This window comes from Anabas testudineus, chromosome 2 (genome assembly GCF_900324465.2).
Source record: "Anabas testudineus chromosome 2, fAnaTes1.2, whole genome shotgun sequence".
NCBI classification, from domain to species: domain Eukaryota; kingdom Metazoa; phylum Chordata; class Actinopteri; order Anabantiformes; family Anabantidae; genus Anabas; species Anabas testudineus.
Window position 1 is genome coordinate 3,381,843 of NC_046611.1, and position 255,803 is coordinate 3,637,645.

At 39.7% G+C, this 255,803-nt stretch overlaps 15 protein-coding genes across 32 annotated transcripts in view; 4 read left to right on the forward strand and 11 right to left on the reverse strand.

The window, feature by feature from the left end:
- LOC113164195 (collagen alpha-1(XVIII) chain-like) overlaps positions 1–5,000 on the reverse strand; it is a 39,247-nt gene extending 34,247 nt beyond the window's left edge. The window contains exon 1 of the mRNA XM_026363367.1: positions 4,767–5,000. Within this exon, the coding sequence (XP_026219152.1) occupies positions 4,767–4,845 (79 nt within the window). The 5' untranslated portion in view covers positions 4,846–5,000. The remainder of the gene's footprint in view (positions 1–4,766) is intronic.
- Positions 5,001–15,232: 10,232 nt separating this feature from the next.
- LOC113163342 (abl interactor 2) lies at positions 15,233–33,982 on the reverse strand. Of its 10 annotated transcripts, none has more exons than XM_026361880.1 (10): positions 33,836–33,982; positions 29,632–29,799; positions 29,232–29,408; positions 27,751–27,854; positions 24,083–24,229; positions 21,760–21,881; positions 19,948–20,112; positions 18,935–19,018; positions 18,047–18,232; positions 15,233–17,759 (listed from the first exon to the last, which is right to left on the reverse strand). In XM_026361880.1, exons 1-10 carry the CDS (start codon positions 33,950–33,952, stop codon positions 17,584–17,586), a joined length of 1,446 nt encoding a protein of 481 aa, XP_026217665.1. In that variant the 5' UTR covers positions 33,953–33,982; the 3' UTR covers positions 15,233–17,583. The 10 variants fall into 10 exon arrangements, with proteins under 10 accessions (XP_026217665.1, XP_026217664.1, XP_026217663.1 ...); XM_026361879.1 differs by having other exon boundaries at positions 18,935–19,021; XM_026361878.1 differs by having other exon boundaries at positions 21,760–21,884.
- A 595-nt stretch (positions 33,983–34,577) lies between these two features.
- On the reverse strand, positions 34,578–40,333 carry LOC113162935 (cytochrome P450 20A1). The gene is made up of 13 exons (XM_026361200.1): positions 40,146–40,333; positions 39,728–39,777; positions 39,299–39,465; positions 39,053–39,198; positions 38,784–38,951; positions 38,563–38,641; positions 37,958–38,070; positions 37,787–37,841; positions 37,576–37,696; positions 37,242–37,353; positions 36,760–36,824; positions 35,281–35,370; positions 34,578–35,131 (listed from the first exon to the last, which is right to left on the reverse strand). The coding sequence occupies exons 1-13, from the start codon at positions 40,215–40,217 to the stop codon at positions 34,981–34,983; spliced, it is 1,389 nt and encodes a 462-aa protein (XP_026216985.1). The 5' UTR covers positions 40,218–40,333; the 3' UTR covers positions 34,578–34,980.
- A 556-nt stretch (positions 40,334–40,889) lies between these two features.
- On the reverse strand, positions 40,890–46,370 carry LOC113164778 (transmembrane protein 237A-like). The gene is made up of 14 exons (XM_026364252.1): positions 46,171–46,370; positions 45,921–45,956; positions 43,861–43,892; positions 43,741–43,754; positions 43,576–43,647; positions 42,891–43,019; positions 42,640–42,733; positions 42,381–42,535; positions 42,162–42,294; positions 41,880–42,071; positions 41,703–41,776; positions 41,449–41,539; positions 41,255–41,376; positions 40,890–41,126 (listed from the first exon to the last, which is right to left on the reverse strand). The coding sequence occupies exons 1-14, from the start codon at positions 46,189–46,191 to the stop codon at positions 41,062–41,064; spliced, it is 1,230 nt and encodes a 409-aa protein (XP_026220037.1). The 5' UTR covers positions 46,192–46,370; the 3' UTR covers positions 40,890–41,061.
- Positions 46,371–46,596: 226 nt separating this feature from the next.
- LOC113163113 (MAGUK p55 subfamily member 4) lies at positions 46,597–55,057 on the reverse strand. The gene is made up of 21 exons (XM_026361453.1): positions 54,787–55,057; positions 54,578–54,699; positions 54,305–54,382; positions 54,141–54,224; positions 53,887–54,018; positions 51,124–51,205; positions 50,853–50,938; positions 50,596–50,670; positions 50,308–50,504; positions 50,117–50,175; positions 49,959–49,976; positions 49,827–49,868; positions 49,696–49,716; positions 49,533–49,547; positions 48,848–48,889; positions 48,481–48,654; positions 48,205–48,285; positions 47,912–48,005; positions 47,659–47,767; positions 47,408–47,542; positions 46,597–47,097 (listed from the first exon to the last, which is right to left on the reverse strand). The coding sequence occupies exons 1-21, from the start codon at positions 54,950–54,952 to the stop codon at positions 46,906–46,908; spliced, it is 2,004 nt and encodes a 667-aa protein (XP_026217238.1). The 5' UTR covers positions 54,953–55,057; the 3' UTR covers positions 46,597–46,905.
- Positions 55,058–56,578: 1,521 nt separating this feature from the next.
- On the reverse strand, positions 56,579–75,319 carry als2b (alsin Rho guanine nucleotide exchange factor ALS2 b). Of its 2 annotated transcripts, none has more exons than XM_026362545.1 (34): positions 75,163–75,319; positions 74,671–74,751; positions 74,089–74,234; positions 72,959–73,920; positions 72,435–72,768; positions 70,192–70,366; positions 69,946–70,042; positions 69,035–69,112; positions 68,724–68,945; positions 68,474–68,645; positions 68,185–68,374; positions 68,038–68,103; positions 67,738–67,900; positions 67,204–67,335; positions 66,976–67,104; positions 64,655–64,725; positions 64,182–64,248; positions 63,896–64,092; positions 63,754–63,819; positions 63,558–63,656; positions 62,887–63,051; positions 62,636–62,747; positions 62,218–62,295; positions 61,831–61,964; positions 61,575–61,739; positions 61,299–61,416; positions 61,038–61,195; positions 60,798–60,917; positions 60,531–60,707; positions 60,391–60,442; positions 59,836–59,897; positions 59,537–59,686; positions 59,187–59,283; positions 56,579–58,810 (listed from the first exon to the last, which is right to left on the reverse strand). In XM_026362545.1, exons 2-34 carry the CDS (start codon positions 74,688–74,690, stop codon positions 58,772–58,774), a joined length of 5,013 nt encoding a protein of 1,670 aa, XP_026218330.1. In that variant the 5' UTR covers positions 74,691–74,751; positions 75,163–75,319; the 3' UTR covers positions 56,579–58,771. The 2 variants fall into 2 exon arrangements, with proteins under 2 accessions (XP_026218330.1, XP_026218329.1); XM_026362544.1 differs by having other exon boundaries at positions 72,390–72,768.
- A 706-nt stretch (positions 75,320–76,025) lies between these two features.
- Positions 76,026–81,404, forward strand: LOC113164081 (neuronal acetylcholine receptor subunit alpha-2-like). Its single transcript, XM_026363201.1, has 8 exons — positions 76,026–76,083; positions 77,935–78,086; positions 78,205–78,249; positions 78,370–78,479; positions 79,295–79,514; positions 80,141–80,646; positions 80,762–81,185; positions 81,279–81,404. The coding sequence occupies exons 1-8, from the start codon at positions 76,026–76,028 to the stop codon at positions 81,402–81,404; spliced, it is 1,641 nt and encodes a 546-aa protein (XP_026218986.1).
- A 3,343-nt stretch (positions 81,405–84,747) lies between these two features.
- Positions 84,748–87,045, reverse strand: zgc:113142 (uncharacterized protein LOC503524 homolog). Its single transcript, XM_026363034.1, has 4 exons — positions 86,691–87,045; positions 86,191–86,343; positions 85,966–86,099; positions 84,748–85,250 (listed from the first exon to the last, which is right to left on the reverse strand). Exons 1-4 carry the CDS (start codon positions 87,043–87,045, stop codon positions 84,855–84,857), a joined length of 1,038 nt encoding a protein of 345 aa, XP_026218819.1. The 3' UTR covers positions 84,748–84,854.
- A 453-nt stretch (positions 87,046–87,498) lies between these two features.
- LOC113163241 (inositol polyphosphate-4-phosphatase type I A-like) lies at positions 87,499–129,454 on the reverse strand. Of its 4 annotated transcripts, none has more exons than XM_026361687.2 (25): positions 129,328–129,454; positions 113,804–114,031; positions 112,971–113,015; positions 112,173–112,291; positions 111,525–111,641; positions 111,229–111,308; positions 110,749–110,860; positions 110,221–110,311; positions 108,942–109,089; positions 108,461–108,591; positions 108,226–108,330; positions 107,988–108,096; positions 106,702–106,888; positions 106,384–106,599; positions 105,693–105,834; positions 104,901–105,065; positions 103,897–103,929; positions 102,226–102,398; positions 99,887–100,010; positions 99,184–99,251; positions 98,422–98,621; positions 98,228–98,325; positions 97,928–98,040; positions 97,598–97,752; positions 87,499–88,406 (listed from the first exon to the last, which is right to left on the reverse strand). In XM_026361687.2, exons 2-25 carry the CDS (start codon positions 113,907–113,909, stop codon positions 88,274–88,276), a joined length of 2,970 nt encoding a protein of 989 aa, XP_026217472.1. In that variant the 5' UTR covers positions 113,910–114,031; positions 129,328–129,454; the 3' UTR covers positions 87,499–88,273. The 4 variants fall into 4 exon arrangements, with proteins under 4 accessions (XP_026217472.1, XP_026217471.1, XP_026217473.1 ...); XM_026361686.2 differs by having other exon boundaries at positions 103,897–103,959; XM_026361689.1 differs by lacking the exon at positions 87,499–88,406 and adding an exon at positions 94,372–95,358 and having other exon boundaries at positions 103,897–103,959.
- A 6,401-nt stretch (positions 129,455–135,855) lies between these two features.
- LOC113163284 (inactive dipeptidyl peptidase 10-like) lies at positions 135,856–186,166 on the forward strand. 2 transcript variants are annotated; one of them, XM_026361762.1, is made up of 27 exons: positions 135,856–136,151; positions 155,752–155,866; positions 156,293–156,388; positions 165,518–165,612; positions 167,833–167,907; positions 170,129–170,181; positions 170,290–170,371; positions 171,412–171,532; positions 171,659–171,813; positions 172,374–172,471; positions 172,548–172,671; positions 173,359–173,397; positions 173,578–173,685; positions 173,804–173,895; positions 174,395–174,442; positions 174,551–174,669; positions 175,387–175,434; positions 178,071–178,169; positions 178,313–178,382; positions 179,063–179,191; positions 179,322–179,387; positions 179,789–179,843; positions 180,383–180,482; positions 180,981–181,039; positions 183,223–183,295; positions 183,508–183,581; positions 184,070–186,166. In XM_026361762.1, exons 1-27 carry the CDS (start codon positions 136,092–136,094, stop codon positions 184,196–184,198), a joined length of 2,382 nt encoding a protein of 793 aa, XP_026217547.1. In that variant the 5' UTR covers positions 135,856–136,091; the 3' UTR covers positions 184,199–186,166. The 2 variants fall into 2 exon arrangements, with proteins under 2 accessions (XP_026217547.1, XP_026217549.1); XM_026361764.1 differs by lacking the exon at positions 135,856–136,151 and adding an exon at positions 150,959–151,044.
- A 2,617-nt stretch (positions 186,167–188,783) lies between these two features.
- On the reverse strand, positions 188,784–194,819 carry LOC113163285 (tubulin alpha chain-like). Its single transcript, XM_026361765.1, has 4 exons — positions 194,684–194,819; positions 190,677–190,899; positions 190,146–190,294; positions 188,784–189,979 (listed from the first exon to the last, which is right to left on the reverse strand). The coding sequence occupies exons 1-4, from the start codon at positions 194,684–194,686 to the stop codon at positions 189,005–189,007; spliced, it is 1,350 nt and encodes a 449-aa protein (XP_026217550.1). The 5' UTR covers positions 194,687–194,819; the 3' UTR covers positions 188,784–189,004.
- A 7,990-nt stretch (positions 194,820–202,809) lies between these two features.
- Positions 202,810–212,112, reverse strand: LOC113163754 (nuclear receptor subfamily 4 group A member 2-like). Of its 2 annotated transcripts, none has more exons than XM_026362668.1 (7): positions 212,032–212,112; positions 206,605–207,461; positions 205,502–205,631; positions 205,255–205,412; positions 204,937–205,136; positions 204,573–204,751; positions 202,810–203,066 (listed from the first exon to the last, which is right to left on the reverse strand). In XM_026362668.1, the coding sequence occupies exons 1-7, from the start codon at positions 212,087–212,089 to the stop codon at positions 202,810–202,812; spliced, it is 1,839 nt and encodes a 612-aa protein (XP_026218453.1). In that variant the 5' UTR covers positions 212,090–212,112. The 2 variants fall into 2 exon arrangements, with proteins under 2 accessions (XP_026218453.1, XP_026218454.1); XM_026362669.1 differs by lacking the exon at positions 212,032–212,112 and adding an exon at positions 207,721–207,889.
- gpd2 (glycerol-3-phosphate dehydrogenase 2 (mitochondrial)) lies at positions 209,499–228,536 on the forward strand. Of its 2 annotated transcripts, XM_026362665.1 has the most exons (18): positions 209,499–209,655; positions 212,148–212,254; positions 213,330–213,338; positions 214,393–214,564; positions 214,897–215,021; positions 215,120–215,217; positions 215,325–215,488; positions 217,562–217,726; positions 217,868–218,012; positions 218,734–218,927; positions 219,761–219,895; positions 219,985–220,160; positions 221,655–221,786; positions 221,872–222,030; positions 223,216–223,328; positions 223,669–223,747; positions 223,843–223,941; positions 226,158–228,536. In XM_026362665.1, the coding sequence occupies exons 2-18, from the start codon at positions 212,153–212,155 to the stop codon at positions 226,281–226,283; spliced, it is 2,193 nt and encodes a 730-aa protein (XP_026218450.1). In that variant the 5' UTR covers positions 209,499–209,655; positions 212,148–212,152; the 3' UTR covers positions 226,284–228,536. The 2 variants fall into 2 exon arrangements, with proteins under 2 accessions (XP_026218450.1, XP_026218451.1); XM_026362666.1 differs by lacking the exon at positions 213,330–213,338.
- A 6,927-nt stretch (positions 228,537–235,463) lies between these two features.
- osbpl11 (oxysterol binding protein-like 11) lies at positions 235,464–246,158 on the reverse strand. Of its 2 annotated transcripts, none has more exons than XM_026363125.1 (14): positions 246,025–246,158; positions 245,756–245,876; positions 245,337–245,405; positions 245,047–245,222; positions 244,638–244,717; positions 242,776–242,964; positions 241,581–241,779; positions 240,583–240,728; positions 240,284–240,424; positions 238,644–239,103; positions 238,326–238,512; positions 238,048–238,230; positions 237,795–237,948; positions 235,464–237,413 (listed from the first exon to the last, which is right to left on the reverse strand). In XM_026363125.1, the coding sequence occupies exons 1-14, from the start codon at positions 246,029–246,031 to the stop codon at positions 237,357–237,359; spliced, it is 2,169 nt and encodes a 722-aa protein (XP_026218910.1). In that variant the 5' UTR covers positions 246,032–246,158; the 3' UTR covers positions 235,464–237,356. The 2 variants fall into 2 exon arrangements, with proteins under 2 accessions (XP_026218910.1, XP_026218911.1); XM_026363126.1 differs by having other exon boundaries at positions 245,957–246,158.
- A 900-nt stretch (positions 246,159–247,058) lies between these two features.
- LOC113164737 (glycerol-3-phosphate dehydrogenase [NAD(+)], cytoplasmic-like) lies at positions 247,059–252,088 on the forward strand. The gene is made up of 8 exons (XM_026364179.1): positions 247,059–247,494; positions 247,984–248,161; positions 249,003–249,143; positions 249,308–249,446; positions 249,586–249,698; positions 249,782–250,015; positions 250,252–250,358; positions 251,586–252,088. The coding sequence occupies exons 1-8, from the start codon at positions 247,454–247,456 to the stop codon at positions 251,680–251,682; spliced, it is 1,050 nt and encodes a 349-aa protein (XP_026219964.1). The 5' UTR covers positions 247,059–247,453; the 3' UTR covers positions 251,683–252,088.
- The last annotated feature ends 3,715 nt before the right edge of the window (positions 252,089–255,803 follow it).

A 255,803-nucleotide genomic window follows, 5' to 3' on the forward strand; every position in this document is an offset into this window, starting at 1 on the left:
GTTTCTTTGTTCACCATCAGATTTGATTTGCACAAACCTGTGTTATTAACAAAGTGAAGTCAGCTGCAAACATTACTGCAGAGTAATCCTATCAAGTTGTACTGTTCAGTTAAACAACCTACTGATACATAATTCACAGTATCCACAACGTTTTCACCTGTGACACATGAATCAACTTATTCCCACTTTCTCAGGAAGTGGTTCACAAAAGCAGCAGTTTGTTAGGATTAAATATAAGCCAGCGCAACAAATCTGAGCCCAAAGTCTACATTAAATCTAAGAACATAAACGTCTTTATAGTCATTATAGTCAATAAGAACAATGTTGTAGTTCCACTGTGTGTTTTAGTGGTTTTAGCTGATGTGATGCACAGCAGGCCTTCGAAAACTGTAGATTAAACATTTTAGCTGGAAAATGAGGTTAAAGTTTTGAATAACAGCTGATCAGATCTTAAAGAGTGGAGCAGGTGGGAGAAACAAACCACGATCAGCGTTATCGCCCCTCCAGCACCTCAAAGCCTGCAGCTCTGCAGCTGGAATAACACAATATTCCCCAGGAACACAGAAAGATGTCAGATAAGAAGCAAAACATCCTCTCACCCTTCAGAGAGACACTACACCTCCACCTCCACCTCCATGCTTCCGCTGTCACCTTCCAACGACTGGCAGCAGGTATCAACCCCCCACAGCTGCCTTCATGGGGCTTTTAGGGTTTTGTGTACAGCATCGTTATTTACATACTGTTGCAAAAGGCTTTGAGGTTTCATTTGTTACTGTCTGCAGGTCTAATCAGTCTGAAGGAGTCTGAGATGCTCACAGGATAAAAGCTGTAATTACAGATAAAACTGGGAGGTGGAGAAACATGCTCGAGGTAATAAGTAAAAAAGGGCTGCGACTTTGTTTTAAGAAGCTTGTGGGAGGCTGCTCTTTATTCACCCTGAAGACATAACACTGTGCACCTCCCACCCCACCTTCACCCACCCATCGTACTCCAGACTGAAGCTTTAATCTGAAGAAGTGAAGAAGAACAACAGCTCATACGATTTGTTTTTTCACTAGATGAACTTTATGCATCTGTTTTAAACAAAGAAACAATCATAGGTGTCTTTAAACAGATCTTCAATTAAAAAATAAGTAATGAAAAATGAAAAACAAAAAGAAAAGTCAAGATATGAACAGTAGAGGTGAAATAGTTATGATAAAGTGTGTTTACATCAGTAATTAATAAAGTGAAGGTAAGATAAAAGCCAGTCTATCAATAAGACAGAATGAGTGAAGATAATCAATTAATTTATCACAAAAAGTCCAAATAAGTCAGGACAAGTTCTAATATTATTAATTATTACAGCTTATATATGATTATTATTAGTTATAATAAGAAGAAGTTAAGATCATAAAATACAGGTAAGTTGTAATAAAAAATGTTAAGTCAACTAAAGGATAGGAAAGTCTAAATAAGACAAAATAAAACAAATAAAAATAGGTCAAGTTAAGATGCAGTGACTCTGTTTACGAGAACTTCAGTAACCTGACGACAAACGTCTAGTAGCTGGACTCAGGACAGGTCTTTTAAAAAAGCCTTTTACAAGAGCACATGTGCAGGACAAAAGTCTGCAGACAGGGAAACGAGTGGCTGGATGAGAGACTAGATCAGATCTGGTGATTTAAGACGAGTCAGGATAAAATAAGTTACAATAAACAAGTCAAGACAAGAAGATAAGAAACAAGGAACAAGGAAAGATAAAATTAGATCAAGTGGGTTATGAGGAATTAAGTAACATGTATAAATCTGAAAGAACATCTTTAATTAAACACACAACAGGAGTTAAACTGTGCTATTGTGACGTCGGATATGTTTCACGCTTGGTCGCACCTAAAGCTGCAGATCCGGACATGTTTTCTTACCAAACAGTGAGTCTTCATCACAGCTTAACTTCAACATGCATCGTAATTAGTGGTTTAACTGAGAAGAAACCACAGAGTGATGTTGCCATAAATGACAACACAGCACGCTGACATGAAGTAATTATCGATTCTGTTATTATATAAATAAACTTCTAGTTTTCTTTTCACCAGATAAGAATCAAACACTGACTTCACTTTGATTCAGCCTTTGATTTGTTTTTCTTTTGCTGCTGTGCAAAAAAATATGGCTGCTACTACTGATTATGTTTATTTTTAATTAATCTGCAAATGTTAAATCTATTGAACAATGAACTGAACTGCACACCAACAACGACCTGCACAAGTAACACCACAACTACAACGTAGTAATCTAATATTACTAAATTATCCAGTGTGAGAATCATTCCCTGCTGGTAGCAAATTACGCTTATATCCATAGGTGCGTTTTCCACATTGAGGTTGACTGTGATCTTCACCGAGCTCGTATTTAATGGGCTCAAGGCATCAAAACATCAGCCAACAAATTCCCCACAAAAAGCAGAAATCACCCTCATGTTCAGACAGGCTGAACCAGCTGTGCATCCAGGAGAGAAACTATAAAATCATGAGAAATGAGCCGTCTCCCTCTGATCTAATACTCCCACTGGATGTTCTGTACCATGTCCTCTTTACATTAGTCGTGTGCACAGCTACAATTTTTGTGCAACACAGGACAAGAGTTTTATGAGCTGTATATGTCGTCTGCTTTGATAAAATATATGATTGTGTATTATAAAAACTGTCTGGCCACCCACTCTGCCGTCTGTGTTAAATGCTTACATGCTGTGTAAATACATGTACTGTAAATCCTGTTAATGTAGTAGTAGAAGGATTCTGACATCCTCCAACACCGTTAGACGGTGATTTATCAATTTATGAAGTTCAGGAATTTTCCAGTTTCCTTATTTGGACTCTTTTACTTGGTTTAGTTCCCAGTTAACCTTTCAAACTTGCAGCAATTTCAGTTCTGTTCTCCACATTCTGTGTTTACATTCATCCCTAAATTATATCATTTTGTGAGCTGCTTACACAGATACAAGCATTTAATATAAAACATAAAACATCTGGGGAGCAACTACAGCATTTCAAAACATTATCTGGGATGCTCTTTTTGTTGTGTTTCGTAGAATTCAACATGTTTTGCAGTGTTTTGTTGCCCTGTCGCAATTTTTTTAAGCTGCATTTTGAGGTCACAAATCAAAACATTACTCATTCTACTTATTCTCATTACATTAAAATCTTATTTCTTATTCTCACTGTCCAGCCAACCACAGAAACACAGTGAACAACTGTCATGGTGAGGTTTGTTGGAGAGATGCAAAACAACCACTAAGAGGCTCAAAACAATCACTAAGAGACACAAAACAACCACAAAGAGACACAAAACCACCACTAACAGATGCAAAACTACCAATATGAGATGCAAAACAACCACTAGGAGAAACAAAACAACCACAAAGAAACAAAACAACCACAAAGAAACAAAACAACCACAAAGAGACACAAAACAACCACAAAGAGACACAAAACAACCACTAAGAGACAAAACAACCACTAAGAGATGCAAAACCACCAATATGAGATGCAAAACAAAGAGATGCAAAACAACCACTAAGAGACAAAAAACAACCACTAAGAGACACAAAACAACCACTAAGAGACACAAAACAACCACTAAGAGACAAAACAACCACTAAGAGATGCAAAACAACCACAAAGAGACACAAAACAACCACAAAGAGACACAAAACAACCACAAAGAGACAAAACAACCACTAAGAGATGCAAAACAACCACAAAGAGACACAAAACAACCACAAAGAGACACAAAACAACCACAAAGAGATGCAAAACAACCAAAAGGAGACAAAACAACCACTAAGAGACACACACCAACCACAAAGAGACAAAACAACCACAAAGAGACACAAAACAACCACAAAGAGACAAAACAACCACAAAGAGATGCAAAACAACCACTAAGAGACAAAACAACCACTAAGAGACACAAAACAACCACAAAGAGACAAAACAACCACAAAGAGACAAAACAACCACTAAGAGACACAAAACAACCACTAAGAGACACAAAACAACCACAAAGAGACAAAACAACCACTAAGAGACACAAAACAACCACAAAGAGACACAAAACAACCACAAAGAGACACAAAACAACCACAAAGAGACAAAACAACCACTAAGAGATGCAAAACAACCAAAAGGAGACACAAAACAACTACTAAGAGACACAAAACAACCACGGACACAAAGAACTACCAAGAGACACAAGAAGAGTACAAGATAAGGGGGGCGGAGGTGTTTTACATGTCTGGACCACATTGTCTCCATCACTGTTCAAAATGGAACCTCAGTCGCTAAACCACAACAGGAAAAGAGCAGCAAGTACAACAAATGGTCCTCAAATGATTGTTTCATACTCTGACAGTCAAAGAACAGGTGGTCTGATGAATACAGACTTTTATCCAAAGCCAGCAGATGGTGAAAGTACAGTAGGACAGCCTGACAGCAGCAGAGATGCTAGAACTCCCAATAGACAAGTCCAGACATCCAACGGAGCTTCCAGATCCTGGTTCAGCTCATTATTCACAGATCTCCATCAGAAGTGGGAGAAAATGGGAGAATCTTACTTTTAAAGAGATTAAAGAGCTGCAGAGACAATTAAACGTCCTGTTGATTGAAAAGAGACCGAACTCTGTGGTTCACAGTATTTTACAGCTTCTTCACTGTTTTACTGCATCTTCTACTTCAGGATCTGGACTTTTGCTTCGGACCAAACGGAACATGCACTAATCGTTTTACCTCTGGGCTGAGATCCAGTCTGTGTGACCACCAACAGGATGAAGATGCAGGTCTTCGTCCACCTGCTGCACAGAGGCATCCTCGACGCTGGATTGACCCTTTAAATAATAATATTAATAATAATAACACATAAAATCCGTCCAGATGCTCAGAGCAGCAGTTTCATCTCCAGCAAACAGTTTCTGCAGCTTCTGGACGAAAGTCACTCGGTGTGAGGTCCGATGGACCGTCCGCTCCTCCACCTGTGGAGGGTGTGCGCACCTCAGCAGCGTCCAAACGTGATGGGTGGAGGGATCCCTCTACTTCCTCCAGAGTTTTTCAAACTAAAAGCTCATCATGTCTCTACAGGCACTGACTTGACTTCAGTCTTTGTCATGGAGTCATGAAGACTTGAGGCTGATGCATTTATGAGGTCTGAACCTTTTAAAACCTCCCCACAGGCTCCAAAACGCTGTTAAACCAACTGTATGCACACAGCTGATAAACAGCTCATTTAGTGCTGAAATAGCATTTTAATATATTTCAAACAGCCTCAGGAAACAGGAAAGTGGAAGTTAATGGGAATTAAATCAGGAATGATCCCAACTGACCCACTGTCATCCAGACATGTCCACACAGGACAGAGATATTAAAATACAGCTGTTGAAGAAACTAGTTCAATAAAAAAAGACAATATAAGTACAAATAAGAGTCAGAGCAGTTTAAGTGGCTGCATAAGATAATTTAAATGTTTCTGAAACTCCTGTTACTGTGGGAGAAAAGTGGCTCAGCTGGTAAAAAACTAATATAAACATCTACAAATCTAAATAAATTCAATAAATTAAAAATAAGTTGGAGTATTTTAAGAATTCAGTTTGAGTTTAGCGCAGTGAGAACCTGCAAAACATAAATGACCAAATAAAAAAAGCAAATAGAAGTAAATAAAACATACAAACAGAACTTTAACCTGTAGTTTCATGTTTTAAGTGTCAGCTGTATGTTTATATATTTGGACTGTGACAGTTTTCATCGTTTTTTCTGATTCATAAACTAACTAATCATAAATTACATTTTAATATTCAGTTCACTTCAGTTCAATGTGACATTTTTTGGACTTTATTTTAAAATGTGACGTCCTGAACACGGCGAGTTGAGGCCAAAACCAACGGCTGAACAAGTACATTATAAACTCATAACAAATAATTATACATGAAACCTGACAAGTTAGTGTAGCCGTTGGGTACATTTAGTGCAGTAGAACTTAGGAATTAATATTTCCCACTGAGGTGAAGTGAAGACTGGGACGTCTTCCACGTCTCTGTTCAGACATGCCGGGCCTCAGTGTGGCACCTGCCTTTGGTCTGGACCAACAACTGCATTCCTTCCAAAGAGAAAGGCTTCTCGTGATGACAGATGCTCCACAACTACCCATCAACTCCTCCAACACACACACACACACACACACACACACACACACACACACACACACACTCGCTTTAACAGAAAGCTCCATGATTCATGAAGATTTCACCAACAAAGCAGCTTTTTCTCTCAGCTCTCAGCTGATTGACAGCGAGTGTGTTTGTCAGAACACGTCCTCCAAGTCCTGAACTTTAAGAAAAATCCCTTTGACACATCCCAGCCTGTGGTGGTCTGGATCCTCAGTTCAGTGTCGATCCTGTCTGCACATGTAAACCTACTGTAAGTCTGTCATTTCTCTGAAACACCCCCTCCTCCCTCGTCACAACTACTTCAAATTTAAATTCCATCCATCTTCCCCCCCGCTCTCAGCCGTCACAGCTCAGGAAGAGTCATCTTGAAGGTAGCACTTATGCTGTGACCTGTAAACGAGAGCATCACCTCTGTCTGAACACACAATGCCAGAGTTTCCCACCTGCACAGAGAAGACTACTGCGCTCGGAGGGTTCGTTCACCTGCAGCTGTCCCACCTCGAGGACCGGAGGCCCAGAGGCCCAGGTGCATTCATATACGAGAAATATAATTTACTGCATGTTGTTCTCAAGGTGAAGGTGATCAACAATAAAAACACATTAAATAAATGCAGAGATTAAACTAATTTCTCTCTCTCACACAGGAAACACTTGTAAAAACAGTAACGATCGACTGTCCTTGGCTTTTAGGAAGCTTGTGAGAATGTAGGAAAACAACTTCAGTCATGGGTTAGATACATTCAGATGAAGCATTCCCCTTGTTTTGTGCATCATTCTTAGATTAAGATGTTATTATGACACTAACTCTGACACATTTTACCGCTGTAAACTCCCCTAACCTCGTGAATTGAAACACAATTAATGACACAAGAGTTTTCAGGTGACGTCTTTTACTTTTTCAACACTTGAGGGAAACCCAGTAATTAAATTACTGCAAAGGAGACACAGAATCTTCCTCTTTTGAATTTCAAGTAATTTATCCAGTTATATCAACAGCAACACATGAACTGTAGAATAGATCAGAATCAGAATAACAACACAATCATGTTACAATCTATAACATGACATGACATAACATAACATGTAACATAACAATAATGTACATTACATACATTAAAGATGCTTTTTAAGTTTATCAGAGGGAAAACATACAGAATAGCAGCAAATGTGAAACGTGCAGGTGAAAAAATACTTTATCCGACTGTAAAGAGATGAACCATGAGACTGAAAACCACCCTGTTCTTTCAATGTACAGTAAATATGTTACTAAACATGTTTCACCCTCGTGCTACAGTACCTGTATTATTATTATTATTATAGAAACAATAACAATAGGAATTAAACCCCATTTTTAAAAATTGAAATGAATGAGATATGTGCAGTTAAACCACTGTTGTGTAGAAAGATGACGATATAACAGCTCTGTACAAATAAAACATTCAGTAATAAATCACCAATGACCTTTAACCCTTTGTAATAAATTAATGCCATCATTAAGTATTCGAGGTATTCCTCACCAGACATCCTTATTTTATTTTATTTTTCTACTTTTTTAAAAAAACACCTTTTTGTATTTGTATTTTTGACCCTTCTAATGCACAACATGAGTGTTCCTATAATATATCTTTAAAATACTTTTATTTTATCATTTACTATTCCAAGTATGCAGTAAATATCTTGTTTCTGTTTGACACCAATCACAGCTTTTATTTTTCCTTTCTTACTTCATGAACAAGCTTAACTTTTGGGAAATCCACATACATTTACTTTATTAAAATTAAGTATTTTGTATGTTTGTTTTGTTTGTTTCAGACATTTCACAGCTCATTTTTATACATCTAATACACAGAAGTATTGTTTTTGTTTAAAGTATCTACAACATTTTATTATGTTACCTTGAGAGTGAGTATATTACTTAAAAAATAATTATAATTACTATTAGCTAACTAGCTTATCTGTTTGTTAAGTAGATTCTATGTTGCTTAGCAAAGTAGTTACCTGAACTACAAAGTCAACATAAAACTGTATGTGTATGTTTATTGACGTGCATCTCAACTGTGGTCTTAAAAAAAGATATGTAAAGAATACTTGGAATATTCAATCTCAAAATAAGTTGAATTAAAAAGATAAAAAAGAAAAACTCAGCCAGTGTGAAATAACATGAAAAACTGGATGTGGGTCATTTTTGATCCATGTTGTGTTTTTTTTCTTTGAACTAGTAACTTATGTGTATTCATCACTGTTTATTTGAGTAGTCCGCCATCTAGTGGACAAACACTGACGTGGACAACAACTCTGACACACAACACCTTCGTAAGCAAAGTTTTATTTTTTAAAAAGTGTTTAAAAAGCTAAATAAATATAAGCCATATAAAATTTTGTAGCAGCTTGTTCCATGTTTCTCAGCAAATCCCAAAACATCTTCCTATTTTCAGAACATTCAAACCACAGCGACACCGGAGAAATGTCAGAAATCACCTCACACCTGTTGTAGCTTTGGTTCTCTTTAGGTTCTCTCTTCTCATGTTCAAGTATTACAAATAAAGCAGGTATTAGTGATATAGAAGCGAGTGTGGAAGTGACATGTTCTTAAAAAATGTGCTGCAGCTCAGATAACATGTCAGGAGGTTCAGTCTATGGAGCTTGAAAAGCAACAGGACGACTTAACCGAGAACGACTGAGTCCTGAACCAGAAACAGTGTCTCTAGAAATTCATAAAACCACAATGAGAGCTGACTTTAAAAAGGCAGCAGGTACAGTTCAAGTCATGAAAAGCAGAGAGAGAACAAGAAAATGAACGGTAACAGAGGTCTGAAGTCTTTTGCTGTGCACCACAGGGTCCAGCAGGCGCCACCTCTGGGCAGAGTGCACACCGTGAGAACCGTTAGTACCTGTCGTGGACCAAGCTGCTGTAGAGCCAGGGTCAACATGGCTCCATGGAGCAGCCCACAGCCAGACAGCGATGAAACGTTCGAGTCCATGTGGTGAAGTCCTGTAGTTTGTCTTCATCTGATGGAGGGTCCTGGCTCAAGGTTTCTCAACGTCCCTGTAAAAGGACACAAGACTTTTTATCACCAGAACACTCGGTCGTTATCGCCGTCACAAATAATTTCAGATCTCTATTTGTATTTGGTATAATAACAGATTTCTCACCTTCTTCATCTTCTGCTCCTTCTTCACCTTTTTCACCTCCTCCTTTGACTTTTTCTCCTCCTTCTTCTCCTTCTTCACCTCCTTCTTCACCTTTTTCACCTTTTTTACCTTCTTCTTCTTTAGCTTCTTCTCCTTCTTCACCTCCTTCTTCACCTTTTTCACCTTTTTTACCTTCTTCTTCTTTAGCTTCTTCTCCTTCTTCACCTCCTTCTTCACCTTTTTTACCTTCTTCTTCTTTAGCTTCTTCTCTTTCTCCTTCTTCTCCTTCTTCACCTCCTTCTTCACCTTTTTTACCTTCTTCTTCTTTAGCTTCTTCTCTTTCTTCTTCTTCTCCTTCTTCACCTTTTTTACCTTCTTCTTCTTTAGCTTCTTCTCTTTCTTCTTCTTCTCCTTCTTCACCTTTTTTACCTTCTTCTTCTTTAGCTTCTTCTCTTTCTCCTTCTTCTCCTTCTTCACCTCCTTCTTCACCTTTTTCACCTTTTTTACCTTCTTCTTCTTTAGCTTCTTCTCTTTCTTCTTCTTCTCCTTCTTCACCTTTTTTACCTTCTTCTTCTCTTTCTCCTTCTTCTCCTTCTTCCCTGTTGTTATCTGTGGACGAGGTAGTTCTCGGGATGTCTGTGGCTGTTTCTTGGTCGTCCAAACACGTCCTCTCTGAAATGATAAACACCAAAACATGGTGATAAATACAAAACTCCATTAGAAAAAGTTGACATTTTCCCGCTCATATGGTTCCTTCATCAGTTACACAAGGTGAACTTGTGTCTTGGACGTTTCTGGGGTCACTGAAGTTGTTAATAACATATCTGTTAAACAACAAGTACGAAAGAGTGGAGTTACTGCAGAGGATTTTATGCTCAGTGGACATTTCACCACTGATTTTTTAACTGAGAAACCTTTTTTTGCTGTTTGCTGTAATAATACGCTGCTCAAAGAAAATAAAGAGAACACATAATCATTCCAATGTAAGTCCAAGTCCATCGCACTTCTGGATGTCAACTTGTCCAGTTAGGAAGCAACATTGGTTGTGAATCAATCACCTGCAAATGGAACAGGTGGAAATTGGAGGAAATTAGCAAGACTATAAAGTACTGGTCCTGCAGGTGGAGGCCACAGACCGATTGCCTGTTCTCATCCTCGCTGGCTGATTATTGCTCACTTTTGCACTTTGCAGTGTCCTCACCACTACAGGTAGCATGAGGCGATGTCTGAAAACCACAGGAAGTGTTCAGGTAGTGCAGCTCATCCAGGATGGCACATCAAGGCACACTGAGACAGGAAGGCTTCTCCCAGCACAGTGTCAAGAGCATGGAGGAGACACCAGGAGACAGGCCTGTACTCCAGGAGACGTGGAGGAGGCCGTACGAGGACAACAAACCAGCAGCAGGACCGCTATCTGCTCCTTGGTGCAAGGAGGAACAGGAAGAGTACTGCCCTCCAGCAGGACACCTGTCATGCCCGACGTCCATAAGTGGGGGCTGTGCTCAGCCGTGCTCTTCACGGATGAGAGCAGCTTCACACTGAGCAAATGTGAAAGAGTCTGGAGACTCTGCAGAGAACATTCTGCTGTCTACAACATCCTCCAGCATGACCAGTTTGATGGTGGGTAAGTAATGGTCTGGGGAGGCATTTCCTTGGAGGGCCGCACAGACCGCTATGTGTTACCAGAGGTGGTACCGGGATGAGATCCTCAGACCCCCAGACAAGACCCTGGGTTTCTTCTGATGCATGACAGTGCTAGGCCTCATGTGGCTGGAGTGTCAGCACTTCCTGCATTATGAAGGCATTGAGGCTATGAACCGACCTGCCCGTTTCCCAGACCAGAATCCAATCAAGCACCTCTGGGACATCATGTCGTAAAGATTTAATCCATTGAGATCTAGGATGTGTTGTTTAAGTGTTTCCTTTGCTTTTTTGAGCAGTGTATTTAAACTCACTTTTACTCTGAATTCTACTATTTATCACAGTTTTCACATTTTGGATGTGACACATTTTACTCACCAGCTTCAAGGCTGCATTCTGAAGTTGGGTTCTGGTTGGATCCTTCAGGCATATCTGCATTAACAAAGAACATCTCAGTACATCCAGTAACAACAGAATCAAACGACAGTCTGGACTTGAACCCACTCAAAATATTTATATGTGATCACATAAACGTGAAAATATAATAATGCATGTGAGCTGTAGTCCAAAGAATGATGAATCTGTCCGTGTTTTTATTGTTTTGTTCATAAAATGTAAGAAAATAGTGAAAACTAAAATCTTTCCAGTGGTTTGTCAAATCCAAGTTGTTTCTCTTAGTTTTGCTCTGTTTGGTACAAGAACATCTCACTCACCGGTTTCACTCGTGTTTTCCATGTGAATTATTACTTGAGCCTCTGAAATGAAATCACAGTTAAAAAATAAATTAATTGTCACATCTAAAGTTCCTGTTCACAGCTTCGAAAATGAATTTAATAACTTCTGCTTTTATAATCTGATTAAGGTGATTTGTGCACAGAAGCTGCAGAAATGTGTCTGTTGAGTTTGTGCATGATTCACTGTGAGTTATGTTTTAATAAGTTTCAATTCCAGCTTGGACGTTGACGATTTGGTGAAACTGAAACTTTACTAAACTTAAAGTACAAAAACTAAAATGCATCAATGCTTTTGTAGCATTTTACTGTTAATCACAAAACAGTACAAGTACCTCAACAGTGTGGTAAAGTACATAGTAAATGCACTTATTTTGTAGTTTTGTGTCTTTTTCACTGACCGGTTATATTGTTGGGAACAGAATTCTGGACGTGGTTCGATGTTTCAGGCGCCTCTGGACCGTTTGACCCCTCTGTCAAATAATACAGTGAAACAATAGTCATGAGCATCATGCATCTGTTACACAGAGAGAGGTTTAGTTCACTGCTTTCAAACTGTTCACACAGACTAAATAAAGAAGTAGTTAGATAGCTAATAAAAACGCTGTGACCAGATCGCAGTAGACGCTGATTTGAAGGCGAGAGAAGTTCTACATCACAAATAGCAACATTAACAAACAGACTCTAGATAAATAAGTCGCACTGAGCTCAGTGGTGCAAAATTACACAAGAGGAAATGATCTCACGCTACAACTCACAGCCTCTTCTGTACTTCTACTGTCCTGATAGATAAAATAAAATATTTTACTCACCAGCTTCATGGCTGGAATTTGGGGACTGATGAAAGGATACTGCATAAACAGTGGTCGCCTTTGGTAATAACCCCTCTGTCAAATCACACACAAAAACACAAACAGTAAAACAGTATTCAGCTAAGACAGGGAAGTGAGCAGCATTTGAACCTGAAGTCATTAATCCACATTTTACTCACCTTTTTCCGGGCTGGTTCCTTGATGCTGTGCTGGTTTCCACTCTCCTGTGAAAAGTTAAACCAACCATGAACCATGCACATTGTGATCAGTACAGTTTTCATACAAAGTTCCTTATTTTCTCACTGAATAGTATAATAACCAGGTTTTCTCTTTTATTTCCAGATTTCTCAGCAGCTAAAAATGAATTAGCTGCCTGAGCAGGTAATTTTGTGCCAGATTTTATCGACATAGAGGGTATGTGGAAGTCGTCCCTTTATGCAGGTTCATGAAAAGTCTGCAGAGCCATGAAAAGGTGTCAAGCATTAACCTCTTAAGACCCGAGCTCTAGTTTGATATGCATTTTTTATTTCTCTTCGCTATTTGGGCTTATTGGAACCTGATAAGTGTAAAACTAAGCATCATCTTTTCAAAATCAGTTTTAGGAAGACATCATATGCCTACAACAACAAATTATAACACATTCAAAACATTTTGCATTAAAAACTTTTCTTTACACACCAATATGTGAAAGGCTGTGTAACATCAGTTTGCATGCACAAGAACCCAAAATGTGTTGTACACGCATGCGTACGCCAGGCCCTAAGAGGTTAAAGGATGTTACAGTTAATTAAATACTGAAATTCTGTGGCTTCTTACCCGATTTAAGTTTCTTTATGTACATGAAAGCGAGGACACCAACACCCCCAATCAATCCGAGGAGTGCTACTCCTACAAAAACGATTGTTACAATCCGATTCCTGTCAAAGATGTGGAAAGGGCTGTCAAGTGATTTGCTGCTGTCGCTGCTGACAGGATTCTTCAGTTCACACCTGATGCTCATCTTGGACTCTGGCTCCTCCTGAAAACAGAGATGAAACCAGTCTAGAACATTTCATTTTTCAGGAGGTTTGGGGAGATTTCCAACATTCGTACCTTTGTTATTGTGATGTTCTCGGTTTCTGTGTCCAGTAGTTTATCACCTAACTTCCAGGAATAGGTGACGGGTTCAGCCCCTGTGATGTTGGCTTCACAGGTGTAAACACAGGAAGTCATCCCACTGTTACACGATGTGGAGACGGTAGGTTTGGAAACACGAGCTGCAGGAAAAGAGGACACACACAAAAAAAAACATGAGGCACCTCATCTGAATTCAGCCGGAGAACAAACAGCTTCCACTTACAGATGACCAGCAGCTGAATCTTTGTCTCTTGTTCTTTGTAGTTGATCTCTGCTGTGTAGACGCCGCTGTCGCCTCGAGTCAGTCCTGTGATCGTTAGGGCTCCAGTTGAACTGTTCACCTGACTGCGACCTGAAAACATCCAGTGATCGATAGAAGGCAGGTTTAAGAAGAGTCAAAGCTGATTGAACCGCTTCACTAAAAGATAAGGAACTGTGTTCCTGGTGTTTTCTTAATAATGTTGGTTAAAAAACAACATATTACAAACATTTTAATGAAATAAATGTTATGTATTGTCTACACAAACAAAAGAATAGTTAATCCCTACAAAACTGAATCCATAGTAAAAACCATTAATCACATATTTGGCTGGACTGAACCTATTTATCTATGTTAAAACATCCCTTCACTTACTGTAATCTATTACTACACATGGAATAATCCTATTAAATGTTGTGTTTTAAGGAGTAAACTTGTGATTAAGGGACTGTCGTTACAGTCAGGTGTCATTAGATGCTGTATAAAACCTTTAAACTGTCTGTAGGCTTCAGTGGAGCCACCAGAAAACTCCACGGCCATGTCTGCTCCATGTTTCCATGTGACGCTGGTGATGGAGCCAGACACAGAGTCCAGGAAGAGTTCACCTGTTTCCCCTTCTGCCCGGTAGATAGTTTTATCTGCCAAAATCAGACATTAAAATGGCGTCTTTAAGTAAAATCTGAGATAGAAAGATGAATTAAAACGTAAAAACCGAGACTAATACACCACAGGCCACACCTGTAACGAGGTTAGAAGTTACAGCTTTAGTTAAACTCACCTGAGTTTTTGGTAAATACCACCACATTGAAACACAGGAACATGAAGGCAGCGAGCACAGATCTGAACGTGATCAACATTATTCTCAATGAATAAAAACTAAGTTCTTAATATCTTAACATCTAGACGGACACGTTTCAACGAGACAGAAACCTTAAAAACGGCTGTAAACAGTGTTTTTATGATACACGACGACTAAGGCCTGAGAAAAAAACAAAGTGAAAGAGAAACAAGGAAGTAAATCCTATTGGCTGATGCTTCATGCATCACTGTGACATATTTGTACTCTTACTCTATTAAATACTACTTTAGTTTTTAAAAAAAAGAACTTTACTTTCTCTGGGACACTTCTACAGACTTTATATATATATATATATATACAGAATTTATTTAATCAGCTTTTTAGGATTAACTGTGACATAGACATGAAAAAAGATCTGATCATTTTATGACAGGTAAAATAATTCTATTGATATTGTTACATATAATAATAATAATAATAATAATAATAATAAATAATAATAATAATAAAACCAGACACATAAAAACAAGATCCAGGACAAAACTGCACCATAAATCTCAATAATTTTATTGTCTTTGCTCTCATGATTTTACAAATATGATACTTCTGCAATTCAACTTTGACTGTGCAACACAATGGCATCATGGACTGTTGAACTCGACATCCTCAGGGACGTCTGTGACTCCGGGGACCTGTGAATCCTGCAGACTGGGGGCCACATGTGGGATTTTCTATGGTTTTTAGTGTCAGGAAACAAACTTTGGAAACTAATCCCGACCGTTTCAGTTATGATTCCGGTCTCCCGCCTGTTCTGCAGGATTCACCAGCAGCTTACACACACACACACACGCATACACACACACACACACACACACACACACACACACATTATTCGTCACCACTGACACAATGGCGGCTACTGTGGGGGGGGTGGAGGAGTCCTGGTCTCGCTCCACCCCCCCCACAGGTCAGTCACTCCTCGGACGTGGGTTTGGAGTTGTACAGTCTCTTTGGATGAGGCTGGTGGTACCTGTTCAGGGCTGCAGGGCTGCTTGTCTTTTTAGGATGGGTGATCTCTTGGGACACCAGATAGACAGATAAGAACAATGGCATGCAAGACTCACATACAGACCCACTTGTTATTATTCTTTTTTTTTTTTTTTTTAATATAAAATAAAGATTCTGACATAAGTACAAGCACTGAGCCCTCGCAAACACCCAACAGCCAAGCATATTGGAAACTATGCGGAGGACGAAGGACGCCTAAATCGATGGCGTTCGTATCGGGGGCTCACGACGGTTAAAACCATTTCAACACAACAGCTGGCTTCTTTTCATATTCAATAAGTCCTGTTTTGAGGACGTAATACATCTCACATTTATAATAGTTCTTCTTCTACACCTTTTTACTACAAATGTATGTGCTTTTGATTGAAAACTACTTGGGAAAACTGGAAAAAAAAAAGAAAAATATATAGATTTGTAGTTGAAAAACAATCCAACCCACTCTGGCCAATTTATTGCAAATGCAGTGATTAACCTCTGAACAGCAACACACACTTCAATATGGCACAAGCATCTTAGAAATGACCTAAATGCATTGTCATCGTGGGTGAATATCAAAAACCAAACCACACCATATCTAAAAATATTAAGACATTAATCATCAGTACAGCAGAAAAGAAAAGAAGTTTATCCTCGTTGAAACATGCAGTTTGCCGCTCTGCAAGCAAAACTTGATTCTGGACCCCTCGGTAAAACGCCAAAACACAAACTTACCAAAAACGAAAAACGAAACAAAAATCGTCTCAAATGCATATAAACACTGCAAATGATTAGCAGCGCCAGTCGAGCTGTTACACTTCTATAACTCATCACAGGAGCTGCAGAGTAAGACTTCAAAATCCAGCTCCTACCCCGTGTTATCCGAGGGCTGGATGACGATTCCTTCACCTGAATAATGCACACTGGCCAGAAAAGTGAAGCATGTAGTGACCAAACTCGGCCCTTCTTTATAAAGGCGTTTCAGATAATCAAATTAACGGTAAAATAACCCCAAAAAAAAAAAAGTCTTAGTTTAAAGCACTCTTTGCTTTCAGACGTCTTCTCTGACTCACTATTTTCTAGCTTTGTGTGTGTCACCTTAAGACATTTCATGTGCTTATATTAGTGAATGTCAGCTTTGGCACACTCCCTGCTGAGGTACCTAACTTAAAGTTTTGTCAAGTACGGAAACCACTACTTGTTTCCTCCGAGGATACTGTTGTTGCATTATACTTTATATATATATTTATATATATATATATATATGTAGAGAGAGGAGTATTTTTCTCTAAAATGTCTCTGGAGTGTTAAAGAGAAAATCTACATATGAAGGCATTCTCCAGCCCTTCGTCAGAGACTGTGACGTGGACATCCCCACTAAATCGCTCTCATCAGCCCCATCTACGTGCTCACCATATATCCCACTACAAAATCCAAATAAATAGTGTTTAAAATAAGGGCAAATTGGTAAAAGAAAAACAAAACGAATGAAGCAAATCAATGTAGTGGCCTCATAATGTAACACAAATCTCCCAAAATTCAATAAATCCGTAACCGTCCAGTCCTCCTCAGTCAAATAAAGAACCAGAGAAAGAAATATTACAGGATATATCTAGAGTAGTGGTTGTTTTACAATGGCGACTATGTCGAGAGAACGACTGGGCATCAGTTTGTCATGTTGCAACTTCTGTAAGAACTGTGTCCTCTTCACCACCCCCCGTCTCGCTTCCTCTTTGCGCCCGGAGGTGATCATGCTCTGTCTGATCAAAGTTTTTGACCTATAACCCTCGGCTCCCCTCCCTCCCCGTTCCCTGCCCCGTCACACACTCCTCAGCTCAGATGTGGGGGGTTGTTCAGTCGGCGTAGTGCATGATGGACTCGACGTAGTTGCCGGGGAAGAGGCCCGTTGTCCCGTTCATCACGCCCTCGAACCAGCCGTCGTCGTTCTTCTTGATCACGTAGATGATGGCGCCCTCCTGGAACGAAAGCTCGTCGTCTTTGTCGCGGGTGTAGTCGTAGATGGCCACCACTGCGGGATAATGGGAAGAGGAGAGCATTGGAAAAAAACAAGAGGCCAGTTTGAATTTCATGGAAATGTTTACAAATAACAACAAAAGGGTCAAACTGCAGGTCACAGTCGGCACAGACGAGTGCAAACATCGAGACTTTCAACCATCCACTGACTGTCAGACTCATGGGAATCACTTTAACCTTTAACCTTTACTGCGCCTGCTGTAACGTTTTATTTGTCAGTGCATGCACAGGTGCATCCAGGATAAATCATCCGAAAACATGATAAGGGTCGTAAAGTCAGACCTTTCTCCAGGTAGTTGCGTGGGGCCCATGGCGGATCCTCCTCGGCGTAGGGGTCACTGTACTCCACCACTGCAGACTCTTCTTCATCCTCATCGTCCTCGTAGTCCTCCGGCGGTGGAGGAGGGGGTGTGGGCTCCTCAAACACTGGCTCGTCAGCCGGGGGAGGTGGGGGCGGCACGTCTGAGACTGTGAGCAGTTTCAGACAGATGGGAAGAAGAAGAGAATGAGTGAAACAAGCAGGAACGATACATGTGACTGACATGTCCATGCATTAGAGAGAGAGAGACAAACTGTTCATGCTGGATGCATTTAAAAAACATGCAGAGAGTGAAAATGTGTATTTTATTCACTAAGAAAAGCAAACGAACAAAAAAAAAAACACTGATTGAACTTTATGTTTTATATAAATTTTTTATATAAAAACAAACACTAAACTGAAGCATCATCATGCTCAAGAATAACGACACACACATGCTTCATTCTTCATTTCATACCTTATGCGTTTTCAAGTGGTCAACCACCAACATTTGCTGCCTAAGGGACCTGTCATTACCTCCCACTCCACTCCAATTGTTTCACAAAAGGACCACACAGCTGAATCAACACCTCTGAAACACTTAAAAACAGAACCTGATGACCTGCATGAAAGCAGGATTTATTGCAGGACTACTGTAGTTTTAGCTTGGTGTATGATAGTGTAGCTTCTTTAGAGGACAAAGGGCCTGAATGTGGTGTCATCAGATCCCCGACTGAGCTGATGTTGGTGGTTTATCACTCGTTTACTCCAATGAGAAACCAAAAGAAGATGAATCACTGACACTGACTGTTGGGGAGATGTGAAACCAGCGGTGGTCATGCAGAGGGAGCGAGGAGCTTAAAGCCACTTACTAGTCTCCTGAACTCGGGCCACAAAGCCCATCAGAGGCAGCTGAGGGGTGATCTGCATGGAGGGGGGAGGGGGCGCGAGTGGGCCTGCTATCACCAAACGGTACCAATACACAGAGACGAAAGAGGATGGGTCCAGAGGGAGGGGTAGGACAGATATAAGAACAGCAAAGACATGAGAAAATGAAGTTAGAATAAACAACAAAAGCACAGAAGAGAGCGAAAGAACAGATCAGAAGTGGGTAGACAACAATGTTAGCAAAGCACCTGAGAAATATGTTATTAATGTTAATATTATCAGTCTGAGGCTAATTTACAATGACTTTAAAACCAGAATCTATTAATTCAAGGACAGGGTTTCATACGTATGTCTATGGAAAAGGGCGCTAGTATGTGTTAAAGGGTGCAGAATGGTTGAGATGAACATTTAGTCCAACAACTTACTACACACTGTTTAACAGAATATAAAAACGCTTGACGTGAGGTCGACACACTATTTTGTTTTCATCACCGCCACTGATTGGACAATGTAAAAAAGGAAAACAACGCTCAGAGTTGACTTTTTATCAACTGGAGGCCTTAGCAGCAAAACAAACTGTTATTTAAAGCATTTAGTTTTACTTATAGTTAGTAGTTGCAGACTTAGATGACTCTGCAAGAGAACATCCCACAACATGTTAATGATTTGATTTTGTATAAAAGCATCTGCAAAATGACACAGTGTAATAGTAATGAAATAAAAACAACCTGTGCAAATACAAATATCAGTTTTAGGACACATCTGTACAGAAATAAACCTAAAGCTTGTCAAAAGACAAACAGAGGACAAAAGACTGCAGAGAGCAGTGAAGAAAAGAGGTGAAGTCGGATAAATGTAGGTGAAAAATGAGACCGTGAGGGACTGTGGTGACCTGCTCATTTTAGTCTTTGTTTATAACTTCTAAATATTTTATCATTTGTTTTTATTTATCTTTTACAAATGTAAACTGAGGACTGTTCTCTTTCCTCACACATACCCTGGTTCTGGGCGAAGTGCGGTCCACCGTTGAGCTGACTCTGGTTGTGGGGCATGTTGGGCTGACCGGTGACAGAAGAGGGTCGGCGGTACGGCAGGGAGCCTCCCACCTGTGGATTCTGAGGCTGCTGCACCGGGCGGTTCATGCTGTAGAACTGAGGAGCACCTGAGACGACACCAGGGGGCAGCAGAGACTCATTTATCAAAGACAGGTTTTATTTATCCTCCCTCTGGTGTCCTGGACTTTATTATTATTATTATTATTATTATTATTATTATTATTATTATTATAAATAATAATTTATTTATTCATCAACATTCATCCTTAACAGCAGCACAAGACCTTAAGTGATAAAGACAACATCCAGCAACTTGAAAACAAAAACAACTGAACTGAATTCACTTTACAAGCATTTCTCCACACAGCTCATGCATCATAGATCAGAACAGCAGCAGAATCATCAACAACACAGACACGAGAAGCTGATGAGATGCTGTGAAGAATGAAGAGCGGAGTGATTCTGCACCTGACTACAGTGTTTACCTATTTACTGCAGTCATATTTATGTGTTGTGCATGATTTAACATGATGTGCACATGACAATGGTTTGTGCCTGAAAGCTCAAACTCTCAATTAAATCAGGAATGAATTACAATTTAAATATATGATGAACTGAAGGGAGCCTTATTTTTATTTCAGTGTCAATATCCAGAGCTACAAATGGTTTTATTCAGCCAGGTGACCTTGTTAATCTGACATATTGCAGTGTGAAGATAATTATGTTAAGCAAATATAACTCTCCATTTCATGATTTCCTTCTACCACTGAGTTTATGAGGTTTAACAAACTTGCTAAGTTCACCTCCTTCGTAATAAATCTTCTGCAAACCTCATTTATTAATAATATTTGTAGTCTCATCTTCCTTACATTTGCAGAAGGACTGCATTTGCTCATTTGTCTGATTAACTAAATATGATTTATTAACTTTACACAAATGTTTCATTTATTGATCAGTAAACCTTTAGTTTAAATCTAAATAATTAAAACTATTTGTTATTGCTCCTGTTTACTTTATTTGGTCAACAACATACGACTTCTACATTCAGCTTCACCTGACACTGATTTAGAAGTTGGACATATGACCTCAGTCGTCTCCCTTAGATGCATCTGCTGTTTCTGAAGAGCTTTTTAATTCTTTGAGGGAGTATGCTCCCTCAGTGTGCTGCAGGCTGTACAGACAACACCACTGAATATCCAGGGTGACGACGACATGCCAGAAGGAGAACACTCAAGCAGGAGGATGGACGCCAGGGGAGGCAGGATGGAGGGTGTGCATTTCCCACCAGGTCACACTCACCTTGTGCAGGGTTGTTGTAAGTGGCGGGGCCTGTGCCAGTGGGGGCTGCAGAGGCAGGTAGCTGGGGAGGGGGTGGGGGTACAGGCGGGATCTCTACAGAGGGGTTAGGGGCCTGTGGGGGGCCGTCTAGGGCAGAGGTGGGAGCCCCAGGGGTTGTGGCAGAAGCATTTGGGGAAGGTTTAGTAGGATTGGATGGGACAGGGGCTGATCCTGAGGTGGTGAGTGCAGGTTAGTCAAAGAGGTAAAAAGAAAGCGAGGAAGGAGAGAAAGGGTAAACGAGAGGTCAAGACAAGATAAGAGTGAGAAGGGAGGAAAAGAACCAGCAGAACCAAGGTTCCTAGACACAATTCAAAACCTTGACTGTAGAAATCCTGGACACCGAACAAACATTAGCCAAGTTAGTTAATTTCAGGCACTATGAGATCCTGCGGTCACCAACAGGAAGCTGGGATTACCTGGGAAGGCGGTGGGTGGGGCTGGGGTCGGCACAGCGATGGGGACACCCACACTGCCGCTGCCGCTGTTCTCTCGGCTGCTGCTACGGCTGCTGCTGGGGTGGCTGCCTCCGCTGCTCCCACTGCTGATGGTAGGGCGGCGAAACACGTCAGACCACAAACTTACACACACGTTCACTGTCATTCATTCTGAGTCCGGTCAAAGCTTAACAATACTTCAGAGAGAAATATTCAAGACTAAAGTAGCCAGATACTTTGAGAAACTACAGAGCCACAGGAACAAACCTTTGATGAAACCTTCACAGCTGACTAAAATAAATATCTGCTGATTGTTTTGTGGTTATTTATTTATTTCAGCAAATTTGAACAAAATTTAGTTCAGTTTTCATCTTGTTCAGCTGATTTGTGCTCTCTCATATTGTTACCTTTTTAGACTTGTTAAGAACAAACTAAACATAACTTAAGTTTTGTTTTACTGTTAGTAAGTATTGAACATGTACTTTGTGCATTAACAGAATTTAGCAGAAACATTCAGGGTTAACTGATTTGTGAAATTGTTAGATTTGTCCTAAACTACAGGATAGGCAACATCTTCATAACAATATAATAATGATACAATTAAAGTTACTTTCTAACTTAAAGCTCCCTTATACTTAAAATCCAAATTACAATTATCTTCATGCAGGTTCAGAACATTAAAAAATTAACACAAATGTAACTGTAACTAAATCAATTGCATTTTAAACTTGAATTTGGTTTGAATCCTTAATGTGGAATCTCTAAACATGAACTTATTTACTTCTAACAGGTAACAAAACAATGATTAACACTAACAGGCATGAAAAAGAAGTACCAGAGTGTACTGTCTGACTCAGCGCTGAAGCTCCCAGCCCGTCTATTGGACATGTTTCAAAACACAGGGAGGAGTAGACGCAGCAGCACATGCTACTAGGGTAAACAATGGGGTGTATGTGTGTCAGTCTGTAAATATCACTACACTAATTAAAGCTAAACTTTAACCAAAGCTAGATTATATTCAAGTGAGTTTCTAACACTATTTAAGTTTGTAATGTGCTAATTTATACAGCGGACATTTACACTATAAGCGCCTACATTCATGATCTAATGGATTTTAATATTTCAGGTGGTTTAATAAATTTGCAGTATCTCCACTTTAAGTTACGTTTTCACTAGTTGGCATTGTACAACACCATTTTAAAAAAGGTACAGCCATTGTTCACTTGCATTGTTTAAACACTACAACAGGTCCTGAAGATCCCTGAAGTTGTACCTGGGCTCTGCACCATGTGCTTTAAATGCACATAAGTTCAATTTTATACCACAACAATAAAATGCAATTCACATTTGTTATTCTTACATGTTTTCCAGTTGCACATACAAAGCCGGGTGCAGCGTAGAACCACACAGATAAGTACATTGTGTTCAGCAAGCTGAGGTCCTAACCTGCTCCTGGTCTTCCATTAGCTGAAGTTATTAATGTGGCACCCTCAAGATTGATGTGTTAGTGTGAGCTGTTATGCTTTTGAAATGGTCACAGTGATAAAAAATAAAGCAGCCGGAAGCCTCGTTGAAGACGTGACGCAGTGGCGACACAAGACAAAGACAAAGATATGACGCGCTGTCAAAGCTGGAAGCAACAAGACACATGGGGCAGACTGTTTGTATGGCAGGAGAGCGCATGGCTGTGAGATGAAGAAAATGAGCTGTGGATGGAGTGGTGTAGATAAAGAGAGGAGAGTCAGGGGAAAGATAACTCGGCTATTTCCGGACCAGAAAAACATTTGACCAACAGATGGGGTGCACAGACGAAACTTCATGCTTTACGTCTCTCGCGGCAGACAGAGGAATCTGAGTATCTCTGTGTTTGGGATGAAAGGGTCTCATCTATAAAGGCAAAGTGACACTGGGTTGACAGGACTGCGGGGGCGCCGCTGCCTATTTAATAACTATTACCATAGAAACCTGCGTCTAGCTCTGGTAAATGGAGCTCTGAATTTCTACTTCGTCCTCATTTAATTGTCCTCGTGTGAGCAGCTAGCAAACTGTCACTCTGGGCTGTCCCTGTGAACTGTGGTCAAAACTGGTGGAATAAAAGAAGCACAAGGGAGCAGAGATAACAATTTCCATGAGGAGTCATTTCAGAGAAGAAGGAAGGCAAAGATGTTCAGGAGCCGGCTCGGACTGATTAAGTTTTTAGGAGAGGAGAAGAAGAAAAGGGGAGGAGATAGAGGAGAAAGGGGGCGTGTTCGACAAGTGTAAAGAGGCATGCTGGGAAAAGGGAGGGATAGGGGGAGGGGGGTACCTGTACGTGCGGTTCCTCTGATTAACGGATGCAGTGCGTGCAGGGCTCTGCTGGGGGTGCGCCATGTTGCGCGTCGGGCTCGAGACGTAGTCGTTAGGGACAACGGGCGGACGCACCGGCTCAAGCGTCCGATAGGGGGAGTGGCGCCTGCGAGAGGGTCAGGAGGACAGGAGTCGAGGTGGGAAGGGGGTGGGGCATCCACAGAGAAGTGTAGGGGAAGGGGGGGAGGAGGAGAGCAAGAAACAAACAAGTGCAAACTTAAAAAATGGGGTATGACAGGTGGTGAACATTGGGATTGGCTGGGGTCCACAGGTGTGTCGGGCAGAGAGGAGGGTGAAGTCAGGACCAATTGCTGCTGCAGGTTAAAAACCACACCTGACTAGTATAAGAAATATGACCTAAATAAATCTGAAAGACAGAAATGCTAAAATGTGAGACTCTCCACTGCTTTAAAAAGAGGGTGCAGTATTTACTATGCTTCCAAAAAAACAAAATGTATTCAAACGTTCCTTTTGGAATTTACCGGTTTTCTACATTAATTTGTCATAAAATTTTCATCCAAGTCAAGAGTATTAACAAATATATTGTACCTAAAGTAATAACACAAATAATTGATAAAGTATGTGAACCCTCAAAGCAGGCCCAAATCATGATGTTTCCTCCACCATACTTTATGATTGGGATGATGTTTTCATGACGATATACAGTGACCTTTTTTACAACAGGTGTAGTGCTGTGTGTTCTTTCCAAATAGTTCAATATAGTTTCATTAGTCCACAAAACATTTTGCCAACACTGCTGTGGAGTGTCAAAACTTTGTGGAGTTTAGAAAACTTCAGGCATTCAGCCATCATCTTTTAAGTAAGCAGCAGCTTCCTTCGTGGTGTCCTGCCATAGACACCCTGTTTGTACAGCTTTTACCTACTGTAGACTCATGAACACAAATGTTAGCCAGTTCCAATGATGCTTTCAAATCTTTGTCTGTCTCTCAGGGTTGTTTCTTCACCACATTATGAGTGTACATTGTGCTCTTGAAGTCATTTTGACTGGCCGTCCACAGTCCCAAACTGCTGAATTTCTAGTCTTTGAAACCACTTTGTAACCCTTTCCAGATTTATGTAAATCAATAATTCTTGATCGTAGATCCTCTGAAAGCTCCTTTTGGCCAGGATTGGCTCACATAACCGTATTCATCCTGTGCGGAGTAAACTTAAAAAGTTTGAGTGGTTTTTGTCAGTCGAAGTAGCTCTAGTCCACACTACATACTAATTTTCTACTAACATCTTAACTTATGCTAACACCTGACTCCAATTAGCTTTTTTGAGTTCATTATTCAAAGGTTTCACATATTGTTTTCACTAGCACCATGAGGTTTTTATGGTTGTTATCAATATTTTTTTGTTATTACTTTATGCACATTATATTCTTGACCTAAAATGTTATCCAATCTTTATCTATGACAAATCAATGCAGTAAACCAAGAAATTCTACTTTTTCTTGCCACTGTATATTGTTAGCTGGACAAAATATGTAGCTAACTGGGGGTTCAGGAAACAGTGACAGTTAGGGGTCAGTCATAGGTCGTTTTCTCAGTAGACACTACTTTTCCCCCATTGTTGCACATCTGTAGAGATTTATTTTTAAAGGAGACAAAATGTGTTTTTGTTGCATCTTCACTCACCATAAATGATGCCAGTTATATTTAAATTATTCTGAGATTGTACAATATGATTCTTATTTCCTGTTTAAAAAAAGAAAAAGAAAAAGTCCTGTCCAAGTGTCCCTGCACATGCCTGCCTACATATTCTCACCTAGAAACAGGCACATTATGCAAATGAAAACACGTAAAGTGGTTTTTAACCTGACAGCAGCACGGTGCTGATGACGTCCTCAGTTTTTGAAATGGGGGAAAGAAAATCATTACTCTGAGATTTATTGTTCTGGACTTGAGAAGATGCTGACACAGTGTTGTGACCCATCTCTGAGCGCTGTTGCTATGGTAAAACGTTGCAATGAGGAATATGGGGCAGCCAGGAGTGGGCGGGCTGGGTCACAAACACACAACTGAAAGTAAATTTGAAAAACAAACAAAGAGGAAGTTGAATAACAGAGGAGAAACGACACATTAAAATCACACATAAGATGTCCGCCTGTAGCCACAGGCTGCGGCAAAAGGTGCATCATGGAGAGTTGGAGCTGTGGCTGATCGGCATGCGTCTTGAAGGGACAGAGATACAAACCCACAAACGCCTCTGAGGGTCGAAATGAAGTGGGGGGCACACTCACAAATTCCTAAGGTTACAGTGAGGGGGTGTACATACAGACTCACACAGACACAAAACAACCACTGGTGACAAGAACACAACATTTATGAGAGGGTCGCCTCCCCTCTGCAGGATAAGAGATGTCTTCAACAGTCATTGAAACATAAAAAAAAAAACGCTTTGGCATCACAAGCTCTAAAAAACAACAACAACATCTACAGTACATCCCATAACGGCAGAAGGAAGTTAAATACCATTCAAATACATGTTCTGCCCTGATCAAGTCAAAGTACTAAGTACATGCTCTGAATTGTACTTAAAGTACAGTAAGAAATGAAAACATGTACTTTTAGCAGTAGTGAATTCGATGTTGTTTATAATAACGTACTTCTCATAAGTGCTCATCAATGAAGCAGAACAAAGTGACTTCTTAACACCATGTGACTGATGGCTGCTTGTAATTTCCCTCCCTGTTCAGAGCTGACATCAAGACCAGTTCAATTTCTGACTGTGACCTTTTGATAAAGTTCCTCCTGTGCCCTGGCATTAGACAAATGCCAATAAAAGGTTAGAGACCGGCAGATCCGAGAGCTCGCCACCTGTACAACCGTCTGCTAAACCCTTGGCTCAGTCACAACAGAAGGGGATTTCCAGTTCAAATTAAACAGCTATAAAAAAAAAAAAAAAAGTCATCACTGCTTGCTGAAATTTGACAGTTCCATATTTAAAACACCTTTTACTTTTAGGAAACGTCAACGTTGTTAGTTACACATGGCTGCGTAGTTAGCAATCTCCATACATGTAGGATGTTTTCAGGCCCGTATTCTCAGGGTTATATTATTTCCTCCCATTTTCCCAGGCTTTCAAGCACTAGAGAAACAAGCCTATATAGATAACAAGTCCATGAATCCAACTGCCTGGCACCAATACTTTCAACTTGTCCAGGCTTGGTGGGAGTAATGTGTTGTAGATCAGCTTCGTGTGAGCTGAATAAGTCCTAACAGTACAGAAAAAAAGTTTTAACTTGAGTTTTAAGAGGCATGTACAGTATCTTTGGAAGCAAAATCCACAGAAGAGCCAAATTTCAGCATGTAGTTTGGTGTGAAAGTTTCTCTTGGCTTCTTAAAAACCAGTCAATCCCAGGCCAGTCTCACCGGCACAGATAAAAAGCCAAAGCAAAGATTAACACTGTGACGTGAACTAGCACTGAAATGCATTTAAACCACCTCAAGGGTGATAATTAAACACAGAGGTAAAGGGGTGATGATGAAACAGGGAGCAACCAGACCCATCTGAGGGGCTTGTGGACACTTTCCCAAAACCACAAACCGATTCTGACGAACAAAACCCTGCACCCTTCTGTCCATCTGAACACACATCAAGGCGCCAGTATGGTTTACATACCCAAGGGTCCCTTTCCCTGTCAGAGGCGGGCTTGGGGGCTTCTGTGTTGGGGGGTTAGTGCGAGGGAGGCCACCTCCACCTGTCTTCATATTCTGAGCGCTGGCCTGTGAGAGAAGGACAAGCGTGATGCTACCAGCACCTTTAAAACTTACTGACTGATATTATTACTAATCTGTTTAATCTTTACAAAAGAAAAACAAATGTAAAAATTACAAAAAACAAAATAAACATGCTGCTTGGTGTTTTAAGTTAGATATAATGTATGAATGTTTCTTTAGGGTTCCCTTTGTAGAAATTAAATTCTTAATAGGAAACTATTCATTTAACTGCAAAGAAAATTTAACAGCAAAAAGAAAGAAAACTGAAAAAGCTCTCGCAGCAATTAAAGACACAACAATTACACAAAACCACCCCCTCGTTTGAGGCTCTTACTTTGAAAGTCTTACCTTAAACCTTTGCAACCACTACGGTAAACAGTTAATAGAGAACGAGGCAAGCAGAAAGAGAGAAAGAAGAAATCAGAGGATTAGTGGGTGAAGAGGGAAAGGAGAAGCAACAATTATTAATGCATGTGGTGCAAAAAGCCAAGCTGGAGAGAGTCAGACAACAACGGCTCGGTGTTAAGATCTGAGGAATTTGTCCTTTGAAACCTGGAAACAATCTCCTCTTTGTTCAGAGAGTCAGTGTGAAGCTTGTTTTCCAAAGTTAGCCATATGATTATTATTGGACAGGACCTTTTTTAGTAGTAGCAGGTGACAGTTTTACAACAGCAAAGAATATATTTAGCAGAATTTATGCGCTGGCTGATATTAGTTTCCCACCCTTGTGAAAAGCCAGACTCATTGATTTTTTCTAACATTACTTGTCAGTGAAACCCAGCAGTGATTGTCTGACCTCTAAAAGTCCTTTCCATTAGATTTTCTGCACTGAATCACACATATTAATCCCTACAATCCTAATATTTTTATATTTCTAAACTTTGCAACATTGCAAAGTGTGAATATTCTTCTGATCGTGGATTAGAGGCTTTAAGAAACAAAACACACAGCAAACCACATAAAAAGTAAAGTAAACAAGATACTGACTGGAGAGGAATTTGTTTTCACCATTTCCTGCCACATATCTTGTCTCTGATTATTTATTTCAACCACTTTAAAAGCCTGAAGAGGTAAAATTTTATAATAGTTCAGATAAAACAACTGTAAAAAAATAAACAGAATAATTTATTGAATAGCTTGTTTCCTACCACATATCTTTGCAGACCATTTGCTGAAATAGTGTTCAGGTCTGAAGTGGTAAAACTAAAGATAAAAGATTTAAAAATACAGAAAACCAACCACATTCCCTACCCTTGTAATCATCCTGAAACTCCTAGCTATCATCACTTCAAGCAAACACAGCTTAATTAAGGTCATCAGGAGAGGCAGCACACAATTAAGTCTCATTGGAGGAATAAAGGGGAAAAAGAACAACGCCGCCACCTTGACTCCGTGGCCCATGTCGTCTAGCAGGCTGTAGTCGATGGGCTTGCGGATGTAGCGCACAGGCCTCTCTGGATTGGCTGGGGCGATGATCTTGTGTGTGCGGGATGTGTTCTTGTTGGTGGTGAGGATACCGATCTCACGTCGGGCCACCTTCTCTTTGTGTATGTCCACCGTCTGCAGCAAAGCAGCACAGGACAAGAAAATCTTCAGTGTGGGGTTTTTATTTTACACTTCGTCCATCAAGTTGTCAGTCGGCCTTGTTTTAATTTTAAAAGACAGTTGTTGAGTCCAGGACATGGTGTAAATGGCTGAAAACATGTTATACTTGACAGTAACCGTTTTGTGTTGTTGATTTTATCCATTTTATTGTGAAAATGTGGGGAAATTATTGTTTTACCTGTGAGATGTGGTTGATGGAGGACTCCATGCGGCGGAGCTGCGAGGCCTGGATGTCCAGCATCTGCAAGACATTGTTGGCCAGTGTGTTGATCAGGTAGGCTACGCTGGCCAGAGACTGGGTGGTGTAGTTCTTGGTCTCCTCCAGCGCCCTCTGCTTGTCTGGGGACTACATTAAAAAAAGAAAATACACAGACTGACGACGGAGCAACATTTGACTTTTAAAAAAACAACCCAGTGTTTTGCATCTTGTAGTGCGAGTGTGAGGCAGCTGCTCCAGAGTGACTCTGGAAATACAGAATCAGTCACCAGTAACTGGACTTTCCCGATGCAGGTGTATTTATACTACTAATACTAATCATTGAAGCACACAGACTACACTCACGTGATCTCCACTTGATTAACTACGTTTTTTTAAACCAATTGGCTGCATCAGTGATGATTTAGTTGAGTTACTTTAAACAGGTGAATACTTATCAATCACCTATTTTCTGTTTGTTTAGATTCTCTGTAGAGGTCTGTTTCACTTCACTGTCAAAATGGCAAAATTTATCAATGTTAATCAATTCAAGGGTTTTTTTTTGTTTTGTTTTTTTTCAACCAGCACGTCAGTATCAGAATAATCAGTTAAATTAGTAATTGTTGTAGCTTTAATATGTCCTTAAATATTTTTCAGAACAATACTAAAGAACAACTCAGGGGCAGAGAGCGTAATTTATACCAAAGTTTAAACAATAACAGCACCCTAGATGAAAACTGTGGCAGCAGAACGGAGGGAAACTGCTGCTTTAAATGTTTAAATGCAAAGATCTGATGTTTCAGTGAAGTGAAAGAGAAAAAAGAAATTAAAGGCAGATGTTGCAGTGTGTGCAGCAGGTAATACATCTGCAGCCAGTGTAAAAGGAGTCTTCTGAGGCAGCAGGTTGGGCCGTGGGCACAGCGTGGGCACATAAACAGGAACATCAAAGGGCAGATGGATTCGCTAATGTTACTGCTGGGAAACCGTTTTTCACTGACAGTGCATGTAGGGCCAACATAACACCACATGTTTAGGGTAATTATGCAAATAAAAGCATAGATTACAATCTCAACAACATACTGTTCATTTAGTGTCCTTAGACAAATTAATTCATAAAAAATAAATAAATTATTCATAATACAGAAATTAGATTTTATAATTCAGTGTATTCAATTCTGATTTTACAAATGTATTGATGTTTCAAATAACTACAGCTGAATCTTTTAGTATTATTGATAATTGTTAAGTTAATCAGCAACTAATTTGACAAACTATAATATTTTTAATAAACTAAATATGTTATGGTTCACGCTTTTCATTTTGGAGGTTGTTTCTTTTACTTATCTTACATTTAAATAATTAATTCTTGGTTTTAATCTTGTGTTCAGGCAGAACAGGAAGGTTTATTTAACTATTTTAGATCTATTAGTGTGTGTTAGTTCAAGCCCTAAACCAAAACCATTCATTGTCTATTTTCAAACAAGCAGGCATTTCATTCTGTGTGCATCACAGCTGATCGATTACCGGTTGGACACACACTGAGGTCACGGCAGTTGTAGGGTCTAATATTGACTAATTGATTTTATTTGATCTCTTATATTTAAAACTGCAGCTGAGCTGTGAAGCAATCAGGATAACAAAAAAAGACAAAAAACAATCTGTGCTTCCTTCCTGTCTTTATATTTCTATTGTGCTCCCAAAAGATATGACCTATTGATTGTTTGTGCAGCGATACCCACTGTTTTTACCATAAACATGTGCTCTTATTCAGAATAAATCTCTCTTCTTTTCTACCTAAACTGATATAAAACAATATTAATCTAAACAACAGAGGCAGTGCTACACAGCTACAAGCAGGGGTTTCCCTCCTAGTTGAAACACTAGCATCCTCAGCGGTAGTATGACCCTTTTTATCTGAAACCGTGTGCGCTTGTGATGCATGATGAATGTCTGAGGAATCACAAAGTGCAATCCAATCCAACTATTCATGTGACAGTCTGCAAACAAACAGCATCATTCAAAAGGGGTGTGGAGGGTGCAGTGCTGCTGGAGCATGAGGACAAACAGGTTGTGCGGTAACACCAGGAGTGTAGCTGTCACCTGGAGGGGTGAGGAGACATGTTTGATCTATTGATACACCAGGGACACAGAGGATGGACACAGGAACCAATGACCTACTACCCTCAGAAGAATTTCACATGCTATAGGAATACAGCTGCATATGTAGAGAGTTTAATCTGCCACCACCCAGCAGGTGGTAAATAGCATTTCTTACACTGATTATTTCTCTCGTTAGTAGCTAAGGACACAATAATCAGACTTTTCCCCTCTACTATTAATAAAAGCTGAACTAATAGCATGAGCTAAAAAAAATCTCACATGAGGGCTCCCTTCTACTACATTTAAGATTTAAACTTGACTGAAATCATTTTTATGTGTTAATATGATGCCAGTGAGTGCTAATTAATGGGGACTGAATTAAGATTGATCACATCTGACTGAAATCCCATCTTCTAAAAGTGGCTCAGACAGAAATCTGGTTATTTAGTGCACCTCAATCTGCAGCTGTTGAAGCATGGGTGACATAACGTCATGGTCAATTTCCCTAAGTGGTGTTTAGTAGTAGAAAATGTCTCTGAAATCTTAAAAACCATCAATGATTTCAGGGAGAAATTCATCATAGTATACAAACACACACACTGATTTCTACTCCAACTGTTGCTTACAGGGAACGAGGATGCAACTACGGTCAAATATGTGAATAAGACAACCTTTCTTCAACTGTACACAAGCTTTCTTACATTACAACCATGATCATTCATCCTATGTCCACATTCAACCAACATCTGAATGAAACAAGTCAATCCGACTCCTCAGGTGGAGTATGAAATCAACTGAGGACAACACCCGCACCATGTAAACTACAAGTGAAAAAATGAAAGAGCTAAATCATCCTGGTCACAGAATGTTTAATAATAGCACACTTAATTAAGCTCCCTTAAGAAAACTGACTAAAAAGCTCAATAAATGACTAATACTAAAACAAACCTGGCTTAGAAAGAGGGACAACAGTACACAGATGTGAATTAGTGCTGAGATGGAGAAGTGAAATACGCCACTAAACATCCCCCCTGTCAAATATTTCTGTCTAATTAATATTTAAGTGGTAAAACCCATCTGACTGCAGCTGGCAAAACCTTGAAGGGTGAGAAAAAAAACAGGGCAGACTGCCAGACAGCAAGATGCCAACATCCATAGGCCACCACCTCCTCCCACTTCACAGGGCAACCTGTCAGACCTGATCAGCCCTGTTCAACAAGGATGTCATATTTCAGCATCACACCTTGCCAAAACAGCTTCTTGTAAAACTGATATTTATCATGCATTAAAGCTCACACAACCTAAACTGCTGAAAAAGTGACATCACACCTGCAGGCATGAATGGGACTGAATGATGACTGTATGCTATGCAAATCAACAGCCATTTTTCAGGATGCTGACCTAGAAATGCAACATTATAGTGTTTTTTTATACCTGATGCTCAGGATATGAATGGGCACAAGCAACCCCTGCTAAACACGAGCATGTCAGGAGTTAAAAGACATGATTAAGACGTGTTTTGCGGCTCTCACGTCAAAAAACAAGTCGCAGTGCTTCAGTCCAACACCATAAATCAGCCGCTGTTGATAATACTATCACGGCGGTTTATCGTCTGTCAACTAAAGCTTATCAGAGATTAATCCGGCTTGATAACCCGATCTACATCTCCGAACAGTGGATGATCAGATGGCTGCTGTAGCGGCAGCGACTGATCCCGTATCAGGCAGAGAAATGGGTTTTCACGGTGCCTGTTTGGTTGTTTAGACCGTGGGTGATGCCGAGCAGCTGACTAGCAGGCTACCTAGCTAGCGCGCTAGCCCACGGTGGATGTACAAGTCACAAACACCGTTATGTCGATGTGAATTCAAACCCAACAGCACCGTTTACACGCCTTTAAATAAATATAGCACTGAAATGACATAAATTAGATAAAATATCCTGAGACGGGTTGTTTTGCGTTAGCCGAGGCTAGCTAACACGGCTGCACCACATTAGCATCAGCTAGCCTAGCATCAGGTCGCCCCACCGAAGTGTCACCAACTCGAACAACTACGCCGCCTTTTCATCCACACCTGTAGCAGCCTACCTGGACATAGTTGCTCTCGCAGTACTCTGCGACTCTTTCCAAATTGGTGAAACTATCTAGCAGCGCGCTTCGTCCTGCTGGAATCTCCTCTTCCAGAAGCATTTGTAGCTCCGCCATTTTCACATCTTTAGCGGAGCGGCGTGTGTGGACTCGCTGGCGCCCCCGCGGCCATGCGCGGTACTGCAGGGGGCTCTCCCAGCAGCAGGGGTTCCCAAAAACAAATGTTTTAAACAGAGACGCATAAAAACTGAATCTCTGCAAGAGAGAATGCATTAGTGGTTCTGTGGTTTGGACAATAATACTGTAACAGGTTTATTCTACTCAGATTTGTATTAGTTTTCAGTCCACTTATTGCATTTTCAGTTACTGCAGTGAATAAAACACTTATTAAATTACTAATACAGTAAAAATGATTTATCTTCCTAGATCATGTCTTTTGGTTATTATTCCCTCTCCTCAAGCTCAGTTACACATCAGCAGCCAAAGCTGGAGAACATGTGGGTCACAGCTACATCCACTGTGGTCCTTAGACTCATCTTTAAGTTTAGCTTTATATTAGTTTATATTAAACTTTTTCTTTAAAGTCAGACTTAACGATGCTTCTGCTGAGTCTTTTATTACTAAATATGGCTTTTGCTCACAGAGCCTCCAGTGACACTAATAATTAATGCAGACTAGTCAATAAATCAATCAACAGAAAACGACTGTGCTGAAAGAAATGAAACGGGCTGCCAGAAAAGTCTTCATATGTATTTATTAATATACAAGATGTCTTTTAGAAAAGAATGAAATACCTGCATGTGATGTGCCTCATTTTAAACCATAAACAAGCCCAATGTTCTAGGCATTTTAGAAAAACCTTTGTTGCTTTTATTTCAACTTTGTAGAATAGTAAACTATAGATTTTCCTTTGTTCAACAGCACAAGTCTTTAAAGAAGTGCCCATTTGATTTGTGGACAGACATAAGTAATTGTGTGCTCAAGGCTTCAGCTGAAAAAGCACCAGAAAGACAACCATGGCAGTACGCTGGATCCAATTAAAGGCTTCATTCCTACTGTAATGTCTGAAAATACAGGAGGGAACATGGCGGACCATCAGCATTCAAGAAATACTTTGCAGCTGTTTAAAAAAAAAAAAAGCAGTTCTAGTGTCTTCTGCTGACGGTGATCCAGGTTTCATCCTTAGGTGTGGACACCAGCTCAGATCTGACCTCCATGACCTGCCCCTCCAACTTGTGAAGCTTCAGCTGCCGCACTAATGTGCTGAGCAGGACGGTAGCCACAGTGTAGGCAAACCTGAAACAGCAATCATTTAATCAATTTCTATTAAATATTTTTAAAGCTCCAGAACCGTGAAATGACTTTATAAGCACAGTTCCAATAGTCTCATCACTGGCTCTGTCTTCATTTACAGTAGAGTAAGTGTGTTTGTGTTTTAGTCTGACCTGAGCTCTGGGCACGTTTGACTTCCTGAGAATCCGAGCAGACAGAAGCTCTTCTTTGCCGATTCCTCCTCAAATCGATCTGGGTCAAACCTGAAGGATGTTAGAGTGACCACTGTGTCAAAAAGGCAAAGCACACGCTGTGGTATATACAACAGGTACCTTTTTAACATTTCCTGGTAGAGCCACTTTAACCTGAGCTTGTCTTTTCCACTCCACTTGTGTTTCAGTGACTCATATACTACAATTCCTAGAACGCTCTCTAGAAATGTCAGCGTGCATGTGACTATGCTACAATGCTGAAAATAAACAGGTACAATGTTGACTATGCTAACAATTAGTATTTAGTATTTTACTATAGTAGGAAAAGTCATTGTTTTGAAGTTATTTGGTCATAAACAATTTAATATTTGACCTAATCGTGATGCTTAATAAATAATCAGAACACCTGTGGTATTCTGGGCTGTTTCTGCTCCTGACTGTAGAACCTGTCCTTCTGCATGATGGATTTATTATGGTTTATTATTTTAAAAGTTACACACCATAAAATTTCGTTGGACCGACTTTAGCTTTGATTACACATTCGCTGTGATATAATTTAGATGAATTCTGCAGTGTTACAACATTTATTCCCGTCTATTGTATTAATGATGAGAGAGTCAATCAGCTGCTCAACATGTTTTCCAGCAAATTTCAAAGATTCTCAGTGGGGTTAAGGTCTGGACTCTGTGGTGGACAATCCATGTGTAAAATGATAAGTCCTCCTCCCTCTTTCACTATTTGAGCTGATGAATCCTGACTCTGTCATCTTGGAATATGTCCATGACATCAGGGAAGAAAAGATCCATTGATGGAATAACCTGGTCATTCAGTATATTCAGGTTCTCATTCTTTGGACACTTAACGTTGCTGAACCTAGACCGGACCAACTGCAGCAACCCCAGGTCATAGCACTGCCCCCACAGGCTTGTACAGTAGGCACTCATCTGATGGGTGCATCACTTCACCTCCTCTCTTCTTACCCTGATTCTCCATCACTCTGGAACAGGGTAAATCTGGACTCATCAGACCACATGACCTTCTTCCATTGGACAGTTCTCAACCCAGTTTTAGTAGTTTCTTTAATCTCCTTAGATGTTTTCTTTGCTTGATTCATATCAATAATTTGACTCTTCTGAAACAGATTAACATCTTTTCCACGACCACAGGATGTGTCTTCAGACATGGTTGTTTAAGAAATGAGAAGCTACTCACTGCATCAGTTAGAGTTAAATAACTTGTTGTCAGCTGAAACATAATCATCCATGCAGTAATTATCCAATGGGAGGATCTTAACTATTTGCTTAGTAAAATCCAGGTAGTGACTTTCTTTTGGGATGGGTAGTGTATTCTCTAGTTTAAGACACCTCTGAAATGTTCAGCTTTCATTAAGCTATTTTCAAATGGATGTCAAAAGCAAGTGTCAGATGTATGGTAGCGAACCTGTATGGGATGCTCCAGGTGTCTGAATCTTGCAGAACCACTCCCAAAGCGTAGATCACCAAAGTCTGAAATGTAACAACAACAATACATTAGACTTTTTTAACTTAGTTAATTATTGTTATATTTATATTATATTATATTTTCCAGCTTCTAAATAATCAGCTTAATAATTAAAAAACCAAACCATTTTGTTTTGACACTATTTCTATAAAACACTGAAGAAATTTACTTCATGTTTCTACTTAGAGAATGTGACGACTACGTTGGTTAAAACAACTCGTTCTAAAAATTCTTATAACTAAATACAGAACTGTCATTTGCAGGTTAATTAAATTTATTTTTTCTCTTAACAAACTTCTCTTCAATGAACCTCATAAATTCTATCCTGACTGATTGTCTGGCTGTAAGAATTTGGTGAGAAACTGCAGAGAGATGAAGAGGAAAAAAACAAAAACAAACACAGACAGCAGGAAACCAGATACCTCTTTGGGGATGACATGCTGATCGACTTTGCCCTCCAATTCCTGAAGCCGAGCCGCGACGGGGGTCAGCTTGGCAGTCCTCACCGTCTCATTGAGAACCTGCTGGCAGTATCTGGCCGAGGAAAGAAATGTGATAAGATGAAGGATATTGAACACAGTAACCACAAGTGTGGAGGACGATTCAAACTAATTCAACGTTCAACATGCACAAATAAAAAGCTTCATCTGTGAAGGCTAAATCAAAATCAGTGGTGAATAACTTTAAATCCCAGGTTTTCCAGGTTTTTCAGGATGTCATGGGAACTGTGATGCCAGCCAGGTTCACAGGTCTTACTTTAGTTGAGGAATCTTGTCCAGAGAAACAGGTTCAGAACCTAAAACATCCTCCATCTCCTGGTATAGCTTGTCCTGGACTTCCTCTGAGGTGGACAGGAAGTGAAGTGCCCAGATACACACTGCCAAGAAACAACATTTAGGATATTGTTTTGTTTTTTTTTGTTTATTGAGAGACTTGACCTGCGGCTGTTTCCATAACTGTCACTTACAGTTTGCTGTGATGACACATCCAGCCAAAGTAAAAACCATACAGTCCTCCACGATCTGAAACAAACAATAGAATTGATTTCAGTGCTTTTGCAGATATTTGTGGGAACAGTAAAGACTTTCTGTCATCTTCTGGGTTTTAAACTAGAAGAGTAGACTTCATCTTTATTCACCTGTCGCTCTGTGAGGCTCGACTGAAGCAGAGTGTCTATAAACACAGTCTGTGTCCTCTGGGGTTTCCTCTCCTTCGCCACTGACAGCAGCACGGACTCCATCTCTGACAGAGCTGAACCAGGAAGAGACATAAAAACATAAAAAGACACAGACATTTGACTTCAGTTCTTGTTTGACATGTTAAAAATCCAGACATATTAAAATACATAACTTCAAGCACCCATCATGTTTTATGTTTCCACCTAAATTAGAGCCAGTAACAATTGTCTTTGGCAGATAAATCAATCCCAAACTGTTCACAGATTAAGGCAATAACACAGGATACAGGAGTTGTCCAATCTTGGTCTGACTGTTTCTATCTCGCTGTCACACACAAATTAAATCTGAGCCTCTGCAAACTTTTCATGCTGTTTCTCTAAAGCTGAACAGTAGTTCAGTCTAACACTGCTCCTACATGTCAACACACAGTGGGTGAGTTGGACTGAATGGAATAAAAATTGAAGAATCATCACACTCACAGTGCATTTTCACACTTCCTTCAATAACTCACCAGTTCACATGAGGTTACTCTGCTGAGAAAACTAATGATGCGGACCCCACTCACCTTTCTCATAATGTGCTTTTCTGCTGGAGCTCTTCTCCAAGGAGCCATCTAAGTAGCCTTTACCGATTTCTGACCAGATCTATTTAGAAAATAAACAGATGCCTCGTTCAAAGGATATTTCTAAACCTTGACCTTTTTTTCCACTAGAAAAACACTCACTCCACAGTCACTATGCGTCTTTACTAGCAGGTGGGTGATGTTTAAGATGTCTCATGTCTCACCGCGTCATGGTTCTTCCGGAATGAAATGACTGCAACGTCGTCTCTGAAGCGCTCACCCAGAGCCAGCTGGGTGACAGTCTTCATGGCCAAGCCAAGTAGGTGGGCACCTAGAGGGGTGTGCTGAGTCTCTGGAAAAGACTTCCACTTTCCCACCAGCTCCTCAACCACCTACATAACAAAACATAATTAAAAATGGTTTGTTGGTTAATGCTTCATGCCTGAATACTGTTCAGCATGCCGTGTTCAAGTTCTTCATCAGTGCTACAAACCTTGAGCATGACAGAGAAGTTGTTCTTCAGCATGTTATTGATGGCACTCTCATACACCTTCTTCCTTATCACGCTCTCATTAGTCCCACCGCCCATCCCTGACTGGTATCCTAGCAACGACTTCAGGATGGTCTCAAAGGAGTCGGCTAAAAGAAGCCAACAGAAGGAGTACTCGTTGAATCGTAGGTGTTACTATTATCAGCAGTAATAACTGTAGGTTTAATTGCTTTACCCTGGTGCACTTACTGGTGTGATTGGGGTTGATGTGTTGTCGTAGTTGGTTCACAGATCCCAGGCTGACCACTGGTCGACCGCCAAACCAGAACGACGCCACAGACCCAAACTCCTGATGCAGACCGACGAGGAACTCATGCAGACTGCCTCTGTCCACAATATCCTGCAGGTTCCCGTCCCTGAGAGAGCAGAAAGCCATGATGTGAGATGGCACCGTGATGTGAGATGAACAAGCACTTTATAAATCTGTAAAAACTGCCTTCAGTAATATACAATAAACACATGCAGGTGGAGAAGTGCCACTTCATCTGCACATTATTGTCTATTCTTTAAATGTTAATATGGCAGAAAATAAATTAACTGTTATATACATGAATATTACAAAACCCTTGAATGAACTGAAGTTAAATCCAGCTGTAAAACATAAATATAATAACTTACTTTTCATCTGTGGGATTGAGACCTGGGATGCCAGAGGCTCTTCTGGATGACTGAAAACATTCATGCCAAAAAAATAAATAATGAATTATTTATGATATACACATCTAGTGCACTGTTTACACAACTGTTTTATGCATTCATTTGACACATGTCAAATTATTGCTGTCGTTGTTGAGGAATTTTATTTACATTTTTAACTTTAACAGAAAATCTCAGCTCGTTGCGAGTTTTTAAAGTTGTGGTAAATTAATCCAGATTGTCGTGTAAATGAAAGATAAATAATTTGATTTCTTAAATCATGGTGTTCACAAGAAAAGAAGCATCAAATTAACACTTATCTGGGAAGACAGTGTCTCAGGAAGCCTGCTAAGTAGTTAGCTAGCTAATTAAAGCTAACCTCAAACTTACAGTGACTCACCGGGTACAAATAAAGAACAGCTACGACCAAAATGATGACAAACGTCACAGCGAAAATGGCAAAGTCCAGCATGATTGTCCGCTAATAAAAACACTATTTATTCTAAGTTTTACTCATGAAAATCTGGAGATTTCCATGCAAACTGACAACAGCCACCGTTACCACGTCAACATGAACTGCAGGGTCAGTGCGGCCTCTCGGTGCTCGACTCCACAGACTGGATGACAAACTAATCGCAACAGATGTCATCGATTCTGCTGCAACACTTCGTCCACATGTGACATTACACGTTGCACTTCAGCACTTTCACCTCGACCTAAATGACAACTTCTTTATTATTATGTCATTAAGTGCTTCCACTATTTACTACACAATTCAGCTGCAGATCATTTGTTCAAGTGAATGTATGTACATCAGTGTATAAATACTCTAGTACTAGTAAGATTTCACATGTTATAAGCTTAAAAAATACTTTGTGATAAGTGACCATTCGTAAAAGGATTTATAAGATCAGATCAATGGCTCCATTTATGGTTATAACATGTAAGAAAAATGTTTGGGTTGTTCTCCAGTGTCACCCTGATTCTCCTCCTTTGCTCATCTGTGGCTGTTATTTCATCTGGAAGTCTACGGTCTTTAGTCAACCTGTTATCTTCTAGAAGGACGTCCGCTGCACATCTGGACCAAAAACCATTTATAAACTGTTTTTTAAAGTCAGAATTAAATAAATACACGTCACTTGAATTGTTGGATATAACCGTGTATTTAAAAAGAGACAAGCACATTCATGATTCAAAAATACAAAAATAATCTACGACACAACACGTTCACAGTTCACTGGTAAAACAGCGCAAAAATATGTGCAAAGTGACAACAAAGCAGTAGTGTCAGAGCTGATATATATAGTCTGTTTTTGTCAGGCATTAATCTCTAATTTGTCGTCTGACTTGGGAGGCTCAATCTCCATGGCCATGAGATAACCTGAGAAAGAAGGACAAGATAATTATTACCTTTTATACCTTTTATGTGTTTAATGGAGAGTTTCTCTCTAAAACAAACCCTAAAATTTTGCATTAAAGCAGTTTTCAACACAGATAATTTTCTCTCACCCTCTGTATAGTCTCTGTCAGGTCGGGTGGCTATGAAGATCCAGGCCAGGCCGACCAGCAGCGCCACCACTAAGTTAACTGTCAGCCATGGATGGAGAATCTGGTGCTCCAACCCTGGAGGCCTACAGAAGAAAGAAGTGAGCTTCGGACTTCGTAATATTACAGAAACATGACATGGATTTCTGTTTTCTCACCATAATGATGTTGAGTTGAAGGATGAGTAGAGGTTGATTCGATCACTAGTCATCTGCTGGCTCAAACAGAGGACCAATGCTGAGAAATACACTAAAGTGTTGGATCAAACCAGAAGGGAGAAAGATAAAGAGAGGGTGGAAGTCAAACTCAAACAGACACCATCTGCTTGACAGGAAAACATGTATCAACTCCACAACAACTAGTTTTTGAGGTGTGTGTTAAACGTGGTTGTAAATCCAAAGTGTGCACTCACAGAACGAGGCGAGAGCCACAGGGTCGAGTGTGATGAACTCCTGTAGAGCCATGGAGCTTTTGGCGAGATTCACTCTGAGGACACGAGTTTTTACAAAAAGAACTTTTAGAAAATGATGCTGACGTGTTCCCAGAAATGTTTAAAAGCCTCTACTGTGATGTTCCTGTCTGTCTCTACCTGTCAAAGGCTGCTACGGTGCTGATGGCCAGCAGCATGTAGAGCAGAGACTGTGAGGGATAAGCCAGGCTGTGGTACTGCTCCAACAGGTTGGACAGAGAGGTGAGGTGCTGCCCTGCTAACATGTACACCACCACCACGTTCCACACAGCGTAGCCTGCTAGGAAGCCGTGACAGTACAGACCGAACCCTCTACACCAGATACAGAAGAAAGGCATTTAGACACAGGAAGCACACACTCAAGTGCATTTTATTTCGTACAAAGAGACAATTTTCCTTCACCTGAATCCTTCATGCACCCTGATAGAAACGTCTCTGGTGGTACAGAGCGGCTGCATGTGCTGAATATCTGTCACGTTATCCATCTGGTCGCTGGTTTTCCTCCAGTCTGAGCGCTCTGCTGCCTGAAAACGCTCTGCACATAAACACAAACAGGTTCGAACTATTACTTCATGCCATTTAAATTCCTCTACGACATCACCTTCTTCTTTGGCTACTCACTGTTCCTCTCTACAAAGACCTTCCCAACAGGCTGGCTTTGACCCTGCGGGGCAGCGAACAGGGAATGCTGGGGAATAGGAGGCGGTGTGTCCGTGATAATATCATCTTCTTCTACATCCAACTCATCAGGATACTGTTCAAAGACTTTTGATTTCCTAAATCACAGAACTACAGTAATTAGGTTCTGTTATCTGTATGTAATCTGTAATCTAATGAATTCAGAAAAAACAAAAACGACATTTCTCACACGGTTTCTTACTTTTTCTTTCTGGGTTTTCTGACCACTTCCTCTGCATCTGTGGTCTGATCTGCTGCGTCTCCATTCGCCACATTGGCTTGGTCATCTTCAAAATCTGAAACCCCAACACAACCATGAATTTACACATCTTTAACTGCTATGATGAATTATTGGGCTGGTAAATCTTATTCTAACAACACATAGACCAGACAACATTTAGATTTGATGAAACAATCAGTTTTCACAAGAAAACCTATGTCGCCCAATTTCACCTATAGTGGCAGTTTTCTTTTTCTTCTTCCTCCTCTGTGGGGGTGCATCAACTGTGGCTTCAAGGTTAAGTTGCTCCCCGACCTCAGAAGCCCTCCGGCTGTCCAGGCCTCCCATCTCCATGCCCGGATCTGAACAGGAAATAGCAGAAGCAGTGAGGAAACTTTCTCCAAGCAGTAAAACCAATCACAGCCTCGCAGCAGTTCACATTCTGCACTAGGAATTACATATGTTCTGCATTAACAGGTGAAAAAATGTGATCAAACATCTCTTTTTGCAAAGGATGGTTTACGTCAGTAGATACTTCTTGTAAACATTAAACTCCAGATGTTTGACAACATTTAGGTTCTGCTGACAAGATTATACATAAGGCAGTCCTGTCTCATGCTATGGCCATGTTTAATGAGATAGAGATGTAGCAGATTAGCAGATTTTCTATTTATCCAATTAAGAGAATGATCTTATCTGAACAACTGTTCTGAGCAGTTTTGATTCATTTTTTTCCAACAACATTTTCTCACAGATATTTTTCTATTTTAAAAAAAGCAGACTCAAAGGGCAGGTTCTTAATGGAGGGGTGAACTAGTTCTTTGAATTCAGGTAAATAAAAGAAAAAAAACATCAGGGTAGAACTAAGGTTTAGCAGGAGAAGGTTGTGACTGCAGAGACATTTGACTGTTTATGTACCGTCCATGTCATCGACTCCATTCGTCTCCTTTCTCACGCGTTTCTTCTTGTGTTTTACTGCTGGTACCTCTCCTGCACAAGTTGAATTAAGAGCTTCAGTATAAACATGAGAAGCACATATCAACCCCACATATTTCAGTTTTTACTTCTTAAATCTTGACTCACCACCTGTGTCTTGACTTCATGTGTCGTACAGAGAAAAAGAGAAGAAATAAATTAGAGCTTGTATAATCTAGATACAGAAAATATAATATCACAACAGCTGCTCAGAATTACCACACTTACCTTGGCATGGTGGGAAGTGACCGCTGGGCTCGCTTAGGAGACAAAAAATACAAATCAGTTTCGTGTTCATTTTGAAATAATCTCAACTGAATGGATCTGAATTTTCACAGCTAAACTTTTTTTCATTCGTGACTTGTTAACACCCAATCAGATTTTTTAATCTGAGTTTTGCAATTCAAATGTTAAACTTTTACAGACTTTTTAAAATACCACATCAAACCCAATTTAAAATCTGCATCACCATCATTCTGCTCACTGTATGAAATGTATACCAGATTCTATATGGATTTACTAACATTATCATTCATTAATTATTTAAGATTATACATAAAAACAAATTAAGGTCTGCATATGAAATTATATAATGTTAATTTTTTGCACTTTTTTGCTAAAATTAAGTATAAAACTCTTGTAAATAACATCCAGAATTTCTATATATTTTATGGCTTTTTAGGAAACTTCATTTAAACCTTTTAAAATAATTTTTAATGCTTTAAATGACCCACATAGTTTTCTAGGCAGTGGCCAAAACTTTTTCAAAAAGCCACAAGAATAAATTTAGTTTTGTGTAAAATCTTGCGATCTGCCTCAGTGTGCATCTACTACAGTTTGGTCTTTTGGATTGTAAACATGCTTGGTCCTATTAAAAACACAATAAGAAATAATCTCATCACTCTTTCATCTCCCCAAATGTAAAAAGTAAATTTTGTTTTATTTAAAATTTAACAAATGTATGTAATGTATACACCTCCTCTTACAAAACAGCTGCTCACAGCCAAAAAACAAATAAATCACGTAAGTCAACCAAGATAAAAACCTTACCGTTGTCTTTTTGGCCATTTCACTCAAGAATGAAGTAAGAGTGGAGTGAAGCTATACATCCTCTCTGCTAAATCCTCGGCTAAATCTGTGTTCACGACAGAATCCTCTGCCAGGACTGAGGATTACTCAGGGCAGGGGTCAAACCTTTTTTCAGACTCTTGGAGCAGTGACTCTGTTTGTATTTGTGTGGAGGACGCGTGTCTTTGAAATCTGGTTTAATCCTAGTGATGACGTCTGTGTTTAAATTTTCTCTACGCACACACACCCACACCGCTTTTAGATTTATTTCTATTAATTTTCAGGTGTTTCAGTGATAATCAATGAATAACAGTATAGTAGTAAAATTGTAATATAATACATGTGGTAGTAATAGTAAAATGCTATTTGAGAGAAACTTTAGTCAAGATGTTGGGATTAACTGTAAATCCACTGTCATGTACCAATTACGGCTTTTTAAAAATGTATTTAACCTTTATTTAAGCAGATAAAACCCACTGATATCGAGATCTTTTACAAGGGCGACCTGGCCAATAGGTCAGCAGCACACGTTGTAATACATAAATAAATAAAATTTTAAATACACATTACAAACCGTAAATAGAAATGAACGTTGTTTTAGGTATTTCATACAACTAAACATAATAATGTGCAGTAGTTGAACAAGGGGAAAATATAACCAGACAACCACTGTCCAACTCTCGTTGTCTGGTGATTAGGAAAGAACAGAAAGAAAAGCTTCAAGTGAAATGAGTTCTGAAATCTTCAACTCTGTTTGTAGAGTACAACAAGAAGAGGGGGCAGCAAAAGTGAATGCAGCACAACTGCCTTACTTATTATTATTATTATTATTATTATTATTATTATTATGCTATTGCTAAGTTGTGGAAAAAGTACTCAGATCTTAAGTATTAGTACAGAATCTACTCTATACTTTAAGTGAAGGTCCTGCAATAAAAACTTTAACCACAAGTAAAAGTATTCATTATGCAGAAACAATCATTTTATATTAAATACAACTGTGCTGAAATACAACATTTATATGATCATTACGCCTCAATATAATTCAATGGGAGGCGTTAAAATAACATTTAAATAGAGTTGGATAATAATAATAACAATAAACTGATTTTAAAATAGTACAAATAAACAACATGACATCAGAATAAATACTATAACATTTATTTTATATTATATATTGACTGTAAAGAAAAGTAAACATCAGGATTCGACTGACTGACCTGTGGAAGAGGTGGGAGCTCCCTGGGTCGTATTTTCTATAATTAAAACAGGAGTTAATGTTAAGTAACTATGTCTTTTAACCGTAGCAAAAAGTATTAAACCAAACACTAAACCACATTAAAACATAACTAGACTGTAGAAATATTAAAGCTGTCGTCAAACTAACATTTATTTGTACTAAAGATTAAAGATTTTCTTTTTAATGATCCGTTATTTATGAAGATAAATGTTAGCTAACAGTAACGTTACCTTTGAGCCTCCTGCGTCCATACTTTCAAATTTCTCCTTAAACGGCGCTTTTTAATGTTCATTCATGTATATTAGAATTTAGATTGTACCTATATTTTGATAAATTAAACAGTATAAAAGCAAATAAACTACAACTTTCAGTGTTTATTTCGTTACGTTCTCCAACAGAAGCCGCTACCCGGATGTTTTTACACGAAGCACATCAGACTTCCGGCGCCTTCAAACTAAAAGCAGCTAACATTTCAAAATAAAAGCAACAATGGAAAGAAAATTGCTATCAGAGGAGTTTATTAAAGTCCAAACGAATACAAACAAAAAAATGCCAAAACAGTGCTTTGCTTGCGCAAATTGATAAACATGACTGTCATTACCTAATTTGAATTAAATAAGGACACAGTGTGTTATTTTTCCAAGAGCTTGCTCACACACTGTTAAAATCGTTAATCTTCTGTAAATCTTAGTAATTTTTTGACATGCGATGACAATTTTTAAGCTAAGAAATGACAAAACATTTATTAAGACCCCCCAAAACAAGTTTGCTTTCTAAAATGTAAACATCAATTGGAAAAATATCACATTTTTAATCCCAGGTTTGTCCTAAATCGTGCAGTAACAGACACAAAATAAACTGATTTCAATATTAACCTTTTTGATTTTCCAGACTTTGCTGCCATAATGAAAGAGGTCACAGCGCTTTTGTCCCCTCATCTCCTCCACTTACTTCCCCATCCTCTCCTACGACTCAGCAGTGGGTCGTATCCAGCTGACAGGGACCCACTGCGGCTCGTCCTGGGCTCTTCTCACTGCCGTCAGCAGCTGGATGCAGGAGTCCTGCAGCTCATCATTGACAATCACATGATCGAAGAACTGCCAGTACTGAGACTCAATCTTCCGAGCTGCTTCTTCCATCTCCTGGAAGTCTTCCTCCTGTTGGAGAAACAAAGTGTGTTACAAACGCTTAGATAAGTTGCAGGTCTTATCCAGTAAATAAGGTTTTGGAGAAAAGCTTTTAAAATATCTGTGCTAATTAAGATAATTAATCAGAACTGTCTTTGCTTAAAACATCTTATTGTTTTCATTTGTGATCTTTTTTATGCTTTATTAGTTGAACATATACAACTCAACAAAACTACAGCATTTTGGGATTTTTTTGTTCCCCTTTACGACATTTAAAAGAAAATTAATTGGGTAAACTGGATCAAATTACTAAAATCCAGCTCTAAGAGCGATTACTGACTTTAAAGGGTCGGTTGACGTAGTAGTTGGTGGTGATGTACGAGTCTTGTCTGGTCTCCCTGAGGCGCTCCAGAGGTGGAGGCTTCACATAGATGATGTAGGCCTTCAGTTCGTGGGTCCTCACTGCCTGAATGGCCTAAATGGAAATGTAGGATATTATCAACAACGTTTAACTGGAGATTAAATAGTGTCGTGAAAACTTTATCTCAGTCATTATCGTGCACTTTTAGTCTCTCTTCATGTTGCACGTACGTTTGGTTCAATGTCAATGATGCAGATCCGTCCACTGTTTAAAACGTCCTTCACAGATTCGATGCTGGTCCCGTACAGAGTTCCTTTGTGTTCCCCGTATTCCAGAAACCTGTAGCACATCATAAAGCGTTAGGCAAACATGCAGTTAGTGATAATTTCTGAATCTTTAATCACATTGACTTTCTCCTCATGTTTTGCAGCATTTACACTTTTACTCATGACTCCACGACAGAGTTACTATGAAAACACGCACCTGTTGTTATAAACCATGTTGTCGAAGATTTCTCTGCTGGTGAAGTAATATTCTCGTCCGGACTCTTCGTATGCTTTGGGTGCTCTTGTGGTGTCTGGTAAGAAAAATTAGAAAATCTTTATTCACATTTTATAAATATAAATCAAGCTTTGTAAAACTAATATTACACAAACTTACAAAAACTCTCAGATGGACTTTAAGTTCTTTTTTTTTAAGTTCTTTTTGTCATAAAGGTAAAGTTGTGGCCATTTAGTTAATTGCTAATTTGTGGCATTAACACAGTTTGCACATACGTGGTATCGCTCCCCGGAAGATGTTGGGGTTCATTTCGATCAAACGCCTCCGAAGTTGATTCACACCAACACCAGAGGGACCTGAGAATATCAGAGGATTTGGAAATCATTTATCAGAGAGACTATTTGCTTTAAAAACACTGTTTGGTGAATGAAACTGTATTTTAAAATAGTTTATGTCAAAAAGGAAATAAAACTTAATGTGTCAAAATAAAAACCAGACTGGACACAATAACCCACAGTGAGACTGAAGTAAACCTGTGAGACGTTTGTTACCTGTGAGGGCGAGGAGGCGGTGGGCGTCCTGCGGGAGGCGCTGGTACCGCACCACCTCCTCAAAGGGGCAGTTGAGGGCGCTGTAGCAGCTGCTGGGGCAGCGGGTGTGGCAGGACGGCTGGGTGGTGCTGTGGGACCGGCGCCTGCACAGACGCATGCTGCGCCTGAAGCCAGCTGAAGGGAAATGTTCCATGAATAAATAAATAAAATATAATAAAAGAACCAAATAGTATTTTATGTGTGATGTTTAATATTCAGGTGTCAGGACAGGAAATAGTAAAACTGTGTGTGTGTCTATGTACGACCAAAATAAAAAAGTATGTGACATATAAATACAATTACAAGATATAATTTATAATATAATTACCTATGTAGATTCCTTCCATGTTACTGCTGAAATCATCCTCCCCTGGTTTGATGTAAAAGGAAGAAGATTGAACACATGACAAGCAACAGAGCAGAGGAGAAATTAACAGAAATGACAGTAATAACAGCATTAATCAGAGAAAAAGAATCTAATTCACAGTAACTTAATACACAAACATCCACAGGAAGTGTCCGTTTTCTTCATGAGAAGGAAAAGTTGGAATCTGAACATATCAGTAAAATAGTTTATGACAATTATAAGAATAAGAGTTCGAACTGTAGCTGGATCATCAAGTAAACTAACTTGGGTCAGACAGGCAGTTCTGCGATAGTATTAATATTAATAGATTAATAGTAAAAGGTTTATAACCTATTAAAAGAAACAGATGAAACCACAACGTCCCTGGTTCCAGTTCTGACCTTGACTGCATGTCGTACCCCTGCTGTTCTCCTGTGTTTCCTGTCTACCTCCGTACTATCAAGTCAAGGTAAAAACACCGGCGTTTACATGCAAAATACTATTTACTTACTTATTTATTTACTTCTTAACCATTTTATTTGTTCATTTTTTTCTTAATCTGTCATGTTTTGTCCTCCATACATTTAAAACCACTGTTCATTCTAGTTCATTCTGAGTTTCTGAGTTGTTTAGTTTGCAGAACAGAAAATGTTCCTGGTTTTCTCACCTTCTCTGAGCTCCTCTGACATTTCCCCATCAGACAGCAAAAAGATTTAATAAAAAAATAATAACAGAGGTTTCACATGAAGGACAAAAGATAAAATAACGTTCTAACAGTTGTAAAATGAAATGAAAATAAAAACAGGTGAAATCAATAAAGACTTACCTACCAGATTCAAATGCCTCCTCATCTGTGAGAAAGAAAAAACAAACAGGGGAATTTAATCACAAGCAGCAAAGACATGAAGTAAAATTCTTTATTAAAGATTAAGAAAGCAGAAAATAACAAGTGGAGCTTCACCTGCTTCAACACATTTCTCATCGATGGCCATCAAATCCTCCTCTGTGGGTGGAAAATGGGAACAAAAAGCTTTAACTGCAACAGAGCGTGTGAAAACTACCTGTGGGGCTGTAACATCAAATCACTCCTTACCTTCTTCTACGGTGCTCACTTCAGTAGGCGTGGGACAAAACACAGTGAAAACACAACTGTGAAACCAAATAATACAAAAAACAGGCTGAACTTTGACAGAATATATAAATATACTCTATATTTGAGAAGAGTTAAACACAACGTGGGTGAACACCTACAGGTCTGCATGCAGATGTGCGGCTGATAAGGCTGAGACCACCAGAACTCCCTCTGCTTCCTGTGACAACATGCAGATGAACAGGTTTCAGTCCGTTATAAAGTTTATAAAGTTTATAAAGTTCCCCAGTGGCTGGTAACAGTAAAAACACGACACAGTGCACACAAACGTAACCAAAACGAACCCCCTGACCGTTTCAGCAGGTTGGTGGAGGGGATGAGGCCGGCGCACGCCATGCTGCTCGGCAGCTTCTTGGCCTGCCACCACAGAGAGTCCGTCTGGTCCACGATCTCCAGGATGTCTCCTTTCCTGAAGCTCATGCCAGCGTCGGCGCAGGGGATGGCCGGGTCCTGCTGAGGGCTGTAGTCGGCCATGGCTCGTACGTACAGCTGACACATGGACAGATTACAGTCTTCATCACATCGTGTAGGTGGTTTTATGAGCAAAGCACAAGATGAGAAAGTGAAGGGGAACATTTACCATCGTCTGGTTGTGGATCGGTCTTTCTGTGATGGGAACCACTTTGAACATGATGGTGCCTTGTGACCGTGCTTGCTGAAATAAATAAAACCACAGATTAGCACATGTACAAGTCTCCCACACTCATCTGGACTAACAAAGGATTTGTTCTGCTGTTTTTATCTCCTGTGGCTAAAACATTTGAACATTTCCTGAGACTTTTCTTTGTAAAGGTTATTTAAAGAAATCAAAAGGAAACTCAACAAACACGATCGTACCACGACTTGGATAACCTGCTCAGGCTCCATCCCGTCCACAGGGAAACCATTAACCTCTAAGATCCTGTCTCCAGCATGAAGTAGACCTAGACACACACAGGGACAATTAAAAACAGTAATTTGGTTGTAAACGTCACATTTCTCTATTATTGAAGTTTCTTTGTTAAATTAGCCTGAAATTAACTTTTGTGCTTGGTTTATTTTTGTTGTAAACACATTAAATGACCAGATTCAAATCCAATAAACTCCAGATTAGAAAAGCACACAGTACCACTCCGATCAGCGAGGCCTCCACAGATCACTCGAGCCACAAAAATCTCTCCTGTGATCTCGTTTCTCTTTATAGTCGCTCCCTAGAAGAGAAAGATGAAAACAGGCTAAATGAAGATGCTGTGACCCGAGGAGGGTAATTGAGTCACTGACGGTGGAGCATAGTGGAAAGTCAAACGAAGACTGATGAAGGGGCTGAAATGAAGGATCCAGGTGTCGTCTGTTAGTGAGGAAGTGAAACACAGAGAGAGAGAACGATCAATGGAGGAAAACTGAGAATAAAACTGAATAAAAGCCAACTACCACTGTGTGTCTGCAACTCAACAAGTCCACTCATTGGACCCTCGGTTTGGTTTTCATGCGGCCTTCTTCCTCCTCTTCTTCCTCTGGTGTGTGTTACCTCCTTTCGCAGCCTTGGACGTGTCCTTTGGATCCAACAGCCCGTTCGTCAGAGGAAACTTGGACGCTTGGACATCGGTGTGTTTCTTGTTTGGTGAAGGAGCGTCGCCTGTTTTCACAGTCGCCCGTGGCGATCCACGGCATGACACAGACAGGGAGGTGGAGGGAGGGTCCATGGAGCTGCTGAGGGAGCTGGAGGAGGAGGTGAAGGAAGGAAACGACGGGAAGGAACATCTGGATTGGTGAGTCAGAGACGGACGCTGGCCCCCAGTCTTGTGGCTCTTCACAGGTGTGCCGTCCGCTGCAGGTGTTGGAGGGTGGATCTCAGTCCTGGTGGTGGCGAGCAGTGACTGCAGCCGCTCCACCACCTCAGTGAGGAGGACCAACGCCTGCGAGTTGTCCTGCACCGTCTCTGTCATGCGCTCAGTCGCTGCTGCCATCTTCTCCCCGAGCAGCTTGATGTCCTTGGTGCTGCTCTCCATGGAGCAGGCGGCCAGATGCACAGTCGTCCTCAGCTCGTCCAGACTCTCCTGCTTGGCGAGCTCCACCGGGGGGATCTCCACCACCCGGCGAGGACGCATGGGGCTCGGGGGAGCTGTGCGCACGCGAGGGCTTTGGCTTCGGAGCTGGGGGGGGGAGACCTGGCTGAAAGTAGCTGGCTGCATTGGAGTAGTAGGGCACAGTGAGGCATGAGGGGGACACGGGCCAACGCTGGGCGTCGGAGGATTCTCCTGCGTCATCGTCGTTTCTACTGTCTGGTTCTTCAGTGATATCATCTCCAACGATAAAACACACACAGTTAATCCAGCAGTAACCACACGTAGCTGTGATAAATGATGGATGACGAGAGCGAAATGACAAGTGATGGAAAACCAACCAGATGATCCAGATGTTTTCTTACCGATCAGCACAGAGCTGCAGACTGAAGGTGCAGAGCGGTTCACACTTTGCTCCCAGAGCAGGTTGGTGTAACAAACTCTACACTGGCTCATCGACTTGCTACAGCACCCGTCACAGTTACTCATGGGCTGATATCGAGGTGGGGGGCACAGCCGAGCTGCCGGCTGGTGACACAGAGGCTCGGTTGGAGGGTAGTTGCCTCTCCGGACGCTACACCACGATGAATCCTTGACATCCAGGCGTCCAGCAGCAGGTCTATGAACCCTGCCTTGCTGGGTCAGTTGCCTCAGGGTGTCCCAGTGACTGCGGATCCCCCCTCTGGAGCTTTTCGCACAGGGAGGGGACAAAGGGCGCCCGACTCTGTGGTGGTCGCAAAGCTGTGAGACAACAGAGTCACTCAAAACAAGAGGGAATGTTCAGAACCTCCATTGGAAAAACACACATTTTAAAATGAGGAATAAATCATTATTTCTGGTGGATTCTGCTGTTTGTAAATCAGCTGTAGCATCAACAGACAATTACAGAAATGAGAGATTATCAAAATCAAACATCTGGTCTCTGCTGGATTCAGTCAGCTGTTTGATTTATATTTGGATAAAGAAAAGCCACATACTGAAATATTCATGAGTGTTATCTTACACACGAGTGGAACAACAGCTCTACTTTAGTACTAACAGGCACAGTGTGTAGTTCACTGAAAACAAAATATACTGTCCCAGCTGTGATTTTTACTAAATCTCCAGCAGATTGTTTTCTAACTGCTCATTACTGACATCATGACTTTAAACAACTGCAGCTAATTATTGAGGTTTAGAAGCAGAGCCTCTTAAACTTTGCTTAAAACACAACAAAATGATATTATAAATATAAATATTAAATCAACACAGGTGGGTGATGGAGATGAACCAGACTCTGGTACAAACTCCAGCAGCTGTGGGAGCAACAGGAGGACGCTGTTCAACTGAGCTGTGACCAGGATCCTCGCTTTTACTTTGTGGTCATTCATTCATTGGTCGTGTTTAGAATATGATTTAAAGGCATTTGGTCTCTTTTTGTGCAGAACTGTAGCTATTGTAGGATCTGTTGCCTTTGTATTTTAGTTTCTTTCCAGAGACAGTGGCCTTGAATCAGGACTTTCTGTTGGTATTTTTTAGTGTGAAGCCATTTTTGTGCTCAGAGAGGTTTTTCTGATGGGTATCCCTAATCCCAACAAACCATTATTGTGAAGAGGGATTAAAAAATAAAATGCATACATAACAAAGGGGTGATAACGTCTGAATGTGACCTCGTTTTCAGGTCAGAAAGTGTCTGAATGGGCCAGTCAGTCAACTGAGGCCGAAGGAACCTCGGAGCTGTTTCACAACATAAATAAAAGAACTGAAAAGCAGATCTCACTCACATTTGTAAAATGTTTTAAAAATTATAAATGGGGGAGAAACAAGAAAGCATTAGCCGCGCAGCTCACCAGAGGCTGTTTGTTTTTGACCATGCAGACGATCCGAGTGGCCTCCTCATCGTCCGGCAAGTCCTCGGGCATCGGTGGCAGCACTGGATCATAGTCCTTCTGGGCCACGGTATCATGAGCTGACAGAAGAGCCTAGAAAACATGGAGATCAGATCTTTATGACTGCAAAAGGCTGTGCTGGTCACCTCATACACGGTTTCACTGTGTTCCAGCAAAAACTCAGCTACAAGCTTTAAAGTTTTAATACTTCATACCTGCAGGTGCGGCTGCTGCAGGAGACAGTAGAGCTCTCCGGCCTCTTCAGAGCAGCCCGGCAACGACCTGATGTCCAACAGCAGCTACACAGAGAAGAAGCCACTTTGTTAAAAAAAAAGAAAAATGACCGGGAGAAACAAATAGTGACTAAAACAGATCAGACCTGAAATGAAAGTCCTGAAGCGTAGTCCAGAGCTGGTGCTGGAGAGTCTCTCAGGTAACGCTGAAGACACTCGTAAACCTGGAAACAAGTTTAGTCCAGTTAAAAAAGGAATTACTAAAGCAGCTTCTATATTATTATAATATGTTATTTGTGATGAATTTATCTTTTCCAAGTGTCTGCACTGCAATAATAGTGATGATAGTACTATTATTATGAGTTACAGGAGGAGTGTGTCCGGTTATAAACAGCAGAAAGATACATGTGTCTTCAGACCTTGAGCAGCGACTGCAGCCAGGGTGCGTTCAGCAGACTGTGGAGAATCTCTGCACCGTCGACGTCCGGGTTCACCGACTGTTTCACCTCCTCGATCACATCTGTCAGGATCTGTTGCAGGTCTGCAACACGCAGACCCACAGAGTCGGACCATTAGACTGAGCTGTAAAGTGGAACAATGATCAAATAAATTGTAATGACAAGCTGACCGTCTTCTCCTAGCTCACAGTGGGGGTTTAACACCTGAGCCTCCACCGCCTGCCTCATGGTCACCGGACCCCCGACCTCTGACCCCACCACCTGCTGGATCCTTACAAAGACAAACCTGGAGAAGAACAACAGGTTGGCTTCAGACAGCGAGTTCAGATTTCCCATAATGTTGACTTTTCTGTTTATTATAACATCTGAGATCTGACAAATAAAAATAATGTAACAGTGAGTTATAGTTAAAATAAATCGCTGAGATTATTGAGGTTATTTTGAGCTTTTGGAGACACATCATGATCCCTGCACAGAGAATACAGACCGGGACTCAACAATTTACTGTGTTAAATAAAAACTGTTCACAGAACAAAACTAAAAGTTGCAAAGCTGCAAATTCTACCTGACATGCACCGAACCTGACACTCTGAGACTCTTTACCCAGTTAGTAATCCACCCTGTCGTGAGTGTGCCGTGGGATCAGCTCGAGAGGTGAAGTCACCACTCCATCAGCTACGAGTGTGAACGGGGTCAGGGGTCAATGGCACACTTCACGGCTACATGTACGGACGACGGTGATGTAAACACACAGACACTATAATCTCAGGTGAACCATCACATGACAGAAAGCACGCCTGGACAATGTGTTGTTAAAGTTTCACAAGAACAAGAAGAGGAGACGATGATTTATTTTTCCTACATTAGATCAGTTTTAGCAGATTTTACTGTAACTAAACTATCACTGTGTGTAAAGAATCAAACAAGACGAGCTCCTCGAGAGGTAAACGTCCATCTGGCAGATTTCTGTAATTAAAGACAAGGAGGAGGATGATCCCTCTGGTCTTCCTCGAGCCCCTTCTCCCTTTCTAAAAAAAAGCAATTAGATGCTGGGTTACCTCAGCGTCTGGATCTTCAGCAATGACCCAAGTCGTTATCATCCACTTCCTGCAGGTTCTGGCACCAATATGTGTGCAGAAAAAGAGATATATGATGGGAAAATATTCCCCGGAGATTGGCACTAGCTTTTTATCAAGCTACACAGGGAACAAGAGAGAGAGAGAGAGAGAGGGCTGTAATCTCTCCCGATCCCACTTAATCCAGAGCAAGTGAGCTGCCTGCTTCTGGCCACCGGAAGCCAGGTCCTCCCTCACCGGCTGGCTGGCTGCTGCGAGGCTGCCAAATCTTCTTAACTCTTTCAGCTTTTAGCGGCACGCAGGAGGATCTGTAGGGAAAAGAGGCAACGAACTGATGAAAAGGGAGAAAACGTTACGTTGAGAGACATGAGAAGGGCTTAGAGAACATTCTGCAGCATGTTGAGATTGGAACAAATGCTTTATGATTTCAGTTTGATAGTACTGACACTCAAAGTGCATCAAAGTGCAGTTAAAAGAGTCTGCAGGAGCTGCGGTGGTTGGAAAATGAGTAATTAGAAGCTCTGCCTCAACAGCTGGAGTTAACGGAGCACGGACACGATTCTCTAACCAGAAATCAGTCAGGAACGGGCCTAATCTCCGGATTGGTAATCTAACTCCCAAGGGAATTCAACAAAATCTCCCCTCCCTCCATCTGAAAGTCCTAAGATGCCTCATTGTACCAAAAACACTGAGATTATCTTTTTTCCAAAACAAACAAACAAAAAAAAACTCTCTGAGCACAGTGTTGGTTTGTTGGTTCATTCTCCTCCAATGTGAAACCACAGAAACACTGACAACACTCAGCTTCAACAGTTCTTAAATAAAAGATGTAACTTCACTGTCACAACTTCCCAGACCACATAAAATGTCAGAGCTGACTAGTTGGTCACGTCCATCAAATGAGTTTATTGCCCTTTGTTATTATTTAAAGGTACAATACATTTAACATCATGTAAAAGACACATGTCCGCCAGCATGTCAACTAGTAAACACCAAACTCCATTGACAAAACAGCTATTTTTAGACACAATGCAACCATATGAGCAGTCTGAGGCATTTTCATAGTAAACAGGTCATTTTTAAACTCAACATGAGCTCATGAACATTATCTTCAGTTTACATAAACCCCATTACGACTCAGTTTGGATTTAAAATAGCACTTCACTTCAAGGAGTCAGCTGTCAAACAATAAACGTCCAGGTTTGCAGGTCAGTTTAGGTACATTCTGGAAATACTGGTTTGTCCTTTGTTTTAAGCAGCAGCAGCAGTAGAATGTGTGACGTGAGTGATTCGCATGTGAATCACACATCATGTCAAAAATAACTAATACTGCTTCAGTTCTTTCAGTGTCGGACACATTTATTCTTAAGAGAAGCCGAATTCACAGGGTCTACACATTTCAGAACAAGTATGGAGACATAGATAGAACTGTTAAGACTCACTGGACGTCAGTTCGTTCACTGTTTCAGTGGTAATAAACTCAAAATACCTGAAGCTGGACAGTGACTTAATGTGATCATTGTAAAATAAAAACCTATCAAACTCATATCAGTTCAGGTTTAATAGGAAAAGTTAACAACAGCAGTTTAAAACATTTCATCTGAACCGTTTGTTTCTTAGATTCTCTAAAAATCCTGCAGCTTCACTAAATCCACAGCGACTGTTCTGCTGTTAAACCGTCTGAGAAAACAAAAGCCACGACAGTTAAAAAATAAAAATAAATAAAGGCTCGGCCGTACTCTGAATGTTCTCTTAAGCTTCAAATCACAAATATGTCCGACAGTTAGTGCTGTAAATGGTTTAAAAAAAGAACAGTTAGCATGAACAGATGGTGTCTGTAGTTCACATCTCTCTGTTGGTTCACACAGAATAAAAAGAGGTTTATCCTGGTGCTGCTGTCCTCACTACAGACCACTGTTAGAAGACAAAGGACACATGCTTTTCTCTCAACAGTGATAATGTGAGCTGAGGCAGCAGGACACACGTTTCAGAACCGTTTTTCTGTTCACGACTCCAGTTTCTTCACTTTTCCACATGTTGCATCCTGTTAACATTGAAAACTGGGCTCAGAAACTCTCACACGTGTGACTTTCAGACTGTCTTCACTTCACCGTAGGTCGTTTATGATTTCTGTGGAGTTCCTGTTGAAAACAAGGTCAAACATCTGTGTCACAGTAACAGACCCACAGCGATAAGTCAAATGATCCTCATAGAAAACCGTCAAATGCTGCTCTGGATTGTACTGCAACAGAAGAATTATTGCACAGTTTGCTGCTGAGCATTAATTTGTTACATACAATAATAAACCTGGCCCTACCGGCCAGGTTTATTATTGTATGTAACACAATAGTTTCCATAGAAAGGCTCAGAGACGCTGCAGTGGGGTGGGAAAAGTTAACCAGCTGCTCATTTACAAAATCAAGAGCAGCCAATTCCTCCTGAAAAAGAAAAAATGACCCCAGCGTGGAACAGGGTCACTGTTAGGCTGAGGTGAAGTTTAAGCTTTTCAAACCGTTTATTTTTTGTTTTACAAGGTGAACACTAACTGGTTGGTTTTGTAAATGAACTTTTCTTTTATAACTTCTCCCCCGTGATAAACAGCAGCTGCTTCCCTGAGCTTTTCCTGGGACCATTCATGTAGCTCGCTGTAAACACACTGTGCTATCAGGCGATAAAGAATAAAATGTTTTGTAGAGTTCATTAAGACATGCACACAGAAGGGAAGGTTTGATCCAAGCTTCCTGTTTCTGTGCTGGATCGTCCACCAGTGCTGAGAAGTCGTTTCAGGTTAAGTCACAGAAACTTGGTTTTCCCAACATCTTCCACATCAGGACTTCCAGAAGTCAGTCAGACCAGTCTCGTAGTTTTACTCTGGACGGTATGAGTTGGCTCATCACTGGCAGTAAAGTATTCACATCACGATCTGAGCAGAAGGGGCTGTCAGAGGTCATGATAAGAGCCTCTGCAGAGGCAGAACCCGTTCACACCATCCTCTGCTTCCAGTTGGCGGCTGCACACATCCCTCATCCCAAAGCCTCACTGCTCCCAGCTCTGAGACTGGCTGTGTGCGTGGGGCGTCTTATGTGATCTTCTCGTGTTGAATCTGGTAATAACAGGCCTGCAGGTGGTAAAGACAGAACATTTTAAAGTTGGTGCAGTCACATGATTTAGATTTAGACATCGTTAGAGTTATTATACATTCTGTTCATAGTTCTAACTCGTCAAGATAAAAACACTTTGAGCCGATTCAAGATGTTTCGTAGAAAGTCTCACAGCTTGTCTCCGTATTTTTCTCCACATTTTTGTGCAAATTACAAACTTGAACTGCGTTGATCACCTTCATCAACACATACAGTTCATATGCAAATTAATTGAAGTGAAATCAATTTAATTGTGCAGATGTTTTTGTTTCTTCACATTATTCATTCGGTGTATGAACAAAGGTAAAGTTTCCCTCTGGCACCTTTTAAATAACGTGTGGCTGTGTGCGTTACCTTCAGAGTGGTGAACATGATCCCGTGCTCTCCGTGCTGAACACATGGATCCATCAGGTCTTCGATCAGGCTGACCTCAGAGCCCAGGTTCCTGATGCTGAGATTGAGATAAAATGATTTTATTCATTTCCAGATGTCTTTTCTATGACGTATGTGACTGGTCGACATTTTTATTATTTCTTAGACTAAACATTAAATGATTAAACGATAATAAAAAAATCACTGATTTTAGACCCAACAACAAACAAACTAATGGGTTATTTGTCCTCAGAAATCACCAACATGTATCTGTGTATTGACTTTTGATCATTTCCATATTCTGTGTTACGTTGTTTTGGTTTGAGGCTCACCGAGCTCGCAGCACCACGTAGAGGAAGACAGGAAAGAGGTCGTCCATCGACCACAAGAAATCCTGCTTCAGCAGCGACTGAACTTCCTTAGTGATCTCCTCAAAGGTGAGCTGGATCACCTGCAACTTGTCTGACGGGGTGAACGTCGTACTGCAGACACACAAGAAAACTTTTAGCATTTCTTGATGTAGTTTTACTTCTTACTGTTCTGTGTGCAGCATGTACAGCAGCGTCTTCACTGTATTCAACTGAGCTTTACTGAAAAGGGACACTAGGTTTTTAACTAGACTGAGCTGCACCTGATCTGCTGCAGCGTTTCCACAGCAGAGGCGAAGCAGGCGTCCTTGGTGCTGGAGAGAACCTGGACAACACAAAACAAACACAGAATTTATCTTTCTCATAGCAAAAACACTGCAACTATATGATGAACAACAGAAGTACAGGATTTATTCATCACTTCAACTTCTGAACTCAACATTTGGTGCATCGTGAGGTACTTTATAGCTACAAGCATAATAACTGCACTTAATGCTGTTAATGCTTCACCCTACACCCCGATTACTTTTCTGTAACTTATCATTTATTATTTCCACATTTTGTCACTTCACTGTTCCAAGTGTGTATCCCTAATTTAACTTTTAATGACCTCACATACGTCTAGATGTGCTGTTCTAACCTCAGTTCAGGAATGTTTATTTTAGTTTTTGTCATTCATCATATACATGTACAGTAACATGATACATTTAATATTTAAAATATTTTAAGTAGACTGACACAACACATATGTTTTTTTTCTCTGTCTGAGATCAATGAATCGTATCTGAGAATAAAACTACACAGGAAAACACCCATACCTGCTGCTTCTCCCCCGGCAACGATACAGGAATCGAAACAGGCCAAAATTTCCTAAGTGGAAAAAACATACAAAGTCAAAGACGTGCTCAAAAGAAGACAAACGAGGGGCGGCTCTGCTCAGGTACACTGTGTTACATACTGCTGTACTCCCAGGAAGGCGAGCAGAGCGAGGTCGGGCTGCTTGTTCAGGCGGAGGACGCACTCCCAGTAGACGTCGTCTTCTTTCTCCTTGTCCAGAGCGTAGAGGGTGAAGAGCGGCGGGTAGAGACGAGGCAGCAGGACGGGAAGCAGCAAACCTGAGCTGCTCACCACGCGGCTGAGGACAAAAGCAACACAGAGGGGTCCGTGTGGTTTCATCGACCAGTGATAACCAACAAAGAATCATAGGAATGTATGTGGGCTGTACCCAGGTTTCGGTGACTCTGGTGCCCCCCCATCAGTTGAGTCTTGGTCCTTGTCGTCCTGGAGGCTGGTGGACGGCTCTGGAATTAGACCGCCCTCTTCTGGCAGGTCTGGGAACAGAAACCTACAAATACAATAAAACACACAAACAAATACACTCATCAACACCTGAAAGATAAGTTTTCTTTGGGACAGTTGTTGATTCCTGTGTGTGTGTGTGTGTGTGTGTGTGTGTGTGCACCACCTGACGATCTGAAAAATGCGGTTGAGATAAGACTTTATCTCGTTGACAGCCTGATGCAGGAGCCGACGGTTGGCTCCAACGCCCACGTAGGTCATCCTGTAGACCGCCACCAGGGTCTCCAGCAGCCGGCCCAGAGGGTGGAGAGGGGTGTCACACGCCTGGAGGAACATGACGGGAATTATTTACTAACTACTGCTTATATTTAGTTTTTATTGAAAATCTGGATAAAGTAAAGTTACATGTAATTAGATGTGTGCTCACCGTGATGAGGTAGAGGCGAATGGTGTGATATCGCTCCATGGTGATCGGCCCAATGTGCTGCGGGATCACCTCAAGACTCTCCAGGGTTTTGTTGTGACTTCGAGACAACAGCTCAGGACTGGGACAAAAACAAAAAACACACAACGGAAAATTTCTCTTATTTATTTAAATCTTAGTAGAGACCAGATAAAAACATATTTTGTAAATTGTAGTTTAATTATTTTTACTTGTTGACAAAAGACAAATCACACAGTAAACGTGTCAGACTGTGGGTACCTGTCCTGTATGTGTCGCCGGCTGGTGGTGAGGGCTACAGCGATGTTCTCCCACGCCTTCCAGTTCTCTCCTCGGCCCGGCTCCTCACAGCCTAGCTGACTCCAACACTCCTCAAACACGGCCTGCCACTTATCCTCTGCGCACACACACAGACGCCCCAGCTTCCTGCCATATCACACACACACACACGAGATGTACATTAAATAAAGTGTAACATGACTGATTAACAAAGCTTGAATTTCAGACTCGAGCTTACACAGCGCGGGTTTTGTCTTTGTCAGTGTCGAAGAGATGTGGTTTGAAGTAGGAGCCGGTCACTTTGAGGCCGGAGCCCCATTCGCCGCTAAAGGAGCCCTCGAGGTAGTCACCGTTCGCCATGGTCAGCACACCCTGAGAGAGATACGGTGGTGCATTAAAAACTGTTTTTAAAGCTGATACTTCAATATGTTTGAGTATTTTTCTATGGTAATAATAATTTAATTTAGCCGCTGTAGGCCTACGCCTGTGTTATAAATATTATAACTTTAGACCGATTTGTGTAATTACAACTTTTGTGCAGCTTTAGATTTAAGATGTGATATTTATTTAAAGGGGAATAATTCCTCCACTAGGAATCGTGTGTGTTTCGGTGTTTATTCGTCACCTTCCCATTGAGCGTCCAGTCGTCAGAGAATTCTCCTTCATATGTTGTGTCGTCCTCTGACAGGAGGATCCCAGTACCCTAAAAGAAAGAACATATCTGTACCTATGGTATATATTCAGTCTCTTCTTTTATCCTCGTTAGTCTCCAGCATGTTTGGGAAGATTCTTTACCTGATATAGACCAATGCTTAAGTATTTAGTCAAATCTGTGAGATACATTTTTAAATCTTGGGAAATAAAAAGATCCTGTGTAACGTCAGTCACAACTGTGTGAGAGTTTTGTTAAATTCACAGTCAAAGAGACCTTTGTATGATCTTCACAAATGAAACCATCTCCCTTTAATTAAGTCTCTCTCCTGTATCTCCCTGTATCATCTTTCACTATTATTAAGTAAATACTGTAAGTGCTCACTGCTCACCATCATCTTGTTGTCTTTGAAGGCTCCTTCATAGTACAGGCCAAACTGGGTGACGACGACCCCGTTGCCTTGCCGCAGGTGGTCCTGCCACATGCCCATGTATTTCTCCCCTCTGTATAGAAATAACAGAAAAACAACTTTCACTTAAACAGCAAAGTTTAAAGTATTAAAGTTAAATTATTAAAGAACAACTTTCTGCAACATGAAGCTGACGTGTACAATTTCACAGCTCACTGTGGTGGTAAACATACTTTGTGATATCATCAAAGACCCCATAGCCGGTTTTCTTGTCCAGCAGCCACTGGCCAATGAAAACACTGGGAGACGAGGTGTTGAGTTTGCCACTGCGCAGCATACCGTGGCCGTGTCGCATGCCATCCTGGAACGATCCATCGTAAACTTCACCGCTGGCATATCTGCACACAGATGGAGAATGGTTCTTCTCTTTAATCCTCTTTCAGTCAGTTAGTTACGATGAAGAATTTTCACATATTTGCTGTAAACAACTTCTGTGAGGAAGGTGGACCTAAAATAAGTGTAGATAAAACTAACTCTTGCATGACTGTTGTATAACTAAGTCCCTGGATTACCTGTAGAGTACAGTCGTAGATTTCATTATCAATTAATCTACCAATAAATTGAATTTATGGATTAATCGCTTAATATAAAATGTCAGAAATGAGTCAAAACCGCACAAAAATACCAGCAGTCAGTTTGAAAAACAAAGTTCTACAATCGAAAATAAAAAAAAAACCATTTACTTCCACAAAAGACTAAAAAATACATTTTCACATTAATGTAATCAGAGTGAATCAGGTTTAGTGATGAGATAAGATTCTGCCGTGGCCAATCAAACACATAGAAATGTACATTTCTTAATTATTATGGTTTTAAATAACTAACTGATTTACTGTACACTAACCTGTACGTCCCCAGGCCGTGCATCTTTCCATCTTTCCACTGTCCTTGATAGTAATCGTTCTTGTTAAGCGTCTTATTGGGAGCAGTAAATTCACCAAAGCTAAACAAACAAATAAATACACAACAATGATGAAGAAGCTAAAAAGTTTAAAAAGTTTAAATGTTCAAAACACACGATGACAGGTTACAGCACTAACCCGTCCTCCAGTCCGTTCTTGAACTCCCCAGTGTATATTCTCCCATCCGTCCATTTTAGCACTCCCCTGAAAACCATAATCTATTTCAGTATCAATATTTAAAAAGATGTATCAAGAATCAGACACAGCGTTCGTGTCCAACCTGCCATGGGGCTTCCCAGCCAGCCAGCGGCCTTCGTATGTCGCCTCCTTCAGACGTCCTTCCTTATAAAAAGTGTAGGAGGCCGTCCTGGAGACCGGAGGCTCCAACTTCTGTCCCGAGCTGAGAGATGCTGTGTCCTGACCCGCCCCGCTCAGAGCCTGGTCCACTGCCTGGTTGATGGAGCGAAGCCACTTGGCCTGGGAACAAAGACACAGATACTTTTAAGGTCCAACAGTGAGTTCCACCAATTGAAAATGGAGTTTTAAGGTGTAACATGAAAGTCTACCTTCTCTGTGGGAGAGGACGCCAGCAGGGTGAAGGTCTCTTCTGGCGTGATCACCTTTAATGCATACCTACAACCAATTACATAAACTCATTTAACACTGGGAACAACTAAACGATACAGTAATATATGCAGTACCAGTGTGTAAAATACAGGTAGCAGTGGACAATAAAATAAAAGCTTTAGTTATCATGGTTATTATTATATTTACATGTATGAACCCTTAAGGTGCCTGTTTACAACTAAATCATAGTCATGTATTAGTTCCAAGTAGAATATGAGTATTATTTATACAAAATAATTGCAGGCTATTTAATAATCATACATTTTAAACATTTGACGGCATCACTCAGGAGCTGAATCTAGGTTTTGTGTTGATAATAACATTTTGGGACAAGAACAAACAAAGCCAGTGGATAAAATGAAAGAAACTGTGAATCAGTGTGTTTTATTCTTCAGAATATTTAAAGACTCACATGCCAGTGTTCTCCTCCGGGATCGGTTCCACCCACAGCGTGGCCAAGCGGAAGACGTGATGTGTGGAGAACTGCAGGAAAAGAAGAGGAGGGAGTAATGTAGGGAAAAGTTGAAGGTTTAGAAAGTGAAAAACCCAGAGATCATTATTATACACACAACATACTCCACATACACAAAGTATGAATGGACCTTAAACTATAGTAAATCAAACAGCATCTGTTTCTCTTAATAGTGAAGACACAGTCATAAAGGTTCTAATGGAGGTTAATCACAGATTTCTGATTTTTAGCAGGTTTTTAATCCTCAACCTAACTGAACCGTAACCTGGAGTCTCCTATAAGCTGAACGTGGTCAGTTCTGGTTTGTTTTCCATCTTCTCTTGTGTCGATTGCTGTTCAAACCCATGAATGTGTTTTTTTAAACACCCTGCTTCTTATCTTCTCTGCGGGTGAGCTCGTCCCATCTGCAACAACCAATTGGAGTATGTGCTGGAAGCTGATCTGCCTACAGAAGGAGCTGAAATTTAGCACCAAGAACATATGAATGAATGAATATATGAACCAAAGGGGAAAGGTTCAGAGTTCAGAGTTCAGAGTTACAGCTCACTAAGTTCCTGCAGTGGAAAAGCCTTAGTAATATTTGAAACATCACTGCTCTGACTCCAGGTTACAGTTCCTGCAGATGCTGTTTTTTTAATTAAAGATGCAATTTTCATATTATATTCCTGTTATGACATTATTTAATTTTAATTTTAGTTAAATTTAAGAGGGAAGACTTTTATTCTTACATCAGACCTGCTCTTAAATGTTGGTCCCACATTTGCATATTGTAAGAAAGGGGGTGAAATCATGTTGATATATCTTCTCCTACACTTTTATTACTTTAGAGTATTTCTAGTCAGAGAGCATTTCATGCTACAATAAAAAAGATTCATTTTCTCATTTAAACGCATTTTGTAGAAACCTAGAAGAACAATGCATCTTGTTTATTAACTTAACGTAAAGGACGCCAGAGTCAGTCATGCAAGACGACACACTTGTAACTCGTTTGTCACATGTAGTAGTAATAAACGAAGCATGCTCTTTTCTGGCAACACTCTGCTTTTCATTCAGATCCACATCACAAGACGCTGAGGACAACCATCAGCTGACAACCACTGAGTTTCTACTTTAACCCAGATTTTAGCAGCTGCTGCAGGAAGTACAGTGGACAGACTTGAATCTTACACACAGAGGGTCTCATTTTTAAAGAGACCAAACTGTTGGACATATCTGCTGTCCAAACGTTGACAAAACAAGAGTGAGTCAAGGCAAGAGTCACACAGACATATAGTAGGGGAACTGAAATATGCAGGACAACTATGGATAGGAATAGAAAAAGAGAGGAAACAGGAGACAGATAGAGACACAGGTGAGGAAATGGCTTTGGAGAAGTGAACCAGAAACCTGTGGTCAGACCTCTGTTTACCTGGAAACCAACAATTAGAATTAAAACATTTGTCAGTCGATTTCAAACTGCTTGTTGAAATGTGGCAAACAGAGGAATGAGTGGTCGTACAACCCGCAGAGCCTCGGGTTTACTCAGTTCATCCTCCAGTGCACTTTCCTAAAGGTAGAGGGGCAGGCAGAGAGTGAAGGGCTGAGTACCACTGGGAATATCCAAGTAGCTGTGTGTTAAGAGTAAAAGTACGTCCACAAAGGACAAAAGGTTGTTGAGGCAAACTGCCAATAATCATTATAATTCAAACAAAACTCCACATTTCTCATGGCTGCACCACTACACCAGATGGAGAACTTTCAATCTAAATTCAACTCGTATTTCGTTTCTGGAAACTACGGAGATTCTACAAGAGCAAAAAAAATAAAGTTATGAGTGTTTTAGAAAAGTTGGCTTCACTTTAAATGCACATGGTTACTTGTTTACATGACCACTGTAACCAAATGTGCATTTAAACTCACCGACTGAAGCCGCATGCCACCAAACTTCATTCATCAAGTCGAAGTCAAGCTGTGACTTCACTTTACTGACAGGAGTGTGTTTGTCATGTGTTTAAATCTGATTCAGTGACACTGAGCACTAAGCCCTTCACACTCGCACACAATGAGGAAGAGGAGCGGTGGGACAGGGGGAGAGTCGGGTCGCTGTGCTGACATTTGCTGCTGACTGCATACTTACAAGATTTTTACAAGGCGCCACGCCCTGACAGCACGGAGGCAAGCACACACAAACGCTTGAAACACACCAGGTTACAGTGTCTGAAATATGGACGGCTTAAAAAAAGTGAAAGAGCTGAAGAGGTGGAAGTGTGTGTGGAGCTGACCTGTGCGTGGACCAGAGCGTCGTTGAACAGGATGAACCAGTTGACGGAGAACCTGCCGGCGTTCTGCAGGGTCAGAGCTTTGTTGCTGCTCTCGCAGATCAGCCGACGGTGCGGCTTCCTCAGGGAGTCCTGACGACACACAAGAGCAGATGTGACTCCTTGAGCGCTCCACCTTAAAGACATTTCCACTAACACACACACACAGACACATACATGCACTCTGTTTACCGTCATTTTGCCAGGGAAGCTCTTCCAGAAGTGAAAGGTGTACTCGGCTTCTTTCCTTTTTCTCTTCAGCTGAAGATCCAAAGCTTCAAACTTGGAGCGGCTGTCCTGCAGCTTCTGGTAATCACTGGAGCTCTGACAGCACAAAAAAACACAGTGAAACGCTTTAGATTCTGTCAATGATGTAGCCACATACTCAGAGAGGTTTTAGATTTTAAAGACTTTAAAGTTTCCAGTTGTAACAACTTCAGGAAACAAACTAAAAGTCCCTGAGAGGCCGAGGTTGGGCTTTGTTTGTCCGACATGCTAAATGCTAAACTAAAACCAGTTCACTTATCCGTATCTAATTAGGGGAAAACAAAAGCAGGTGCATCTATGAACTATTATTACTTTCATATGTGACCTAATCACTGTAATAATAATAATAATAATAATAATAATAATAATAATAATAATAATAATAATAATAAGAATAATAATAAGAATAAGAATTATAATAATACATTGAATATTTTAGTAACTGTCTGTTTCTCCTACCACTTCAAAGCAGGTGCCCAGTTTGAGCAGCAGTCGGTCGTACTCGTGAAGGTGGCGAGCTGGGAGGTAGAAGAGCGCCACCAGGAGGTCGGCCATGGAGGGGTTCTCCTCGCTGCACTCCGACAGCCTCTGGAGCAGCTCAGGACCCTTCCCGAAGAAATCCCTTTGGGAAAAAACAAAAAAGGTCACTTGCTAATAAAAAACTGAATTTTACATGTAGTAAGATAGTGTAGTTTGTTTTGGTCGTTACAGCACCTGCTGTGTGTGTGTGTGTGTGTGTGTGTGTGTGTGTGTACTCACAGCGAGGGCTTGGTGAGGGCCTGGAAACCCCCCATCACCTGGAAGTTACCCAAAGAGCTGCAGTACCTTCACAGGAATAAACACATCAGGTTTCTTCCTTTTTAATAATCATATTCATGAACCACGTTTAAAGTGGTGGAGACATACTCCTGATAGGAGTCCAGGAAGATCCCAGTGTGCTCCAGGACGACCAGACCTTTGACATCACGGCCACGTCGCAGGTTGGCGGTGAGGCTGGCAGCGTGCTGCCCTGTCAGGTGACACAGGTGGCTGAATCGGCTCGCCAACGCCTGCAGGAGCCCGAGGGCCACCTGGCCGAGGGCCGAGCTCAGAGACTCTAACAGAACGAAGCACACAAACATAAATATATCAAAGCTATCCTGATTTACACATTACACAACTTTTCCTCATAATCCTCTGTGTTTTTTCCTCTTACCCAGCTCCAGCAGGGGCCGTATTATCTGTATCTTAATATCACACAGCTTGCAGTAGAACTTCCGTTCGGCTGCAGCCAGCTCATGGAGGCTGGCGATGAACCCCATCACATTCTTGTCTGAAAGCGCCACGCACCGTCGCCCGCCGGCAAACACACTGCTCACATAACCCAGCTGGAGCACACGTTAACAAACGTAAGAATAAAACATGCACATATTTAAAGAACATGTAATGTCTGAGAGTGTCCTTACATTCATGCAGAACGGTAGTAGTACAGGCTGTGGGGTGTAACCCACTCCCCGCTCCTCCTCTTCTCCTTCCTCCTGCCGAACCAGCTCCTCGGCCTCCTCCTCCCCAGCTTTCACCTGCTGCCCGCTGTAATAAATGATGGGCTGGATGCAGTCGCCGTCTGCGAGCAGCAGGGTGTGTCTTTCTCCAGCGCTCATGTCCCACACCCGGATGCCCTCTGACAGCTGGAGGAGGAGACCAAGTCAAACAAACATGCCCCTCAAGGATTTATGTGTGTGTATGGACACGGGAGGGGAAGTGGAGGCGTTCTTACCTTGGCAAGACGAGGGACGGTGCTGGGTGAGTCCATGTGTCCAAGCTGACCGGAGCTGTTACTGCCCCATGAAAACACCTAGGGGATAGAAACACACAGCTGCAGACACGATGTTCCATATCCTTATTCTAAAGTGTCTCATGTTAGTCATGTAAGTCAGTACGTAACAAAATATGCTACAGTGGGAGTCAGTACTGGATAAAGCTCCTGTGCCTGTTGGAGGTGGATGCCAGTGAAATCATAAAACTCTCTCAGTAAATTTATTAGCCACGGTGATGCTCTCATGACCAGAACATTTTAATTTGGTGTATTTAGTTTCACATCTGATGTTTAAAATGTTCTTTTACACTACAGCATTATGATTCTAGAGTTAATCTCTGGGGAAATATGATCTGAAAATAAATCTAATTCTTGAATCTGTTCATACGGACTGTTCTTGCATGGGAATTCAAATTTATACTGTTACATTTCATGAATTTGTAATTTCACTATACTACAGGGGTAATTTAGTGATGAATTCTATTTTTCAGCTGTTTGGTTTTGAGTTATAACCTGAAACGGAAGCAAAATATATGTTTATTATTAAAGAGGAATTATTTCAAAGTTTTACATTTAACGTTTAAGGGATAAATGAGACAAAAAAGAAAATTTGGATAAAACTTGGTGTGGAGAGAATCTGAGCCACACTTTCCACAACCAACCATCTTATCTACATCAATTTTTACAGACTAAGTGAAATATTCCAGATATTTTTGGCCCAGGAATAGTGATTGATTTAAGTTTAAATAAATTCATAAGTTAGGAAAAAACATTCACTTTAATAATAAGAGCGAAATTAAATTTCTGCAGGACTCAAATCTCAAACATTAACAGGTAAATACCGAGAGCTGTTACTGAAGCTGCTGACTCACCTGAGACTGAGCGGTCAGAGCGAGGGAATGATGAGCACCGGCTGCCACTCGCACCACCTCCTTGTTATTCAGACTCTTGATGCACAGAGGCTGTAACCTGCAAACACATATATTTGAGTTCAGCCGGCTTCAATGATTGTGTCTGGTAAATAAATACAGATTTTAAAGTCATGTAAAACCATAATAAAAATATATTTTATTATTATTTATATGTTATTTCTTTGTTGTTGACATACAACTTCCTACCTGGCCAGGTTGTCTCCGTGGCCCAGCTGCCCGTGCTCGCCGTGGCCCCAGCTCCACACCTCCGTCTGCAGGGTGGGCAGCACCTCGTGGGCCTCAGGGACCGCTCCTCCTAGTGGGGTAAGGGCGTATCCACGCATTCTGGGACGGCCAGCTTTCCTCAGGAGCCGCGGAGAAACTGTAGGTGCAGAAAATAGTCATTTAGTACAGAATATGACAGTGTTTTGCTTTTTTTTACTGCAGTGTGAAGATATTTAACCAGACTTAAATCACCATATGAACAAATAAAAAGCCAATCCCCAGTACAAGAAAAGGGAGTTAAATATGAAAATATGTAAAATAATGTTTTTTTTAAATAAATAATTCCTTATGTGTAGGTTATTAAAAAAAAAAGTAAAACTCAAAGTGATGGAGAGTACCTTGACATGAATGTATTTCAGGCCCAAAGTTCAGCACAACAAATCAATAAAAGCAAGCCTGCACATTCAGCTCAGACCACAGCCTGGTCATGTCAAACACTCATGCGCTCATACAGCAGACAAACAATGACAAGAGGCCTGCAGGCAGCACACAGAGCAAACACTGATGACAGAGAGGAAACAGCAGACAATATACTACAAGGTATGTTGTTTTGCAAAGAGCAGAACTCTGCACAAAATAAGCATCAATTTACAAAACTTAGTATCAATGACACCTGCCGGTCAGGTCCCTGCTAAAGGTCATACATTAACATGACTAATGGGAAAATGTGAAGCAGAACTGAGGTGGAATTAACCTGAATTATCACTTCTGTTGTGGTAAATTTCATGTTGACTTTGGGTGTGTCATTTTCAGGCTTGTGCACAGAAAAAAGGAGCGGCTTGTTCTTCCACTGCTGGAAACTAATGGACTGATGGACACAACAGCTAATTTAGTGTCTTGAGGAGGCATCACACACACACACACACACACACACACATCTCTGTGGCCTCCAGCAGGGAGCCATCTGTTGTCCCACAGGACAAAGAGACGTAGAGCAAAGTCTAGATGACACTGTGCAAAAAATAATATCAGCTGGCAATAACTTAAAAACGATAATCCCTCTGTGTATTTAGGGACATAAAACAAACCAACCACTGTTCACACAGACCTAAGCCTCATTGTCCAAACCAGTTTTTCACTATTTGTCTCAGAATTTCCTCATCAAACCCGATCGTTCAGCCTTAAAATCTGACATTCATACAACACTCATCAGGTCAGATCATGATGAAATCCAGAGCAAATGTCTCAGGCTGTGCATGAGGAGGAAAAGATATAATGATCGACAGGGGAGAGTTCATCCATCTATCCATCTTCTCCAAATGCTAATTTCACTATGACCTAAAATCATTTTATTTTCTTCATCACTGAAAAACACAGTTAGCTAGAGAAAATGTGACACCTTCAAACACAACTCTTTCTCTGTCAGATCTCACTGCTTCACGAGGCTAAATATCAATCTGCATTCCTCAGTGTTTTAATTCCACAAAAGCGACCATTCAGACGATGCTGCTCAAACCGGACAAACAAATCAACGCGGAAAAGCCTGAGCCCTGATTTGTAGTTTAATTCATTAATTAATGGGGCTGTGTGCCAGAGTTGGATTGATGTTAAGATAGTGAAAACGTAGACGACTCCCTTCGAAGGCTTCTCCAGGCTGTCTTGACACAAGTAGCAGTCTCCTTACTGTGTGGAGGTTTATGAGTGAACTTGTGTTGTTCAGTGCAGCTTGCTATTAAAACAGCAATATTCATAATGAAGGCTTACACTCTACACTATACAAAGTCAGAAAATCTTATGCCATGGCTCGACTGGAGTGAAAACTCCCACTGAAAGGTTTGTTGTTGCTTTGTCACTTATTTATTTGTAATTGTAAAGTTATAGCCTCAGAATTGCTGTGAAAGACAATCAATACCTCACAGATTTCACTTTGTAGATGGACTACTCTTCTATAATCAGCTGTTTTTCTAAAGCCTTTTTAGTTTTTCTTTGTCAGGGACTGAAGCATCAATAGGTCTGTAAATTGTTGCTAAAGAAGAACTCATGAAAAACAGTGCAAATATTCAGAGACTCCGTTTACACAAGGCACAACAACAAGCTTCTGCAGTGAGTAAAGCTTGAAGTAAACACACACGTACAGATAAGGACGGACATCGACCTGCACGTGCGCAAGGCGTACTTACGCAGCAAGGTATAGGAGGAGGATAAGAGGTGAACAGCGTATCTACCCTGTGAGAGGAGTCCTGGGAGCGAGAGGCGGCGCCGCAGACCTTCTGCCTCCTCCTCGCGGATGTCGCCCGTGCTGGAGCTCTTCTTCCCCTGCATGGTGTCCTCCTGGCGGACACGCTCAGTGGTGTTATCACCCAATCCAGGGACGGTTTCAGTGAGCCCTGCTGGTCCCGCTGACCTCAACACTCCTGAGGGCAAGTAGAAGTTCATCATCTTTTTGAGGGATAGGGCCTCGTAGGTGGAGGCAACACGCTCGCCCACTGCTGAAGCGCAGGAGGCCACCAGGTTGTTGAGTGTGGAGCTGGGGGTGGAGGTGAGTCCTCCTGCCGAGGGCTGGAAGACAAAATGACAGAGACAGCGTAGATTGTGTACTATTAAAATAATATCAGCAGTATTTAGGCCTAATGAGTTCAAGAACCAACCGAGAAGATGCCTGAATTTTAGCCATTTTAAATTTAACCACAGGAAAGTAGATTTTTCTACATGCAGTGTGGTGTCACATCTGTCATCCAGTTAAACTCACCAGCAGTGCGTGGACACCTCCCCCAGTCGTCTTTGCTTCTTCATGCGTGTTGTCAGACAGTTTCTTCAGATAGTCTTTGACAGCTTGCTCGTCTGGATAAAGTGAACTTTTAACCCCGACAACACCTTCTTTAGAGTGAGCTGAGGTGCCAGACGCCGGCAGCACTCCATTAGCTAAAGCTGATTCCCCCTTGTTCAAGTCCTGGGAGGGGGTAGGGTCTGCACTTTTAGGGGGTGCAGGGGGCTCAGAGGTTACGGTGGAAGTATATGAGGGAAGGACTGGCTCGGATGGGGATGTTTTGAGTACTGGGGTGGGGGTAGGTGCTTCCAGCCTTCCCTCATCCTCAGTTAGCTCTACACCCACTGGGCAGCAGTGGCTGTCAGAGATGATGACGTGGTCCTCTTTGTCCGTCATGGTGTACAGCAGCTGGTTACACTGTCTGCATTTGTCCACTGGGGCCCTGTGGACGTCCTGAGGCCCCAGGCAGCGCACCAGAGCCAGACTGTGAGAAGCCCCACAGGCCACCTGCAGCACGTACCTGCCTGCTAAATGTTCAACCCTTTGTGGTTTCCATACAGGAAAGACAGCGGTGTTGACGCCTAGTTGGCAACCGCTGCCCCACGTCCACACCTCCCGTTGGACAGTCAGCACCAGGGTATGTTTCTCCCCACAGGCCAGCTCCAGCACCGGCACCGTCTGCGGGGGACTGCTGTCAGAGTCTACCACAGCCACAGGAGTCGGGTTTGGGACGGTGCTGAGGCCAGAAAGCCCACACTGTCCCATACCATTATCCCCCCACATGTGGACGCCACCGTCCTCTGTCACTGCCCCGCTGTGGAAGCTCCCAGCTGCCACAGCGACCACCCGCTGCCCACTGAGTGCACTCTCGGGGGTTGGTGCTGCAGGCTCTGGTGCTTGACTCTGCTTCCATGGGAGCTCCCCGAAACTGTACACCTGTCCTCCTGAAATGGAAGAAACAAATAATCCAAGAGGAGCACAACAGTTCTATCATCACAAGGTTTGTTTTCTATGATACGTAGGACGAGATATTTGTTCACCGCATACAGCAAGATTGTATTATTGGCGTTTGATTTGTCAAAACGTTAATCTAGATAAAGAAACAGTCTTACCTTCCACCAGCAGAACTCCATGCCGTGAGCCCAGGGCGACCTGAAGGACTGGTCGGGGCAGGAGTAGCCTCTCTGGGGTTAAACTGCAGGAGTAACCCTTCCAGGTGTGGAGCAGGCCTCGCTCTCCACCACCATCATCCCCAGAGCTACAGTATCGTTCAGTTGGAGACATAAAGAGAAGGGATGGAGCGGTTAATCACACCAAATTGGACAGTGAAGAAATTACAGGAAACTAGCAAATCAACAATGATCTCAGTCTAACTTCATTATGATGAAGTGAACATCTCGTTTTGAGTTGTTAAACTTTGAGTTAACAGAGAAAAACAGAGAGACAGAAAGGTGTGGGTGGCTGACAAAGCAGAAGCAGCTCCTCTGCGTTTGGCTTGAGCTGTGTTTTGTGTCCCAGCAGCGAACGGAGCAGCGTTACATCTGAACAACAGATTTTTTGTGGGTGAAAGCAGAAGTAAGCACAGCTCTATCCCTAGGCACCGTCACATGGTGATCACATCCAGCCAGCCAAGCAGTGTGAAAGAAACAGCTGAGCAGAATAATCCTCTTTAGAAAAACTTTGGAGGGACCTGCCTCTTCCTCTGGGTTTCCATCAGTGGGGGTTATTTCTCCATCAGCACTCCGGGATGAGCGATGGGGATGCTGCTGTGACGCCTACAGTACAAATCAAAACACATTTCATTAGCTGACACTGGGCTAGCTCTTGTCTCACTGCCAATCCAAAACAGAAAGCATGTTTGTATGAGGGACATCAGCTCTAAGGAAAACACCTCCGAAGAGCTGCAGACACAAACCAGTCAGGTGAAATCAAATCAGTTATGGTTTCACTTTCGTATTTTAACACATGCATTCAGAAATCAGACCCCTACTCAGACTCAACCACCTGACATTTCATATTAACATATAAAGGATCCCGTCCAGTGTTGACAACATCTGCTAAATCTCTCCCTGCTAGCTAACTAGCGCAGCTAACAGGAGCTAATCATTCAAGCTAACTAGCCAAACCGCTAACGTAAACCGCCAACTTTTCTTTATTGTCGTGGATAAAATGCTCTTTTTTCTTACCGGTTGTTTTCTGTCGCCTCTTCTTAGGCCTCTCCCTCACACAGACGGGCAGCACAGACCTGCTTTAATGTGCTAAATGTCGCTGGTTGCTGGTTGTTGTTCATTTTCTAATGTTGACACAGTGAGCCGCCGCTAACGCCAAAGATCGTCGGACAGACAGGAGGACTCACTCAGCTGCGAAGGCGAGAGACCACAACGGGGGCGTGTCTTAAAGCGACACTACACCTATTTTAACAAATAAATATTAAAAAATAAAATAAATAAATGATACTTCAAGTATCAAAAACTCACTCAGGATAGATTTAAAAGGTAAATGTTAAAAGTTAGGGGTTTCCAAACCTGGTCCTCAAAGACCACTGCCCTGCTCTGCTCACTGCTCATTACCTGCATCAGGTGTTTCCTGTGTACATGTGCACTAAATCAATAGGACGTATGAATTAAATAAACAGTTGTATGCAAAACTCTGTACTGTAACATGATTGTTTTTATTTTTAGTAATGCTGTTAATACAAATATGGCAACGTATTATTGTAACATGGTAACAGTCGTGTAGATTAAAACACAGTAACGTTACTATAATGAGCTCTAATCTGACAAACGGACTCATTTAACAGAAAACTGTGCAGATGTTCTGCTCAGAAACCGGACTTACTGCACTGCAAACCTGTAATTCAGTCTCACTGAGCCCAGTTTGTCAGATCCTGTGAAATGCTGCGATGTGGTTGCAGCAGATGACAGGAGATGAGGTGTAATGGGAGGTTGTGACTGGAGCTGATGATCGGGTGGAGAACAGAAGCGGAACAGTTCGGACACCACCTGAGTTTCACCTCAATAAAACGAGATTCCGTCTTCTGTTGTTTCTAATGGAGCAGAAACGAGGTTTGGTGCCGCTTCTCTGCAGCTGGATCTTCATCAACTCCGGTGAGTGAAGCAGTGAAATGTCCAGAGCTGCGACTGGACAGGTGGATGTTTATTTATTCCACAAAAAATATTAACAGAACAACTTAACACACAGGTTGGAGAGTTGGTTCAACTTTAATAATAATATTTATAGTGCATTTTTAAATCTCTCCTGTTGCTGTATTAGGACCTCTACATGTGTTTGAGCTGCATGTCTGTGGGTTTTTTAACCATCAGTGAGTTTATTAGAATTATAACTTTCTGACAATGAATTGTATTTTTTACCATTTGAAACAGCTCCTATCATATTATTATAGAATTGCACTAATTTACTGAGGCTCTTTACATATTAATACACTAATTATTGGTTTTTATGACTTTAATGTAAAATATATATATTTAAAAATGTTTCAAAATCACGTTGCATGTGAACATTATATCTGTCACCTTTAAGATTTCTCATTTTAATCTGATGAGACAATACTTCAACAGGACAGACAATAAAAACACTTTTACTATTTATTGGGTTCAACTGAGAAATAAAATAGAAAATATGAAGATTCTCATTTTGTAAACACCTGATTGTTGATTATTTTTAATCTTCTGATCTTTTTAATCTCAGAACACAGCTACTTAACAAATTTACAGTACTCACAGTACCATGTTGATTACTTTGTACTACCTGATGGTATTTTATCTCCTATGATTCCTTCAAGTACTGGACCTAAGTACATGTTTGAGGTATATCTACATGTTCTGCTACATCACACTTAGACTTCACTACACGTCTGAGGCAAATATTGTACTACTACTACTACTATTAATATTAATATTACTCCATGTTTTATTTTTTACTTTGATCCTCACAGTACCCAGTACATAAAGTAATTCAAGTGGTACTGCTACTTTTACTTAAGTAAAGCTCTGACTACTGGAGGAATGCTTTATAAATTGGAATGACATGAACCCAGTAGACATCTTTTTATACTTGTGTTGCATTAATTTAGTGGAGGACGCTCCTCCGTTTATCTTCAGCAGAGGAAACACGTCAGGTTTGATTATTGCACCTGTGAAACACTGAGAGTGACGCAGTGATTCTGCTGATCCGACCAAAAATCAACGGCATCAAACAAACACACTTAATGAAACTGTCACGTCTGACACTTTTAGCACATTTTAATTATCCTGAAGACACAGAGAGACGCATCAGTACCTTTTTACACCTGAAGGGTTTAATCAGCAGTAATTAGTTTTAAATAAGATGCAGCATCGTGTTATAACAGAGACACGTCCTCTGTTCTCCTGCACTGACAGAGCTCCACCTGAAACATCATGTTGTTGGTTATAAATAGAAAAGAATAATCAGGAAAAACTGAAGTGACACACACATTTGAACAGTTTGTGCTCCTGGCTCCTCCACTGGCTAATCCTAAATTGTTTGCTGGTGATGCCAGCGATTCATCGGCACCGTCCAAAACTCTGGTGTTTGCAGAGGGAGACGACGTTTGGGAGAGGTGTGAACAGGAAGGAGCGATTTTTAAAAGATATTTCCCAACACGCAGCCTCAGCCAGCGTCTTTTATTCTGTGAGACGAATCAAATCACACCTGGCACTAAAGGTGTGAACTGCAAGAGTTAAAGGTAGTAAACCAGAAAACATGTGTTAGTGTTGATGTCAAAATGAATTTGCTGTGTAACATAACATTATCCCCTGTGAGAGTCTCCACCCTGGGGCAGACTCACAACGTAAAACAGAGCGTCTACCTCATCTGACCTGGAAACACTTCAGGAGGAGGATGTGAACCAACGTGCAGCAGATACCGTGTCCCCGTGACGTCCAGTCGTTTTCAATAGGTTCTCCTCTCTGTGTCAGTGCTGGCCGAACACTGGGCTCGTGTCCACACCGAGGACGAGCTCTTCAGGAGCTTGTTTGGAGGCTACAGCAAGTGGACGCGTCCTGCACGCAACGTCACCGACGTGGTCATCGTCAAGTTTGGCCTCTCCATCGCGCAGCTGATAGACGTGGTACAAACACACAGATACACACATTTTATCACATCTCCAGGACTAAAACACACATGTACAGTTGCACACGGGATGCCCACGTGCTCACACACTGATTTTGTCCAATTTTGTCTCTTAGGACGAGAAAAATCAGATGATGACGACGAACGTGTGGCTGAAACAGGTGGTTTGTTAGTTTCAGTGTGTTTGTCGTTGGAAACTGGAACAAAATAGAGTGGAAGAGGATTCTTCTCATCACTGTGTGTGTGTGTGTGTGTGTGTGTGTGTGTGTGTGTGTTGGCAGGAGTGGACAGATTATAAGCTGCGCTGGAGTCCCTCCGACTTCGACAACGTCACGTCCATCAGAGTTCCCTCTGAGCTCATCTGGGTGCCGGACATCGTGCTGTACAACAAGTATACACACACACACACACACACACACACACACACACACGTCTCTTTTTTATTATTTTTCAACCATTTGTGTCCATGCTGTGTCTCCTGTGTTTCTTAACTGTGAGATGTAACTTTCAAACAAGATTCTCACTCAAATCAAAATAAAAAAAAAAGATTTCCAGCAACTAACTTATTCCAACTTTTTAAGAAATCCACAAAAGACTGTGAAAGCTGAGAAAATGCTGCTGGACCATATGCAGCCAGTCAAGGACGCACAGAGACCACTTTGAATTTCTGTAGGTGGAGCTGGAAATTATCTGCCGAGATCAATTACGTGCTTGATCTATAACAACGTCCTCGTCTGCTGAAGTGCGTATGAGGAAGGAAGGTCACTTCGTGGGAGTGGGACCAAACAGCTTGATGATAGTATTCCTGCATATTCCTGCACAGCACTTGGTGCAAACATGCAAATGATCCTGTTGAATAAATGACCCTGATCGTGTTGCAGTTGCACGGTGCTGTTGCATCACACAGCTTTAGTCTGGTTTCCTCTCCTCAAGGCTCGAGGAAGTATTAATTCTGAAATGTGGTCTGGAAGGAGATGAAACGTTCTCCTCCTTAAGCATTAGTCTAAATGAGCTTGCATCATAAATACAGTGTCGTTAATATTCAGAAATCAATTATTAAACACTGCGTCTGTGAACGGGCATAGCTGCAGGTTTATTGATTCACTTTTTGAGTTTGAAACATGATGAGATGGAAACTTCAGCAGAACACGTTTCACAAGCTGAAGAAGTTTCTCTCTTTCTCCCTCGTCATCGTGTTTTTTCCAGTGCAGATGGAGAGTTCGCCATCACCCACATGACCAAAGCCCAGCTGTTTCACACTGGCCGTGTCCGCTGGGTGCCTCCGGCCATCTACAAGTCTTCCTGCTCCATCGACGTCACCTTCTTCCCCTTCGACCAGCAGAGCTGCAAGATGAAGTTCGGCTCCTGGACGTACGACCGTGCCAAGATCGACCTGGAGCCCTTTGAGAACACTGTGGACCTGAAGGTGGGCGGGTTGCTCTTCCTTCACCTCCTCTTATCTACGGTTCACGTCTCTTCTCGTCAGCTAAACACTCTCTTTGCTCTTCAATTAACAGAATCTCTCAGTGTTCGTTGCAGCTTTTATTTCTGGAGAAAAACTAAATTCATGTTTAGTTTTTCAACATCAGCAAAAGAGAGGACGCTCCTTATCCTGGAGTTATTTCTCAGAGATGTTGCTGAGGTTTTCACAAAGTTTACACCTTTAAGGCTTCTTGAAGGTGTAAACTTGAGTCTGCACTGAAAGTACAGATGTTTTTAGTCACAAAAGAGGAGAGGCCCCCCACACACAGGATTGAATGTGGCATAAAAGGACCTTAAGTCATTTGTATCTGACTTAAAATATTCTTTATTTGTGTTTATTGTGATTTTCTTCTGCAGCAGCAGCTCAAAAAGTCCATTGATCTAATAAACACCTCGATTTGCACAGAGATTGAAACCTGAAATGTTTGGTGACTGTTCCTCAACCATGAGGTTGATATGTTTGTTCCAGGTAGAGCTGGGATTGTTGGAAATGTCTGTGGTTCTGCAGGTAGTCAGATATAAGCTGTGAACTTTAAGGTGTGGACCTAATTCAAATCTAAATCTAACTAGGATTACTGGGAGAGCGGAGAGTGGGCGATTGTCAACGCAGTGGGAACCTACAACACCAAGAAGTACGACTGCTGCCACGAGATCTACCCCGACATCACCTACTATTTCGTCATCCGCCGCCTCCCGTTGTTCTACACCATCAATATGATCATCCCCTGCCTCCTCATCTCCTTCCTCACTGTGCTTGTCTTCTATCTGCCATCTGATTGTGGGGAGAAAGTCACTCTGTGCATCTCCGTCCTGCTGTCGCTCACCGTCTTCCTGCTGCTCATCACAGAGATCATCCCGTCCACGTCGCTGGTCATCCCCCTGATTGGTGAGTACCTCCTCTTCACCATGATCTTCGTCACGCTGTCCATCGTCATCACTGTGTTCGTGCTGAACGTGCACCATCGATCCTCAGCGACCCACGCTATGCCCCGGTGGGTTCGGAGGCTGTTCCTGTCTGTGGTGCCACGCTGGCTGTGCATGACGCGCCCACATCACGGCTTCAGGCCTGTGGTCAGGTGACAAGACGAGGATGCTCTTTATGTTTTCTAGTAAAAAGCACTAAAAGCTGCAGCTCACATCAGTTCAGTGTTGATTCAGAATATTCTGCTCCACCTCTCTTTGTTTTCCCAGGCGCCGTCACCTGACTCCTGACTTCTCCACCTGGATCACCCAGGAGTCTGACATTGATCTCCATGGACACCAGGATGATAGTGGTTGCCACAGCAACCGCCACATCGACTCCTTGGACACCGAAGATGAAATCCACTACTGTGACCTTCACCGTTACTCAAACACAGATAACGTGGCGACGTTTGGGGTGAAGACGGCTGGAAGGCCGAGGATTTCCTCTGTCTCGCCAGCTTCCCTTCAGTCCCTCGGTTACTTCCTCCAACACAGACGCTCCACCCTCGGCTCGGACTGGGACCCCCCTCCTGTGGACCGGGATTCGATCCAGAGTCCATCAGCCCACTCCCTGTCTCCTGCAGTGATGTCAGCCCTGGAGGGGGTCATGTACATTGCAGAACATCTGAGAACAGATGATGCAGATTTTTCTGTGAGCGTTTTTATCAACTCTAAATGTTTTGTCTTTGCTCAGCAGTCGTCTCTAATAATGTTTAGACGTTTACAGCCTCTTCTGTCTCTTCAGGTGAAGGAGGACTGGAAGTACGTAGCCATGGTTGTAGACCGGATCTTCCTGTGGATGTTCATTATCGTGTGTCTGCTGGGAACTGTCGGGCTCTTCCTGCCTCCATGGCTCTCTGGGATGATTTAGATCCACACTTCTCGTCAAAAGAGAATTTTAAATTTTAACTAATGATAGGATTGAATTTGTTTTGCTCTTTTTGACATTAACACTTTTTTACTAAGAGGAAGAGTGAAACTGAGAGAAGACATGAAGAACATATTGGAAAAAGAGGAGCTGTGTTTAAGAAGTCTTTGATTTATTAAAGCAAAGATTTCTAAAGAGACCACAAAGCAAAAAAATTAAAAATAATGTCACTTTTTATGACTTTTCATCCTTAAGATAAATGGAGATACTAGAACACACTCCATCTATACATCTAATTATGTATGCAGCTAAGAGATAGATGAAGATGGAAGAAGAACGAGACATGAAACAGTCCCTTAAGATGTAAGAATTAAGATGCTGATTGGTAAATTACACTGCATGACATTAGCTGTCGATCATAAGATACTGCAGCTTCTCACCAGTCTTCACTATCGTGTCTGCTCTAAAATATATTTTCAAGAGAAAGTTCTGAAGAAAGAATCTGTTTCAGCTCCAGTTTAGGACAAATGCAAAAACAATTTGAACATGATCAATGTGCAAATAAAACTGTTTTATGCAGCTGTTTAAGCAGCTGTGTTGCTGCTGCTACATGAATAATTGATATGTTTGTTAAAGTGTAAAAACCTCAGTTGTCACCAAAAACCTTCTAACTAACTCTTACTAGTCGGTTACTACTGTAACTAACAATGTGTTTGTGGCAGCCTGTTAGCTTAGCTTAGCATAAAGACTGGAAACAGAGGGAAACAGCTAGCCTGTCTGTGTCCAGAGGCATTTATTTATATATATATGTCTTTAAGATTTGTTTACATTAGATGTGAATGCAGCTTTATTTGTTGTATTGATAATATTTACACTGACATCGTTTCTAGAAATACAAATTTTGTTTTAAGGTGATTTTTATGTGGTTAAAACACTTCACCACCATACACCACTACCAGTACATGAAGTGAGAACAGATTTTGGTGAATTAACCCGTATTTAAACGTATTAACATATTAAAAGCAGCTCCTTGTTTTTACCAGTTGGGAGCAGCAGAATCATACTTCACTAAAAAGACGTCACGGTCTGCAGTAGATTGTCTTTAGTCACATTAAAACCAATGGAAACATGACCTCCATTCATTGGTTTGGTCATAAATTAAAATCTTATTACTGTGTTGTTTTGTAGGCATGAGCATCTCTCAAGTCAACATCACTGTGAACTACTGCTATGATAATATTATATTAATATTAGAAAAGGATCCAACAGAACGGAAGAACCCTAATTGAAGTTAAGAGAAGTGCAGCAGTGCTTCTCTTTATCCTGAACATGTGCTGAATTTTTCTTCACCGCCACACGTCACAGACTGAACACGAGCGTGAAGTGACAATAAAAGTCATTAGTACAACAAAAACATTGGCTTGTTGTTTTGAGTAGCTGCAGGGATAATGTGACGTCAGCCCAGCAGGGATATCCGGAGCTAGTTTCACCACTACGCAGTCACGCTTTGACCTTTCAAAACCGGTGTCAATTGATGCTGTGCATCAGAGGACATCTGCAGGGTAATGTGACTCATTGAGGACAGAAATGAAGAAACACATCATGGCTCAGTAAATCTACATTCAGAAAAAAAGCAGCCACATAAACTGAGTATGTCCAACACGTCAAAGGGACCAGTTCCTCCATGAACCACAGGACTGCTAACATGTGAGTTCATCTTTTTTTATTACTGAAAGTCTGAAAGGTCATAATTTGTCTGATTTTCGTTACTGTTTGGTGTTTTAATCTAGTTTTCTTTCACCAGACTGTTTATAAATGTTGTTGCTCTATGAACACATCACTGGTGTGGTTTTGATGTACAGTGAATTCTATATACCATTTAAAGACTGCACCTACATCATCAAACTTTACAAACATGCTGATAAAATGGTAACAATACCTATTAGCAAGCTAACCTTTACTAATTAGCAGTTGAACTGTAGCCCAAAGCTAATTTCATTAAGGTTGTTGGTTAAAGTCACTGTGGAGCTTGATCACACAGCTGACATTGGTTATGTGGAGCGATGCTGTTAGCATGACTAAAACCAGCATGACTCTTCTGACTTCTACTAAAATCATCACTTACTGTAAAGAAAAGCACCAAGTTTAAATGTATTTGTTATTCTTATTTTCAGTAACTTGCACTGACGAGAAATTTAAGTATCTACAAGAAGACAAAGAGAATAATCAGCTTATTTTCAATGAAATGTAGATATTTGGTGATTTTTAGATTTTGAGACAAGATAAATGTTTTTTTACATGTGAAGATAATTAGACTGTATTTGAAAAAGTGTCAATAAGTGAAGGCTAAACGTATTAGTGAAGCGTGTTAATGCATGAAAGGTCTGGATTTCATATGATTATTGTATGTGGTAATAAAAACTGAGAAAATGTTTTTTGCAACTAATCGTTTTATTCCTTGGAAAGTTTAGATGAGCTTCAGATAATAAACAAGCAGCACTGCAAAAACAAAACTGCTTCCTAAAATGAAAATATAATATTATATATAATATTCTCCTAATTTCTAAACCGGACTATCTGTAAAACTCTTTTTCAGAAATTCAGCTTTAAAACACTTCAAATTGTTTCTTTTGTAAGAGACTGAATGCAGCATAAAAGAGTTTTTCCATATTTTCCATGAAACAGTAAGTGTCTAAGAAGATTCCCTGAACCTCAGCTGACCCGTCTCCAATATTTGTGAAATTACATTTTTCAATTTCACTCCAAGACGTCATCAACAAATTTAAAGAATGAGGCTCGTAAATATCTAAATACACTTGTTGGTTATATTTGTAAAATACAGTAAAATAAAAAATGACAAAATATATCTAAGATAAGTAGTGTTTGTCTTTGTTAAGTGACTAACTTCATTTTAACTGTCATTACTGTTATTAATATTCTTTACTATTGAATTTTTAAACTTGTTGCTGTAGTTACTATATTTTGAAATGTATGTAATTTATATATATAAAACTAAAAATATAAATAAAAAATAAAATAGACATTTTTTTCTGTTATGTTATCCAAGTGTGTCATAGTACTTATTTGTTTTTTATTCCCTTGTTTTGTACTTAATAAATTAATATTGTTATACTGTATTTGTGTTTTTTTCTTTTATTTATTTATTTTTAGAATTGCTCACACTACACACATTATATATATATATATATCTATTATTTATTTTATTATTATTTTTTTTTACATTATAAATAAAAGATAATAATAAATGGTAGGAAATCACTTTATTCCAACAGAGACAACGTAGGATGAAAAACAACCAAACAAAAAAACATTCGACCTAAAACAAACAAAAAAGGTTTTTACAAAGTTAAATTAAAGAACATGATAATTGTTTATGAGAATACAGAAAGTACAGACATGTAGATTCCCCGGCCAGTTTCCTTGTTTCTTTCACTACAGCTCAGTGTCAACAGAACTTTTTTCTTTTTTAGCGTAAATCATTTCTTTTCTTTTATTGTACATGGAGCTCAGTGAAAACACAGCATCACCGAGGACGGTGGGCAGAAAAGGAAAGAGCCAGAACAAAAACAAGTCCATGGCAGAGCCCAGCAGGTATCGGTATCTCGGCTGCGCGGCTGTGACTGCATGCAGCATCGCGTTAACGACGGGTTCAGCGTCATTGGATCCTTTGCTGCACATAAACCCAAAGTACTCGTTGGCCAGCTCGATGTACTGTCGGTTGAAGATTTGCTTCTGCTCGTCGTTAAGTTTCTCCCAAATATCCAAACCAGTTTTCATCTTCAGGATGTTGGTAGCTTGGCTGAAATTACCCGGCTGGATGATGCTGACCTGAAAGCAAAAATACTGATGAACGTATTATGTGAAGGAATTTAACATGACGACTTCTCAGGTCATAATTTTTTTGTGTCAATATGGGTCTAATATTTTATTGTTGTTTGTTAATAACCTCTCGTCATTTTTTAAAAACAAACAAGCTACAACATGTTAAATAGGAGCTTTACAAATGTTGCTAGATGGATTTTCACATATAATTAACATTAGTTAATGTTTCATAATTTATGTTTGTAAAATATATAAAAACTTGAAGTAGTATATCTTAAATATAACAAATTCAAGAGGTTGATTAAAAATTTATATCATTTATTCTGGCACAATTTAGCTTCCATACACGTTTCTTGCCAAGATGCAGACAGGGTCTTGTTTGAACACTATGAAGCTGCAACTATTTCCTTGTGTAATAAAATCTTTCAAAACCAGCATCTAAAAATATAAAACTAATTAACATTATATCTTATTTACTTAAGTCATACAAAAAGCATGACGTGTAAAACTAGTTCTTCTTTGCTAAACTGAGTTGTGGTGTCAAGTGACTGAAGGAAATGGACTCTTCAGTGTAATTAAAATAAAATCCTTCATTTCCATGCATGTTAGTTTAATTCTGAATAAATGTCACTCAAATTACTAAATAAAACTAGCAGCATCTTCCAATCATATATTTTATACCACAGAGTTCCCACAGTGTCACGCCTTGTGTTTCAGATACCTTCACACCAAAACTGGTCATTTCAACCCTCAAGCAATCTGCGAACGCCTCCAGTCCTCTCTTGGACACACTGTAGGCTCCCATGTTCAGGCAGTAGAAGAAGGAAAAGGTGCTCGACATGAAAACCATCCGACCTGGAGCAGTCACCAAACACAAAACATGACATTTTAACCTGAGGATCACTGTGATAAGAACACAACCACACAGTGAAATACATCAGTGCACCTTTAGAGGCTCGAACCAAAGGGAGGAATGCGATAGAGGTCCTGATGCAGCCGAACAGGTTGATGTCGACCAGGTTGCTGAAATCATCAATAGTGCTCCATTCAATCTCGGCCCAGTCTGAAACCCCAGCGTTGTTCACAACTGCCCAAAGACCTGAAAAACAAACAAAAAACTTTAGTTAAAATTCAAGTTACATACATTAAATACATGTTGTCACATATTGTGCACAGATTTGAAATGAGATTTATTATTGGGCTCTTTTTTATTACAGCATCAAGTTGCAGTAAGATAGTGGAAAATAAGCAACTGCTTCAGAGACTGCATTAAAAGTTAGGTTTCAAACTTAAAATCAAATGATTTTGTTTATTTTTAGACTGTAGAAGAAGTTTTTAATTTTTTATTCGTAATATTTCATCATCTGTTTTTTCCCTTTTTGGCAGAAGTCAGCTTCCATACTGAAGAGATGAGAAACGAGATTCCATATAAACTGTGCCACTCACCTTTCTCTGGCAGGTTTTCCTGGACCGTCTTCTTCGCCTGCTGCACGTCTTCATCACTGGTGACGTCCAGTTTGAGGATTTTCAAATTACTAGAACTCCGTTGAGCCAAAGTCTGGGATCCGGCTCCATCTGGAGACAGACACCCAGCAAAGACCACAAACCCTCTGCGGTCCAAACACTGAGCCAGCTGGTGTCCGAAGCCGCTGTCACAGCCTGTTATCAGCACAGCATAGCCACAACCGTCCATCACATGGCTGGGGCAGCGGCGGGAAACCAGCTTGGCAAGGACAAAGATCAGGGCGGCAGAGATGGAGACAATGCCGATGATTTGGCTGAGGGAGTAAATGTTGTTCATGCTGCTGAAGTTCTGGTGAATCACTGTGCCTGAGAAGTGCTGCTGCTGCTAATATACCTCTCCACAACACAGCAACAGTTCAGTGAGGCTGCTGGTTTTCATCCGATGTGCAAATTTCATTACATTTGTTCCAGTTTCCATGTGACGTCTCTGATGTCCAAGAAATTTAGCTGTGTCATCTTGAGAAAATATTAGACTTAAATGTAGATTGTTGTTGGAAAAACCACAGTGAACACGCCTGCAGTACTTTTCTTTTCCACAGAATGATAACGGAGATCACGTTATTATTTTTAACTAACTGGAGACATAGGAGGACAGTTTGACTCCTCCGTGGACTCAAATTCACAATTCAGTACCACTTAGCGAATCATTTAACATAACGAGTAAGATTTCATCTTCATTAAATGAATTAAAACATATATACAAAACATAATTTGACAACAAAAACAGACACAAATTCATGTTTTGTTTATTTCACTATCAGATATTGACAAGTTATAATATACAGCTACATTAAATCCAGATGCTCTACTCTGAGGTGACTGAGCAGAGAAATGATCAAACATACAGTCATCACAGCATACACAGTATGTTCTGTGGGACAGAACACAAGTACGACGCTGAATAAAACATGTTCAACAGCGGCAGGTCTGCCGTAAGCATAAATGTCACTTCAAGTTGAAATAAGGACACATAAGTGCAGTGACTCCCACAGATCACTGCAGGTAAACGTGGCGCTTTTATCCATGTGAGAGCATGAACGTAATTACAAGCAACTGATATATGTATGTGACATTAAGGCGCTGTTCATCGGAAGCAGTGTAACTTATGTGGAACAATATGTTTTTCTAATTGCATGTATCAGTGTGCTGCTGTAGAGATATGATTTCTTTCTACTTTTGAGTTAACTGATTGATCTCACTGATGTTCAGGTAAGGTATTATTCATCAACACCTGCTTGAATGCTGGTAATGTAACAAAAAATAAAGAGCGTGATGCTTCTGCCATCAGGGAAAACGTGTTCAGTGTGTTGTGGATAATATGACATAAGTATCTCATAGTAGCATTTAAACAGTTAATATACTAAGGTGGTTTAAAACTGTGGATTATTAGCACCTAAATCTAATTTAAAACATAATGGTCGCTTTACAGTATCTGATTGTATTCAGTCTGATTGTGGTCGTCCCAGAACACAGTAGTCCAACAGTGTAAAACCTCTATGGCGCGATCAGGTTTCCAATTTGCCGAAGGTGCCTTCAGGTGGTCGATAGTGTCTGGGGAACGCCCTGAGTTGCAGAGAGTTAAAGGCGTATTTTCTGCCGCCGACATTCTTCACAGTGTTTTCTCGTCTGCAGCCCTCGCTGAGGAGACAGAGGAGGAGAGATGATGGTTGGTGTAAAAGACTTAAAAATGTGTTTTTTAAATACCTCATAACAGCAAATACAGTTTTAATGACGATCTTTTTACTGAAGTAGAAGTAACAATAGCAGAGAGTAAATACAGTCCTGCACTCAAAACTGAACTTAAACAAAAGCACACATATCAAAATAAACACTCGTTATGTAAAACTGATGTTTTACAATATTATGTTAATGCTACACAGTCTACTGGTGAGCATGGACGGTTACTGGAAATATGGGGAAAACGGTGGAGGACCCACCCCCCCACAGGAAAGTTATCAATCCGCATTTCTTTGACGTCATATTGTGTCTGTCTTTAGCCGTTATACATTTGCTTTTTGTAGTTTTTTAACATCTTCTGACAGATTTTAGCTGCTTTAGTCATGTGATGTCTGTTCTTGGTAATTTTCCTATTGTTTATATCTGTTTTCTGACTCTCTGTAGTAATTTCCTACATGCTTTTGTTGTTTCATTTATGTTTTCCATCTGTTTCTGGTGGTTTTCCATCCATTTTGGCTGTTTGGCATGTATTTTTGTTTGTTTTGCATCTTCTAGCTGTTGAGCATTTCCATCTTGTTGCTTTTTGACAGAGCTTCTTATAAAAGCTCCAGTCTATCGGCCACCAATACCTGTCAGGTCCTTGGGCATGTGTCCACTTGGCCTAAGCTGTAAATTATCGATGGTGGCGACATGCATAAAACAAAAAGAATAAAAGAAAATATGACATTGAATGAACTATGTACTACATGGCTACAGTACTCTACTGTGAATCTGGTTGTAGCTTGATCATTACACACAATAAAACTTAAGTTAAAGGACATTTTCATGCTGTTTTTAACTCAGTAAGGAACAAAAGAAAAAAATAACAAAATAAAATAAAAATCCTGCAAAACACACACACACACACACAAAACATGTATAAACAAGATACAAAGATGGACAGACAGAGAGACACACATGCTGACAAAAGTTTGAATAAAAGAACAGAGTGAAGGTGTTTGACTTTGGCTGCCAGCTGCCTATTTTATATAAAGCAAAGTGATGTATTAAAAACCAGCAAAAACTGTTAAATTAAGAAAAACTGTCACTGAGGAAAATATGTTGCTGAGACACAAACAATGTCCACGATGTCCAACAAATAGAAAGACAACAAAATATCACTGGTCTGTTTACATTCTGCAGGAGGGGGCAGAAACCATTTATTACAGCAGCACAGTCTCTTTTAGGACACACTGACTGGAGGTTCCCTTGGTCTCTTGGTTTGTGAAATATTTAGTGCAACAGGTAGCGAAGGACATAGTGAGGCTGAAGCTTATAGACAGAACTGCTGCTGAGTCTCGGAAGAGAAGCTTTGATTGCATTAAACAGGTCACTCAATATTTTTAAATGTAAGAATGAAATAGCTTTTTAAAAAATAACAACAACAAAAAACTCCCAACAGCCTTTCATAGAGACACGTTCAGTACATCAACGGTTACAAACTTTAAACTTTAAACTAGGAAACGTAAAATATGTAAAACTAAACATTAAACCAATAAAAACTTTATATCTGATTTTAAAATCCACTGGTTTTGTCAGACAAGGCTAAAGTAGCTGCAAGCTGTTAATATGTGACATGATTAAACTAACACCTCTTAAAAACAAAAATCATAAAAATGCAATATAACAGACATATTCAGCATCAGACAGTTAATCACTTTGTATTCATTATTTTTATACACTCCGGTTTGGGATATAGCAAACGTTTGCATTTAAACAAGCATGTTAATACAATTTATGTACAGCCATACAAATCTTTTCTTTGATACATCTGTAATTTTCAAAATCGTAACAATAGAAAAACAAAACAAAAAACAAACAAAGGTCAATGATATAATAATTTTATAATGTGGGGAAGCACTTTAATGTAATTACACATGTAAATACTGGGAATCAATGGTAAGATAAGAGACATTTAAATCTGTAATCTCATTTGGGCTTATTCTCAAATCAAACCTAATTCCCTCACATTGCCGCCGCTCAGTGATATTATACTGTATTTACATGTAAGATTTAGGTTTGTATTCCACTTCAATACATCTCTTCTGTCTCACAGAGGTAGTGCTAAACTGGAGCATGAACAGAAAATAGTATAAATAATTAGAGTCAAGTGGTGATTGAAAATTTAAAAAACAGGCTGTCAATCTGGTGGATATATTTATTTTTATATGCTTTTAAAATATATTTTATATTTATATGTTCACATGCTAAAATTGAAGCTGAATTAGTTGTTTTTAGCCAATTAGCTAATTATGTAAAAACAACTTTGGTGTTTGTACAAGTTAAATATTTAATCGGGGAGCTTGAGGTCTGCTAGCTAGCTTAGCTTAGCATTAAGAATAAAATCTGGAGGAAACAGCTAGCTTGGCCAGCCAACAAAATATGTCTGCAGCATGTCCAAAGATCAGAAATTAACATATTGTATTTTGAGTATTTATTCTGTACAAAACCTACAGTAAAGTGTAAAAACAATCATTTGTGGCCTCAGATTAGCTTAATTAAGATAGCTCGCTGCAGACTGTGGTATTAAACAGTTAGTAACTACCAAAATATCACATTTTTCCTTAGATTATATGTATAAATTCTCCAGAAATTATTATATTTTCTCTATATTTCATACTGTGAAGTCATGTGTAGCCCAATGATAAAATTCAACATTTTAAATCATTGCACAATATTTCTTAAGATGATGGGGAGATACAGAATTCTTTAATGATCCAAAAGAGTGTAAACATGACATTAGTGTCTATATACGGGACCAAACTGACCCTTAAGTGTGTGTTTGAGTTTTAAAGATCCATCAGAGCACAGTGGACTCTGGAGGCTATTTTGGTCTGATCCATTTCCTTACTGGGTTGATCTTTATGAGAAGGAGCCTCAAAGCTCTGGAGATGTGGCTGATGTGCTTGTTTGGCTTCATGGGCTAAAATATTGACTTTTACTATAAAGGTTTCCAATGTGTAAAGAAACCTGAGAACTCAGGTGACTTATAGTAAGGGACATTATCTTAAAGGGTGTTTAAAGAGCATTTTTCTGAGATAATGTTTTTTAAAAATACGAATAAACACGGGCATAGACACAGTAACTTTTTTTCTTGGGAAAACTAAGAGAAGTGCATGATTTAAAACATCTTTTTTTCAAACAGAGCAGAGTTGGAGCTCAGATTAGAGATTAGTAACAATTAGTCAATCAAATAGTGATTAGTTATTCAACTGATTTGATAATCTTAATAATATTTTTAAGCCAGTGTTAAGCCTAAAATAAATACCTTTGGGTTTTGGGGCATTAGCTGTATAAAGAAAACAATATGAAGATATCACCTCAAACTCCAGTAGTAACGTATGCTGCACTTACAGGGAAACAATTAATGAATCATAAAGTTCAACCTAAGAAACAATTAGTCTATTTATATTCCAGTAAAATGACTTGAAAACTCTTGAAACAAAATAAACAGAGCTAATTTTCTAGTGTATTTTAATTTTTATATAAGATGAAGACAACAAACTGGAAGTGGGTGTTATTCATAAAAATACATCACATGTATTCTGGCTCAGTCTGTTCACAAACACAAAACCCTGCAACCTTGAAATCACCTGATAAAAACCTGAATAAAGCATTTGGCACAAGCATGAATAGATCCTCAATAATTTATCCTACAGCTCAGTAAAGATAAAGTGAACAAGTGAAATAAAAGCGACCCTTCACCATGTGGATAAATTCTCTAAAGGCTGCAGAATCTAAAGCACTACACTGCATAATCAAACACGTTTCCCTGATAATCCTAAAATGATACATTCCAACATCTGCCAATTAGAAACTGCATCTTAAACACACAGATTTAACTTTGTCAATTGGCGAGACAGAGCTAATTCTCATTGCATTGGCATCAAAAGCTGAAGAGCAGATATGGGTTGAGTCACCGACTTTGTTTCCATCGCTGCTCTCGCCATGGAGGCGCTTATTTATTTATTTTTTTTACAAATGAACAGAACCCATAAACATCACATCAGCCAGGTCACAACATTAACTAAGAGTTAATAGTGGTTTAAATTTAAATTAAATAAAACTATGAAACTAAGCAAATAACTAATTGTGAAGTTTTACTTGGTTTCTCATTTGTCTATATTTTGTTCATCTAAATTAGGGGGAGTTGACTTTTAACAAGAAACAATGGTGGGAACAAGTACATGAAATACCTAGAAGTCAAAGTTCTTTTTCTGCATGATCACAATTTGTTCCTGACAAACTAACACTCAGGTGAACATACAGGAGTAGTTGACAAAGTGTGTGTGTGTCACCACTGACACACACAACACTTTGTGCTTTTAAAAGTCGGTTCACCCCACAGTGATGGTTTCTGCTACAACCTGTTGCAAACGAAAAATGTACATACTGAAGTTTGGTCACACAGCTGCTTAAGAAATAAGTCATGCACGTTGTCACAGGGTTTGATCCTCAGGTATGCATGGTATTTAGGGTACAGACATGCTTCTTATATGCAGCAAATGGAAGAAAACAATGTTTCTGCATGTAGGTTTTCATTGAATCATTTTAGTCTGGATGATATTTTTATGACTTCAGTTCATTTACCTCTAAGCCACTAAGGCTACAAATAATTTTAAAGATTCTTTAGTGGAGAACACAAAACCAATTGAATAAAGTCAAAATGATTCAGTCAATGAGACCCATATCTGCTGCAAAGTGCACAGGCTGAAGTAGAAGCAAACAAAAACAACCTTTAAAGAAAAGCAGGAAGACTTAAAGAAATAAAAATAGTAAATGTCACTTGAACAAACCCATGTATAAAAGCCAGTGTGGCTCTAAATGAACACTTTTCTCCATTTTACTTTGTAAAATAAGTGCAAAAGCACATGGAAGACAATGATAAAGCAAACGGGCTTAATGTAGTGCACCGATAAAACAGCTGTTTTATGGAAAGCTTAAATAAAAAAAAGATTGTTTTCCACTTTGATAGCTACTTTCACAGAAATTGATAATGTCTCTGTGTCAATGTGTATAATCTGCTCATTTCTATACATATTCACAACTTGGGTGACTTGACTTGTATTTCTGAAACACACAAACTCAGATTTGTTGTCTATTGTTGCAACAACAGGACACAAAGAGTAAGGCAGAGCACGGGTGGAACATAATCTGTCCATTAGAGGGCAGTATCCACTAAAAAGTAGAGACTCACCAACATCAGCTAGAAAGTTCCTTCATCATCTTATTCATCATGATAAACCACGTGGGCAGACAGAACGCTGGACAGTCATAAAGACTTTCCTCTGTGTTGACATTGTGTGAGTATTTCTGTCAAACAGAAGCTGATAGCAGGTGTGAATATGGCCACGAAGTTTTATATCTGCAATATTATGCTAATGACAAGAAATGACTCGTTCACACTGAGCTGGCTTAATAAGAATAAATCTTCTTCTGTCAGAGCTTTTTTTTTTTTTTTTTTTTTTTTTTAATTAACCCTTTGTGTTTTAGCATAACAGGAAGTTCTGTGGTCAGTAATTTCAGCGTATTTATTCAGTGTATTTACAACATTCCTGAGCTAAATTTAGTTAGTATGTTTAATTTTATTTAATTGGTATCAGTGTCACTATTTGCTCTGCAGCAGCTTAATCAGATCAGTATTAACAGATCATTGGTGTGGGCTTTTATTGCGAAGCAGTCACAGGAAATGCAGTGTATTTGTCACTGAAATTAAATTTGACTCCAAGAACAGAAACCTTAACTAGTACAACAGGTTTCTGTTTATTTTCCCACAAATCTTTGTGGTCATAAAATGAAGATTTGTGATTAAACTGCTAATTTATTCTTTAGTTGTCTTACAGCAGAAGAATATGACTACCTCCAGCACTGAGGGAAAATATGAATTAGTAAAGTAACTTGAATCCTTTTCTTTTAGATTAAATGCAGTGAAGTAAATTTGGTGGAATAAAAAGTATAGCAATGCAACTAAATACCTCCGAACTGTATTTCAGTGCAGTACTTAAGCAAAGTATTTATATATATGATGAAGATCAACTAAATCATTAGTTTGACAGCATAACTGGAGTGATAGGAGTGGATGGTACACAGGTACAGCAAGTGTAACCAGCTGAGACTCAGCAGAGTAAACCCACAGATCAGACTGATCAGATGCTTGTTCAAGGATTTTTGTTGTTTGCAGACTTAAAGAAGGAGGAAGAGAAGAGATTTTGTGTTTTTTCTACTAATTCTGCAGTAATATTTGTAATTCTTCACAAATATTACATCAAAACCAGTGTAGATACACATGTAAACTGTGTTCTTAGATTTAGCCAGCTCAGTGTGAACTTCGTGTGTATACAGGCTTGGAGCCTCAGTGAAACATCACAAATCGAATGTTTTAAGACAAAATAACCATTTAACAATTAAAATACTGCTTCAGGCTTGTGATGTGCAGCTTCTGAAGTTGAAAAAAGAAAAGCCAAGTTAACACAAAGTGTCCATACATGCTGGGGCGTTGAGTACAGCCCTTGGTCAGGGTGGGACAGTGTGTACATGCTGTACAGTATGTGCATGAGTTGCACACACACTCACAGGACAGTGGCACAGCTTCAGGAAAACACCTCGGGAGTCGACGTGGAGTCTTCCCACCCCTCGTCATAATATGTTTAGGGTTCAGTCAGTCGCTCCCGACAGAGACCTGCTTGTGGCTGTTCAGCTGCAGCGAAGTTTGGCCAGGAAATAGGCCACGCTGAGAAAGATCCACACCACCAGGAGGTTGGGGCTGAGAGCCAGCAGGGGCAACGAGTACAGGAGGCTGGGGTCCAGCCGGAAGTCACGCACTGGCAGCAAGCCGCTCAGATTCTTCTGGATCACCCCCTCCCTTGTCCCAATGCTGCCAAATCATGGGCATGGGAGGAATAAGAGGAGGAGGAGGAGGTGTAGAGCAGTCAAAATGGTTGGAGGAAGGGAAAGGTAGGAAGGAAGGTTTGAGGGAGAAAAAATGGGAGAAAAGAAGAAGAGGAGAAGAAAGTCGGAAATGGGAGGAAACAAAATATAAGGGGGAAGAATAGAAGCAGAGGCAGGGAGGGAGATTCAGGGAAATGGAGCAGCATGTGTTACAATAAACACAAAACAAACAGATGGAAAGCACAGAGGTGAAAAAGCGAATTAACAGGTGAAATGGGCGACAAATCACAAATAAGAGGCCACAGCCAAGATGACGAATAAAGAAAAACGACAGTATTCCAAAGTAACAAAAATCATATGGATGTTACAACAAATGAACAACGGATCAACGGGAATAAAACGAAAGCGCAAATATGTATGTACAAACAAAAATAAATAAATAAATCATGTCACAGGAAACAGGAAGAAGAAAAGGAGAGAGACAAAAGAGAAAATTAAGAAAGATGTTTCCATCAGATAATGGAAAGATAAGAAGATAAGAAAATACAGCAATGGCTCTACGTGTTCCAATACTCTAAGACACGAAGGGGTGAAGGAAGACGGAGAAAATAGCAGGAAAACCTTTAGGATTTATGAATGAAAACCAACATTAATGTACATTGGAGAAAGAACACCCTTGAACATTTGCCTGCAAGCTACCAGCAAAGCCAGGCTGCTGTAGGAAGTTTAAATTGAGAATGCTAACAAAGCTAACATGCAGTGAGAAGAAAAGTTACAGACTAAGTTTCTAAGTGGAGTTAAAGGGCATATCATCCATTAACTTAAATCATTTTCAACAACTTAGTTTGGATATGACATAAAATGAGGTAATGCAGGGTAAAGTTGGAGGGAAGGGGCAAAATAATAGGAATAAATCAAAAACTCTTAACATGATCAAAAAGCTTTTTTCATGCTCGTCGGCTGGTGAGGCAGAGGGGAGGAAGAACGGAGAGATGTAAGGAGAAGAAAAAGGGGAAGGAGAAGGTGAAGAGACACCGTATCATGCGAATATCTGTGGGAGTGCAACTTTTATTGAGCACGAGTACAGCAAGACAGGCGTGATTACATCTTTTTACACGAGCTTAACAAACAAATTGTTTACAACACAAAGTCACACAAAACTTTGAACAAAACTTTCTGACAGAAACAAGTTTCAAACACTTGAACATAAACGTATATTTGTCTTTTTAAGGATTAATTTCCTGTCGTCTAGCAGAAAATCACACTTACAGGAGGCTGGGATCAGTGTTAACTCCTCTTTTTAACCTTTTGCATTTAATTGTGTTATTGAGAGATTTTTTAAACTACCAAAAATTAAATATTGAAGAAGACGAGACAGTTTTGTTTTGTAATTTGGGTGAAGCAACCCTTTAAAGTACACAGCCTGATGTGGTGACTCTGAATTGACTGAAGTGTGAAGACAAAAACCTTTCTTTATCTCATTTCAACAGGTCAGCGTCAGACATACTTTGCAAATGAATGAAGCAATGAAAAAGATGGAAACTTAAAGGAAACAAAAAGATGACAATAACGGTAGATAGACAAGTGCTGAGCAAATAGATAACTGGTTGGTCAGCCTGTTAGCAGCTCACACTGTGAATCTAGGCTAGATTTGAGATACAGACAGAAAAGACAGACAAGACCACGTTGTGCAGACAGACAGACAACTATCCACCTAATACACGCGACTGAAGGAGGATCTGTCACTTGAATAGCAGTTAGATACATCTTCTCCAGACCCTTGTCATGGTTCTTGTTTGTGTCTTGAGTAAGGTAAGCAAGAAAAACTGAACTTTTTTGAGTCTGGTGAAGAAAGTAACTGGATTTAAAATATTCAAGTACCTGCACCTCTTTAAATCAGTTTTTTAACAGAGGAAACAGGCAATGAGATGAGTTTTTACATCATACATGGGCAAAACATGTTGCATCTTATTTATCTTATCAATTTACTGGTTTCAAGAGTCCCGACATTCATCTAGCTGATTCATATTGAGAACAGATTATTTAAAGATCCACGTTGTATTTACAGTAAAATACTGCTTTTTGCAAGATGTAAACACTTACTATAAAATTTAAAGATATGTATTTAACGTATCGTAACAAAACAAAGCTTTGTTGTTATTTTTTTGCCCAGGTATGATTTGTAGTCATGTGTTTTTCGTTCAGGCACTGTGAGGGTGTCCTACCTTCGCATACAGTCGAGGGCCTGTGTGAACACCTGCGGCGCCATTCCGTGTTCGTGCTGCAGGATCAGGCACTGCTCCAGGGTCACCGACATGGCCGTGCGGTCTTTGGCGCTTTTGCAGCTGGTGAAACGAACCCCATTGAGACGACGACAGATCTGTGAGGAGAAAGGAGTTAAATCTTATTTTGTTTTAGGTCCTTCGGTTTTGTCCAAAAATCTTTATTTCAACTTTAAACAAGTGAAATTCCATCAGCATTAGATGTTTCTACCTGTATTTGCAAAATAAGACAGATTCAACACGGCATGTGACACAACAAAGCAGAAACCTCACCTCGGCAGCCTGCCAGAGGATGTCCACGTTCTTGTTTTTCCTGGCTTGGACGTTCTGCCCCAGAAACTTCAGCAGCTCAGGGAGACAAGTCTGCGAACGAGACCTCGGGAGGCCTGAGGGAAGGATAGAAATGTAGGTGAGGTAAGAGAGGAAGGTGAGAAATGGCTCGATGGTGGAAGAAATAATGGAAGTAAATATAATTTTTATTATTGTCAAAGTAACAGTGTTACCACTTTCCTAAGTGAGGACAGAGGTGGGTCTAGTGCCATTACTGCCAAACTATTACATTTTAGTACTTACAGTCTTCAGGCAGGACTTCTTTGAACTGTTCGTAGTACGAGTTCAGCCTGGAGAGACTCTCTAAGTTAATAATCTCCTGCAGGGATGTGTCTCCAAACCTGAACAACAAAGAGAAACACAAGTTTATTTTTCCTAAACTGCATTCATCCCTACGTCAAGTTTTCAGTTAATCCATCTTTTCTTCTCTGACTCACTTCTCAGCCAGCGTCTGCTGCTCGTTGATGCCGACGTTGAAGTGCACCGGCTGAACCCTCAGCAGCATGCCACTCTGGATCTCCCGTGGTAAGGCATCGAATATGGTTCCCGGCAGTGGGATTAGGACGTTGAAGCCATCTCGGTTCCCAGTGATGATTGGCAACAAATCGGGAGCAGAGCTGCCAGTGGCCTGGGTCACCTTAAATTGAGGCAACGTACATGAACAGTTTTAATATTTACTGAGCAGGCCATTATCATTCTACATATTATCTGTTTACACCAGCAGTTTCCTGCTATGGCCATGTTGTGAGCAAGCAGGAATAATTCTACTATTACTGAAAACTACTACTAACAGTTTCTATCATATATGATGAAGAAAAACAACATTTTTGTGGATCATCTAATGTGTGACTGGTGAAAATATTTAGATTTTATTGCTTTTTGTTCAAAAGGAGGTGTACCAAAAGAAATGTGAGTAAAAAACAAAACCATATTACAAAAAAAGAGAAAAATCTGGATCAGAAACTAAATAACCAACTAAAACTAGATTAGGAGAGTGAGTTGAAACCCTTTTTACTTAATCTATAATTAAAGTCTGCAGCTGCAGAGAAGAGGGATGCACTGTGAGCATAATGAATGAATGTTTATAGATGTTTAACATCTACCATGTTCTGTAAGCATGACATCGACCTACGATATGTAGACATTATCCTATACATTATACAAACTGAAGCAAACAAATGCATACCACATCCTATTACCTTAAAGGTGACATTACGCAGATCCATGACACCAACACTCATGTCCTCCAACATGGCCAGCTCCTCTCCTGAAACACAGGAATTACTGGTAACCCATAACGAGGGGCTCTGCAGGGCTACTACAGTAGAATACAGGCTATAAACAGAATACTATATGATATAATTAATTAAAACAATAAAAACCTGCTCAGACAGATGCATGTAACTATTAGATCAAACTGACACTGACCAGACAATGACAATGAACTTTCTATCTACTGAAACCATTCTTCATTTCTTCACTTCTTCACACTTTTTCTAGCAGAAAGTTAAATCGGCTCTGCATTCACCAATGTTACAAAGAGTAGAGAGGGGGCAATTCATTGTTGGTTTTAGTATTTTATGGGATTTGTTGACAATAACAAAAATATAGAAAATCACCATTTTTTTCTGAGTTACTGTAAATTTAGCGCTACAATATGCAACTTTGCATTTGCTAATAAACTCTGCCCAGTACCTCTCACAGTCATTACTATAAAATTACAATAGTAAGAATTTACAAGACTCACTTAGAAAGCAGAGAAAGTCAAGAAAATGGTATGTGTTGAAGCTTTGAGACTTAAATACCTTCTAAACAGAAATCAAAGAGTTGATACCTTTAATGGATTAGGAGTGATAAGAGGTGTGTGATTAGAAAACCTGTTCTTTCAGTGTGTGTTTGTACCGTAGGTGCTGAGCAGGGACTCAAACTGGGCGAGGAGGCCGATGGTGTAGAGCTGTCGGAGGAATCCGTTGTCACGGAGACAGTTCCTCAGTTTGATAATAAAGCCGCAGATGAGAGCGGTGAGCTGAAACACATACACATTAGCATTTACAGATAAACATTAACATCAGTTCATAAGAGGTAGAAGCTGCTTTTGATCCTTATGTTTCTGTGTGACTCAGATTAATAATAATTAATGCATTTAAATTTACAACCTTTTTGTTAAAACCACACTGAACGCACTTCAATACTTGGAAAGTGGTGGAGATGACAGAATTAATTATCATTATAGCACAATAACTTTGTACATACACATATATAAAACTATTTTACACTTGTATCAAGCAAAAATACTAATGTGTTTCGATTCCACAGCACTGGATCAAATGTAGATTTTAATCTAATCTAATTAACGCGGAAAATCACTAAAAACTGTTAATTGAATATGATATTTCAGTTAAATTTCGGTGAACTTTGATGTCACAGACGTATCATAAAAAAGGCAGAAGTGTAATTTTGCACAGGATTTGTGCACTGTAGTAGTTAAACATAGCAAACATCAGCTGCTAATGAGATTATGTAAGTGGATGCCTGTTTTTGGTTTTTGTGCATCCATGTGTAACAGGAAATCATGTGCAGCTCAGCGTGTTTGTGCTGTAGAATTTTATCACACTGAAGAGTTTTATTTGACTGGATTTTCACGTGGACTTGTTACAGCGGGCGATGTGACACTGCTGCAGGCAGATTATTTCAAGTCGGTTTGGCTGAGTGTCAGATGATCAGACTTGTTATAAATCCAGTAATCTAAGGTAAATCTTTATAAAAGACAGGTCACAGTAACTAGCTCTCCAAAACATGCTTCCTATGTAAGTGACTGGGGCTAAAATCCAACATGAAGGTTTCAACCAAACATCCAAAGCTGCAGTGTTTTAGTACCAAATTTCCTCTTGTTCCTTCCAACAGGAAAAAACCTTAAACTTTTAAAGATATCCACATCAGAAATTGTTGGAAATGTCACATCAGCTCAAGGTGACAGTGTTGAATTGCTTGTTTGGTTTGAACTAGACTAAATAGTCAGTCACACTCTAATATGTCGTTGGACCTCCTTTAGCTTTATTACTACACATATTCACTGTGGCATTGTATCAATAAGCTTCTGCAGCTACAACATTTATTCTTGTCTAGATTTGCATTAATTTTTCACCAAGATCTTGTATTGACAATGACTACTGCTCAACATGGGATTAAGGTCTGGACTCTGTGGAAGCTAATCCATGTGTAAAATCATGTGTCCTGCTCCCTGAACCACTCTTTCACAATTTGAGCTGATGTATCCTGACATTGTCATCTTGGAATATGCCCATGACATCAGAGAGAAAAAATCCATTGATGGAATAACCTGGTCCTTCAGTATATTCAGGTAGTCAGCTGACCTCATTCTTTGGTTATATAACGTTACTGAACCTCGACCTGAGCAACTGCAGCAACCCCAGATCATAGCACTCCCCCCACAGACTTGTACAGTAGACACTATTATCCAGTGGGAGACTCCTACCTAGCTGCTTAGTTAAATCCAGGTGGTGACTTTTATTTTGGACAGACAGTGTACGTTCCACTTACAACACAAGAGAAAGAAATTCCTAATATTTGACAAGCTGGAACTAAAGAATATTTGGGATTTTTATATAAAATGGCTTTAGTGATTAATTCATAATCAAGTCATTTATCTCAGCTGTCATTTGGAGATCACAGCTCATGCTGTACGGCCATAATGTGCTTGTAATGTGGAGCCTGTGGGAATCCCTCATCCAAAATATGTACAACAAACCTTCTGAGTAAATATAACTGTTCCTGTCACTGATAAACACACTTTCCAAAATAACAGGTTGTAAGAAAAAAAAAATCCTTTACCTCTAGACACACATCCTCTTTTTAAACTTGGCCCGAAAACAGAAATGTCTCTCAGCAGCACTGGAGAGTGGGAGTGTGTAGGTCTGAGGGTGAAGGAACTTCTTTTCTATAGGTTTCACTTTCTTCTATTATTACTTTTCTTGCCCTTAAGTCTTTACAAAAGTGTTTAATAGTCATATAAATACTGTAAAGCCACTAAGTGCTGGACCTTTTTCCTCCCTTTCTTTGCAATATTTACAGATTTATGAACTTATTGACTCCCTCACAGTGAGTCATAGGATAAGCACATTAGCTGAAAATATACCTTTATGTAAATGCTGATGTCAATGTGTGTAGGTGAATATGAGAGTAAATGTCGTGCCGCTTTGTCTGTTTGCGTGTGTGCTGACCGTTTGGCAGAAGACAACGTCACGGCGGTACTGCAGGGACAGTTCCATGGCTATTGTCGGGGCGCTGTCCTGCATCAGCAGGAAGACCATGGACATTTTGGCCTTGTCGCTCATCATAGCGACACATTCTGTTAGAGTGGTGAGTAGAGGGTACAGCGCCTCACTCCACTCACCTGGAAAATACACATTCAAACATGTAAAGTACAGACAGAAACAAACAGATATCATCAACCCTCTCCACCATTCATTTCCACACATTATAATGTTAACATTAGCTCAGTTAAAGTGCTATTTATTACGAACAGTATAACGTAAGTGAAAGTGAATGTATAAGTCCTAACTGATATTATAAGATTTGTTAAGACAGAAACTGAAAACAGATGGAACAGAGAGACAACAGGGAAAGCAGAAGCGCTGAGGATAGCGTGGATAGAGACCACAGGGGGAAGCTCCAGGACTAGCTGTGTCTACTTCTTTAAATCTATGTGCAGGAACCTAGATGTCATTCTCGACATGCTCTGCATTCCTTAACCACGACCACTTCTAAGAAATTATTATAAAAAGACTAAATGAAACTTTGGAGATTCCTTCAGTGTAAATCACGGCAGAATCAAAAGAAGAAAAAAAAATCAACGAGTTAGCACAAGTGAAAAAATAAACACTGAGGGCCTGATTTACTAAAGGTCTGCGTGGACTAAAACATGCAAAGTTGATTTCAACCAGAGTTTTTGCCAGAGGACACAAAATACAAGCAGAAAAAAATGCTAATACATAAATTGAACACAGGCAATGTAATTCACTGAGGCTGAAAACGGTCACATTAGCTGTGATTGCTGTATTTAGTTTCAAAGTTTCAAAGGCAGGTGCAATCTGTCTGAACACAGATGGCTGCTCTTATTTGGGCCAGAAGGAGTCATTGGAGAAATGAAACAAAGTGTCACGAAAGCAGGTTTACCACCGTTCTTTTACAGACATATCGTTGGGTGAGCTATCGGCTGATCGGGAGCCAGTCACACAAAGGAACCAGGCACTACCTGTGCCAAAATGTTGCATTTCTTTGCGCCTGGGTCATTCCAGTGCATTGCTGCCATCTCCCAAAGAAAGTTTTCATGTGTGCTTCATTAAATCCTTGTTACGGAGAATGAACAGTTACTAACTCAGGACACACTGAATAAAGCCAAACATGGCTTTAATATGACTTCTGATGTCCTAAGACTTCTAGCGGTGATTGACTATACACGTGCCACTTGTCCCCCCAACAGACATTCAGCATGGGTATGGGAATCATAGGCATTGTTTGTGACTCAAGTGGCATCATAACCAATTAATTCGTTGTGAGAAACGGTATTCCTTTTTACAAGTTAGAAGATGGCGAGTATAGAGATGGCCGGCCCCCGTGTCTACACACCCTATAAGGCAACATGAACCTAGCTTGCTCAAGAACATATGATTTAATTGTAGGTATAAGATTAATTTGATCATTTAGCTCAGAAAAATGTACTATAAATCTCACTGTTCTGAATACATGATAGGCAGCGTTTAAGCTAAAAGTGCTATTTATGTACCACATATATTGTATAAAATTTTATTTAAAGATGCAAGTCAATTATCCCAGGTCCTGGAGAGTTGGGGAAAGAGGGAGAGAAGCACGGGTGGGGAGACAGCACTTACCTGGGTATGCCTCCTCAGCACTGGGGCTTCCATCTGGAAGAGGGGATGGAGGTGCAACATGCGCTGTAAGCCACACAAGGCAAGACACACATAGAAAACACTGCACTGCTTTAATGAGCACAATCAAGCTGCAATGTAGCTCTTTGTCTCTTTCAGATTTAATTTGCAGATATAGGACGTTTGTCTTTTTTAAATGCAGAACACAGATGTGAGCAATGATTCAAGAGTTTGTTACGTCATGTCATCGCTTTAAAACATTAAACTGTCTAACTGGTTTTACTAGCAATCATTCAAAGCTCCATCCTGAAATACAGGATGTGGTTGTAATATTTCCTGCTAAGAAAAACAGAGAAGTAGCGTTCTGTATGTGTTTATTTTTTCTGCTGTCACAAGTGCTGATAACAGGGCATAGAGTCACAGAGGGCTAAAATGCACAAACTGTTGATTAAAAGTTACCATGTCAAATGTTCTTTTTTTGAGTCTTCATGTTCACTAGGCACCGTGAAAGTCTGTATTTGTCTTTTTTTGCTTCTTATTTGACCATGCAATCTTTCTAAAATGCCAGTTGTAGGCAACATTTTAACAACGAAGCGTTTGGATTCATTTGTGGTCCAATGCAACAGGTACAATACAGGCAAAGTCATACTCAAACTCATTCTATTGTTGATGGGCTGAATTTGTCTTTGACCACAGAGTTATTAAGCAGTGACAGCAACTCTTATAAGCAGGAAGAAATAACAAGGATGTTCTCCTTTACAGCTATGATAATGTAACGTTGTGGAATTTGGACAAGAAAAAAGACAGCGACAAAGACTGGGCACAAAACATAAACATGATACAACAGGTAAGAATGAACCAATAAGGAAACTTGGAGAAAGAATAATTGGTCTTAGCTAGAAATAGAGACTAATCAAGTTGCTTAATAAAACAAAGCAATAAACAGAAATTAAACTTGAAATCAGATTTAAGAGAATAATAAGAAATAATAAAAAAAATAAACATACAGGATGAGGGCTGCTGTACAGGGCTCGGGGGGCGTGCAGCGTCAAGGACGGGTGGAGAAGAAGAGGATGGTGGTATTGATGATCGAGGAGGAGGTGGTGATGAGGATGATGATGATTGTAATGATGATTCTGGATTGATCCAGAAAGCTCGTCTTTTTTCTTCACCTTTCACAGCCACATACAGCAGTGTTACATTTACTGAGAATACTATCATCAGCCTACTGTGGGTTACATTTCAACTGAAAATGATTAGATTACTCATATTGTATTTTTCTGCTGTATTATTTCCAATTACAGTTTACTGTAATACAGGGCTGTGAAAGTGAAATATAGTTCAAATTATCAGTCAATTTAGCGTATTAGTCAAACTGCCTACACCACAAATAAGTTCCGTTTAAGTGATGAATGGTTCTTGATAAGCAGCATAATACACATGGATGATAACCGGTTCATCAAAAACAAAATAACTTTAATAACAAATTGAAAAAAGCAGGAAACATAAAGTATATGGAATAAAATGTTAATTCATAAGATTTTAACTTAAACTTGTGCCTTAGTGATGCAAATGTGAATGTTTCTGCAAAGATTCTTCCTCAGTCATTGTTTTAATTGTAAGAGTGCAGCAGATTACAAAATTTCTCCATATTAAAATGCCACTTGTTCAAGTTCTGGTGCTGCACAATAGCATGTTGTTATTAGGATCCATAATTTAAATGTGTTTCTTTGATTGGCAACACATAAATTAAACAAAAAAAACATATCTGAACTGTATTTCGTGTCACCGCATGTTACCTTTTTTACTGACGGCTCCCTGTAGATCACTCTGGGAACTATCCTGACTGCTGATGCTGGATCTCCGCTCTTTCTGAAGCAGTTTGTCAACACGCTCGATGATGCACTCTAGCGACTTGGCCACATTTAACCACACCTTCTCCTGAGAGGACAAAGAGGCAAACACATGCTGAATGTCTCTGTTTTCAACAACAAAAAATATGCAACACACTGTAAATGAAAACCTAGTAGAAACAGGAGGAAAAAACAAAAAGAAGATAAGTTAGACAGGCTAAGTAGCTATGAAAGAAGTTACAGCAGTGGAAAAGAATTGAGCCAGAGGAAAAAGGAGATGCACAAGAGATAAGATGAATCACATCAGTATGCAAATGAGGGAGCAGGCCACAATTCTGGTAACATTTTACAAGATTTATGTAATCGCAGCTCCTACTGCATTACAAAATGATAAAACATTTGTCTCAGGCTGTCTGGAGATAAAGACCACTGAAGGTTAAGACTTATTAGAGTTAGAGCAACACAAACCTGCTTAACAATATTAATTATTGTGTTTACTAAAAGTATATAATGACTTTTATAAAATAAAGGACTTGTTTTCAAATGAACAAAACCACCCATAAGAAAACTCCTATTTAGCTATTGCTAAACAAGTCTTTTTCAGTTAGTTTTGGTTACTTCTGACTAGTTAACTCACCCATTCCTCTTCATGCCAGTCTACTTGCAGTGAGGATCGACTATTACATCCACTCCATTTGGCTAGCAGAGTGTCCTGGTCGTTTCGAAGGACTACTTGTTCAGAGTCAGCAGAAGGAGACGCTTTGGAGGCGATGTACTCAGGTCGCGCTGCGTTCAGGGCCTGAATAGCTGAGGCCAGCAGCTTACAGTCACATACTCTCACCAATTGACGAGTCTAGGAGATAATGTGGTGGATATAATAAAAGTTTAGCCTTTTTATTTAACACAAAGTTTCTGCATCTATCTTATGCTATTCACTTCTGTTTTGGTCCTTCACCTTATCAGCCAGAATAGCGAGCGTCCTCTCCAGTCCGCTGGCAGATCGATCCTTGGCGGCTCGAGAAAGCCTCTCAGCATAGTAGCTGACCTGAGTCTTGAGCGTGTTGATGTGGGTGATGATCTCTTTGGCTCGGATGACATCCTGGGGTATATAGATGATGGACTGCGAACTGGATGGGGCTCTGCTGCAGAAAGCAAAGATACATGGTCTTAGCATTTTACCTTTACATGGCTGTATGTTGATGACACTCTCCTCTATCCTCAAAACATAGAACAGACTGTTCTGTCTTGCTGCTTCCATCTAAGGTTTATTTCAACACTCTTTGTCTTTGTTGAGGGAAAAAAATTGTTACCTGGCCTTTTTTTATGAAATTCAAATTGTATTATGTTAGTTTTTTGTTATAGACATCTACAAACATAAACACTGCATGCACATGCCTGTCTAATGGTGTTAACTAGGTATACACAAAGACAACATTAAATTTACCTCAATATAAAGGGTACTGGTGGTGCTACCACTCATTTTCAAATTCAGATAAACATTTATATAGATTTAAGAAATTCAATCAATTCAGTAGCATAGCTCACACGCAGGTTTATAAGATTTTCCAAATGCAAAATGTTTTTACTACAGTAACAATGGCTGAATTTACAAAATGAGTAGTATTTCAACAAACTTGGTGTACAGTGTTATAAAATAACTGGGTTTCACACACAGGTGTTCTTGATTTCAGACAAACCAATTTTTACTCACTTTCAAACACAACATTGTTAATACCAACACACCATGTGTTGCTGCAAACACAGGTTGTGGCTGAAGGTTTGCAAATAACACTCATTCACTGAACCTGAACCTACTCACCGATTCATGTGCAGTGCATGTAATATAAAATGTCCTAAAATGCTTGAGTTGTACATTGACAGTAATCTCTAATGGTGGTATATGGCAATGAGAGCCAAACAATGTACATATGAATAAAAACAAGCAAAGCAGTGCAACAACTCACCATCCCTCCTCATATACGCTGATCAAAAAAGTAACAAAAACAAAATTAAGAGGTAGCCATAGAGATGTATTGCAGAATCAATGCAAAAGCATTCACTTTATGTAGAAATCAAATGAGATAAAATTTTCATGTGAAATAAATGTATTTCAAATTATACATCTGTTGGACTGTTTGAAAAAATCAAGTCAAAAGATGAATGAAGCTGAGAGGGGAAAAAACATGCTTTTTGCTTTTATTTTTCTGTTGGATAGTAAGCTTGTTGCCCCCTTAAACTTACCATTTCTTTGCCTCTTCAAACTTCTGGATGAGTTTCCTCAGACCACTGTTTTTAAACCCTTGGCAGTGAGCAGCTGGTGATCCCACTGTTATCACGTCATATGTGTGCTCTAGAGAAGACGTGCATGAGGAGAACCAGAGGTGTTAAAAATAGGAATATGTGAATAGAAAATACAACAGGCTTGAGCTGAAAAGTATGAGTGTTTCTGCATGTTTGTGTCTCCCTGGCAGCATCTCACCAAAGCCGAGCTCATCTTGCACCCTCATCCTCTGTACATGTAGATTGGTTGGCATGAACTCCAGCTTCTTGTCTGTTTTCAGGTTACTGGCTTTGAATGATGGACCTGGTGTGGGGTGGGCAGACAGGGAGAGGAGAGTGGGAAAATCAAACAAATCAAGAAGTCATTTTAGTGATTTTCCACATCTAGCCAGATGATTTCACAGTTTTGCCAATGAACACGAAAAGACACTAACCTTTATAGTTATGGAGGTCAGACAGTGTTTCTTGGTGTGTCAGTATTATCTTGTGGTACTCAGAGACAATCTGTCGCCGCAGATTCTCCCAACAGGGAGATAACTCTCCTAGCGCCTCCAGCTCACAAACCCTGAAGACAGGGAGATGTTAAGGGTCAATGGGTGTTGGGCACAAAAATCGAAGAAATAAGTGCATGAAGCTCATATGTCGTATTTCAAATATTACGACTGTTTGCAGATACATTTCAAAACTGAGATGATTTTTTAAAACATAAATGCAAAAAACAAAAACAAAAAACAAAAACAAAAAAACTATAGTTTCAGCTTTTAAGTTGTTGGAATTTGCTGTGTTTCTTGATAATATGGTAAACTTAGTGTTTTTAAAATGTCCTAAAGAGCATCTGTTTTTCTGAAGACAGGAATCTAAACTAAACAAGAGAAGAGGTTTAACTAAAAGTTAGATATGCACATGTGCTTGTACCTGGCTACGTCTTCTTCCAGCAGTAGTTTGACAAACTGTCTGGGGATGTTTACAGACAGGACGCTCTCAGCCATCTGCTCCAGCACCCGTAGGTGGTTCCCATTAGTCATGGGGAAACGGTACATCCTGGACATTGTGCCTCCAAACACTGAAGTCAGAAAAAATCAAATCAGTCCAATCAGATTAGATTGTTCTACATTATATCAGACTGTTTTTGTGAGCATGTTCATGTTCAGCATTTAGCATAATCTCAAGGTGGCTTTGAGTTATATTTAAGTGTTCCGAGCAATGTTAGCGTTTAGTTGAAATACTAATGCACCATCTAAGATGTTTGTGTTAAATTTGGATCTGTAATCTAAGCCAGAGGTAAACAGATACCTCCTACTCCTCAGTGACAATCAATATATTTCTACATGATAATAAGATTTACAGCCTGATGTATCGGTAAACATGAGCCATGTGGGCATCAGTGATGGGGCGCTGTGAGAGGGGAGACAGCAAAGCGGGAGTAGGATGACAACAGGTGGACGGCTCAAGTACAAATGGTCAAATTCAGTTAAGCCAAACATTATGCCCAAATTACATTTTATGCCTTTGTTGAGCGGAAAGTGAAATGATATAAATGTCTGTATCTACTTTTTTCATATGTTTTATAATTCTTGGACTTTATGATAGTTATACGGATGTCTCTGAAGTAATCTTTTTTTATATCTATATAAACAATGATTTGTATTTATATTATTGCCTTAATTTACCTTTGTTTCTTTTCAAGCTTTTGACTATGTCATTTTCATTACAAACCTTATAAAACAGATGCCTTGGTGGCCTAATTACCTGGTTTTATAAAGATGTTTCATCCAGTACATGACCTATATCTGATGGTCTATTTTGCATCTGTGAATGGTTCGTATATGTTGAACTACTGTGATGCTTATTCAATTATATGGAGAAGCTTATTTAGATCTAAAAATCACTTTTTAAATTAAATAAAATAGTAGTTTACTGGGAGTTTACTCTAACTAACTCTAATATAAAACGTATTATATTATTATTCAAGTAAATGGGAAAAACAACAAAAAGGAGTTTTAAGAAGTTTAAAAATGATCACCAAAACCTAACCAACTCTGTCTACCAAACTTAATTTGAATGTGTTCTCATTTTTAGGTACAATATACCTTTACAAAGGCTACAAATGAATTATTACCTTAGTTGATATTTAAATAATAACAAAAAAGTCAATACTTAAGTCTAAAGGTGAGATGAATAAGAGAAATCCTACCTGAGCGCAGCAGTGTGTCTTTGCATAGTGAGGCATATTTTATTCTGACTCCCATCGACTCTGTGAGGCTCTCATCAACAGGCAACACCGTCTGCAGGACACATACATGAACTCAGGTTAAACAGAAAATCAACTCTGGTAGGCATCAACCACCTCCACCTATCTGTCCACACTCAAACCTACACTCACCTACGCCACACTCCAACCACACAGACCGTGCTCCTACACAAAGCCAAGTCCACTGAGATAAACCATTTCACTGCCATGTGATGTGTTTAATATGACATAACAGGTTAAACGAGTTTTGTTGAACTTAAATCACTCTACATCCACATGGAAAAACAGGAAGCCTCAGAGACAAACATCTATCTACAGTGACAGCTGGAAGTCCCACTCACTACTAGAAGAAATCAACAATAAAGCAACATCTGGAGAGCATGACAGCATTTTTGCTTCCATTAAATCTTCAAATCCCTTTCAACTTCATCAAAACCTCCCCCAATAACTGTGTCACTCTCAGCCACTCACCCGGCCACTGACGCTGTCTGGCAGGCGGCCGACCGACATCCTCTGATCTGCTCTCTCCTCCATCTGCCACGCTGCTACAGCGATCTTCCCCACCAGCTTATTCTCTGCTGACCTGTCCATGGAAACAAATTGACTCCTATTTTAGTATGTATGAATTAGGACTGTATTTAACAGGTGTTTTACGTATCAATGAATTCCAATGTTTTAGAACAATGTTTTTATTCTATTAAGTGCCCCTGAAAGACTGTGAAACATGCTCTTCACACAGATTATATATAAATATATATTCTTTGATATATATATTCTTTGATATATATATATAAATATATATTCTTTGATATATATATATAAATATATATTCTTTGATATATATATAAATATATATTCTTTGATATATATATATGCACACAATGTGCATGCTGTGATATAAGGACTTCATATCTTACAAAACAGCAGGAAGAAGAAGAATTTGTGTGTTACCTCAGTTCGAGCTGTATTCTGTGGCTTTTCTCATGCAGCAACTCCTTTACAGGGAAAAGTGCTGAGCCCAACATGTACATCTAGAAAAACAGAGACAGACGACTGTTTACACTGATCTTCATATACAGACAGTTCTTCAACTGTTCTCAGTAAATAAACTAAACACTAAAGGAAACTTTCTTTTTTGAGAATGAAATGATGCTTAGTCATCCAAAGAATAACAAAACACTCGCAGGAACAAATAGCAATAACTTGTCTCCAGCGTAAAACATTGGTGTCAGTGCTCCACATCGTACCGTGCCCTGCGAGCGGTCCTTGACATCATAGACGGACAGTTTCAGCTGTGTCAGCTGGTTGATGTTGGAGCCCTGGAAGAAGGCAACGCTGCTGAGGAAGATGGGGTTACTGGTGCCCTGTGGACAGAGGACGTAAATCAGTTGCCTTCATTGATTTATAGAATCGTACCAACATAAAAGGTTAAAAGGAAAGCCTACATTTTGAATATGAAAATTGTAAGATTGCATCAGTTATTTCAGTTATTTTTCAAGTACATATTCTAATGTTGTTGCATGTGATAGTTAACTGCATAATTGTTGCTTCTGAGCTGTTCAAAGAGATACCAGGACCAAACATGTTCAGATTCTCACAGGTGTGTGTTTTAATATTAGCTGCTTTTGAAAAAGTGCGTTTACAGTTTACTTTAATTTCTCCCTCTCCCTCCACCCCCTGGTCAAATAATGTGGGTGAGGTGTAGGCAAACAGCCCTCTGCAGATCCAAGAGACTATAGCTAAGTCGCACCTACTTTGAGGAATTAAAATTAAACATCTTAAACATTTGACCAAACCTCTCTAAAGAGTAGACACTTTCACTTGTAAACACATCACATAATGGAAGCTTAAAATGCTCTGACGACTTTGAGATAGAAAGTTCACTGCAGTCTGACCTCTATGACTTCAGTTTGGGTGTGTTTGGTCCAGAAGGCCTGCAATGGTGTCGTGAAGCTCACTGCTACATAGCTGTTGGGTTTTCGTTCCAAAGAAGGAGTAACCAGGTCTGTGCAGGCTGGTCAACAAATCACAAATCACACACACACACACACACACACACACACACACACACACACACACACACACACACACACACACACACACACACACACACACACACACACACACACACACAGTAGTATATAAAGAGCACAGAGGTATGCAAAAGGTTATTTGAAATCCACTTAGTTATGTAAAACTTGTTTAATCCCTGAAACTGGAAACATAGAAAGCATCAGAATAATAATTGATCAGATTTATTGTAAATAGATGATCATGGGTAAAAATAACAATTACTGTACCAAATGGGAACTATTCAATGTGAAATATCACATGTAGTCTGATTACTGATACTATTTAACTATTACTACTACTACTAATAATAATAGCAATTTTACAACTATTCATTTCCATCTAATTCACATTTAAGATACTTTTAAGGATACCGTTTGCTCTGATTACTTTATCTTAAATAAATACCCATGTACCAATAAAAATGCCAACTAAGGCAGTGCACTGCTACTGTTACTGAAATGTCCTCTAAGCTAAACTTTCTCATAAATGTTTTCACATAAAAAAAAGAAAAACTTAATTTAATAATGAACTTAGTAAATAATAAATTAATAATGGCTTCAAATTACTCTGGATAACAGCACCAGCTAAAAGCCTGAAGCTCAAATGCCTGAGTTACTCACCAACACTGAACTCCAGCACAGGTTCATCTGGGTCCTGACTATTTCCTGGAAAATATTCAACAAGTCACCTAAACATTAGGCAAAAAAATGAAAAAAACATTTGGAATTTCAAGTAATTTAAGTTTCAAGTGATTCTCAGTGAGATATGTTGACAGATGAAGAGTAGCCCTTTGGCCTTCTTTTGGCCGGCTTTAACCAGGGCTGAAGAGGCCAATGGCTCCCACACAACTTCATTTCACTGCCAGCAGAAGGCGAGTGAGTAATGTTAGTTCAGCAGTGCTGCAAGTGGCCCACATTAATGGCAGGCTGTGTTTACAACAGGCATTACTGTGTGTTGAATTATTCAATTAAACAGTTATGTTCCATTTTTGTGCATTTCTTATCTTACTTATTAACAGTAAATTCTAAAATAGTAGTCTATATTTGCATTTATTAACCTTAGCATATACTAGATAACCTTTATATCAGTCAATATGATCCTAAACCTTCATCCATGTTGTCTGTTTTCTTGATAAATTCACTATGATGCCCACTTACACCAGTACAGTAAGAGTCACATCTCTTTACTATATTATATCACTCAAAAAATGATCAGATGTATTTAAACAAACGCAGCACTTGCTCCATAATAAAAGCATTTTAAGGGCTTTTAATGTGAAAAACCATCAGGTTCAGCTTCTTCAATTTCAATATTAAAGTTTAATGTATATTTCAGACTTACAGTAAATTATCAATAACCCCCTTTGCACCTGTCTTAACATATTTTAGGCAGATACATGCTTTTTTGTTGGGGTCTGTTTTAGTTTTCAGAAAACCTTAAATTTTCTCCTCACCTGCGAGAGCCAAGCCAATCATCTCATCAGACAGGTCAAATGTGTTGGCCCGGTACACTGACCAAGGTCTCTGTGTCCGGCAGCCCCTTTCTCTGCCTCCCGCCATGCCTGTTTGGGAAGAGTGGGCAACGGCAGGAGGCCTGAACACACACCCTCACACACACAATCCCATGTGATGCGTCCCTCTTTCTGTGTAGATCCACGGTTGCTCCAGAAAGCTGCTCACCTCTAAAAAGAAGAGATGAAGATGGAGATTGAATTAGCTTTTGTTCAGATTTGCAGTGTTATGTATATGTTATAAGCTGCATTAAACTAGTTTGGACAACAGCTTGTCACCTGGCTGTCAAACACGAATCAACAATGTCTAGACAGGTTAGTCGACCTGAATTGGAGGAAATGTAGTCAACAGAACTGCAGCATAACCTATAATGATGGTTCCTGTTTTTTCAGAATTTAACTGAAGAGAGGTCTGAGAAAGCCAATAATAGACATTTGTAAAACATGACTGAAAATGCACTGTGTTATTATAATCAGACGAAAGATCGACAGGAGTCATCAGCATAAAATGAAGCGGATTTGAAATATCCAGGCGCTTCTGCCAAATTAAAGTGATGATGTAATAATGTCTAGGGAAGTTTGGTATTTAGAACCTAATACCACTGTGAACAAGCAAGTAAGAGAATATGTTTGGTCAAGCTTAGAATATAGGTATAGCTAGTTACAGAAGTGTAAAGTCCTACTTATTGCCATAAAATGGAAAATGTTTGTTAAATGATTCATCAGTGTGAACGCGTTACATTGGCATATGGTTCTGCAGTGAATCAGCACACAATACATTATTACAAATAGACACAACTGAACTTCTGCTAGGTGCTGTTGTAGAAACAAAAGTGGAAGGAAAGAGAGAAGGAGACATGACCGCATACATGAATTGGAATTCATGTTGTGGATGATGTGGATAATGTACCAAGTGAACACCTACTAACCACTAACAGTAACAAGTTGGAAAGCATGAGAAGAACAGAAATAAGGAACAGGCTACAGAAAGTAAAACAGCATAGAAAGTCACACAAAGAACATAACTTAAAGCAGATATGAGATAGAGAGAGGAAAGAGAGAAAGGGAGAAGTTGCCCACTTAAAACATTTCATAGTACAAACTGTACCAGAAGCAAACCAAGAGTGTCGAAATATATAATATTCTGTCTATTCATATTTGCCACCCACACAGTTGAACGCATTTTGCACTAATAGGGATCAATGCAGAATAATCACGTTAGCTTTAAGATACCTTCAGCTGCACAATAGGACAAACTCTCTCTATTTGTACCGACTGCATGGAACAAAGAAACAAATCAATGTCTGTTAAAAAGTAAATATGAAGTACAAGAAACTCATTTAATGTTTTTGCAAATTTAAGAGAAGAAAAATAATAAAATAAAAAAAAGAAGGAATGTGAACATGTATTACTGTACTCACAGAAGAGTACACTTCTGTGTGACTGCATCCAAAGACATTAATTAAGGATTGAGAGAGACTTGGGCCCTGTTTTGTTCACGTGACTAAGTATTTGTCTATCAGCCACCTGGGTCCCCTCAACATTTGAATCTGGGTTTTGGTCTGTAAGAGAATGTGTGTGCACATTTGTGCTCTTATCCGTGCATACAGCATAAACTCTGTTTTCAAGGTACAGCAAGCTAAAAGTCACGCAAGCTAGTACAACAGCCCTGTGATAAATGAAGGTGGCAATTTGCACGTCTCAGACTAATTATGTTACCTGTATATACTGTATATATACTGTATGTATACTGAATCAAGAGCTACAGTACATTTATCCGATGAACCAGAGCCACTGCAGACAACAATAGCTCTTCAGTTAAACCTATGGAAGACAATAAAAGTTTGCAAATTTATGAAAACATAAAGATAATTTCATGGCAACAGGGTTAAAGGATCATTTTAAAAAACTGTTAGTGTTGATTCAACAGTGTAATACTGACAGATTAGGTGTATTAAAGCTGTTGTGTGTTAAATGTCTTCTATTTATTTGCATCTGTGTCACTCTAGTCACAAACTTTGCATTTTGTCTTTTTAAGCTCCTATCACACGTTGATGTTGCTAAACTGAAGGTTTTTCCCTACAGTTTATGCACTTCAACTGCTCATTCTCTCCTTGTTTTCCTTTGCTGTCATCCTCATATTTCTTTCATGTTTTTTTTACCTGAGTTCTATCATCTGGTTCTCTCACCTGCTAGTTTTGCTCAAGTTCCTCTCCCACATAAATCCTCTGGGAGTTCAGCCCATGGATATGCGAATGTCCCACTCTTGCAGTCTCTCCTGCTTTCTTTCCCTCTGTCCCATTTTGCTAAAGAGCAATTAGCCTATTTGCAGCAACGCAGTGAACACTAGGGACAGTAACTGGCTCAAGTGGATAAGCACCGTGGTCTAGTTTGACAATACACAGATGGAGATCTCTGTGGTCGATTTTTATAGAATTGTGGTGTATGAGTTGTAGAAAAATGCTGCACTGAGGTCAGAGTTACAGTAATATGCAGAAGTTGTGGACATTTTGAGTTTTATCTTTTATCTTTGTATGCTCCTCAACACGCTCACTTACAGACTCACTGAAAAGACAAACTCTAAAAGATGCATCTTTTACAAACAGCTCCAATCATTAGAGTTGCTGTTCTGGGTTAATAGTTGGTGGCCTACATCCTGATATATCGTCCACCACCAATCTCCTGGTAGTGTGTGACATGGCCCACTTTGGTCAGCTCAGATTCATGTGCCCTACATCTGTCCATGCAAACCTGTGGAGCGCTAATCAAATCCTTTCTGGGAGGGAGGAGAACCTGATTTATATGTGCACTTTCTGATGATGTTTTATAGTAACCAAGTTTCACTTTTATCACTTGCTGACCCAAAGGCAGACACAGCATCATGGTCATCCAGGATTAGTGGTGCCTGAGAGTCTTAGACAGTGTCTTAAACTGTTAGCAGATGGATAATAATACTTGTTACTCGAAGTAAAAAAAAAAAAAAAAAATCAAATTTACCACTGTATCACAGACTGTAAGTCAGCTTTATGTTAGTGTGTCGCTAGAGCAGCTGGAGTGCAGCTCGGGGCTTCAACTTGTGCAAACAATCGACAAAAAAACCTTTCTATACCCAAAGATCTCATTCCTTTGACTTGCAAACAGGCAGAAAAATTTTGTGACAGTAGCGGTACAGTAAAATTTATGTAGAGGAGAGAGAGGACACAGCTTTAAAAGAGCAGGAGGATGAAGATGTAAAAATAAATGTTATGACTGCAAGATAAGATGAGCAACACAACTAAGTATGTGGTATTCCTTAAGCAGGCGACAAATCTGCCATGTGTCTGTAGGGAGCATCAACTTGTTTCTGCAGTAATTCATTATTAATGTAACAACAGGGTGGAAGGCAAAGGCCAGAACACATGTACTCTTCTCTGATTAGATGGAACTGTTGTAAACACAGTGCAGCTCGTAGAGCATGCTGTAACATAACTCTCCTTCACACACAAATACACACTCACAAGCCTTTAAAGCCTTTTAGCTCAGTGGTACGCTGGTGAGCAGAGAAAGCAGCAGGTAAACAGAAAACACCTGTGAATAAAAAATCCAAAACTTCAGCACATGTGTGAGACAGGTAGCATGAGAGCGAGCAATGGAAGCTATAAGATGCTTTATTCAGTGCTGCAGAAACCTTGTCTAATCTCTTTCTAGCTCATACATGATTTGCATCTCTATCAACTTCACCTACAAAACAGATCTTAACAAGTAGAAAGTATTTCACAGTGAACATGTAACATACAATAAATATACATTAATACTTCTTGTGCATGTTTTCCATGCGTACACATACAAACTTAAGTTGCTAGTTTTGTAAATGTCAGGAGATCCAACAGTCAGTGTGGCTCCCGTTTTGTCTCGCCACAGATCTATGAATCATGAGGTTCTCAGTCATCATGGTTCTGGTTCCTCTATGATGATACATCAGCAGCAAGTTTCTGCTAAAATACCGAGGCTTACTGCAAAATGTGAATATCTATGACTATGTTGAGTATAAAGGCAGCATTAGTTCCGGTACCTAACTGTTTTGCCTTAAAGTGAGTCAGTTCTTTTACTTTTACTTAAGCACATTTGTCTGTTGCAGCTATAAATCCCTCAAAGGTCGAACAGAAGTTTTTTTACGTTCCTACTATTGTCCCTAACATTCTGTCAAATAATCATATGGAAAAACAAAATAATTCTTCTTTTGCAAAGTGATAATAAACAAGTCATAGATCTCCACTGTCAACTCACACCCACAGTGAAATTAGTCAATTTGCTTCAAGCTGTTCAAACACTCTCATAAGAAAATGACCAGACTTAACTCATATCTGGTCTTTGTTCCCAAACTGAGAAGAAATTTTCCAGTCTCTCAGCCAACAGGAGTCACATTTTCCACTCCCAAAGCCAAAAAACACTATGGTTTGAGAGGGCTTAAGATGTGCACTTGCTTCCAACTTTCATTGTTATTAACTTGTTCTTACACATCATTCATTTCCAAGTTCAGTGATCTTTACAGATTAGCTTCCTCACTTTCATTTCTAGGTACTGAGGTTTCAAACACAAATAAAAAGAAACACCTGTGGATCATATATTATCCTCTATAAAGCTGTACAGCTATACCGTCTGTTGTCTTTCAGAAAACACAATAAAACACATTTTATTTATAAAAAAGACACCTCCGCCTCACATTCTGTGAAGATTCCTCTGTGTATGACCTGCAGTCACACATATTTAACACTTCAAATCAATTAAGTAATTCAGCAGGTCTGGGAATTCACCATCTTTCCAAAACAAGTCCAGTGATGCCAGAAATATCATGAGCATCGACACATAAAGAAGTCAAACTCCTCTCTACATCCGCAGAACAGAAACTTCCCCGAGGGGAAAAAGCAGCCATATAAGGGAGCTCCAAATTTAGCCTGCATAGTGTGTCTGTCCATGTGTGTGTAGGTTTATGAGTCACATTAATTGGGCCGTACACACACACACGAGCGCTGTGCAGGCCACTGTAAATCCGAGCCAGAACTCCTGACACATATAATCCCCAATCCAGGTTTCACATAATGGATTTTCATTTAATAGAGGTATAAACAAGCCTGAAGATCCACCACCAACAGCAATTATCTGGAGATTTTAAGCACATAGCACTAGTTTTTGACATCTTAAAGAGTAAACGGTTAATCAGTCCATTAAAAAATTAAGATGAAGGCAGATGAAAAGGTTTCTTAACATGCATCTCTTGTGTATGCACATAAAAATGGTTGGGTCTCAGAAGCATGTGTGAAAACAGCCAAAGTACAAATAGCACCAAAAACAAACAAACAAACAAAAAAACCTAAGAGCGAGTCATATTGGAAGATCATCAATCTGTAGCATACTGTGAAGTCAGATATTTAAAGTCAATCAATCACTAGGAGAAACTTCAGAACAAGATCCTTTGTGTCGCTTCAACGTGATATGAAGATCTTACAGCAGGTTTGAAGGCATGGAAAAAGACAAAGAGAGTGCAGGAGAGTGAGAGTCCAGTTGACCATTTATGGTGAAAGCCCATTTTAAGCTTCCTTCTTGCCAGGAGGACGTTAACACACTGAAGACCAGACATCACACCACGCGTTTTTGTGTGAGAATCTAACTACTAACCAACCTCTGCTACACAACCTCAAAATGTGACTCTTTGACACTTTTCAAACACAATCCAACACCTGAAAGTCTAATATGGTAATATCTAATATTATCTGGCCTTGAAAAACAAAAGTACAATATCAAATGTTAAAATTACAAGTGTTAACCTGCTGGATTCCAATGATTTTCAATTGATTACTCATTGCACGGATCTTGGACGTTCACTTTACTTTTAGTGCTTTTAGTGAGTGATGAGCACAACGCAAATCAAACAAACAACTATTTTTCACTAAAGCCCAGTTTCCAACACAAGCTTGTTAAGGTCTTCATAGAAATTCATTTTGATGTAAAGAGCTTGTTTGTTCATACAAAAAAATCACTGTTTTACTCCGGCATGTAAAACATGATGTTCCCTTAAGTGGAGTTTTATTTACTGCCAGTATAGAGGAACCTCCTTTCTTTTATGAAAGATTATGCTACAAATGGAGAAATGATTCAGCAAAACAATCAGCGTTTCATTTGAGCAATGTTGTGATAACTTTAGTTTATATATATATATATATATATATATATATATATATAGATATATAGATATATATATATATATATATATATATATATATATATATATATATATATATATATAGGAGTAGTGTCACAAAAGATATAGGTTTTCTGATCGTTTTATATCTACTCACAGACTATTGGTGCTATCAAGGAAAAGAGGATGCAAGTTGATCCAGGTTCAATTTTAACCAAATGGCTCTCTGGTTGTTCACATTTGTTTGTCTGCATATTTATACCTTTGTAAAACTAAAATGTTTTACAAAAACAAAAAAACTTAAATGTTTTACAAACCTTTTATTGCTCACTTTCTACCACAAACAGTCCATGTCATAAACACATTTGAGCCAATAGCAGAGATCTTCCCTGTGTCTGTGCCTTTGGGATCTGCATTAGAATAAAGCGTGAATAATTTCTTTAGAGAACGCAGCAGCTGTGGCCCTTTCAGATGAAAATGAGCATGGCCTACACCCTGAAACTGTTTCTTCCCCTCATGATCAGCCATGATACTCACCACACTGCACAAACACACTAAATCAATTAATTTCTGTGACCTTTTATCACTAATTCTGAGAATATTCATGTCATAAATATTTCCAGTACAAGGATGAAAACCCTAAAACAAAACAAGTCAGAAACAGTTGTTTCCAGGTTTTGCCGTAAAGTGAGCTAAATACAACAAATTTATATCAAATTTAATACAAACATAATACAATCTCAATATTATATTTTTGTATACTGTTATCAATGTATGTATTTTGAAATATAATTTTTTCTACTTTTTCAAAATTGCCCGAATACATTATGTGTTGTTACTTTTCCTATCAAGTGTTTCTAAAGTAATTATCCAGACACTATATCACAAAATGTCACAAGTTGTACACTGTGATATAAAACAATTAAAATTTTGTTAATTTAAAAACTAAGTTATAAACCGAGGGTGGAGACCTTAAAATGTTTATAAAATCAAACCCGTTATTTAAAACTATTCATGTCTTTACAGATGTTCCTCAATAGCCATTCAAAGCACTTCTATGTATTGTAGTAGTTTTTATTGTGGCAGAGTACACAATTCCCACACTGGGTTCAGTATTGAATATGCAGTTTACGGTAAAAATGATTGTGCTAATAGATGCTAATTTGTTTATCTTTATCTGCATTGTGTTGTAATAGTGAAAGGTTACAGTAGGAAGTTACTGGGTATTAATATTTTGTTAATATTTATCTTTGTCTATATAAGAACCAGCTTGTGTAGTGCTACCTGTTTTAATTTGGTAGGGCATTAAGCCAAAGAAAACACTTATGTTAGTTTGAACTTGGCACAGGTGTCACCACATCAACCACAATTTAACACCTGAAGATGACAACTTTATTAAGAATGAGAGAGAGAGACGGAGAGAAGCTGCTTCGTGCTACAATGAGCATCACTTCCTTCTGTTGTTTCAGGAAGCTTCTTAAAAGAGTTGGCTGACAGTGTCCCGTGGTGATATCAGAGCTAGCATAAGATTCTAAACATAACCTTGACCTCAACCTAAATTTAAAATCACCTTAAGTCTTAACCTCAGCCTTAGCCTCAAACAGAAAATGTCCTTCCTATCAGGGTCTAACACTGACATTAGCTCTCACAAAGAGAGAAGTACTAGAAAACACACACACACACACACACACACACACACACACACACACACACACACACACACACACACACACAGATCAGTTCCTCAATGAACAGAAACTGTGCAGCAACAATATACAGGTTAGAATCACTTAAATTCACAAATGTGTTTATGAGTAATGATAAATATTGATAACAGCAGAATATTAATCATATTTATGAATTAATAGAATTTATAAAAATCCGGACTTTTGTGATAAAAATGACTAAAAACGACAAAGATATATGATCAAGTGCTATTTTCCCTGCAAAGGGTTCTCGCTACCCCACACTGAGGGATTTCCTACCACCTTCCTGGTATCACAAATGACTAAGTCAAGAGGCAGATATGAAAGGTGATGTGTGGGTTTTCACACACTTTAAGCACAAGTAATGCAGCTGCAAGAGTCTGTGTGGGTTTAACACAAAATGAACATCATTGACATCAGTGACACAGGAGACAAAATGAAGAGTTTGAAGAGATTCACTTAAAGCAGAAGTGAGGTGTTAGGGTCAAGGTCTCTCTTTGACTGGTTCTTAGAAAAAACTGCAAGCGTCAGTTCCCTCAGTATAACGGAAGTAATCAGCGGAGGCTGGTTAATGACAAACAGAAGATTAAGCAAAAAATTATGTAAAAAAAAAAAAAAGAAAACGAAAAAGAAAAAAAAAACTAGCTGTGCTTCTGTATGGTAGCAAAATGTTTAAATGTCTTAACTGCTTTTGAATAATTGATCATGGTAAAATTAGTGATTCATTAGTGATCGATGATGAGATTACTTACGGCAAAGTTCATGATCAGCAGATGGATTTGTTCAGCTTGGGAATTAATGCACTGTGATTGATCCTTTTGGTTTCAGAGCACAAATAAACAACCTGAATCTCACACCCTTTTAACGCCTTTTTCCAGTAGTATTAGTTTTTAGTCACGTAGCATCTAGTACAGATAGCCCCGGAGGGCAAACAGCACTAGAAGTTTCTTAGAACTGCAGTACAGCCTCCATCTGTTCCAAGGAACAAATATTTAGATCACTTATCAACATAAAGCAAGCAAAGAGATGGGAGCAAAGTGCAAGTTCTGGTAACTTGCTTGATCCTCATACAGCACCTGCTGCAGTATTTCAGTCCCAGACAGATCTCCACTTTGAAAATATCTTCAGAAGAATTCGAAAAAATACATAAGAACAAAAAAAACAGATGTGGGCAACAGCCAACGAGTCATCAGTATTCATCCATCATAAGTAAAAAAACACTAGAGGTTAGTAAGTCCAACCAGTCAACTCGATGAAGTCAAGAAAGAACAAGATCTTCAAGCTCGTATGCTCAATTTCTTAGAAGTTTTGCTTTTCTTTATAGCAAGTGGGCGCATTTCTACAGAAATGATGTTTGTACTTTAACAAGCTGTAATTAGTTTTAAATAATGAAAGCAGCCAAACATACTGCCTAACCCATCTGCTTAATCATTTCTCTGTTATTTCTGCTAAGTCTCATTTGTCAGTAGCATCATGTTTACATCACAGGGCTGCAGGTTATTCTAAAAAAAAAAAAAAAAAAAAAGACACATGCTGGGACAATAAATAAATGCCACACAACCACATGCCCGTACTTGCTTGTACACATCCTTGTGCACAAGCAAACAAATGCACAATCACATTTTATGATGGAGAATGTCTGTAACTAGGTCTTCTGTTTCTTATTTTATCAATTATCTGTAAATGATTTGTCTATAAAATGTGTAAACATGGTTATACAAATTCTGAATGGCCATCCAACAATCCAAATGCCAATGAAATACACTTTATTGTCATAGAAGACTAAATAAACCAGAATATATATGCATTTAGGAAACTGAAACCAGATAATTAGAAAACAGTTATCATCTCATCAACCAATTGTTCTGCACACATCCTGCTCTCTCGGTATGAACATCACCACTGAAACATGTTATAACTATTTGTGCGTTTATTATAGTTGCTGAGTTTAATCATCACACCATCGTTATCTGGATGGGGACTGCCCATATCTGCCACATACCCATATCTGCCACATACCCATATCTGCCACAGCAAACAACCAGTCTGACTGACAACAACATGAGTTTCTAATAACAGCACATAGTATACAGTATAATATTTTAGACCTTAATCAAGAAGCATTTTCATATTTTCATATTGAACATGTTTAGGTTGTTTTTACTATGGTATTGAAATAAAAAGCAATTTAAAGATGTATCACAGGGATCTGGGGAACTTTGTTGGGCAAGTTTTACTTTAAATTTATAGACTAAATAATACGGTATATAGATACATTGAGAATTTCCTCACATTAAAATATTCACTGGGTTCAGGCTCTCTGTCCCTGCTGTTATTTTCTAACAACCTCCCAGCAGCACTTTAATCCACAAAGGAGGCGGCATTTCTTTAACTTCAGAGTCACTATATAGGTCATTCAACTGCCTAACACTGCACCAACACTGTGAACCATGATCCAAGTGTGTTTATCTACAAGTGAGGTTGTGGTTCCTTTTCTTTCTGTCTGAGTTGAGAGCAACTGTAACAAGGCAAAACAATTCCTCTCTGGGAATAATAAAGTTTTTTCAATCTTGAATCTTGAATGGAAGCGACACCGCACTGATTGTGGTAGTGAAACCTTTCTTTATTTTCCAATTATATGGAGTCTAACAAGGAATTTCACAATTGGTTTAAACCTGTCCAGCTTTATAGTGCCATATCTCTGCTCTGATGTCATCCTCACAGCATAAAACTAGTGCCACAGTTAAAAACCTATGATCACGTCAGTATGACGATGGTCAAAATGCTGGCAAAACAGATGGTAGCCTGAGCACACGCACATACCAGAGGATGTCTGCTCCATTTCGTTTACTGCTGATGGATGTAAACACACTCACGCTGCATACGCCGTCACGAGGCAGAGGGACTGCAGCGTGCCCTCTTCTCTTCCTTCATCACCCTCTATTCAAGCTCTTTTTCCCCCCTTCAGCTTGCTGCTTCCCAAACATTCAAGCCAATTAACCATTTCTCTGCCTGGTCTACAGAGAAAACACCATTCATCCATCTCTAACAGAAAAGATGATGTTTCTGTTAGCCTACATTTTTTGCAGTGTGGGGATGGTTTGTACACAGAAACTGTACGGAGACAAATCCCGTTTTTTGTCATGCTCCATGTGGTGGTTCCATCTTTAGCCGTGCGCGCGTGCGCACACACACCCACACACACCCACACACACCCACACACATGCGCACACACGCGCACACACGCGCACACACGCGCGCGCACGCACACACACGCACACACGCACACACACACACACAGCATTCTTCTTGTTGATGCTTCTCCATTTTCCCCAGTGCTCATCAATAATTAAAATGACTGTTGCATGAGAGCACCCCATAAGTGCAGACCAGTGTTACTCAGCAGAATATGTGTAGACACGGTGTGTGCATCGGTGGGATACACTAAACAATGTAAACTTAAAAAATCATAAAAAAGCATCAAACAAACACACAGCATCCATTTGAGAGTGTGTGTGTACAAACTGTCTTCATATTACCTGTTTAAGAGTGTAGTTGTTTAAGTTATCGTATTAATGAACCGGGTTCATTCAAGTCTGAAAAAGAATGTGCTATAAAGTCTTTATAGGTTTATAGTTTTTAAAACTATTAGTGAAAATTAAGGTGTAGGTACAAAGCCAATAAAGTGCTGTCAAGCTGCTAGTACTACCTGGAGACTCAGCGTCTTGCCCAGCTACTCAACATGTGGTGAGGGTGAGCCACAAATCAAACTACCAGGACCCAAAGTTTGAAAATCTGGTAACAGGAGTTTTTAAAGTTTTTTTTGACAGTGATCAAACTAAATAAATACGTCGCCATGGACTGATATTTGTTATTATTCATCTAGTTAAGGAATAACCTGGTCTAATGTGTGTACTGATATTATTTAATCTGGTTTCTATTTACATGACTATATTTACACAGCAAGTTTTTTAAGTAAAAATGACCTGGTGAGGTTGAAAAAGCTCAGTAATAACCCAGTGAGTGTTTATTCCCCTGGCCTCTACTCATTATGTAATCTATATGCTTCTTCTCCTCCTCCATCTTTTAAAAACAGACGAGCAATAAGACATCTGGCGGTACCGTTATACACGCTCCCTGTACATATGTCGCTTGACGAGAACAACAGAAGCAGCAACTGAGGAATCAACAGGCTTCTGCTCGCCCTCTTGAGCTGAGTGGGAGTTTGATGAGTCATAACACACACATATACACACACACACACACACACACACACACACACACACACACACACACACACACACACACACACACACACACACACACACAATCATTAATTTTCAAATCATACCCCCATCTATCAATAAAGCCTTGACAGCATTGATACTATGCTACACCTTACAAAAGTCACTAGATATTAAACAAAGGGATAATTATTTATACATTTAGATGAAATTACACTTAAATTATTAAGTCAAGCAGAAATGTCAAGATTTCTCTGTTTCAGCTTCTCACATATGAGAATTTTCACTTGATAAACTGAATATTTTGTAGTTAGGCTGTGTGATATGACCAAAGTTATATATATATATAACATTGGAATGCAGATAATATCAAGTGTTAGCACCAAGTCATGTAATTGCAGATGCAAGCTGTAATGGCAACTGTTTTCTCCATCTATTTTTGTTATTCCTTGCCTTGTGGTGTGCTGTAAGCAAAAGCCTCCTGCAAAAATTACTTTTAGAGTGTACATTTTACCTAAGTAAGTGCAGTATTTGTACTTTTCCAGAGGTAAACAGGTGAAATAGGTAATAGAAACAAAATATTACAGGTAGAAACAGATTACATCGAGGTGTGGTTCTTTTTGGTTGCTTCACGTCTTGTTGTAATCTGTTTTCAGGTATTACCAATTGCAAGCTTTATGTCTTCACGTTAAGAATTTCCACAGTGACAACATGTTGTACATCTAAGTGGCTGTGGTGTTACTGTCTTTGTAACTGTGTGCGTGTGAGCAAAGACATTTGGACATAGAGCTTTTTTCACCTGCATCCTGCTCCCATTTTTCTCTGGTACCAAGTCTTTTGAATGACAATTTAAAAATGACTAAATAATGTGTGCTTTTGTTTTTTTTAGACTGATCAATATGTCCATTAAACATCAGAAAATTACAAATAAAGCTTATCGTAGCCCCTGAGAGCTCAAACTGACACCTAAAATTATTTACCAAAACCTAAAAAACTTAGAGATTATAATTATTATTAAATTAAATATAAAAATAAAACATCCTGACATTTGAGAAGCTGGAACCAGCTAACACTGTTGTAATAAAGAGCATAAATAAGAAACTGATATCAAAACAAATCAGTTAATTGTAGACTGAGGGAATAAACAAACTGACACTGACATCTTCATAATATTACTGCTGTCAGGGTGGGAAAAGCTTCTTCTGCTCATCTCTCAAAGTGCCAGTTCCCACATCAAACCTCTTTCGAAAATGTCCCCAAAATCATTCGGTGCCACTAGCCAAGTCTGAGCAAGGAGAAGACTGATGTTTGTGCTGAGGAGACAGAGAGACTGACAAGCATTGATTTATGTGGAAATGCAGGAGGTATATGGAAATAAAGGGGTTTTGCCAGGGCTACAGGAAGAACCAAAACCAAAACAGGAAAAATGGCTTTGACTGGAGCAAAGCACCAATGCAGAATCTTTTTTGGAGTGACGGAATCAGACCTAAAAATGGAAAGTGAGCAGACCTAGGCATCAAACTAAGTGACTGTCATGTCTGAGCCACAGTTGTGGAACTACCTGAAGCACAAAGACTGGCACTTCACATCCAATATGAAACATCCTACTAGGACAGCAGCAGGTTACTACTTCTCAGTAACCAACAGCTAAACTTGACATATGAGCATTTAATGAATGAAGACCATGTGATGTTGTTAAAATCTAAAATGATCTCGATGATAATGGCAAAAAGTTAAACCTTCTGCAGTTTATGCACCAGATTTTGGCAATAAGATCCATCACATTCAGGTAGACTTGCTTGACTGTAACGTTTTGGGCCAGGCAGTGTGGATGTTGGTTTTAAAACTTTCAGAAGCATAGTTCTGAACCACCTGAATTGCCATGGTCTTACAGTATGTGATGTAATTACAGGCAGTGTTTGTTTTGCATTGCCATCTGTTGTTTTTCTTGTTGTAAAGCTTATTTTGCTGTTGGCTGGTTTGGGCTTGATTCGGCTTTGTAATGGTGTGGCAGTATATGAAAAAAGCATATCCTGAAGGAAGCACTATGAACTAGTTAACTCAACGGTTAAGTAACAGTAAAATAATGTATAAATGTTAGTTTCCTTACAGTTACTTTACTGTGCTTTGGCATATACCAACTACTACACTGACTATACATTTAACGAAAGAAGCCAAAGTTCACCAACACACAGATTTCAGAAAAGACTACATATTGGTTTAAATCACAAAGTATCTGGTCAAAATAAACAGTAAACTAGATTACAAATGTGATTTGACATTTGAAGCCACCTTCCCTTGAGTCTCTCTATGTGTACACAGTTTTTGATGTTATGGACACATTTTGATTAGCTCAAAGCTGAACAGTAGTGGCAGTAGTAGCTCCTAGAGTGAGCTGCGGGTTGATGAAGGCTAAGTTTCACAAGATTTTACCTCCTAAAGCCAACTTCAGTGTTATAATTTCAATGTGGTCACACACACACACACACACACACACACATATATCATCTCCGCACCAAAGTGAAGGCCTCATCTCCTCCTCACAAAGAGCATCATCAGCTCAAATAAATCCCCAGCTGACCTTGACTCCTGCACAGTGAAACTTAAAACCAAGCAAAAGACCAGAACAGGAAGACTGCAGCGAGCTGTGCGGACCACATGCAAGCTCACACACAGACTCAGCACATGTCAGCATCCAGACAGGACACACAGGAAAAACTGTACACGCACAGATTACACTGCGTTTGCGTGCATGTGTTTAACAAGATGACTTGCAGGTTAAAAGCTGCAAACCCACTGGCATATCACGTCTAATCATGACAGAGCCGTAAATACTGCATGTGTACATTCACACCCATGCAGTCTTTAAGGAAACTACACTGTTTCCTAACTAAGTTATGTAATATAAGCGGCAGCTGTGTTTCTTGAGCTGTGACCTGCCTGCCACACAAGACACCACTCACACATTTAACAAGGCGCAGTCGGAGGTGCTAATTTCCACTTACAGCTCTACGACCCTTTAGCCCAATTAACGTTGACGTTATAACCACAGACTCCACCCGTTTAGTTTGCTGCGTTTTATGTCCTTATTGCTGACCTCTCGTGTCCTGTCCTGGCTGACGTTGCCCCTCTTATTTTCAAGTTACTGTGACAGATATATGAGTGAACTCTGTGTTTGCTGCTGCAGCACTTCACGCTAATGCTAGCTTCCGTTTACGAACTTATCTCTCAGGATATAAACAGTGACAAAGCCGCAGCCGTTAGCTCTCTTTAGCAGACAAACACGTCATTGTGTCAAGTATTTTGAATTAAAATTCACTGTAAGTGATCACTGCTTACCAATTCAGCTGACTGTTGCGGTAAATGATCCTTTAATTGGGTAAAAGACAACTGTTAAGAGAAGTGTGTCCTCAAACTGCCGCACTGTTTCACTGTCTCTCTGCCTGGAGCCGCAGCAGCGACAACCGCAAACCACGCCCCCGCGCACCACGCGTGTGACGTCATCGCGCAAGCTCTGCCCGTCACGGTAAGTTTCAAAATAATAGCACACGTTTATTATTATTATTATTATTAATAATATCATTATTATATAACAATTATCAACATTATTATTATTAATATTTGTTTTATTATTGCTTTTATATTCAATAATATTACATTAAATTTTAATTTAAATATTAGTATTTATTTTATTTCTACTAGTTTATTACTGTGAATGCTAAATGTTACTCCATACCAGAGGTAAATGTTGTCCATATTAATATATTAAGTACATTAAACAGAATAATCTTTCACATTAACAAGCATGTTACATATTATTGCATCAGTAAAAGCATTAATCTATATATAATACGGTAACTCCCACAGAGGTCATTTTCTGACTATGTCATGCTAGTTGGTACAAAAATAAGAATGATTAGAAAATTAATCACAAACACAATGAACCTTAACCTTCACCAAAACCCACAGTGGGATGTGGTATCTTGATTTGACTGTGGCAACATTCAGTCACTGGGAAAGTTTCAATTTTGTGGTTTTAGTGAAGCTGATCAAAGTTAAAACTTTCAATAAAATGTTTCAGACATCCGAATGTGTTTAAAATAAGAAGGGAATACAGACTGCAATGAAGCCTACTGTGTAAAAAAAATGTTGATTGTTTATATTAGTGTGTACCCACAAGACTGGGTTTGTTCGCTTTCTTTCCTTTAAAAACTACAAATCCCTGATGGCTTGAATAGAAGTATTAATTACTTAATCCACTGTATTAATGACAACATCTAGTGACATTAAACATTGAACCTGTCTATTCCAGGCTGTGCCAAACTAAAACTGCCATCTGCTGCCATCATGTGTAAACTGTCAGGTATTACAGGTTCTTACACAAATATTAAAACCTGCAGCTGTGACTTTGCACAAATCCTGTTTAAGAAATACTGTATGTTTCTTTATTAGATTTAACTAGTGACAACATGTCTACAACGTTTTCATGTCACTTAGGTCACATAGTCCTGGTGGGACTGCTGTTCTGAGGGGCTGTAAAGATTGTTGTGAAGAAATGGACACTGTTATTTTATTTTATTTTATTTTATTTTATTTTATTTATAGGAATTTGAGTTTACACAACTAAATCTAGATGAACCACATGTTCATTTTTTTCTTTATGTTTGTGGATAAAGAAGGCAGATTTATTTCATTCTTACATCACATCATCCTGTAAAATGACTCACAAGATGTTTGTACCTGTATTTGATTTTGTTGATAGTCTATAAGCTAGCCTCTGAAACTGAAACTGCTCACTTACTATCCGGATGAGTGCATCCGGCAAATGCATGAAACATTTGTACTGCTGTAAATGTAATGTGGTTCCAGATAATGATGCTGTTTCTCCTTCAGATATTTACTTAATCTAGTTACTTAATTGCAAGTCATTCCGATGTCAATAGTAAAAACAATACATTAGATTTCATTAAAATCTTTCAGAGTCTGTTCATTGCTCTCAGCTCAATGTTAGTATCAAGAGAAAGGAGGCATCGTAACCAAAGAGGAAGGTCGAGGCTGCTGATGCAAGAAAAAACAGGAAACCTGCAGTGAAACCTTTTTTATATATATATATTTTAAGAGTTTTAGTCAAATCCATATGAATAATGTTTCACATTAGGGCATTTTTACCACTAAACCATGGTTTATTTTAATAAAAAAAAGAAACTTGAGGAAAATCATTTCCTCAGTCACATTACAATATTATTTTGGTATTAGGTGACATCTCCATTATTCATTCCACCATGTTTTGTTTCTTATTGTTACACCAAAATATCCTGTTATCATCAGAGGGGGTTATTTTGATTTGTTTAACCTTCAGTCTTGACATTAATGTGCTCTAATTTGCATGGACATTTCCTTCAGGATAAAGATCCAGTTATATAACCTGATTCATATGGATATAGAATTATATCACACAATTGTGTTCCACTATTCAACCAGTACATTTGAAACCGGGCTGATACCTCACATGTACTATTAAACTCAGGAGGAAGAGCATGCAGCACTAAACAGTCTCTCTCATTTGCGTTAATGTCTTCTTTTATTACTCCATCCGATTCCCTGATGGCCCTCCACACCGAGTATCATCTTTCTTTCGTCTTTATATCTGCCGGGCAAAAGCTCTGAAAGATTTTTGTTCTGCGTGTGCTTTGTGGTAATCTTGTTTCTTATAGGTGCTCCAAAGAAACTAAAGTGAAATTCAGCAAAAAAAAAAAAAGGTGTGAAGATCAAACACTGAAACTGCATTCTGGAAATAACTTGCTCACTAACTTTTCTGCTGACACACCACAAAATGCATAAAATGTAATTCTACGTGACTGCAGCAGAGAAAAGATGGGAGTGTTCAAATATCCGCTGATCTAGTTTGAAACTGCAAAGAAAAAAAATCTTTATACTTTCTAGTAATTTTTGACTTTATTAGAGTCGTATATTTTCTTAAAAGCGAGGATGTTTTTTCGGCCAAGAAAGCACGAGACCAGGGGCCCAAAGGTTCAGGAGCCCTGCATTTCCTGCTGGAATGTAAATGAAAGGACAACAAAGAGCTACAAAAACAAATCAAATGCACAAATGAAGACAAATGAAGACAAATATAACGATTATAACACAAAAAAACAAAGTGACAAAAAATGACTACCATTAAAGAAAGAGAAAAACTGACTGTGAACACGCTCAAAATACCTTCACAAAGTGACCACACATTTATTAAAAATTACTACAGAGAGACTAATGATGAGACTTTGTTATGTGTGGATAACTGGATGAAAATATGGACATACAGTAGCACATCACAGGATGAGACACAATTAAAAGAGACACAACACCACCATCATGAAGACACACTGAATGAACATTACAAAGAAACAAAAAGAAGATGACAGACAGGACTACAAAGAGCTGCAAAATTACCATAACGAGACAAAACAACTTGCAGATACAAAACAACCTGGAGGCAAAGTAAACCTTTTCGGTAGGGTCTTACTGAAAGTCCCACTGAAAGTCTGTGGACTTTGTCATTTGCGTCTCAAAACGTAACTTTATTGTGAGATTTTGTAGACAAAAACCCACAAGCTGTTATAAATGTGTTGGCATTTAATGTGAAATTGTGCAATTTCTCATGTCATAACAAACAGCAGGCTCATTACAGAGCGCGTTGTTCGTCTTGATTACTCTCGACTTCTCGCCTCCTGCTTAGCTCCTCTAATTAAAGACGTTCCACTGCGATTAGTGAGATTTTATTGTTTACTGAAAATCACCGCAGTATGAAATTGACAATTTTCGTACATGGGTAATGAGAAAGAAAAAATAATAAAAAAAACTCATGATAAAAATTGTGATTAGTGGAATTTTAAAAATGGTAAGAAAATATGAAGATAAATATACAAACCTGTGGTCACACACACAAAGCCTTATTTTAAAAGTAAAGGATTTAGGATGCTGATAATAAACATTGTCATGACCACATTTGGTGTAAATGTATGAAATATTCTGTGTGGAGTCATTCATCAGAATATTTCAGTACTAAACAAGGTCTGAATTAAAACCTATTTTAGCTGTTTAAATACATTTTCTGTATTTAACAACTATGTAAATACCAAAAACCATAGTAGATGGCTTCATTTGAGGAATTCTCCTGAATAATACAACTTAATCTCCATAAAACTAAAAACTATGATTAATAAAGTTCCATTTACTAATAAAAAATAAACTAACTGAAGAGATTTATTCAGTAATAGGACACTGTGCAGGCTTATTTATGATAAATCATCAATAATGTACATATCATAAATAATGTAAATAACAATATACAGTGTTTATCTTTGGTTGGCATCATAGAAAAGGTGAAACTCTGAGCACCAACCGTCCGTCTGTGATGTATGAATGTTTGTGTTTGAGCGCAATCTCATCATGCAGGGAGCTGTATCGATAGCTAAAGAGCATTTTAGGGATTGGAGATCGATCTCCTGTGAGGATGAAGCACTTTATAACCTTTGACCATGATGCAAATGCAGCAAAACACCAACAGAAACTGCGCTACTGGGATTTTGTAGTGTTAAAAGCTGCATGTGCTAAATTTATTCAATCATACTCCACAACAAAAGCAACGTGGAAAATATGCACGTCGTCAAATATGCATCATGGGCATGAATTTTTTATCATGTTTACTGTAACATGTAACAACAAGCATGAAACAAGTGCACATACAGAACATATGGATATGTGGGTATATGAGCATATGAAAAATGAGGCTTAGACTCAACAACATTCATAATCCTAAGTGCCTGCTGTCAGGACCCGATGTATGAGAGGTTTTATTACAAAACAGACGCCCATTATTTGAAATAAAGCTCATTAATTTGTAGAAAATGACCAAAGTAAAGCAGCTTAATTCACTTGTAAAAGTTTGAATACATATTGTATAGTTTTGTATCATCAGTACCTTTAGAATGCTTTGTTTGAGCAATGTTCATTTAGAAACATCATTAAACACACAGAACAACAAATGAATACAGTGGATCTTAAAGGAACTTTGCAGCAGCAGAGTTACGGCTGCAGCTGACATCATTTATTCAGAACCCTGGATTCATAGGAGTCACTTTTAAATCAGTTTTTATAGCCTTTAGTTTCCTGTCATTCACAATTGTCTTCCTGTCTGTCAGTGGCAGCTTAAAACAAACCTGAGTTATGTTTTATTATATATTATATTACACCTACAGTCATATGAGACAACATCTGCCCAAAAATGACTTGTTTCCATTCAAGTCCCAGCAGCCTCCTGTGTCCTCTGTTACTATGAAAATAACAAAACAGGAAGTTGTTGGATGCTATGATGCAACAAATGCCGCATCACAAGTAAAGAGGATAAGTAAAAACAAAACAAAGGAGACTGCTGTTCACTTCCAGTCTCAAACCAAGCGTTGTTATTCCTTTTTGTTCTGTAACTTGACCCGTGCGTGTGTTTGTTGTGTAACCATGAAGCGAATGTAATTTTAAATAGTTACTGAAACCACGATCAGTTCCTGAATCTATAGACCCAGAAAAGCCGTGTTGGAAGGAGGTTGGAGTGGAGTGAATCAGAAAAGCCAGAAAAGACTTTCCCAGAGGAGATTAACGTTAACTTCCAGTCTGAAATGTTTAATCTATGTTCGTTGAATATGTCTGTAGCTTGTCTGTAACTATCATAACAAAGCTCCTGTAGTGTCAAGGAAGGCAAAGCTTTTCACTAAACCAAACCTACCTACCAACCTAAACAAGTTAACTTTGAGTCTAAACCTAACCAAGTTCACTTTATGTCTAAACCTAACCAAGTTAACTTTGAGTCTAAACCTAACCAAGTTCACTTTATGTCTTAACCTAACCAAGTTCACTTTGAGTCTAAACCTAACAAAGTTCACTTTATGTCTAAACCTAACCAAGTTAACTTTGAGTCTAAACTTAACCAAGTTAATAGTGTGTTCAATCCTTGTTCCTTGTACCTTTATGGTACCTCAACATAACCTAAATTGTGTTTATGGTTGTTTCTATGATGATGATGTCTGGTACATCAGCCTCTGTTAGGGCGCTATAACAAGATACATTCCTATGGGTCTTATGAGTCGGTGGGGACGAACAATCTGCTGTCAGACTACTAGATAGATCTGATTTACTTGGTTATTCTTCCATCCAGGAAGAAACCAGACAAAAACAAACTCTAAGAAAATTTGCTAGCTGTGCTGTTCATAAAATTATAATTTAAAAGCTGTAACAATGAAACTCCTGAACAATAAATCCAATACTGCATAGAACAAAGTAAATAAGCATTTAGTATCTTTATCTGCAGTGTGCAGATGTCTCCAAATGAAAACCTTTGTTTTTCCTGTCTGATTCTCTTCTTCTTCATCCACTTTTTTTTGACTAACATGAATTCATTGTGTACATTGTAAAAGTAACAGCTTTCAACTTGATTCTCCACATCTGTTTTCTTTATAGAACAAACAACAGCAGGGTCCTGAAGACTCAAGGTTTTCGGTTCAACATGAATTTCTTCATGAAAGTCCTTCAAAAAGAAGGAAAAAGAAAAAGCAACACATCCTGTCAAAAAAACTTTCATCCAAACAATAAACCCGTAAAATGCTTTGAATACGAGTGGCAGAGAAATGCTTTAAAGGTAAAAGCTCAAACTAAACGCCTGCAATATCTTTGCCTGAAGCAAATTTGCATTTTGATCAAGAAACGTCTTCGTATGTGGGAGGCACTGGCACACATCCTGGTTTATGAACTGTCTGTCAGCTGCATACTTGCAATCGAGGGAAAAGAGACGGAGAAGAGAGAGAAGATCACAGAGGGAGGGACTGTGTTTAAACGTGGCATTGAGACTATTTACTGCCGGGGAAAGAAACAAACGAGGGGAGACAGATTGTGTATTTGCTGCCGACGACGTCGAGGAAGAACATTTCCAGCCTGAGTTCTCAGTGTTGTTACTGGAGCATCAGTTCTGGCTTCGGGCAGCTGAGGGAAACTTCACAACTGAGCTGCTGGGAGGATTTTATTTTTAAAGGAGCAGTCTGTGAAACTGAGGAGCAAAGATGAACCAAACTGCATCTGTTTCACATCAGATTGAGTGTCAGCCAGTCAAGGACACCAAGGTAGGAGGAATTTGTTTATAGTGAATAAAACTTCCTTTCCTTTCTTAGAGTAATATCTCGGCACCACTCACCAACAAATCAACTGATAGGATCCATGCTTTCTAACCATAAGCTACTTGGAAGAGCTTTTACACGCATAAACTTGGTTAGAAATATAATTGTTTGTATCTCTAACCAAGTTGAGCTTGTAGTGTCAACAATGACTTTATTACAAATTGTCTTAAATAAATAAAATATGAAAGACACAATGAAAACACAAACTTTCTCTAAATCTTAATGGCCCACCTGTTAATTGTTAAACTTGTTAATTAGTGTTTGTTGCAACATTGCCCTTCTGTGTTGGACTAAGCCCTAAATGCACCATACAGTAGGTCCTTTAAGGTGCTGGATGCACAGTCACGTCCTTGTTTTTGGCTTCCTGCTCATCTATGCTTTAGTTCTCTGCCATACACACACACATTGGCTTCACACATACTCTTCTCCCACAGTCATTGTCTCATCCACTGTTGTTCTACCCACGTTGTCATGCTCTGTGCCAGGTTCCCTGCCTTCACGTTATTTCAGACTTTGAGTCTTCTCTTGTTGTTTCTAGTTTTTTTGCTCATGTTAGTTTCTTGCTCGTGGTTTAGCACATGCTTGTTCTTCCTCGACGTAGTTGTTTTGTCCTCATATCAATCTAGTTCTTTTCTTTATTCTGATATTATATTGACATTTTCACTGTGTAAAGAGAGATTTTCTGTTTAGCTTAATTTTTCTCTTTTGTTCAGTTTTGTTTTGTCACAAAAACTGGTTCTACTAATTATTGCAGACAAAAGGATGAAGCAGTATTGTTATGTGAGCGAAATGATGAGAAGATTGATTTTGAGTCATAAAATAATTTAAAAGCAGGACTGGAGAATGACTGTGACAACACTCGCTCAGAGGAGATAACTTGATGCTTGACCACTTGTGATTTGAGTCACTCACTCAGAGGTTTGCACTTTCTGGACTCGCTGCTCTTTGTCTCAATTTTGGTGATGAAGCAGTGTGACTGAAACCAAATGTCCTAAAGTGTGAAAGTAAATATCTGCTCTGCTCATTTTGTGAAGGAGCCACAGTGCTGCAGGCAGGAAACACATCCTGTCCTAATAACAGGCTCTGGACATGAGTGAATGAGCATTTTCAATTATAACATTTCAGTTGTTGTTTGCATGAACAATTTGACTTACACAGTCTTTCCTTCTGAGATTCTTCAGGAAAAATATAAAATGATAAAAGATCTCAAGACCAAATGAAGCTGCAAAAGGTTTAAAAGTAAAACTCAGGTGGCATTAAGTTGACATTCACAGTATTATTATTTTTGACAACACCTCTGTCACTAAGTCAGTTATGTTAATGGATCAAAGTGCACTAATGTATTCGGTGCTCTGTTCGTCTTTTAGAGCTGATATTCACAGTAAAGTACAAGGCAGAGACACGGTAACAGCAGCTTCATTAAAGCTCGAAGTTTATGCAAAGCGGTTTCTAGCTGCGAGCAGATCCCTCAGACAGGGAGACAAACAGCCAAAGTCTAATCCTGTACAATCCTGTGCCGCTGCAGCCCCTGTGCAGCAGAATGGGAGTGGTATGGCAGGAGGGATAACAGCAGGAACCTATGCAAAGAGACGTGTTTCTTTTCCACTTCTCATAATATCTCTTTTCCAACTTTCATCATCAAAATCATCAAACACGTGGATTTTACACAACAGAAGTAAAATATCACCCTGGATGCTTTGTTCCTTTGCATTATTTAGCCTGACTGGTTGTAACTGTGCTATAAATCACCGCTCAGTAAAACAGCTTCATGTGCTGCCTTATGAGACACACAGCAGCTGCTTTATTTGAATTTCATTTATGTATTTTTTATGGGTTTCTTTTTGTACTGTGAATTTGAGATCTGCCCCTGATATTGGTGATTTACAATCAAACTGATCAACGATTAGAATATAGATAAACATTAGCAGCAATTTACGCAGGTATTTCCAGTAATCTATGTGAATCTGGTGATCTTTCTTTTCTTAGTGTGACTATTTTGATCATCATGTTTTAACAGAACTGTGACTTTCAAAAAAGAAAATGTCAACACTAAATCCATAAACTTTGAACGAGGGGCCCATTTTGTACCATGCATCAATGGAAACTAAAGTACTGTAGCCCTCAGTGAAACCTATCAGATACATTCCACTGTTTGTTTAATGAAGTATAAGTAAAATAAACACAAACACGTTTCTGTGCCACCCACACGGGACCTACTGGGATGAAAAGTGACCCAGCGCAATTCACTGCCTGAACCAAAGCAGCTGTGGTGACCCTTGATTCATAATCTGCAACAAAACAGTCCTTTAACAGCCTGTCCATCATCTCATCCTCAACACGGCCTCAAATCAAAGGTGCTGTGGAGGAGTGACATCTAAACATAGTCGAAGCAGAATTCATAAATAGAAACTGATTCAGGTTTGACGAGGGTTGTTAAATATGTATAAATGCATTGCTAACATCTTTTCTCCCTGTTAAGGTCTGTTTTATTGAAAAATGCAGCATGTTAATGTGAATTGTCACCAGCGAGTTTAACACTCTCTGGATTTTCCAGGTGTTTCCAAGCCTGTGTGTTGGACTCTGACACGGAAAGTAACATCGCTTTTCACTACTGGTAACTGTGAATTTTAAGCATTCAGTCACTACAGTGTATTAAAATAATTATAAAATGTCCATTACAGTTTATCAGAGCATAGGATGGCATCTTCACGTGGTTTTTCTGTCCAAACAGTTGTCCACAAACTAAAAATATTTCATTTATCTACTTATATTTAGATGTTTTTTTGCTGCTAAATACCAAATGGTTAAGGATTTATTTATTTTTGATCAACATACTAATTAATCTATCAATAGTTTCTGCCATAATCTCAACTAATACAAGGATGATAATAAATAAAATAATATAATATAATGGGCTTATCTGGTATTTGCAGTTCTCATGTTTAAATAAACTAACATCATTTCATCTTCAGCGGGAGGCTTTATTATTTATCCATCTGATGTTTTCATACAAATTATAAAGGTAGTTTAACTTTGGGCCTGATTGACTGATAAAGTTAGATGAAGTTGTCAGGTTTTTCAAGCAATCTCTCCGATGCATCAACATCAATGGAAATGTGAGTAAAATAAAAGCATTTTACTTAATTTTAGGGAAGTGATGTACTTCACTTCAGAAATGTTTGCCGTTATCATCATTATGGTAATCTCGCCCTCTCCGTCTCCTCATTCTCCGCTGCGCTGATGATCACACTGGTTGTTGCTAAGTAACTTGTTATTCCTGCTCATTTTTATCATATATATATGTATCAGTCAAATCCCATTTGCATGAGGTCAGGAGAGTGGGAGTGTGCTCGTACAGCCGCGTCTGCTGTGAATCAGTTGTAAGTAATGTGTTGACATGTTTAGTCATCTGTTTCTTTTTCATCTATTTGTCTCCATAACATCTAAAATGTCAAAGAGCGAATTGTAGCATGGCAAAAAAGATGTACTTTAAATTAACACTTCAAGGAAATTAATAACATCAGCAGTTTTTATTTCCAGCTTCTTAAAGGAACAATTTGGTGACAATGAACCGTGGCAGACATTTGACAGAGATACCTTTATACTCATGCAGACAATTTGAACATTACTGATTTAAAAACAGGTAAAGTGGTGTTTGTCTGTTCTCTTAGAATCACTAGGATGGTTAAAATAAAATGCAAACCTGCCAAATTTAACCATATAACTATAATAAAATGAGACGTCCTGGTCCTGGAGCACTGTATTGAACGTTTTGGACAGTCTTAAGCTAAGCTAGGCTAAAGCTGGGGTCACACCTGAAGACACACTAAGAGATTCAAATACTGGACACTTGAAGTCTGTTTCCATCAAACATTTTCTCTAAGTTATAAAGTTGTGAAACTTCCTCTAGCAGCAAGAAGTCGGGTTTGAGCTGACACAACGTGCCGAACTCTCAAACCTGACAAACTGAACAGCTTGTGATCATAACAGACTTTAAACGACCTGTTCAGTTTCCAATCAGTGAACAGTCGCTGAATAGAAACATGAGCGGCCATCTGTTGCCATGGAGACGGAGGTGAACTGAAGAAGCCGGCTGACTCAACCATCATCACTGACCTCACTGCACTGAAGACGCTTACAAACCTGTGATTAGCTCGTTGCCCTTTGAGCTCTGATACGCTTCACTAGCTTATTTTAACACTCACTCAATAGACCTGCTAAACAACATTATTATGTACATATTGAACACTTCACTGTGATAAATCACATGATAAAAAGCACTTTGAGCTATCGCTGCTTAAACAGAATCACAGTTTAGATTTACAGAAACATTTGTTGTTTGGAAATCCTTAATGCAGCGCTGAGCTGTTGGCGTTTGCTCAGCCTTATCTTGTGAAAGCCAGACTGTGTGAGTGAGACCAAGACTCACACTGCCAAGTTTCCGACTATGAAGTGTACAAGAAGTTAACACTGTAAACCGCAAAACTGTGAACTATGTGTCATAATAACCTGAACTTAATATTCACTGCTGCTTTCAGACCTCTCATCTATCTCCTACTAAAGCTGCAACAGCTACGAATGTTGTGTCTCTACCAAACTGAACCAGGACACAGCTGCACTTCATTTACTTATTGTCATTATTATTATTATTATTATTATTATTATTATTATTATTATTATTATTATTATTATTATTATTATTATTATCATTGTCCATCCATAGCGCTAGTTTTTCAGTTTTATTCTATGTCTGTTGTCAGAAATGTCATTTACTGTTTCTCACTACATGTCATTTACTACATAAAGTGCTGAAACATTTGAAGTTTGTACTGAACACCACCACAGGTCTTTAATCAGCTTTTTAAGGTTTAGTCAGCCACTAATCTAGCATGCATATATTAGTGCGGGTCAATGTGTACTCATGTACAGCTGTGAAATCCACATAAGCTACTACTACCACAAACACTACTTTACATTTTTACTGCATCCCTGTGCTCTACTTGCCTTCTCCTTCTACTACATCTAACATCTATTACCACAACCAGAACCACTACTGCTATTAAATGCTGAAATGAAATCTGTAAAATTAAATCCTACTATACATAAAGTAAATGTTAACAAGACAGAAACTTAAGCTGGCATTATGGTTCAGTATTACCTCTTCTCTAACATAGTTCAAATAAAGAAGATAACTAACACTGTACATCTACTTGTGATCAGAATGACAACATGACTGTGTTGATCTGGACACGACTGCAAGTCTGATTTTAAACACTAGAGGACAGTCTCACACAAGACGGCTCTGCACTACTGTCCAGACTTGAGGGATTTAAACTGGCAGTGAGTCCACCACTGTACCAGACCACATTGAGATTTAAATTAATTTAATAATGTAATAAAGTGTCTAATTTATCTCATATAAACTAACAAACAGCTGAGTTAAGAGGCTTCAGTATTATTAATCAAATCCAGGGAGTCATTCAAACAGACGAGGTTTTGTATTTACAGTAACCCACCGGTGTTCATTGAAGTGGTTTTCACTGGATAGCTGGTGTATAAATAGTACAGCAGTGTTTATTCCAAATACTCTTGTCCTGTTTTTCACTTTGATTTGTTATTTTTGGGTCAGTGAGTCAGACTGTGGCTCATACAGCTCCAAGTACCTCGAGGAATCATCTCAGGTTAGACTGCTCAGAAATATAATTGCCCAAACCAAGGTCACTGCTACGAAGGCTGCAGCCTTGAGGGTCCACATGTGCTCACATCCCAGTACAAAGAGAAACAGTTTTCCTCCTTACCCGGCTGCTAAGCGTGTGTTATAACACCAGGTTTGACGTGTGGACACAGATACTGAATGATGAAATACAGCAACCATCTCCTGTCTGTTATTACGCAGCTGGTTGTGCTGGAGCTTCAGCTCTTCATGGCCTTGAAGGAGAAAAACCAATTCACCTGAAATCCCACAAGGTTTAACAAGTAGCTAGAGTGGCGTGCAGTAAAACTGTTAATGTGATTTTGTGAACTTACAGTATTTTTTCACTTTTCTGAAGGAAGTTTTCATGTTTTATTGACATGAATGTGCTTTTTTTTATTATGTAATGCTAAACATGCATTAGCAAAATGGATACCTTCCTAAAATGTGTGTATGTTGAAGCTACAGTAAAACTAGTCTTCCAAAGCATGGAGGTGGAAATAAAGCAGCTTTACATCTACAGTCAGTTGAAAGTACTGACGGGCAGCAGGTGCAGCACATTTAGCAAAATTTTTCCAATAAAAAAAAAATGTTTTAAGTTTTTTCAAAATCGTGAAGATTTCTATTCTTTTGTTCACAGCTCACAGAAAAAAATCCAGTATAGTAGTAGTATAGTAAATGACTGGAGTATTTTATTTTGAGTTTGATTCGTACATACAGTATAAATGCCTCTATCTCTAGTCTAGTTCATATCTAGTTCACTACACACAACCACATCTGTGGATAGGACCGCTGACAGGAGGCTGAGCCAGAGAAGGTCATCACTGAGAGGGCTGAATGTTCGCAGAGTGCTCTATTGAAGCATGGCCTACAACAATACTCTAAATAATATAGCGGGGGGATGAATGGGACGCAAAGTCAACAGATAACTGAATGAGAATGTGAAAATAAAATCAGTGGTGGTACCAGAACCATCAGGGTTTAGTTCATGTATTAAAAAACACTGTGTGAAGTGACAGTTTTATTTTCATTATTAATAATGTGTGAGTCTGTGTTGTTCTTTGTATCACACTGGTTTCAGTTAATGTGACAGAGAAAACTAGAAAAACAAACAGATGTTCAGTTAATTGCTGCTGGCAACGAGTCATAGTTGGTCCAGTATGGAGCGGAATAAAAAACGGTGAGAGAGGGAGATGGAGTTAAGAAGGGCTGAGCAGTCTGTCACACCGCTGCCTAATAAAAGACTTTCTCTTAATCAGTAATGAACCCTGTGATCCGTGGCTTCTCTCCAGGTGGTAATATGTGAAGTTAGAAGGAGAAGAGTTGGAGTATGTGGAGATGTCAAAGCTCTAATGAGCTCTAGCTGGCAAAAAAGTAATTAAAGAAATGTGTGTTTGAAATCTTTAGCTTAAATGATGCCTGTTAAACTGGACTCAACCAGACTAGTTACTCACTGCACTGAATTCATTTTATAATCTGATAAACGTATTCAGTGATTCTTTAGAAGGAGTTAGATCACATGGGTCTGGTAAATTTATGAGTTCAGTTTGGGGATTTCAGAATCAGGTTTCTGCTTTTTGTGGTTCTCATGGTTTAATCAGACTGACCGTCATGCACTGGGGCGGTCTGCAGCCAAGCGTGGGCGCCCACCACTGGAGGCTACTGGAGGTATGTCTGACTGGGAGGAGACGCCACACGAACCGAGATAATTGATCTCATCTGGCCTTTAGATACCTTAGGATCCCACAGGAAGCGCTGGAAAACTTTGACAGGGAGCGAAACGTGGATGGATGGACGTCTCCATCTGAACCAGTAGCACAAGAGGAGGCCAAATCTTGACTAGACTTTGAGCTGCCCCCCAATAATACAGCACTATTCTAGTTTCTGTGGTAATTTACTGACGACTCAGGCCACTGGAGGAAGGACACAGCTGGGATTCGAACCCCGGTCTACTGCATGGAAGGTGGCGAGCTTACAAAATAAAACTTTGTACACATTAAACCAATAATATATAAAGTGTTGTTTAGAAAACAAACATAAACATTAACAAAACGAATGAATTAGGCCGAGCTGTCGGGCTGCTAGCCATCCTTATTATCACACAGACATAATTGTTAGAAATCTTATCTCACTTTAAGTATATTTAAGTTCTGCCTTCTGAAGTTACTTTTATTTTTGTCATTTCTGTTCAGATTTTAATGGGATGTTACAAATAGAACTGCGGCTAACATCAAGGCAAATTAATTAAAGAGTTATCTGTGCGAACAGCCCCACCACAAAGTGTGTAAATAAATGGGTCTTTACTGGTGACTTTAAAACTCTAATGGGTTTTAATTCACACAGTGTCTCACTCGGTGACACTGCTGTGAAGTCAGTATCAGTCAAACACAAGTTCAGCGTCTCTCCTCTGGTGCAGCAGCACCTCTTACTTTAATTTCTATAATCTGTCTAAGCAGGTTGGGTTGACTTTGAACTCCTGCTGTGCAGCAGAGCCATCGTTGCGGTTTGAATCCCTCCCTCTGGACTGAAACCCCTCCAGGCTTTTCCTTCCTGTCTGTCAACGTTCCTGCTGCGTGCTGATGCCTTGATTTCTAGATGTCAGAAACGTGCAGCTTGTGATCTTCTTACTGCCTTTAGAGAAGCTCATGCACTATCATGATTAAGGTTTGGTCTGTAAGGAAGAAAATCATCCTAGACCTCCTTCATTTTCTGGATCTACTTTGTCAAGTGTTTGGTTGAAATGCAGAAATGGACAAACACACGTGTAGAATCAGGTCCAGTCAGTGCAGCTTGACATCAGGGACGTCAGCAATCGAAATATAAGCAGGAACTGGCAGGTTATGGTGACAGAAAGCTTCCCTCTAGATCATCTGTCGCGCTCCAGGAAATACCACAGACTCAAAAAAAAAAAAAATAATCAGCACATTTTCATTATTGTTCAGTATTAAAATAATATATATATGTTGCACCTTGTTGAATTGAGAGTGTAGGTGTTTCACGCTTTGTTTAACATCGTGTGTTATCATCACGTCTCAGTTCATTTATCTGTCCTAGAAAAGAAGTGGCCTTTAAAAGTAAAATAATGTTTCCTTTCAACCTGATTATTTGACACAGAAACAGAATCAATTCAGCTCACGGGGCCTCGGTGTCACCACCAGGCAAATTCCCCCTGACACAGAATTAGATTATCAGACTAACGATGCCCAGTGCAACTGGGTTGACTGATTTCACTTATGAATGACACCATTTTTCAGTAAAATCAGAACAGAGGGGTCTTGTGTGTGTGCATGTGTGTGGCAGTCGTCTGTTTACTCTGAAGAGAAAAGGCAGACAGACACGCTGGCGGCAAGAGAAGGAGAGGAAACCGGCTTTTCGTTGCTCATTGTTGTCTCTTTACTCCATTGCGTTGCAGAACAAATGCATTTTTTATTGTTTTTGGTCAACACCGCTCACTTGTGCAGCTTGAGCTTGTGAAGTAGTGGAGGAGGAAGGAACGTTTGACGCTCCATGTTTCAGTGTTTTGACTGGAGAGGCGTCAACATGATGGACCCAGAGCTCAGGTTCCTGGAGGTGAGGCATCAAAATGTTCTTATTTATAGAAACCACAATGCTGTTCTTTTTATGGAAGGTGTTGACTGAGTATTATGACGTGTGGGCCTTCAGCAGTGGCTCAATATTTTAAACAAAAACATGCTGAAGTTCCAGTGACAGCTACAGAATCAATATTCTGGTTATCAATAGTTATAAAGTATAAATGTGTAATATAGAGTTTCTCATGTCGTGTGATATGAGGTTGTGTGAGACAAGGTGATGGACCTTCTTCAAAAAGAGTGGCGTGCTTGTTGTTGTAAATTCCCAGGAGTGTCTGCAGCCTCCAGGGAGAGTTGAGGAAACAGAAACACGTCCTCTGGGACTCGAAGTGTGTCGAGACTGATGAATGGGCTGCAGACCGTGTTCCTGTGCGATTGGAGCACAGAATGTTGGGGTTATGTGCTGCAGACGGGAAACTCATCATTTCATCTCTTAATTAGAGACAATAATCCAGTATTTAATCAAAGATGACAGTGTGTAGTCTCCAACACAGTGAACTCACAGTGCATCCTGTGTAGGGGGCTCATCCGGGTCTCAGAGCAGTTTGGAAACAACAGTCGGTACCTGATGTGTCACATCACATATGTTTCATTTCCCACAATAAGAATAAGAAGAAGAATGTTAAGAGTGAGACCTTGAATCAGCTTTTCACTGTAAAATCCTCCATTTATTTAAAAGACTTCCGTGTTTGCAGACTCTCCTAAAGAAACAGCCTTCACCTCAGTCGTTTGTCCTAATTTCACAGTTTTCTTGGACACTATAAGATCTTTCTGCCCACCCAGGGTCTCAGACTGCTTAATGAATGCTGCACACTGGGTCAGTCAGTAAACCTTGAACTACTTTTTTTCTAGGTCAGCGTAGTGGGAAGCTCAATGTCGAGCCTCTTCCAGGCACAGTGCTAACCCTCTGGGTTTCACAAGCTAAAGCACACGGCGACCAACACGCTCCTAAGCTCTGAAGGTTTTTCCTGATTAGAGTCCAATTGATGTAATTCAGCCCTGGAAAAGTATTATTTTAGTCGGGATGACAGTTTCTTCTCCACATAAACAAAGATGGCGACGGGAAATGACGCTTTGCTCACTTCACCAAGAACAGATAATAATACTTATAAGTAAAAATGTTTTTGAAGGAAATAATTTGATAATCATACTGACAAAATCAAATTATAGATTAAAAAGTCTTCTCATTATTTCTTGCTGCTGTTTTTGTTTTCATGGCAAAGACACTCAGACTATGATTATACTTAATTATAATAATCATCCAGGTCCAAACCTGTTTTTTGACTCCAACCACCTAAAAGAGTCCTTTAGGTGGAAACAGCTATACCAGTTAGAAACCGCTGTGATGTACAGTTTTCCTGGGTATCGCAGGTTACTTAAATGTTCGGAGAAATCAAATAATAGAAAAACAACAGTAGAACTCATGTTCTATGTTTAATAGTGAAAGTGAGCATTTAAGATTGGACTCTGGAGCAATGGAAGAAGGTCATGTGGTCTGATGAGTCCAGATTTACCCAGTTCCAGAGTGATGGAGCATCAGGGTAAAAAGAGAGGAGGTGAAGTGATGCACCCATCATGCCTAGTGTCTACTGTACAAGCCTGTGGGGGCAGTGCTATGATCTGGGGCTGCTGCAGTTGTTCAGGTCGAGGTTCAGCGACGTTATGTGTCCAAAGAGTGAGGTCAGCTGACTACATGAATATACTGAATGATCAGGTTATTAGTCAGTGGATTTTTTTCTTCCCTGATGTCACGGACCCGATGAATTCTGACATTATCATCTTGTAAGATGATAATGTCAGAATTCATCGGGCTGAAATTGTGAAAGAGTGGTTCAGGGAGCAGGACACATGATTTTACACATGGATTGTTCCACCACAGAGTCCAGACCTAAACCCCACTGAGAATCTTTGGGATGTGCTTTTTAGATCATGGTTCATTGTTGTTGATTATATATAAATTATATTTTAATAGAAGGCAAACTGTCACTTCAGCCACATTGTACAAATGCAGCTTTAAAAAAGTCTCTTAAAAGTGACTCGAAGATCTTTAGGTTTTTTTAAGTCTTAGAGATTGAAGCCTTCAGTCCTGTTGTGTAAAAACATGTTTCTTAATTTTGGAGGTTACTCTGTCGTTTCTATGCATTTTGTTATGGAAACGTCACTAAGTATAAATATCAAAATATCCAATGGTATCATCATAGAGATTACTAATATGTTTTGCAGGTACATGGCATTCATCTGCCAGCAGCGCTACACTCCCACTCACAGCTTATTGTCATTGTGTCGTTGCTATTTGCAATTTCACATTTCTATAAATGTGGATAGTCGGGCCTTGAGGAAATGTAATGCATTCTCACAGTTTTGTGTTTAAGGTTCCTCCTAATGTGAAACACCCTAAAATATAAATGAACATTGAAGGAAGGGACGTGATTGTTTTTCAGACTGTTACGTAAATTTCCTTTCATTATGACAGGTACTGTTATTAAGACGTTTAGAAGTTACTGCAGGTAAAGTCCATAGTAACAAAGTAACTTAGGCTCTAATGAAATGATGATGTGTCTTTTAAATGATCAAGGACTTTAGGGCCCAGCAGTAGCTCCCTTCCTTTAGGAAGTTTAGTTTTGTGTATCCTGAAGGAGAGGAGACCAGAAGCAGTTTTCATGACTTTACAGGTCTCTTATCAGGACTTCGCCTCAGATCCTTTTGGGTCAATTAACAGACTTGGAAACCGTCCTTATCGAAAAACACTTTTCCACCAAACCTCAGCGGTTGCCAACTCAGAGCCCTGCAGGTTTCCATCCTGGCGTCAGGTTAATTACATTCACCTGCTGTCTCAGGTGTAAATCAGTCCTATTAGAAAGCGTCTGGAGATGAGGGTCGAGGAGGAAGCTTGTGCTGCCTGCTTGCTGTCTTTGGGTGCAGCTGCTTGAAATCTTTGCGTCCTAATTTGAAGCATCTGAAGTGAAGTGAAATTAGTGTGAGGTCTTAGGACTCAGTATACAGTGTGTCAAGAATAATATGAACACAACAGTGATGCATCTGGACACATAAACACCTCAGGGACCCTGGTGGACTTCCTAAACCAGCAGAGGTCACAAAGAGCGAGAGATCATTTCCACACGGTCTCTGATTCCATTTACTAAATATTTAATGGGAAAAGGAAGACAGTCGGAGCTTAGAGGATGTTTTCCTCCTGCTATTTGTCTTTCTTGTGCCACCTTTCTTCTCTTCCCCTCCTCCACATCTTTGCATCATCCTCAGCCCCTCTCTCTCCATCTCCTTCCATTTACTTATTATTGCTTCCCTTGTGCTTTGCTCTGAATTTTCAATCTGCTGCCGTTTGCTTCCCTCGTTCTCCGCTTGTTGAACTCGTGCCTTTCCTCCTGTCGGAGCACTAACACGGCTCATTCAGTTTCCATCAAGCACACACGTACTGCTGTTACTGCATGTGTCATGATTTTTACTCACTATTTTTTAACTCTTGAAGCTCAGCGCTGAACATCTGAACTGATGCAGATGAAGATGTTAACTGAACACAGCATACGTACAAACTGTATGTATGCTTCACTGGATTGTCCAGATTAGACGCTCCACGGACAAAAAAAAGGATTTAGTTGTAAAATTTAGTAAATAAAAACTTCATCCTACAATTCCCACAATGCCACTTTCCTTCAAACTACCTCTCAGTAGTAAACATGATTTTTCAGATCCACAGGAGAGATTAAAGTAACTGTGTTATTATTATTAGTATATTTTTAAATATATGTATTTGTCATTTAGAGAGCCTGGTGTTTAAGTACCACATCAGGTATGAACTGTAGTTTTTAAGTGCAATAAGACTATTTCACATGGTTCTTGTCAGCTGAAACACTAAAGAGCCGTTCACATATGGTGTTGATTTGGCTGATAAAATCTTCTAGTGACACCTGTGATTTGATAACTGACAGAAATAAGAAGGATAGGTAGCTTGTTAGTTTACGTATGTCTGGTCAATCTGCAGTTAGCATTTTTAACCATATTGCGTGTCCAAAGATCAAACTCTAAAGTATAAAGAGTTGAAAACGGATGTTTCTGTCGTTGAGGCGTCATCAGACGTACCCAGATGTGCAGGTACACACAACACAAACACCTACTGGTGTGTTTTTTACATCTATTCCTCCATCTCCAGTTATGTTCTTTTCTCATTTCCCTCCCCCCGTTACCTTCATTATTTTTAGATGGGATAGTGGGCACAGTGTGAGTGTGTGTGTGTGTTGGTGGGGTTTGTGTCTTCAGGGTTTTCTCTGTGACACCTATCAGTTTGCATTCAGTCACTTGGCAGCGGGAAAGGCCAGCTGGTTACTGATCTGCTCGATTGTCTCGCTTCATTCTCCTCTGAAGGGATTTCAGATGAAGCCTCGGCCCGGTTCATTCTCCGATGACACACAGAGCTATAATCCTATAATTCATTTCTGAGGGATATTTTAATACTACATATCACAGAAGGGCTCTTAGTCCCTGAAGTGATACTGTTTGAATAGAAGAGTGACATCATCTGTGGTAAAAAACATAAAGTGCTACTCACAGACACACTGTGAATCCTAATGGGAATATTGTAATAAAAATACAAATCTACAAAAATAGAAAGATCCTTCGTTAGCAGAGAAGCTGTGTTGTTTTCACTGTTTATCACTGTGCTGTTGTTTTACTTCATTAGAATTAAAAATAAGGTGGCTGTAAAAAGTTTGGCATTAAAAACACACTAAAAAGTTCTGTTAAGAATGTAACTGGACTGATTTAATGAATCAATTAATAACAATAATGATTATATTAATAATTTGACTGAGACCCTTCAATAATCAAACATTTAATGAAACATTAAAACTTCACTGCACCATTAATAAAACTGTTTCTCCAGGAACTCACTGCTGCAAATTATAATCTAGTGTTTCAGTCAGAGCCTCCTGAATTCAGGACCGAGGACAGAGACACAGAAATAAAACACTGACACCGGATGTGCTGTGTGTTTCATTTAGAAAAATAAAAGCCCGAAATTGAGAGCTTTAGTGTTGGATTAGAAATCATGCATCAGACAAATAAAACATAATATCTGAACCTATTCATTTTAACTCACTTTATGATATTTAGTGGACCACAGAAATAATAAATCGATTGAGAAAATTAAGATGTGTTAGATCATTTTCATACTCATAAGCTCATCACTTTATGAGTTTGTGAATATGAAAAACACAACTTTACTTACAAAGTGTTTAACACAACAAAGAAACAACCGTGACTGCAACTAGAAATATTAAAACAGGGATGGTAAAATAAACACAATAGCAAATAAAATGACATGATGCTGCAGTTTTGATCACAGCTTGTCAGACAGCCTTTGTTTTGAAAGTCCTCAGAGGAAGTCCTGGTTGTCTGGATCTCGACCTACTTGACGCTCCTGCTGCTAAATTAACGCGCCGACAGGTTCGCGTGTTATTACCGGGAGAGACGCGGCTCCGGTGCAATGACGGCGTCCAAAGATCCGACCAAGAAGAAGCCGAAGGAGACGCAGCAGGATGAGGTACGAGCACATGTTCTGGTTCCTCCTGGATCCTTTTACTGGTCCAGCTGTGAGGATGGAGGATGTGTCGGTGTGGACACAGTCATCCTGTGATGGATGTGGGTTAATAGATGGTGCTGCTACAGAGCGAGGCAGGAACATTACAGGGAGGGGGTCACAAATGAAATACTGCTGATTTTAAAGTGGTTTAAGGTTTTTGGCTGCAGGTTTATTTTGGCTCCATGGACGTTTATGTCAAATAGAACATGTCTGTCTCCACTTTCCTGTGAGTGGGAACAACTTAGAGCTGTGATTTCTGTCTAAAGCAGAAGTTTTTCCTTCAGAACTGGAACTTATTTTAATCCTGTGTTGTGTGAGAATAGTGAGACTTTAAAACAGAACCAGACTTTAATGTAAATACATGAAATCATGGACACAACAGGAGTTTAAAGGAGTCAAATTGTTTATAAAACATTAACAGTTGGGTTTGTGTACAGTGAAGCCTTGATTCATATTTATTACAATATTTGAGAAACTACAAAACTTCATCATCAAGCAGGAATCCTTGCTATTCTCTGATTGGTCAGAGGGGGGCGCCTCTTTTAGAAGTGATTATGTTCAACTCTTCACATTGATGCGTTTCTATTAAAATGTTTTACTAAAAGTTATGCACTGAATAAAATTGTAGTTAAAGTGCCAGCGAAATAAAAATCCTAAATATTTTCATTGAATATTCACAACTTCTCCTTTTATTAGTAAACAAATATTAAAATATCAAAATCTCTAAAATTATTTTAAACAAATTAATTTAAATATCATTATCAATCGTAACCGCTGGGACATGGTATCATAATGAAAAATAAAAGTTCCAAAACAAAGAGACCTCAATATCTCAGAATACATTAGTAAAATCACAAAAATTATAATAAAGTACCTTAAAAAAATCATAAAATCAGAAAGAAAATAGTAAAATCTATTAATTAAAATCTCAAAAAGGACAAAATGTCAGAAAATCTGTAACAACAACAATGAATATTAATGATTATTGGAGAAAATTACAAAATTCTGAAAAGCATTTTTTTATTTTCTGTAAAAAGTGTTAAATAAAATATTAATAGAAGATCAGAAATCTTGTGAAATCAGTCAAACTGGTTTTATAGAATGGATTAAGAAATGAATAAAACTGTAGAAAATGTTCATTTTATTTCTGGAAAATAACTGTAAAATAATAAATAACTGATAAAATAATATTAGTGTCAACACACAGAAGAATCTTTTATGAAAGAGAAGTCGTGTAGTAGACGTTCACTTGTACAGACTGAGCCGTGTGTTGTTGGCAGAACTGACTGTTTTCTCCTTGTTGCCAGATTTGTGTTCGTCCACCAGTCTGTGTTCAAGTCTTTGTTCAGTTGCCCAGATGAGCTGCTCTGAGTTTTCGTGGTAGATGTCCAGTCCACTTTATTATTTTTGAGTTTAAGTCGTGATGAGTCGTGAGCTAAGTCTGTGGCTTTAAATAAGTAAAATAGACGTAATTAAATCGATTAGATTCAAATTCATTTATTTGATGAGACTCTGTGTGATTACATTTCATCTTGTTTGGTAAAATGTGGCAGCTTGTAAATGGCATTTTGTCCAGAAATGATTTCCTTAAAGGCCTCTTCTGGAAATTCAATATCCTGCCCTCCTCCAGCTTCAGACTGTCGACGTCTCTCCGTGTTTTTATTCCCCTAACCGTCTTTCTTCTTGGCTCAATCACACTTGTAAACACAAACTCTGCCACGCATACTTGAACTCCTCGCTTGCTTTGCTCTCCACTGAACTGAGTCTGATCAACAGACTGTTGCAGTGAACTGTGTCTGCTAAAGCTTCACACACACACACACACACACACACACACACACGGAGCATGCAGAGAATTAGCTCCGACATGTTAAACTAACACTCAGAGAGAAGTTGATGGCCCAGTGGTGCAACGACGGCTCCACGCGCTGATGAGTGCACGTGAATCCATTTTTACTGCCTTGTTTATTAAACAGTTTCCACGTCGACAACAATCACAGTACACAGTGAAGCAGACACACTTGTGCCTCTTATCTCCAGTGTCTGACACACTTATTCACAGCTGTTTCGTCATTATAATCCTTCAGCTGAAGGCAGCACTGTACTGTAGCAGAGGTGTCCCATCCGGGTCCTCGAGGGACGGTTGGAACAGAAGCGGGGCAGTGGCCCTCGAGCACTGATTATCTTTGGTTTGTCTCATCCTTTGAGGCTTGTCTGTCTGCTCATGTTGTCACTAATGTTTTCATCCTTTTTGTTTTCTGGTGTAGAGTTATTTGAAAAGCTCTAAAACACTCTGACGACGTAGCTGTGTGGTGAACACGTAGCATAAAGACTAGATGTGGGAGCAAACCAGTAACAAGATGAGCATTTTCATAATGAGCTCATTTGACCTACACTGTGTACTGTCCCTGAACGCCCCGCACTTGGTGCTGCTAATGCTTTACGTTACTTTCCTAATAGAAAACCTCTGCACAAAAACAAACGATAGATCAACACATGACAGGAAACAGCTGATTACTGGGATATTGTTTACATTTTGACCGGGAGCCGCTGTTCACCATTTTGTTTAGGGTTATGTGACTGTTCCTCGGCTGCTCTTGGTATCAGTCTTTTCATTTTACCCTTACTAAATTTCATTTAGTACTAAAACCACCTGGTCAAACACCTGCCACATGCACTACTACTACACAACTACTACTACTGTCAACTTGAAGACAGTAAGATCTGGGATGGTTTAAAATCTGGTTGCATAATCTCCCTGTTTGTCTGCTTCAGAGACCAAAGAGCTGCAGGAGATCATGGTCTTCTCCTCTCAGCCACTTTCTACAATAACAACAAGTCACCTCCTCTGAAAGCAACACGTGTTTTTCACTTAGCTCTCCGCTGTTAGACAGAAACAATGTGTGAGATTCGCAGAAGAACCAAGCAGAGCTTCAGGAGAAGTTAGCATTCAGTGTGACACGTTTGATGTGTGAAGGAGGCTTCACGCTGTCTTCCTTGATGTTTCTCTCTCCAGCTCTGAAGAAAGCTGAATTAAACACCACATGACAGCTTCCTATTACAATTCCCTGCAGTGTTCCTGCTGGAAGCTCACGAGCGCACGTCAGCGCCCATTTTTCTGGCCAAATCCGAGGTTGAACTAAATTCCCTCCTTGCATCACTTTCCTTTCTTTTCTGCCTTTATTTTAAAGCCACAACCTCTGTAACTTTGATCACTGGAGCGTGAAGTCGGAGAGAAAACATCAGTCCGGAGAGACGATGTAACCCAGTAGCTTCTCGACAGCCGGGTCAGAGGTGTCGTCACGTGGCTGAAGCCTTCACCTGTGCTGCAGATAATCTGAAAGGCTGAAAATGGGAAATCCAAAGCTCTGATCAGGACTTTTCTTCCGTTAATACTGAAAGCTTTTTTGTGGTGGATAATCACTGCCCTGTCTAGACAGGAAAGTCTGCTGCCTCTGTCCAGTTATAAGAAGAATTTAAAAATCTATTAATCTGGTTGTTTCACTGAATCAGTCAGTGCAGTGTTGGGAATGTTTTATATGTGCTGTTCATACAAACACAGGCTTTTGTTTCATTCTTTTTTTATTTATTTGGCCTTAAACTAAATGACTTTCTTCATTTTCACTTCATTCTTTTTGGTTTTTGTTTGGAAAAGAACTTAAACGACAGAATAGAAGACGCTATTCTGAAAATGGTGTTTTTGGGGTATGATGCACAGGCTGCTCTTTCTGCAGAGTTTAAACTAGATTACAGGACAAGAAAACAAAAAGGAACATGTCACCCAAGGCTGTAGGTGTTTACTGGAGTCAAACCTCCTGATTCTGCTGACGCTGACATGAATGTCATTAGTTTATTATCCAAACTACTGAATAACATCAATCTTTCAGCTGATCATTCCTCTTTATGAAGATTTATTTGATTAGGGATCATTAACGTTGGTGCAATTAATTCTAAAATAGCTAAAAGACTAGAAAAAAGGGGGAACTGCTGGCTTGGTTCTGTCCAAAAGGAACAAAATCAGCATATTCCAGCACCTCTAAACGGTCCCTTCAGAATTTCACAATCACAACAATTACGTTCCCATGAATTCTGCACCACCCAGCAATTTTGTGCAATCACAGAAGCTTTTGTGCAAATTTGACCTGACACAGTTTCTGATGAGAGGCTGTTACTGCTACATGGTGTTGCTTTCTTATAGTAAAACCCATGAACAGAGGCAAATGGTCCAAGTAGAGAGAATTAAACACTTGGAGGAAACATTTAATTATTACATTGTACATGATTTGCAGTCACCAGGCAGCAGCTGTAAATACACAGAATGTGTTAAATCCATCAAATGGTGGTTTTATCTGCACCAAACACTGACACTACCATCCTTTGAGTTTAAAAAATCACATGTTAAAAGAAGTATGTTAGAGTTAAGCTGTCACTGGGTAACATGTCAGGTTCACCTCTGTGCGTGATACATTTAGACGTTATTTACATTTGATTCTAACTTCTTGTTGCCCCATCCATTAAACCACCTCCAAAAGTCTGAGCTGGAACCATTAAACCCTCCTGGATGAACTGGAACACCCACCGCAGGCCAGAGCTCATCGTTCAGCTGCAGCAGGTTCTGTAATTACAACGTGGGATGACGACGTGGATTGTTTTGTCGTGTGTTTGCAGGAGTTTGTGGACGTCAGCCCGCCGCAGAGGAACTGGAAGGGCATCGCCATCTCTCTGCTGGTGATCGTGGTCGTCTGCTCGCTCATCACCATGTCAGTGGTCGTCCTCACACCCAGTAGGTTAATGTACACATGACAACAAAAATATCTCTTATATCTATATATATCTTCTAGACGGTCTCCAAACCGTGAAAAAGCCTCGAGCAAACATATCAAAGCAAAACAAGCACAAACACTTTGATATTTCACTACATTGATCTATTACATTAACCTTCAGAGTAGCATGGAAATATCTGATTAGTGTTTATTTGTAGGGTTTTTTAATCGTTTGTTGCCACCGTGCATGAAATATAGTGAAACACAAACTCTACTCTGGTTTAATCTGTGTTTGTCTCACGTGTGCAGTGATGAGGAAACAGATGAATAATCACTGCACCTCTTTACTGCTCCTTTTCCTTTTGGTTTCCACTCCTCCTTCTGCTCCCATTTTTAATGTCTTCGAACGTTCTGTACGCTGATGAAGCTTGTTCCTGTTTTCTCAGTGGAGATCCCCGGTAGCAGCAGGTCCAGGCTGACTGTGGCGGATCTGTACAAACCAGAATTCAGCGTTCATGACCCCGGGGCCACGTGGATCAGCGGTAGGTGCTGCATGTTGGCTGCTAACAGGGATTTAATATTAATGCACATCATCAGTCTGCTGTGGAAGTTCTGCCACTGTACGTAAATAGAGAGCAGTAAAGTTTCTCTGCTGTCTGCAGAGAAAGTTTAGTTAAAACCAGGCGTAACATGAGTGTTTTAGTTTTAGAGGGTAGATAAGGAACAAGCATCTTCTCAAAATGATAAATGTACAAAAACATAAAACTGTTTTTAGATTTTACAGCTGCTATGAAAACACCTTTAGCCCATTTCTGAGTGAGAACAGCTGTTCTAAAGTGGACAATGTGGATTTTTGAGGAAGCTGAATGTAACTGTTTAATAATTTACAGGGTTAAAAAGGGCAGTTTTACAAAACCTAAACTACACACTAGTGTGTAGAGTGGGACACACCTAAACTAGATCCTTAAAATTACATTTATATTTAACTCATTTCTTTCTCTGTTAAATTAAAACGCTGCCTGTGGTATGTCTTCAGCATGATTTGGAGTTTGTGCTCCCCTGATGAACATAAATTGAATATTTTATTTTTCTTTTGCTCTGTTTTTGGTCTCTACCAACTTCTGTAGGAACTATCCATCTCTATAGCTGCAAAATGCTTTTTTAATTAGCTAGATGAGAGCCCAAAAACCAAAACAATTACCCTTAAGATGCTGAAAATCTCCGTCAAGGTGAGAGGAGCTGCAGAAATGGGTGATAATTATGAGTTAGTTCATCTGTAAGATTGTTTATTTTACATTACACTCACCAACATTTTGATTATTGCAGCTTTAAAGTTCAGGAATGATTGTGTCAAAAGGTAAAAATGCTGCACTTAATTTTAATAAGGCCTTGAAAGTCTCTACACATACTGTAATCTAAGCAGTTAAATAGAAGTGTAGGTGCTAAAAGCAGATGTTAGATTGGACAAATGAGACAAATGTTTAATTTAAACAAAACTGAAAAAGAAAAAGTGTGAGATCATTTATTGAAATTAAAAACTCCACTTATAATAAGTATGTAAATGTTATAATATTAAAAACTCCACATATAATCAGTAAGTTAAACCAAATATTATAATCTGCTCAGGTGAATTGTTACCTTCATTAAAAATGAGCTCCAACAACTTGTGTTCGCTGTTGTGTTCTGGAGCTAAATGACAGCAACTGGTGAGTTTAATGAACAACAGTAATAATCCATATAAACCGAACTGTGGGACAAATGAAGTTCACTGAGCATTAACAGGAAATGAGAACGTCTCCACCTGAGCTTTTATTACAGACTCCAGACATTTGTCAGTGAGAGCGCCGGTCAGTCATAGTTCACTATATATTAAAACCATTTATTTCCCAAGATTATAGAGTCTGAACGGAGCTGCTAGCTGTGAGCTGTCTGCAGAGTTTCAGTCCTGAAGACGTTTTCCATGCAGGTAAAACTCAGAGAAGCTTAAATGTAATAGTTCACTAATAAACTAATATCTTCACTTAGAAACATTTATCAAATACAGAAGAATCCATGGTGCGTTCATGGCCACGGGCGTAGCAGGGTTTAAACTACTATTATAAGTTGAAATTGCACAGTAAACTATAAATCTAATTAAAATAAAGTGTCACAAATTCAATTTCTAAAATTGAAATGACAACAGATTTTCTCTGTAGTCTGTGAATTTCCCTCTTGCATGAAGCAGAAACTCGTAAACAGGTGGAAGCGGCTGCTGCTGACCTGCTGATCCACACACAGATGGTCTCACAGTGTTGTGTTGAACCACGAGTGTGACGGCCGACAGCGACAGACTGAAGCAACAACAACAACAACAATAATGATAATAACAATAACACTTGTTTATTAGTGACTAATGTAAAGACTCCAGCTTCATGCAGTCGGTGTCTGTGCTTGAAGCTTTAAGTTAGAATATAATGTTGTAATCGCTGCCCCACATCATCTGATTGTTCTTTGAAATCCAGTCTTTCTAAAAAAAGATAAATTAAAAATAAATATATTTAATAATATTTCTAATATAGTTTAAACACAATGGAGATGATTTGTGGCTGTATTTTATTCTTATTTCACTCTCTCTACATCTAAATACAGCTCCAGACCAATTTTCCTAGAAATTAGATCTGTATTAGAAAATTATTACTCATTACTTTTAGTAAATTAATTAAACTGGACTTTGTGTTGCTTTACACAAAAGATTCCTTGAAGTGTTTGAGGTTCTGAAGATAAATCAGACCTTAACCAAACTTCCTTTGCCACATCCCTGATTTAACCGTGTATGTATGAGGAGATTCTCGTCTGGCTTGGACCTTCTTTTACTGATCGCGCTCTTCTCTTTCTCCTCCTCTCTTTCTTGTGCATGTTACTTACGTACAAACACAGAAAACACAGGTATTTTTACACATCCATTAGTGAATTTAATGCTTCAGAGATGCAAGTAGCTCTGGTAAAAATAAACGTAGCCTGAAGACTATGGAGCAGCGGAAAGAGCAGCATGAGAGACATGCATCTGGTGGCTACCAGCATACCAAGCTACACAGCAGCAGGTTTTTGAATGGGGAGAGGCTGGATTTATTGTTATTAGCAGCAGCATTTGCACAGGCGGCGCCCTTAAGCAACACACTGAACTCATAGTGCTTTCAATGTTTGTGCATATGGTATGTGAGGAAAGAATTTGAGCTGCTTTGACTAAAAGTCTGCTAAAATGCAGCTCAGCTCGTCCCTCCTCTGACCTTTCCCTTCCCCAGCCCCGTCTCCAGCACCATAACATTTTCTTCCCATGTTACATAAGATGCACTCTGCTGGAGGTGTTACAGCGCTACCTTGATTTCTGACCGGGGGCGCACACAGGGCACCGTTCCTTCCACATGTTTCCCCTTGTATTCACGTCCAAATGTGAAGAATCGTGTTGTTTAACTGGCTTCTTGACAGCGTGACAGATTGTGTTTGCATGTGAGCAAGAGAGACAGGAAGTGTAAACAGCAGCTATAGCTGGTGGAGCTGAAGAGAATAAAACAAAAAGTGCATCAGTTTGTTGACAGCGTGACAGCTAAATTATTGCTTTAATGGTAAATTCAGGAGAATGGATGACTAAATATATCCATAACACCTTTCTGGAGGCTTACTGGGATGACGGAAGGTTTTAAAAGAGTCAATAGAGACACAAGGACGGAGGTGCAGGCAGACAATGAGGTGGCCTTCATGCTCTGGGTATGAAACACAGATCTCCAGCCTGCTGCGTCCTTCACCTCCACAGGGAGACAGTCCTAATGACTTGTCCTGTGGCCTGTGGCTGCTCATTACGAGCACCGGTTGGGGTGGCAGTGACACAAACAAGCACCCTTAAGGTGAGAACATACATTTCATCTGAATATAATTTGGGCGTCATGGCTGATCTGAATGAGTCTGTTTGAGCTGTATCAGTTGGTGTTGACAGTCAGTAGCTGACACTACACAGTATATGGAGTTTTAAAACTGCTATAATCAATAATTTTACATAAACAATGATCTTATGATTCTTTGTGTGGAGGCTCATTTGTTTTCACCCAATTCTGCAGCTCATCTGAGCTTTACTGAGATTTATAACAGCTTGAAGTTGATTGGTTGAGTTTTGGTTCAGTATCACTTGTTCTTGTAGAATAATTTTCACCTGCATCTTTTTTCTATTTAAACATAAAAAAACATTTAAAGCTGAGATCAGATCTGTATTAGGGGATGAGACTGTATACCTTAAACTCTTTAAACATAAACATAAATCACACATAGTGGCAAGAAAAAGTATGTGAACCTTGTGGGACCTTCTAATCTTTCATGCCTTTACTGAGAACAACCATAAAAACCTCAGTGTAGTTTGGAGGTGTTGACTAGAGCTACTTCGAAAAAAAACACAAAGATTTGCAGGCATCGTTGGAACTGGTTAACATCTGTGTTCATGAGTCTACAGTAGGTAAAACATTAAAGATGCAGGGTGTCTATGGTAGGACACCACAAAGGAAGCTGCTGCTTATTTAAAAGAACATTGCTGTATGCCTGAAGCACATTGACACTCCACAGCATTAGCAAAATGTTTTGTGGACTGATTAAAGTATATTGAACTATTTGGAAAGAACACACAGCACTACATCAGCATAAAAAGGTCCCTGTATATCATCATGAAAACATCATCCCACTCGTAAAGTATGGTGGAGGACACATCATGATTTGGGCCCGCTTTTCTACATCAGAGCCTAGCCAGCTTGCAGTGATTGGGGGAAAGATGAGTTCCCAAGTGTATCAAAAATTCTTCAGGATAATGTGAGAATGTCTGTACGTCAGCTAAAACTCTGTAGAAGTTGGGTGATGCAACAGGACAAATGACCCAAAACACACAACAGTGTGGCTTCAGAAAAACAAAATCCACCTTTTGGAGTGGAAAAGTCAGAGCCCAGACCTCAAGAAGCTATGGAACGACTTGAAGAGAGCCACGCATGAGGCATCCAAAGAATGTGACAGAGCTAAACCAGTTCTGCAGGAAGAATGAGCTAAAATTCCTCCTGAACAATGTGCAGGTCTGAGCCACAGCTACAGGAAGCACCTGTTTAATAATAATTCCTAGGGTTCACATACTTTTTCCCACTAGCACCATGAGGTTTTTATGGTTTTTCTCAATAAAGACATGAAAGATTAGAATGTTTGTTTTTTTAGCAACATCATATTTGTTAATAGTCTTGATTAGATGAAGATCAGATTATGTTTTATAACAAGTTAATGCAGAAAACCACAAAACTCCAAAGGTTCACATACTTGTTCTTGCCACTGTACTTTACTGGTGCTTCTATAGTTACATATTCTTGCTGGAGAATTAATGCCTCCAACTCACACAGTGTTTATTTCAATTGATCGCTGTACTATTTTTTATATTTATAGTGTATTTTACTGCAGCTTTAAACATTAAAATAATTATAATAATAAGAGTTTTAGATCTGCTCATAAAATCTGTAACACCAAAATGTTGGTACAAACCCACCATGTAGTACAAATATTCTGATAAATGAATGTCAGGAGCCAGTAAAGTAACTAAAATCATTCATTTTTTTACTATATAGAAAGGTTGAAACCACTAAATTCAGCTTAGAAAGTACAAAAAGCAGCATAAATCATTCATAATTGAAAATTAATAGATTAGAATTTTTGTTCAGCAAAATAGACTAAAACATCTCAACAGGAGGAAAGGTGCTGCTGGAAATATTATATAAGCACTCTGAAAATAAATTCTAACTGTAGATGATAATTTAGAAACGGGGTCTCTAGAAAAGAAAACCCTCCCACCTGCACATCAATAATGAAATGATTGACTGGATATTACAAACACAGTCAGCTGTTCTCTGAGTGAGAAGTGTGTAATGCTGTTGTTCAACAGTAACGATTTTTCAGCCCAACAGGGTCGGCCATGCTATTAACTGTTTGGTTGAGATTGATGATGAAGCTGGGAAATTACCGTCTGACGTGTTGTGTGGTGTAAATCTAATGTAGACTGGGTGTGATGAGACCCCAGGTAGCTGAGCCTGAATTTACTGCTGGGCCTCCAGGAGGTGTTGTGGATATAATTCAAACTCGTCTGTAATGGAAATTACTTCCTTGACAGCCCCGAACTCATTTCCTCCTCTCACCTCTAACATCCGAGTCAGACTTCAACAGCTGTTCACTGTGATTTAACAGAACGAGCGACACTCACGTGTGATTTCTTAATAATAGCACTTCAACAAGCACCGGACCGTTGATAAAAATGAATAACATATTTTAAAAAACGAAGACCTCAGTGGCTCAATGTCATTAAAATAACACTTCATCTCCAGCCCGTCAGAAAACCAGAGAGAAACAATCAACAACACTGGTACCAACAAATCTTCCTGCTGACGCACAGGGCACGTTCCTGCACTGATGGAGGACGAATGTCATCAAAAAACATCCTTTCATATCTTTAATCATCGTGTGATCATTTGGATCTTTGCTGCATTTAGTGTTCGTTAGAAGCAGAACTGATTTCAATTTTTCATAATCAGCAGGCAAAACATCACATGTGTGTTTGTAGGTTAATAGTTAAATCGTGTTGTTTACGTTGTGTTTTCACTGTGAGGTTAATGTAAAGTGGAGCTTGTTTATATCAGATTAAGCAGAAGATGAATCAAACGTCCAGGTACTTACATAAGAGAGAAACAGAGCGAGAGAGAGTGTGAGTGTGTTCACTGCTTCGTGCTGCTTGTTAATACATGATTGCTAATGAGGTTTGTACAAACAAAGGGCTCCATGCTCAGCAGTGACCCGTGTGAATAAAACAACATGAATAATGCATTAGTTATCATGTAAAATGAATAAAGTGTGTGGAGACACACACGAAAAAAGAAAAATTAAAAAACAGCCACACAGAAATGCTCCAGAGAAGCAGACGTCCTGGTACAGTAAACACACCGCGTGGTCAAAAGCAGAGACTTGAGTCAGAGACGCCGTCTGAGCACATCAACCCAAATTGAAACAAATATAAAACAGAGAATGACGATGAAACTAAAACAAATCACAACGTCATTTTTGGCTTTCGATAGCGTTAGCATTGATTTTTCCTCCTGGTTCTGGCCACCTCATAATATTACTACCAATTATACATTTATTGCAGTAGAGCTTTTAAAACAACAAACATGAGAAACAGTGATAAAAGTAAAAAGAGGACTGATAAGAAAAACCTAATATAACCTCACCTCTCAGGTGAAGTTAGTTTAAAAGATGTTTATATGAAGTTAAAGAGAAGATGGATGAAGCAGATTGTTCACTAGTTTGGATTCATCGATCTGCATTTCAGCAAAAAATCCAAATAAAACGTCACAGAAATCGAAACAGCAACATGTAAGATGGTAAAATGCTTCCTCGGGCTGAGGAGGTGTCAGGATGTGAGTGCATGTTTAACATTTTTATACTTCTAGTTTTTAATGCACACTGAGCATTAAAGCCGTCTGTTCTGTGATTGCCTCCTCTGCAATCAGCCACAAATTCACTGTGAATGAGTTTCAGGAGTTCGTCAGGAGGGAGAGAGGGAGGAGAGGGAGGGAGGCACAGCTGCTCCTGGTTCAGTCTGATGAGGATGTTTAGAATTTGAAACGGAGGAGATTAGATAAATTAGAGGGACTAGAAACAGTGACACGTTTCTACTTCGACACAGAGCTTTAAAATAAAGAGCATGGCCCCACGGTTCAGTTTAAATTGTAGTTAACACAAACGTTCTCAGCTGTACAACCTGTTTTCTTCTTGTTGTGCTATTTGTGGAAAAATATATGAAATAAAATAAAACAAGAAGAAACACAGATAAGTCATTAAGTGTAAGTAGGGGCCCAACTCTGGAACAGCTGTAAAGTTGTAATTTTTATTAAGTATAAAAGTAATATCTAGAGGTTTCTAGCCCCCTGACATTAATAAGTCCTGTTGTAATCAAACGTCCTGGATCATTCATTATTTTTATTAATATCTGCTTTTCTATACTGACACAACTGGAAAAAGAGCCAAAGTTTGTTGTGGGCACTGAACAGTCACTGTTCTGTTTGTGTGTAACAATCAAAGACGGGTTGTAAACTAAGATTCACTGTATGTTTCAAGTGTGTTCACAGATGAGTTCTTCATTACTGAATAATCTGTTCACTAAAATCTGTTAAATTTAATTCTTTATATTCAACAAGTTTGAGATTTCAGACTGTCGTAGTTCTGCAGCACATTTTGTTTCAAATGACCACAATACCTGCACAAAGCCTCATGTATGAGATTTCACATCTCATGCATGAGGTGAATTAATGTGACAGCTGGTTTGGGAGGTGCAGCTATGACTTAAGTGTGAAGAGAGATCCAGGAGAGTGTGTGTGTGTGTGTGTGTGTGTGTGTGTGTGTGTGTGTGTGTGTGTGTGTGTGTGTGTGTGTGTGTGTGTGTGGTCACACGTCAGTGAGCATTGCTATTTGTGTTCCTGTGAATTACAAATGTTCCCAGTGGACAGACGGACACATTCGAGGCGATCTCTAATGAACTGACAGACTCTGAATCTCCAGTGTAATAAAAAAAGAACTTTTCTTCTTCTTATTCTGCAGACGCTGTGAGGTTCCTCTTGTGTTTTTTAGATGAATACCTTTATGTTTTTCTTATTTATGTTTAGGCAGTGGAGTCTTAGCTACAGTATTTAAATTACAGTTAAACACACAACGTCACAATATTTAATGTTGTTTTGTGTTTTTCTTAGAAACCATCGTAAAAGTTGGAAACGAGGATTAAAGTAAATCTAATTTACATTTATTGCTCTTTTTGCTCAAAACTTTCATTTTGTCACATGTTTAAGTGTAATCTAAGAGACTTTGACATATTTCATCAATCATTGACTTATAAAACCATATTTTGCCGTTTATGCTTGTAAAAATCTAGAAATTATTATACAAAACGTCTGGTAAATTATTTGATTTACAAGGCTACGGAAGCACCTGAGTACGGCTTTAATTTCTCCATTTGACTTCATTAACACCAGCTTTTTCTATTATTAATATTAAAATGCAATGATGAAGCTGTGGTTGTAAAACCCACGTTTGTAGGTTTGTGACAGATTACTGCTCCTGTCCCCCTCGGTTTTGGTTTCACCTGACAGTGGTATCTCCCAAGCTCCTCCTGCTTCCTGATTTTGGAGCACATGCTCCGCCCACCTCTGGCCTATAAATACTGTTTTTTCCCCTCATTCTTTGCCAAATTGTTTTAGCTCCAACCCTGTTTTCTTGTTGGATTTGGTTTTTGCATACTCCACACCTCCTTCAGTATCCTGTTCTAACCAGTGCTGCCACCTATGGATCATCCATCTTGTCTGTACACACCTGAACTCCGCCATCTTGTTTCCTGCTCATCGCCCGTCACCCTTCATCCCATAACTCACATTTGCTTAATAAATTTACTAAACTCACCGGTGGTTTCTGCTCCTCTTTGGGTCTTGTTATCAAAATTAGATAAAACAAGTATATAAATGTACAACAATATAGATCTGTCTGGTTTAGAAACAGGTAAGTGGTTCCTCTGTGGCTCAGTACAGTTTGACAGTGATCTCCAGTCCAGCTGCTGGTTGTTCATGTTTTCCTGTTTCTTCTCTCAGATTCGGAGGTGGTGTACAGGAACCGGGAAGGACACGTCATCAAGTTTAACTTTGCCTTGAACGAGACGGAGGTTATTCTGAGCAACAGCACTTTTGTAAGTTTTTATCTTTCTTTAAGAGCTAGCTTTGTTTTTTTATTATCTCTTGCTGTATCTTTTAGTCGTACTACTACAGAATTTATGTTTGGTCGTAACTGTGGCCTTGACTCTTTTAAATATAATTAAACAATATTTTATTGAAAACAAAGAAGCTTCCTCACAATTTAAACTTGAAAATAATTAAATAACAGTAGTCAGTTACAAAAAATAAATATTTTTGTATGTTATTGTTGTCTTGTGTTTTCACATTAGAAAACAGGAGCTTCAGAGCTTCTGTAGACGACACAGTGGAGTTAGTGTGTTGTGAGCATGTATTTAGGACAACGCCTGGTAACCTTGCTGCCGGCCTGTCCTCCCCACACTGCTCTTTAAAAACAGACCCAGCCGCTCGCTTCTTGTTCTGCTGCTGTGATTGGACCCTCAGAGACCGTGGGAAACATGTCAGCGCTGCCGGCGCTCTGTTACCTGCAGGATCCCAATATGATAATATCCCACTGAAGGGGGGTTGTGTACACAGCTGTCGACACTGTGGGCAAGCTCTGGCTTAAAGGTCGCTTAATCTGCTCACCTGGAAGAGAAATGAAATATCATTACAGATTAATGTTTTCCCGTTTCGTAATCGAATCACTGAATAGTCAGATTTAGTTTGAAACCCTCCTTGAGATATTAACCATCACAGGAACATTTACCATCCTCGTCTGCAGTTGTTACTTCCAGGAACATGAAATTATGTCCGCGTTTGTAATCTGATTATCCTCTCAGTGCTGTTCCACTCAAATCCAGCCACAAGTGCCAAATTTGATCAAAAGAAGGCCAAACATAGCTGCTTTCTAATTGCATCATTATAATCCTGTTATTAAACCTGCTATTTCGTAACACTCACACACTGTCAAAATATTCTGCCTTGTTCTTTTTTCTTAGCAGGAATTGTCTCTCACTACCTGACTGCACAGCTTTCATTAGTCAGATCCACTAGAAACTAGTTATGAGTAAAGGACAGAATAGACTATTTCTGGTAACTCAAGAATAAATGCACCCAGGAATTAAATCAATTTTATAATATTTACCATGTTTTTTAACAAATGAGACACGTTTCAGACGTCTGACTAATTCTGTTTCCATGCACAACAGTTGAAAAATGGCTCTGGACGTTTTTGAAATGTCGTCTATAAAGTATCTGTCACCACGTCCTCTCCCAGAAATGTCAAAACCTGCTGTGGTTCCCCTGTGGTTTTATGGCCTTTAGTTGCTAAATTAGTTTTTGCCAGCTGCATTTTTGTCATTGTCACGAGATGAAAGCAAAAAGTGCAACATGAACAAGGTTAGATGGCACAAAAGGAGCAATCATAACCTGTCAAATATAAATAATTTCACTCAAAGATGAATCCCTTTTCCATGTTGTCCTCTGTTCAGGCTGTTTACTTTGCTCCATCCCTGGATTTCATAAATTGTGGACTTTTAAAAATCAGATTCTGCTGCAGCGCTAACTCCTCTTGTCAGTTAAACAAACATGTTTTAGTGTTAATGTTAGCATGCTAAGCTAAACACTGTAAACTTACACCTGCAAAACATCAGCGTGTTAGCAAAGGTCAATCAGAGCATGGCGCCATGTCAGCATTAGCATTTAGCTCATAGCACAGCCTTGCAAAGCAGATATTGTGTTTATCTTTTCTCTTGAGGTTACTTTTGGAATAAATTTAATATCTTTAGCTCAATATAAAAGTTTGATTCTGTTGGTTTCTAGATGTTCGTATCTGTGTTGCTGAGTCAAATATCGTTATGTCCCCCATGAGTTCAATTTTCATTCAGCTCCATCAACAGATTAAATAACTTTTTAATTTTTATCAACATCAGCTTTTTTAATGTAAATATATGTTTAGTAAATCCAGTATTTCCAGACTAACAAATAAAATATTGCGAACATAGTAAATATCACACCAGGTAAAAATTAACATCATAGCAATGTCAGTCTGAGCATGCTAGCATGCCAATGGTAGCATTACAGCAATACAGGCTGTAGCTAATGAATATTTTTATTTGGGTATCATTGGCCAGATTGTATTTACCTCAGGTTTGAGTCTGTTAAACAGTTTATCTCGGTTTATCTTTTGTGTTTGTGCTGCTGTAACTATCAGTACACCTCATTCAGGGAACACTGAAGAGGCCTTAAGTCTAAAAACCTGCTAGTTCAAACTATTATTTTTCCTTTTCTGTTAGGTGGCATTCAAGGTGGCAAAGTATTCACTCTCTGCAGATCTGAAGTACGCGCTCTTCGCCTATGATGTCAAACAAGTGAGTTTCAAACGAAAAATCATCCTGATCCAAGCACAAAAGGATCACAGAAGAAAGAAATCTGCACACGGCGGTTGTGTTTTTTGATTTGCATCCTCCTCACAACCGCACAAGCTGTGATTGCAGTTGCAGGATCACCGTCAACATTACAACCCTTTGTTTATTTCCTGGCAGGCTGTCATTTACATTGTGGTCCTGTGCAGCACCTGAGGGTTCTGTCTCATCTGCATGCACAAACACATCCTCACTGCAGCGCACTTACACAGGCTTCAGCCCGGCAGCTTCAGCTTTTTGATGCTTTTTTCTGCTTTTCTGCTCTTTTATTCTCTAAATCGAGTTCTGCTCTTCTTTTTTTCTTTAAAGCAATAAAATTGGAATTTATTTAAATTAAAAAACATTCAGTTTGCTTTGGATACTTTGGAGTTGGAGACTGAAACCAATCGTGCACCAGCTGATGGAGAAGCACCCGCCACTGCTTATGCATACGTACAGTCTCCCTGAAATCAAATTGCACCACCTGCCCCTGAACAGGTGTGAGTTTATTTGTAGTGTTGCTGTTATTGTTTGTCTTGAAGGATCCTGCTTGTTGTGCATCTTCACTTTTTATTCGTGTTTTTTCTGTTGGGTTAATGTTCAGTCGTCTGCCAGGCTTTCTTCTCACCTCACAGTCAAGGATTTTTCATTGATTTTTAGATTTGTTTGCAAACAGATGGATCCAGGCTCAGGTTTAAAAACACTGCAGCAACCGAAAAACTAGAGGACGTCTGCGTGTCCTGTAGTATATTCTCTGATGGTTGCAGGGTCAAAACCACCTCTTGGTTTAATGGCCTCTCAGTGGAATGGATGGAAAAACACCAGCGTGCACTCTTTAAACCCCCCGTTTGTGTGTATAAATAGCAACATATTCTTCAACACCATCTTCTGCACGTCTCCCCACTTTTCTTCTGCACATTAGGGCTTAATTGATTGCACTTTGAGTTTTATTTGTCACCAAGGCAACATGAAATCCTCTTTAGGTGCAGGTGGCAGAGATTTTTAGTTGCTCTGAATTGAGTTTCTTTCAGTTAATGCACATGAATGCATCCGTGAAAGGACGTCTGCTGTGCAGTGAGGAAAAGTAGTTGAAGCAGCAGTTTCTGAGAGTTTAAGCGAACAATTTTAAATTCAAGTGATTATTTTCAAGGTTTTTACAATAGCAAATACAGTGGCAAGAACATACATAACCTAATCTTCATCTAAGTCAAGAGTATTTACACATGTGCCTAAAGTGATAACACAGTAAAAGAAGTCTGATCTTTTACGTGTTTATTGAGACGTAGAGACATTCCCATATTATGCTGAAGAATTCTTCTTCCCCTCAATCACTGCAAGCTGGCCAGGCTGTGATGCCGCAAAGCAGGCCCAAATCATGATGTTTCCTCCACCGTACTTTACGACTGGGGTGATGATTTTATGAAGATATGCTGTGACCTTTTTACACCAGATGTAGTGTTGTCTGTTCTTTTCAAATAGTTCAGTATCGATATATATTCATTAATCCAAGGGTTCACATACTTTTTCCACTAGCACTTTGAGATTTTTATGGTTCTCAACAAAGACATGAAAGATCAGAATTTAGTTTGAGTTTTAATTTTAGGCACATTACATTTGTTATATAATGTTATGTTCTCTTGACTTGAGATCAGATCTCATTTTTGACTAATTAATGCAGAAAACCAGAAGTTTCAAATACTTTTTCTTGCCACTGGTATGTCGGGGTGAAATTTGGAATAGATAAAATTGTGGAGTTATGGGTTTAAATATTTAATTCGATATAAACAACCTATAGCTTTTATGAGAACTGGAACAAGCTGATACAGAATATGCATGATAGTGTCAGACAGTGTGGTATACGATGACTTTCTCTTACTTCCATTCAGGGAGTAGTATTTCTCCTTCTGGGGACTAAAACCCACTGTTTCTTTAATCTTCTTCAACTTTTTTGGAAATTTAATACAATTTGCTACAGTTCTGCTATAAATCACTGAAAATCTACGTTTAATATATTAAATATCAAATTGCTGCACATATAACATAATAATTGCTACTGTGCACCTGAAGCATGCATTGATTTTCATCTCTTTATATAACTGCAGATTCCTTTTTATTCATCTTTTCTCTTATTTTCCTGCTGCTGTGTTGTCGTCCCGTTCCCCTGTGATGGTTTCATCTCTCGTTGCAGATGTACAGATATTCATACACAGCGTCTTACATCATTTACAACATCTACACGAGGTGAGCGGGTTTCACTGTTTGTGCTGTTTTTGATTCATGGTTTTTTATGCAACAATGCTCTCTAAAGCAGGTTCATGGTGCCTGTTGATATATATCTGTGTGTATCAGGGAGGTTTGGGAGCTGAACCCTCCAGAGGTTCAGAACGCTGTGCTCCAACACGCAGCGTGGGGACGACAAGGACAACAGCTGGTGAGGCTGAGTCTCTCTATTTCTTTTCCATCTGTTTCCTCGCTTTCTTTTCGAGTTCATGCTACCTTGCCTCTCCGTAGGGATCCAGATACGATGATCTGCTCTGATGTGATTGTTTTTACAGTATAAGCTCTGGTTACATACACACTGTGCCGTGTCTGTTTGTTGTGAGTCTGTCTGACTCGTCTGTCACTGACCTAATTCTGACTGTGAGGGTTTTTACATTACGTTGGACACAGGGAGCGTCTCATACACCACTGAGGACGTCTGCAGGCGTCCAATTACTGTAGCTGAGCTGAAAAAAGTACAGGTGACACCCTGATTATTGAGGTGCTCTCTCACTGTACTTTATGGCACTAAGAAATATCTTTCTGTGTATTTGCTAATTATAACCTAAGAACTAAGAAATAGATCAATGTTTACAGTGGATCACAAGGTGGTTCTTCAAATCTTGGTACTTGATTTGAAATCTCACTTTTTCAGCATTTCCTTCCTGCAGAAGAGCTGCTTATGTACTCGAGTATGTACTTAGTATAGTGAACTGATTATTTAACATAAATGAACGGGTACCTGCCCATGATTAGCACCAAATTCCACAGGTCTTTCCAGGAATCCACCTCGAAAACCTTTCGACACTTTGCCCAAATTTCCTAAATTCAAATTGTATTTTCTCTTTAAATTAGTCAGTTTTTTCCAGTTTTTGCTATTTTGTAATTGTAAGGAAAATGCAGTCAGGTTGACTCAGGATGCTGGTGAACATGTAGGACGTGTCGGGCTGATCCTCTTTGTGTTTGCAGATGTAAATATTAAAACAAGCTGTGGAACAAACACATGCGTTTGCTGCATGGTGAGATAAACCAGAGGCTTAACTAAAAAAAAACAAAAAACAAAATCTCATCAGGGAGGAAATCAAAAAGAAAAATAAATGACATGAGCAAACTCAGGTGGAAGAACAGCAGAAAGCAACATAACTAATTAAACAAAGGAGATTATGGGATCACTCGTGTGAGATGGATTCATTCTGTCTCTTTTCTCCTCAGATCTACATATTTGAGAATAACATCTACTACCAGTCAGACGTGAGGAGTAACTCTCTGAGAATCACCTCCTCCGGGATGGAGGGAGTCATCTTCAACGGGCTGGCTGACTGGTTGTACGAAGGTTTGTACTGGACCAGTTCTCAAATGGACCCAGTTGACCTGTCTGGACTCTTGTGGTCTGTGGAAACGGTTGAAGAAGATTTGGAGAGTCTGGATTTAATTTAATTTACTGTATTCTTCTTATCAGAGGAGATTCTACGCTCACACTTGGCTCACTGGTGGTCGCCTGATGGCGAGAGACTGGCCTTCCTCACCATCAACAACACCCTGGTACCCAACATGGCTCTGCCTCAGTTCACTGGCAGCACCTACCCCCGAGGGCTACAGTACCCATACCCTATGGTAACTCTGAGACAGGAAGGACCTGTATTATAATTTAATAAATGCCTTTATTTGACACTTAGATTTGATCATTTGTTGACATTTGCAGAGTTTATTCTGTCTTTGTCACTTGGGTGAATTAATATTCTGATATCAGCTGATTTGGCAATAACTGGTTTAGCTTCCAGCTTGAAAAAACAAATTTAATAAAGAAAACATGGTCAAGGTTTGTATGAGACACTATGTGTTTTGCGGAGTTTATATGTGTAAAACGTGCAGCAGGAGCTGATTCCTTAAATACCCTCAAGGCCTTTACAGCAGCACTCAGCAGAACGAGGGGTGGGCTTCATTCAACATAGGGAGACGTGGTTCATCACTTCTGAAGAAGCAAACAGATGTTTTTCAGGACTATGTTCTGACCACACTGTCTTTTTCTTTGTGTGTCTTGTAAAACATCTTCACTGTTCAAGATAAAACTCTTTATTCAGCACTTAATGTCACCAAACAGCATAAAAAATCACTTTTAGTTGTGAAGGAAAGTGTCACATTTGTTTGTATCTGTGTCCGTTTCCCTCGTTCAGGCCGGTCAGACAAACCCTGCCGTCAAGTTGTCGGTGGTCAACCTGTTCGGAGCGACACACACTCAGGAGCTGCAGCCTCCGGATCAGCTCAGACTCAGGTAAGAAGCTCAAACATTAATGCACAGAAATGCAGCAGAGGCCGGTCTGATTCTCCTCTGCTCCTCTTCTCTGCAGGGATTTCTATGTCACCACGGTGAAGTGGATCAGTAACACTCACCTCGCCGTGCGGTGGCTCAACAGGCCCCAGAATGCTTCGCTGCTCACGGTGTGTGACTCCACCATAGGAGTGTGTCTACAGGTGAGTGTTTTTGACTTAAAGGTGGAGCTGTGGCAGAAGCGGGTGAGATTAACTCTCACCATGATGTTCAGATCAGGGCTCTGTGGGGGCCGGACCATCTGCTGCAGGACTCCTTGTTCTAATCATGTATTCTTCTCGCTTCTTTATGACTCTGGATCAATGTTGGGGCGTCGTTCTCACTCTGCAGGTTGAATTCGGGACATATCAGTGAGAACTTGAACATATGAAGTGTCTATAGCTTGTGCACAGTCCTGGAAACACAGCAGGATCAGGAGTGTTTCCCTGACAAACCCACAGCACACTTAGAGTTTGACACCTACTGAGACATTTTTACCACTGTGTCACATCACTTTCACTTTTAATTACACTTTTTAATCATTTGGGAGCTGAAGATTCAACTTGTTGCAGGTTTTCAGTGGAATATTTTCCAATTCTTGAGGCACAAACGTCGCCGTCACTGTCCTTTTCATGCTGCACCATACATTTCAAGTAGGGGAAAGCGAAAACAACAAAACTAAAATATTTTCTTTGTACTTTTATCAGATAAATAAACAAATCACAGATTTTAGTTTTTATTGCTTCAAATCAAATCATGAATAAATTCTTACTATTACTACTATTTCTCTAACCCTTCTTTTTAAACATGTATCTTGCTATAAGGTGGATTGTTTTTTCCTTTTCCATCAGAGACACGAGGACTCGTCAGAAACATGGCTCTCCAGACCGGTAAATCTGACTCCACACAGTCAACACTTACAGTCAAACCACCTCCCCACTGTTTCTGTACATCTCCAGCTGTACTGTTTCTTCCTCTGAGCGGTAAAGCTCTATTACTGAGGCAGAGTACACCTGAACTCATTCATGCCTGAAGTGTGTCACCTCTGAAATGTGTGTTCCTCCCTACAGAGACAGGAGCCGCTGTTCTCCAAGGACAGGAGCAGGTTTTTCCTCACTCTACCCGTGAAACAAGGAGGTCAGGGAGACTTCCACCACATCACCATGTTTACAAAAAAGGTGAAACCAGAAACGTGCTCTTCTCCTTCTTCTTACCTTGAGAGTGGAAAACATCCCTCTTAAACTCTAAAACAGGAGTGTGTTGTGTTTTCAATGCTTCAAACGGATTCTCTTATAGTTACGTCGTGACCAGGACGAGGTTCGCCACTTAACGTCAGGAGACTGGGAGGTGACACAGATCTTAGCCTACGACGAAAACAACCAGATCATGTGAGTTGAACTCAGTTAATCACATTAATAAACCACCTGTACTATGTTATATTGGATAATTATTATTATTGTAAGTGCAAGTTATATATTTATATACTGTATATTAAATATAAATTCGCTGCCTCTGAATCCTGAATGTAGCTCAAACTGGAACAAGGATCAGTGTGCATTTAAAAATAAGAGTTGTCCGATGATTTATAGCAGGATTATTTGTGTCCCCGCTCCAACTATGTTCTTCTGTGAAGCAGAAGAAGACGAATAAAGGAAAAAACCTTAATGCTTCTTCTGAATAAAATACTTTATATGTCATTTAAATAGTGCACTGTTACCAACTGAGCTCTAAGACATCTGAAGTGTAATCTAATGCTTTGTGAGCCACAGGGTTCATGACTGTGCTGATGTGTTCATGGCCGGTCACTGTGTGCCGAGTCTGCTGAAGACAGATGCATAATGGATCCGTGACCTTGTCCTACTTTAGTTTCTCTGTTTTCCTCTGCAGATACTTTCTGAGCACAGAAGAATCAGCACAACAGAGACATTTATACAGGTAGAACAGAAGGACACATTCATTATTGCTCCAACCTGTGTCACTTTCCAATGTTATTTGTGAAGTGCACTCTTATTTTTTATGCTCAGTAAATGTGTTGTTTGTCAGTGTGTCGACCCTCGGCCTGCTTCCACGGCGATGTCTCACCTGTGGACTGAGGGAGGAGTGCACGTTTTTCAACGCTGACATCAGCCCAGATGCACAGCACGCCGTCCTGCACTGCAAAGGTATCAGGGCTGCAGCCAACCATAGTTCATACTACTCATTAAGCTCCAGATGAGTTCTTTTAGTATTATTATCACTATTCAGTGTGTTGGTTTATAACAAAGGTCAAAACATGCACAAAAATACAGAAAGTGACCAAAGTGGCTTCGTCAGACGTCTTCTTTTGTTCAAACTAAATAAAGAGCTGCTCAAAATGTTCACTTTAGAATGATTTGACAAAGAAAACCTGTAAATCAAGTCAAGTAGAAACCTGCAGTCAGAGAATATTCAGCATTTTTCTCTTTTTTTTTATATTAAATAATTATTTCCATTTTATGATGCATTAGATATCTTAACCTGATCTTGCAGTACTTGCAAATCATGATTGATTTAATTTAATATATGCAAGAAACACTTTAAAGGTCATTTAAAAGAATTAAGGATATAACTATATCCTATGTGAAAATATGTGCTTGCATAAGTTTTAACCTTATTTAAATCAGCACTCCAGTTAATGGTGAATTAGTATCCAGACCAAAAACTGCACCACGAAGGCAAAAGGAAGCTCCAGGTTTTAGTTTTCACCCTGGGAACTGTGAGACTGGTCCACTTCAGTCCATTTGCTGCTTTTATGTGATCTTAACCCACATTTTTCAGTAAAACACGTCACCAACAATTTGAATCTTAAATGTTTAATCTGTTCATAATGAGATGTTAATGTGATGTGTTTTCCATTGCAGGTCCAGGAGTTCCAGCTGTGCTGCTTCTAAGCTTCGATGACGTGGACTGTGAGTGTTCGTTGTATTGATTAGATGAAGCCGTTTTGTTCTGATGTGAGGCTTTCTTTGAAATGGAAAATAATTGGCAGCAATTAAGTGTCATTTGTATGAAAACACAAGCAGCTGTTTGATTTGATGCCATGCCAGACTGCATTGGGAATTTGTACATTTGAAGATGTTTTGTTTCTTATCGCGCGGTAAATAGCTGCTGTTCATCTCCATAAGAAGCAAATAATCTGGGCTCCTGTGCACACGTGGTCCATTAGTAAAGTAAAGTTTCAGATTCATTTGATGAAATATTCACGTTGTACACCCTCTGCCCTTCATGTAACGTGACATTTACTCATTGATACTGAGCCACGAGATGATGCAGTATTACTTGTTAATGGTACGTGTACAGATAAACCTGCCCGCTGTGTGGATTAGCGGCTCTAAAATAAAAATGCAGTCATGCCCTTTCTTTGATGCAGCTCCTGGATGAAGTGCTGAATATTTTATGTGGACTGTTGTCTGTTGTCGTCTTTATTTCTGCGGGACCTCACAGTTCACCTTCTGCTTCTCCACTAAGAGGAAACATGAACGTATAAGAGGAACTGTCAGGGATTATCTGTGCTACCGATAACAGGATGCTTATAAGGTGGAAGTACTGGAGTAATATTCATATAATAATAGTTTCCTTCCTAAATGTAGTGTTACCTTACAAATGTTGTCGCTTTATGATGTAAACAATACTCCAGACACCGTAGAAAGGAAGCAGGTCAACCCTGAATTATTCTGTATTGCTCATTTTGTGAATATGTTTTGCAGGAAACATAATTTCAACCAGATTATGTTTTTTATTATATTAACGTAATGATGGTTGCACTTGGTTGAGGTTGGAGAAACATTGTCATCTGGATTTCATGGCACTTGACTCTGTCTCAAACAGTATTATCAGCATCAAGTTATGAAAGTTTAAATTTAGACTTTATAATAGTTTACTTTGGCCTTGATTTAAAGGTGAGGTGTTTTTGCCAAAGTGCACAAAATAGAGGAGAAAGAAAATGTAAATACCCACAGAATGTGATTTATCAAGGCTGAAACCTTATTGTGTGGCTCGGATTGAATCTGTGTTTATTACCTTTAAAAGGTCCAGTCTGAGTGTGTCCAAAACACCTGTTTTATATCGGTGGTAGTACACCGTCCGTCCAAAAAAAAGTCACACACTGTTACTTGGACCACCTTTATCTTTGATTACGCCACACGTTCACCGTGGCATCATTTCAATAACCTTCTGCAATTTCACAACATTTATTAATGTTTCATTAAGATCTTGTGTTGATGATCAGAGAGTCAGACAAAGTCTTCTCCAGCACATCCCAAAGATTCTCAGTGGGGTTAAGGTCTGGACTCTGTGGTGGCCAGTCCATGTGTAAAATGATGTGTCAGTAACACTTTGAGCCAGATGAATCCTGACATTATCATCTTGGAATATGTTTGTGTCATCAGGTAAGAACATAGCACTGTCCAAACAGTGTGGTTTTTAAGTGTTTTTTTTCTTGTTTAGTCCCAATAACTCGAGGTCCCTTCACTGCGTGTGCAAATGCTCCACTATGTTTTTCTACGATTTGATTTCACAAACATTTTAGTGATCATGCATCACGATTCTTCAAGATTTTTTTCCGACCACATTTCTTCCTTGAAGATGATGGTTCCCACCATCCTTCCAGTTTTTAATAATGCATTGGACAGGTTCTAACCGACTTTTAGTAGTTTCTTTAATCTCCTTAGATGTTTCTGTTTGATTCATTACAATAATTTGACTCTTCTCAAACAGATTAACATCTTTTCCACGACCACAGAATGTGTCTTCAGACATGGTTGTTTAAGAAACGAGAAGCTACTCACTGCATCAGTTAGGATTAAATAACTTGTTGTCAACTAAAATAATCATCAATGCAGTAATTACTTATTTGCTTAGGTCAATCCCAGTGGTGACTTTATTTTTGGATGGGCAGTGTATGTTTGGAATTAAGAAAGAATACAAACATATCTTCATCTAATGAGACAGTGTGATGAGCCAAATATTTTTGCTGGACGCCCAGATGTGTTTACAGCAGCTGTGCTGGGGCTACTCTTCACATTCAGTATGTGATGTTTCAACGTGATCACTTTTTATTAACCAGTAGAAAACACAACCACATCACAGTTCTCCATCCACACACTCTACATGAGCAGCAGCAGCTCAGTGTTACAGGAACATTAAACTATAACTCAGCTGAGAGTGAGACCGTTTACTCTGAAACCAAAAACTGCAGCTATTGCTGATACGTAACATTATATAACACAGCTGCAGCCACGAATCAATGAATCGATGAGTCTATAAATCGATGAGCCGATCGATCATTTTCTAAGAAACGTGACTCCAGTCCTTCAACATCTGGCACCTATTAGTTACAGCACACCACAGAATCGTAACATCCCTGTAACGTCTTTACTCTAACATATGGACACTTGGTTTTATTTTATACATCAAACTACACATTTTAATTAATCAGTGCTAATAGAATGAATCAGAATCTGATGGAGGATCAATGAGAACAGTCCATCATGCTGCTGCTTCATTTGTGCCGACTTCCTTCTGACCATCATTTCTTCTATCACAGCGTATTTCGTCTTGGAGAACAACGACCCTCTGCGCTCTGCACTGGACACGAAAAGACTGATCCAGACTGATATCCGGATGATCACTAATGACAACTTTGGTACGATAATTATCGGCCGTGTCAGTCTCTGATCTTCTTTATGTGTGTGTGTGTGTGTGTGTTTGCACCGTCCTCCTGTTTGTGTATCTGTCTTTTCTCCGACCTCTGTCTCCTTCAGCTAATGTTTCTCTCTTCTCTCACAGAGCTGCCTCTGAAGCTCATCTATCCTCCTGACTTCTCTGAGTCCTACCTCTATGGTCTTCTACTTATTGTGTAAGCCGACGCCGCCTTGATTACATTTCCATTTTCTTCATTTACACTTACTGCAGCACTGTGAGCTGCAGTAAGGATTCAGCACGAAACATCACATCATAGCTGCAAATTCATGTAACTACAATGTCATGCAGATTCAAACAGAGTTCACAGTTCAGGTAAAAGACGACAAAGAGATGAAGAACGATCAGAAAGAGACAAAATGACCAAAAAGTAACTGAAAACCACCAACGTATCCAGAAACATTTGAAAAAAGAGCAAAAAGAGATAAAAACATACAAGAAATAACTACAAAGATGAAAGTTTACTACAGATAGTTGGAAAATAGATGTTCTGTGTTCAGATAGCTGCAAAATGAAGATAGTTCCAACATTTAGTGGAAATAAATGGTTCTGGTTATTACTGGTCTGTGTTGTTTTTTGTCTCTTTGGAGTTGAATCACTTTCTGATTATTTATCTTTTCTTTTTTGGATTGTTTTGCATAATTTTTGGTTTTCTTTTGTCTCTTTCTGATAATTATTTAAAGGTTTGTGGATCTTTTTGAACATTTTTGTCTGTTTATGTACATTTTTAGCATTTTGTAGCATTTTATTCTTATTTTATTATTAAAATAAAGAGTTTCAAAAGACAAACACATTAATAAAATGTTGTTTGATGAGACTGTGGCTCTTTCCTGACAGGGGCAGTTCTCCAGGAGATCAGGCAGTGACGGAGGAGTTCAGGTTGGACTGGGACTCGGTGCTGGTGGGTTCAGAGCAGGTCATCGTGGCGCGACTCGACGGGAGAGGCTCCGGGTTCAGAGGTCAAAGGTACTGTAGCTACATTTTAATAACAGTTTCTGTTATTGAATATACACAAAAAGTTGGACCCCAGCACGTCCAGGTCAGACTCAGACGAGGTTTCATCCTGTGTGACGTCTCATCGTTTGTCTCTTCACAGGGTTTTACAGCAGGTCCATCAGAGGCTCGGCACAGTGGACGCAGAGGACCAGATCGCAGCTGTAGAGTACGTAACACACGTCACAACAGCATCTGCATCTCGCTCTGATTTCTGTTTTTCAGGAAACCTTTTTAAAGGAGGAGGTTTATTCTTAATTCTGCAAAAGTCATAAAGAACTCTTGTCTTTCTTTTCCTGTTTGTTTTAGTTTAGGTTTCTGAAGAAAGAGACAAAAGAGAATTTGATCATTTCAGTGCAGAAACGTTCAGTAAATACATGAGTAGATCACCTGAGAGTTGAGTATGTTCAAGGACTTTATCTTGTTTTCGCGGCCAGTGAGCGTGAAGTGCTGCTAGTTTGTACTTCATTTTCTCATGTCTCAATCGAGGCGTCACAGGACGTCAGCTGAGGATGTGAAACATAAAACGTCCTCTAATCCTTTTAAAAACAAAGTCCGTGTGTGTTTCAGGTACCTGACCAAGCTGCCGTTCATCGATCGCACTCGTGTCGGAGTCTTTGGAGAGGTTTGTTCTGTGAATTACTTGATCTTTCACGTTGATGTTTTCAGATGAGTGATTGAAGCTGTGATGCTCAGTGAGGATTAATTCGACTCCTGACAGGATTTTATCATCTCTGGGACACAATTATTGACTTAAACAGATTATTAACTTATTAGTACAGTTTTCTATATATTTAAATTTTAAACTTTTCCATAATGAGACAAATTGATTTGTACTAATTTCTAAATATGTGCTGCACACTGACAAGGATTCTTTAATAATAAATTGTATTTAAGTGTGTAAATATGTGTAAATTAGTGTTTGATGCGCTCCAACACTGTCTGAGCCCAGTACAGCAACAACAGGATCAACAGAAAGAAGCTGAATCATAAAGGGGAAAAATGTGCAGGAACTCACAGTAGATGTTGAACTCTGGCACATTCACACAAGAAATACTGCTCGTGCAAGTTATCTAATATCTGTTAGATCCAACTATGGCCACATTTTAAATTATACAGCCCTGAAATCAGATTGATAGTGTACGTTCAACGTCTCCCCATCAGGACTACGGTGGCTTCCTCACTCTGACGATGCTGAAGTCGACCGACAGGCTGATCAGATGTGCTGCAGCTCAGGCGCCCGTCATTGACTGGACCATGTACGGTGAGCGAGACGTCGAATTAAAATCACCCTGAACTTCTTTAATGCGCACTGCTGGGACGTGGAAATGGTTATTACTTCTGCTGCTGCTGACTCTTCCCGTTTCCTTCTTCACAACATCTTTATCCTACTTGATCTTTTTCAGATGTATTGTCTGCGTAATGTGACTTTAATTATCCTCAGGTTCTGCTTTCGGGAATTCAGGCTTATTGGATTTTAGGATGAAAAGTTTTCTTTATTTCCAGAGTTAGGGCTACTGTACTGCAGAGGAGCTGCCGCTGTATGTGATTATGGTTTAATAGACTGAGGTGTGTCTGGAAATCCTCTGGTTCTTGTGTTTCCAGCAAAACATAATAAAAATTTGAGCCTGGAAACAGACTGTAGAGGGATAATTAGCTAAATCAGTCTACATCAGTTCAACATACGAGGAAGGAACCTCTCTGTGTCTCTTTTTCTTACTTCACTAACAAAACCTCGTTTTCTGCTCTTTCACTCTTCCAGACTCTGCGTTTTCAGAGAGATACTTGGGCTCACCGTCAACTGATGAGAACAGATATCAAGTGAGCTGCTCTCTGTGTTCTGAGGTTTTATTTTGTCTTGTACCATCTTATCTTTTGCCAAAAACCCTGTAGATGGTGGATCATTCGAGCTTCTGAGTCAGTGAGTTAAAATCTTGCAGGGACTCTGTTACTGTTAGTCTTTTAACCCATTCTGTGCACAGGATTAGGAGTCCTGAAGGATGCCCAGCAGTTTTCTCCCTTTCTGTAGGTTTGCTTTGTTCTCCTGCTGTAAAAGTATAAAATACTGTAAAAGTCCTGCACAGACAATATCACTTAAGTTAAAGTATGATTGGGAAACACACCTAAGGTATTAAAGTAAATCCTTTGTGCAGAAAAATGGGCTCAGCTCAGGATTAAAACTCATCCAGTAATGTAAGTACTACTGATTAGTAGTAGTACTAAAACCAAAATAGCAAATACTTTTCTGTCAGCATCACACCGTGTTTTGGTCACAAGCCCAGAGGCTTGATAGGGCCCTGATTGAAGAAAGTTCCGATGGAGATGCACAACAACTCAACTCAAATGACAAATGCACTGCGGTCGTATGTCTCCACTAACCCGGCTCGTTGTAATTCATAGACGTCTGTCTAGACTGAGATTCTAAAGACTTTATGCATAATCCAAACAGATGTTTAAGGACAGATGTAATAAATTCATTCTAGTGATGTGATATTGACAAGAATGAGACATACATGAGGTCACAATGACCAAAATCTAATCAGTTCATCCTTGAGCCCAAGTGACAAAGAAATTCCCTCCAAGTGTTCTTTTAGCAAGAATTCGGTGGCCTTGACAAATGGAGAACTGGAAAACATAATGTCTCTGGTGCTGGTTATTGCTGGAGCAGAAGCATAACAAGTTGTATAATGACCTAAAAATAATAAAAGCATTTTAAACTATGCAAAATAGAAGCAGAAATTATCATTGAGTGACCGAGGTCGACCAGAAACTGACTAAAAAGAGACAAAGTGCAACACAGTGCCACTGAAAACAGTCACAAAATCAGCGAAACCACACACATAATGACTAAAAGATAAATAAAGACTCACAATACTGAAAAAATGAGGAGCACAAACAAAACAGTTCCCCTCTGTTGAAAATGTGTCTCCACATTGTGTCTTTTATATCAGAAAGAAAAGAAAAACAAACAAACATGGAAAATAGAATAACAGCGATAGTGGAGGGAGAAGACTTCACAGTCGTCCTTCAAGTCAAGGTTACAGTCCAAGTGTGTTTTCATGCTAAGTGGGTTTCCCATAACTGGGCCAGAGGACGCTATTTTTGACGCTCACAGCAGGAGGCCTTGTCTGCTTCCAATGATATCTAAGGAAGGGCGATGTGGCACAATCCGATCACACAATAATCAGCAGGACGTCATAATGTGCTCGGTCCTCAGAGACACAGACACAGAGAAGGAAGCGGGTTTGAACTTGTCTGGTTGTAGATTTGAATCCCAGCAGGAAAACCCGAATGATGGAGGTGAGATAGTATCAAATCTAAATGTAATGTGGCTTCAGGAACAGAACACTTTTTACTCCACTTACTTCACAGATGAAGGTTTCTGCTTACACAGCATATGGAGACGTTATGATGCTTTGTGATAAATTAGAGCAAATAAAAGTGAAACAGTGGATTTGGACAGATGAAAGTTTGGCCCCTGGGTCCCAATAAAAGGTCGCCAACCACTTCTACTACTTACTTTAATCTGTTTGATCTTTTTTTTTACTCTTCTTTATATATATATTTAAGTTGTTTTGTTATTGAAGCTCTAGTCTTACTTCAAGTCTAGAAGTAACCACACATGTTGTGTTCACTGTTCATTTTGTGTTCACTCTTCATTTTGTGTTCACTGTAAACCTTTGGCTCTTTTTGTTGATTTTTCATATTTGAGTTGATCTTTATGATGCTTAACTTCTCTCTTTTGGTGCATTTTTTCATCTTTTTTTCTAATTATTCTGTTTGTTTTTAGTCTTTTTTGTCCCCTTTTTCTTTTTCATTGTCTATTTTTGTCTGTTTTTGGTCATTTCTGTCTCTTTTTGGTCATTTATAATCTCTTTGGTCATTTTCACAGTGTATTTGTGTCTTTATGTTTGTTTTACATCCCTTAACTGAGCTCAGGCTACTAATACACAGTAAATCATTTTAGTTTGATTTAATTACATAGTTTTGATCTGTGTGTCCAGGCGTCCAAAGTTCTGTCCAACATGAAAGGTCTGCAGGGAGGAACGCTGCTTCTAGCTCACGGCACTGCTGACGGTACGCACACTTTGTTCTCTCTGCAGCTTTCGTTGCACAACACTGAGTAAAACTGAATTCTTGAAGTAAATGTAAGTGTGAGGATTTTCAGCTGGTTTCCTTTTGAAATGAGCGTCTCTGTGATAGAACTTTAAAACTCTGATGACAGCTGGAGCTTTTATTCAGCAGTGAAATGAACCCTGCTTATTTCCACATCTTGTTTTTCTCCACAGCAAACATTCACTTCCAGCACTCGGCAGAGCTCATCAAACACCTAATAAAGATCGGAGCCAACTATAGTATGCAGGTAAACACATCACTCTTATACTATAAAAATAAATAATAATAAATATTAATAAATAACGCATTTTCACAATTTGCATTAATGCTAAGCTAACTCGCTGCTGAACTTTGTATTTATCGTCATTGTGACACAGTTGAATAGCTACAAAGTTGGTATAAATCAACTAGAATAAGTGTGTTTGAACAAAGTTTGGCCGATGAGTCGATTAATGGATGTTAATATTGTAAATAATGTGAGCTTTGCAGATGCAAAACAACAATTGCTGATAACATTTCAGAACATTGGGCTCATAAAACCTTGTTTCACCTTGAAAAGCACATTTATTAAGGGATGTTTGATTTTGGGACCAAACAAATGTAGAATTTGCCTTCACAGAAACAATCTTAAACATATACGTACATTTACATCCACTTGTGAACTGTATACATCAAAAACAGTTTGGTGCAAAAGAAATGTGTGAGTTTTCTGAGTTTTGCGTGTTCTTGGCACAGATTTATCCAGACGAGGGACACTTCCTGTCAAGACGGAGCCAAATTCAGCTGACTCATTCCCTAATTGGATATTTCAGAGGATGTCTGCTTGACACGTCATCATTACTCGACCAGCGGGATGACGAGTGAGAGAATCGTTACTGGACAACTACACGTGTGTGTGTGTGTGTGTGTGTGTGGGTGTGTGTGTGTGTGTGTGTGTGTTTTATACCTGTAGCACAATGTTTAATGGACAAAAGTAGAGTGAAGCTTCGACTGTACATTTAGCTAAATATCACGCGTCATGATGCAGTTTTCATGAGCGATTTCTAGATAAGGTCTAATAGAGGCTCAGTGGGAAGTGTTTTTGACTTTTTCGTCTGTTTTCTGTTTTTAAGATGTAATTTTTTTTTAAATATGGAAGAATTTTGGAGCAGGACATGATTAAAGTCATTCACTCATTTCAAAATGTGAAACACAGACTAATGGACGAATCCTTTAACGAGCCAGTCTCTCTAATACTAATAGATGGAGGGCTAATGCTAATGCTAACAAGCTAATAAACAACTGTTTGACAGCGTCGTTGTCAGGAAGTTGCTTTAAAGACTGTTAAAACTGTGGCAAGCTAAAGAGGTCATAATCCGTCTCTTTTTACCCATTAGTTTTAGCAGACGCTGTTTTTTTCATTTTATGTTACTTCTACTTTTACTCCACTTCAAATTAGAGGAAAACTTTAAACACAGCATGTGTTTCACTTCATATCGAGTCTTACTGTATATATTTATGTGGTTATTCTCCGATTATGGCTGCAGATTTGTGGAGTCATGAAGCTTTTAGACAGAAATATCATTAAATATTTGTATAGACGTACAGGACCAGGACTAGTTGCCTCATGAGGACATGTCCCCCATCTCTTTTCAAAATCTTAGATCTGTGCCCCTCACTTCATAGTTTTTGCCCTGGGTTTTGCCTCTCAGGCTACTTATTAGGATTATTATATGTACAGACACTAGCCAAGAATGAAAAAAGGTCCTGTAAACTACAGTTTTTTTCAGAAATCAACTTTATTTTAGTTTACTGTTGGTCAGTAAATATAAAAAAATACAATAAACTGTTCACTCTGTAGTAAAGGTAAATTAAACTTAGCAATGATAGCATTTTGATGTTACTACCTTTATAAATATTTTTTTCTAACCTCTCCACCAGATCTACACCCTGACACAGTTCACAACTTACTCCAACAGTGTTTAGTTCTGTTTTGGTGTGAAACTCCTTCAAAACAAAATTTTATTTACACAAACAAGAAGCAGAAAGGAAGATTTCATTTGCAGCAGTAGTTTACATGTAGACAGATAAACTGTGATGTGGACGTTCTGCTGCAGTGTATGTGTCTCTCGTGTTAAAATCATCGGTGCTTAATGCTGTTATTTAATGGGACAAGTAGGGTTTTTTTCTGTTTCTATAATTTTACACTGGTTGCGAGAGTATTAAACCTCTTAAACTTGAACCTGGCTTCTATTTTATTCAATACGATTCATCAAACTGTTGCTCTGGATGAATTATTTAAAGTACATTTGCTCTTTATGCTGCAGCGTTTTTTGTTTTTTGTTTGGAAACACTCCCATGTCACAGTGTTATCGATGAAGCATCATACGTGTTGAAGCAACACAAAACCTGAGAGCGCTCTTGACTGTCAGCTGGACATAAATGCCATTAATCACAGTGCTGAATGTGTCCTGAGCTGTTAAACGAGGGGGTACCGGTGACCGGAGGTTAATTATCCAAACTGCTATTAACACATGAGAATAAAACAAGGAAAACGATGATGTTACAGGAGCGGAGTTGTGATAATGCCCTTAAAGCATGGCTAGCAATTGGTTGCCATGCCAACGTCTTTGGTAGCCGTGGTTACAGCCATGGTCTCATAATTAATTTAACGATGAAACCCACCAAACCAACCTGCTGCCGTCCTCCTCACCGTCTGTGCTTTGTAACATCTGAAGCCACTTTGAGTCAAAGAAACCGGATGTGAAGTTGTTATTGACTGTTTCTATTGTACTGTGTTTATCTTCTTGTGAAGGGGGGGGGGGGGGTATTTTTGGCTGTTTTAATATTAAAGAACAATAAATAAGCACATTTTGAGTGCTTATTCTGTGATTGCAAGAGTTTCTAGCCCCCTGCTGTTCTATGGTTGCATGGTTTTAATGGTTACACATGGGTGGATTAATGAACAGGCAACACAGACACAGTCTCAGGGGGCATCTGTGTGAAGTTAGTGTTAATATCTTATTTGAATGTCAAAGATCTTAGATAAGACATTAAAATCCCCAATAACTAAATATTCTAAAAGCACGAAAATGACCTGAAATAGAAACGCGATGATCGTAAAGACAAAGAACGACCACAATTAGACACAAAATGATCTCAAAGATACAGAGTGATTAATTACCACTCCCTTCCTGCAGGTTACACCTTCACCTCATATGTCAGTCATCTAATCAACAACCTGTTTCCCATCCCATAATTTACAGTAACATTAAGCCTTCACTTGCAGGGTGTCGATACTGAAAGCAGAATCTATTGAAATTAATCTCTTGTTGATCCCATTTAATAAAGGAGGAAAAGAGGGGACTGGACTGCCTTGATGTTTGCTTTCAGAAAAGAAGAATCGCAGAACACAGAAGAATCCTAAAATGAAATTTAGTTTGTGCAAAATGTGACGTGATGTGCAACAAATAATCTATTTAAATAAGACAGAGGAAGTGGAATTCACTGCACAGCATGAAAGCTGACAGCTGTTCGTGTTTCTACTAGTGGGTGGGATGGGTCAGAAAAGACCCTATTTGCACATCACTTCAGTGGAATCAATGGGAGAGTTTGCAGCCGATGATGTTCTGCACAAACTGTAATTGACTCCACAGCTATTGATAGTGCATTTAGAGAGACATGAGGTGGGGGATGTTTAGCTGCAGGTGGTTGTAACTGCAAAAGGATGGTGACAGCGGCGCCCAGTGCAGACTCGTCCAATCAAACTAATGACAGTTATGTCACCTGATGGAGCATGCAGCCACTGGCACAGGGGTGGAGGTGCGCTCTCCCAGCCACTCATGCCACCTCCTGCCTGTCAGGAAGTTAGCGAGCCACAGATAGCTGGGAAAGATTGATGAGCAGGAGCTGTGGCACAGTAGGAAAACCCAGGAGGTGAAGAGGAGTGGATGTGAAACTGTGGGGGGAAGGAGAGTCGAACGTGGAGTAGAATTTGTTCAGGACGACTAGCACCTGACGGTCATTAGCATCCCATGTGTTCGTTTTCTGTTAGTGCGTAACTTCATTTTATGTGATCAGGTTGTGAATAAAGGGCTCAAAAACACAACGGCACAGTGGGACAGACGTGAAGCCAGGTGGTGGCCCAGTACCAGAACTGACCAGTAACATCCAATAATATTCATACTGGTGCACACGGTGGCTTTTATAAGTGCTGCTGTACTTTGCTCCACAAGTCCAACCTCCACCTTAAGCACTAAGTTATTATTATTATTATTATTATTATTATTATTAAGTTCTTGGTACTTAATAATAATTATAATAATAACTTTAAATATGGAGCACTTTAAAAACAAGCTGCAAGTGCTGTACAGTAAAAACACAAAGTAAAAGTCTGGTTGTCTTTCCACCAAATCTAAATATAAATTTTGATAAAATCATTTTTTTCATCACAAACTTCAACTCTTGCTTTGTAAATTAAATTATTCATCCATCCACTGCTCCATTACCGTTCACCAACAGATACAACCAAACTGAAAATAACACAGATTTGTTCTGGAAACTTGCCAACATGTTATTTTTTATACCCATACTGAGAACAAAACAGGAAAACTTGCTGTGCTTGGAAAATATAGAAGAAAAGAACAGTTATCTTTCTTCTGTCCTTCACGACCTTTTATAAATCCCCTGTCCACACTGCCTAGACTCTGCTCAAATTGAGTGTTAATTACATAAAAGCAATTACAGAGCCAAAATGAAGGCCTCATCCACTGAGGAAGGGTGGGAAAAGTCCGCCAGCAACTTCAGAAACGATGATTTAAGACCTGAACTGGGAAATATGTCTGTCTCTGGTGGTTCTTCACAGAAATCTATAATGAAGACAAAGTCTTTGGTTCATTTTCTACTGTAGCAAATTAGCCTTTGTTCACTATTCACACTAATTAGTCACCCCAAGACGAATAGATGCTGTTTTTATGGGATTACACAGACGGATTAGAAGTATTTTCATTTAAATTCAACTTATTATGCAAATATAATAATATAACTGACACACATTTGAAAAACCCAACTATGAAAAACTGCCTGAAAAGCCACAAAAATAATGTATTTTATAAACCTGTCTACATAAATTTTGGCCTTTTAATGTATTTATGTGTTTGATGTCTACCTCAGTAATCTCAGTCCTGCTCCAAATCCTGGTTCTGGTGGATTTTATCTTCCCTGTTGATTTAATGGTTCAGGTTTCTCTTATAGAAACACCACACTGCCATCATGTGGAGGATTGTGCACACTGTTTTCAAGTAGGTGTGCAGTTTCCCAGTAATGTCTTTATCAGGTGCTTTCAAAATTGCCCCATGAAAAGTTTGTCTAAAGCTTCGGCAGCCTGAGTAAATCAGCCCAAGTGAATATAGTTCACTTTCAATTAAGAAAAAACTGTGTATTTTAAGTTTTGACCAAGAAAGGTTTGATCTAGAGGAGGTGTAGCAGCTTTATTTAGAAAAAAAGAAGATAACGAAATCTTCTCTCTCACTGGAGAGTTCAATAAAACCAAACACCATTTGGGATTGAACTGTTGCTCGGCGGTAACATTAGTGTTTATTAGTGGTTCACATACCAGTTGTTAGACATTAACACCATTAACACTAAAGTCAGACTTTAAAACCATTTCTTGAGCTCTGTTCTTCCGTTTCTTCAATACTCCTCCCCTTCTTCCTCCTCCTCGAACGAGTCGATGCCGACCTCTTCGTAATCCTTCTCCAGGGCGGCCATGTCCTCTCTGGCCTCCGAGAACTCTCCCTCCTCCATCCCCTCTCCGACGTACCAGTGGACAAAGGCCCTCTTGGCGTACATCAGGTCAAACTTGTGGTCAAGTCGAGCCCAGGCCTCGGCGATGGCGGTGGTGTTGCTCAGCATGCACACGGCCCTCTGGACCTTGGCCAGGTCTCCTCCAGGGACCACAGTGGGAGGCTGGTAGTTTATTCCTACCTTGAACCCTGTGGGACACCAGTCCACAAACTGGATGGTCCTCTTGGTTTTGATGTTGCCGATTGCTACGTTAACATCTTTGGGAACCACATCACCTCGGTACAGGAGGCAGCAGGCCATGTACTTGCCGTGGCGAGGGTCGCATTTGACCATCTGATTGGCTGGCTCGAAACAGGAGTTGGTGATTTCAGCCACAGTGAGCTGCTCGTGATAGGCCTTCTCTGCTGAGATGACTGGGGCATATGTGGCCAGAGGGAAGTGGATACGAGGGTAGGGCACCAAGTTGGTCTGGAACTCTGTCAAGTCCACGTTCAAGGCACCATCGAAGCGCAGGGAGGCGGTGATGGAGGAGACGATCTGGCTGATGAGGCGATTCAGGTTGGTGTAAGACGGGCGCTCGATGTCCAAGTTCCTGCGGCAGATGTCATAGATGGCCTCGTTGTCCACCATGAAGGCACAATCAGAGTGCTCCAGGGTGGTGTGGGTGGTCAGGATGGAGTTGTAGGGCTCCACCACGGCTGTAGACACCTGAGGAGCAGGGTAGATGGCAAATTCCAGTTTGGACTTCTTGCCAAAGTCCACTGAGAGACGCTCCATCAGCAGAGAGGTGAAGCCAGAACCAGTTCCTCCTCCAAACGAGTGGAAGACCAAGAAACCTTGGAGTCCAGTGCACTGGTCGGACTGAACAAGAAAGGTGCGTTTACAAATTAAGAAGAGAAAGGGACAAAAAATCATACCGTACCCTGAATCAGGTAGAAGACTACAGACGTCCTCTGTTGTAAAATTACTCTAAAGACTTTGCCTGACTGTTTGAATTGTATGCCAGTCTTCTTGCAGCACATCTTACCAGTTTGCGGATCCTGTCGAGTACAGAGTCGATGTGCTCCTTTCCGACGGTGTAGTGACCACGGGCATAGTTATTGGCGGCGTCCTCCTTCCCTGAGATCAGCTGCTCAGGGTGGAAAAGCTGGCGGTAAGTGCCTGTACGAACCTCATCTATAAGAGAAGAGAAGATAGCGTATTAATACTTAACAAAGAGGGACTAATTACATTAGTCTGGAGGTTTCTCACATTAATGAAGCCAATTTGAATGATGAACAGTCATTTTGAGTCAGAATATCCCAGTAATTAAACTGAAACATTAATATTATATGTGCCCATAAACAGTGCTATGTTTTGCTGACTTCAAAATCATTTAATTTAAAATTTCCAACTATCACATTGTCTTGAAATTACTAATTCTGATAATGATCAACCATCTTAATCTTTATGGTGTTGTAGACTTTGTATCTTCCTTCTATCGAACCCTTTGAAATTTTGACTCTTAACTACAAGTTACTTTGCCAGAAAAGCTGCTTAGTGAAACTAACCAACTCACCAATAACAGTTGGCTCCAGGTCAACAAAGATGGCTCTGGGCACGTACTTCCCAGTGCCGGTCTCACTGAAAAAAGTGGTAAAAGAGTCATCGTAGCCTCCGCTGGGCTTGCTGCTGGGCATGTGGCCGTCAGGCTGGATGCCGTGCTCCAGGCAGTAAAGCTCCCAGCAGGTGTTGCCCATCTGGACGCCAGCCTGGCCAACATGGATAGAGATGCACTCGCGCTGTAGACAGGAAAAAAAGGTGTTATTTACCTTTCTACTGAGGCCAGTGACTCACGTATATTTAATTTACAGCTGCACCCTCTGTCACTGAATTCATCATGCATATCAAAACACCCCATGATCTGATTTTGCTGAATACCTTAATGCTAACATTTCTGTTTTTAAACTTGTCTTGACCTGCTGAAAGTAACAGGAAAACAGGGTGGGACCAACCTGTCACAATGACTTTTCAACTGCTTATGCAATTTTTAATTGTTTGCATCAGTCTGACTTTTGTATATTAAAATTTCAGATGAGTGTTACATTTTAAAATATCCCTGCAAGGAGGATGTAACAAATAAGCAGCCGCTTATCTAAATAAGTAAGCAGGGGTGATTAACACAGTCTTGTCAGAATATTTACAGGGGCCAAAGTGTTCCCACACCCTGTGCAAGTATTTCTAGCTCCTTGTAAAGTATGTGGGTGGTGCAGGGAGGCAATGGGTGTATGCATGCTATGGACTGAAACAAGTTTGGTCTCATCATTTGGAAGGAAAATTTGGCCTGAGGGTGTTTTAGGATGTAATGTTGTCTGTTCCCTTTGGTTAACGTGTCCGTAAAGGGAGATGGAAGTGATAAAAATGCAAATCTGGGAGATAAAGAGCAGAAGCCAAGCCCTAAATTCTCATATGAGAGGATCACTAACATGCTGACGACAAAATCAACCACTGAAATGCTGAATGGGAATTAGCTTCTTTTTTTTTTTCTGCAACACGTATATTTACCTTATTCCATCAGTCGACAAAAGAACAGCTGTGTCTTGTAATATGAGAAACACAGGAAGTATTGCTGTCAAAATAGCACGTGACACTTTTAACAGCCATCTTCAAGAGTTTATGTAGATTAAACCGTGTTACATATATGTATAATTAGAAATTTCTAGTTTACAAAGGTACTTATGTAGGGCCATCTATTACTGATCACATCCTTTGACCTAACTTCAGAGGAGACACATACTTAATAGTCACTGAAATATATACTATATACTTACATTGTAAGTTCAAATGTGGCATTTCAACTAAACATTAACAAAATCAGCAAAAAATATTCACAGAATATTAATGCTCATGTACACCCACTGAATTCAAGAGCCGTTTTTCTCGTACCTCATTATATAAATAGAGTACACATTAATATGACTATATATATACTATCTATTAATATGAGAGTTAAACAGCACAACAGGCGTATAGAAACCCACATAGCGTCTCTTTGAACCTATTTCTATATCTGACCCTAACAACATCTTGACGGTGCAGCCGGTCATGTTTTTCCAGTGTGACGTCTGTAGCAACACTAACAACCAGACTCCAACAGGGCACAGAACATGTGCAATCAGTCATGAAGGAGTGTGTTTTACTTTATGGCTTCACTGTTCAGGAATTAAAGACCAGAGAAAACATGATGCAGCAACTGGCTTTATTTCAACATCTCCAAATCATTTAAGAGAATGAAAAATACTTTGAGGATAACGTGGGAATACAAATAGTTAACATATTTATATAAATAATATGGAACAGTTAAAATTAGTTAGGTGAAACAGACAAATGTTAAAAAAGGCTGTGGGAAAACTTAAAATAATTAATTAAGATAAATGGTGCATGTTTAGAATAGTTAAATGAAATAGTTAAATGTAACATAGACGACTGTGTGGACAGATGTTTACAAATGTTCACTAAAGGTATCAGATGTATTGCTGATGAATAAATGATTGAAAAGAGATAAATTAATGAAATTTATACCCATAACGGATCAATGGCTATAATGGTTAGCTACCAAAAATGGCTAACCAGCTAACATAGTTAGCTTAAAGTAATGTTAAACATGAATAAATTAATGCATAAATTGGTGAATAATTAGCTACATTTATTTTAAAAGGGTTTGAGTAGCTAAAATAAAGACTAAATGAATGAAATAGGGTGCTAACCTTATTAAAATGAAAGTAAGCTAAAAGTAATGTTTAAATAAATTGAGCCATGAAATACCCAGCTTCCATCATAAGGCCTATAAATAACCCAACTGGTGGAGGATAATCAGATATAAGCCAACAGAAACCACAACATTAAGCGTCAGCGGTGGATTTTTTAGCGTGGGCCTTTGGCTTGTTTTGAATTGTGATCCCTTGACCCCGACCTTCCCCCATAGAGCGAGCATTAAGGCCAGAGGAGAGGTCCCGGTGACGTGGGAGCGGCTGCTATGGCTGAGGCCAGCTCAGCAGACTGCTATTTTGAGTGAGGTGTCATTCACACGACCCACAGAGACGCACACGCCTCTGCAGCTCTAACCCACTAACCCGGTTGGACCCGAGACTGCACACGCTCTAAAATAAGACACCAGATTTCCTGGACTTCTGGTCTCTGCAGACCAAACTAAAAAACTAAGCTCATAACCAGATGAAACTTTGAATTTTCTTGCTGGTTTGTGAGTCAGATCGTTTCGACACTTGTTGGCCGGTTTGGAGAAATGTGGGAGTAGTGGCTCGGTTGGCTGCTGGTGTTGCAACACACCACACTAGTGCATGTTTACAGTCTGTGAAACGGACATTTTTGTCCAGGCGACGAAGAACGAACTGAACGATCTGTGTCCTGTGTCGTGTCCTGACGTCACGCTCGACGAGAGGACCTCAACATGGGAAGGCAAACAAAGTGTGGCATTGTACTGAGTGTGTTGTGTAACTAATTCCAAAATGGAATAACTGGGAAACAATTAGGAAGTTCAAAATGAATAGGAACTGGAGGGTTGTTGCTGTTCATACTGTACATTATTATGTGGTTATTGGACAGACTCAACTCATAAAACTAACATAGCTGCGTTTTATATACCTACTACTATCTAATCAATACATTTTTACATGTAATAGCAGCTCTAAATCAACCAAAAGTCTCCGTACTTCTTCTTTCCTGTCATGTTGCACATAGAATGAGCTAACAGGAAATGTCAAAAGACAAGAAAACACATGGTCAAACAGACTTTTCTTACAGTTCCAAAGGACTCGCAGTTTGAACCGATGTTACAAAGGGAACAAAGTCAAAAAGGGAAAGGTCGACGTCCTCGGCTGCTGGACTTCAGACTCTTTAGCTCGTAAAAATGTTGATCCAAGGCTGCGAGGCTTTTCTGTCATGTGCCTGACCTCATGTCTAACATCTGAAGTATGTGCGTTAGTTACACAGAGCGCTGGTTTTCAAGCTGTGTTGAAAAGGCCTAAAAATAGCAGCTTCAGGTCCAACAGTGCAGCCGTTATCAGCTCGTTGGTGAGCGACAGAAACAGAAATGTAAAATACCACACCAGCATTCCCCACAAGCCAGGCAGAGCAGCACAGCTTCCTGACCCCCAGTCCCCCCAGTCCTCCCAGTCCCCATATGGAAACAGTTAACCTTTACTGGAGCTGGAGCCACATGCCTGGCAGCATGTTTCCAGTGATTTACTTCATGTTTTTCACTATTTTAAACAGATAAATGCTTTCCCTGCCTGGATTTTATGGCCTTCAGCAACGCCAGAATGTTTTTCAGAAGCAGACTGGGGGTCGTAAACTGGAAACAATAAACAAAAACTCCAGCTTGCAACACAGTTTGTGGAGGAAGTATGCAAATACAGAAGGAAAGTTAGTATGAGGAAGTTCACACTTCAGAAGTGACTCATTTGGTAACTTTGGTTTTTTTCAAATGCGACGCTGCAGCTTTTGATATTTCTGGTAAACAGAGCCACTTGTTTGTGCTGATAATAACAGAAATGACTGAACACTCACCATTTTGCTGCTTTGATTGTCCTTTTTTAGTAGAAGTTCAAGCTGCAGGTTCTCACAGTTCACCTATAATGAGATCTCTGTGAGTGTAGTCCCATCCGTGTGTGACACGCACACTTTTATAGCTACTACAGGGGGTGGAGGACAAGAGGTGGAGCCGTCCACAGCTCCCTCTGTGTTCTGTTCTGTTCAGTCCTTTCAGAATAAAAGCCACCCCCGAAGGCCTTGTGTAAGTTAGTAAGCATACACAGTGCATTTACTGAAGTACTGTGAAAACATTTTACTAAACTTTACTAGACTTTATCAGCAACTAAGTTGCTGATAAAGTTGTAAAAGTTCTTATCAGAAGTTTCACTTGTAGATAATTATTAACATTGGTATTATAGAGGAGGATGCCATGACTCAACAGTTTAATTACTGACCTATTTTCATTCATTGTACTTATTCTGTATAGATGATGATCTGATTTATCTGTGTTAATGTTGGTGTGGATCTTTTCTGGTTGTGGTTCCTTTTCTTTCTGTCTGAGTTTAGAACAACTGTAACGAGGCAAAAACATTTCCCTTTGGGATTATTACAGTTTGAATCTTGAATGTTAAATACTGTAGCAGTACTACCTGTTATTGTTGTAGTTGTTGTTGTATGAATCTAAATTGCTGTCTAGTTCTGACAAGCCAATGTCAAACAAACTGAAAAACAACTTTTCATTGTTGATGTGGGAAAAAAAATCTCTGGAGTGATACTCACACTTTCATAAAACCTCCAACAAACTCAATGGAAAACCTTAAACATTAACAACAACACCTAACTGTAAATGTGTTAAAGCAGTAGGGCTTTAAAAAGGACATGATTTCATTTTGATCACTAGAAGAAATAATTGTTACCTGTTTAAATGGAGTTTGTAGGTGGCTGAGTTACCGAAAGTCTTTGTCTATTTAATTAATTTTTAATCATATTTTTCTATTTCTATTTCTCTTCATGCAACTTGGTTGAGGTGAAAAGTAACTGTTACTAAAGTTCAATGTAAATATTTTACTTTTACTGTACTATATACTGTGTAATCTAAAGGTACAAAGGCAAATCAGGCTGATTTATAGAGAAAAGTGCTGCAAATGTGGTAAATATGTATAAAAAGACACTGAATATTTGTATTACAAGGAACTGAGTAACTAGAAGGAGTATTTTCTCAGTTTTACCATCATATTATGTAGTTCTGAGATGGGCTACTCTGCACAATGAGTACTTTTACCTTCTGTACTGTATATTGTGATGCTGATACTTGTGTACTTGTGTTATTTGTACATGTAACACAATATTACTACATTTTGCTTGTACTGCTTTCTCTAAAGTTAAAGGTCTGAGTGCATCTTCTGCCGCTGCTTGACTTTTCAGACCTTACAATAAATAATTTGATGTCAATCACAGAAAATGTGCAACGCAGTTTACAGCCACTAGATGGCGCTGTCATCATTTAGATTTTATCTGAGGAGGTAATAAACTCAGTGTGTTAATCTGAGCAGCACAGTTTTGCCAGTCAGTTCATTTCCTGTTCTGTAGCAAACATACTGTGTTTATAGTCTCTGCATCGTTTAATTATAAATATCAATTTTAGATTTATGCCTCAGATAATCAGTAAAACGGAGTCCAATCCAGCTGATTTTGTTTATATAGGCCACAAATCTTTTTTAATGCACCATCAGAGGATAGAAGAAGATAGAAGAAGTCATTGTGCATTTGGAAAAACGTCTTATTTTATTCAAACGTCGTTTTCTCTCCACAGATGCCTCATCCTGCCATACTGTCTGTGAACCTCACCTGTCCATCACTCTTTACAGGAATGCAGAGCTGATCCAGGAGCCACCAGAGGCCCGGGCTCATCGCTCCAGGTCTTCGTCTCTGAATGTAAACACCTTCATAATCCTCAAACAAACCCATGAGTCCTGCGCACCCTGAAGCTTCATCCCCTGAACAGCCCGTTCCTCCTCAAACGCTCCCCTCAGCGTCTTTTTGGAATCGAAAGATAGTTTGTGATAGAAACAGATGATGGAGATATTTTTCAAGTGCTGCATTTCAATCTCCTCCTCCCCCCGAAGGTCTACAGATTACTTCTATTTTATGTCTAAAGACTGTAAACTATTTCCATCCTTTTTTGTGTTTTGCAGCTCTTCTTTGCAGCGGCTTTAGTGAGAGTGTGATGAGAGAGAAAAGAAATATAAAAATAGTTTTACAGGTCCAAATGAGATCCAAAGCAGAACTTTACAACAAAACCAGATCAGTATTAAACATTGTAGACATTTAATTACAATGAAATTACAATTACCATCTGTCATTGACCACATTGATGAACACCGTCTGCATGATTTTAATCACATATCAAGATTCATCACTATATGACGAACTGCATTTAATTAAACTTTGTTTATTCAGATCTTATTATATTTTTCTTTTTTTATGGGAAATGCGGTGTCCGATTAAGAGTTTTCTACATTTCTTCCATTTGTTCCCAGGAAGGTGTAGATTAAACCCTTTTATGCGTAGATATGAATCTTTATTCCAGTGATTGTGTTAATCCTTCTTACTGTGTTTGTGTTTGAGACAAATCGTCCATACGAGCAGAACATTTGTCTCCAAGTTATTGATGTGACATTATGCAGCATTATGTTTAAATTCAGCCAATCAAGTCAGCACTGAACAGTGCATAGTAAATGAAATCACTGTTGAAACCAATCAACATGAATATTCATATAGAAAGTGAAGATGACGTCCTATAGAAACTTGAAGGTAAAACACACAAGGCTGCAAAGGATGTTTCACAAATACAGTTAAAATACAGCAGATTCCTGCACAGAGATTGATTTGAATCAGTTCATCATGTAGTATTTAGAGATTTGCTCCAACAGTGTCAGTTGTTGCTGTTTTTGAATGTGTTTTTATTGTTGCATAACATTTACAAAGCTTCTGAAATAATTTCTCCACAGTTTAATTAAACACAACACAAGAAGAGGCCACTGTTCTTTTATTAACAGTTTTTTTGTTTGTAGAGACAAAGGAGGAACCAAACAGTTAATAAAACACTCCAGGACTTTTGACATATAATCATTTTCTTCATTTAGATTCATGCTTGCAGAATGACTTGAACTAAGAATATAAGAAGTGATGTGGATGAAGGGATGTGTCTAAATACAGAACACAGGGTTGACTTGCTGTCCTAATTAAAACATGCACGTCTTTCTGATTCACTCCAGTCTTATAGCTGTAATCTTTCTCTAGGTGACACTTTTTGTAATGCTACCTGTTGTTTTCTGTCTTCTTCTGAGTCTGACTGTGCACGACTTGATCCTGAGTCGTGTATAATAAGTAATAATACGACTTTTAGCTGCTTTAACTGGTTTGATTTTCTGATTCTGATTTTATGTAACAAGACTTCACTTATTGGAGACCAGAAGATCAAACAAGACTCAAGTGTTGCAGCTCAGAGTCTCAGTCCACCACCCACACCCACCCACACTCATGCAGACCTGTGATCCCCACTTGGAACCAGCGGAATTAGTCAACGAAACCAGTGTTTGAACTGTCTACACACACACGCCAAAGTCAAACAGACACAATCTTCATGCCCTCCATCGAACATGACAAAGCATGTGCACACGTAAGGTGGAACTGACATTTATCACCGATCCTTTTTAAATTGGAACGTGATGAAAAAGGACGGAGTCGATCATCAGGAGCATAAATGTGAAACATAACTTTATCAAATCTAACGGTGCATTCACACCAAAAACCTGCTAATGAATGAGAACAGGCCTGGGTTAAAGCACTGAAGTGAGACATTAGATCTTCTTGGTGCATCACCTGAGAACCGTGTGTGTGTGTGTGTGTGTGTGTGTGTGTGTGTGTGTGTGTGTGTGTGTGTGTGTGTGTGTGTGTGTGTGTGAGTTCTGGCCTTTGTCTCCGGGCTGAAATAATCCAAAAGCACTGATTCGAGTGTTTAGATGACTGTTAGTCCCGTTAGCAGCTAATTTCATTTCTTGCTGAGAGAGATTCCCTGGAGGATTCACCCTCACAAATAACAAACTCTAATCCCTCCCAGCCATTATCTGTGGTTTCTGGGACTGTTGCTAAGTGGTCTCTTCATCCTGATGAAACCTGATTTAATGGAAACCCACTGATTGCTTTTCTGAGCAAATTAAGCCTAAAGACAAAGAGTCTGTTTAAGCAACTTATAAACACATTAGTGGAGCGACAGCACACACTGGATAACAAATGGGCAGTTTAATGGCACATTATCAATATTACTACAAGAATAAATAAATCAATAACAGTTTATTTTATAATTCACTTTCACTTGTTCTGAATTGTATTTTTAAATAATTTAAACTGTGATATGTTATAATTTGTATAATAATTTTAGACATGTTTGTGCAATGTTTTGTGTAATTTTGCAGGTTTGTGATGTTAAATCAAATAGAAAATATGAGAATATGAGACTGATTAACTAATGAAAATAATTCACTAATATGAATCTGGACTGTAATCATATCAATCATCATACAAAAATCACACAAATCTACACATTCTTAATAGCTACAACAAAAAACAGTCTGTTAAACTCTATGTGGAAAAATAACATTGTCTCATCAACTGGCTAATAATAAGATGTTTACTAATTTACTCTTGATGTACCGGTATCTGGATTTGGATGAATGCATGGGGCAGGAGCTGCAGAAGTCTGGCAGCGATTATTTAAGATTAATCTCCAAAACACTCAGTTTTCCATTCAACGTAAAATTCCTCTGACAGTTTATTGTTGTATAGAAGCAGGTTTGACAGTTTTCATGGAGCTGTATTAACAAGATTTGCTGAATAATTAAAAGTTATTGAAGCATCTGATCAGTAATCTGCAATAATCTATATTGGATTACGTGTTGAAAGTATCTGCTGTAAATCTGCTCGCAGTCTCTGGGCCGGCAGTGATAAGGGTTAAGCTGTATTGAAGCTGGATGGATGCAGAGATCAAAGTCAGCGGTCAGAGCCTCAGAAAAAACCCACAAGTCGTTCTCTTGAGATAAAATATCTGCTTCTCCTGTGTGACCGTGAGCAGGCTGAGGGCCGGGAGGCTCCAGGAGCCCCAGAAAACAACCTGTTTCTGGTGCAGGCTGGGTTGTTGGACAGTGAGAAACAATCAGTTCCTCCCTCTCTCCTGGTTTTTCAATGTCTTTTTCTTCCATTTGAAGTCGTCGCCTGTGGAAACATGTCTTATCTTTGCACATAACATATTACATGTGGACACATTCAACTCACATGTGATGAGACGCTTCAGTCTTTTCACCAGATGCTGCATTCAGTCACAAGAGGTTAGTGCATGAGGTCCAACACCAACAATTAGAGAGAGAGAGAGTGATTCAAATATATGTAACCTGTTTAAATAAAATGAGCAATAATAATGTAAAGCTGCTCATAACTCATGTAACTTATAACGATTCTTCAAATCCACAGTTCAGCTCAGACTTTGATTCTTTCTTTTTTTGTTTTTCAGGTTGTGGCCTCTCGACACACAACTACATCTTGTAGTAGGGATGGGAGAGTCGGACCGCTGCACAAAGTCTTCTCCAGCACATCCCAAAGATTCTCAAAGGGGTTAAGGTCTGGACTCTGTGGTGGAAAAATCAATGTGTTAAAATTTTAAGTCATGCTCCCTGAACCACTCTTTTACAATTTGAGCTTGATGAATCCTGACATTGTCATCTTGGAATATTTCCGTGACATCAGGAAAGAAAAGATCCACTGATTGATAACCTGGTCATTCAGTACATTCAGGTAGTCAGCTGACCTCATTCTGTGGACACATAACATTACTGAACCTCGACCTGACCAAATGCAGCAACCCCAGATCATAGCACTGCCCCCACAGGCTTGTACAGTAGACACTAGACATGATGGGTGCATCACTTCACCCTCCTCTCTTCTTACCCTGATGCTCCATCACTCTGGAACAGGGTCAATCTGGACTCATCAGACCACATGACCTTCTTCCATTGGACAGTTCTTAACCCAGTTTTAGTAGTTTCATCAATCTCCATAGATTTTTTCTTTGATTCATGTCAATAATTTGACCCTTCCCAAACAGATTAACATCTTTTTCACGAACACAGGATGAGTCTTCAGACATGGTTGTTTAAGAAATGAGAAGCTACTCACTGCATCCGTTCGGGTTAAATAACTTGTTGTCAGCTGAAACATAATCATCCATGCAGTAATTATCCAATGGGAGGCTCCTACCTGTCTGCTTAGTTAAATCCAGGTGGTGTATTTGTGGTCACATAATGTCGTTGCAGTACAATACCATGATGTTACTACAGAGATTCAATGCCTGTGGTGCTCACGTAGGACTGTTCGTCTATACTTTCCCTACAGTCCAACTTGTTTCTGTGGTATTTTCTTACCCACAAAATGCAGCAGGAGCTAACTCTGTCTCTATCTCCACCTGTCAATCATCATCATCATCAGAATAAATTGGATGTTTCTCCCATACCGACATCGATTCATTTCTATCTCTGGCTGCCACACTGGACAATTGAACACCTTACATTATTGATCTGCCGGCCCATTAAAACCTCCTTGGGAATGTCATCTTATTTTTTTTTTATACAAGACCTTTTTCAAACCATAAAATCAATTTTCACTTCCAGATAGAAGACACAACATGTCACATCATCCCACAGCCTCTGGGATGATTTCCAATGATTTCGCTTCTCCCCGGTGACCTGATTATGATTTAACATATTATTTACTCATATGTTTTAAAGATTTGCTTGAGCAGCAACAGGAGGTCAAATGGTTTTTAAACCACAGACCATCCTGGTGCAGGTCAAAATACAGAAGTATATTCAGAAGACTTTATTCATCCCTGATGTTAAATTTACAAACCACACTGCAGCTCTTAGAATTATTAAAATTATCAATATTAGATTGTGTGAGGTGTTAAAATAAGCTCCATGTTTATCTGATACATGAATGCTTCAATAATATTAAATAATATAAAAACATATTCACTTGTGTGGAATGACACAGTGCTTTTAATAGCTGGTGCTTTTTGTGCTGGTACCCTTTTAAATGTAGGACTTTTCTAATTCTACACGCTATTTCTATTTAAGTAAATGATCTGAGTACTTCTTCCACTGCTGGTCCTTAGGTTCTCCTGAAAATTAGACCTTAATATCAGTACCCATACAATATATGGAATATAGTTACTTATGATAGGCCTGTTAACAAACAGTTCATCCCTGTGCTGGATTAATTAATATTAAAAATGAGTCTGTATGAGCCGAACAGATAAAATTAATTGTTTTGCAGAATATAAAATTCACAGAAATAAAAGGAGGAACTACTATTATCACTACACAATTTAACAACAAGTTAAAGAGAAGATAAACCATAATAAACAACATTTAACACATGGGTGCAGATGCATCGTTTTAAAATGTTTATATAAAGAACAAACTCCATGCAAAGTTAATTTACTGTACAAAGTTAGATCTTGAGACCTGAGTCACCTGTACTGCAAAAATATTTTTATGTCAGGAAATGATGAATATATTTAAGGACTTTGCTGTGTAAAAAATCTAAATGCATATCCTAAAATGAAAATGATTTTTTTAAAAGCCACTTCTGTTTGTCTGAACCACATAAAACCATCAATGAAGCAGCCCTGCAGCAGAAACGTCATTTATTTATGAAAACATGGACAATGACAGTTTACCGTGAAAACACCACACACCATGAACCTACAAATCCCATTTTAGTCTAATAACACCGATATGTTATTAAATCCCATCCAAATCTGAGAAGCAGGAAAGAAAATCCGGCTCCTTACCTGCCAAAGGTGTAGTTCCACTCACTTACAGTCCATCATTTGACCCTGGCAGGTAAAATCACATTTAAATCAATAAAATAAGAGAATAATTTCAATAAATCAACGCGTCCCTTTGTTGCTCTAAGGAGGAGAAGACCCACCATGATGCTGCAGCCTCATCTGAGTCAGGAGCTCGTAGAAATGATGTGTGATGTCACACTTCAATTAAATAGATGTTCGGAGGAAAACATTTAGTGAAGTAGAAGAAAAGAAGTCTCTAAAATGGCAACGTGTCGAGGAATAACTTATCTATTATGGCAGGCGGCGGCACCAAGTCCTCCAGCTTCAAATAGAAAATCCTCTGCAGGCCTTGGACGCACAGAGTGCGGAGTTCAGGCAGCTTCGTCCAGAGTCTGGACACGTTGGACCGGCAGGACGCGGCTCCGTCGGCGCACGGTCCGCCGTCCTTCAGGCACCTGAGGAGGCTGTTCTGCAGCTCCTCCACCTTCCTCGGCTCCTTCAGGCCGTGTCGCTCTGCAGGTCCCCGGGGGTCAGGTTTTAAAGACGCGCAGAAGTTGATAAATAAGGAGAAATAATGTAAGTCTGTGCGCAAACTAACCCACGTTATTACAGGCTTTTATTTTGAAAAAACACTAGACACTAGATAGATTTACAAATAATTCGGAACTTTTTCACAGTTTCACGTTTGTCGAATAAATCAGAGAATTTAAACTGTTTATTTATCCATTTATTAATTTTTTTGTTGATTTCAACCAAAGCTTTTAGCTAAATATTCCCACCATTTAATGCTAATCTATGCCTGGAAACAATGTGAAGTGTTAGCATAACTTTAGCTCTGTGTTTCAACATTTACCGTGAATTCTGAAGGGTTTGTGTTTATTCACGACTTTTAGCTAAATGCTTCAATCATTTATCATGATTTTAACTAGTTTGTTTTTGGTTTTCAACCACTTATCCATTAGCAAGTTTGTGTTTTAACTATTTATCCATTAGCTTAAAGCTACTTTTAGCAAACTGTTTTATTAGCTGGATGTGGCTAACTTATTTCCATCAGTTATCTACTATTTAAACCATTAGTCATTTAACTTACTTTTAATAACTTTGCATACTTTTAACTAACAATTTCAGGTTCATTCATTAATTTTAGTTAACTGTTTAAAATGTAACACTTAGCCTAGCTAACCCTACCTTTAGCTTATTTTTAGCTAACGTGCTAACTGCTTCAGTATTTCTTTCTAATCTATTTAATTCTCCACTATTTAAGCCACTTACTCTTAAATAACCAGATAAAACAGTTCAACTATTCACCAGCCTACAATCAGCTTCTTCATTTGGCTAATTGATATATTATTATTTTGTTTACCCACCATTGAATTCAACAAACTTTGAGACCTCTCCGTCTGTTTACATTCTCAATCACTAACTTGCTCAGGTCGTATTAATAAACACATTAGTATTATTTATTCTAATCAAAAACACTTCTATTAGTTTATTTCCAGTATTTCTATGCCTCCCTGACGTGTCCTACACACACACACACACAGTGTTTGACATCACTCACTCACAGCAGAGTTTATTTCTTTTCACTTAAAGTTGCATTTCTATGTTTATGATTAAGAAACGTTCATGTTTATGCACCTATCTCCACTGCCAGTATTTATACTACTGTATATTCAATCAGTGCAGTACTGTCCACTACTCTCCAGCAAAATATCTGCAATTATCCGTGTGAATTTATTTATTATATCCACTGTATGTCTAATATGTTGTGTATTTATCTGTGGTGAAACTTTTCTCTACATGTCGGTCTGTGTGCACTCTAATGTTACCACTGTTTACATTGCATGTTGGAGTATTGAAGTTTCATTCAGCTTTACTGGTGCATTGTCTGTTTGACTTTGACTTATACTATGCAGCACAATCCATGTTGAAGTTCCATGTTTGCATTAATTCAGGGATTTTTAGCATTGTGTACACAGATTGAGCAAGACACAAAGAGTTTTCTTCAAAGTGTCTCACCTGTGACAAGGGCAAGGGAGCAAATGCAGGAGAAGGTGGAGACGTCCAGGTTCATCCTCTGCAGATTGGCGGAGAATTCAACAATGCTGTCAATCCACTCCCCAAACCCCCGCAGGCACTGGAGCCGGTGCCACACTGACCCATCGCAGAAGATCAGCTTCCCTTCTTCAGGGTTGGACCTGAAACCGTTTGACAGTAAAGGGTTACCTGGTTACATCTGTCCAACGACCTCTGCATATATCCTATACTGATTTAGTCTTTTAAAACAGTGGTAGAGCTTCAAATTTGGGATCTTATAACAAATGCTTAGTCTGTCTTTGATTCAGGAAGTCTCTCAGTGTCGGATGGAAGGTTTGTTCTTTACCTGTACGACAGTCGTAAAACAAACAGCTCCAGGAAGGCTGAGTAGAAGAGGAGGTCTTGATCATGTTTGGGCAGGGAGCTAAAGCCTGGGATCTTCTGCGCCCAACCTCGAATCACCTCCATTGATCTGGTCAGGAGGTCGTAAAACTGTCGGACATGCTGTGCTTCGTCTCCCAGTGGACTTCCCGGACTCTCCTTGAACTGTAGTAAAAGGTCACCAGTGGGGTCAGGCAGGTAAGATATAAATGTCCGCTCTTGTATATGTTATCTTAGGCTAGAGGTGGAGTATTTCTTGAGTTACAGTGCCAACTCTGCTTACTTTGGAGTAGTCAAGGCGAGAAGGTTGAGGGTTCGATTCCACGTGCGCCCTGATGAGGGCGCTCAGGAGGTTGTTAACAGGTGAAGATGAATCTGGAAGTGTTTTAGGTTTGGATGGCAAACGACCCCTTCGTCCCTTTAGACTGTCTGTCCTCACCACTGCAAAGCATCCAAAAAACAAGAGACACATTTCAGCTTTTCATCTGATTTGACGGATGAAGGTTATGAAGTGTAGTTTTAAGATTTACCTTCTTTGACCATTCCCACTGCAAGGCACTTCTGGAAGCGACAGTATTGGCACCTGTTCCTCCTGCGTTTGTCCACAGGGCAGCTTTTGGCAGCCAAACACACATACTTGGCATTTTTTTGCACTGTGCGCTGCATGAAGAGAAGAAGAACAATATATATCACATCTGTTTAATATCGTAATGAGGGAGGTTAAAGATTCTTTGTTTAAATTATTAAATGTAACTTCACTGAGACGTAGAGTCAGTAGATGAAGTCGATGAATGAAACACATACAAAACCATCTGAGCACAGAGAGCAATTTCTGGGCATGTTCTTTGCGACACTGGTACAAGTTCAAAAGACATCTTAAAAGATCATTATAGCACAATATTGGTCTCTGTGGCACCGATCAGAACGAAGAACTGCCCCAAACAAAGGGGGCTTTCTTCAAGCTTATGCTGGATGATCTAATCTAATGGCACTGCGAACCTTTTGGAAGGAGTTTTTGCACCAGAACAAGAACCCGCAATGCTCCTTTAGAGTTGAGAGGATTTTTTTTAATCCTTAAATGGTCCTTTTTAAATTAACAGCTGCACTCTTGCTCCTTTGGGCCGTCTGACGCAGTATCAGGCATTCTGCTGGCGAACAGGGCAATCTGAGTAAATACAGGGTCGTGGCCATTCATAATTTGGAGAATCGCCCCGGGAATCTCCTTCAGAGAGAAGAAGGGGTTTGTTTTTATTCATGGCACGTTGGTGGCCATTTTCATACAGGACATTTGCCCCTAAAGCGCGTATGTCAAGAGATCGAGACGTGCGTGTGAAGTATAATGGCCAATTGAGGAGGCCAGTGGGTCATAGCGGGGCTTTTACATTAAAGACTATTACTAAAAGTTAGATTAGAAAATTACATTAGAAAAGAAAAGTGAATATATCCACGTTGAATGTCTGATATTTTCAGTTTTTGTATATTAAATTCATGAAGGCACAGATACATTCTTCTCGAGTTTAGTTACTCCAGTAGCATCATTATCATTCAGAAACCTACTCAGTTATTTCCCAGTTAAAACGTAAAACCGTAACTTTTCACACAGGTGTAAACTAATGGAGCAGCGAGAACAAACCTTAAAGAAACCCTTGCAACCCTCGCAGGTGCGCACTCCATAGTGCTGGCAGGCCGCGTTATCCCCGCACACTGCGCACAGCCCCTCCGCGCTCAGCGGTCCTCGGCTGTGAGCAGAAGACGCCTGGTAGTCCATGAAGTGGTGGCCGTGGGCGAGCTGGAGTGGGTGAGGAAATCCAACACCAGGCTGCTTTCCCAGACCGGCGGAACCCAAAATCCCGGGGCTGTCCAGCTGCTGGTGCGCACCAGCTGAGTCCAGGTTCATGGACACATGAAGAGATCCGTCAAATTTCATCGGACATGTCGACAAGGTCTGACCTCCGTGTTGCGCGTGTTTAATAGAAAACAGTGAGAATCTGGATAACGTGTTTTTCCTGTGCGCCGTGGCCAAATAGTCTTGACGGAAACTGTACAGAGAGCCGGAGTCCTCCCAGATGTGTCCCGAAGGAGTATGGAAGCTGGATGTGAGGGGTGTGTGCGGGGACGGAGACCGGTAATAATAAACGGAGCCCGGAGAGGAAAGCAGCTCGTCGGACTGGTGTGGGTGATGCTGATTCGGCTGATACCGCGGACACACGTGCGCATCCTCCACTTTGACGCACGGCAGCTCCCCCTGTACTGGCATTTGGAAGAGACATGGGGGCTTCATGTCGTACCCGGAGCCATAACTGTCCGCCAAAGGGCCAAAACTGGGGCCAGATGTCGCAGCTGATATTTCGCTGTTGGTAAGATCCATGCTGAACTTGACAAACTCTGGGGTGAGGAAGTCGCAGCTGCGCTCTCTCTCGGAGCTCTGGGAGGCCGGACTGGCTCCTTGTGGAGAGGAGCCGCACTGGGTCTGGACGCACGGCATGGTCACTGCAAACAAGGAAAGGATGCAGTCAGTCATATATGTAGGAAACATCTTCTAAGTAGCTGAGATAGTTCATTGAAGTACAAGTTTGATTCCTTTAAGAAGTGATAATATGATCAGTGTTTTCCTGAAAGTATTTTAAAAAGTAAACGAAAAAACAAGTTGCACCTCGTTAGTTTTCACGTGTTAAAGAAGCGATACGAAGAGATTTTAGAGAGCAAAAACATGAAATTGCAATGCATAAAGATCGTACCGGGTTCTTACCTTAAGGCTTGTGTTGTCTTATTTCCCAGAGGATGTTTTGCACGATAAAATATTGCTGATATGAAACACACATCAGAGCATGTTTCACACAACAAGAAGCTGTGGATTTCTTTGGAGAAAATTAAAATATGCAGCACCTTAAACCTCCATCCACTGTCAGAGGACAGTCATAAATAATCCCATCTCTGCTGGACTGTTGCGTGTGGATCTGTTGGGTTTAGCTGCTAACAGAAAAGTCCACTCGCTGTCTGGAGAGCAAAGGAAATGACTGTTCCTCCCACTCCTCCCACTCTTGGCTTTCACACTGGCTGCCAGTGCCTGCGACAATGTGCTTTTGTTTACGCGGTGCGCACCCGTGTGCCAAACGCTATTACGCACAAGCCACAGAGGGGTGGAGTGGTGTTTGTGACTGTGTGTGTACACGGTGTGGGCACAGAGAACGCTTCATGTAATCGGGGCCCACTTTCTTCCAGTTTGTGTCATATTATAGGTATGTTGTTGTGATTTAGAAATAATCAGACCTGTAGCTTTTAGGCAGTGCAGATGGTTTTTGGTATTATTGGGAAATGAGATTCATAGTGAGTCAGTTATTGATAGGAATCATTTTGAACAGCTGTTAAAGCATCAGATGGTGCACATTACAAAACTTTAATGATCCTTAACAAATGCAAAATACATCTGTTTTGCATTGTTTGCTGGTCTTCAGCTTTTCCCCCACTCTATAAAGCCATTGTTTGTCTCTTTGTGGTCATTTTGTGTCTCCTTAAGGTTGTATTAACTATGTTTCTTCCAGTTTTGCATCTCTTCTGGCTATTTAATTTTGCATCTTTTTGCAGTAATGTGTTTGTGGTCTTGTAGTGTGTAGTTATTTTGTTAGTGTGTCTGGTTATTCTAAATATTCTTTTTGCATATATCTTTGTGCTAAGTTTGTAGTTTTTTGGGTAGTTTTTCCCTCAGTAGTGATTTGTGGGCTTTTAGCATCTTTTTCTACTTCTTTTATGGTCATTTTGCATCTTTGGTGTTTTTAGTTTATGGTTGATCTATTTATAGTTGCTTTACATGTTTTGGGATCTATTTTTCATCAGTGTGTAATAATTTTCAGTTTGTGGTCATTTTACATCTCTTTGTTCTTTTATTGTTTTTAGTTGTTTTTGACCAGCGTCTTTTGTATCTTGTGTCTTTGTCGTCGTTTTGTGTTTTTCTGTGGCTGTTTTTGTCTCTATAAGCTTGTTTTCATCTACTTGTAGTAATTTTACAACCTTCACTGTTTATTTTGCATATCTGATCATTTTACATCACTTTTTTGGGTCATTTTTGTCTTTTTTTTCTTTTCATCTCTCTTTCTATCGTTTGCACCAAATTTAAATGGTGATGTTGCATCTCTTTGTGGTTGCTTCACATTCTTCTGGAGTAATTTTGCATATTTTTGTACTTATTAACCTCTGCAGTAGTTTTGTTTCTCTTATTATTTATCAGGCTTTTGTACTGATGTAGTGGTCGTTTTGCATCTGTGTTTATTTGTGTGTTTGTTTGTTTTTTGCATATTGTGGTGGTTCTGTGTATCTGGCACTGACGTTTCGCTCTTTGACCCTTTTGGCCCCGTTCACTAATCCTTTCATCGCAGAAAGACAAACGACAGCTGGAGGCACTTCTCCCTCTTCGTCATCATCCTGATGAGGAAGAGTGAAGCCTTGTGCAAGATTTCCCTGTGCTGACGTCAACAACGTGGTGCCGCCTCCGCTCGGACACCATTGGACTAGTCGGCCGAGTGCTGCGCTGCGATTGGCTCTCGGCAGCGTCAGTCCAAGCCTCTGCTTCCTGGTTGTAGCTGTCAAACCCGAGCTAACGTTTCCGTCTGGGGGACATCTGATGTTCCCAGTCGCCGCCTTGCATCGCCCCGAGCGAGACACATTCAGCCACAGGACACGAAGCCCTGTAAGTGGGAATTCCTGTTGTATCACTCGATGTTTGTAGGACATTTTAAAACATGTCTAATAACGGTAAACCCTGTGTTTGTTGGCACGGAGCCAAAACTCGGAGCAACATCTGCGAGTTTTCCTTTGCTAGTGACTGTGTGGACTCAAATAAATCACATCTTTACTCTGTTGTTATAGCTAAAAACGTGCCTAGTTAATTAGTTCGCTTCGTCTTTTAAAACCAGTTAAGATAGCTGAATTGTGCCGGTAACATGGAGGTTTATGCTTCTCTTTTTTGTAAGGTAAAGAGCTTATTCGTGACTCTTAAGACAAACGTGTTTGTGACCAGCAGAGATCAGATTTTAATCCACAGCAAGTTCATAAAACCTCGACTTCCTCCTGTGTGTGGACAGATAATGATTAATACAAAGCGATCTGACATCATAGGTTAATACACAACTACCTGCCCTATCACATGTACTGTTGTACGAACCAGCCACTGATCGTCTGTGAATACACATTAAAACAACGAAAAAGTCAATGGAGTTCGTCATGTGTTTCTTTAAAAGCCTGTCCACAGCAGTCAGGAAGCTCCCCACCTGTGCTGACTCAGAATGAGTCTGCAGGCTGATGTAAGGGAGGACAGTGTGAATGAGGAAGGAGTGTCCCAGCATCACCATGTGGAGGATCTTATAGTAATGTCCCCTGATTTGTTACTTCTCCATTATCACTCACAAAACACACAGTTCTCAGCATATTGACAAAATTCATTTCAGTGCTTATAATTTATCTTATAATGAACTATGGCAAAGTTGTCATATTTAAAATGCCTATGTATTTTCAGCCTTAAATGACCCCTTTAGAGCTCTAACTATGATTATTTTGTAATCAGTTAATACATTTTCATGAGTTAATGATTCAGTATTTGCGAATCATCAAGGAAGGCGACATATTACAATGTCTTTGAGAATTGATATAGTGTCATGAAACATAACATCCTGATACTCCTGTGCATTGTGTATTTTCTAACCTCCCTGCTTGAGTATTGCTCATAGGTGGATACAGTAGGAAATTATTAGCTTATTGCAGCTATTTTCTATTTGTACATGTTTTACTTTTGTTAACTTTAAGCCAACTTGATGCTGTATTAACTGGAATACTACAACGTCTAATTTGGCCAGAAATTGGCAGTAATTATGACTCTGATTTTGGTGCTGGTGTTGGTGCTAATAGGTCATTAGTTAGACCAAACCGGTTATTGACATTTGTGCCATCTGTAGCTGTGTTTTATTAAAATGCATTAGAATCTGCTTCAGCGTATGCCACTCCCTGGACAACTTTATTCAAAGTGCACTACAGTGGGGATGCAATTACATTTTTGTGCTGCCCCTGGTGGGAATTGATGTCCTGGTGTCAATTTCTGCTCGTTATGGCACACAGGGTCATTATGAAAATGCTTATTAATACTGAACTGCAGGTGTGTGTGTACAATAATTTTAATCTTTTTTTTATTTGAGACGAGTGATTTATTGCATTTTTTTTTTTTTTTTTTTTTTTTTTGTGTGTGTGTTTGGATGTTTCCAGAAAGACTAATAAATGTAATTAATGTTGATCAGTCACATCTGGCTGATACCTAATAGCTTAATAAGTTCAGTATTAGCCCTAAAACCAATCCAGCAGATTGGGTTGATGCATCTCTATAGTTTTAGTTCAAACTAAGATTTTAAATAGGAGAGTTGCAACAAGAAAAGGTTTTATTAATCATTGTTCTCTGTGTGTTTCTTATATAATAAAACAGCAAAAGTAAACCCTAATGTGATGTCTTTAAATCTTTATATTTTACATGACAAAGAGGAGTTTACTTGTGAAAAATCTTAGATCACTGTGGAGGCCAAGTATCTGAGGTCTTTTGGACTAATGCAGAGCAGAAAGAGTGAGTTTATATTTCTATGCATTGCACAAAACACTTTAATTATCAGAGCCCAGTAAATTAAATGTGTAAATGCTGAATAGCTGGACATAATTTAATGATTTTGCAACATATGCAACTAACATTATTGATGAATCTGTCAATTAGAGTTTTCAAATAATCAATCTTTCTGATCATGTACTATTTTAAATGCCAACACGTTACAAAATTAACAGAACAAACGTGGTGTCTGCACTTAGTCGAGCTGAACTCTGAGAAAAATATTTATTTTTTTATTTAAGGCAAAGCATTTGAAGATTTTGCCATAGAAATGTTCACGTTACAGAGCAGAAGATTGTTGATGACAGTGACAGCAATGATTAGTTGCAGCTCTAGACTAAAATATGCAACACATTATCACCTACATCTTAAATATTATTTGAAACAGTCTTTGGATAATGAAAGTGTCTCTCCCCCTTTACTTACAGTTCCATTTATTCCCATTCCTCCGTTTGCATTCCTCCTTCACATGATCTCCTGTCATATGAGAACCGACTAACCCGGCATCTCTTCTCTGTCTCACTGTTCTTGGTCTCTCACAGGGCCAATGGCGTTCAGGAAGGCTCTGAAGCGGACGGCGATAATAGGTGGTGGGGCGGTCGCCACAGTTTTTGGTGTGTCTCAGCTTATTGAGTACAGGAAAACACAGGTAGGTTGACAAAGGACATGGGTTTGCAAATGTTGTTGCAAGAATTCCACCTTGCAAACATCCAGTCTTACAGGATTTGACTGAATATTTAAGTTAAAGGTTAAACTCTGAACACTTTTTAAACTTTTTGACAGCAGGATTTTGAGAAACTTTTAGCTTTTAGTCTGAAACAAAGCGTAGAGGGACTGTCTTTCTGGGCGTGTCTGATCTAGATTGTGGAATGTGTTTACCTTTGTGTTTTTATTCTCACCTACTCTGCCTGCAACCCAGTACTGGATGACCAGCCACTAATGAAAAAATGAACACATGGTCTCATATTAGTAGTTTCTAGTTAAACTCCTGTAGAACTACCTCCTAATGTTTTTCTGGTCCAGCAACAAGATGTAACTAGTTACCTTGGCAACACAGACATCATACACTTAGTCACATTACCTTCTTTTGAATGCGATGAGTATAGAGAAATGTGTCTTGAACATTGATTATGCTAAATGAAGACACATGTTAAGCTAATTTGCTGCACGTCTAAATAATACACTTGGTAAATTCAGGGTACCTGCAGAACTTGCAGAGTCTTATGAGTTTTAAGTTGCTTAGAAGGTATTTAAAAGTCCTACTGTCATTTACAAAAGTGTGTATTGTAAAAAATGATGTCTGGATCCTAATCCATCCATCAGTTCATCCATCCAGTTTGTGCTGCTTATCTATGTCCAGGCTGTGTTTATTGAATGTTGTAGTGATATTTTTAGGAACTGTTGTTATACGCTATAGTTTGACACTTATTATTATAAGAAGGTCTTTATATTTTGTGTTTGTCTACAGGCCAGATTAACATTCGAATCCCAAAACTCTCCAGAACAGTTTTTCTGTTTTTATTCTCATGCCACTGATGAATACATTACCACACAGCTTAGCTTCATTTGACGTAGATCAGCAGCTGTGTTCTCTGACCCCAATTTCAGTCTTGCTACACAACTACATATCAAACTTTATTTGACTGTACAACCTAATGTGAACTCTGTTTTGTGTCCTGGCGCGCTAATGTCTTCTCTTGCCCATCGTCATCCTCTCAACCAAGCGTGGATTGGTAAGCAAGAAGTCAACCCTGATGAAATATAATTATTTTCACAATAGTTTGTAATCATGCATGCCTCTAATCCCAGTAATTGCAATGCTGATGAGATGAATGTCCGTCTTGTCTCCTTTAGCAAGGGCACATGGCTTGGAGAAGTTTTCAAGACAACGGCCGATTGGCTATTAGCATGGGCCTTGCTGTGCCGTTCACTAACTTAACTTGATTACAGGGGGGCACGCTGGCACTTAATTCTGTGGTGGTGTTTGTCTGTATGCATCATCAAAAATAGACAATGATTATATCATCGTCTTGTTTGCGGTTGCAGGCCTAAATTACAAACGCCCGCTACAATTTGCAAGTCAAATGCCGTGTTGGCTTCAAAGCAGTTTGATGCAATCATTTAGCTTGAACTGCTAAATAGAAAAATGAATATTTCATTAGAAGTAAAAACCTCGTATCAGAGGGGAGCTGTTTTTTTATTGTAGTTGTGATTGTTTCTTTAAATTAATTATTTTGCTAATCAAACAATGGTTGTAAAGGATCTTCAATGGCAGGAATGCGGTTTGTTTTCTGGGGTTTTTAAAGTGGAGCAGCAGGTAGTAACCCTTAGCAAACTTTGCTTTGCTTCTACTCACATTAGGAATATGATGCGTGTGTTGTAGTAACACTTCACTTGGGAAAGTAAAAGTGACAATGAGACATTAAAGGCACATTATAATATCACTTTCTAACTTCTGTCTCTATATTATAATGTTTCTATCTGGAAAAAGGCCAAGATGCATTAAAATGGTTGCAAAAGACATGATAAATTATATCACATGCATTTTATGAGGTGACTAATAAGGCATAAGCACATTACACTGGGAAAGTGTAATGTGTATGTTTCACCTCACTGAAACATCATAAGCAACTCAGGTGAAGTGTTGCTATACTTTCTGACCTTTTAATTCTAGTTTTTAGATTAGGATTAGTATTAGGATTAAACATACACCCCATACTCTTTTGAACACTTCAGGAAAAACAAGGTGTTGTGCTCACTGTGTTTGTGTATCTGTGTCACATCCAGGCTCGGTTAGCCAACGTGGAAGCAGAAGCGGAGCTGAAAGTCGTCTACACGGACGAGCTTCCCTCACGGCAGGCGCAACTCTCATCACTAAAAAACACAGAGGAGTTTGATGTCCTGGTTGTTGGAGGAGGAGCCACAGGAGCAGGATGTGCCTTAGACGCTGTCACACGTAGTAAGTTTACTGTTGAAAGGTCCTCTCCGCTTTCAAGTACATGGATCTCACTCTCCTGGGATGTAACAGGTTTTTTGATTTAGCAATTGGGTCATAATTGAAGGAAGGAAACGCCTTGCAGGATGTTATGAGATCACTGGTAACAGTTTATAAGGTCCTTGTAGATACATTAGAAAAATGTAGTATCTATCTTAGCTACAGCCCAGTATTTGGTCTCTGCTAACGTCATATTAATCCATTCCTTACTAATTATATTAACATAGACTTTATAGACATACATTATCAATAGCAAACTGTGCAGGTACTGCCTTATGTTGTCTCATTTTTCCCAGACCTCAAGACTGCTCTCGTAGAAAGAAGCGACTTCTCTTCGGGCACAAGCAGCCGGAGTACCAAGCTAATCCACGGTGGAGTCCGCTACCTCCAGAAGGCCATCATGCAGTTAGACTACGAGCAGGTTCCTCTCCATCTTTTTATGTCGCACCTTCAACTCGTCTTCTTGCTGGTTTTCTTTGTCATCACCTTTTCTTTATTCCTACTCTACGTCTGAAACAGTACATGATGGTGAAAGAAGCTCTGCATGAGCGAGCCAACCTGCTGGAGATTGCGCCTCATCTATCAGCACCGCTACCCATCATGCTTCCTGTTTACAAGTGAGTGTTGGATTCCTACAAAACGTGAACTTTTATATAAACAAAATAAATAAACAAATGATAAAATATGTCTAACTTTGTTGTCAACTCTGTTGTTTATCTCCAAGATGGTGGCAGTTGCCTTACTACTGGGCAGGGATCAAGATGTACGACTTGGTGGCTGGGATCCAGTGCTTGAAGAGCAGCTACATCCTCAGTAAAACCAAGGCCTTGGAGCTTTTCCCTATGCTGAAAAAGGACAAGCTGGTGGGAGCTATTGTCTACTACGATGGTGAGTGAGTGCTCCGTTGTTCAGCACCTGCAGAAGCTTTTTTCTTCACTTCTCTAAACAGTCTAAAATGAATTATGGAATTGATGGAACTGTCTCAACAAGGTGGTTTGTTGAATCCGTTTAGGTGATATAAGAACTTTCTATGAAAGTTGCTCAGTGTTGCCTTGTCAGAATTTTTTTTTTTTTTTTAATGAATTGACTTTAAGATTATGTTTTTGACCCTCACACTTCCTCTAGTGGTCTCCACTTGTGTCCCACACACATGAATTGGGTTAAAACAAAATAGTCTGACAGGTCAACAAAATGATATGTTATCAAGTTAATAAGATTCTGTTGACAAAAAGAATCCACTTGCTAATGAAAATGTATTCACTGTTTTTTAGCTGTTTATTATGCAGTGATTTTCTATGGAGAACTGCTCTTTTCCTTTTACTGGTCACTTAACCAAAACTGCTTGATTTTCTGCAACACTGACACATTCCTCCATCCACTCACGGGATATTTGTGGACATAAAGCTAAAACCTCAGCCTTTACAGTTTTCATTTAAAAACATTTTTTCTGAAATGCAGGACGTATTGTTAATATAGCAAGATAAGACATAACTAAAGCATGGTGGGAAAAAGCCAAGGTTCTCATGGGAATTAAAGTTAAAATTATTTATTTATGACATATTAATGAAAATATTTTCTGTTTTTCTTTGATTAACATTCACTAAACTCAGGGTGTTGTAGCTCGTAGCAATGCAAATTCAGTGATTGTTGTGTAGAGCGATTAATTTCTCAATCACATCCCGGTTCCTACGAGATGCCAATATTAAAGCAGTCGTGTAAAAAAATGTCTGAGAACAAGAAGGTTAAAGATTACACACGGTTAAAATAGACCTGAGATGAAAATCTTGCCTGTGGCCTCCACATCTCCACTGGTCCCTAACAAAATGTGTTGACAGGCTGGTAGATGCCCGCTCTTCCCTGTGGCAGTAAAGGTTACGTGTTCTCTGGATGGGTACTGAGTAGAACCAGACATATGCTTAGTGTCCAGCTGAGTGTGAGCAGCTCCGTGCCGCCGGAATCTTTTCCTTTCCAACGTTGTGTCTGCAGGTGATGTGTGTTACTGTCGGCTTCACCGAGAATCAGCTCATCATGCTGTTGTTTTTGTCTGACAGAGGATTTTAGTGTCTCTTAAATTCCGTTACTTACTGTATGTTGTACTAAAACTGCGTACTGAATATGAGGTTACATTTCTAAAACAAGCAAAGCAAAAAGCCTTTTATTCTCCAAATGTAAAATGGAAGTGTTCAGATATAACTGAATGTGCTGCAGGCTGGAGAAATGGAAGAGCATTTTCTTGGTGCAAAGCAGCATATGTTTGACTTCCATCTCCCCCCGCCATCATCTGCTCTGAGGGGGGACAGCTCCAGGATGGTGGAGGGGTGGGACGTCTTTTCTCCAATTATGCCGTCTGGAACAATCACGCCCGTGACATTTCAAAATCTGACCTTCTCTCCCGGCGGTGTAGAGCGCAGGAGCGTCGTCATCGGTCAGACCAGCTGAGCAGCAGCTATTCCTCCCTGTCTTAGTTACCACTGCTCCTGGTGCCACCAACAACAGCAGAGGCTCCTTTATTCCCTCTAACACAGCACAGCAAATGTGTGGGAGGAATGTTTTTATCTTAATGCGTCAATACTAGCTACTAACTAACTACAGTGTGTTTATAGATGATTATATACTAGATGAAAAAGGAAATTAGAGCATGTTTAGTGAATGTAATAACTAGTTTTTTAGTGTTACAGTATGAACTTTGTAAAACAGAAACCCTGTCACCTCTTGCAGAATTCACTGAATTGCAAGTTAATTTTAAACTATAAACATCATACAATAACCTTCTATTGTAAATTAACCTTGAAATTGAAAAATAATGAAATATTATAATTTACAACATTCAAACCCTTTGATGTGACATCTCATCCTGTTTGCTTTCATTTTTCCAGAGGGGAAAGTTTCACTTTACTTTCTCTAAATTGAATCATCAGTTGATTTGGATTTTCTCCATCATCTGCTCTTCGTCCTCTTTAGGGCAGCACAACGACGCTCGTATGAACCTGGCCATCGCCCTTACTGCCGCCCGCTACGGCGCCACCATCGCCAACTACACTGAGGTGGTTCATCTGCTGAAGACAAACGATCCTCACACCGGCAAGGAGAAGGTGTGTGGAGCTCACTGCAGGGACGTCATCACAGGTGAGAAGTGCAAATGGAGGGATGAGCTCCTCCCGGGGGTGGTTTGATCACTTTAAAGACCGTGAAGCTCTAAAGTTGGATTTTATTTCATACAAAATCTAGAAATGGCTGAACCAGTTGACTTTTTCAACGTCTTAACAGGGCAGGAATTTGACATAAGGGCCAAGTGTGTGATCAACGCCACCGGACCTTTCACAGACTCGCTGAGGAAAATGGACAACCAGGAAACCAAGAACATCTGCCAACCCAGTGCCGGCGTTCACATTGTCATCCCCGGCTACTACAGGTGCTGCACAATACTGACGTACATCTCATCTACAGCCCGACACAGCATGTCCTTTACAGCAACCATGAATTTTTATTTAAGTTGTGGGTGTCATCTGAGTTGACATCTGCTCTTTCAAAAGCATTAAGCTGTAAATATTTTTTCCTCAGTGTTTTCTCATTCTCATGTGTAAATACTAATCCTGCTAAACTACTATCTGACCTATACCTGCATGCATTGCACAGTCTCCTCTGGTTACGATACAGCAGAGCAATAGAGTGGTTTTGTTGAAGTCGGGGGTTTTAAAGTTCAACGAAGCTTATTGAGCAAAACCCGAGGGAGTTCGAGCCCTTTGAACAGCAGCAGAAATGCCAAACACCTAATTCTCTTCCTCCCTCTCTCTCGTCTTCCTCCTGCCTCTATCTGCCACCCCCCTCCCACTCTTCTTCCACCTCCAGTCCTCTCTCCTAATTTTTCCTCTCTCACTTCTCACCTATTCAATTTGTCCCCGTCTCTCTTCCACTCCTGTTCTCTACTGTTGTTTTTTCTTTTTTCCAACACTCCCACTCATTCTGCTGCTTCCCATTGTTTCCTCTGTGATCTTCTCGCCCTCATGTTGTCACAGCAGCTCCAAATGTGACACGGTAACAGTAACAACACATCTAACATAATAATAACTGTTGCTGCTTCTACTCACATTTGTTTTAATAATAAATCCACTGTTTTGTTTTCTGTACGACAGTCCAGACAACATGGGTCTGCTCGATCCGGCCACCAGTGACGGACGTGTCATCTTCTTCCTGCCCTGGGAGAAGATGACCATCGCAGGAACGACCGACACACCCACCAACGTGACGGCCCACCCAATCCCGGGGGAGGACGACATCAACTTCATCCTGAGGGAGGTGCGCAACTACCTCAGCCCTGACGTAGAAGGTACTCACGTCCTCTTTTGTCTCTTCTAAGTTTCTCACAGTCACATCAAGCATCCACAGTTTTTACTGTTCCTGAACTGCACCTCCTGAAGGTTATCTGCTCAGTTGGGGTTCCTTTAGGTGGCCAGTGTTTTATTTTATGTTGTTTATCTCTGTGACCCACAACACTTATTTCTGTACACACATATACACAACTCATACTGCTTCAGGTGTGAGATGAATGTTGATTGTTTCATTACTTTAAAAAAATAAAATAAGGCTGTAGGTGGCTGTAGATTATAATAATAATAATTAACGGAGCGTCAGTCCAGTTTAAGATGCTTCTCAACCACAGATAAATATATAGAAATATTACAATACAAATACTATATGAAATATGTGTGTTACAAATAATTACTTAAAAATATTTACACAAACACAGAAAAAGAAGTTTCTCTATTTCTGCATAAATATGTTTCAAAAATATAATCCTATTCGTCCTAAAACTAGATAAAGGGAACACAATGAAAAAAACGAGACAGAAATCCACTCGGTGGAAAATGATCCAATCTTAAATATTTGAATGCAGCAGAGCTTTATCAGCCGGGCACATCAGCTGGGAGGGTTTTGAATCTGTTGCTCCTTAGAGGACAACATGAGCTTCCTGCTTCACGTTCTTCTGCTGCATTTCCATAGGATTAAAGTCAGGATTTTAGTTCATATTTTTTGCAGAAATAGTAGCGTCACAAACTTCCTCTGTACATCCAGAAATGTTATTCTACCTAATGTCACTAATACCTTAGCATTGGTTTGTTTGTCTGTGTCCCGTTAAATGAGTTGTTTATCTGTCTGCAGTGCGCCGAGGAGACGTGCTGGCAGCGTGGAGCGGGATCCGTCCCCTGGTGACTGACCCCAACTCGAAAGACACTCAGTCCATCTGCAGAAACCACATCGTCAGCATCAGTGACAGCGGACTGGTCACCATCGCTGGTCAGCCGCTCTGAAGAATGATGGTTTTGAAATACTATGACAAAGCTGCGTGTTTACGATGTTAAAGTGCACATGTTGTCTCTGTTCAGGTGGGAAGTGGACCACCTACAGATCCATGGCTGAAGAAACTCTAGACGCAGCCATCAAAGCCCACAGCCTGTCAGCCGAGCCCTGTAAGACTGTTGGTCTGATGCTGGAGGGGGGCAAGGGCTGGACGCCCACGCTCTACATTCGCCTGGTGCAGGACTACGGACTGGAGAACGAGGTAAGACTGCATCTATAGACAGGTGTATCACATCGTTATGTACAGATCTGAGTGATGACTCTGAGAAGGAGTGTGACGTTTGGTGCACAATAGATCAATAAAAACAGGAAGGTGATGAAGGAACTCCACAGGTGCAGGTTTTAGTCTCCAAGTCTCTGCTTCCTGTGCCAAGAAATAGTTATAAACCGTCAGATTCAATTTGTGTTTTTGAACACTGGACACAACCAGACACGTCCTCGGTGCCTGTAGTGCAGCTCTCTACAGATGTGATATGACTCCTCTCATCCTAACTAACTGACTCAGTTTGAACTTCAGCACAGGGTACAGCAGCTGTACACAGGACTAGATACACACAAACGCTCTAAACAAACCTATAAACTCAGACTCATTCAGCGCCTCGATCGGCGGCAGCAGCAGTGGAGCTGATATTAAAGTCGCTGCTGTAACAATGCTGACATTTCTACTGCACAAAACACTGGTCACATGCACTGTACGCTGTACAATGGCTCAGCGCCATTAAATAAGGGCACATTGATTTACATCAGCTACATGCCATCTTTCCAATAATTAGCCTAAGCGTTTTCATTAAATCCAATAGGACATTGTTTCATGAAGAAAAAGTACTTGTGCACCGAGTGCCTACAGTGCACTTACTCCTCATTAGAGGCGTTCAACAGCGGCTCTGGTGTTCTCTCGAATACTCCTAAAAGGTCACTGTTGATATTTGGACAGTGTTTGCCCTTTCACATGATTGGCAAGCCAACGATCTGAATAGCAAATAGCCCTCGTGTGTTCTGTAAACATATGACACCTCATTGACAAAGTGGCGCCAACACTTATCGTTTAACGGCGTGGAGGTGAAATCGATCATGTGAATACCAGCTGGCGCCACGATCTACAGCGTTTAACCTGGAGTTTGTGCAGCCAGAAGTGAATGTGTGCACAAATAAACTTTAAAGTCACTGTAATCCACACAGCTCGTGTTCTTACTCTGAATAGATACTTAATGAATAAACAGACCGACTAACATAACAAATAAGGTTGACAGAGGACAGAATGACTTGTTTTATATTGAAAAATTTAAATGTAATTTAAATTAAAATGACTGTAAAATGTTCTTTATAATGAACCTTTTTAATCAATTTAAAAACTGCATTTTTCAAAGTAATTTTTCAACAGACTATAATAATGAACAAATCTGAAACATCCTCACATCCAGTTGTTGTAGTACGACAGTGAAGATGGAGAGAGATTTTACTGTGTGTGTGTGTGCGTGTGCGTGTGTATATATATATATATATATATTTATATATATTACATTTTATAAATATGTTTCTGATATTATATTTCTTTAGACATTTTATTTTTCTTTCAGACTTTTTACAAATAATTGTGATATATTTTATTAATATTTGTTATATTAGACTTTTAATGTTCCAGTCTTGTTTGTATCGGGTCTTTCTTCATATTCGATTCTCTTTCTGCCTCTCTCAGGTCGCTCAGCACTTGGCCTCCACATACGGTGGAAAGGCGTTTGACGTTGCAAAGATGGCTCAGGTCACTGGGAAAAGGTGGCCGATCGTGGGGAAAAGATTGGTGTCTGAGTTTCCTTACATCGAAAGTGAGGTAAAGGAGGATTTCATACAGTCCACCAGTTGTTTCTAGGCCTACGTATTTGTTGCTCCAGGTTTGACGGTGTCTCTCCTCTCAGGTGCAGTATGCGATTAAGGAGTATGCCTGCACGGCCATCGACGTCATCGCCCAACGGACTCGCCTGGGCTTCTTGAACGTGCAGGCAGCCGACGAAGCTCTGCCTCGCATCGTCCAGATCATGGGAAAAGAGCTGGACTGGAGTCAGGAGAGGAGAACGGTACGACTTTAAAGCATCTACACAAGAATTTATTTCACCAGTTTATGATATTTTTACATTCCCCATAAAACCCTTTGGTTTTCACAGAATGCTTTAATCCCTGATGGGTTCCTGCAGTGCTTCTTTTTTAATCCGTATACAATGGAGAGGACCACACCCTCTATTCCTTCAGGGAGGAAGTTTTGTGTGTGTGTTTACGTGTGCATGAAAAGTTAATTATTTCAGTGTGTTATTGTAAATGAGCAGAGCAAAGCCACATGGAATAACAAGGAACTGTAGAATAACCTGTAAACAAATCGCTCATTTGTACGTTCAGTCGTCACCATTTTCACAAAAACAACTGTCAATGTGCTGAACATGTCCAGTAAACGTTCAGTGAAGTCATCAAGGATGTTGTCGTGGAATAAGTCTGATCACTTCAGTTTGTTTTACCTGCAAACACTCAGTCGTCCAACCTAAACAAAACACAGTGTAGACCATCAGAATAGATTTATTCATAAATCACAAAATCAGAAATGTGTTACATCTGATGGAAAAACAGAGAAGAGGTGACATAAAGACTAAACAGAATGGATTTATATTTAAATGTATCTATTAACAATTTATCATAACATTTATTAGGTTTCAGATTTTGCTTTTCTGCATCTGCGTGTGACTGGACGTTAATTTAGCAAGTTTCCTGCTACTTTTTGCACATTTTGCAAAAACAGCAATTAGGAAAAAGGGTAAATATCATTCAGTCATCATGATACGACGGAACTAATGTTTCTGCCGTTGTGATGCACAGTTTCCCTGGAGAGCAGGCAGGAGATATGTCAGATAAATAAACAAAGCAAAGTGAAGTTATTTTACTCAATCAGACATAAAGCTGGGTGCTCATCACTCAGCATTAAGCTGTCTTTCCACATTTCTACCAGCAAAAAAATATTGAGCCTCAGCAGAAAAAAGACAAAGTAAAATGTGTTGTTGCACCTAAACACTCACGATATTACAAACAACTGAAACTAAATCTGCTGCTCATCTTCATATGGACTAGTTGCTTTATGTTGTTCAGCTGCACACGTGGAAATAACCTCTAAACATTTCTAACGTGTCTTATTTAAACTACACAGATTTTCTATATTTCATGTGATAAAATAACTGAGAATCAAATCAGCGTCTGACTCGTGTCTCTGTGAAATCCAGGCGGAGCTCGAAGCTGCTAAGAAGTTCTTGTACCATGAGATGGGATACAGGTCTCGGTCTGAGCAGCTGACCAAGACGTCAGAGATCAACCTGGACTACCAGGAAGTGGTCAGGTAACTCAGGTTTCTCTGCCTTTGTTACGTGTCAATACACAACCCTACAGTGTGTGTGTGTGTGTGTGTGTGTGTGTGTGTGTGTGTGTGTGTGTGTGTGTGCGTGTGTGTGTGTGTGCGTGTGTGTGTGTGTGTGTGTGATGAGCTGCTGTGTGAGGAGGTGTCGCTCCCTCTTTTAGCTTTTTAAAATCCTGTCTTCTCAGTATCTTGGTTTGTTTCCAGTGTTTAACCTGCAGTTAGATTTAAAATGAACCCGACCCAAACCTATTAATCACACCTCAAATTAAATAATAACTGTTAAAGCAGTGTCAGATTAGATTCCTGCTCGTCTGTCCGACAGGTACAAGAAGCGCTTTCACAAGTTTGACAAAGAGAGCAAAGGATTCATCACCACTGTCGACGTGCAGCAGGTTTTAGAAGTGAGTTTTCAGTCACAGTCGTTCCTCCTTCTTTCGTTTCACACCTGTCTTCATTGCTCGTCATTGATCCCTGATCTTGTTTTTCTCCTCCGCAGAGCATCAATGTCCACATTGATGAAAATGCGCTCCATGAAATCCTTAATGAGGTGGACCTCAACAAGAATGGACAAGTGGAAATTGATGAATTCCTGCAGGTACGTAACGAACAGACGGTGAAAACTCAGTGAGTGTGTCGTCTATAGCAGCAATCTGCATATGAACATTTATAACACAATATAATGTAGTTATGATCAACTTAAGGTCATTATTTTTATATTACACTCTTTACATTACAACAATACAATACAATACAAATTAAGATGACTGTTTATAGTGAAGTATAAACTATTTATAAAATGTTCATATGCAGCTTGTAAATAAGCAAAAAACTGAGCTTATTTAAATGTGTTTTCTATCTTTCTGAAGAAGAATCAAATAAAATATAATCAAATGTATAATGACAGCACATATTTCTTTAAATGACAACTAAGTAATCGACTAGAGAAACAAAGTGCAGTGTGTTATTTTCACTCCTATTCACTTTATAATTATGTCCTAAAACCCTGTTATTCTAAAACAAGTTTAAATTCATCCACTGCAAGACTTTAGCTACACACTGTGCTCAGAAAAGCTAAATGTCAGGTTTGGTTTCACTGCTCAAATCCACGCATCAGGTCAGTTTTGGTCTAAAAATTAAATTGTAAAACTAACATTCCCTAATAATCCAACCAGGTTCCCCTAGAAAACAACTTGTTTTTAATGTTTTTCTGCACAAAATTAAACAATTATTGTAGAAAACACTTTGATTTGCACTAAAAACACTGAAATAGTGTCAATGAACTGTTTCACTTTTTATAAAAACAACTTTTTAAGAAGATTTTTTACTGTAGAACAGTTTTCACATGCAGTATGAGCAGCAGAGCATGTGTGTGATATTGGTACCCAACACCTCTGTCAGTTTGTGCCCCCCCACCTCGTCACACCAGCAGAACAAACAGGACTGAGGACGTGAAGGCACCAGGAGACTCTTTGTGTTGATGTTACCTGCCCCTTTTTGCCCCTCTTTGCCCCTTTTTGCCCCTTTTACCATTTATTTTGGTGTAATTTCTTATTCTCCACCAGCCTCATCATGCTTCACGCTCCACTATGAAATTTGTCATAAAGGGATTTTTGGATACTGGTATCGTGCATGTTCAGTCACTCTCAGTATTATTAGCTACATAAATTCAACAGATTCTCCTTGTGCCTGCTGTAATTTTTATCTGATCGTGGAACCTGTAGCACAAACGATCCTGTCATTTAAAAAAACGATGTGAGGATGGTGAACGTCCATTCCAACAGAAGGTGTGAAGTCTTAACTCTGATGTTCGTAACCAGCAGGTTGGAGCAGATGAAGCTAATTACAGAGGAGAATATCTGTGAGCGATTTCAGTAATGAGGCCTGAACAGTGTCCGGAGCTCCCGCGTCCGTCTGCTGCTAAATTACTTTCTCACTTGACAACGAGTCCAGAGAAGAGTCATTATAGGAGAGCTTGATGACACTCGAGGGTTTAGTCTTCATTAGGGGCTTCTCTGCTGTGCTGCGAGGCTTCTAGGGCCGAGGAAACAAGCTGACACCTGGACGATAAACCAGTTGATTCCGTCTTTTAGTAGAACATGACGGAGTTAATCATCATATCATCACGTCATCATGTGAGGCTGATTGTGTAGTGATTTTATAATCTCATAAACCTTTAGTTTGTTGAAAACAAAACTGAAAATGAACCATTTTAAGAAAAAATGTTGAAACAAAGTTGGGACAGAGGCAACAAAAGTGGAAAAGTACAAACTAGGAAGAGCTGGAAGAACTGTTTCCAACTAATTAGGCTAATTGGCATCAGGTCAGTAACATGATTGGGACTAAAAAGAGCATCTTCGAGTGGGAAACTGTTCAGACAAATCTAAATTAGGTATTCTTTTTGGAAACCAGGGGCGCCGCATCCTCTGAACTGAAGACCACAGGGATCTTTGAATTGTTATCAGTGCTCAGTTCAGAACACGTGGGACAAATGCTGTCCCGTGTGTTCTCTGTGGTCTGTTGTTAATAAAATACGGGTTTATCCCAGCAATCGGGGTTTAGATACCAGAATATATCTGTGGAGGGCTGCGTCTGTTTGTGCACTGGCTGACAACACGTCTTCAGATTCCAGGGTCGGTGTTGGTTTAATTTTCTGTCTCCGGCTTGTGAAGGTGATCGTTCACTGCGTGGCAGCAGGGTATTTTTGTCGTCCTGCAGATAATTATTTCTCCCTGAGGAAAGCAGCCGGTTTGACACGTTAACCTTTCCCGCTGTTATCTCTGTGCATCACGCTCTCTGCTGTTTCCTCTGTAGCTGATGAGCGCCGTGAAGAAGGGACAGGTGTCGGACAGCCGCCTGGCCATTCTGATGAAAACAGCCGAGGAGACGCTGGATATGAGAGGACCGGTGACGGTGGACCGGAGCGGGGGTGGAGTCTGACGCAGAGAAAGGCTACAGGTGGTAAAAGCTGAAAGGGTCTCGTGCTAATTTGAATGACAATGCTGCAATCAAGCACACAGTGTGATGAATTTGGCCAAATCACGTGTAGACTAGCAACAGTGAGAATGTTTTTATATGACTGACATTTGTTTCACATGAAGTCAGAGGCGATGTGTGTGTTTGTCTTTTGTCCTGGACTGATTGGTCCTCAACATCTGGTGCCTCTGAACTTACACAGCGTACAGTGTGTGTTTTATAGCTTCTTTTAAACAAGTTTTTTATATTTTAATTATAACGTTAACGTAGAATTTCCAACACGACTCTGATTGTTGTGTAGATATGTTGAAAATGTCTTCAGGTGGGAACTGAGCTTTTGATTCAGTGGAATTCCACGTCCATCATTTCCTAATCGCTCCCTAAATGTTTCCTGGAAAGAACTGTGTAGTTTCATATTGTTAGAGAGGAAACAGGGACCAGAGTCAAAATATAGCATCTTAACAAGCAACAAATAGACATTCCTAGAAGTTAAAGCAGTTTTGAAGCTGCCTTTAACACAACTGAGAAGCATAAATGTACATTTAAATACGTCTGTTTCTCTTTTCCACAGTGTCAGTGAAGGTTTTCATTCAGGATGCGACTACACTTAAAACTGTTGTTCAGCATTAAATTCACTCTGTGTGGGAGTTTTAATGAGAGAATCGATCAGGCCTTCACCGATACTGTGGAAAACAAAGGTTTTAGCGACTAAGACATATTTAAATGTCAATTTAGCATAAAATTAGAAAAATCCGTAACTATTCCTTTAATTTTATGTACAGTCAGTAACATTCAGGAGTTTACAATCACCTTCAGACACAGCCTGTGCTAAGCTAAGCTAACTGGCTGTGTCATTAGTCCAACGTGTACATCCCATAATGTCAAACTGCTCCTTTACAAAGCTATTAGCTTCCTGCTGTGAGGTTGGATTTGTGTGCACTGAGCTCTGTCCAGGAAACGTCCTGTTAGGACACGATGTGTCTCCAACACATTAGAAGCACTAGTCAGGTGATATTTGAAGTTTCGTAAAGCACCGTGAGGTCGTTCTGCTGCTCACAGGACGTGTCTCACATTTTCCACTGCTGTGTTCTCCATCTGTTGCACTACCAGCACACACTGCTACGACTGATCCGCAGGTTTACATGACGTGGTTTCCAGCTTCAGCGTTACTCTTTGTCGATGTCGATGCTTTTCAATCGTTTCTTTATGAGGCTGCAGCCAGAAACACAATACACTGTGCATCACAAAACACAAACAGGAATTTAAAGCGACTGAGATTGAAGCGCTGTGTTGACGCACAACAGTTTGTCTTTCATCAGTGTTTAGTGATGTTTAGAGGAGTGGATGAAAAGACACTGTACAGAATGAATGTATGAAACGTGCCTTGATGTGCCTACGACATGACACTCCACCGTTCACCCCGTTTTTCACAGCACGGTGAACAAACACAGGAAATGATGTAAAAGTGTGTGTTTTAATACCAGTTATTATATAAAGAATCCTATTTAAAGTGTATCACACTGCATGTGAGCATGTGTCCGAGCAGAGGCTTGTTGTAAGGGGACGAGGCGCCATGTTGGAGCCGTTAATGACGCGACACGAGCTTCGGTTTGTCGCTCTTCTCTAAAATCTTCTGTTAAAAAATAATTTTTATAAATAATTTACAGAAAAGTCTCCTTTTACTGCTGCCATGTGAATATTAGCAGTTTGTTAATATAAACTGTGCCAATAAAAAAATGTAGAAGATAAAGAAGCAACATGATAAACAGCAGAAAACAGTAGAAAACAGTAAATACTCTCATTCATCATGTAAATAACTTTTACTTAAATCTACTGTATGAATATATGAACTCCCACTTGCGTGTGGTCGCACCGGTGCCTAAAACAACAACATGTTAAGTTTTCTGTTGGTTTTATTGTGTTTGATTCAGTTTTTTTGTAAATTCTGAATTCTGGCTTTTTGAAATCATATAAAGAATCAATAAACACTAAAGATCCTTGACTGAATAAACCTTTTTTACCAGGTGAAGCTGCACTAATCCTGGTTCTAGTTTTCATTTCTCTGGTTCTGTTCTTGACTTTTCCTCTAACATGGCTCCAGCTCTTTCTTACCTCAGGCCTCTGTTAAAAGGTTTTTTATGTCTTATTGTTGCTTTTATTTTAAGATTGATATGTATGAGAGTTTTTATTTGGACAATAAACAGAATCAGCCCTGGATCTGTGATTAAAGTGTGTCAGTGTTTGGACTTCGACTCTTCACGCTGCTGATTAACTCACCGGCTCAGTCCTGATGTTAAATTGTCTCTTTCTGCTTTAAAAATAACTTAAGAAGCTGTGTATCGTAAGCTATACTACGATTAACTTTTATTTACTCAGTTTTAAATGTTATTGTACATTATTTGCCGATGTTCAACTCTTAAAGGACGAATTAACTGATTTTACAGCTTTATTATCTGCTCAGTATTTTTAGGTGAAAGCATCAGTTCTTCTATTTTACATCATTTTAAATTAAATATTTGTTTTTACTCTTGGTTTTATTAAACAGTAATGTGAAGAAAAGCTTCTATAATTATAAAGGTATAAAAAGAATAATTAGTTTAAACCTGCTTTTAATTCTAATCTTAACCCTTTCAGTCGTCTCTTCGTCAGCAGCACTTTCATGATGAAATGACTAAAAGCACCTGAACAGCTGCTAAATGAACTGATGGGGTCGATCGAGTCCAAAAGGATCCAGTTTCCTGTGTTACCACCGGTTCTGATTGCCCCTGATCATCCTCATCATCATCAGATCGGTTCTCACAAGAATAGAAGTGAACGAACACACACTCGCGCGCTAAACTTCACTCCTGCAAACTGGGTGAAAAACAGCCTTTTCTTCCTAAAGGTCACTGAGATTTGAATGACGGCTTCAAGTCCTGCGCTCGTATTACAATCTGCAGCAGAGACGCTTCCCGGGAAAGGCTGCGAGGACAGGGAAGCAATTAATTGTAATGAATAATGGGACAAATGTGGATGGCATATGAGCGCTAATGCTCGTTTTCTCACCTCTGGAGGATCAGAACAGAGATTCCAGCCACGTCGAGGTTTCTGCTGCTCTGTAATTGAAAAGTGAGGATGTTGGGAGGTGGTGTCAACGATTGTCTTCGTCCACTTCTTCTCCTTTATTTATTGTTTTTCATCAAAACAGTCAAACTCAGAAAAAACTCAGAATTTATTTGTGTGTGATTGATCGTTTTAGTTCTAGTGATTTCAAACTGAAGACAAATGCAGGAATGTTTCTTGAACTGGCTAATTCTTGATTTTAGGAGCTTTAATACTGAAAATAGTCCCCAACAAATTTAGTCCTGTTTGAGAAACTAGTTACTAGAAATTTCTAAACCTTTCAATTAAACTAGATATGTTTGGTTATTTATAGGAGCCACACAGAGACTTCAGGAGCTCCACAGATATGGACTAATGTAATCAGTTTTGGTCTTTTGATTTGACTTTGTTCAGAGTAAGAGTGTATTGATTAACGGCAGTACAATGATTTTGTATTATATTGTCTACAGAGAGGGTTTTCTGTTCCGTTGAGATGACCCTCCTCACTGACTAATCCACACATCCTTTGCATGTGTGTATCAGCTTTCCCGACCTATGAGCTGGAGTGCCGGCGTGAGTAATTAGAAATGTATGAGTGGAAATTATCAGCCATTCTCCGGGTTTCCATAAACAAGTTGTCGCAAAAATAATGATGTTTTGATTGGTTTTAATTAGAACTGTGAGTAAGAGCACTGGGACCAGATGGCCCCGCAACAGTCAAACCCTCACTTATTTGGCTAATAATTATGGTAAATAAGATGATAATTAACTGGCGGCTTCAGAAATTAATCACATCAACCTCTTGCAAGGAAGGAAAAGTTCAAATATTGATACGGGAGAGGGCAGGTAAGGCAACTGCTCAGGCTAATTTGTCTTTATTCGGTGTTATTTGTGCCTATAGGACTAGTCGCAAGTGAAAATAATTAAGTTAGCAGGTTGGTTTTGATGAATGAATCATTAAAATGTTCTTAATTTAATCTCCCAGGTTCTGTCAGACATTGACAGGACTGAAGAGGACTCTGTCAGGGTGCCAGACTGAAGGAAATTAGTGACAAAATGCCTGGAGAGCCCTGAAAACCTCTTTTGTGGGGTGAAATAATGGTACAGACCTTTCCCGGGCCACTCTTGAACCTCCTCCGATTGAACAAAAAAACCATTCTGCAAGGTGTTCTGACATTTACCTGGGTCATTCACAGGCTCTGTGTCTATCGGTGTGAGGACAGGAAGCTCTTTCAGCTGCATCCCAATGGACACCTGCCAATCAACCCAAACAAGGAGGGAAACATCATTCTTCCTTAAATCTGAACTAATTCCAAGAAGAAAATGAATATAAACTAATATTATTAATTAATATTGAAAATATTGTCCTTTTCCACCCAACATTTCAAAAATTGTTGCAGTCAATTTATTTGAAACCACCAGAGACTCAGAGCATCTCAATGAAAGGACTCGCAGGGAATTCATTATACCTTTCTGCAGGTATCCTCGGCCTGGAGCTGTGTATCTCCAGAATCCAGTTGACCTGCCCAATGTTCTTGCTGCCTGCTTTGTTTTTTGTTGCCTGTTCTTTCTCTTTCCTCTTTCCACTCAACCCAACCAGTCGAGGCAGATGGCCGCCCACTCTATATACAGGTCTATACAGGTCTTAAACCTTAAACACTGTAAAGTGTCTTCTGTTGTGATTTGGCACTATACAAATAAAACTGAATTGAATTCTTCTTCTAACACATTGAAGATTCAGCAGACTCCTCACAAAGAGTTTCCTCATTGCCATCTACGTCAAATTGCCTCCCATGTTGTGTTTCTGGCAACAATGCATCCTTTCACAGTCTAATCTGTTCAGTGAGTCACTCTGTTCAAATGTCACGGACTGAGAGTGATTTTAGTCTACGTCTGTGGAAGACTGGGTGTACTGTACTGAATTCAGCAGGGTTCTGACCAGTCCTAAATTGGTCCAAAATAAGCAACAAACTAATAATTTAAAAGTTGATTCTTGATCAGTTACCGTCCCCAAAGAAGACTGCCTTAGGTCCAACGCCTAGTAGGACTAAAAAGCTGTAAAACTAATGGTTCCACTTTCACTGGATCATTGACTAATGGTGTTCAGTGGCTCGCCGAGTATCAGGCAACTATTAAAGTCCAACTCCTAGAGTGAAGATCCAAAAGCTGAGAGCATCATTGATAGCTCAGCATAGTAGAAATATTAACCCTAACCCTTGATGGTGCAAGGAGCAAAACCAGGGTGCCTTAGCAGGATAATTATCTAGACAGGCTCAATAGTGTTGATTACAAATGTAAGAACAAGTACCTGAACACTAAGCTTCTGGGTTAGCTTACCATTATCAGGGGCCTGGCACCTGAAAGTTTAAGAAAGAGGTGTAAGGATCAGAGCCATTGTACCTTTTCCACAAGTTCCCATGTTTTTTGGGCAAATGTGAACATTTAGTATGACGATGAACCACATGAGCTCCAGGTACAGGTCAGTAAGGTAAGGTGCTGATGTAAGTGTGATACCTACCAATGGAAGGATCAAATGTAGAATCTCTATGTTGAGTATTTTCCATGTTTGTGCATCACAAAATGAGAAAATCACCATCCTAACAAACAAGCGTAGGGTGGCGTAGTGTAGGTGTAAGCAGATGGTATAACTGATTCTTGACCAGCTGTCGAGTCTGAAGTAGTGGGTTCAAAACTTGTGATGTCTTATTAGTGTCTGTGTTCTTTTTAGTTGTGAATAAGATTTAACACATCTAATAGCTCAGTGAGTTAGATGGTCACTCAGGTGTTTTAAGAACCTGGGTTTGATTCTTAAGCAACTTAATGAATTTTGAAGTCCAACACCTAAAGTCTAGATTCAAAAGAGCTTAGAAAGAAGGTTCTAATGTGAAGGGTACTTGGTGGTGTGGATGGGACGTTCTTGAGCATAAGACACCAAGTGGTTCAGGTCTGGTTCGATTCCCACCCATTGCCAGTAGCTGGAGCATATCTGTCCCACTGTGGTGGGTAGAGGGGGGGCTCAACTTCTGCTGTCGACGTAGCATCTAGAATACTACTTATAATATAGTTTCCTGAATCGCTGCCCACCCCTACCCAGAAGCAACTTTGGTTCATTTTCTGGCACGATCAGATGAACCCTGTGGAAGCTTCATGCGGCTTCAGCTGCGATCCCTACTACCTACAAACTGCCTGTATTTATGGTTAGATGAGTTTTCCTCAACATTGATAGTTGTAAGGTTGAATGTCATCCAGGTAATTTCCTTTCTACATGTGGACGTTACATTGATCAGATTCATATGTGAGAACACACTAAATCTGAGGGACAATATGTTTTCTACTGAGGAGCTGTGTTTCACAGTTTGTCTATTTAAATTCTTTCTTTTAGAGATTCCAATTTCTGCATTTAAATATGAAAATAAATTAGAATTTATATTATCAAGTTTTTGATTTATAAAATATTCAAGTCTGAAACCAGCGGTAAATGTTAAACGTGCTACGTCAACATTTGAACAAACTCGTAATTTCATTTAACAACCGAACACTATTTAATAAACTACAAATATTTATTGAGCAGGAATTTAAATTTAATTTTAGATTTAAAAGCAGGAGTTGAAAGCTCTAAAACTCCTCACCGTTGCCAAACGATTGCTGCATGTGCTCCCTTCTCTTTGCTGCCTACAGGTGAAAGGTCAAACTGTCAAACAGGAAGTGGGAGAATCCAATTAAATTTATATAAAAAATAGGGGGAATCCAGACTATACTAAGTAGGAGAGAACAGGGGGGTGTTTGGCTGTTGTCAGGGAGCTGAAGTAAATAACTATTCTGGTTACAATAGTACTCACAGGATTTCTGGTTTGCATGCATTCATAATTAAATAGTCAGTTACAGATAAATAATGAATTAATTGATTAAATTCACAGTCAGCAGCATTCAAGACTGATCTTCTGATTCAGACCAGTTCAAATTAAACCTAACTGCAAGTCAAGCTAATTTTGCTAATATTGTCCTGCAACAAAATATTGATATTCAATCAGTTACCCAAATGTTTGTTGCATGTTCTCAAAGTGGTAGAATCCAATTAGATACAGTACAGGTGCTACTCATGCTATCAGGGCTCTGTGACATTGTATTGCACTGACAATGCTAATGCTAACCAGGTTAAATGTTTACCAATTGCTCATTAACATGCTAATTAGCATAATCAACAGTTTCATCTTCATTAGTGTTCAGTGCAGATGATAACACTTCCTGGTTCTTTAACCTTGTTTAAAAGGTCCTATATCAGATATTATTTTTGTAAAAGTGAACGCTGAACTACATCCAGACAAAAAGCGAAGACATCATTTACTCTCAGTGTGTCTGCTCCTGTTAAACCCAAGCCCCTTGTTCTCACCCATCACCACTTAATGACTCCTTTAAATGTCACTGTGGTGGCTGCTGTTATGTACGGATTAAAATCTCATTAACTCGGAATGAGATCCTCCTGCACCTGCAGGACTCTGGTCCAACACTGAGAGTCGTGCTCCACAGGAACCTGACAGCGAAGGCAACAACATGAAAGAAGAGGATTCACCCACAGTCAATGATTCAGTCAAAAGCACTCGATCGATCTTGTTCCCTGACGACGTCTGGCTGACAGCCGCTCTCCATCTTTCCCTCAATATTACCCCTGACTTGTCACAAACTCCCTCGGAGCATCAGAGACGATGACGAGCCCCGGGCAAGCTGTGATATTTCAGTCTGTCGGTGAGGGTGACCTGCCCTTTACCTCACCCCTCGCTGTGAATTCCTCCACACCCCTCCATCCTTCCCTTTGTTTTCCTCTTGAAAGAGGGGATAAAGAAAGGGAAGGCGGAAGAAAAGCCTGGGACCGAGGCCAAATACAAAGACAGAAACATATTTTACTGCTAAGTCTGAAGGTCAAACAGTGCCCACAGTGTAGCTGCAACTCATGTTCACTGTGGGTGAACGGTGACATTTACCTTTATTCAAATCAACCACGGATGTGCACACCTGAGCAGATGCTAATATGTGAACGTGATGATGAATATTCCTCATAAACCTGAAATTGTTTTAGATGCTGTTTCTTACACTAAACCTGCTTTAGTTACTGAGGGTTTTCTGTTTCAGATCTTTATCTACAACCAGGCCACTAAATGAAGTGGACTGGGACAGAGTTCAGGCGCCATCTGTCGTCCAAACATCAGAACTGGTTCTTCTTCTTTCACTGAATATATTGAAACTGTTTGGAATGACTCATTTCATCCCCAATGGACAGAGGAAACAAATAATGTTGATAATTAATGGCTAATTAATTAAGCCCCTTTAAGGGAACATACAGCATAACAATAATGTCATTAATTATCTGCCCTAAATTTACTTTAACTCCAAAACTTTTATCCTCCAGTAATATTTTCATCTAACCAGAAACAACATCCTCTCTTGTCACATGGCACCTTCCTGGGCTCCACAGATTTCCTCCGACAGTCACATTAGAAACAAATATTTTAAAAAATATAACAAAAATCAATGTAAAGCTTCATGTTTCTTTTCACTTCAGTGTGTAATTTTGAGTTATTTGGGTGAATAATACCCCAAACTGTCCATGCATTGGTTGTAAGCTAGCATTAGTTAGCAACAGATGTGATAATACAACAGGTAGCTGCTAATAAACACCTCTGACTGTCAGGTTAAAAAAAGTTTCCCATATCTGTTCAGTATACTGTATAATTCAGAGTTGCTTGGTCAAGTTTGACCATTAATCTTCCTAAACACTCAATGTCACTACTGTCCAGACGTTTATTTGTAAGTTAGCTAGTTAGCAAGTTTTACCTGGAGTCTCAACTTGATAAACAGGTTAAAAATCATTTTTACTGAGAAAAGTCTGATGGTAGGTGCAGTTTTACTAAAAAACCTTTAGTTTGAACCCATTTTCTCATTTTCAGTTTCTCCTTTTAGTTTTTATTTTAGGTATTTTTAAGGTTTTTGCACATTACTCTGAAATACCAGTAACATCATAAAGTAGAATAATGATCTAGCAGGAAACAGCACTTGTAGCACACTATACAATTTATACACAATTTATTTGATTATTATCACACGTCCATGTTTCTACAACATCAGGTTTCCTTCGGTGTCAGTGCATTTCATAGGTCACCAAGACATCCAGCAGAATTCGTAGCCAAGAAAATGTCCAAACCTCGAATAAAAGTGCTCAACCAGCCTCTCGACATCAAGCACTGATTCTTAAAAAGAAAAAAACAAAACACACACACATAATACATCCACCATTTCATCAGTCAGGTCAATAACTGAAGTAAATGATGTGCTGCTCCTTAACTGGAAGACAGAAAGAGTTTGCATAAGGCACCAAAGACTCGGAGGGGTAGCTTATCAATGGCAGGGTGGATTTCCTCTTTCTGTAAAGAACTGATGCTGGGATGGGCTCAGAGTGTGGGCTGTAATTTAGTTTTGGGGGAAAGAAAATCAACAAAAACGGGTAATTACATGTACATCACAGTATAGAAGTTTGGAATCGCTCCCCAAACAACAAAAAACACTGATGGAACAAGAAATGTTAACATTTCTATACAAAACGCGGCTCTGAAAATAAGAGCAATTAAAGCGTAAGATGGGGGCTAAACACGCATTCAAAGAAAATATTTATTTGCATTACAAAACAAGCGGGTTTGGTTAAAAGCTTTTACAGTAATGCAGACACGGGAGCAGTACACTTGGTGCAATCAGTGTGAACACAGATTTTGCTGTCATGCAGGAATTCTTCCATCTACTACAAAACCATCAAACTAAAAAGACATGAACAGTGGGGCGTTTACGTGACGTCATTTGATTATTTAAAATTTGGTTGACATGCCATTCCACAAGTGTCACTTAGTGATTATATCAATATTAATATAGAATTAAATAAATTAGATTTTAAAGGTAAATTGTGTGACTTCCCTTCAATCACAAATATATTTAAATGCACACAATTTACTGGTTTAAAGGGTCATTCCACTAATTTTACACATGGAGGTCAGAGCATCGTCTTTAGTGGTGGTGCTTCCTCAAGTTATACAAAGATACAGCATTATGGGAAATGTAGGCTCCAGTGTTTTTGGCAGTTATCTCTTTATAAAAACTGAAAGTAGGTAAATGGGTTTGGAATTGGACGAGAAGATCGATACCACTACAACTGCAGCTAGCTTAGCCTAGCCTAGCCTAGCTTAGCGTAAAGGTTAGAAACTGCCAGGTAATTTCTCAGGAAAAACAGCCACCTCACAATACCGATGGCCAAGAAATACTCTGGAACATACCTCCCCATAAGACTGACTTAAATGATTTACTGCTGTTAATTTTACATTAATTAGTTAAAACATAACGTACTGTCTTTAAGTGATCAGTCTCCAAATAGAGCAGAGCATTGTGTGCAAGTAAATATACTCTATGACGACAGAAGTGGCTCCTGTTTTAGTGTTGGAAACTGTTCTTGGGTTTAGCATAAGGTAAGATTAACTGCAACTTTACACTGAAATACACTGAATCAGAGTGCGGAGTTTACCAGGCAGCTTTCTAATGACTAAAAAGTCAATTCATCGTTGTGGGATAACAACGCTCGGAAAGGAGGAAGAAGAAAAAGGAAATATCCAGGTTAATCAGTGGAACCCAAACTGTCTTAAGGCCGTGTAAATAGAATCATCAGCTGTAAAAAGAATATGTTTTCATTGACATTGGATTATATAAAAAAAACTGATCAGCAGTACAAAAGCTTGTACTTCGAGGCTTTGTGAACATCGTGAGCAGGATTCCTTCCTTTAGTCATGCCGTTGCTCTGTCCTTCTCCCCATGCTGCATTCTTCTGTACGTCAGTGCAGGTCATTATTTCATTTCATAACGTCAACTCTCACATACACATTCCCGAATCCACAATTTCAACATCCAAGATGCACACTGAGGAAACTAGGATTTGAACGCAGAGTTTTTCCAGAGTGGTTTTTGATACACCCAGCCTTCACCCTGCAGGAGGAGAGAAAACTGTGCTCAATAAGTTCTGGTTTGAAGCTCAGATGTTTTGAATCATTTTGTGCACTGACTATAAATGCTATGTTATAACTAAGATTTAAAAAAATCCCTTGGTGGAAATGGAGACGCTCCAGGAGCAGACAAATTATACTCAAGGTGATTTAAAGTGTATTTATAGTCAGAACAGAAGACCGAGCACAGGGGCTCAGCTGGGTTCGTCCTCACTTCCTCATTAGTGTCCTGTGCTGCTGTTTCCTACCAGAAATGTGCTCCAACCTGCTACTCTTTGACAGTTGTAATGTCATAAATGTAAGAAATCAATGATGGTAAAGTGCAACAAGGAGCTGTAAATATGTTCAGCTGTGTTCCGCTCACCTCTCTGTCAAAGTATCTTGTCCTCCAAGGAGTTTCGGTCTCAGCGCGGTGCCGCTCCTCTGTCCGCTGCCTCTCCTCCAGAATCCTCTTGTGCTCTGTGGCCTTGTCGATGTCCTTCTGCCGCAGGTACTCGGTCACATGCTGCCACAGGCGCCTGAATGAACACAGAAGTAAATCAGACACAGAGTCTCGTGTGAGGGACTGGACCTGTTGATAAAAACAGAGACTAAAGAAAACCCCCTCCCCCTCAGACCTGGATTCAGTTGGGCCCTGCTTCTCGATCGGTCGTACTTGCTTCCTCGTCACAGGCAGCTTGGTGACGTCGACCACCTTCGTCTCTCCGCTGGTGTAGCTGAACTCCAAAACACCGTTCCACTCGCCCTGCACACGACACACCACCGCATTCGTGGGGTTGTGCTTCACCTCTGCTGTTACTCTAGAGTCGGAACAGGAAAGGATCCAGTAAGACAATAGTGGAAAGACACAACCGGACAATCACTGACACATATCTGTGCCACAGAAAGAACTTACTTGTGTAGTTTTCCACCATAAAAGGGTTTAGTCTGAAAGGTGATGACTGATGAGTAGCCCGATTTGGCGCAAGTGATGTTGACTTTTCCACCCAGCTCCACCCAGGGAACAGTGAGGATGGAGCGTGCATACGCACAGGGCAGCGTGAAGGTGTACTCTTCATCATGCTCCAGCAAATTCAGACAACCTGGGTGAAGATTTAACACAAAGGTATTAGGTGCAGTTATGGAAATTATGATTTGCACTGACAAAGAAATGGAAGTTTTGAATTTACGAAAATATAGACCCGCCCCTGACTGGTCCCCACTGTCGACCTACCTTCACCTATCATGGAGACTCCGATGGACATCCCCATGAACTTGCTCTTGGTCCACACATGTGTGTTCACACACATCCGTCTCTCCTGGCATTCGGCATAGAAACCAGACACAGGCGGGTGATGGGACACCTGCTCCGCCACAAAGCGCACTTGGTAGGGGTCCTGGGAGGCGGCTGGGTCTGGGCTTCCCTGTGAGGGCTCCTTGAAGGCCTCTGGTTGCCTGGGTACCTTCCAGGAGCAGTGGAAAGTCTCACCAATGATGGGGTTGTAGGGCTTCTTGGCAATGGCGCCCTTGCGGCCCTCGTGGAAGGAGGTGAGGTAGTACTCCACAAAACGGACCATGCGATCCTCCGGGCTGCTGCCGTCTGTGATGGCCACAAAGAGGTCTGGGTGTGACATGAAGTCGGCGTACATCTCCAGCAGAGAGCGCTTCTCCAGGATGAAGGTGGGGAGGACCACCTGAGGAAAAGATCGTTTTTAAAACATACAGCATAAAAACTAGAAAACAACTGTTATCTTCAGTTTTCAGCTCGTTAATCTGGATCAGTGCACCTAGCAAACTCAAATTACTTCTACTTCTACACTAACAGTGTTATCAGTAAATGGAGCAACTGAGGATGTGACGTACTTGACCCCAGCGGTCACAGAGTCTACTAGATCTCCATCTGAGCTAAACCGATGGATCAATGTGATAAATCAGAAACCCAAGAGGAGGATATCCAAATACTACAGCAATCTGAAAGATAGGATGTCCATCCAGGCTGTTGGTGTTTTTAAGTGTGTGTATGTGTTTGAGACAGTAATAACAAAGAAAGACGTGCTTACTTCAGCCTGCAAGGTCCTGCACATCAAAAACAAACCCAGATGCTGAGTCCTGGATTCCAGAATCATAGCAACTAACTTATTTTTTTGCTTATTTGTTTTGTCAAACAGGTAGTGGAAAAAATACGCTCATAGTTTTACATGATACCAACATCACATCAGTCAGTAGCAAATGAGGAGATGGATTCACATATATTTAGAAATATTACTTGGAAAAAAAAAAAAACATTTTTGTTGCAGATTTGGTTGTTTTGATCAATCAATACTGTGAAATAATCAGATTATTATTGCAAATATCACACTGGTATTGCTTGCTCTACAGATATGAGTCCAGGTTCCCTGTCCTTCTAGACATAATTCTAATAACATAATGTAAATTCTACATGAAATTAAAGTACATTTAACAAGGTGAAGATGTGTTATGTGTAAAATAAAAACTAAAATGTTGTGTTTCATTGTTCTATCTGAGAAGAAAGAAAAATGTAGTAACAACAATAACTTTATATAATTGGAGCAGACACAATGATCAGGTAATATAGGTGACTTCAATTTGAAGTCTCAGGGTTACATATCACAATATAATGCTCCCAACATAGACATATACAATGTTTTAATAGTAATAACAATAATAATTGATGCTTTATGAATCTCCTCCCTTGAATCTCAAGGTTCAGACTTCAGTATCTTCAACATGTGGCCAGGAATCCGGGGGAACCCATCCCGTGTTAACCCACAAACATCTTCACCAAACACCAACAGACAAAAAGTCGGGAGTGCCGGTGCAAACTTTCTGTTTTGCACGTGGAACTCGACCTACCCGTGTGAGGTCCATGCCCAGCTTCAGCTGAGACAGCAGGTGTAGGATGACGCTACGCTCCTCCTCCACAGCACCCAGGTCCTCCTCCTTGTCTGAGAAGGAGTCCTCCACCTCATCGTCTGCATCTATGTCTTCCTGTTCCTGAGAGAGAGGAGGGAGGGGAATCTGATTTATTCAACAACCTGCTTGAATGACTCCATAACGAAGTAAGAGACATTTTATGTTGTTCATACAATTTATATAATGCCAAAAATGGAAACTGAACAGGAGGAAAGCAGAGGTCAATCACTTGGGCTTACCCCTGAGAAGCTGCAGGACTCGGGGGTGCTGAGCTCCAGGTGGCCCCCCTCCAGCGGGCCCTCCCCTGTTGTGAAGCTGCCCAGGGAGCTGCTGCCGTTCTTCAGGATGTCTGGCAGTTTGGGCTCCAGCCACTCGATGGTGGGTCCTGCCGTGGAGGGGGAATGCACAGACGCAGGTTCAGAGGTACTCATGGTATTATCCCCACCTCCCTCCCAAGACCCCCTACAGCTGTGCAAACACACTCAGAGCTCTAGCTTTGTCCTACCATTTATCACACAACATCCCACAACTGCCTGGCTGCTGACTGGACAGACGGCTACAGCTGTCCTCGACCAGAGGAGTGTAACACAACCCCACCGAAGAGCCGCGTATCAGGATACTTCGGCCCCGCCGACAGGAAACATCCTCCTCCTCTGATTGGCTACATCCTCTCAGCATGGCGTTAGCATTTTTTTGTGTATGTTTAAAAGGTGGGCAGATCTCATTCAAATTCACCTTGTGCGTTGTCTGACAACTTAATCTGATTGGCTGCTGCGATGAGTCCGGCCTAATAAAATATGCATTGAGTAATGAGATCTGTTGTGAAAAAGTTTGGCGTTACCTGGAAGTTTTCCCATTTCAAATCATCCTGAATAGAGTCGCGATATCAGAAAGTTCTACACCACAATGCAGGTTCACTCAAACGCGTCACTGTATTTTTGTCAGTGTTAAAAGTGTCCTGTCCTTAAAGTGTTGCTGTTGGATATTCTAACCACCTGAGATCTAATTACCTTCGAGACAGGTGGTAAGAATAGGCATAGTTCCCCTATCAATAATGCAAAATAATTCCACTGTCCAGCCAACGCCAACTGTTTGTCTAGTCTGGGTGCACCCCTGCAAGCACGTGACTATGATTTGAAGGTCGCCAACGCTTAAAAGATTAACCATCAAATGTTCCCTCAAACCATGATCAGGCAGACAGACTCCATACACTACACACCAGCCACCCTCCACTGACCTCCCAGGGAGCTCCTCTGCCTGGCCACCTGCTGCAGGTGGAGGATGTGCAGGCACTCATTGAGGCAGTTCATGGTCGCCATGGAAGTGGCCTTGAGCATCAGCAGATCTGGGTCTAGAGAGGAGAGGCCAGGGGGTGCAGAAAGGCCCTCGATACTCTGGATCAGGTCTCTGTGCTGACCTTGGGCCTGGGTCATCATCTGACAGGAGATCATAAGCATTGTTTTGTCATTTAGGGCAAAAACAAAAGCAGCAAGATTTACTTTATCTGTGAAAGTTCAGTTGTGACATTTGCTTTTAAATACTTGAAATCTTACAACCTGGCTTTTATATTTCTATTTTTCCCCACATCAGTAACACAAAGAAACTAGAGGAATTGGCTTCTTATTACTGTTTTTTTAACACTTCCCTAATTCTTTAATTCCTAAAAAAGATCTTGCTGAAATCCCATGAACGTAGCTGCTGCTTAGTATCTGGGATAAATATACTGATTCAAGCATCTAATCCATGCAGAACAAAATGCAAAATGTTGAACTGTGCTCCTGTGGTCTGTTGACTTTAAGAGAAGGAGAACAGCACTCTCTTGTGGAGAACATCATTGACATCATTCAAATTAGTCAAGGTGAATTCTAAGCTACACAAATCTACATCTACTGAAGCTCTACTACAAACCAAATCCTTAATATTTAACATTTACAGTTTTTGTAGTAATATTTCCTGGTGCCCTTTAAGAAATGACTCGGAATCCATAATAAGAACAAATGTTTCCAAGATCTACCACATAATTACACACTGTAAGATGTGCTGTATCTCAGGAGGATAAATCAGTATTCAATCTAGTTTCTGTGGTCCTGGTGTCAGTATATATTCCAGCATCAGTTTGGTTACATAACAAATCTGTCAAACTTCCAAGTGAAAGATCAGAATCTAACAACATTTTGTGGAGCTCAGATGCAGATTTTCTGGTCTTCACTTGTAACAGCAGAATAAAAACGGATTATCTCTAAATTAATTTTGGTTGTGTCAGTCTTCTCTGCATCATGCTACTTGAGTGTGGTGGAAGTGTGATGAAGATGTAAACTCAAGCCTGATGTACTTGTTCTCTAGCCCTTAACATTTACAGACTGAGAGCAAAACATTTATTTTAGACAGCCCATTCTGAGTCATGCAAGCGCTGTGTTCCTGGATCACTGTACCTCTCTGGCCTCTGCCAGGTGGTCTGGTAGCAGGGATCTCTTGCTGGAGTAGGCTGAGGAACCTTTGGGGACCTGTGACCAGCTGAATAAAGTGGCAGGGTTTTGGCTGGGCCGGCGCAGGGACATAGGCGAGCTGCCGCTGCCTTGAGACGCCATAGAGTAGGTCCTGGACTTGGGTGGAGGATTACTCTGTACAATGCAGAACAGGATTTCACCAAGTTACACAAAGTCCGAAACAGCATTTTAAACTCAGTGTTACTAAAACAGTAGAGAGATGAAAATAAAAATGGACCATGACAACTGGGAACCATGTTTTACATGCAAGTAGTACAAGATATGACCATTTTACAAGCTTTAGATTCAGTTCCAATCACTACTAAAAACGAAAAGTGTGTTTTCAGTGTTTTAAGTTCTAACATATCAACATTCAAAAAAATACTGTAGCTGTATAGTACTCTGAAGATCAATATTTAGGTCAATACTAAGAATTACTGGGCCTGCATAGAAGGTAAAACCTGATACTTTTTTATACAAACACATAAATATTGAGTGCGCTACAGATTTCTACAGTAGTACTGACTCTGGGTGTGTTTGACTACACATAAGATAACAAGAAGAAACCCTTCTTGAAACTGGCTGATCCCCTAATTCTCAAGAAAAGCAGCCACTGCATAAAAGCTGCGTTTGGCCTCATTCAGCGCGTCCTGAGTGTGCAGGAATTTTATGTAACGACCCATTCCCTGTAACAAGGATTTCGGCACTTGGGACAACACAGATCAAAGCCAACTCTGAGATACCACAGCAGCTACAGTACACAGGCTTGACTCAGACGCAGGAAATTCACAGATGCAAGTTTTTGCATGGCAGGTATGATAATGCATGAGTCCTTCTTGTGACTGGTTCAGATAACAGCTCCAAAACTTTCTTTTTATTATTATTATTATTATTATTATATTTGTATTATTTTGTCGTCAGTCACTCTAAATATATCAACACAAGTGGTAAAACTGTCTTCTTGACGCATTTTATTTCTCCTATACCTCCTCCTCGCTCTAATAACAGCAGCCATCTGTGTGCAAGCAGACTGCACCTGCCAGTCAAACGTATTAATTACAGATGCAATCACAGCCACCGCAATCACCTTCAGGCATGAAGAAATGAATAATAAATAAAAATCAGTCTATATTTTCTGTACATACATTTGAAGGCAAAGGTACAAAATCCACTGTGTGTGCTGTTACTCATTTGAAAGATGCAGTTTTTGCATGCCCACCTTTAGTAAATCAGTTAGCACCATTTTTTGCAGATGTGATTAAGTTTGCACACTTTTGTATGATTATATACACTCATATTAGATACATCTGTACAATATGAGGCAATAAAATGCAGCTCCTCGCATTCTATCGAATTTTACTTTTACAAGATTACAATACCTCTGTTTTTTGTGTCAGTGTCACCCAAAGTGTCAGAAATGTGATAATTCTACTATATGTTTATTATTGAGATCTGTGGGTAGTAGTTGTATCGGAGTACATTATGTTGACATGTGTTTTTAATGTTTTGGCCTCCTTGTCATGTTAAACAGGGTGGCCAAACATTAGAAACACCTCTTAATATAATGCACTAATGCAACAGTACGACTCTACCATCCACTATGACCTAAGTAATAAACACAGAGCAGAAGTAAGTAGGTATTGATTACATCAGATTGTACAGGTTTACCTAATGAATTAGCCAGTGAATGTAAAACAGATCTATGCATGTTAGTGAGCAGGAACCAGAACAAACTATGAGCAATACTTGCAAACAAGTTCCCATTTCAATATGTGCTCAAATGCACGCCAGCACACCCACTGTCTCACCTTCCCCAGGGCCTCTGTGTGATGCTGTGTGCAGATCTGCAGTCTGCTCACCCAGTGCTGTCTCTCCTTAGCATCAGTGGCTGAGAAAGAAACACAGAAGAAAGAAAAGACATTTACTTTAGGATGATCTTACTCAGCATCAATTCCTGTTAGCATCTGCCTCACCGGCAGCAGATAATGGGAAAACATCCAGATCAATACTTTATGAGGCTGATGGATGGTAATGACAGTAAGTGTGGAGTTAAAAAAAAGGAGCTGAACAGCAATGTGAAGGTGGAACAGGAGCACATAGGGGCTGAAAAAACCAGCAAGACACTTACCAAAAGAACCTACAGGAACTTACAGCGCACTCAGGATGTTCAGTGTAAATGTCTAGACCTCAGACAGTGTATTTAGGACAGTTACCCACCTCTGAGCTTGTACTGCTCCCCGCTGATGGCATTGACAGTGAAGGTGTGCGAGTCCTCGTCACTGGGCGAGATGACGGCCCCTGCCAGGGGGAGCATCCCACGAGGCTTCTGGGGCCGTGACTGCTCATTGACAAAGTACTCCAGCAAGCCCGCCTCATTGTTTAAGACAAAGAACCTGAAAACGACACACAGACTGAATGAACCACCGTGGAATTAAAGTGTATAACAGTAATTAACTGACTGATGAATTCTGATTTAACAGAACATCCATGTCACATCGAACACTCACCTGTATTGCCACCCTGTCACCAGGTTGGTGTATTTCATCAAGTAGCCATCAATATTCTCCATGTGGTCACTGCCATGAAACATTAGCAAGAAAATGTAGACAAAGAACACTTCTTAAAATACTTGGAGGGTGCACACCCATAAATACACAAGGTAAAGGAACTTTTTAATCACAGAGCAAATGATTCAGCGACAGAGCTGCACAAAGGTGACACACAGTTACCTGTCTGATCAGAAAGGCTTCTGGTCATAAACCTTACAGGTAATTAGTTATTAATTTAACAGTCATACCACACAATGAAACATCACTTAATAACAAGTCGTATTTACAACATTTTGCTCCTGGTGACTCACAAAACACGCCTTACATTAGTAAACTAGCTCAAATGTTGACCGTTAGCATGTCAGGCAGCCACCCACCTGTACTGCCAGCTTTTGGCACTTGCTCTCCCCGAGCTTTGGGTCCTGTTCTGGGGGACTACATCCAGCTTGCTTTCGTTCTCCGTGATTCGTACAGTCGTGGTTTCCCCTTGCATAGTCACTAGCAACGAAACGCACTTTACAGGTTAACTCAGCTTGCTAGCGTTAAGCTAACCCGTTAAGCTAGCTAAGCTAACTCACCAAAGGTTTGATTTAAGTGGACGAAGCTCCCTTAAATTACAGAGAGAAGCAGTCGGCTCATTTCTTACCGAACATCACCCCACAGACGCCGGACTGTTAACTAAAGCTGAGTGACAGGCGGTAGAACATTGTTTATTCGGCTAACACAGAGAGAGGCTACATAGCCTGTAGCTGCTAGCTCGCCTGGTATTTACTGCTGTGTCATGTGACTCGTTCACGCGAGTGCGCGATAAAATATGGAAATTAAAATATAAAAAAATTAAAAATAATAAATCTACAAAAGATGCTCCCACCACTTCCACCAAATAAATAAATAAATGGGCGTTGAATAAATACTTTAATATTATTTTCTTCTAATATTAGTTACAGGCAATACTAAAGAAATACAAGAATAAATTTAACATTTTCTTAAATATTAATTTCATGTATTGGTATTGTACTCTTAAAGCTACTGGTAATATTTTAATCAATAAATATACAAATTAAAAACTCACATGAAATAGATTTTTTTCTTTTTTATAATATTTTGTATTATTTTGACCAACTTGTACTTCACTTGTATGCTGCTGATATTTCCCCAAGGGGATCAATAAAGTATTCATTAATATCTAAAATAATTAATATATAAACTCGTATACACATCAAATCTAAAGTATATGGTTGATTTACCGATAGGTGGTAATCTACACACAGTATGTGGTAAATGTTGTGAACATATCACCTGTCTGCATTGTCCAAAATAGGCACATTTTTCTTTACTGGAAGTATTGCAGTTAATAAAAATACAGATGAATACAACCTTTGTTCTTTATTATTTTGCATATTTTAACGTGGGTAATTTGTGCAACCATGAATTTGTTCACATGTGATGAATGGGAGTGGATCCTAAGTCTTACAGGCTGCTGATAATATTCTATCACAGTAATATTATGAAGAGAGTTTTTCTGTCTGTACAGATTCTTTTGTGGACAGTCTGATCACACATATTCATATATTTTGTATTTACTGTGCATTTTACAACGTAGTAAACCGGGGAGGACGCCTCCTTTCAAAGTGAGCTTTATTTTGAAAAAACGATCGACCGGAAGTGTCCCTGAACGCGCTCCGCCTCGTTTAAGATAAAACAACGTGACCGCTGGATTTTTACTGGATTTTCACACATTTTTTAAATAATACTTGGCTGTTAAACGTCAGTGCACTGTGCATCAGGGTTTCTTTTATTCTTTGTGCATTCATGCTACACATTCCGCCGCATAAAGTGACAGGATTTTACCTTTTAATTAGTAAAAAGGGCAAAAAGAGGAGTTGCAAAGGGGGAAAAACGCAAATGAAACGCTGATATCATAGATTTGCTTTGTTAATAGATTAGAGGTGTAGCCAGCGACTCAGGGGTGGAGTGAGTCTGTAGTTGCAATTTCTTGGGCGTATGAGGAAGTTATTTTATTCGACCGCACAACAACGGGATCTTCAGGTTTGCTGAACAGATTCCGCTTTAAAATGCCCGGAAAGAAAGTCTGCATCGTTGGATCTGGGAACTGGTGACTGGGATCGTTCTGCATGGCTTGTTTTGTTTTGTGTTGGTCTTTTCAGACAAACCCGCGCTTCAGGGTTTTGCTGCATTGTGCAACCAACATGTTGAATTAGCGCAGATGTAGAGATGTAGACTTATTCTCATTGTTCAATTTTACTTTATGTTTTTATGTATCTGCTGGAAAAAAGGGGAATCAGACACAAACACATGCAGCTGCTGTGTGAAATGTTCAAACCTGCCTTTTCTTTTCAAGAAGGCAACAAGCTGCAACATGATCTGGGTTTTATATCAGTTCATTTAACAACACACACCTCTGAGGACTTCAGGGACCTCACAGTGTGTCAGGTTATTTTAATGGTCTCTGCCTTGTAAAAGTGCAGGTTCAAGACAGCACACTCATCCCTGTACATTATTATTCCCCATTTAGTTTCTATTTGGTTTGTTTCTGAGGGCTTTGTGTGTGTTAATCACCTGAACGTGTCCTTTCTCTCTACAGGGGTTCCTCCATTGCCAAAATCATCGGACACAATGTGAAAGCATCCAACCGCTTCGACCCCATCATCGACATGTGGGTCTACGAAGAGCTGATCGATGGCAAGAAACTGACCGAGATTATTAATACGGACCATGAAAATGTGAAATATCTACCAGGTCACAAGCTGCCTAAGAATGTGGTACGTTTTGATAAGAAGCCTTATCTCTTAATTCCACATCCCATGTTGTGCAATCTTCTAACATGCTTAATCGAACAATAAGACATTACACTGATAAGATAACTCACCTTTGACCCATATGAATTGTGTGTCATCAAGTATTTTCACCTTTACCATGTAATGTTACAGACTGTAAGAGGTTCATGGTATGTTTAAGGAATCATACTCATCAAAGTGTCTGATCACCTCAATTTAAACAACAGTGCAGAAGAAAAGAAGCGTTTAATAGATGGAAATACTCAGCAGAGTCGAAGTGGACATGTTCATTAAGAAACAACAGTTTTTAACCCATGGAAACCATCATTTTTAGGAGTGTAACAATTCCCCAAATCCACACCTCGGTTCATACCTCAGTTGTTGTTTGGAAACACAGATGACCTACACTGTTTACTGTCCCTGAATGCAGCACACCACACCTGCCGCTGACAGCTGTGTTACTTCATGAAGGTGAAGTCAGCACCCAAAGGCCCAGAATAGATCATAGAAGTAGACGTATAGTTTTTCAGGTGTATCTGAATTTGTGGGTGTCAGACTCAGAGAATCCAGCACTCGGATAGTTGTACTTCTGTTTCTCAGCTTCAGATCTGTTACACCTTGGGTAATGTTTGTAGAGAAATCCTCAGGAGCATTAAAATGTTGTTTTAAAAATAATAATTGATGTCCTTTTAGGCAAAGTACTGAGGTTTTTGTTGTAGCAGTGCTGAGGGCTCATTCATAAATCAGTTTAACTTTATGTGTTTTATGGTTTTAAATGGACTCTTACTGATACTGATTGTTGTTGTTTTTACTGCTGCGTCTCTAGATTGCCGTTCCAGACATCACAGAGGCAGTGAAGGGAGCAAAGATCCTGGTCTTTGTCATCCCGCACCAGTTCATCGGCAAACTCTGCGACCAGATCAAGCCTCACATCATGGAGGGAACCATCGGGATATCTCTCATCAAAGTGAGATCCTGTCATTGTTCCTCTTGTCACATTTCCTGACAACATAAACCGTCGCCTGACTTTGCTTCTTATTTTTCTGTGGTTACAGCATCATGAGATGTTGTAATTGAGCAACGATTCCTAAAATTAGTCCAGTATCTCAGAATCTCTCTCTGGTCATGCAGGGTGTTGATGAGGGACCAGACGGACTGAAGCTCATCTCAGACATCATCAGAGAAAAACTAGAGATTGACGTCAGCGTCCTGATGGGGGCGAACATCGCTAGCGAGGTGGCAGACGAGCAGTTCTGTGAAACCACCATAGGTTTGACGCACTTTTTACACTGAGATGCTCAAAGTTTACTGACGTTTCTAAGAATGCAGTGAAGCACCTCCCAGTTACAGCCCTGTTGAGTTGTGTAGAGCTGTTCTGCTGTTGTTTTAATAAACTGCACTGATCACAGGGGCGAAGAATGACGCAAACGGCCATATCTTCAAGGAGCTGCTTCAGACTCCCAACTTTCGCATCACTATCGTACATGAGAGCGACACGGTGGAGCTGTGTGGAGCCTTGAAGGTACCGCAGCCACCTGTTGTCAATATTAACTTGGTATTCTGCATGAATGAACGTGTTAAAAATAAGATGTCTGTGTCCTTCAGAATATTGTGGCTGTAGGCGCCGGATTCTGCGACGGTCTTGGTTTTGGCGACAACACTAAAGCAGCAGTGATCAGGCTGGGTCTGATGGAAATGGTCGCCTTCGCCAAGTTGTTCTGCAAAGGCCCAGTGACCTCGACCACGTTCCTGGAGAGCTGTGGCGTGGCTGACCTCATCACTACCTGCTACGGAGGGCGAAACCGCAAAGTTGCAGAAGCCTTCGTCACAACCTCTAAGGTAAGTCGTACAAGAAGATTGTCAAGTTTTTCAACATAAAGGGATATGGTTTTATTTTGAAATTAAATTCAAGGTGCATCTATGTCTTTTGTAGCTATTTAAGAGTGACTACAGTTGTTTTGTTCTCACTGTATAAACAGGGAGGAACTAAATTACTGCACTGAATAAATAATAGTTTGCTATTTTCTTTCAATGACAATAGATGTTTGCAAAATGTGTGTATGTTGTTTTTTCAGTCTATTGCCGAGTTGGAGGCAGAAATGCTGAATGGCCAGAAGCTCCAGGGCCCTCAGACTTCAGCTGAGGTCTACAAGATCCTACAGAAGAAGAACATGGTCAACAAGTGAGTCCGCTGGCACAAAAACTGTTCTTAAATTACATTCGTTGGCCAAAAGGTGATATAAAAACCCATCACCGAACACTCATATGCCTACTTACAGTAATTCAATTCTCTGTTAAAGACTGTGATGATGTGTTTACATTTTTATTTACAAAAAAAACAGGGCAGGACATTAGAAACACCCTCTGTGACCTCAATTATATACTATTACATAGTGTTTGTTTTTAATTTCGAGGTTGTACAAATATTACAGCATTCAGATATCATGTGGTTCAGTAAAACACCACCTCCACTATGATCTCAGGGCTAAATCATATGATTTAAATGACAGTGGCAACAACAAGTCGAATTTACAGACATAAAAGTCGACTTTATTGTCCTCAGGTTTTGTGATCAACACAGTTTACCAAAATAAATCATTTACATACTGTATTAAATGAAATTATAATGCTGAAAATATTCTGTTGGAATACAGTGTAGAGTACGCAGCCATGGTTCTCTCAAACTCTTGTCTCCACTCACACTCTATGATGACTCATCTCGTCAGGACGGAAAGAGGATGACTGTGTTCGACTGACTCTCCTATTCTATATCAATCTATAGCATTTTATAATTAAAGCACAAGGCCCATTAAAGTCCATTAGAATCAGCTAAATTACAGTACGGTGACTTGAAAATTGCCAGGACAGCTGGGATTAGGCAGACTACATACTCAGTAGGTGGACTGTGGTCTGGATTATAAGTGGCACACACAGATGTCATGATCTCTCTTGTGTATTTTAGTCAGTACTCATAGTGTTATTGAGGATTTAGCAAAATCATCATCGGTGCTTAAAACTTGAATTAATAAAAGGCAAGTTTAACACTAGCAGTAAAATTGCTCTGTGAAAAACAGGTTTAAACATGACTACACTAAGAAATGCATCCATTGAACTTGGCTTAATTTGAAGAGCGATACGATTTTTCTTTTTTTAACACGTACTGTAAATACGAGATAGAGATTAGAGTTAGGAATCACTTCACTGGCTGAAACTGTCATCGAGCTACAGGCTTGTTATGAAAACATTATACTGCAGCAAACCAGCAAAACCTCTGTCTCTGCCTGGTTGTCACGTGTTAAACTTACAGAAGTTGCACAATGAAGGGATCACTTCTGCCTTTACACAGAAATGGATTTTACAGTATGTGTGTTTGTTTGAATGCAGCCTGAATGTCTGCTCTTCTCTGCAGATTCCCTTTGTTTGCAGCCGTCTACCAGATCTGCTTTGAGGGCAAAGCGGTGAAAGAGTTCATCACCTGTCTGCAGAACCACCCAGAGCACATGTAATGGGACCAGTCCAGCCTGTAGACATGTCCACTGCTGCTCTTCCAATATCAGTTCACTACCACTAGAGGGAGAAAGAGATTCACGAGACAGAGACGCACAGCCGACACAACCCAGAGCACTTTGTACTTAGGTTAATTTTTTATGGGTGACATGTCTTAACAGAACTCCAAGGTTGATTTACACTATTTTTTATTGATTTGATATTTTAATTGTGAAATGGCTTTTAAAAAGTTAGAAGAATCTGATGAACCTATGATTAAGCTGAAAGAAACCTTTTAAATCAGTATATCATGCAGATATAAACAGTCATTTTAAATAGTAGTGATGGCAGTATGTCTATAATTTCACTATATGACAGTTTATAACCTCAGTCTTTTTTATTTTTATGTGGATTTGTTTTCTAAATAAATCAATTCACAAAAAAACAAAGAAAACTGTCTTTTTCTTTTAGTTATAACACTTTGTCCATTGTAGTGACAGGTGAAGACCTCGGTGCACAATAGGCAGCTGAAGACAGGTGCTTCCTGGTTCTTTTTAATTTAATTTATTTTTTATTTTCCACATCCAAAATGTTGCACCCACCTCAGTCAGTTCACTGGAATGAGAACTCGTTCCTAGAAGCTCTTATTCAATCCCGTATTTGCAGCAGTGTGTGTTAGATTTCACAGGGGCCGCGGTAACTCGGTAAGAGACGGGGATTAAAGAACAAACAGCGTCCTTGTCTTTCCATCTGGACCTTGGTGAAAGCTTTGATACTCTCACACATCACTGTTTGTCTCTCTTTCTATTTATGCGTCCACTTTTATGCCTGAATGTTTCCTTCCTTCATCCCCTAAAACATTCAAATTGTAGGTAGATTCTAGGTATTTAGAGAAATGTAAATAGAAGTCAAGAGAACGAAGATGTAAAACTAAGGAAAAACAAGGCTGTATTTAAGCAGAGTGGTACTTTGAGCTAAATGCTAATAATGACAATACCAATGTAAATGTTAAACATTTTTGTTTTTGCTTATAAGCAATTTGACCTTTGCTAATCACCCCTGAAATTCAACAACCTATCAAAATGTTGTTTTGATTTTACTGTGAACCTTTTCCAGTTAAATCCTGTTTGTGAGTCTGTCTTTCTCCATCTCTCCATTGGTGGGTAACTTTCCAAGCTATCTCCCCCTTCAGGCTAACAGGCCCCCGTGTCCGTGTACATGCCCAGATCCCAGGACATCAAAGGGCTCATCAGAAAGCTCAGGCAGGGTGATGGAAGAGGCTCCAGTTTTAGGGGACACGAGGAGCTTCGACTGGTTCCCACGAGAGAGACGAGTCGGTGTCCTCTGCAGCGAGATGCTCTCCCAACAGCAACTGTCATCAGAAGGTTTTTGAGCGAGCACTGAGACCCTTGTGGTGGTTTGACACGAGCCCAGATCCTGAGTTTCAAAGAGAAGGCCCACCTTCAGATGAGACCCCAGCATGAAAGAGGAGCTTAATCACCACGGTAACTTGTCTGGTGGTACCCGCCGACCCCAAGCTCACACTGTCCTCCACTAAAAGGACTTCTGGACCGAGGAAAATAATAACGTAACAGCATAGATTGAGACCTGCATGTCTGTTGATTTACAGTACACAAACCTCACAGGTTCATGAGCTTTAAACGCTGAAATGTGGTGTCGAACTGTCCTGTTAGAGCCACATTAGAGGGGATTTCGAGATGTTGTGGAAACACTCTTTGCTTTGCTTCTTTCTATGAGTAGTAATATCAACCTTACTGTAAAGTCTGGAAGCTAGTCTGAGTCTATCCAAGGTTAAAAACTACACCTTTCAACACCTCCTAAGCCGTCTGATTAACACATATCTTTTTTGTTTAACTTGCCTGGATATAGAACTGTAAAAACAACAATTTGTGGTTTTAGGGAGAGTTACGTGTTGAAATTAAATTACAAAGGGGGACTACTTTAAACAGAAGAAACAGGCCCCATAAAAGGTGTTGACATTAAAGTTCCAGAGTAACACGAATACTTTTTAATGTCATTTTTCTATTTTGTAAGCACCACAAACAAAAACCTATTGTAATGAGGTGTAGAGAGAAATCTTAAAGCTGCGCTAATTCATATATTAATATTAAAACGGATCAAATGACTACTTGTAATGTGAAAGGGTCGCTCATCATGACACAACCATGTACAAATATCACCAGGCACAGTTAAACTCAGCTTCATGAAAGTTTTTAGCATCTTTTAGCTTCTTGTTTTGGTTTTTATACAACACATCTTCATTTACTCACATTTCAGTAAAAATAAACACTGATAAACTACGTGTATACTACCAAATGACAAAGTTAACAGCTAGCTAGTGAACACAATGGAGCATTTAGTTATTAAATAAGGCTTAATTCTATCTTAAGGAGTTGGTGGAGAACAAAACAGAGCTAAAAGAGAGCAAAATAACAGAATATAGGTGTAACTCCTGTGTAAATAAAAGCAAAATGAGCCACATAGTTTGATACCAGTTTGATAATTGGTATCTCATTTCTCAATAAGGTTTAGGATGCACATGATTCATGCTGTGCATCATTGTGTGTGAAGCTTTGTTTGTCTGAAGTCCAGCAGGAGTACAATATGATCTTTGCCAGGTCATAATCTTGGAAAAATATTCATGTGGCTTCAACCTTCATGATAGCTGTGTATTTTCTGCATGATATCCAACCAAAAATCATATTAAGACACTCTTCAGTACATCCCCAGTTCACTCCAGTTGTGATTTATGACATGTGATAAGACTGGGCTGTTATTTACAGTCGACTTATCACACCTGTGTCTCCCGTGGATGAATGTCACAGTTGTGCATCCAAACTTCTCCCCTGAGCACTCCGGGATTTTATTATTTTTTAAATATATGGGCCACCCCTGGCCAGACCACACGGTTCACGCCTTTAGATTTATAGCCCCCAAAAAAGCTTTGCATTGGTGTGAAACCTCACACGTAGGCTAATAGATAATTCATAATATCACCTACAGGCAAACAAGTCTTGGCAGTTTGGTGCTGCGTTTATACCGCTCATCTTATTAACTACCTTCATATCTTTATGTGTGGATACTTCTATGTTTTTAAATGTGTGTGTGTGTGTGTGTGTGTTACTCTCACGGTGGGGTAAGAGCCTATCCTACATCCACAGCTAATTACAGGCCACTGATCTCGTCAGCTGTCACCGCCACGCTCTCTTTACATGTCAATGACAGCCAAATGGGACCTCATATCCTTCCTCCAGCTCATACAATGCTTTCATTGAAATCCTTATAAGATGGAAAGAAACCTGAATGAGAGAAAGCAAAGGATGCCACTCCTCGTCCCAGCTGGCGTTGACTCAATGGCAAAGGGCACGGAGTCTTGTCCGTGAAATAACAACCCCTCCTACTCCTCTCCTCAAATCCTCCTCCTCAGCCTTCACCTCTGCCCGGTTGTCTTCATCATCGCCTCGGCCTAATCTGGGCGTCATTCATGGGGATGTGCACCCGGAGTCTGCCTCTCAGCCTCCTTTTGTGTTTGCCAGTGCTCCGATGAGGGGAAAAGAGAAACAGAGGAGGGAGCATGAGTGGAGGTAAAGGCAGTGGTGGAGAGGAGGAGAACTTGGCAGGATGCCTGGCTGTGGCACTGCATATAAACATGGGGGAAGGGGAACACAAGGACTATTTGTTTGACTTTTCCATCCTCCTACCTTGGGGAGAGTGGAAAAACATGCACGAAACAGCTGTATGATACAGTCCATTCCTCAGCCATCAACTGTGCAAAAATAACCAGAGGATGGGCAGAGATGAGCTGAATGGAAGGCAGTCCACATGAGGAGATCTTGAAATGAAGTCAGTTTGCACAGTAAAGACTTGGCAGGAAGCCCAGCCGTGAAAACAGTGAACATAAACATAAAATACCCTCAGTTCTTGAGCAAATCTACAAAAAAGCATCAGGAGCGCAGCCACAATTTATTACTACAATACATCTCAGTCTAGACAAAAGGCTGACAGTCAAACCTGGATAATGTCTCTTCCCTTTTTTTCTACTCTGCATTACATCCATTCATCTAAATCTCCTTAGCTTGATCTCCTGCGGACTCAGGGTAGCTGACATCAGCGCAAACTC

Excerpts from the sequence above, each read along its gene's own strand:
- LOC113163342 (XM_026361877.1), bottom strand. The coding sequence starts at position 33,952 with ATGGCGGAGCTACAAATGCTTCTGGAAGAGGAGATTCCAGCAGGACGA. Across the intron at positions 27,855-29,231 it reads ACATGGGCCACGGAGTCAAG|GCCAGCGCTCAGAATATGAA; the intron begins GTGGCGGCGTTG and ends CTTCTCTCACAG. Across the intron at positions 20,113-21,759 it reads CCCACCCACCGCCTTCCCAG|GTGCTCCTCAGTTCTACAGC; the intron begins GTAATCCCAGCT and ends GTGTCGTCTCAG.
- LOC113162935 (XM_026361200.1), bottom strand. The coding sequence starts at position 40,217 with ATGCTGGACTTTGCCATTTTCGCTGTGACGTTTGTCATCATTTTGGTC. Across the intron at positions 39,199-39,298 it reads CATCAACCCCAATCACACCA|CCGACTCCTTTGAGACCATC; the intron begins GTAAGTGCACCA and ends GGCTTCTTTTAG. Across the intron at positions 35,132-35,280 it reads CAAACGTGCCCAGAGCTCAG|GTTTGCCTACACTGTGGCTA; the intron begins GTCAGACTAAAA and ends TTGCTGTTTCAG.
- LOC113164778 (XM_026364252.1), bottom strand. The coding sequence starts at position 46,191 with ATGGACGCAGGAGGCTCAAAG. Across the intron at positions 42,536-42,639 it reads AGAAAACCCAGAAAGAAAAA|GAAATCAAAAGTCTTTGAAC; the intron begins GTAAGAAACCGT and ends TCTGTGATTTAG. Across the intron at positions 42,295-42,380 it reads GGTCTTTGTAGAGAGGAACA|AGCGTTTTCAGGCAGCAGAG; the intron begins GTGAGTAGCCAA and ends GTTTATGTGCAG.
- LOC113163113 (XM_026361453.1), bottom strand. The coding sequence starts at position 54,952 with ATGGGAAATCTGAACTCGCTGTCTGAAGCCAACCTGTTGTTCTTCTCC. Across the intron at positions 51,206-53,886 it reads TCAAAAACAAACAGCCTCTG|GGAGCGACTATAAAGAGAAA; the intron begins GTGAGCTGCGCG and ends TTTCTCTTCTAG. Across the intron at positions 50,671-50,852 it reads AGCAGGTTATCCAAGTCGTG|CAAGCACGGTCACAAGGCAC; the intron begins GTACGATCGTGT and ends TATTTATTTCAG.
- als2b (XM_026362544.1), bottom strand. The coding sequence starts at position 74,690 with ATGGAAACCCAGAGGAAGAG. Across the intron at positions 70,367-72,389 it reads CTCCTCCTATACCTTGCTGC|TTTCTCCGCGGCTCCTGAGG; the intron begins GTAAGTACGCCT and ends CTGCACCTACAG. Across the intron at positions 60,918-61,037 it reads CGCATTTTTCAGATCGTCAG|GTTTCTGTTCCCAGACCTGC; the intron begins GTGGTGCACACA and ends TTGTATTTGTAG.
- LOC113164081 (XM_026363201.1), top strand. The coding sequence starts at position 76,026 with ATGGAGCAGAAACGAGGTTTGGTGCCGCTTCTCTGCAGCTGGATCTTC. Across the intron at positions 78,087-78,204 it reads TCGCGCAGCTGATAGACGTG|GACGAGAAAAATCAGATGAT; the intron begins GTACAAACACAC and ends TTTGTCTCTTAG. Across the intron at positions 80,647-80,761 it reads GGCTTCAGGCCTGTGGTCAG|GCGCCGTCACCTGACTCCTG; the intron begins GTGACAAGACGA and ends TTGTTTTCCCAG.
- zgc:113142 (XM_026363034.1), bottom strand. The coding sequence starts at position 87,045 with ATGAACAACATTTACTCCCTCAGCCAAATCATCGGCATTGTCTCCATC. Across the intron at positions 86,344-86,690 it reads GGAAAACCTGCCAGAGAAAG|GTCTTTGGGCAGTTGTGAAC; the intron begins GTGAGTGGCACA and ends TTTGTTTTTCAG. Across the intron at positions 85,251-85,965 it reads TGACCAGTTTTGGTGTGAAG|GTCAGCATCATCCAGCCGGG; the intron begins GTATCTGAAACA and ends TTTTGCTTTCAG.
- LOC113163241 (XM_026361689.1), bottom strand. The coding sequence starts at position 113,909 with ATGGCGGGAGGCAGAGAAAGGGGCTGCCGGACACAGAGACCTTGGTCA. Across the intron at positions 106,889-107,987 it reads TTTGAAGAGGCAAAGAAATG|CAGAGCCCCATCCAGTTCGC; the intron begins GTAAGTTTAAGG and ends TGCTTTCTGCAG. Across the intron at positions 103,960-104,900 it reads TGTACAGCAGCCCTCATCCT|CGCATGTTGCACCTCCATCC; the intron begins GTATGTTTATTT and ends TGTGGCTTACAG.
- LOC113163284 (XM_026361762.1), top strand. The coding sequence starts at position 136,092 with ATGAACCAAACTGCATCTGTTTCACATCAGATTGAGTGTCAGCCAGTC. Across the intron at positions 170,182-170,289 it reads ATTTACAACATCTACACGAG|GGAGGTTTGGGAGCTGAACC; the intron begins GTGAGCGGGTTT and ends TGTGTGTATCAG. Across the intron at positions 183,582-184,069 it reads GAGCCAACTATAGTATGCAG|ATTTATCCAGACGAGGGACA; the intron begins GTAAACACATCA and ends TTCTTGGCACAG.
- LOC113163285 (XM_026361765.1), bottom strand. Across the intron at positions 190,295-190,676 it reads CCTGGAGCCAACTGTTATTG|ATGAGGTTCGTACAGGCACT; the intron begins GTGAGTTGGTTA and ends CTTCTCTTATAG. Across the intron at positions 189,980-190,145 it reads TCGACAGGATCCGCAAACTG|TCCGACCAGTGCACTGGACT; the intron begins GTAAGATGTGCT and ends TTTCTTGTTCAG.
- LOC113163754 (XM_026362668.1), bottom strand. The coding sequence starts at position 212,089 with ATGACAGGAGATCATGTGAAGGAGGAATGCAAACGGAGGAATGGGAAT. Across the intron at positions 205,632-206,604 it reads GTTGCAAGGGTTTCTTTAAG|CGCACAGTGCAAAAAAATGC; the intron begins GTTTGTTCTCGC and ends CTCTTCATGCAG. Across the intron at positions 203,067-204,572 it reads CTCCCTTGCCCTTGTCACAG|AGCGACACGGCCTGAAGGAG; the intron begins GTGAGACACTTT and ends GGGGACCTGCAG.
- gpd2 (XM_026362665.1), top strand. The coding sequence starts at position 212,153 with ATGGCGTTCAGGAAGGCTCTGAAGCGGACGGCGATAATAGGTGGTGGG. Across the intron at positions 217,727-217,867 it reads CTGCAGGGACGTCATCACAG|GGCAGGAATTTGACATAAGG; the intron begins GTGAGAAGTGCA and ends ACGTCTTAACAG. Across the intron at positions 218,928-219,760 it reads CCTCAGCCCTGACGTAGAAG|TGCGCCGAGGAGACGTGCTG; the intron begins GTACTCACGTCC and ends ATCTGTCTGCAG.
- osbpl11 (XM_026363125.1), bottom strand. Across the intron at positions 245,223-245,336 it reads GTGACAGGGTGGCAATACAG|GTTCTTTGTCTTAAACAATG; the intron begins GTGAGTGTTCGA and ends TGTCGTTTTCAG. Across the intron at positions 238,513-238,643 it reads AGTCTCCATGATAGGTGAAG|GTTGTCTGAATTTGCTGGAG; the intron begins GTAGGTCGACAG and ends ATCTTCACCCAG.
- LOC113164737 (XM_026364179.1), top strand. The coding sequence starts at position 247,454 with ATGCCCGGAAAGAAAGTCTGCATCGTTGGATCTGGGAACTG. Across the intron at positions 249,144-249,307 it reads TCGGGATATCTCTCATCAAA|GGTGTTGATGAGGGACCAGA; the intron begins GTGAGATCCTGT and ends CTGGTCATGCAG. Across the intron at positions 249,699-249,781 it reads AGCTGTGTGGAGCCTTGAAG|AATATTGTGGCTGTAGGCGC; the intron begins GTACCGCAGCCA and ends TGTGTCCTTCAG.